The 260,111-nt window shown below is 57.8% G+C and overlaps 31 protein-coding genes and 1 long non-coding RNA gene across 73 annotated transcripts; 18 read left to right on the forward strand and 14 right to left on the reverse strand.

The window, feature by feature from the left end:
• Nucleotides 1-2,192: 2,192 nt before the first annotated feature.
• Nucleotides 2,193-24,071, reverse strand: INCENP (inner centromere protein). 6 transcript variants are annotated; one of them, XM_027458541.3, is made up of 18 exons: nt 23,853-24,071; nt 23,669-23,773; nt 21,725-22,536; nt 19,512-19,563; nt 19,295-19,328; nt 17,105-17,183; nt 16,484-16,535; nt 16,037-16,154; nt 15,816-15,950; nt 12,336-12,445; nt 11,379-11,499; nt 10,530-10,652; nt 9,945-10,117; nt 9,575-9,665; nt 6,806-6,919; nt 5,417-5,576; nt 4,447-4,662; nt 2,193-2,636 (listed from the first exon to the last, which is right to left on the reverse strand). In XM_027458541.3, exons 1-17 carry the CDS (start codon nt 24,017-24,019, stop codon nt 4,448-4,450), a joined length of 2,661 nt encoding a protein of 886 aa, XP_027314342.2. In that variant the 5' UTR covers nt 24,020-24,071; the 3' UTR covers nt 2,193-2,636; nt 4,447. The 6 variants fall into 6 exon arrangements, with proteins under 6 accessions (XP_027314342.2, XP_071895204.1, XP_027314341.2 ...); XM_027458540.3 differs by lacking the exon at nt 2,193-2,636 and adding an exon at nt 2,755-4,209; XM_072039103.1 differs by lacking the exon at nt 6,806-6,919.
• A 203-nt stretch (nt 24,072-24,274) lies between these two features.
• Nucleotides 24,275-42,120, forward strand: LOC101803441 (inner centromere protein A). Of its 3 annotated transcripts, XM_013102415.4 has the most exons (19): nt 24,275-24,320; nt 24,510-24,647; nt 24,739-24,849; nt 27,147-27,877; nt 29,013-29,064; nt 29,778-29,811; nt 30,910-31,006; nt 31,443-31,533; nt 32,606-32,735; nt 32,811-32,945; nt 33,495-33,506; nt 34,109-34,218; nt 34,603-34,714; nt 35,973-36,083; nt 36,430-36,560; nt 36,782-36,860; nt 38,127-38,234; nt 41,097-41,253; nt 41,805-42,120. In XM_013102415.4, exons 2-19 carry the CDS (start codon nt 24,517-24,519, stop codon nt 42,008-42,010), a joined length of 2,538 nt encoding a protein of 845 aa, XP_012957869.3. In that variant the 5' UTR covers nt 24,275-24,320; nt 24,510-24,516; the 3' UTR covers nt 42,011-42,120. The 3 variants fall into 3 exon arrangements, with proteins under 3 accessions (XP_012957869.3, XP_071895205.1, XP_071895206.1); XM_072039104.1 differs by lacking the exon at nt 24,275-24,320 and having other exon boundaries at nt 24,327-24,647; nt 35,973-36,080; XM_072039105.1 differs by lacking the exons at nt 24,275-24,320; nt 33,495-33,506 and having other exon boundaries at nt 24,327-24,647.
• A 5,478-nt stretch (nt 42,121-47,598) lies between these two features.
• On the forward strand, nt 47,599-52,082 carry LRRC55 (leucine rich repeat containing 55). The gene is made up of 4 exons (XM_027458232.3): nt 47,599-47,831; nt 48,335-49,287; nt 49,372-49,607; nt 50,118-52,082. The coding sequence occupies exons 2-3, from the start codon at nt 48,642-48,644 to the stop codon at nt 49,605-49,607; spliced, it is 882 nt and encodes a 293-aa protein (XP_027314033.1). The 5' UTR covers nt 47,599-47,831; nt 48,335-48,641; the 3' UTR covers nt 50,118-52,082.
• A 3,090-nt stretch (nt 52,083-55,172) lies between these two features.
• Nucleotides 55,173-56,599, reverse strand: APLNR (apelin receptor). The gene has a single exon (XM_013110112.4). It carries the CDS (start codon nt 56,478-56,480, stop codon nt 55,368-55,370), a length of 1,113 nt encoding a protein of 370 aa, XP_012965566.2. The 5' UTR covers nt 56,481-56,599; the 3' UTR covers nt 55,173-55,367.
• A 2,949-nt stretch (nt 56,600-59,548) lies between these two features.
• On the reverse strand, nt 59,549-69,148 carry TNKS1BP1 (tankyrase 1 binding protein 1). 4 transcript variants are annotated; one of them, XM_072039107.1, is made up of 13 exons: nt 69,018-69,134; nt 68,605-68,686; nt 67,850-67,977; nt 67,029-67,674; nt 66,215-66,290; nt 64,203-65,468; nt 61,964-63,780; nt 61,504-61,840; nt 61,169-61,301; nt 60,938-61,077; nt 60,602-60,768; nt 60,044-60,118; nt 59,549-59,890 (listed from the first exon to the last, which is right to left on the reverse strand). In XM_072039107.1, the coding sequence occupies exons 3-12, from the start codon at nt 67,932-67,934 to the stop codon at nt 60,058-60,060; spliced, it is 4,728 nt and encodes a 1,575-aa protein (XP_071895208.1). In that variant the 5' UTR covers nt 67,935-67,977; nt 68,605-68,686; nt 69,018-69,134; the 3' UTR covers nt 59,549-59,890; nt 60,044-60,057. The 4 variants fall into 4 exon arrangements, with proteins under 4 accessions (XP_071895208.1, XP_071895209.1, XP_038035714.2 ...); XM_072039108.1 differs by lacking the exon at nt 68,605-68,686 and having other exon boundaries at nt 69,018-69,148; XM_038179786.2 differs by lacking the exon at nt 69,018-69,134 and having other exon boundaries at nt 66,215-66,287; nt 68,605-68,820.
• Nucleotides 69,149-69,691: 543 nt separating this feature from the next.
• SSRP1 (structure specific recognition protein 1) lies at nt 69,692-75,924 on the reverse strand. 3 transcript variants are annotated; one of them, XM_038179789.2, is made up of 17 exons: nt 75,790-75,924; nt 74,977-75,173; nt 74,366-74,551; nt 74,065-74,170; nt 73,686-73,876; nt 73,368-73,598; nt 73,175-73,278; nt 72,953-73,081; nt 72,641-72,862; nt 72,491-72,563; nt 71,875-72,013; nt 71,679-71,724; nt 71,137-71,260; nt 70,753-70,923; nt 70,457-70,548; nt 70,145-70,328; nt 69,692-70,056 (listed from the first exon to the last, which is right to left on the reverse strand). In XM_038179789.2, the coding sequence occupies exons 2-17, from the start codon at nt 75,028-75,030 to the stop codon at nt 69,988-69,990; spliced, it is 2,121 nt and encodes a 706-aa protein (XP_038035717.1). In that variant the 5' UTR covers nt 75,031-75,173; nt 75,790-75,924; the 3' UTR covers nt 69,692-69,987. The 3 variants fall into 3 exon arrangements, with proteins under 3 accessions (XP_038035717.1, XP_071895212.1, XP_071895211.1); XM_072039111.1 differs by having other exon boundaries at nt 74,977-75,170; nt 75,790-75,906; XM_072039110.1 differs by having other exon boundaries at nt 75,757-75,797.
• A 1,241-nt stretch (nt 75,925-77,165) lies between these two features.
• On the forward strand, nt 77,166-80,031 carry P2RX3 (purinergic receptor P2X 3). Its single transcript, XM_038180055.2, has 12 exons — nt 77,166-77,334; nt 77,573-77,708; nt 77,882-77,953; nt 78,049-78,115; nt 78,197-78,290; nt 78,387-78,464; nt 78,575-78,716; nt 79,001-79,137; nt 79,215-79,308; nt 79,391-79,456; nt 79,551-79,628; nt 79,775-80,031. The coding sequence occupies exons 1-12, from the start codon at nt 77,195-77,197 to the stop codon at nt 79,895-79,897; spliced, it is 1,227 nt and encodes a 408-aa protein (XP_038035983.1). The 5' UTR covers nt 77,166-77,194; the 3' UTR covers nt 79,898-80,031.
• Nucleotides 80,032-80,820: 789 nt separating this feature from the next.
• LOC119717179 (bone marrow proteoglycan-like) lies at nt 80,821-83,249 on the reverse strand. Its single transcript, XM_038180412.2, has 6 exons — nt 82,690-83,249; nt 82,049-82,120; nt 81,776-81,969; nt 81,550-81,684; nt 81,254-81,365; nt 80,821-81,021 (listed from the first exon to the last, which is right to left on the reverse strand). Exons 2-6 carry the CDS (start codon nt 82,107-82,109, stop codon nt 80,963-80,965), a joined length of 561 nt encoding a protein of 186 aa, XP_038036340.1. The 5' UTR covers nt 82,110-82,120; nt 82,690-83,249; the 3' UTR covers nt 80,821-80,962.
• Nucleotides 83,250-83,897: 648 nt separating this feature from the next.
• On the forward strand, nt 83,898-86,753 carry LOC119717206 (bone marrow proteoglycan-like). The gene is made up of 6 exons (XM_038180558.2): nt 83,898-84,974; nt 85,543-85,614; nt 85,694-85,887; nt 85,979-86,113; nt 86,330-86,441; nt 86,664-86,753. Exons 2-6 carry the CDS (start codon nt 85,554-85,556, stop codon nt 86,720-86,722), a joined length of 561 nt encoding a protein of 186 aa, XP_038036486.1. The 5' UTR covers nt 83,898-84,974; nt 85,543-85,553; the 3' UTR covers nt 86,723-86,753.
• Nucleotides 86,754-86,899: 146 nt separating this feature from the next.
• On the reverse strand, nt 86,900-92,703 carry SLC43A3 (solute carrier family 43 member 3). Of its 4 annotated transcripts, none has more exons than XM_038180554.2 (13): nt 91,040-91,694; nt 90,654-90,874; nt 90,216-90,345; nt 89,711-89,757; nt 89,543-89,619; nt 89,374-89,466; nt 89,115-89,254; nt 88,854-88,960; nt 88,376-88,531; nt 88,175-88,288; nt 87,830-88,016; nt 87,571-87,694; nt 86,900-87,153 (listed from the first exon to the last, which is right to left on the reverse strand). In XM_038180554.2, the coding sequence occupies exons 1-13, from the start codon at nt 91,609-91,611 to the stop codon at nt 86,998-87,000; spliced, it is 2,124 nt and encodes a 707-aa protein (XP_038036482.2). In that variant the 5' UTR covers nt 91,612-91,694; the 3' UTR covers nt 86,900-86,997. The 4 variants fall into 4 exon arrangements, with proteins under 4 accessions (XP_038036482.2, XP_038036485.1, XP_038036484.1 ...); XM_038180557.2 differs by lacking the exon at nt 91,040-91,694 and adding an exon at nt 92,642-92,703 and having other exon boundaries at nt 86,903-87,153; XM_038180556.2 differs by lacking the exon at nt 91,040-91,694 and adding an exon at nt 91,813-91,968 and having other exon boundaries at nt 86,903-87,153.
• A 1,480-nt stretch (nt 92,704-94,183) lies between these two features.
• On the forward strand, nt 94,184-98,181 carry RTN4RL2 (reticulon 4 receptor like 2). Its single transcript, XM_038180467.2, has 3 exons — nt 94,184-94,482; nt 96,242-96,726; nt 97,225-98,181. Exons 1-3 carry the CDS (start codon nt 94,449-94,451, stop codon nt 97,957-97,959), a joined length of 1,254 nt encoding a protein of 417 aa, XP_038036395.1. The 5' UTR covers nt 94,184-94,448; the 3' UTR covers nt 97,960-98,181.
• A 692-nt stretch (nt 98,182-98,873) lies between these two features.
• On the reverse strand, nt 98,874-100,012 carry TIMM10 (translocase of inner mitochondrial membrane 10). Its single transcript, XM_038180468.2, has 2 exons — nt 99,855-100,012; nt 98,874-99,172 (listed from the first exon to the last, which is right to left on the reverse strand). Exons 1-2 carry the CDS (start codon nt 99,923-99,925, stop codon nt 98,971-98,973), a joined length of 273 nt encoding a protein of 90 aa, XP_038036396.1. The 5' UTR covers nt 99,926-100,012; the 3' UTR covers nt 98,874-98,970.
• Nucleotides 100,013-100,915: 903 nt separating this feature from the next.
• SMTNL1 (smoothelin like 1) lies at nt 100,916-103,554 on the forward strand. Of its 3 annotated transcripts, XM_072039116.1 has the most exons (8): nt 100,916-101,052; nt 101,363-101,927; nt 102,028-102,190; nt 102,389-102,419; nt 102,523-102,639; nt 102,884-102,986; nt 103,055-103,209; nt 103,327-103,554. In XM_072039116.1, exons 2-8 carry the CDS (start codon nt 101,370-101,372, stop codon nt 103,469-103,471), a joined length of 1,272 nt encoding a protein of 423 aa, XP_071895217.1. In that variant the 5' UTR covers nt 100,916-101,052; nt 101,363-101,369; the 3' UTR covers nt 103,472-103,554. The 3 variants fall into 3 exon arrangements, with proteins under 3 accessions (XP_071895217.1, XP_038035521.2, XP_071895216.1); XM_038179593.2 differs by lacking the exon at nt 100,916-101,052 and having other exon boundaries at nt 101,274-101,927; XM_072039115.1 differs by lacking the exon at nt 100,916-101,052 and having other exon boundaries at nt 101,276-101,927; nt 103,058-103,209.
• Nucleotides 103,555-103,610: 56 nt separating this feature from the next.
• On the reverse strand, nt 103,611-105,417 carry UBE2L6 (ubiquitin conjugating enzyme E2 L6). 2 transcript variants are annotated; one of them, XM_038180405.2, is made up of 4 exons: nt 105,294-105,417; nt 104,522-104,611; nt 103,952-104,138; nt 103,611-103,867 (listed from the first exon to the last, which is right to left on the reverse strand). In XM_038180405.2, exons 1-4 carry the CDS (start codon nt 105,315-105,317, stop codon nt 103,704-103,706), a joined length of 465 nt encoding a protein of 154 aa, XP_038036333.1. In that variant the 5' UTR covers nt 105,318-105,417; the 3' UTR covers nt 103,611-103,703. The 2 variants fall into 2 exon arrangements, with proteins under 2 accessions (XP_038036333.1, XP_038036332.1); XM_038180404.2 differs by lacking the exon at nt 105,294-105,417 and adding an exon at nt 105,050-105,239.
• SERPING1 (serpin family G member 1) lies at nt 105,223-108,217 on the forward strand. 2 transcript variants are annotated; one of them, XM_038180403.2, is made up of 8 exons: nt 105,223-105,275; nt 105,717-105,786; nt 105,865-106,348; nt 106,435-106,572; nt 106,652-106,855; nt 106,960-107,102; nt 107,194-107,413; nt 107,528-108,217. In XM_038180403.2, the coding sequence occupies exons 2-8, from the start codon at nt 105,718-105,720 to the stop codon at nt 107,776-107,778; spliced, it is 1,509 nt and encodes a 502-aa protein (XP_038036331.2). In that variant the 5' UTR covers nt 105,223-105,275; nt 105,717; the 3' UTR covers nt 107,779-108,217. The 2 variants fall into 2 exon arrangements, with proteins under 2 accessions (XP_038036331.2, XP_071895215.1); XM_072039114.1 differs by lacking the exon at nt 105,223-105,275 and adding an exon at nt 105,490-105,563.
• A 133-nt stretch (nt 108,218-108,350) lies between these two features.
• YPEL4 (yippee like 4) lies at nt 108,351-110,022 on the reverse strand (the record flags this gene model as incomplete). Its single annotated transcript, XM_038179594.2, has 5 exons — nt 108,351-108,707; nt 108,793-108,901; nt 109,029-109,072; nt 109,324-109,618; nt 109,850-110,022. Coding segments are annotated over 5 exons (711 nt in total), but the record flags the coding sequence as incomplete, so codon positions are not given.
• Nucleotides 110,023-110,329: 307 nt separating this feature from the next.
• Nucleotides 110,330-112,873, forward strand: CLP1 (cleavage factor polyribonucleotide kinase subunit 1). Its single transcript, XM_038180673.2, has 3 exons — nt 110,330-110,464; nt 110,652-111,270; nt 112,137-112,873. Exons 2-3 carry the CDS (start codon nt 110,665-110,667, stop codon nt 112,806-112,808), a joined length of 1,278 nt encoding a protein of 425 aa, XP_038036601.1. The 5' UTR covers nt 110,330-110,464; nt 110,652-110,664; the 3' UTR covers nt 112,809-112,873.
• Nucleotides 112,874-113,355: 482 nt separating this feature from the next.
• ZDHHC5 (zDHHC palmitoyltransferase 5) lies at nt 113,356-124,035 on the forward strand. Of its 2 annotated transcripts, none has more exons than XM_038180672.2 (12): nt 113,356-113,512; nt 115,645-116,725; nt 118,741-118,862; nt 119,243-119,400; nt 119,511-119,680; nt 119,782-119,884; nt 120,049-120,140; nt 120,223-120,355; nt 120,729-120,852; nt 121,551-121,663; nt 121,774-122,639; nt 122,735-124,035. In XM_038180672.2, exons 2-12 carry the CDS (start codon nt 116,622-116,624, stop codon nt 122,898-122,900), a joined length of 2,151 nt encoding a protein of 716 aa, XP_038036600.2. In that variant the 5' UTR covers nt 113,356-113,512; nt 115,645-116,621; the 3' UTR covers nt 122,901-124,035. The 2 variants fall into 2 exon arrangements, with proteins under 2 accessions (XP_038036600.2, XP_071895214.1); XM_072039113.1 differs by lacking the exon at nt 113,356-113,512 and adding an exon at nt 114,804-114,827.
• MED19 (mediator complex subunit 19) lies at nt 124,019-125,863 on the reverse strand. Its single transcript, XM_038180676.2, has 5 exons — nt 125,615-125,863; nt 125,117-125,373; nt 124,865-124,961; nt 124,692-124,786; nt 124,019-124,613 (listed from the first exon to the last, which is right to left on the reverse strand). The coding sequence occupies exons 1-5, from the start codon at nt 125,820-125,822 to the stop codon at nt 124,545-124,547; spliced, it is 726 nt and encodes a 241-aa protein (XP_038036604.1). The 5' UTR covers nt 125,823-125,863; the 3' UTR covers nt 124,019-124,544.
• On the forward strand, nt 125,616-128,175 carry TMX2 (thioredoxin related transmembrane protein 2). Its single transcript, XM_038180675.2, has 9 exons — nt 125,616-125,633; nt 126,037-126,289; nt 126,653-126,713; nt 126,872-126,985; nt 127,152-127,228; nt 127,318-127,424; nt 127,497-127,562; nt 127,663-127,792; nt 127,912-128,175. The coding sequence occupies exons 2-9, from the start codon at nt 126,101-126,103 to the stop codon at nt 128,056-128,058; spliced, it is 891 nt and encodes a 296-aa protein (XP_038036603.2). The 5' UTR covers nt 125,616-125,633; nt 126,037-126,100; the 3' UTR covers nt 128,059-128,175.
• A 288-nt stretch (nt 128,176-128,463) lies between these two features.
• SELENOH (selenoprotein H) lies at nt 128,464-129,468 on the forward strand. The gene is made up of 3 exons (XM_027457820.3): nt 128,464-128,598; nt 128,870-129,015; nt 129,095-129,468. The coding sequence occupies exons 1-3, from the start codon at nt 128,468-128,470 to the stop codon at nt 129,193-129,195; spliced, it is 378 nt and encodes a 125-aa protein (XP_027313621.2). The 5' UTR covers nt 128,464-128,467; the 3' UTR covers nt 129,196-129,468.
• Nucleotides 129,469-129,471: 3 nt separating this feature from the next.
• Nucleotides 129,472-131,299, reverse strand: BTBD18 (BTB domain containing 18). Of its 3 annotated transcripts, none has more exons than XM_072039117.1 (3): nt 130,834-131,299; nt 130,459-130,599; nt 129,472-130,265 (listed from the first exon to the last, which is right to left on the reverse strand). In XM_072039117.1, exons 2-3 carry the CDS (start codon nt 130,595-130,597, stop codon nt 129,571-129,573), a joined length of 834 nt encoding a protein of 277 aa, XP_071895218.1. In that variant the 5' UTR covers nt 130,598-130,599; nt 130,834-131,299; the 3' UTR covers nt 129,472-129,570. The 3 variants fall into 3 exon arrangements, with proteins under 3 accessions (XP_071895218.1, XP_071895219.1, XP_071895220.1); XM_072039118.1 differs by lacking the exon at nt 130,834-131,299 and adding an exon at nt 130,695-130,824 and having other exon boundaries at nt 130,459-130,619; XM_072039119.1 differs by lacking the exon at nt 130,834-131,299 and adding an exon at nt 130,691-130,814 and having other exon boundaries at nt 130,459-130,619.
• Nucleotides 131,300-135,772: 4,473 nt separating this feature from the next.
• On the forward strand, nt 135,773-152,538 carry CTNND1 (catenin delta 1). Of its 9 annotated transcripts, none has more exons than XM_038180663.2 (21): nt 135,773-135,932; nt 140,661-140,780; nt 141,294-141,592; nt 142,349-142,420; nt 142,678-142,836; nt 142,976-143,523; nt 145,155-145,618; nt 145,721-145,904; nt 146,154-146,271; nt 146,690-146,843; nt 147,232-147,249; nt 147,496-147,564; nt 148,344-148,471; nt 148,638-148,788; nt 149,026-149,218; nt 149,338-149,452; nt 149,846-149,933; nt 150,203-150,250; nt 150,358-150,455; nt 150,565-150,639; nt 150,834-152,538. In XM_038180663.2, the coding sequence occupies exons 3-21, from the start codon at nt 141,398-141,400 to the stop codon at nt 150,843-150,845; spliced, it is 2,889 nt and encodes a 962-aa protein (XP_038036591.1). In that variant the 5' UTR covers nt 135,773-135,932; nt 140,661-140,780; nt 141,294-141,397; the 3' UTR covers nt 150,846-152,538. The 9 variants fall into 9 exon arrangements, with proteins under 9 accessions (XP_038036591.1, XP_038036592.1, XP_038036593.1 ...); XM_038180664.2 differs by having other exon boundaries at nt 150,837-152,538; XM_038180665.2 differs by having other exon boundaries at nt 150,568-150,639.
• Nucleotides 152,539-153,332: 794 nt separating this feature from the next.
• On the reverse strand, nt 153,333-156,714 carry LPXN (leupaxin). Its single transcript, XM_027458142.3, has 9 exons — nt 156,216-156,714; nt 155,443-155,591; nt 155,252-155,307; nt 154,815-154,920; nt 154,584-154,739; nt 154,335-154,508; nt 154,175-154,256; nt 153,880-154,028; nt 153,333-153,794 (listed from the first exon to the last, which is right to left on the reverse strand). The coding sequence occupies exons 1-9, from the start codon at nt 156,226-156,228 to the stop codon at nt 153,528-153,530; spliced, it is 1,152 nt and encodes a 383-aa protein (XP_027313943.2). The 5' UTR covers nt 156,229-156,714; the 3' UTR covers nt 153,333-153,527.
• A 2,499-nt stretch (nt 156,715-159,213) lies between these two features.
• ZFP91 (ZFP91 zinc finger protein, atypical E3 ubiquitin ligase) lies at nt 159,214-175,977 on the forward strand. 2 transcript variants are annotated; one of them, XM_072039121.1, is made up of 11 exons: nt 159,214-159,865; nt 160,303-160,328; nt 166,775-166,990; nt 167,180-167,216; nt 167,706-167,798; nt 168,276-168,398; nt 170,644-170,694; nt 171,210-171,288; nt 171,455-171,569; nt 172,063-172,162; nt 172,507-175,977. In XM_072039121.1, exons 1-11 carry the CDS (start codon nt 159,534-159,536, stop codon nt 173,015-173,017), a joined length of 1,683 nt encoding a protein of 560 aa, XP_071895222.1. In that variant the 5' UTR covers nt 159,214-159,533; the 3' UTR covers nt 173,018-175,977. The 2 variants fall into 2 exon arrangements, with proteins under 2 accessions (XP_071895222.1, XP_071895223.1); XM_072039122.1 differs by having other exon boundaries at nt 159,216-159,865; nt 167,709-167,798.
• A 355-nt stretch (nt 175,978-176,332) lies between these two features.
• Nucleotides 176,333-178,557, forward strand: CNTF (ciliary neurotrophic factor). The gene is made up of 2 exons (XM_027457729.3): nt 176,333-177,168; nt 177,357-178,557. The coding sequence occupies exons 1-2, from the start codon at nt 177,052-177,054 to the stop codon at nt 177,828-177,830; spliced, it is 591 nt and encodes a 196-aa protein (XP_027313530.1). The 5' UTR covers nt 176,333-177,051; the 3' UTR covers nt 177,831-178,557.
• A 1,497-nt stretch (nt 178,558-180,054) lies between these two features.
• On the forward strand, nt 180,055-188,268 carry DTX4 (deltex E3 ubiquitin ligase 4). The gene is made up of 9 exons (XM_038179090.2): nt 180,055-180,324; nt 183,014-183,755; nt 184,651-184,712; nt 184,807-184,968; nt 185,062-185,123; nt 185,350-185,502; nt 185,939-186,100; nt 186,247-186,336; nt 186,528-188,268. The coding sequence occupies exons 1-9, from the start codon at nt 180,114-180,116 to the stop codon at nt 186,759-186,761; spliced, it is 1,878 nt and encodes a 625-aa protein (XP_038035018.1). The 5' UTR covers nt 180,055-180,113; the 3' UTR covers nt 186,762-188,268.
• A 335-nt stretch (nt 188,269-188,603) lies between these two features.
• On the reverse strand, nt 188,604-191,634 carry MPEG1 (macrophage expressed 1). Its single transcript, XM_027457825.3, has one exon. It carries the CDS (start codon nt 191,555-191,557, stop codon nt 189,395-189,397), a length of 2,163 nt encoding a protein of 720 aa, XP_027313626.3. The 5' UTR covers nt 191,558-191,634; the 3' UTR covers nt 188,604-189,394.
• Nucleotides 191,635-207,063: 15,429 nt separating this feature from the next.
• Nucleotides 207,064-215,944, forward strand: LOC140002662 (uncharacterized). Its single transcript, XR_011809799.1, has 2 exons — nt 207,064-213,917; nt 215,151-215,944. It is a non-coding gene; the product is annotated as an uncharacterized lncRNA (long non-coding RNA).
• A 2,707-nt stretch (nt 215,945-218,651) lies between these two features.
• Nucleotides 218,652-222,700, forward strand: FTH1 (ferritin heavy chain 1). The gene is given in 4 exon segments (NM_001310377.1): nt 218,652-218,904; nt 220,456-220,602; nt 221,503-221,628; nt 222,361-222,700. Coding segments are annotated over 4 exon segments (546 nt in total). The 5' UTR covers nt 218,652-218,793; the 3' UTR covers nt 222,523-222,700.
• On the reverse strand, nt 222,518-234,104 carry LOC101800834 (bestrophin-1). Its single transcript, XM_038180286.2, has 10 exons — nt 233,496-234,104; nt 231,623-231,782; nt 230,608-230,702; nt 230,132-230,365; nt 229,181-229,335; nt 228,195-228,272; nt 226,789-226,941; nt 226,247-226,327; nt 225,489-225,640; nt 222,518-225,111 (listed from the first exon to the last, which is right to left on the reverse strand). The coding sequence occupies exons 2-10, from the start codon at nt 231,772-231,774 to the stop codon at nt 223,941-223,943; spliced, it is 2,271 nt and encodes a 756-aa protein (XP_038036214.2). The 5' UTR covers nt 231,775-231,782; nt 233,496-234,104; the 3' UTR covers nt 222,518-223,940.
• RAB3IL1 (RAB3A interacting protein like 1) lies at nt 227,256-259,608 on the forward strand. 11 transcript variants are annotated; one of them, XM_072039137.1, is made up of 12 exons: nt 227,256-227,443; nt 241,799-241,923; nt 246,780-247,014; nt 247,471-247,566; nt 249,122-249,199; nt 249,274-249,489; nt 251,152-251,271; nt 252,432-252,560; nt 252,674-252,786; nt 255,676-255,775; nt 256,714-256,780; nt 257,129-259,608. In XM_072039137.1, the coding sequence occupies exons 2-12, from the start codon at nt 241,808-241,810 to the stop codon at nt 257,209-257,211; spliced, it is 1,353 nt and encodes a 450-aa protein (XP_071895238.1). In that variant the 5' UTR covers nt 227,256-227,443; nt 241,799-241,807; the 3' UTR covers nt 257,212-259,608. The 11 variants fall into 11 exon arrangements, with proteins under 11 accessions (XP_071895238.1, XP_071895242.1, XP_071895237.1 ...); XM_072039136.1 differs by lacking the exon at nt 227,256-227,443 and adding an exon at nt 241,230-241,339; XM_072039138.1 differs by lacking the exon at nt 227,256-227,443 and adding an exon at nt 241,245-241,339 and having other exon boundaries at nt 241,799-241,839.
• The last annotated feature ends 503 nt before the right edge of the window (nt 259,609-260,111 follow it).

Below are 260,111 nucleotides of genomic sequence, written 5' to 3' on the forward strand. Positions count from 1 at the left end.
ACAGGGGTAATTCACATTCGTAAGCACTGAATAAATTTCCAATAAATACAGTATTCATACTATTTCCTGACAATCAATAAAACCTTTCAAGTTTTCTGGCACCCTGCACGCTGCTTTTCCTTGTCCACAGGGGGAGATAGGAGCAGGCTTACCGCCACAGGGGTTGCAGCTCCTAAGGATGAAGGGCGCTAAATCCTTTCTCCTGCTCCAGAAAGTCCAAAAGGCCCCTTGGGCACCCAGAAACTAATCCTTGATCCTCAAATCTGGCCCTGCAGCTCTGAAAGCTGCCTCCCCCTGCGGGAGGAGCCCAACTTCACCTTTCTTAGCCTTGGAAGGCAAAGTCAATGAGGATGAGCTTGTCTGCCACTGCTGTAGCTGCTCACAGTCACAGGGCACAGAGAAGAGGAGACGAGCTCTGTCATGAGCTCTGCTGCGGGCAGGCAGAGCTCGTGACAGACACTGACTCTGGAGGGGTCAGCTGCCAGCTTTTATAGGGGTCATGGCATCACCATGGAAATGCATTATGAGAGCATAGAGGCTTCGGGAGCCTCGGGGACGGCATCTGGGCTGTTACCTCCTTGGCTTGGGCTGGAGCCGTGGTCTCTGAACTATTTGGATCATGCCCCCCAGAAAACCTGTAAAAAACTGTAGCACACTGTCATACTTTTGGCAGAGCTTGGGTTAATTGCCTTTGTAGAGCCTCATATGATGCTTTTTTTTTTTTTTTTCCACTTTTAATGAAAATAGTGATGAGACTACACGAGTGGTTTTAGTTGTTTTCAGAGCGGTGCTTATCTCGAGCTAAGGACTTTTCTGCTTCTTATGCTGCCCTGACAATGAGGATGCGACTTGCCAAGGCGATCAGTGCCGGGGCAGATGTGTTCTGCAGTGGCAGAGAGACTGTGTGCGTGAGGTATGAGCGGGTGGACGACCTGGTCTGCCTCGTGGCAGAACTCACGGAGGAGGTTGAGGGATATCAGGGAGTGTGAGCAGGAGATAGACTTGTGGAGCAACTCCCTGTGTGGCCTGAAGCTGGCTGTTGGCTGTACTAGTGCCAGAGATCCCCGAGATCTGCAACCCAGCAGTGTGCTTTTTCAGCGATCCTGAAAAGCTGTTGAAAAGCCCTGGCAAGAAACAGCAGAGGTCCTCTCCTCTTCACCATCCCCCCGATTATTCTAAGCAAAGCTGAACCGCAACAGCTTATCTCAGAGGAGGTGGCTGCTTTTTCTCTGTACTTTAAACATGCAAGTAGTCCCACTCTGCCTACCTTAAAGGATGAGTCTTAAGCAAAAATCTCAGGCATTTTTGTTGAAATTGGTGGCATATGAATAAAAATGGATCAAGAATAATCCTAGGAGTGTTTGCATTGGGGTCTTGTCAAGGTCAGAATCTGTCTCGTCATTGCAAAGATAATGATGGCAAAAGTCAGTTTTGGATTTTTACCCATTGTTCCTCAGCAACATAATTGGAAATTACATTTTTCTTTGCCAAGAATGCACCTTCTCAACATCTTTTTTGGCTTTTTGAAGTGCCAGTATTCCTTGTTCACTAACCCCAATGAGCATTAGATATGTTTAAGAGACCATTAACACCCACCCCACCCACCCCTTTGGGTCTTGTCAGTAACTATCAGCGAACTGGTTGGTACTGGGGAAGATTCCGGTATCTCAAGAGTACTTACAGTGCTTAGGCCCTAGGAGCTTTAGGCTGTCATCGCCTGTCCCTCAGTTCTGTGGTGGAGAACACCACTTGCCCTTCCTGCATTACACCCGTGCAAGCCTCTGATGAAGTTACCTACCTGCTTTTTGTCAGCAGCTGCTCAGAGAAGACTGTTCAATGTGGGCCATTGCTTCCCAAATATGTTAAGTGAGTATCCTGAAGCCAGAGGGACTGGCACACCAGCCTGGTTGTTAGAGCCAGAATAATTTCTTGGTACCCACTGGTAAGAGTTCTTGGAGGTCCTGGGTTTGTACAGACCTGCAGAGCTCTGCTGTCTTCCCAGTCCTGCTCTTCTCAAGTGCTCTGAGCCAGAGCAGTGTGCTGGAAAAGGCACCACCACTGGATTACCGCTGGCTCCCAACCTACAGGTACCTGTGGCAACGCAGGCCTTCTGCACAGGTGGTGTCTGAAAAGCCTCAGGTGCAAAAGTTTTGCTCATTGAGCCAAAAGCAAGAACAACACACCCCTTAGCATTCTCATCAAGAAACACTTATTTACTGAAATTTAGACCACAAGCAGGACACTCACAAGGGAGGCCCAGCTCAGGGTCAGGTGTGAGCCTAGAGTCAGACTGTACCAGAAAACACAGGCGCTTAGAGCTCAGAGAAGGGTGCCTGGGTAATCAGGAGTTGTAACCAAGAAAAATACCTGAAAATCCAGAGCCAAAATAGCTTTCTTGAAATCTTGAGGTTGTTTCTCTTGAATTTCTGCTTGTGTTTTTTGTTTTTAGCACTCTGTATACTGTGGCTGAAGTTCCTGCTCCATCTGGTAGTAGCTATTGTGAATATTTTTAAGTTATACAGCAATATAAGTGAATTACGGGGATGTAGGTCAGTTCAAGATGCACTCAAGTCAGGTATTCCTTAGGAAAGGTTTATGGGAACACATCATCATGCAAGATGTCTCTTTACCAGTTTCTGGGAACAAAAAAACAGCAAACTAGTTGGCAAGTTCTGCAGGCTTACCAAAGCATGAGTATTTTTTACATGAGGAATTTCTTCATAGACAAAACACTTCCGGCTTAAGAAAACAGTGTAAAATGTGACCTGTGAGGGCAGGTTCCAAAATACCGTACTTCTTTATTTAATAAAAAGCTACGATGAGTCCAGAGGAAAATCCAGAGATGATTTAACTCACTTTTATCAAATTGTCAAGCATTCAGATAGCATTCAACATCAGTGTTTTTGCCATTTCAGCGAGCCCTTTCATCTAAGATAATAGTACAAAACTACAGAGCATCTACCAAGTACAATCATCTCACAGACATAACACCGATCAATAGCAAACATCTGCAATTGATGTGTTTCAGTATAAAAACCCACATCATTTCAAAATACATTTGCTTGAAAAAAGTTAAGTACGTGCACGAGGAAAGGTGCAATTCTCCTTAGATGCTGTACAGTCGCCACACGGCTTTTTTAATTGCCAAGAAGTATGTACACTGTGTTCCTCAGTCTGCTGAGTGAAACTGCAGCCATGAACACTCACCTATGTTTAAAACACATCAAGCTCCAAGAAAAAGATGATTCTGAGGTAAGAACCATATAGGTCACCTTCTTTACAGAAGACAGACTTTCACAGCTACCTGCAGAAACTAATGTAACTGTTGCCTTGAAGTTTTCCTTGAAGTTTTTTCTAACAAGTGCTGCTCTACTAAGACTTCTGTTCTCCCTGTAAGGGAGCTTGTTACAGAGAAAACACAAATGCCTGTGCCATTTGTGAATTAGGTGTAGAAAGCCTAAACCAGAAAGTGATCTTGGAGCTGAAGTTCTGAACTGATATTCTTTCTTGGGAGGAAATTTTTAATAAGTCCTGTTGAACCTGTTACTGAACACGAAGTGTAAAACAATAGCCTAAAAATAAAACCAGCTTTAATGCTGAATAAATGAAATAACCAAAGGGAGAAAGGAGCAAGACAAGGATTAAAGAAAAAAACCATCCTTTCAATCCAGTCTCTGCCAGAAACATGGTAATTAAATTAGACAAACAAAATTATATCAGAACCTTTGTATAATTTACCTGAAGGAAGCCTAGAACTATAAAGCCTGCTTATGCTACTCTGGGTATTCCTAGAGACGTGATTAACACTAGGGTCACATCTATGTCCAACAACTGAAAAAAGGTCGATCAAGTCCTCAGGATGTTTCCATCCCAGCTGCAGTAACATCACCATCAATATCGCTTATGCACATAAGTACATTTCGTGTTGGAATAAAGTGTGCTGCTGAGAACTGAAATACCCAAATTATTTTGCAATTTGCAGGCAAGAAAGCCCACACCTGCTAATATCTTTATTCTTGAGAACATCAGTAGTGCGTATTTGGACTTTTCTCAAGATGCGTGCAGAGGTCATCCTGCCATACAACCTTTGTTCACTATATGAAGCAGAGGTTGCATGCTGTGGTGTGCTCGCCAGAAAAGAGGGGCCTCACGTTGCTTTAGATGATGCATTCTTGTGACCTATAGGTCTAAATCTTTGCCAACTTAAAGCTAAGGGAAAAAAAAAAAAAAAAAAATATCTTTCAGAAGCAAGGTCTCCCAAAAGCCTGCAACTTTGCTCAACAGTGAGAAAATAAGCCCCAAAAATGGAAAATGCAAGAGACCCAGTAAAAGCTGACATTTAATCCAAAGATAATACCTAAAGATTTCGGGATACTGAATACTACCTCTCACCTAGAGAGGCAGAAACGTGTGCCCATTGCTCCACAGGAGACAGCCACTGCTCACCTCAGTACTTTTTCAGGCTATATGGCAGACCGAGAACCGATTTGGAACCTGTAAAGGGCGGGGAATTCCACACAGCCGAGCTCGTGCGCTTGAAGTAGCGTGGTTTGCTTTTGTAAAAGATGTCCTCCAACTTGGGGCTTACGATTCTCCCGAAGAGCGCATCGATGTTGGGAGGGTTGTAGTACTGCCGGATTACTGCTTGGCTAAGCTGATTCCCTGGAGAAACAAAAGTTAGCGCTCTTTATTTATTTATTTTTAACTGAAATTGCTGTGCAGGCTGGTTGTATGCAGCACGCCCTGGCTCCCTTCATCTCTAATCACACGAATATAGCAGCAGGAGAAACTCTTGCAGTTCTATGACATTTTAATGCTCCCTATTAACGCATAAAGCTTCAGCACAGATCCCTTCCTTGGTGGGTGAGTATCGCACAAACTGAATTCTGCCCAGGAACTAGAATATATTTGCAAGAAGCGAGGTTTCTCCGCTTCTCTTCCTACAGGTAAAATTAGTTTCAATACAAACTTTTAGCTCCCCTTGGGTGGGTGGAATATGAAACAATGGAAGCGAGTACTTCAGAACCAGGACAATACCCTGCTGCAACCTGGCCTATAACATCTGGCGATAGTTTTAGTATTTATTTTTTTAAGCCAATGGTTGTTGAGCACACTTTAAGGCCTAGTTCAGAATTCTTCCATTCCCAATGGCAAAATGACACTTGGAGCAGTTAGGGTGGTTTTAAAATGTTTTAAAAAGTGTTTTTCCCCAATGTTGACCCATCAAGCTCCCAGCTGAGAGCTCTCGACTCCACACTCCAGCCACATCACTGTTCTGGTTAGGACTTTTAACTGTACAAGGTGCGTGTAGGAGAAATCGGGCAGAATCTTACACCAGGTCTTATTATGCATCAGAAGAAAGCTGCAGGAGGGATAGGCTGGGGGCACGGAGGACATTTTGACCCACTACACATACCACTGGCCCAGGCAGGGATGGGCTTGCGAGGCTGGCTTTCATCATCAGTAGAGTCATCGCTGTTCAGATCCATGCCATAATTATTGGGATTTATCTTGGGGGGCTTTGGATCTTTCTGGAACTGTGGAGTCATTTGGTATGAATTGCAGACAGGTGAATTCTAGAAGACAAACACATTAGCACGTGTTAGATGCAATAGCACTGTTACACTTCCAAGTTGTTCCATGACACTTATATAGATTAGAACACCTCAGTATTCCACCTCTTGCTGTCTCACAGTTGCAAAACTTGACATTTCGTGCTTCTCAAGCTTTGGTCAAAGAACTTGACCCAAGTTCTATAGTTTTGACCCAAATACAACTTCGCACTGCCTTCTCCTGTCTGCTTAGGCTACTTTATCAGCTATGGATGACACAGACAAACCAGCGTACCTAATGTAGATTCAGCACTTCTGTTCGTTATAAGCACACCTTAAATAGATTTGTTACATCCTCAAAGCTGGTGCTGAGTAATGCCCTTTAAATATTTTGCAACCAAGCTCCTAGGGTTATTTAATAATTTTAAACTGAATATTACCTTGCAGAGAAAACGCACATAGAACAAACTGCACTGAAATTTTGATGCGAACAGTAAGACCGCTTAAAATGCAAGTCATGAGGGAAAACAAACAAACAAAGAAAAACTTAAAACTGCAGATTTCATAATCAAAACCATAAGGTGTAAGTCAGTCCTTAACTAGAGGGACAAGTATCTCTGAAGAGCTGAGAACAGTTTTGCTTCTTTCATGGCGTTGTACACATTAAAGTTATCTCATAGTTTGCTGGTTTTGCATTTAAAGATTGAAATACGTAGCTTTACAGGGAGATAAAGATCCATATATTTGTCTTTGATAATCAAGCACTACATTCACCTCCAGCATCATCTTAAATTCCGTCAGCTGTGCAGCACAACTGCAATCCTGTTTACAGTCCACAGACTCTGCTGCCACCCCGTGGCTGCTTCCAACTTTGAGTTTCAATATCACTATTTCAGCATACCTGCTGCCAGCAAGGTTCACTCACTATTTACACAGGTGGAGTTCAGAGGGGGCAAGGCAACTTTGACTTTAACCACTGCCTTATCCTGACAACTAGAAAACACTGACAAATACTTGCTGCTTCCTTTCCCTTCTTTTCACTCCCCAGAAGTCATTTTAAGTACTCCAGACCACCAGGAGTCAACTTCATATACCCATGGGAAAAAGAAAATTACAGAATCCCTTTTTTACTGAAAGGGAATAAAAAAAGCAGATGGTAATACTGCCCACAGTTATTACAGCACACCAGTGCTGGAATCAAAGTTCTCCGATGTAATCTCTTGAAGAAATTTCACCAGAGGGAGCAGAGTTACCTCTTTTTTTTCTGGGTGCTGTGTTTGGGCTACATCTTTAGCCTTTTGTTCCTCTGGTAGTTTCTTCTGTTCTTGCTCCTGCCTCTTCGTCTCTGCTAGCAAGCGCTCCTCCTGCTGGCAAGCCGATGTCACAAATGAATTAAGTTTACCTTACAAGCTAAACTATGCCATTAATCCAGGGATTCACATTTTTTTATACACAGAAGAAATCTAAACATCTAATTACAAGTTTTCGTTGCTAGTGGTGCTTTCTATAAGGAGCACTCTGAACACAGCACAGACACTAAACAATTCCGATGCAACGCTTTGAGCTTTCCTCACCAAGTGGCACAACCTGACCTTCCTATTTAAGGACATGATAACGTGATGAAAAACTTGCTGCTGGCTTCTTCAGGACAGACACGTCAGGTACCAGCTGACCTCTGAGATGGACAAGTCCGTGCTACTGATCTTAGCCTCTCTTCAGACTAATAAATGCACAAATACAGTATTTGTAGAGCCCGAGTCATCCTATTCTGCAGCAACCATCCAGAACAAGCCAAAAGAATCTGCCCCTAGGCATGCTTATTATTTCCCTCTGGATACAAATAAACCAAGAGACTGCTAAGTCAAATGGCACACATCTGAAGTTGATAAATCCCACCCGGTCTTAGCAGCAGGACAAGTTATACACGGGTTAGGCACCTGCTGTCAGTGTGCTAACACCACAGCTCTGCCAAGTAAAGACCTAGTGGACGAGTCCCCCTGGAACACTGTCCTTAGGGACAAAGGAGCTGAACAGAGCTGGCAACTTTAAGCGTGTTTTCCTTAGAGCACAAGAACTCTCCACCCCCTGTGTAAGAAAGCAGGCAGGAGGGCAGAAAACCAGGATGGCTGAGCAAGGACTCTCGTTTCCCTAAACCCACAGATGAGGGCTGGGGGGGGCAAAGTCCCTCCCACTGTAAGCAAAGAGCAGGTTGGAGGCCACCTGGAGGAACTGAACAGGTACAAATCTGTGGGGCCCAATGCCGTGCGTCCTAGGGTCACGAAGGAGTCGGCTAATACAGTTGCCAAGCCTCTCTCCATCATATTTGAGAAGTCCTGGTGACTGGAAAATGGGAAATCACTGCCATTTTTAAACAGGGTAGAAAGGAGGACCTGGTGAACAGACCAGTGAGCCTCACCCCTGTGCCTGGGGAGGTCGTGGAACAGATGCTCCTGGAGGCAATGGTACATTGCACATGCAACAAAAGGAGGTGATCCGAGACAGCCAGCACGGCTTCACCAAGGGCAAATCGTGCCTGACCGACCTGGGGGCCTTCTACAATGGAGTGACTGCATCAGTTGGTAAGGACAGACCAGCTGCTGTCATCTACCTGAACTTCTGTGAGGCCCTTGACACAATTCCAACATGACATCCTGGTCTCCAGATTGGAGAGAGATGGATTTGAAGTGCGGACTGCTCGGTGGATAAGGAACAGACTGGGTGGCTGCACCCAGAGAGCAGTGGTCAACGGCTCCATGTCCAGGTGCAGGCCAGTGATGAGTGGTGTCCCTCAGGGGCCTGTTTTGGGACTGGTGCTGTTTAATATCTTTGTCAGTGACACAGGCAATGGGATTAAGTGCACCCTGAGTAAGTTTGCAGATGATGCCAAGCTGAGTGGTGCAGCCAACACACCAGAAGGAAGGGGTGCCACCCAAAGGGATCTGGATGAGCCTGAGAAGAGGGCCCCTGTGAACCTAACGAGGTTCAACAAGGCCAAGTGCAAGGTGCTGCACCTGGATCGGGGCAATCCCAGACAGGAGCACAGGCTGGGAGAAGAACTCACCGAGAGCAGCCCTGCGGAGAAGGACCTGGGGGTTTAGGTGGATAAAAAGGTCGGCAGGAGCCAGCAGTGTGTGCCTGCAGCCCAGGTGGCCACCTGCATCCTGGGCTGCATCAGCAGAGGGGTGGCAGCAGGGCAGGGAGGGGATTGTGCCACTCTGCTCTGCCCTCCTGAGGCCCCACCTGGAGCCCTGCGTCCTGGTCTGGGGCCACAGCACAAGGATGTGGGGCTGTAAGAGTGAGCCCAGAGGAGCCACAAAGATGCTCAGAGGGCTGGAGCACCTCTCCTATGGAGAAAGGCTGAGAAGGATGGGAATGTTCAGCCTGAAGAAGGCTCCAGGGAGACCTCATTGCAGCCTTTAATACTTAAAGGGGGCTTATAAAAATGGAGAGCAACCTTTTTCTCAGTCAGATAATGGTAGGACAAGGGGGAATGGTTTTAAACTAAAAGGGGAGATTTAGATTAGAGGTTAGGAGGAAATTGTTTACTCAGAGTGTGGTAAGGCACTGGCACAGGCTGCTCAGGGAAGCTGTGGATGCCCCATCCCTGTTTAGTTAATCTATGCCAGAACGTCCAGTGCAGAAAATAACCTTATAAAGTCTACAGCCTGTACTTGCGTTTCTGCTGAAAGTGGTATAAATATAAAATTGGGATGTTGCTTCTGAAAAATCTGGAATTATTTTTTGATATCAGAGAAGGACAGATACACCCAGGCACAAAGAGAAAAGCCAAAGCCTTCAATTCAACGGGTTCATTATCTGTCTTTTCTTCTTGTTCTGCTGCCATCTAGACAGCGAGCACAGCTGCTGTCCATTCCAACATGAACAGAGGACACACTTGACAGAAGTGCTTTAGCTGGCTCTAGTACAGAAGTGCAATAGCTCGCTCATCAGGGTTCTTAGCAGCTTCAGAGCTCAGCTGCTTCAAACAAGAGGCCACCGAAGTCAGAGGCATGTCTACTTACTTTTTTCTTCTCAGTTTCCTTCTGGAGCTGTTCTTTAGCAGCCAGTACTTCCTTCTGGAGGCGAGCTGCCTTCTCTTGCTGTTCACGTTGCCTGAGAACCAAAGCAACGGACCATTACACTCAACATTGTACAGGGGTACCCTTCCACCCACAGAGCCTGCTGCAAACCCCAGCTTTTCAAGGCGCTCCCCATCATACTTCCTGCACTGAGCTGCGAACTACTTCTTGGCAGCTCAGTACCCCCAACAGTCCAGAAGCACCTGGTACAAAACAGCTCTTTGGTGCTCAGACCTTTCACTAATGCCCTCTGTTCCTGCTTCTTTTCAAAGCCCCAGCACAGAATTTAATGCATAAGTGGATATTAGCTTACTTTTCTGCTTGGATCCTCTCCTGTTCTTTCTTCTTCTCCAGCTCTCTCTCGGCAGCCAGCTGTTTCTCTCTCTCCTGTTCTGCCTGCCTTTGCTCAGCAATCTTCCTGGCACGTTCCTGCTCCTCTTCCTTCTTCTTCTGCATTAGCTCTTTGTGCCGACGGTCCTCCTCCTCCTGGTAAGCAGAAGGGAACTACTTACACCCCACTGTACTGGAACAAGCTCAGGAACAAAGAATCAGGGTCACCTTATCTGACCAGTGGCCAACACCACGCTCTTCATCTTTGAGACACAGGGTTAACCGAGAAATTAAACTCGCTGATTCCTAACATAAGGCCTTCAGTAAGAATCTGTATGGAACTGTGGAAGAAATGCAGGTCACAAATACCACTAACAGCTCACAGGATAGCACAAAAGGAAGCACAACACTGCAGACAGCTTTGAGGACAAAGAGCTTCTCTGCTACCCTAATTTTTACTCATTTGGGTCATTAGTACTCCTGGCCGGATTCCTTGCTCACAAAGACCACGGCAGACCACAGCCATTCTAACTGCACGCAGGACAACGGGATGGGCTCCAGCACAAACCTGCAGCAGTGCTTTTTGTTTCCGGGCCTCTTCGTCCTGCCTGCGCCGGGCCTCCGCTTCTTCCATTTTCTTGGCAGCTGCTTTCTTTTTGATCTTCTCTTCTGCCAGCCTTTCTTCCCGCACCTAAAACACACAGCTAGCTGAATACTCAAGTCTCAGATGGGACAGTGCTCTGTGAAGGTGAATTACTGTGGCAGTAAGGCTTAAAGATGCAAAACTCCCACCCTCTTATGAAGTGAAGATATTTTTTTTGGCCACCAGGAATCAATGGGACCTGTGCTTTTTTTTAAATGGGGAACATTTAGGGAAATTACCTTCTTTTGCATCTTCACAGGACTAGATGACTACTATTCTGGTACTTATACGTCTAATATCACAAGTCACAAGGATGTATTGTAAGAAGCACAAAATAAATAAAGCAGATGGAAATACTGAAAGCAAAACAAATAATTGCTGCAGCCACATCTGCAAATTGTCTGAAAATCTCAGGCACAAGATAAGGTCTGGAGGAAGTATGTTTATTTTCACATCTTTATCCATTAGTCAAATGAGAGAATGACTTTAAGTAGATAAAGCCAGATTAATGGTTTTATCTACTTGAAGTTATTTCCCTACATGACTAGTAAAGCCCTAGCACAGCCCACTTAACTTCATAACTCTAGAAAATAAAGGTTTTCACCTGCCATTTGCTGTAACCAAGAGAAAGCTCAGAATCACTAAGTGCTATGTTTCTGGAAGTGTCTTCATTCAAATGTTCTCCAGTTCGTTCTCTGAATTTCAGCAGCCTCAATTCCTCTTTCTGGAAGGCACACTGACATAGCATCATAGTGCAAGCAGAATGGTCCTTACCTTTTCAGTCTTCTCATCAAGTAGAGCCAGCTTCTGCTCAATGCGCCTTTTCCTCTCCTCCTCCATTTGCTCTGCCCGTTCCCGAGCTTGCAGCACTTTACGGAGGCGCTCTTCACGCTTCCTGTAGGACACAGCCCAACGTTAGCAGTGTCAGCTAGCTGGATGAGTTTCTTATGTAGAGTTTGTAACTCAAATATAAGGCAACAGAGACAGTTCTTGGGCAGCACAATATTCAATGTACCGGTGCTCTGGTTTTGGCTAGGATAGTTAATTTTCCTCCTAGTAGCTGGTAGGGTGCTATGTTCTGGATTTAGGATAAAAATGACACCCTGATGTTTTAATTGTTGCAGAGCAGTGCTTACACCAAGCCAAGGACTTTTCAGCTTCTCACTCTGTCCTGCCAGCAGGCAGGCTGGGGGTGCAGCAGGAGCTGGGAGGGGACAGACCCAGGACAGCTGACCCAAAGTGGCCAAAGGGGTATTCCATCCCATCTGGGGTCATGCTGAACGATATATAGAGGTGGCTAGCTGGGGTGGGGGGACCGGCTGGTCAGGGTTAGGCTGGGTATTGGTCAGCGGGTGGTGAGCAACTGCACTGTGCATCACTTGTTTGTACACATTATTAGTAGTAGTAGTACTGTTATCGTTATCATCATGTGGTGCTTAGCTGCCAGCCGGGTTAAAGCACAACAACCGGGTAAGCTGTTTAAACATTGGCAGTATCTTTAAGCTCCATCTAAAATACAGGACTTGAGGCAGAAAGCTGAAAAAGCAGTCAACTATAAAAGTTAACTTTTTAGTAGCATCTTAAACACTATGCAAACAAATACTGTCTTCACAGTGTATGCAGACAAGAATTTTTGCTGCGCATCTGGAATTTGCAAGACAAATAGCCTAGATACAGGGCCCTGCAGGACCGGAGAGAACAGTTCAGAGAAGGCAGGAGGCTTATACTCACATCTTTGCCTCTTCTAGTCGCCGTTTCCTTTCTTCCTCCACTTTTTGTTTTCTCAGCTGTTCAGCCTCTTGCTTTTTCCTCAGAGTCTCTAGCTTCTGTCTCTCCTTTTCCTGAGATGGATTGAAACATGATTATACCAGCTGACAGGGCTTCTTTCTACCTTAGCCTGCTCAGATTAATTAAGGACCCAGAGATAACACCATGGAACTGCAGCTGCAGCCACAACCAAGGGATGGTAAGAAGCCTGAAAAAGAGCTCAGGTAACCTGTGATGTGGTCACGGATGTCTGGGAACCAATATGATGGACAATGAGGAAGTGGTATTAATCCTTGAAAGCAAGAAAAGAAGCTGAGTTGTTGGAACCGAAGCATCAGCTCCTAAAGTTCAGGCAGCTTCCACAGATTGCGGACAGAAAACACCGTGATTTATGTTGGTAAAAAGAACTAAAAAAGCAGTGCTAATGCTTGGCAATAACACTAACATCCTGCAGAGAGCGAAGAGGACAGATGGTGCTCTAGGAAACACATTGCTTGCTTCAGCTCAGAGCTCTCACAGTCTTCTTTGCTTCCCACAAAGATTTATCTCGTGGTAAACCACCACCATTTAGACAGAGTGCTTGCAGCTTGTTTCAAGCACACAGTTGGCCCCATATATCATCTACACAGAAATGCAGGGCATTTTTCCCATTTCCCCAAACAATCCAGCTAACTCAGCCGAAGCCTGCTGTCAATTAGAAGAGCAAGATCCAACCATCATTACAGTCACGGCAAACACATTAAGATAAAGTAATTTAATGCCAGACTGCATACTGCAAATGCCTCGTTATGACAACTCTCGTCTCGCTGCAAGCAAAGCCATTGATAAGCAGGGGAAATATTCAAACTAATTACCTTATGCTGAGCTTCATGTTGTAAATGATTGGTAACTAATATCCAAACTAAGTTAGAGCTATCAATTATATCTTTCTGCTCTCATTTTTCTTAGTTACATTAGCCCCCAAATGGAAAAAGTCTTAAGGGGGAGGTTGCCCACAAGGGAACAAAACCTAAGATATAACTTCCAACGCAATCACAGCAAAGGATCCACAAAGAGACTTTTCTTATCACACCAGCTCCTTTGCCAATACAGACAGTAACGTCAGCAGGAACACCATTGAGATTAGAGGTTGAATACTTCGCTACCTCTTAATGATAGGCTTCTCTTAGCTGCTGGAGTACAGCAAGACTCCGAGCAGTGCAACCATGACAGCTTTAAGCAATACAAGTTCAGATATTAGATTCCCAAGATATAAGCTAGACGCAGGAGAAAGCTTCAGCAGTGTGCCCTCCTCTCCCTTCCCAGCTTTCTTGCAAGTGAAAACAAGCCCTAGGTCTACCTTATTTTGTAGGCAAGTTGTTGGGTATGAAAAGTATGCAAGCTAGTTTCTAGCGCATCCCTAGGTACATCAGTGAAGCTACACCCCTGTCCCAGCATTACACTGTCAGAGCTGTATTCTGGAACAAAAACTACAGCATGCTGATTGAAACCTGCTTTTCACAAACACGTTTGACTCTTCCAAATCAAACAGCAAATCTAAATCTAGAGCTGGTATAGGAAAGGGGTGCCCACCTGGTACAGGCATATTCCTACTGTAAGTCCAGCCCATGCAATTAAATGGACATTATTTATGACAAAATTGTTCTGTGCAATCAGAACACAGAGAAAAACAACTCCTTTTGCAAATACAGAACCACATACATCCCAAAAACCACTCTCCTTGGGTTCTTGTGATGCTGTAAACTTCAGCGTAGTAACACCTAGGTAGAGGCACCTGCCTGCAGACACAAAGGCATGACACCCATCTTCACTAAGAGCTGGCTGCAACAATTGCACTCCTTGGTGCCTATTAGATTTGGGGACTCACATACCTGTCTCACTGACACAGTGGTCTCACGTTAAGGACAAGCTCATGTTTATTTCTGTAAGAACCTCCAAAAGTCTGATAAACCTCAGAATCCTAGAACATCCCAAGTTGGAAGGGACCCACCAGGACCATTGAGTCCAACTCCTGGGTCCCCAAAGGACTACCCAAAAATAAAAATAAAAAATAAAATAAATCAGACCATCTGAGAACACTGTCTAAAAGCTTCTTGAACTCCAAGAGCTCTGTACCATGACCACTGCCCTAGGGAGCCTGTCCCAGTGCCCAACCACCTTCTGGGTGAAGAACGTTGTCCCGATATCCAGCCTGAACTGCCCCTGTCACAGCTCCATGCTGTTTCGCAGAGCTTAGTGGGACAACCCTTTCTCTTGACCAGCAAGCAATGTCCTTCTTGATGCACCCCAGGATACAGTTAGCTCTTTTGGCTGCCAGGACATGCTGCTGGGTCACGTTCAACTTGCTGTCAACCAAAAGCCCTAGATCCCTTTCTGCAGGGCTGCTCTCCAGCATCTCGTCCCCCAGTCTGCACAGATAGCCAGAGTTGCCCCTTCCCAGGCACAGAATCAGGCACTTGTTCGTGTTAAACTTCATACTGTTGGAGGATTGCCCAGCCCTCCAATTTGTCCAGATCTAGATCATTTGTCCAGAGGCAAGGCCTCTCCACCCTCAACAGGGTCAACAGCTCCAGCCAATTTGGTATCATCTGTGAACTAGCTCAGAAACCTTAAAGCCCTTCATAAAAATCATTTATGAAAACATCAAAGAGGACTGGTCCTAAAACGGAGCTCTGGGGAACTCCACTAGTGACAGGTTGCCAGCCTGATGTAACCCCATTTACAAGAACCCTCTCAGCCTGACCCATCAGCCAATTGTTCACCCATCTTATTATGTTTTTATCTAACTGCATTCTGGTCTTTTTATCCAGAAGGATACTGTGAGAGACGGTATAAAAAGCTTTACTGAAACCCAGAAAGATCACATCAGCTGGCTTCCTTTGGTCAACCTAGATGGGTGATCTTGTCATAAAAGGAAATTAAGTTTGTTAAACATGACCTTCCCCTTGTGAAGCCATGTTGGCTGCATTGTTCTTCAGGTGCTTTTCAATAACTCCCAAATAATCTTCTCCATAGTTTTACCAGGCACTGAAGTGAGACTGACAGAACATCAGGAGCGTGGATTTAAAAGGCATTTGTTAAGTTCTCACTCGTTAAAAAAAGTCCTTTCTAGGAGTCTTTGGACATGGAGACTTGAGCTGTACACACCCAAACTGCAGTATTCAAAATCCTCTTCGTTTTCATTTCCCAGTTATTTCCAGTTTTCCTTCCCTTGTTAGTTGCTAATACCACAGGGGAATGCCAGAGAAATAAAGCTTAGAGTCTGAATCAGAAATCTTTAGGAAGCTGACTAGTAACACGTTTATTTAATTTATGTAAATGTAAACAGAGAGCTTGAAGTTGCTGCTTAGTTCAATATGGGTGGGAAAGGTTGTTTTGCATCTGTGCTTTACCTTAGACACTCTTTAGACCATCACCTACCAGCTTACGACAGTCTTTACTTACCTTGGGATCAACTTGGAGAGGAGCGTTGTGCCTGATGAAAGACTTTATTACTCCATTTCTCCCCACAGAACTTGGGGTCATTAGAAGCTGGTTCTTCTGCACAGTGTGCAAAAATGTTTTGAAAGGACGTACAACCTAAGAGAAGAATGCCAAAAAACAATGTTCAGGTGTCAGAAGGAAACAATTCTTGGGGACGTACAGCAGGGTTGTAAGGATCTTACTTTGCTGGCTGGACAGGTAGGGGATGGGGTCTTTCTTCTGGGAGGAGAAAGCCCTCCATCTTCTGCTTGCTGATTGTCATAGCGGTGATCCACAGCTCTTTTGTAACTTGGTTTTCTTCTGCAAGGAAAATATAATCTATGGTACACCACAAATTCTCCCGATCGTCTCAAGTTCAGGTTTTAAACAAAGATCATAAAACTACCCTATCTTTAAAGACACTTCATTGTGTATACTTAAGTAGTTATCTAACAAAATTTCCAACGTGATAGAAGATACAAATTAAATCATCTTTTCACAGAGGCAGAGAAAACTAATTGCAAGAGTTCAATAGTCACAAATCACTGAAGCCCTTTAACAGTGGTTCAGTGTTGAACCTGTTTTGAACAGAGGACTAGATTACAGACCTCCACAGGTACCTTCCAACCTGAGTAATTCTGTGAGTATACCTGGCACTTTGGGGTGGTTCCTGGGTCTCCCCATTCTTATTTACGTTGCTTTCTGAAAGAAAACAGTTCAACAGTTAGTTCTAGTCCCCCCCCAAAATCCCTTCTAACATTGCTTTGAAAGCAAACAACAGATTTAGAAGCTAGCAAAATAAGGAAAAAAAAGGCCGCCATGCAATATGCACAACAGGATCTTGTTGCTTGCTTTCAGAAGTAAAAAAAAAATAAACAAAATATAAAAAATATAAAAATAAACAAAATAAAGCAAAGCTGTCTGGAGATACGCACAGTACAGTTTGCACCAATACACTATTGAGTTTTGCACAGATACAGTGCAACAGCTTGCTTCAGAAACAGGATGCAGCTAGGTCTCCCATGACCTGAGCACATGTAACCCTTCATCTTCATGACATCCCAGCCTGTTTCCACACATTTCCCAGAGTGGAAAATGGCAAGACCAGCACAGGTTCCTAGCTGCTTATCTCTTCAAGCAAAACGTGTTTCAAATATTTGATTAGTTTTTTCAAATTGGGCTTTCAAATTGACTAGCAAGCCTTTCAACCTTCCAGTCTCCCAAAGTCACAACTATTTAAAATTCTGCCACAAAAAGCCTCTGGCAGTTACCGTTGTTGTTCATCTCCTGCGGCTGTTCATTTCTGTTGACAGTCCGAGAGCGAAGCGACATTCGTGGACCTTCAAAGTCCTGTAGGAAAAACAAATGAGTTTCAACACAATTCTCGCACAGAAACAGGCAATTACTGCTTCAAATCATGTCGTCACGCTGGCACAGATGCTGCAATATTACCAGAGGATACAAAGATACCAGAAAGTATTAGTACCAGCACCCAGAGTGATGTCTCGACCTCCAGCTGTGAAAAATATCTTGGGACATCATCCTAGCAAATCCCTTGATGTCACGCCATCAGCAGAAGCACAGACGTTAACACAGAGCACGAGCATCTGCAACGAGGGATTGACTGCTCAAACTGAATGGATGAAACCAGACTACTGAGGACAAAAACATTCCTAGATGGAAACCTGTTTATGTTCGCTGGTCTTCTGGCAAAGAACCAGGCAATGCCCATTTTACTTCGCAATGATGAACAAACAAGACAGCCACAACAAACAGCTCATTTCCTGGGTTTATCTATTTCTATTATTAATGAGATATGCGCTGCTGCTTGCCGCCTTTGCACTTACACAAAAACAAAGTTACTTCTGTTGTGGTAACGGTGTAATATGCCAGAGAGAGCTGACAACGCCCTTTGAAATCAGCACTCTGCCTGCAATGCAAGCATTAATTCCATCCCCCAAACCTGCCTTGGTCAGGAGGTAGGCTGGCAGCCATAAAGGATTTGGGTACACAAGGAAAAAAAGAAGGATGAATATTTCATCCTCCGCATTTTTTATTCTTTTTTTTTTAGCATCACATCCTAAGGCTAGGTATAGGAAGCATCTTGCTGGCCAACAGAATCACGTGGATCTGGTTAATCTGATGTCAGGCCTAACAAAAACCTGACCTTTTAGTGACAGCACGCATAAAGACATTTTCCTTTTTGAAAAGGCTGCTGAGTAGTCACATTTTCCTGCTGCTCACAGCTCAAAAAAGAAGCCTCTGGAGGGAACCAAACCACAGTTGGTTTGCTCTGAAAATTGCCAATAGATAGATCAAGGTACAGAAACACAAGATAAAGATCCTCTTCTCGCAGATCTGCAAAACTGTCGGTTCATTTTTTTCCTCTCCACATTTGCACTTTAAGCTTTTCCACACCTGAAATTCAGGCACGTAAGGTCCACAAGCATTTGAAGAAATGAATTTATTTGAACTTGTGCAGATCTGCTGAGAAGCACAGCCATACAAGTACATATAAGCCTGTCCTTGCTTACAGAAGTACAAAGGCCACAGAGCTCAACTCCATTAATTCAGTCTTTTCTTACTGAAAATTATTCTCAGCAGTACACTGATGAAATCCTGGGAATGCTTCCTCATGAAGACAGTGAAAATTCTGGAGGGATATGTTTTGACCTGAATGAGATTTACAGATTTCTGTGGTTGTCAAAGACAAGGTGACAACCTTTCAGCAATCTGCAGGACTCGTGAAAAGGTCAAAGGAGCTTTAAAAACACATAAACCTTAGAGAAACAGCAACAGCGTACAAACTCTGCCCAACTAAAAAAAAACATTAAATTATAAGGAGATTGTTTAACCGTCTACATATGAATTCAGGACTAAATTTTCATACAATATATCTCTAGCAAATGGATAAGAAACAGCTAACAGAAAGCAGGCCTCTACTTAGAATGCCAACAATACCAAGGAATGAATTCAATGCTTGTATGCAATCATTTACATCACTAAAATGCACGTATTTAAATGTATTTATAAAAGATAAGGATGTTATTTTTGAAATTCACCTTAGCTTTGAAATATCAGACTGTGACACCATACAGGATGCCTACCTTTGCTTGCATCCAAAATAAGCCTCGTGTCAGGTGCGCTCATTTTCTGAAGTAAAACTTGACTGGCTTTTATTCTGATAATTTTGAACACTGTGATTAAAACAGACCTGACAGCATCAGACTTCTCTCTAGTCTGTTGATCAGAACCAGGTGCTATGGATAGGCTCACGCCTGTATCTGAACTCAGTGCTCTGCACTTGCTTTATTCAAGTGCTGTGCACGAGGTTGGCTGAGCCTGGCTGCCTGTCGTTAGAGCTCCCCAGTCCCTCAGGGATGAATTAGAGATGTACTCAACACATTCCGCTCACAAACCAGTGCAAACAGGAACACTTTTAACCTCTGCGCAAAACTTACCAACTTTGAGGGGGTAGAAGGTCCAGGAGGAGGTCTAGAATAAAAAGAAAAGAGGTAGCTATGGTTAATAACATTGAGGAAACTGGAAAGAGACATGGTATACACAAGCCATGCATTTTATATTAAGAGTTACCACTGGAGAGAAAACAAAAACAAACAAAAAACCCTCCCCAAGCATGATATTGATGGTTAAAAAAAAAAATCCTGAAGCACTCACCCAGTTTTGACAACTGTTTCTTCATCCTCTGGTACCTCTTCAGAGCTGGAGCCTTGAGAAAAGAAAAAAGGTGCCAAAGTTATAACATACAGGCCAGGACACTCTGCAAGGTTCACTCAGGACTGGTGTCTGCTCTGCCTCCTGAGTTACTGCCTCCAATTCAAATGCACGCCACTTCAAGCAAGGGCAGCTTAATACAAAGTAGTATGAGGGAAAAAAAAAAAAGTTGCCTGCAATTTTAAAGTATTTTCAATTACAGGTGAGTTCAAAGCGATATTCAAAGTGCTGACATTAGGAGTGGCCGGGTTTGGGCTCTGACTCATTTTGCATGGCCATGTCCAGGTATCAGCAGCAGTAAAACCAGCATTATTTGCAGAGTGCTGCTCCCTGCTAAGCACTCCAGCTGGCGCAGCAGTAGCTGGCTTTCCAGCACCAACACAGGCTGGGAAATGCTGTTAATTATTAAGGCAGATATGCAGCCCCAGACTGAGAGGAGTAAACACGGCCAGACATCTCACGGAAAGGGAAAGTCAGGAGTCTGCTCCGCAACATCCTTCACTGCTGGTACTGAAGGAAACCCAAGCCCAGGGGCTGTTCACATAGCCAGTGCAAGACCTTATGCATAGAGATGCAGCAGGCATCGTGTAGTTGATTAACACCTATGCAATTAGCCGTTTGCTTTGGACTTTCAGACATTAAGGAGCTCGCCTGGAGCTGTCTGAAGCACCTAATTTCCTCTCCTTACACCCCAAAAGTTTGACTGAGCAAGAGATCAGTCAGGTCAAGCAGTGCTGAGGGAAGACATAAAGCCTTCCCTAAGCCTCCCAGACAATCCAGACCTGGACAACACAGATCGATATTTAATCTGTGCAGAAAATGTTATTTGGGTGTCTCTTCAAAGTTACTGGTGAGAACAGTTCCCTACAGCTTCATTTTTACAGAGGGGCCCTGGACACAGAGCTAGAAACTTGGCCAGAACTCCGGACTGCCTGGTTATCCGTACAGGAAATCCTACAGGAACTGCAGCACTCTGGTTCTGGAAAAACATTTAACTAGAGCAGTTAAACTGAAGTAGAGAAAAACCCCTTGTCCAGATGTATCCTTCCCCAGCTAAACTGCATAATTCACGCAAAGGCTGTTTTAGACAATACAAACACCACTCGGCTGTAACACTACCGATTAACCCGTCACTGTAGCATTATTTCAGCTGTCCCAGTTCTCCCATCAAACAAACAATCAGTTTTGCAGAAGAGCCAACCTTGCCTCGATTTCTAACACCCTGAACTTCTCTCATCTCACTTGCGTTTCAGGAGCCATTTACTAGCCCACCAGTTACTAGCCACTTCACTGAGCTTGCAAAAAGGAGAGGTTACATCCAGCACTTCGTTCTCCTGTACCAAAACCAACGCTTGCATTCCAGCAGCACAGAGCAACGCTTAAACCACCGAGTGTCCCCTCGCAGAAACCTGCCTCTATTACAGACTAAGCGTGAAAAACTGTTTTAAGAAATTTGAGAAGCTCAGTCTCCAAATTTCTTTCTCAAAAGAGAGGCTCTGGAGGAAGCAGGTTATTTGTAAAAAGCAGTGAATACACACACGACAGCTACCTTGTTTCTCAGAAAACAGGCAGGACATGGCCCATACTGCTCTTAGAGAGCTACAAAAAGCAACAAACCCCGTTTGCCAGTTTTCTCCTCAACTTCATCAGCCATCACCACAGAAACTGAGATGTTAAGACCATTCTCTCACACGATTAAAAAGGCTGAACTGGCAAGCCACAAACTTGATTCTCAGTTCTTTAAGCTCACCCCTGTGTAGGAATGTAACTTTCCTGGCCACAGAACCCAATCACGCAGGGTGGTTGCTGTAAAAGCGCCCCCATTCGGCTGCGTGCCATGACCAGGATGTGAATATACAAGAACTGTTAGCAAAAAACTTCTGCCTCCTGAAGCAGGAGCAAGCCTCAACCACTGGGCAATGTTCTGCAGTGCCTGGCTGTTCCCCTGCTCCTGGCAAGGCTCCTGGGACTTCCCCTACAGCTTTTGGGGCTGTGTCTGGAGGGACAATACATTGTGCTTTATCTGCTGGCTACTGTGTGGATTCTTGCAACCAACAAGCCCTGGAGCTATGGCCCCACACGATTGGAAAGCAGTAACTCAACAAAACGAGCAGGAACAGCACAAAACAAACTTATTTGGTGACATCCAAACTTACCGTTCATGCCACTGGAGGACACGGACAGCTTCTGAGGTGCCCTGCTCTTGACCACTGTCCTGGCACTGGATTTCCGGACCAGACTTTCCCTCTTCCAGGCTCGTGAGTATTTCTCTGCCAGCGAGGTTCTGGAAGTCAGGGAAGTTTTACCCAGCAGGCTTCTGCGCACAGAGCGCCGGCTCTTCCGAGAGCCTTTAGGAGTCTCTGGGCTGTCCCTCACACACTGGGCAGGTTCTTTGTCAGCCCCTTCGTTATGCTCCTGCACGTGAGCAGAGACATCCATCTCCTCCAGCCTGGGCTCTTCACTTAAAATGATTGAAGCATCAGCTGAAGCATCAGCTGCTTTTGCTGTCTCCTCCTTCGACACAGTCTTGCTTTTTCCTGCATCTTTTGCCTCCGGAGTGGGAGGGACCAGCAGCTCAGGTGATGCTGGCCCAGGCTGTGGCTGGGGAACACTGCTCTGCTCCGGATGATCAGCATCAGGGCTCAACAGGATGCTTGCAGAGGGCTTCTCTGCTGGTTTAGAGGCACTCTTCTGGATGTGCAGCTCAGCACTGTTACGATCGCTGAGGCCAATTTCTACTACAGGAATGATCCCTGCACCCAGATGGTCAGGAGGTAACTCTGAGCACTTAGTGGGTGCTGCAGCCTTGGAGCTCGTCAGCTGCCAGGAAACAGTTTGAGCTGATGAGAAGCTCGAGGCTTCTTTGACCTCAGTGCTGAGCGGTTCCACGTTTTCTTTGTTTTGGAGTCGCTGGGAAGATCGCCTGGAGGGTACCAGTTTGAGACTGCTAGTCCTCCTTCTAGATAATCTAACGACAGAGACAGCACGTTAGAGCGGACTGGGCACAGGAACAGACCAGAACTCCTATCACAACAGTTCTTTTGCAAGTCAGAGCGTACTGTTCCCAGACTGAAGCAGCAATAAGTACAGATAGCTTGCCTGTGTCTCTATTTGTAAGGTTGCTGCATTACAGTTAGGTTATGTTTGTGTTGGAGGCTTTGTGTGTCTGAAAGCCCTTCTGTGAGAAACTAAGTTGTGGTTTTGCAGTAGAAAGCTAACCTTCTGTATTCAAAGGTAGTTACGCAGTCATAAGAAGGAGAAATGCTAAGGAGGCAAGCGGACAGTAGAAGGCCTCACTGTTCCAGAATAAGGCATGAGACTGAGAGAAACAGGATGAGCAGTGTGAGAACAAAGATCAGAACTTCTCAAAACATAAGAAAGGAAGAAAAAAAAAAGAAAAAAGAGAAAACAAAGGGTTGAAGAAAAAAAAGTACATATATGGTATAGAGGAGTGTCGAGTAGCTTGTGAACCTGCAGTACTCAGCCAATGAGGAATGAGGGGAGGTGATCAGGTGTCGGGTAATAGGGAATAGAAGGTTATGATGTGTTCACTATAACGTACTCCTATTTGGCAGGACGCCCGCCATTGCAATCCCAAATAAAATAGCTTCACAGAAGGTCCCGTCTGAAGAAAATTACTGAGATTTTTCTCATGCTTCCATACACAGACGGGAACGCGCAGAGAAACAAAGGTAAAAGCTGGTTTAACATATACAGAGCTGCAGAAAGGAACTAAAATGACACGATTGTTTTAGTGAGAGAAGGAAGAAGACACAGAAGGGGCCCGGGTGAGGGAAAGAACAAACAGGATGCGTGAAAGGGACGCGGGTGAGGGAGAGGAAATCGGGAGACACAAAAGGTGGGAGAAAAGAGAAACGGGGCACAGGACAGGGACCCCGATGAGCAATAATTGCCCACCCCCAGCCAAACACCCGCTGCTACAGCACACCCAGCCCACGGGCTGCGAAACACGACGCACGCCCGGCCCTTTAACGCTACACCCAAGCGATGCAGGCCGAGAGCCACCTTGGCAGCCCGTTATCTCCGAGTTTCCCCCCTCAGCCCTCAGAGGAGCCTTCAGCGGCCCGGGCGCTGCCTACCTCCTCCTGCCGCCATCCCCCTGCAGCACCGAGGCCCTCTTCTTCCTCTGCCGGCTCTTCTGCGACGGCGTCTTGGGCAGCAGCTCCGGCTCGTCGCTGTAGTGGCTGCGGGGAGAGGCGAGGGGAGAGGTGAGGTGAGGGGGAGCCGCGGGGCGCTGTGAGGGGGCGGCAGCGCGGCCGTTACCTGCCGAACATGCGCGCCGCCTCGTCGCGGATCTCCCGCAGCCACAGCAGCTCGGTGTCGTCCACCTGCCGCAGGAACTCGGCCAGCAGCCGGCCGCAAGCCGCGGGGAGCTGCTCGGGGCCCGGCATGGCGGCGGCGGGGCCCGGCACAGCCATCATGGCCGCCATCGCCTCAGCGCCAACCGCTCCCGGGCCGCCGAGAATTCAAACGCAACGCCCGCCCCCCGCCCTCAGCCTATCAGCGCCGCGCTCGCCGCCGCGCGCACGCTCCCATTGGCTGAGAGGCGGTGGGAGGCGAGGAGGTCTTCGTGGTGGGGAGGCGGGGTTCGGAGGGTGTGATGGACGTGGGGAGCAGCCAGTGAGAAGGCAAGGAGAGGCGGGGGCGCGCTGTGATTGGTGGCGGGGAGAGTATTTAAAGCGGGGAGGGAGTAAGGGGCGTGAGGGTGAGGGTGAGTCTCGAGGCTGTGAGGTGGGGGCTGCAGCTGCCCTCACAGGTCCTGGGGGCAGCCTCCTGTGGGGGACCCTCAGCACCTTTCCCTTATTTTATTCTCCCTTGGGAGGTCCTCACCTCCTCTCCTAGGTCTAAGCATCCCTGGGGAGCTCTCCCCTGCCTCAGGGAGGCGGCGTTGCCCCCCTCACCTCCCCTCCTGTGTTTCAGGGCAGCCATGGCGGAGGGTCCCTGGCGCCTGCTGGAGGTGTGCGAGCAGAGGTTCTCCCAGTTCCTCCACAGCGCCCAGCACAAGCACCTGGCCTGGCTGCGGGAGGTGGAGGAGCAGGGCAGGAGGCTGCTGGAGAGGTAGGGGTGGCTCTGGGACACCCCTTGGGTCACCCATAATATGGGAGCACTGGGGACCAACCTCTGTTTTCTGCATTCCTCTCCTCAACAGCAACTTCCAAGCTGAGCCTGGGTTAATGCCCAAGAAGCCGTCCCAGCGGAGACGCCTGAGGAAGCGGCAGTCCTCGTCCCTGAGAGAGGAGAGCGAGCTGACCAGGAGGAGGTGGGTGAGGCGCCTTGTGCTGGGGCTGCAGGGAGAAATAAGAATTTAACCATTTAAATGTGTACACAGGTGAAGTAGCCACTCTTTTCTTGAGTCAGCAAACACTGATTTCAAAAGGGTACATCAAAACTATTCAATGCTGATCCTTGTGAAAGTTTAGAATGCAGTTGGTTATTGTCCTTCACGTTCATCATAACTTCTGTTGGTTGGAAACCAAAATATTCTCTTTTGTTTGTTTGAATTTTCTTTTTGTTTGCTTTATTATTTTTTTCAGCACATATTAAACCTGATGTTGCTCCTGGTGTTTGCTCACCTGAGAATGCAGCTTGCCACCAGTAACATGCAAAAGCATCGTGTCTGTTGTCACAGCTTAAGCGAACAGGCAGAAAGGCTCAAAGGGATTAGGAGCAAAGCTGAAGTGCAAGTGCCAAGTGACTTGCTTATAAACACTCATTCCGGAGGCCTCTAAAACTAGCCCTAATTAGATAAAAATGTTAAAACTATGAGGGGAAGTGTCTGCATCTTGTGACCATGAAGGTTTTTTGTGGGCTGTCTTTTTAGCAAAAGAAGGCAGGAGCAACACCGGTAATGTCAAGCAGCCAAACTTTCTTGCTTCTTTCCCTCTTCTCTATCAGTCACAGATTCACCTGAAGGCAAGCTAGGACTTCTTACATAGAAGACCTGCTTATTTTGGGAAGGTTTATAGGGGAACTCTTGACAACAGTTGCTTACAGATGGATGCTGGGGCATGATGGCATTGGGCATGATGCTACTTAAATTCCTTGGTGCTGTATCTTCATGGTAGCTGACAGCATCCACTCTAACCCTAAGATGAGTGGCAAGGTGGTTGCAAGAACCTTTCCTTTGGAGAAACATTTGTTAAGATCTAAGGGTAGATGTGCAGGTAATTGCTGTAGTGTGACCCAAACCTAGGAACTGAGCACAGGGTAATAAGCAGTGGTTTTTACCTTATATTTTGATAACCGTGGTGAAAAAGAACACAGAAGTTGGACAGGAAGTTAGAACTGAAAGACTGTCAAACTAGAAATGGAGGATGGAGAGAACAGCAAGAATAGTAAGGAAGCGTGGGAAGCTGGTGAGCGTGTGAGTGGTGAGGGAGGGCAGGGGAAGAAAATGCTGTGGATCTAAACAGGGAGAGCTCGGAGGACATACTGCTAGCTTTCAGGTAGCAGCTGCATGGCAGCTTGGCTGCTCCCGTAAAGGAGATGAATCTTGTGCATTTGTCTTCATTTAAATTTAGTTTTGAGAAAGAGCATGCTGATGTGACAAAAAGGCTGGAAGGTTAGGTGGTCATTTGTCAAGGGGAAGTCCATGCTGAAGCCTAGCACATCTGTCCTGCAGGGTTGGGCTATTGCTGTTTCCCTTGCCCTGTTTTTCCTCAGTATGTATTTTAGAACTGATCTCTTAGCATATTGTTACAGATTTCCCAATGAATAGTTCATTTTTGCTAACTCGAGCAAAAAGTCTGCCTTCTTGCTAGGGGTCAGAATGAGAAATGAAGAGAATAAACCTGGAAGGAGGGCAGATGGTATTGACTTGATTACTGGCAGTAAGACAAATAGCTGCTGGTAGTCTTTCCCCAGGGATTGTAAGCCATCACCCACTTAAGTGGTTTATGGGGCAGTGGGTTTTCTTAGCTGTGTTTCAGCTGCTGTGCATTTCCACACTGATTCTCTTTTGTCTTTGTTTCCAATCCCCACCCTTGAGCTACTTCCAGGTCACTTTGGTGATGGAGGCTTCATTTCTGTGGAGTGCTGAGGTTGTTTTTGGGCTTTGTCCAGTTCATCTCCTTGACTTGCTGATAAAGTATAAGGCTCCATCCTCTTGTGTCAAATTAGCTGATGCAGAGGAGAGGATTTCAGTGTTGAATTTCACTGGGGACCTTCCCCAAGCCTCTGTGGAGTTGGTGGGGATTAACTCTAGCAGTGGAGCTAGAGACACTCCCTGAACCTGGCATTTTTCACTCTGCAGAGTGAAACTTTCATTTTTCACTTGCTGCAGAGTGACAACATTAAGGAAAAAAGTAATCTTGAGGGCAGTGAAGAGCAATAAGGAGTAATTCCTAAATTATTCCAACAAGTTCTGCCAAAACACATGTGAGAGCTTCCAAGGTTCAGCTCTGGTGTTTGGCCAGTGATAAAAGGTGGGTTGTAAGAGGGAATGGGTGGAGGGAAGCATCCTGTAGGTATGCTTCAAATATTCTCTGCTGCTTGTTCTGAGATCATTTGGGAGCAGGAGACCTGTGTCGCTTCACTGCAGATTGTTTTTTATCTCAGGTTGTCCAGAAGGAGAAGCAGTATCAAACTAGCATCTTCCAGGCCGGCTTCCCAAAGATGCCACAGCAAAGAGCAGCCCCAGAACCCCAGCGGGCAGGAAGAAGAGGTCTCTGCACCAGACTGTGCGACAAAGCCTCAGCTCAGTGTTGAAACTGAGCTTCCAGCACCCTCTGGGAAACAGCCTGCAGAAACACAAGGTCCTGTGGCAAAAGAGGATTGTGATGACGGTCCTCAGGCTGAGCTATCCCCAAAGGGAGCTGGTGCTGATGGTGGTGGTGCAGCTTTTAAAATTCTCACCAGGGAGCAAGTGCCCGAGGGGGATGCAGCTACTGAGCAGCCTGATGCGTCCGCTGTCACTGTGCTCCCTGGTGAGCAGACAGCAAGGGAGGGTGAAGAGGCCCCCCAGAGAAGATCAAGTACCCCCACAACAGAGGCTGCTAGAAAAAGAGATTCTGCCATGCTCCAAGGAGACTTGTCTCCTCCAGATATCGAAAAGGTGCTTTTCCAGGACCCCAACAACAAGAAGACTACAACAAAATCCAAAACACGCCGCTGCTCTGGACGCCAAAGCTTTGTGGGTGGCCTCCACAAGAACCGTAGGACTTCCTTGTCAGAAAAATATTCCCTGGCCAGCAGAAGAGAGAACATGATTCAGAAGTCCATCAGCAGGGCCATCTCAAAGAAGGCAGCAGCAGCACGAGAATCATCCTCTGCCTCCAGCAGAGTGAGCTGTAAGTTTCTTTCTGTTACCGAGCATGTTCATTTTGCTAAATCAGCTTCTCAGCTTTGCAGTAAGTAGCTGTGGAGTTGCTCATCCACGTTAACTCCAGCTCCTCCTAGTCTCCTCAGCAATCAGTTTTGTGGCTTTCATCACTTAGAGTGCAAGCTCCAGCTCCTCATCGCTGTGTCTCAGGCTTTGCTGCATGCTTTGCCACAGCAGATGAAGAGTGTCTGCTGAGGTGCAGGGACTGGAGGCTAGGTTGCAGATGGGTTTTTAAAAGTGGAATGGAAAATGCAGCCTGCCTGCTGCTAGCTATGGCTTGGCTGCTCAGTGGGTTGATCAGATGAGGATATTGCATTCCCTGGGGAGGGGCTTTAACTTGAGTATCTTCTGCCAGCTCCTCAAAAAGTCCCCAGGAACTATGTGTCTCTGCTTCCTGAACTTTGGCTGAAGTTGGCAGAGGATCTTGAATGCTTTTTGGGTGAAGATAGCATAGATGAATAGAGAACTAAATAGCACAGTCATCCGAGGAAACAAGATCCAGAAATCCAGACTGCTCCAGGTAGCACTGAACTCCTCATGTCCCTTGTTTTTGCTGTTCCTGGGAAGGCTTTCAAATTAGAGCTTTTTAAAATCATCGCTTCTGAAGTCAGACTAGCTTCTAATAAAGCACTAATGCCTTTTGGTATTTAGTTTTGTCAGCTTTGAGTCACGCCGTATCTAGGCATTTGTTAAAAACACTTACATCCAAGAGGTGTTGTGGGGGGGGGAACGGAGTCGGTGAAAATTCACCAAATCTCCGCATAAAACCGCAGGGAGGCAGAAGCTGAAATCTATTGATGGGGAAATGCTATCGCAGTGACACAGGCGTGAGCATGTTTGTGCAGCTGGAGCAGCCTGCAGCCAGGAGGATCTGCTGCTTCGGTTCCCTGCCTCCCCAGCCTACCTCAGCTCCTCAGTGACACTCGAGGGAGGTGGTGGTGGTGCTGGTGTGGAAAGCTGAGATGAGCAATCAGCATGTTCCCTGGGAGAAGCCTGTACAGAGACCAGAGCTCTACCACGCACGCACTGCCACTGTTGAGAAGCCTCAGACTGAAATCCCGGAGCTGGTTTGTCTTATGCTGGCTTCTGCTTTTCTCCATCAGGTCACAGCTCCTTGGAGGTTTTTGTGGAAGGAGATGGGACCAGCGATGTGAGGTGAGCATGGCACGTGAAGCAGGCAGGAAGAAAACACAAAGCACACAAGGAAGCTATACAAGTTGCTTCCCTACTACAGATGACTATTTTAGGTGGTGGTGTCACTTGGGCTCTGATATTCTGATGTTTGTGCTGTTCAGATGCAGCCCCTCCTTTTCAGAAGCCTCATCAGGGTACAGTGAGGCTGATGGCTGTGTGAGTGCAGGATCTGTCCCTGTGCCACAAGCCCTGAGAGCCTGCTAGCAGTTGCTCTGCCTGGTGTTGGCTGCCATCACCTGAATCATGTCCTGGATTTCTGGCTGTAACCTGCCTCTGGGTGCCTGGTGGTGCTGGAGGTTACTCTGCCTGTCTGACAGGTGAACAGGTAGCACTTGGTCTTCAAAAGGTTCACAGCACTTCCTTTTGACCTGCAGTGTGGAAGTTCTGCAGACAAAGGGGAGGACAAAGTTCATTATGTTCATCAGAATTCACTTCACATCAGAAGAATTGACATCTCTGTCACTGTGTGGCCTGGCTCAAACAGGCTTGTGCCTCTGTCTGGATGTACTTAAATTTATTGTACTTTCTGTGGTCCTGTAGGCTAGGTTTGTATTTTTATTGCCTGTAACTCACGCTTCTGAATGCTGTCCTGGTAGAGATGCCCCAAGAACAAAGTAGCATTTCTTTTATTTCACAGGGAATTGACAAAATTAAAATGGACTTTCTTTTTACAGATCTGGACCAGAACTGAACTCCCAAAATGACCAGGTGAGTCCTAAGGAACGAACTATCTTCCAACTGCTCACCAAAAGAAGCATTATGAATGGAAGCAGGGAATGTGGCTGAGGTGTTATTCACACAACTTCAAGCTCAGCAAAGGAGCTGCTGAGGTGGACACCATGGCCATTCAGACGCCTAGGCAACTGGTTACACCTATTGGCTCACTGGCTCCTGGGAGATAGAGACCTTTTGACCCTTGATAACTCTAGGATGGAGTTTTCAGAGCTGTTTGGGCAGGTTCCGAAAAGTCAGCAAGCTTTTGCCTGTCATCTGGGTGTGGTAATTGTGTGTATTCTTAGCTTGTCTCTGTTGCCTGGCTGCTTTGAGCTACAGAAGTCAGAAGGGCGGTTCAACTTACTACACTTTACCAGTAAAGTTGTGTATGCTACCAGCTTGTGTAATTCTGCAGTGCTAGTAAGATAAAGAAACCCATCCCATCCTCTGAGCTGGCGAAAGCACCTTGTATGATCGTGCTGTGAACCAGCTTGTGTGAAAACTGGCCCAGCAGAGAGGGGCTGCCTGCCTCAGAGCAGTTCACTGGTGCCACTGGGAAGCAGCAGCAGTGGAAATGCTGCTGTGGTTGTTGGTGGTGGAGCTGGTAGTGGCTTAACAGGTAGGGGAAAGCCTGTCCTGGGTGCTGTGCTTCAGTGACTTCTGTGGTTTATCCGTGTGTGAATGTACCATGATGGCATTTGAAGTGCACAGGGATACCATAACCTGAGATGCTTTAAAGGGATTTATCTCTCTAGAATATCTAGAATTTGAAGGACAAAAGCATCAGTGCAGACCAGATATTTGTAGCTTGAAATGTCTCTCCAAAGTGTATAGAAGCTGCCTCCTGAGGCACTTGGATTAGACTTCATCATCCAGGTTCAATGAAGTGTCCTGCTCTGGATGAGAAATACTGGGTAACTGCTGTTTCTCCTGCAGAGGGTGGTGTTCCTTGAGCATATCCCCATCATTGCAGTGAGTTAGCAGGTGTATGTGCAGCACAGCTCCAGTTGAGAGAAAGAGCCCCTGTGGGCTAGCAGTAGGGTCCTTTGGAGGAACTATGCTGAGATTAACATTTGTTACCTTCTCGTATAGGTTCCTGAAAACTTACTCACTTCAAGCAAAGATGGAAAAGCTGCCAGCCCTCCTGCACAGTGCTCATCTCCTGAACAGCAGACAGGGAATAAAGAAGGTAATGTTGAGTTATTCTTGAAAGAATGCTCGTGGGCTTGGTGTCTCCCAGTGTTAAAGGGCCTCAACATCCCTTTCCCTCTTTGGGTTGATGTTACATGAGGATATGTGTCACACTTACTTACTGTGCCTCAAAGCAAGGGGACATCCTGGCTTTTTGTTTGTCCCCTTGTGACAGCTGTAGGATCCCATAAGCAGCTCTAGCTGGAGTGGAAGTGAGGACCTGGAGTCCTTTTGGTGGGAAGGTTGTGCCTGTGCAGAAGCCTCTGTACAAGAGGCACACTTCATGATGTACATGTACAACACTGATATTTGAGGTAGAAACCCAGGCTTTTGTGGGTTGATAACATGCTGTGGGGCTCAGAGCACATGAGCTGCAGACAGGTAAGCCCTGCAGGATGCCTTGCACACGGTGCTGACTACAGATTTCTTCACAGGCAGCTGTGTAAATCCAAACAGTGAACCCCAGAACACGAACCAGGAACAAGCCCATGGTGCCAAGTCCCAGGGGAGTCCTTCATGCATCTGGTATGAGACACTTGCAAGGGGGAAGAGGAATGAACCAGTGGCATGGGAGGAGTTAGGCTTGGCATTTTAAGTAACTTGTTTAAAACCTTTGGGTGTTTTTCCTTCCCTGCCCTGCAGTGAAGTTTTGAAATCTCCTTTGACCATTTGCCTGTGGAAGTTCCTTGTGACTTGAGCCTTCTTTGCTTCCCAGGCCAGGCTTGGGTCCCAGACACATTAGTTCATGCACAGACCAGTGAAGATGACTAAAGATAGTGCTGTTATCTCACAGCTTAGATGTGACTCTGAGTGGTTCCTAAAGGGGTGGCCTGGGAGTAGTTTCAGAAGGCAACATGAGCAGGTGACCGACCTATTTATTTTTATCTTATGCAAGTGTCTGGAATGTCTGACTTGTTTCCTCACTGATTATATTATTGGTGTTTCATGTGAGATTTCAGCTGCTTTTAGCTTTTGTCCTCAGCCTGTCTGCCATCCACGTTTTGCTGGGGTGAATTTACTGTGGGTAGTGGGTGGGAAGGGGGAGTAGCAGTATCCTCTGTTCTCATGTGGTTAGTTAATGATGTCTCAGGAGCTGCAGCCTTCCTTGGAACTGCTGCTGGGCTGGGTCACAACGTGAGGTGGCCCCCTTGTTTCCTCCTTGGAATTAGGGGGTGCACATGAAGGCATTTCTGACTTAGGTAAATCTGTGAGCATCCAAGGTATTTATGAAGCAAATAAAACTCCTCCAGTGAGGTGACTGGACTGGCTAGTTGGAAACACGTGAATTACACCCATCTTGTGGTGTTAATACCAGCAGTGACAGATACCTTGCTTGCTGGGGATCAGAGTATTGAACGAGAGTGGGAGTGATGTTGTGTATTTATGGTCAGGAACTTGTATATTCCCCTTCCAAGCTGCTGTGTGTCCCCTGTCCTCGTTTCTGGTGCTCCTCCTGCTCCAGGGCTGGCTGGCTTCCGAGGAGGCCCGGTTCCTCTGGTGGCAGCGAGCAGGCAGAGGGAGCTGTGTAACAGCAAGTCAACTCTGATAAGACTAAGGAAGCGTGATGGTCAGCTAATGCTCTTCCTGGTGCCAACAGGACACGGAGCTGTAAACAAAGAATGGGCATTGTACGGAATGGGCAGCAGCCAGGAGGTCGTGCCCCTCTGGAAGACAAGCACATCAATTCTACCAACCAGGCTCTACATTCTGCCTCTCCAGCTAGTAAGGTGAGTGGGTCCCACTGTCTGCTTTGCCTCCCTTTCCCTGGCAAGTACTTACTTCCCTCTGTCTTTCCCTCTTAGGTCGTCAGACCACTGAAAAACTTCCTGCAGGCAGTGCAGAGAAGCCAGCTACTCGCAAGCCCTGGGCCTACAGGACGTGGGAGTGTGATAAAGAACTTGATCAAACACAACACTCCCACCCGACCTGATCCGAAGGTGTGTCAGAGTCCCACCTCCCCTCACGGGGTGAAGGACAGGATCACGTATAGGGAAGTGGCAGGACAACTGTTTGCTTAGAAAAGCATGAATGTATTCCTTGTTTCGTTGGCTCCCATGGGCCAATGTAGGTCCTAACAAACAAGTTGTCCTCGTGATTCTACCATTTTCCCAGGGGAAGGGGAAATGGTCTTGCCTAGATAGCATCACCTGTCCACAAACACTGTTATCAGCCTGGGGATTTTAGCACTAATTCTCAAACTGTCCTCACATACAGAGAATTTTCAGCTGCTCTGTCTATGCTTAGCAAAAACACCTTATATTCTAGGATGGTGGGGAAAATGGGAAGCTTTTCTCTTTGCAATGGGGCTCTGCCCTTGTGTATTGCATAGTTGACTGCTGTAGGGCTGAGAGATGAGCAGTGTTGGGTCAGGCAGTGTGTTCCTACCACCTTACTGACAAGGAACTGCAGCTGGGAATAGGGTTAGTGTGCAGTGGGGTTCTAGTGCTTCATCCAAATGCTTCATAATTTGTCTCCTTTTTTTACAGGGAGACTTTGTTGTAAGTAACAACACCTTCAACTGTGGGGCTGGAGGACTGTAAGGGCTGTGCTTCTTGCCTCACAAGCACTGACAGCTCTTTCCCCTCACACTGGCATCCACACAGCTCTCCTGTTCTCTGTCCAAAACTGTAAACTGGCCGTGCCAGGATCTCTGTAGGTGCCTTCTGCTGGGGAAGGGAACTGCTAAGAAATCTTTTGGCCTCTAAGCATGACTACTTGTGTTCTGCATCTTCCTGATTCTCCCAGCTGCTGGTGTAGGTAGCCCTGTCCCAGGCCAGCGGTGTTTGCTGCAGGTGGCCACCCACAGTAGCAGCGTGCCAGGTAACTTTCTTGCCTGAACACACTGTACAGATGAAGGACTGAAGTGTTTCTATCCCACCCCAATGACTCTTCTGCTCTAGGAAGATGGTGCACCTGAATAAGTGCTGCATTGTTTCTTCCCTACTACTCACTTCCCATCCCTGTGTGTGGGTGAATATGACTCTGACAGTGACTTCTTTGTTTAGCAGGCTGCCTAGCCTCTAGCTGCCTGTGCACAAGCAGCCTGAGGGCAGAAACAGGTCCCAGCAATTATTACAGTCTGAAATCATCTCCTTTTCAGAAGAAGGAGCGACAGAGACTGGAAAGCCTGAGGAAGAAGCAGGAGGCTGAGGAACAAAGGAGAAAGAAAGTGGAGGAGGAAAAGAGACGGCGGCAGGCAGAAATGAAGCAGTGAGTTGGATCCCTTACCTGCTTCTTCCCAGGCTCAGCACAGAATTGCCTTGAAGGCTTTTTCTGTGAGGCAGACAGCACTGCTGTACTGTGCTTTGTCTTTCCCACTTGGAAGGGACACTTAGCATGTCCCTGTGCACCCTGCGCAGTGCTGCTCATGGCTCACTGCAGTAGAAACTGGATCGGTGCAAAGCACATGCTCATTTCTGGTGGACCGAATGCAGATATGCATTGAGGTTAAACTCAACCAAAGCAAAATAACTCTTTGCATGATCTGTGGCAGGCTGCTGTGCCAGAAAATGAGCCACAAGTCCTTGTCCCTGTTGTCCTCTGTGTTAGAGGACAAAACCAAGCTAACAGGCCCCTCTTGCACACCCTCTCCAGAAAGAGGGAAGAGCGTCTGAGGAAGGCACTTCAGGCTCGAGAGCGGGTGGAGCAACTGGAAGAAGAGAAGAAGAAGCGAATGCAGCAGAAGACTTTACAGAATGATGAGAAGGTAAGAAGCCTGGCCAAGCTTTGGGCCCCTCCAAACAATGGTGTTATGTTAGGGAGTTGTGAGATGGAGCGGGTGCAGACAGGCCACTGGCACGATGTGTGCAAGCACTGGGTTGGTGCTGATGGTGACTAATCAGGTGGTGGGTAAGTCTGCATCTAAAATAGACTTTGAAATTCTCTGTCTAACAAGGGGAGGGCTTTGTTCTCCATACCTCTGTAGTGATTCTAACCGTTCCTGTTCTGACATGCAGCATTTACGGTGCTCTGCATTCAAGGAATGTGGTAGCATCCCTTGACTGTCTTGTGAAAAGGCCCTGCAGGTGAGACTGTTACTGGGCTTACAGTGCACTCGGTTGTTTGCACAGTGTTGCAGACAGCAAAGCCATGGTGGCTGTACGGGGCTACAGAACCATAGCAGGAAAAAGAATAGCTCACCAAGTGAGCAAGGAACGCTTGTGACTAGCAGATGTGGTGGCTGTGTGTTTGTAGAGTCCCTGCTTTTAAAGCTTTGCTCTTAACCTTTTTTTTGAGGACCTGTAGAAGTTGAGTGTGCCAGGATCAGCCGTTGATGGCTGTGTGCATGTGGTGCTGCTGCTTCTGTACAGCAGTGCAGGTTCTGCAGGGCTGAGGGATGCTGTGCCTGGCTGACCTGGGTAGAGCTCCAGGGAAAGGGGATGGTTGAGTGGACCAGCCTTTTGGGGGGTGGGCTAAGGTGAGCTTTGGAAGAGTCAGCCATGGAAGAAGAGGAATTGTGCTCCTTTCAGCCTTTCCCAAAACCTGAGCAGCCAAAATTACTTGTAGCCCTGACTAGTCTCCTGCTGTGCACGTGCCAGTGCTCTTATTGGGATCGACAGCTCAGGTAAAGGAACAGTGTCTGGGGCTCAGTCAGCTCTCAGATCCCAAATTTGCAGTTCAGTTGCCAGCAGCACTGCAGGCAAAACATAAACCAGAACCTTGTTCTGCAGAGAATCTCACACAGGATGAAAGTATGTATTTTGGAGTTGGGTAACTGTCTGTTCTTTTTTTCCAGACTCTCCAGGTGGTGGGTGTCTCTTCACATGACCTGTAGTAAGTGTTGGACTTGGTGCACAAGGTTGGTGCTAACTTCAGGGCACATTTGCCTCTTGCTGGATGCTGGGTTCTCAGTCTCTAAGTCTCAGACCTGAAGTATCAGACTTAGAGGCTCTCCTCATCCTCCGTTTGGGAAAGGCTGTGGTGTGCATCCTCAGGGCAGTGGAGCAGACACATGTCTTTCTCAGGTGCGCCTCTCACAAGTGCGGGAAGAGAGAGTGTCAGAGGAATGGAGCAAGAAAAAACTGTTAAAGAAACCTGGAGAAACTGAGGCACGGAAACAGAAAACGCTGAAGGTGGTAAGAGCAACTTCAGGTTCCTTCTGTGTGTAGAAAAGGAAAGGAGTAGCAGGGAACCTGTGTGTTGGTCTGCCTGGTGGAACAGGGAGAAATTACTGCCAGGATCTGCAGAGATTTGGGGAAACAGAAGCATCTGTGCTGCAAGACTTCTGTCTAGACAGTTGATGTTGAGTTTGAGTGTGAGGGAAGTTGTGGAGACAGAAGGGAAATACTGTTCAACAGGTGGGCAGGCTGTGGAAGGTAAGAATGGGATATAATGAGAATGGGTTGTCTCAAAGCAGTCATTTCATATCCTACAATCTTTCCCTGTGTGAGTTGGAGGGTTACAAGGGTTCTTTTTATTCAGGAGGAAGATGAATTTGAGCAGCATGAACTACTGCAGAAAAGGAGAGAAGATAGAGTGAAAGAAAAAGGAAAGAAAGCTTTGGAACTGAGAAGTCCTGTAGAGCAGCGACAGGTGGAGCAAGTAAAGGAGAGGTATTATCCTGTTTCTATTCTGGAGAAGGGGACTTAGCAACAGGCATGGTGAAGCAGTAAATATAAACAGTATTGCTGGAACTGGGAGGCTGATGTGAGTCAGCCATGTGATGCCATGTCCCAAAGGTATGGGGTGCTAAAGCAGAATGCTTTAAAGAATGCTAGCAGGGAGGGATGGAACATGCTTCCTTGTATAACTAAACTGTGGCTTTGTTCCCCAGGGTTCTCAAACAGCAGGGAGGAGAGAAGTCCCCACAACCTCAGCTGGAGCCAGTGGTGTTTACTGAAAAATGCATAAAGGTGGGGAGTTAGAGGTCTTGTGACAAATTCTGTTGTAAAGCAGTAAGGCCTGGAATAAGCAGACTTTTAAAGATCAGGCTTGCTTTCCAAGTCCTGTGTTACTACTAGAAGTCTTTTAATTGGTTACAACTTTATTTAGAGGAAACAGATATAGTAAAACTGAGTCAGGCATCATATTCTTCTAAATACTTTGTTTGTACAAGAATAAGTTAGTTCTGCTACAAGGTCACTTTCTGGTCAACAGATGAGCATTCCCAGCCTCCTAACATTACTATTGCAGAAGATTTATGACCTACAACCACACTATGAGGAGCATCTCCAAATTATGTTCACTGATATTTAAATGAGCGTGGAAATTAGTAAGAGATGCTTTAAAAATATACATATTCCTTTCCTCTATTTAGAGATTGATCTCCATAACAAGCTTCAGGTATCATATAGCTTCATATAACTTCACTTGCACAAAGAATATCATGGCTTAGTCTGCTTGTCTCAAAATATCACAGTAACATTTTCTTTCCACTCTTAAGTTAATGTCACTTTCTTCTGCCTTGTTCATTGGTTAAAAAAGTACCAAATGCTGCTACTCCTAAGGATAAATTCTTCCTTTCCTTTTTGCTCTTGCTGCTCTTATTCACTAGGCTAATGACTTCTAAACTTGTATTTTTTCCTATATAATTTTAATGAAGGTCTGAATTATTTATGTATAACCAGCAACTGGGCTGGAGTGAAACACAGCAAAACTCCTCCAGAAAGGGAGAAGCTGAATTTAATTCGGAGTGGCTACAGTTTCTGCCTTTGTTAGCTATGTGTTGTTCTTCCCTGCTAAGGAGAGTGGCAGGAGAAGCTTCTGGATAAAGTGCTTTGGGCTGAAAAAGAGGTTTAGCAGTGAAAAGCTTTCCCCTTCGTTAGGCCAAAGAGAGCCCAAAAGAGCTGTACCAGCTGCTTGGGCAGGAGGAGAGAGTCTGGCAACCAGAATCCATTTCAATGACTCCTGATACCTGGGTGAGCATGGTAAAGGTGATAAAGGTGAGTGTGGGCTCTAGAGACATTGCTGATCTTGAATACAAGATTTTTTTTTATCTCACTGACCAAAGCCAGCTCTCAGTTCATCTGCATGATTTTTGATTCTTTTTTGTCCCTGCAGAAGAACACAGGGACAGAGGATTTTATCAAGGGCCCCAGAAAATATGGCTAAATTCCAGAGATAGTCTGGTTGTTTTGTTTCAGTGAATGAAGAATGACTGAATTCTTACGTCTTAACAGGAAGAAGATCAGGAGGAGCCCTGGCAGCAGCTGGCAGAGGAGAAAAAAATCAAGCAAGCAGAATCATCCTCTGCTGCCTCCAACACGTGTCTGAGCAAAACCGTAAAGGTGAGCCTAGGTTCTACTGGAGCCCTTGAAATGGGTCTATTTTGTCTAATTGACTCCAGTGGTTTGGAATCAGCCTGCAAGTTTATTATTCAGCAGTGGTGAAGCAGTGAGGTGAAGGGAGATGAGGAGGTGAAATCATTTAATGTAGATTGTAGGGGGTTAACTGGAGTTCGTGCAGAGTGAGGACCAGGAAGCCTTTCTTCTCTGGTGCTTGGCCAAGAGCTCCGCACAGGAGAACCTGAAGGAAAAGCAAATCTTACCTTTGAACAGCTGTTGGGAATGACCACATGATGGCAGCACATCATGAGGTGTCAGTTCAGTGTGCAGAGCATTTAGCTGCACTGTAGCAAAACACATTCAGACCTGCCTGTAAAGTCTTGCTGTCATCTGTTTAAATGTCCAGTAGTTTGAATTGGAGCTGCTTAGACCTAAAATCTGTAATGGTGCAGAGAGCAGTGCTCAAAGAGCCAAACAGCACTGAGTACAGCCTCTCCCAGTAAACTCCCCTTCCTAGGCTTTATTGTCCTCTGTCTGACCAGTACCTCTTCATCTTGCTGGACTTCTTTCTTCTGTGACTAATTTGAGAGCTTTAAAGAATAGAAACTACATGTAGATCTACCGTGAATGGGTTTGAGTGGTAGGCCCATGTGTACAAAAGCCAAGTACTTGAACGTATGTGGTATGTTCTCCTGGGGCTTTTCTACAAAAACAGGGGAGGAAAACTCCTAAAAAGAGCGATCAAATCAGAGTACAGTGATGCTTCTTGTATTTCTACAGATACATGTATACTTCTACATCCTCTTATTCTTGTGTTTTGTATTCAGTCCAAGTACCCTGCAGATCTAGGGCTCATAGAATCCCAGAGTGGTGAAGGTAGGAAGGGATGTCTGGAGGTTTTCTGGTCCAACTCCCCTGATCAAGCAGGGCCACCTGGAGCAGCTAGCCTGGGACTTTTTTCAGACAGCTTTTGAATCCCTCCAAGGAGGGAGACTGCCACCTCTCTGGACAGCCTGTTCAATACTCAGTCACCCTCGTAGCAAAGAAGTAATTCCTGATGTTCAGATGGAACCTTCTGGATTTTAGTTCATGCCCACTGGGCACCACTAGAGAGAGCCTGCTTCCATCTTCTTTGCATCCTCCCTTCAGGTATTTATATATGTGGATAAGACTGCCACTTCAAGCTTTCAAATGCTCTTGGCTTGAAGAGTCCTGTCTCTTTTGGCCATTCTTCAGGGGAGAAAGGTTCCATTCCATCTCCATGGCCCTCTTCTCCAGCCTGTCCAGGTCCCTTCTGGTCTCGTGTCATCTGCAAACTTGCTGAGGATGAGCTCTGACACATCTTTCACACCATTAATGAAGATCTTGAATAAGATTGGACCAAGCACTGACCCTGTGGGGCACACCACAGGTTACTGGCTTCCAGCTAGACTTTGTACCACTCACCCCCTTTCTCCTTGGTCTCTGTGACCTGGGCTGTCTGGAGGCCAAGCTTGCTGGTGAAAACTGAGGCAAAGAAGGCAGTCAGTACCTCAGCCTCTCATTGTCCTGTGTAACTAGGTACCCCATCCTGCTCAGCAATAGGCCCATGTTTTCCACAGCCTTCTCTTCATCACTGATGTGTTTAGAGGTGCCCTTCTTGTCCTGTACATCCTTGGCTGGATCCAATTTCATTTGGGTTTCAGTTTCCTGGATGCTCAGACAGTCTCTGCATTCCTCTCGGGTTACCTGTCCTTGCTTCTGCCCTCTGTACGCTTCCATCCTGTGTTTGTTTGGCCAGGAGTGCCTTGTTCAACCATGCAGGCCTCCTTGCATCGTTGCTTGATTTCCTTGTTAGGATGCACCAATCCTGAGCCTGGAGGAGGTGATCCTTGAATATTAACCAGCTTTCTTGGGCTCCTCTTCCCTCCAGGGCCTTGTGCTATGAGACTCTTCTAAGCAGACCCTTGGAGAGGCTGAAGCCCACTCTGCTGAAGTGCAGGGCTATCAGTTTGCTGTGTGCCCACCTTGCATTAGGATGCAGGCACTTCCGAGAGGTCCCCCAGCATGTTGAATTCTTAAAGTTTGGGGAGGATTTCTCAATGATGCCTTCTTGGTTCCTCTGTCGGTTCTGTGCTATATACAACTGTCAGGTCTCCTGGTCATCTTCTGTTCCTCAGTACAAAGCCAGGGGGTACCTCCAAGCTTTGACTTGTGCTGTTCCAGCCTGCAGCTTCAAAGTGAAATGGAGCCCTAGCTTTTTTTTCTGGCCAGGTACTGGGAGGCCCTACATCACAGCTTGGGGGCTGCAGGTTGAGCAAGCAGTTTGCATTCCCTGCTGCAGTATGCAGTCCTAGGCTCTAGCTTGGCTTCCAGCAAGATAAGGTTTCAAAACAGATCAGACAAAAGAGGGAGGGATGTGAGCACTTACGGATGTTACAGGAAATCTCTACCCAAGTTACCTGTAAGTAAGAATATTACAGATAATGTGTCAAAGGTTTCTCATACACAGTTGAGTAACCTTTATGGTCTCCTGTTACTTTGAACTAAGGATGAAAATGAATGTGAAGTCTGCTCTCTTTCTGGCTACCTTCCCTTTACTGTAAAATTCCTTGCCCAACATTGGGCATTACCAAGGTAACTTTTTAACTTTTGGCTTATGGCCAGTGTGAGGGTACGGCCTAGGTACCTTAATGCTATATTGCTATGGGGATCTCATCTGGGACCTTGGTGCAGTCTGTTGGCCTCCTTAATGCCAGAGCTTTGAGGTGCCTGCAGGGGGTCAGGCTGCACGGGTCTGGGTAGCCTGCCCTAGCAAAGCAACCTCTTCTGTGAGGCTGCAAGGTCTGCTTCCTGCCCTAGTAAGTGCTTTCTCTGTGCTTTCAGAAATCTATCTCCACATCCTGCTTAAAGCCCCCAAAGACCATGAAGATATTCAGGTCCCCCAAGGTAAGCGAAAATAACTACGGGATGGATCTGAACAGCGATGATTCCACAGATGATGAGAGTGCGCCTCGGAAGCCTGTCCCTGCCTGGGCTGACGGTAGGTGCCAAGTGTTGTTTGGGCTTTAATTCCTTCCTTGGGAAGCTGGAGCTTTCTGGACTTGCTCAGTGTCATCTCAACTTCCCTAAAGTGCGGTTCAGGAGTGTGTGAGACTGCAGTGCTGGCAGCTGCTGGCTGGGGGGGCAGCTGGATCTGTTTTCTTGCAAGTGCTGTTGTGTTGGAGTTAAACCAGAGTCCTGTGTGTGTGTTTGGATTTGGGGGGGGGGGCATGAAAGAATGGTGGGAGCTCACTGCTGATGGAGCAGCTAATCATCCTGAGGGTAAACCACAATGTGGTAGGTTTGGGATATTTTTAGTGTGGTGAAGAGTGACTTAAAACAAGTACTGTTGGCAACCTGAAGATGGGTTTGGAGTTCAGAGCTCTGCAATGAACAGGAAAGCTGTTAATCATACTGTATGGGTTGTAACAGGGTTTTTTTTTCAGGTATGAATGGAGAACAGTGACTATCCTGTTGGCCCTGATGGAAAGGATACCATAAGCAGAGCACTGAAAACCTGTTCATAAGTCTGCTTTTTTTTTTTTTTTTTAGGGTCTCAGCTTAATCAAGCTATTATCCACCAATACTATCACCCAGTGGATGTTGACGAGCTCTTTGGGTTAATTGCAAGCCCTAAGCTGGAGGACATTTTTGGCAAGAGCAAGCCTCGATACTTCAAACGAACAAGCTCAGCAGTTTGGCATTCCCCACCTGGGACCAAATTTGCTTGTGGCCCCACCTGCAACTTCAAGAACTGAGAAACATTTTCTTGAGTGGGATATATCAGGTTATGTGTTTTTAGCAGACGTAATGTTTACAATTTTAAACCCTTTTTTGTATAAAAATATTAAAGTTCTGTTGCATTAAATATTCTGTCAGTGCTTCTCTCTTTTCTCCCTCACTATGGGAGGACGGTGCTGCCTGTAGCTGGTGGCTGTAGCCAGTGTGTTCTGAGGTCTTTGAGGTTGATGGCTGTGGTTTGTGCACATACTCGGAGACATCCTGCTCTCTTACCCATTTCCTCAGCTTACTTGCAGAATCTTACCCAAGAAAGCTATGAAACTGCTGTAGGGAAGATCAAAAATTTTAAATCGACACAGGGCAATCAGGAGTTTTGTAACTCATTTGGTAAAATAATTATGTATTTAACAATGTTTCTATCAGCAGGTATCTTTTGACCCTGCATTCTTTGTCTTTTTTCCTTCTCAAGGAAAAATAGAGCCTCAGCGAAGTTCTTGGTGCTGTTTTTCTAGGAGGGGTGAGGGTACAGTCTTGCTTGGGCAGGAGGTAGACTTGTTTTGCAGCTCTCACTTGGAAAAGGGTAAGCAGCAAAATGATTTCCTCAGGACTGCATTTATAGCACCTGCTTGGTGCCCCCTGCCTGTGCGTGCCCTGGGCTGTGCTCGGTGGTGGCAGGCTGCCTGCAGTGCAGCCAGAGGCCCTGGGAAGTGGTTGCCTAGGGACTGCTGCAGTGTGCTGGGGCAGCTGCAGAGCATCCTGAGGTCCTGCAGTGCTGTACAGAGCCAGCTGTGGCTCCATGCTGTGATTTCAGCTGCCCCTACAGCCCCTGCAGGGCTTGTCCTCAGTTGTGTTCAAAAATCAGTTCAGGTAGTCTGACCTTTACTGAGTGTAGCAATGAGGAAGATGCTTGGGTGAAAAGGGAAAGCCCCTGACCTATACCGAAGTCCCACAATGGCCATAATAACCACTCCTTCCCCTTTCCTCACTTCTTCCCCTCTTGGGCTGTGTTTATGAGCACCAGAGCCTCTGTAAATAAGTAATATGTTGTGTTGCTTTGGGATCCCTTGTGCATCAGGCTAGTAGGTACAGAGCTGGGCTTCCTTTCCCTGAATGACCAGGGTGGTGTGTCCCCAATCCTCACCAGTACAGCCCTGTACTGTTCCAGCACCAGACTGGGGCCACTGACCCCACAGAGCAGATGCCTGAGGATAAATACAGATATGTGGCCACAGACTGGTTGAGAGCTGTTTAGGCCTGCCTACAAGTGTTTGAAGGAGGTTTTGAACTGGTCAGTGTGGTTTTGAGGAGCTCTATAGCAGGCGTGGGGTGGTTTCGATCAGCTCAGAAGAGTTTTCAAGTGGTGTAATAGAATAGGATTACAGGTGGTTAGAGATCTATCTAAAGCTCTGGTTTTGAGCTCTGCAGAGCTCTTGCTTGTGGGGAGACAAGTGGCTGAGACTCACAAGAGCGAGCGAGCAAAGCTTTGTAGTGGTTAAAGGCTGTTCACAGCTGCTCGCCAGGAGCTCAGAGCTCCATCCTGGCTTCTAGGCTGCCCTAAAACAGCCTAAAATTCCCCTAGCTTTTCTGGTTCCTTTTGGGCCCTTTGTGTCACTCTCAGTGCCTGTGGGTCTTGCACTGAGTCTTGCCTTTCTGGCCAGCCTGGGGGCTTTCTGAGGTGTGTTTGGGGTCCCTGTGGTGTCCCTGAGCTTTCTTGTTCTCCACAGCCCATCCAGGACTCTCTCATGTTCCCTAGGCTCTGTTGGGCTACTTCAGGCTCCTCTGAGCACAGATCCAGGCTGTCCCCTGCCAGCTGGCCTCTGTCCCTCAGGGGTTTTCTGGGATTTAACATGGTGTTTGGGGTCAAAGTGGTTTTGTTTGAGCCCAACCCCTGTGCCAGAGCAAGCAGTGCCCATCGAGCTGCAGCCTTGATGTTCTGGTAATGAGCAGAAAGTTCACAGGAGGCCCCTTGCCAAAACCACAGCTGCTGTCAGAGCATTTCCAGTCCAGGATGGATGATCAATAAAAAGCACAAAGCCATTTCAGAGCCCTGCCAGGCTGTGACAGGTCCTTGGGGCATCTGGTTCCCTGCACAGCCCCAGCTCGGGCATCAGCCTGGTGCTGCTGGCCTGAGGCGGGGGCAAAGTCCCTCACAGACAACGCCAGCCTGGCCACAACAGGCCCTAGAAAGCAATCTGATTTTTTTTTTTCCAGGCTGACTGCTGAGTAATTGACCAGAGCACAGTTCCCGGTGTCATCTCAGCAGACACAGGGCTCTGGAGCTCAGGATATGAGCCGAGAGTCAGAACTGAGTTACAGAGGGAAAAAACGTATGTTTTCCGTGACGAGAGCTGTGCTGGGCCCGGAGTAACCAGGAAGCTGAAGCAGATTTGTGCTTAATTAATCTAAGCTCTCTGCTTGGCTCCGTAGTAGTGCTCTCAGTAATGGGAGAGGCCAGGCCACGGGCACTGAGTCTGCACAACCAGCATCTGGCCATGCACGTTAGAAGGTCCTTTCATCATTAAAAGGAGAAAATGTCTCCTAAAAGAAGAAAGCATCTCCTGTACCTGTCATCTCTTGATACGTGTGCAAGCTCCAGAGCCCCTCACCGAGGAGTCCTGCTTGTCAGACACGTCCTGTATCCACGTTGTGTTTTCCTTCTTTCGGAGCAGCCAGCATCTGGAACGTCTCTTCACTTAATCTGGATTTCTTCAGCCTTTGAGAAGGAAAGAGGTTTAATCTACCCAAGCTGTTCACAGTTGGCTGTGCCATTGTGGAGCCAGAGACACCATAAAAAAAAAAAAAAAAGAGCTTTTTTTTCCTGTTTTTTGTTTGTTTGTCTTCCTGGTGTTGTCTGCCCTGTTATCCATCTCTTTCTCCTCCAGCAAGCAGAGCGCAGGGCGACTTGAGGCTCCAGGCCAAATCAGCCTCTGCTTCACAACGTCCTTCACCACAGGCTCTGCAGGAGGCAGACGGGGTGCCCGAGCATCCCGCAGGGCAGCTGTGTGCTGTCTCCCAGGTCATTCTCACCCAGGTGCCACCGCTTGTCCACCTGGACCCACCAGCATCTGTCCCCCACAGCACACCAGCACACGTTGGTGGTTCAAAAAGCCCAGGTATCCTCAGGGTGACAGAGCTGTGGTGCAGCAGGACCTGCCCAGCTGCTGCCGGGTGGTGGGGCAGGGTGAGGAGCAGCCCCGGGGGGCTGAAATTTGGGCTAAACCCAGGCTGCAATCTCCTCCGGGCAGTTTGCACACTCCCAGCGATGAGCAATAGCCCTGCTGTTTTGTCAGCATGGGAAGGAAGTAGGCAAGGGCAGCCCATGGAGGAAAACCATACACATCCTTCCAGAAGCCACGTCCCTTGCAGCTTGGAGACAGATCCCACGAGAGCGAAACCTGCTTAACCGATTACAAAGCGTTTGGAAGTTGTAAAACCCTACCTTGGCACGACTGTGCCGCGTTCGGCTCAGAAAGCAGATTTGGGTTTTGGCTCTCTGCCACCAGCTGGTAATTACAAAGAGTGTCAGCCAAACTAAAAATGTATCTTGGATGGAAAGAGACCCAAAACAAAGTCAAATAAAGCCCTTTGTAAGTGCTGCTGCCAGGATCCTGGCACGGCTCCGATCTTCCTGAGCCTTACCAGTCCTACCGTGACAGCACTCAGGCCGGGTTGACTTAGTGTAAGCACGTTAATGGCTGCAGAGTAGTTAAAAAGTAATTATTAAGGATCGGTCTGGTATATGGAGAATGGTGCTGAGGAAACTGGAGGTCAGCTGCACTCCGTGCTGATTTTATTACTAAAATACCCACAGCTCCAGAGCTGGGCACATCCTGTGAGCAGCGAGGGAGCTGAGATCCGGTGGCTCCCATGAGAGAGATAAAGCCCAACCTGAATATGAGGCAAATTTACTGAGCTGGGCTGTCCAAAGCCACCTCAGGATCTAAGGGACCGGGGTGAGCCCAGCCAGTGGCTGTGCAGAGCTGGATGCAAGGGGCAGCCCACGCTGCTGCCTTGCTGCTGCTGCCTCCCCAAAAAAATGCAGGGAGGGAGAAAAGCATCATCTGGAGCAGTCATCTGAAAAGTCAGCAGCCTTCTGCATGTGGTTTCGTACCAGAAATGTTCTTTTTATGGGGCTGGACATCACAGAGGCACTCTGGCCACCTGTGGGTGACCTGGTAAAGAGCAGGAGGGCAGCCCCAGGTGCTTCCTAGCCCCAGAGGGGAGGGAGGAGGTGAGCACATCGACCCCCAGCTCCAGGAGAGCAGTTTGCATCTCCTTCGGGGGTGTTCATAACCATCTCAGTAGTCCACAGCACCTTCGTGACGTCTCCAGCAGGCTGCTGGGCTGCTAACATCCCCTCATTTGGGGAGGGAGATGGTTGGTGAGGGCGGCCACAAGCCAAGCTCTGACGCTTGGCCTTGAGAGCCATTAGAAATGAGCCCTGGTCGGGCTTATTTGCTCATTTACTTGCTGCAAATGCAGCCATAAATGGTGTACTAATAGATCCTCTGGAAGAGATTTGCAGCCAGGCATGGGTCTTATCTCTAATTACGTGTCTGGCTGAGCTGCATCTGGCTCCAGGGATGTCTGGGTGTATTTGGTTCCTGGAGCTCCTCTTGAAGCCCGCTGGGACCCTGGGCGACGAGCAGCGCCAATTAATACCCACCCCGGGGAGAGGCAGCCGCGGCCACGCGCCGGCTGGCTGCGGGCTGCCGTGGCTAGGAGGAGCCGTCCCACGGGGAACAAAGAGCCCCCGGCATCTGGGAGATGCCACCAGGCCGAAATAGGGAAAAAAACTGGGTCGATCGGGCTGGCGTTTTCCGCTGGGATGGAGGCAACTCCGCCAAAACAGCGGGAGAAGGCTGGAAAAGACAGGGAAGGGAATACAGGCAGGCTGGGTTTTGAAAGTGCCTCCTTTCCCAAATGTCATGCCCGTGTTATCGCAATGTTTCCAGTGTTGGCAGAGCAGCCTTTTGTTCCAAAAGCTTCATTTGCATTTAAAGAAGCCAGCTGCGAGGGGTGGGGGGGGGCACTAAAGATGGTTTTGCCCCCTCCCCGTATGAAACGAGCGGAGAGCCAGAAATGATTGCTTCACGTGGAGCAAAAACAACCAGCTGCGGCTCCAGGCGTTTCCCAGGTCTGCAAACAAATAAATACAAAATAAATAAATAAATGAAAAGGGAAAAGAAACAACACCAACCCAACGTTTCAGCTGGGTGCAGTGGCTCCTGGCTTAGCTCTGGAGCACCTCGTTTTCCCCTCCTGCTGACACGTATTTGGTTTCTGTTTGCAGAGCCCGGCAAACCCTGCTTCACCCCATCCCACGGGGGTACTCCCTGGGGCCGGGGGGTGCGCTGAGGGCAGCCGGTGGGCTGGGGAGCAGCCGAGCCCCCCGTGGGTGGCGGGGTGCCACCCGCTGCCCCTCATCCCGCTCCGTCCCCCCCCGGGTGGGGTGTCCCCGGAGCGGGGGCATTGCTCTCCTCCACCGTCTCCATCGCTCTGGCGGCTCCACATCCCGCTCTCCTGTTGCTCAGAGATGTGGAGGCAGTTGCTAAGAGACACCGAAACGTCAGTATCTGGCCCTCAAGGAAAAAAAAAAAAAGGGAAAAAAAAAAAAAAAAACGAGAGACAGAGAAAGAGAGAGACAAGGGAGGACGAGGAGGAGGAGGGGAGGAAGGAGGTGGGGAAAGACCTGCTCCGATTGCCAGGCTCGGCAGCAGCCTTGGCTGCGGCTGCAGGAGCCACTTGCCCAACTTGGTGGCCACCCGAGGACCCCTGCCTGGCCACCCAGGCCTCGCGGCGGCGGGGAGCCGAGCTCTGCTTTGTCCCCAGGGCAGCGTGAGTATCCCGGGGACCCCCACGTCCCCCCGGCGCCACCGGAGGGATCGGCAACCATGGCGGGGAAGGGCTGGGGGGGCGGCTGGGGCGGCAATTCCCCCGGCAAAAACCGGCTGAGGTGGGGAAAAGATGGAGATGTGGGGAGGGCACGGGGCGAGGGAGGAAGGAGCAAAGATGGCCAGGCAGTGGGGCTGCCTGGGCGAGGGATGCTGTGGCGGAGGGAGGGCCGGGCATGGGGATGAGGTTGTCTCTGCGGGGGCCAGGCCAGAAGGGTGTCCCCGGCCTCGGGCAGAGCTGACGGCGGCGGCTGCTACGCCCCTGGCTCTGCCCACCGCCTGCCAGGATGAGCCGAGCCCAGCCGGTGGGCTCGGGGCCCTCTTTGTGCTCTGCTGGCGGAGGCATGGGGAGGGCTGGGGGTGGCGTGGATACCCCGTGAGCCACAGCCCCCCCCCTCAGCAGGGCGTACCGCTAGCTTGGGTTTCTCTCACCCCTCTTCTCCACAGGCGGCTGGGAACGGCCTGACAGCAGCCCTGTGCCGGGGGGGGACTCGCTGAGCCCCCCGAATGTCTCCGGGACACCCCAAGCACTGCTTGGCTAGCTCGGAGCCCACCTCCGCTCCCCAAATCTTCCTCAGCCACCTCCAGCAGCCCTCGGTGTGAGCGGAGGGGTGACACCACCCCCCCCAAGCATGGTCCCCGCCGGGCTGTGACGGGCAGAGGATGCCGCTGCGGTGCGGCCGGCGGGCTGTCCCCGCGCTGAGGCCGGCTGGCCGCGCCGTTCCCCGCGGCATGGAGCTCGCCGGGCTCTGAGATGGGCCCGGGGGCTGGCCGCCGGCCCGCCATGCTGCTGGGCCCCTGGGTGGTGGCGGCGGCGGCGGTGGTGGCGGCGGCGGGCGCCGGGGCGGGCTGCCCGGTGCTGTGCACGTGCCGGGGGCAGGCGGTGGACTGCAGCGGGCAGCGGCTCTTCTCGGTGCCCGCCGAGCTGCCGCTGGACACCGGCAACCTCAGCCTGGCCCACAACCGCATCGCCAGCATCCCGCTGGGCTACCTGGCCTGCTACGCCCAGCTGCGCGTCCTCGACCTCCGCAACAACTCGCTGGAGACCCTGCCCACCAGGCTGTTCCTCGGGGCCCGGCGCCTCACCCACCTGGACCTGAGCTACAACAACTTCAGCCTGGTGACGGCCGACATGTTCCTGGAGGCCAGCGAGCTGCTGCGCCTCGACCTGAGCCACAACCCCTGGCTGTGCAAGGTGCACCCCAAGGCGTTCCGGGGGCTGGCGCAGCTGCGGGAGCTGGACCTCAGCTACGGGGGGCTGTCGGCGCTCAGCCTCGATGCCCTGGAGGGGCTGACGGGGCTGGTGACCCTGCGCATCGGCGGCAACCCCTGGGTGTGCGGCTGCGCCATGGAGCCCTTCCTCAAATGGCTGAAGAGCCGCATCCAGCTCTGCGCCTCAGGTAAGGCGGCCCCATTCCCCACCGCGTCCCCTCCTATCCCCCCCACCCCAAATTTATGCACCCTGACGCCGCTCCCCTTGCCAGATTCACAGCTGGCCAAGTGCCAGGCCCCCCTGGAGGTGAAAGGGGTCCCCCTCTTCTCCCTGACGGAGGAGAGCTTCAAGGCCTGCCACCTCACGCTGACCCTGGACGACTATCTCTTCATCGCCTTCGTGGGCTTCGTGGTCTCCATCGCCTCGGTGGCCACCAACTTCCTGCTGGGCATCACGGCCAACTGTTGCCACCGCTGGAGCAAAGCCAGCGAGGACGAGGAGGTTTAGGTACGGCCGGGGAGGCTGGGACGCGGGGCTCGCCCCCGTTGCCCCCAGCCACCCCCAGCCTCCCCCGCTCCCCACCCCAGCCCCCACCGCCTGGTGGGGACACCGGACTGTGCCTTGTCCTTGTCCCCTCCCGCTGTCCCCCCCCCCCCGTGCCTGGCCGTCCTGGGGAGACCGGGGGACGGTTCCCCTCTTCTTTTGCCCAGAAATGGGGAATTTTCACCCCAGGACCGACACCACTGCCATGAACCCCAGCGGAGTTTGGAGCCCCCCCCCCAGCTCCTGGGGCTGGTGGAGGCGGTGGCACAGGGGGCTCACGGGGGGGGTCCCGGGGCCAGGAGCCTCCACGCGGTGCCAGTCAGTGGGAGATGGAGCAGGGGCTGCAGCTGGGGGGGAAAGGGACCTCCATTTGGGAGAGAGACCCCCCGAAAGCAGCGTGTGCCTTGAGGGATGCCCGCACCCACTGCCTTGGGGGGAAAACCATGGAAATCCTCACTTTCACCCCGTAAACAGCACCGGTGGAGCAAGAGCCCGGCAGCCTCCAGCTCCCTGAACCCTGCCCGTGCTCTGCGACCTTGCCAAAACGTGGGGGCCAAGCCCAGGACATGGCACTGCCACCCGGCTCAGTGCCACCGCCCGCTGGGGGACAGACCTGCGCCTCGCTGGTGACCCTGGCCGCCGCTCGGACTCACAGACAGCCTCAGGGCCATCATTCCTGGCGCTGGGACAAGAGTCGAAGCCCCATGAGCAGCTCCCAGGCACGGCGTTCACCAGCCACATTTTTGCTCCTTACCCTCCTCCTCCGAAGTTTTGCACAGGTTCGGGGCCATTCCAGGTGCCCGATGGCTTGGGGAACCTGTCCTGATCTCGTCGTTAGGAGGCAGAAGGAACTCCAAAGGAATTAAAAAAAAAAAAGGAAGAAAAAAAATAAAGCCAACAGCCCCTCTGCCCAGCCAGGGTGGCCACTGCTCCCACGTGCGTTTTACACCGTCTTTGTGGCCGTTCCTGCAGCATGCAGGGCCGAGGACTGCCGCCTCCACCCCAGCTGTAAAACCCCTGTGGCCACATAGCACTTTGCTGCCAAGAAGCATTTGCTCCCATCCTCGGCCTCCCGGGGTGGGTTTTGCTTGGGGAAAGCCCCCCCCCCTCTCCTTGCCCCTTCCCTGGGGCTGCTTGCCTGCCGGATGCATCCCGAGGAGGGGCCTCCCGTGAGTTGTTTTATTTTCTTACCGTGTTTCCATGCCTGTAGCTGGAGTGTAGATGCACAGTTTAGAAACCAACCAACCAAAAAAAAAAAAAAAAAAGAAAAAAAAAAAAGAAAAATCGGGGAAAAATAAGGCAATGTGCTGGCTTGATGACTCCACCCCCAGCACCGAGTCTCTCCCGGGGCTGGTAGCAGCGTGAGGGCAGAAGGCTGGGTGCAAATCACTGCGGGCCCCGTGGCAGAGCCCCCCAGGCCCGCAGGAGAGCAGAGCCCAGCGATGTTGCCTCCGGGGATAGAGGCACTGGGGGGTCTCTTTTTTCTTTTTGGTGTCTGCCCCTGCCCCACCGAAACAGCCTCTGGATACTAGGGACCAAATATGTGTTTCCCCCAGCAGTTCTTGACCCTGTTATTGGGTGACGGAGGAGAAAGTGCGAATTCAAAGCTCCCCAGCATCCCTGAATTCATCCAGACCAATTTTCTGCCTTTCTGAAGCAAAAGGGCCTTCCCTTGCGCTTCGCTGCCCTGCATGGGGAGGGCAGGGACCTGCCTGAGGGTGCCAGCCCCCACGCCAGGTGCCCCCACACCACAGCCACGGCCAGTCCTGCAGCGAGCTGGGGAGCGCCCAGGCGTGGAGGCAGCCGCCCTGCCCTCCTGTTGTCCTCTCCTTCCCTCAGCCATACCCTCATCCTGTCTTCTTTTTCCTTTCCTTTCCTTTCCTTTCCTTTCCTTTCCTTTCCTTTCCTTTCCTTTCCTTTCCTTTCCTTTCCTTTCCTTTCCTTTCCTTTCCTTTCCTTTCCTTTCCTTTCCTTTCCTTTCCTTTCCTTTCCTTTCCTTTCCTTTCCTTTCCTTTCCTTTCCTTTCCTTTCCCTCTTCTCTTCTCTTCTCTTCTCTTCTCTTCTCTTCTCTTCTCTTCTCTTCTCTTCTCTTCTCTTCTCTTCTCTTCTCTTCTCTTCTCTTCTCTTCTCTTCTCTTCTCTTCTCTTCTCTTCTCTTCTCTTCTCTTCTCTTCTCTTCTCTCTTCCCTTCTCTTTTCTCTTCCCTCCTCTTTTCTCTTCCCTTCTTTTCCCTCCTTTCTCTCTCTTTCCTCCTCTCCCCCTTTCTTTCCCCCTTCCCCACGCTCCACCAAGCGCTGCTGGATGGGGAAGGCGAAGTGGGAACCGCCAAGTTGGACCCCACAACCCGGTCTTTGTACGGAGCACATTTTATAAACGTGTACTTTTGTAACAGTGAGCACTTTTTCAGAGCTGAACCTCAACAATAAAGAACACCAGTGCAGCCTGTCTCGGGGCTGGGGCGGGGGGCGCGTGAGCATGGTCCCAGGGCCACGGGCACGCGGCGGTGGCGGCGGGGACGCGCGGGACCGGCCGGGAAGGAGGTGGAAAACAACCTGCAGAAGGCATCAGCCGTGTTTTCCCCTCCTGGAGCTTCCTGTTATTCCTCCGGCAGCATCTCCCGGCGCGGCGGGGCCCAGCTGCTGGCGGCCGGGTCACTGCGGTGTCACCCGGCTCCCCGGGGCGGCCGGGGGCTGCTCCTTCGGGCTGGGGCCCAGAGGTCGGGCAGCAGCTGTGCCGTGTCCTGCCGGCACGTGTGGCCCTGGGGACACCCAAGCCTCGCCCCAGCACCCCCGTTTTCATTCCACCCATCCGTCTCCAACCCCTCTTTCCCTCCTCGTCCTCCCTCCCTCCATCTCCTGCCCTCCCCAGGAGCTGGGAGGCCTCCAAGCCTTTCACCCCTGGCTGCTGGAAACATGAAAAAAAAAAAGTCTCCTTCCATTTCAACCCATTTTAACCCCTTTAAGCCCATCCCCTCATTATTTATCGCCTAAACTCTGCCTTTCCAAGGTCCATGGAGCTTTCCACCAACTCCTGAGGCCCTCTCTCCTCCTAACACACACAGCCTGGTGAGGGGCCTGGGGCTCACTGCCCACCACAGGGACAGATTTTGGGTGGGTGGCCCAGGGACTCATGTGTTGGGGACACAACAGGGCAGCGAAGGACTGAAATCTCCCCCCTTGCCCTCTCCGCGGGGGCTGAGCAGAGGAAAGCAGACGCTTCTCACCCCATAATTATTTTCTCAGTCATTTCTGAGCTGTGAGGTCTGGCGAAACCTCCTCTGCCCAATGAGTAAGCCGAGTTTGGACAAATTCAGGTGTTCCCAGCACGAACTGGGGCCGTGCCCCACCTCGCCACGGCACCGCAGCCCCTGCAGCAGGGACCGTGGGTGACGTGGGGTCCCCTCCCTGCCACCGTTTGCTTTGGGGAGGAAAGCGTGAAAGTGTAAACAAGGAGGTGACTTCAAAGGCGAGCTGGCCTCGCGGGACACCTGAGGACATCAGCCGGGCTCGGCACGCCGTGACATTATTTTTGCACCTCCGCTGGGAGCTGGGAGCTGGGGGCTGGGGGCTGAGCCTCCTGTCCTGGGCTGGGAGGCTCCTGAGGGTCCTGTCCCCATCCGTGCTGGCTTCTCCACCGCCCCCATCTCCCTGTGCAGACTGCCCGTGTCCCAGTGCCACGTCCCCACTGTGCCCGTGTCCCCACCGGGGCCACCCACACCACGCTGGAGCCCTGCAGCCAGCCAGGCCCCGCAGCAAGGCACAGCATCACTCCTCAAGGATCCCATCGCACCCAAATTCACCCCCAGCTCTTCATTTATTTTTTTTCCAAGGATGCTCCCGGCCGTGGCGGGGATTCGGCAGGGCTCCCCACCCCCCTCCATCCCCTCTATCTTCCCTCCTCATCTTTCCGCAGCCGCCTTTCCCCCCGCGCTGCCGCAGGAAGGCAACACCTTCCTTATCTCCTTCCGACCGTTGGTCCGGACCCGCTGCCCCTTCCCCCCCTCTCTCCGGCCTTGTTTTTCTGAAGTGTCCCTGCATTTCCCCCCAGAGACTCCTCGGCTCAGCATTTCCCTCCTCCGAGGGAAAAGGGAAATCTCCAGCAGCCGGATAGAAAGTCCGCAGCTCCCGCCGCCGCTGGCGAGGCGCCCCGTGCCTATATCCGTGCCTGGCCGCCGCGCCTGGGAGGAAGCTGCCCGTGCCTGGGCTCCTAAAAAAAAAAAAAACAAATCGGGGCTCCCTCTGCCCCCCTTTGGGGCCAGCTTATTTAGGTGTGGTGGCTGGGAGGATGGAGAGGCGGGCTGGGTGGATAAGCAGGAGCCAGGAGCTCTTTTCCTGGCGTTTTCCAGCAGGGCACCTTGACTATACTCACCCCAAATTTCCCTTTGGGCCATGGTCTCGGATGCAGCATTTCCAGCATCCCAACCCCCCCGGCTCTTAGCCCAAGCCAGAAACCATGGGGAAACCCCAAAAAAGCCCCAGCCAGGGTGCAAAGAGCCCCAGTAGGCTCACCTCCATAGCTGCACCCCCTTTGCTGTTACCCAAACCAGATCTCCCTGGCCACCTTCCTTATTTACTGCACCGAGACAAAGGGCTGTCCCTGCGGGGTGATGAGCGAGGCTCAGCTGGTCCCAAATCGAGGATGGGGCAGGCAGCAAGGTCGCCCCAGCCCTCCTCCCCCCCGCGAAACAACGGGAAGCTCGGCGAGGAACCAAGTAATGATCCCGCATCCTTTCCAAGTGGGAACAAAGGCCAAGGAGACAGGATAGTTAATCGCGAGTAAATGAAGGATGTAAATAGCAAATAGGGGGAAGATTTATTTCGAGCGAAGCCTCAGGAAGCGGCTGGGGCTGGAGATGGAAACGGGAGAAGAGCGTTTTGGTGGCTCATCAAAATCCCCGGCCAGCGCAGGCCATTGTCCTGCTGGCGCCACGGGAGGATGGGGAAGGGGATGGGGTCCCCAAAACGCCGTCCAGCCCCAAACTGGCCCCGAGCCCACACCAGGGGGGTGCCCTCGGTGCTGGCCTGGGGCGCGGGCAGCGGCCCCCGGCTGCTCGATGGCATCCACGGCCCCAGGGGGGAACCACTCAGGGTGTATCTGGCCTGAGATAAGGAGGATAAAAACCTCAAACGGGGATTTGGGAGAAGGGGACAGCTGCCTGATGCAATCAGAGCCTCCCACTGGGGCAGGCTGAGCTCCCACCCCGTGCACCAGAGGGTTTTTTTTGTTTTTTTTTTTGGGGGGGGGAAGGTTCTTTTTCTGGTTTTCACTCCGGTCTAAGCATGCTGCGATGCAGCAAAGCGGCACTCAGGGGTGGGAATTTTTGCACTTCCCAAAGCGTGTGGGGACACACGGCGTGCACCCAAAATGTGGGGGGCGTGGGAGGGGGCACGCACACACACACAGCAAATCCCCCCCAAAACCCATGCAGCCCCCCCACACCCTCTCCATCACCCCAGAGGGACTCACATACTCCGCTCCTTTATTTTTGTAACCAAAATTCATTTATTTGTCACAAATCTCGCGGCCGCTGCCCCTGCCCAACCCACCCACTCATGCCTCGGTGTCCCCCCCCCCACAAAAGTATCCCACAAGCAGGGGCTCCCCAAAGCAAGCCAGGCTCTGGGGCGCTGAGAAAACAGGAGGGGGGGGTCCCCCAAAAAAAGCACAGGGGCCTCTCCCCGAGGAGACCAGCTCAGGGGGGGTGCTGGGGTCGGGATGGGGGGACTCAGGCACGGAAGAGCGTCTCCTGGGTGGCGGGGTCCAGCTTGCCCCCCCCGGGCGGCCCCCCTTTGCCCCCGGGGGGGTGGCTGTGCCCCGAGGAGAAGCTGCCCGAGCGCTCGGCCCCGGGGCCGGGGGGGCGGCAGCAGAGGAGGGCGGCGCAGGCCCGTCGGAAGCGAGGGTCGAAGAAGGCGTAGAGAAAAGGGTTGAGGCAGCTGTTGATGTAGGCGATGCCGGTGCAGTAGGGGTGGAGGTTGTTGAGGAAGGCGTGGAGGCCGCAGGACCAGGGCAGCACCTCCAGGTCCATCAGGACGTAGAGGGTCTTGACCAGGTGGAAGGGCAGCCAGCAGCCCCCGAAGGCGGCCACCAGCACGGCGATGATGGTCAGCAGGCGCTTGCGCTTGCGGGGCCCCTCGGCCCGCTCCCGACGAAAGTGGCTGGCCACGGTGCGGGCGATGAAGAAGTAGCAGGTCAGCATGATGGCGAAGGGGGCCACGAAGCCCAGGGCGGTGGACGACAGCCCCAGCCCCACCTCCCAGGCGCTCTCGGTGCCCGGCACAGCCAGGTCCCCATAGTCCATGTAGCAGGTCACCCTGGTGTCCCCCTCCAGCGCCGCCGCCCGCCGCAGCACCAGGGCGGGCAGGGCCAGCAGGGCGGCCAGCAGCCACAGGGCCACGGTGGCCAGCAGCCCGCTGACCCGCGAGCGCAGCTTGGCCGTGGCCAGGGGCCGCACGATGGCCAGGTAGCGGTCGAAGCTCAGCCCCGTCAGGCAGAAGACGCTGGCGTACATGTTGACGAAGACCAGGTAGCTGCTCACCTTGCAGGCGGCCGTGCCGAAGGGCCAGTGGTAGCCCAGCCAGGCGTAGGCGGCCCACAGCGGCAGGGTGGCCACGAAGGTGAGGTCGGCGGCGGCCAGGTTGGCGATGAAGGTGTCAGCCGAGCGCCGCCGCTCGCGGCCGCCCTTGAAGATGGTCCAGAGGACCAGCCCGTTGCCCGCCGTGCCCAGCAGGAAGACCAGCAGGTAGATGGTGGGCAGCAGGGACAGCGAGGGGCCCCACTCCTCGTACTCGCACTCCGTCTCGTTGTCCCCGTAGGCATAGCTCTCTGCCAGCTCCTCCATGCTGCCGGGCTCAGCTCAGCTCATCCCCGGCACCCTGGGCTCAGCACCGACCTCCTCCGGCCCTCTGAGCCCAGCCCGACGAATCCCACCTCGTTACCTCCCCTTCCTACCCGCCCTCCGCCCTCCTCCTCCTCCTCCTCCTCCTCGGTGGGACGGGACAGGATGGGGAGCCCCCGTGGGAAATTTCACAGCTCCCCTCCCCACACACACACACCTCCCATCTGGCTGCCCCGGCCCCCTCCCAGGGGTTTTACCAGGCTCTCACCCAAGTGTCAAAGCGTCAGCCCACGAGATAACCCCGCTGCCCCCCGCCGCGGCCACCCCAGCGCCCAGGCTGGGTGCAGGGACACGGAGAACCAGCTCCTGGGGGGGGGACACAGCCAGGCACCCCCCAGGGACGTGGGAATTGGATTTCACATCTCAGAGGGCGCCTTCGGCAGCTGGGGTGTCGCACCCCAGGGTTTGGGCATTTTGCAGCTTGGGGCTTCGCAGCTGGGACCTCCCAGCGGGCGTTTGGCACTTGGGGTTTTACATTTGGCATCCCAAAGTGCCCGGGCCCTCTTCTGAGCGCTGCGGGAGCCATTTATGCATTTAGCCAAAATCTGGAGGGGGGAAGTGGCCGCTTGGGCTAGCGAAGGAACATTTTAAGGCATCTTCTGCACCGGTACAGCATAACGCAGAGCCCCCGGGGACCTCACCGTGTGTGCATCCTGTGCTGACTATTTTTGTAAGGTGAAGGAGCAGAAAGCAGCCCTGCCTTGATGAGAAATCACCTCCAAACCCAGAAACGCCGGAGGGAGCAGGGCTGAGAGGCAGGACGCCGTCCCACCGAGGCTCAGCTCTCGCAGCTGCGGCTTTGGGCAGAGCCCTTCGCCAAGCCGAGTGTTTGCAAACCACAGCCTGATAAAGCCACGAGCCTCTGCAGAGGCTGAGACAAGCACGGGGCTCGGCTGCCCACAGCACGGAGACGAGAGGTGCCTTTTGCCATTAAAAATCGATAAATCACCAGCTGGAGGGATTCAGAGCGAAGCGAAGGCACGCTGGGGACAGCAGCAGCACGGACACCGAGCCGGGCACAGCGGTGACACCACCACCCCCCTGCCAGCACGGCCGGCCCCTCAAACCAGTGTTAAAACCAAAAAAAAAAGAGCTGGTGGCGAGGTAATTGGGTTGCTGAAATACAGGGCAGCCCTAAGGGGGCTCCGAAATAAGGCGGGGGGAGGAGAAGCCCCGAATCTGAAGCAGCTCTCAGCCCCGTGAGAACAAATGGGGGGCTTCATCAGGCTCGGGAGGGGGGTGATGAATAATAAAATGTTCTGATTACCTGGGACAGGGTCAACTGGGAAAAGCCAAACATTAACCCTGTAAGGATCTGCGAAGGTCAGCATTTCTTGGAAAAATTAGAGAAAAAGCTGTTAAAATGCAATGCCTAAATGTGAGGGCTGCTAACTTCATATTTTAAGTTTCTTCTTTTTTTTTTAAAAAAAAAAAAAAAAGAGGAGACAGAACCACACAAAACCCCAAGACTGCTGAAGCCGTTACTTAAGACAGCTAATGAATTGAATAAAACAGGGAAATAAAAAAAATGCTAATTAGACCCTTGGTATTGCCAGAAACTGCTACAAAGGGAGATGTTCCAGCCCGGGTAATGAAGATCACTATTAATAACAATCCCCACTATTTTTGTCTTCTGTGGGTAGCGCAGGAGAACAGGTAACCCTTTGCAGCCTGGCGAAGGCGATGCCTGGCCGAAAAGCAGCGGATGGGGAGGGAGGGGGCTGAGCGGTGCCCCCGCTGCTCCGTCCCACCGGGGGACAGCAGGAACGTGCAGAGGGGCCCCGGGGGGAAGGGGAGGCAGGAGGAGCTGAGCCCACGGCGAGGGGCTGTGCGAGGAGAGGTTTTCTCCTGCTGGGTGCTGGGCTCAGATCTGCGAGCCCATCAGGTAACCTCACTCTTAGTCCCCCTAATTTGCGAGGCTCCATAGCCAAAGTGCTGGAGCAAATCCCACATCCCTGTGGCAGCACCAGGAGGCTCGGAGGGGGCAGCGACAACTGGACGCAATCAGAGATAAGCGGCCGAGATTCCTCTGCAAATTCAGCAGGAGCCGGAGCATCTGCCGGCCCCAAGCCCCTGATAAAGCTGAGGGTTCAGCAGCACCAGGGGCGAGGAGACCTCAGCTCTGCTAACAGCTGAAAGCTTTCCCAAGGCATGCCGTGGGTCAGGGCACCCGTGGGGATGTAGAACCCATTAATATCCACCCAGTACCCAAAAACCTCTCTCTGGCTCAGACCAGGGTGCTGTCCCCGTGTGATATTTGTCCCAGCCCACACAAAAACCTTGCATGTGTGTGGCAGAGGGCCCCAAAACCAGGGCTGGCAGTGTCCTGTGCAGCTCCAGGGGGGCACTCAGCGGTGCCATGGGGCCGAGCTCCCCACGTACCCAAACGGTGTGCCAGGAAGAGCAGAGCTGGACTGTACCCCGGCACGGGATTTGGTGATTTCCTCCGAAGTCACTTGGAGTTACTCATATCCTACCAGGGAAGCAACAACTCCTTGGCTCCATCTCTCCATCTGTCTCTTCTCCTTTCCGCTAGGCTCTGCCGGGAAGAAACCGCTTGGGGTTCCTCATGGCGGGGAGGGGACAGGGCCTGGGGCACAGGCAGCTCTGGGAGGGGAGCAGGGATTGCATTTTGCAGGAGAAGCTGCCTGGGGAGATTTGTAAACTCCTCCAGTCTTCCCTGGGCTTGCACGAGGAAAGAAATCCCAGCAGGAACACAGGCACAGGCAGATCGGCTGGGATTGCGGCTGGACTCACAGATGGAGACTGGATTGCTGGGTTTCTCAGGAAGGTTTAGGGCTAGGACGGTCTCTCCAGGCAGGCTGCAGGGACGTGGGGACAGTGGAGGTGTCCCCAGGCACCCCCCACACACGGCGCTGAGCTCCCCGTGCCGGCTGCAGGCATGCGAGGGCAGAGAGCTCCTCCTGGTGGCTGTCCCCGCAGCATGGGGACAGGGACACCCCCTTCCCCCAGCCCCAGGGAGCCCACAGAAGAAGGAAGGACACCCCAAGAACCAACCAACAAAGTTTTATTGTCCTGAAAAGTGGCACCAAAATAATGACCTGCTGCTCTTGGTCTGGAGGGTGGTAGGAGGGTGACGGGGAGGGAACGGGGCTTGTGGGTTTCCACCGCCGCCCCCAGCCCCCGGGAAATGTGGGGGGCTGAGGGGGTGGGCAGAGGAAGAGAGACCCCCGGGGAGTCCCTCGGGCCTCGGAGGGGGGCGGGAGGTGAGTGGGGAGGGGACCCTGCGAGCATCATACAAAGTGCATAGATGTGTGTGTGTGTGTCCTGCCACGGGGAGGGGGCGAGCTGGCCGTGAGCCTCCCAGGGGCCACGCTGGCAGGAGAGCGAGCCTAAAAAAAGAGACACGGGGAGGGGGGAGACACGGTCAGGAGGCAGGCAGGGAGCCCCAGCCTCTGGGGGGACCCGGAGCTGGAGGGATGTCCCCTCTGGCCCTCGTCCCAGCCGTCCCCGCGGTGTCACCCCCGTGCCGTGCTGGTACTCACCCCGCGGGATCAGCTCATGACTTCTTCTTCTTCAGCTTCAGCGCTTGCAGCCAGTGTGGCGGGGAGCCGTCTGACCTGGGAGCATGGAGCTGCATCACCAAAATCCCCCGGAAACACGCCCAAAGAAGCCCTGGGGGCTTCTCCCAAAGCCCTGGGGGGACCCGGCCAACGGGGACCCCCCGGCGCGGTCCCGCTCCCCAGAGGGGTCGGGCAGGCAGGGAGCCGGGCTGCGGCCAGCTGCGGAGGCAGCCTCCAAGCTGTGGCTTTAAGGGCTTCGTCCCAAGCACTGTTTAGGGTGGAGCAGCCCAACTCTCCCAGGCAACGGGGCCTTGGGAATGCCGGTCCCAGCAAGCCTCCCTCCCCGCTCCAGCCCCAGCCCCGAGGCCGGCTGCCAGCAGCAGAAACACCAACCCCGGGGCACCGGGTTCCTCGGGGCCGTGGGACTCCAGCACAGCCCCACAGGCACCTTGGCACGTCCACCCCGCACCCCACAGGTCCCCATTGTGCCCACTGGGGGGATTTCACGCCTCTCTCCCCCCCAGGGCCCCCGGCACTCACCCTGAGGACTTGTCCGGCTTGGGGGGCAGCGCCAGGGGCTTCCCCCCCAGGCCGGGGATCTTGCAGGACTTGGAGCGCTGCACGTGGGGGTCCTTCGGGGGGGCTGCCTTGCTGTCTGCTGGCAGCGCCCCCTCCTCGGCAGAGCGGTTTCGGCCCCTCAGCTTGGCCTGGGCATGAGGGGTGCAGTCAGAGGGGTGCTCCCCGCCGCCCCCAGGGCCCCCCGTCACACCCTTTTCCCTCCCCAGCCACCCCAATACCCACACGCTGCCCCCGTGGAGGGATCGGGTCCCCTCTTCCCAGCTGGGACACGTCCCTGGGGTCCTGCTGGGCCCGTACCTTGAGGGCAGACGTGTTGAGGCCGGGGAAGAGCGGCACCTTGACGCCTTTTCCCGACGGGGACGCTCGCACCCGCCGGCTCTTGGGCTCCTCTGCTGCCTCCTCGTCGGAGGACGCGGCCGCGCGGGGTGGACGGGGCTCTGTGGGGACAGCACGGCCGTGAGGCGCCTCTGCCAAGGCCACAGCACCCCAATGTCCCTGCCCCGCTGTCCCCAGCCGCAGGGATCTGACCTGTGGAGTCCTGGAAGATCCAGCTGTCCCCCTCAGAGGTGGCCCCGGGGCGGAGGGCGGGCGCACGGTGCCTCCGCTTGCGGCCCAGGCTGGCTTTGGTGCGGTACACGGTGCTGTCCAGGACCTCCGTGTCCTGCACAACACACGGGGGGAAGGTCAGCGCCCAGCACGGGGGGTCCCAGGCCCCCCCCAGCACCCCCATCCATCCCACAGGGCTTTATGGCCCCCCAGGGCAGCAGTGACCCTACAGCGCAGGGTGGCCTGGTGCCCACAGCACATTTGGATCGGGGCTGCCACGAGGGGGGGGGGTCAGCAGGTTCCCCCCACCCACTCACCTCCAAAAAGGTGAATTCCTGCCCGGAGAGCTCCGTGGGTCCCTCGGGCTGAGCGGGATTTTCCTCGCTGCTCTGTGGTCTCTTCGCATCCGGGTGGTCCCAGGGGGTCTCCTCCTGGCTCCCCGCTTCTGGGGGGGTCCCGCCGCCAGCCTCCGGCAGCAGGGGGGCTGCAGCCACGTCCCCATCCTCTGCGGGGCTGGGCTCGGCCTCATCCTCATCCTCATCCTCGTCCCGGGGGGGCTCTGAGGCTGGGGGCTGGGGGCTCGGCCCCGTGGGCTCAGCATCAGCACCCAAGGGTGGGCTGGGGTCCGAGAGGTGGGCGTCCACGGGGGTCCTGCTGGGGGAGACGAGAGGAGAGCCCACAGTTCCCCCAGCTGCAGCCAAGGAAAAGCCCTCCCAAGGCTGACGGAGCTAACTCTGCCAGATCCTCCAGATCCCCCCCCGCCAGCTCCCTCCTTACCCTGGTGCCGAAGCCCCGTGGTCTCCTGGGCTCGGCTCCCCGGCACCGAAATCCCGGCTGCGTGCGGCACAGCGGGCGTCGAAGGCGCTGGCCCACTCCTGGCGCCTGGCTTCAGCCTCGCTCAGCTCCGTGCTCCATCCACCTGCCTCCTGGGGCTGCCTCCAGCCTGCTTCCTCCTCCTCATCCTCATCCTCCTGGGGCTGTGCGGAGCTGCCTGGGGCTGCCCCATCCTCATCCCAGGCCATCTGTCCTGGTCCACCATCACCGGTACCGGCGGTAGGAGCTGAGGGGAGGTCGCCGTGCCAGCCTCCCGGGGACTCCCCGCACTCCTGCAGGTCCCCGGGGCTCATTTCGGTGCTCCAGGACATGGGGCTTCCTTCTGGCGCTGCAGTGCTGGCGGAGTCGGGCCCCTGCTCCATCCCAATGGCACCGAACTGGTTACGGTGCTCAGCTGCCCCGCGGCACAGCTCCTCCATCCAGCCCACGGCGCCGCTCTCCTGCTGCTCGCCGCTGCCCCAGCCCGGCTCCGGGGCCGGGTGCCCAGGGGCAGAGGAGCCAGGCAGCTCTTCTGTTCTGACCCCAAAGGCACTGCCCGCTTCTGTCTGGGCCGTGCCGCGTTCTCCAGCCCAGCTCAGCCGGCTGGGGCCGAATTCTTCCTTCCTGGTGGCCACGGAGCCGAACTCACTGGCCCACACTGGCCTGCCGGGGCCGAACTCCCTGTCCTGGCTCTCCATGGCCCTGCTGCTGTACTCCTCGTCCCAGGCCGGCCTGCTGGAGCTGAACTCCCTCTCCTGGCTCTCCTCCTCTCCGGCGCCGTAGCCGCTGCCTTCAGCCGGCCTGCTGGGGCTGAACTCCCTGTCCTGGCTCTCCATGGCCCTGCTGCTGTACTCGCTGTCCCAGGCGGGCCTGCTGGGGCTGAACTCTCTGTCCTGGCTCTCCATGCCCCTCGTGCTGTAGTCGCTGCCTTCAGCCGGCCTGCTGGGGCTAAACTCCCTGTCCTGGCTCTCCATGTCCTGGCTGCTGTATTCGCCAGACCAGGCGGGCCTGCTGGGGCTGAACTCCCTGTCCTGGCTCTCCATGGCGCTGCTGCTGTATTTGCTGTCCCAGGCCGACCTGCTGGGGCAAAACTCCTTCTCCAGGCTGCCGGCGTCCCCGGTGCTGGATCTGCCAGCCCAGCCCAGCGTCAAGTCCTCCTCCTTGCTCTCAGCATCCCTGCTGCTGTATTTGCTGGCCCAGTCTGTGCCCAGCTCCCTGTCCTTCATCTCGGCGTCGCCGGTGCCGTACTCGCCGGCCCACACGGGTGCGAGCTCCCCGGCCGGGCTCTGCAGGTCCCCAGAGCCGTACCTGCCAGCCCAGCTGGGCTGCCTGGAGCTCAGCTCTTTGTCCTCCTGCTGACCCACGCTGTAGCTCCTGCTCCACTCGGTCTTCCCAGAGCTCGCCTCCTCTCTGCTGCCAGCGCCGTCCAAGCCGTAGCCGGCGCCCCAGCTGGCTTTGCCAAAATCTTGGTCCTGCAGGCAGCTTTCCCCCAGGCCGTGGGGTTTGGGCCAGGTGCCGCAGCCCAGCCCCGCGTCCCCCAGCAGCTCTGTCCCTTTGTAGCTGCTGCCCCAGTCCCTCTCAGCGGCGCTGAAGGCCCTGTCCTGCCGCTCCACGTCCCCCACGCTGTGCCCGGTGTCCCAGCTGGATTTGGTCCCCACCTCGCCAGGCCAGTCCCTGTCTCTGGCCACGGCCTCGTGGCTCCAGTCAAAAGCAGCAGCCCGCTGGGACCTCCCGATGCCGAATTCGCTGCACAGGTCCTTCCGCGACCAGCCCAGCAGGTCCTGGGGGACAGAGAGCCAGAAAATCAGAGAGAGCGTCAGAGAAACACCGCGGGGGGCGAGCGGCCACCCTCAGCACCCCTCCCGGAGCCAGCCCAGCGCCCACCACCCGCAGCCTCTGCACCCACCCAGGGCCCCTCAGAGCCCCGCGTGCTCCGAGCCCTCCCCAGCTCGTCGCGCAGCTGCAGGTTGGCCAGCAGCCTCTGCAGCACGGCCGCGGTGCCCGGCTCAGCCATGGCTCTCCGTGCCGGCGCACGCGGCGCCTGGCCCCACCCCGGCTCTCCCCGCGCTGGGTGCTCAGCCTCCACCCAACCCGTTGGACGGCTCCGACGCAGGAGAAAAAAAAAAAAAGATTAAAAAAAAAAAAAAGCAGAAGCGCGCAGCCGGGTTTTAACCCTTGCTGCCTCGCCTCCGTGAGTCCTCACCTCTGAGCCGTCGGCCTGCGCTGAGCCGCGTCCCGCTGCCTGAGCCCCCGGCGATGCCAGCAGCTCGGTCAGCCAGCCCGGGTCGGGGTGGGTGTCGGGAGCCCTGGAGGAGCCTTCCTCCCGGCCCGGCCCGCCGGGGCCCTGCAGGTTGGAGGCAGAGCCGCCCGCTGACCCCGGCTCCCAGCAGGATTCGGCCTCCGGAGAGGCTGCGTCCGCCCGGGTGCCCTCCACAGGGGGCTGGGGCTCAGCGGGGTCCTCCTCGGGCTCTGTCACGTGCAGCACGGTGCTGTTCCACTCTGCCTCCTCCTCCTCCTCCTCTTCCTCCTCCTCTGCTGAGCCCTCAGCCTCCAGCTTGGCTACGGGCCCCCCCGGGCATGGATCCCCCTCCTCCGGCCAGCCGCCAGCCCTATGGGATCCACCATCCCCTCGGGAGCCCGCAGCCTCCCCGTCCGACCTGTCCTCCTCTTCGGAGAGCCCCGAGTCGGCCGCCTCCCGGATGGGGGAGCTGGGGGGGGACGGCAGCCCCCTGCCCCCCCGGGAGGGGAACGTCCACTCGAAGGAGTGCGAGAGGCTCCAGCTGGACTCGCTGCCCAGCGAGCGCTGCGCCGCCGGCTCCCCGGGCTGGGGCAGGGCGCTCAGCGAGCCCCCCAGCTCCCCCATGCCCTGCCCTTCGCTGGGGGGGGGCCGCAGGACCCCCTCGGAGCAACGTCGGAGCCCCGAGTCCCTGCTGGGGGGAGGAAGGCTGAAATCGGGACCCTCGGGGGACCGCGGGGATGTAGGGGAGTCATCGGGTCCCTCCGGGGAGCCCGGGGGACGAGAGGCTCTGGAAGGGGGCTCTGGGGAGGGGCTGGGGGGGGATGGGGGCTCTGCAGCAGCCTCGGGGGAGCCGGGGGGGTAGGTGGCTCGGGGGGGCAGCTGGGGGGTGCCTGGTGTTGGGGGGCTGGAGGTAGCGGGGGACCCTTCACTGGGGGTGTGCGGGGAGCCGGGGGAGCGGGAGGCAGCGGGCTGGGCTTCGGCTGGGGCGCCCGGAGCCTGGATGGAGGCAGCGGGGAGATCCTGGGCTGGGGGCTGAGCGGGGGAATTGGGGGAGCCGGGGGCCAGGGTGGGGGAGCCGGGGGGCAGCAGCTCCGGGGGGGCTTCGGGAGAGCCGGGGGCCAAGGCGGAGGGCTCGGCGGGCTGGAAAGGAGCGCCCGGGGCTGGAGGCGGGCAGGAGGGGGGTCTCGGGGAGCCGGGGGGGCCGGGGGTGCCCAGCTGGAGAGAGGAGAGCTGCGGAAAGAACGGGGTGGGGGGCACGGGGAGGGGGCACAGTCACTCAGGAGGAACCCCCCGGGCATCTCACCCCGTTCCCAAAACCCCGTCCCCTCCAAATCCCGGGGCAGGAGGCGCCCACGCTTCCTGCCAGCTCCGGGGCCGCTTCCTGCCTGACTCAGCCTCGGCTGCTCCCCGTGGGCCCCGGCCCCGCTCCGTGCCCCGTGGGCAGGGCCAGGCAGCACCCAGAGCCCCCCCAGAGCCCCTTTCCCTGCCCCAGCCCCCCGCCAGAGGCGTGCAGAGAGACACGGAGAGGAAGAACCGAAGCGAGAGGAAACAGAAACGCCCCCAGCCCCAACCAGCACCGCCCTGGCACCGAGGGCCCAGCCCTGCCTGTGGCCAGCGGGGTTCCTTCTCCTCCCCCCCGGCCCCGGCACGCTGCTCGGTGTCCCCGCCACCACCCAAAATCCTGGCCGGTGACTCACGGCTGCTCCTCGTCCCCACCTCGGCACCGCAGCGGGGCTGGCACCTGCCGAGCCCGCCCCAGGAGCCTGGCACCCCGAGCACAGGGGGGGAGCAGGGGGGATCCCGCCTTCCCCCCAGGGATGCAGGGAGGGAGGGAGGGAGGGGGCTCGGCACCAGAAAGGAGGAAGGAGAGACACGCACCCCGCAGAGAGGGAGCCCCGGAGGAGACAGGAGAGCCCCAAAGGAGAGAGCCCAGGAGCGGAGCAGCCGCGGCGCAGGAGGGGGCGGCGAGAACTCACGTCAGGGGGGGACGGCGGCCTCCAGAGTCGGCGGGGGTCCCCGGCACAGCTCAGGCCGGCTGGGGAGGAGCCGCTGCTGTGGGGAGACGGGAGGCTGGGTGAATGCCACGGGCACCCCGCTCTCCTCTCCCACCACCCGCCCCACCGGCCCCAACCCATCCCCGTGGGGCGAGCTGCAGCCACCCCTCATTCCCTGCCAGGTTCAGTCAGGGGGCTGATTGCAAAAGGGAGGGGGAAGAACGGGCTGCAAAGCCCTCACTGGGAAGTTTTTCATCCTTCGCACAGCGAGTTTCTCACACTCGGGATGAAAATAGCCCCTGCCCTGCTCCCAGAGGTGCCCGGCTTGCGGGAGCACGGCCAAGGGCTGGCTCGCCACCAGCCCGTCCCGCAGCCGGGAGTCCCACAGATCCAGCGTGGACCAGCAGGAAAAAAAAAAAAAAACAACGAGGGTGGGAAACAGGGAGAAAAGGGAGAAAAGGGAGCGTTTCCCAGGGGCAGCGAGCCCCCAAAATGCCCAGCTGGGGCAGCGGCAGGGCGGGCTGGCAGCTCTCCCAGCCGGCAGAGGGCTGCGAGCACGGATCCGTAACCGGGCCAGCCCGTTCCTGCGGTTTCCACAAACCACCGGGGCTGTGGCGGGTGACCCAGCCTTCCCACCAAGGCAGCTCAAGGCACTGTTGGTTAGGAGGAACCCCGGCCTCGTGCCGGAGCCCAGACCTCAGCTCCCTCCCGGCCCCGTTATTCCCTTCCCATCGTGCGCGGCGCCGCCCCCAACCCTCGTCCCCTCGTCCCCGGGGAGCGGCCCCGCGCCCCTCACCTCGTTTCAGCCACTGAACTCCTCTCGCCCCCCGTCCCCGGCTCTCCCCCGGCGTGCTGAGGGGGCTGCTGGGCTTCACCGGGGGGGGCTCCCTCCGCCTCCCCGCCGGGGCGCCTCCTGAAGACGGCGGCGAAGGGCTTGGAGCCGAAGCGGCTTGGAGAGGCGGCGTCGGGGCAGAAGGGAGAGAGCCGGGCCCGCTCGGGGCTTGCCGGGCCCTCCCTGCTGTCCATTTTGGCCAGGATCTCCTCCACCGTGGTGCCCGGGAAGCGCTCCGGCTTGGCCGCCACGGGCACCGGGGTCACCTTAAAGGGAGCGGGGCCCTTGCGGGATGGAGTCGGGGGGGCCGCAGGCGCCTCGCCGGCGGGGCTCACACCCGGGTCTTCGGGGGCCGAGGGCGGTGGCGAGGGGAGCCCCTTCCCGTTGGGGGTCTCGGGAGACTTGAGGGTGAAGGAGGGGCGCCTGAGGGCCCCCCCGGAGCTGCCCCCGCCGTAGGGCTGGGGTCCCGCCAGGCGGTTCATCTTCTCGGCCGAGGGCAGCTCGGGGCGAGGGTGCCGCGGGGCTGGCGGGGGGTGAGGCTTGGCGGGCACGGAGGGCTTGGGCAGCACGCGGGGCTTGGGCCGGATGGGAGGTTTGGGGCGAGCGGTGCCTGCGGGAGGGAGACACAGGATGTTAGAGAAACCCTACAGCCCCGAGAAAAGCCCTACAGCACTGACAGAAACCCTACAGCCCCGAGAGATGCCCTGCTCCAGGCTGAGGGCAGCACAACCCACGTGTGAGGGGGTGCGGGTAGGGGGCCGGGCCGGTATCCGGGGGGCTCTCACCTTTTTCGGGGCTGCCGGCCGCCAGCCCTGCCCCCCCCGAGGCGCAGGGCAGGGGGGGGTGCAGGGGCTGGGGCTGGGAGGCCATGGCGGGGGCTGGGGCCGGGCAGATCTCAGCGAGCGGTCAGCCCCTGGGGGAAGAGAAAAGGGAGAAGCGTTATGGGGTGGGGGGAAAAAAAACAGCGCCTGGGTTGTCCAACGGGGCCCACCAACCCTAAAACCTCCCAGATCCTGCCCCGGCACCACGCCAGCCCCGCCGGGCACCTGCAGCAGCGCCCACGCCGTGTGCCAGGCTGCTATCAGGCTGCCGGCCCCGTGCCCGCCCTTGGCACAGCCGGGGCACCCCGACAGCCGCTCCCCACGCCCCAAATCACCACCGAGCCCCCCCAGGTCCCCCTATTCGCCCTACAACACCCCAAACTGCTCCCACCACCCCCATTTCTCCCTCACTGCCCCTAAAGCCTCGGGGCAGGCAGCGGGGGCCCTGCAGCAGCCAGCTGGGCGCTGTGGGGTACGTCACACCGCCAGGCGCCCGTCCCAGCCCCACAGCAGCAGTGTGGGGGCAGCGTGCCAGCCCCCAGCCCCCTCCCCGACACCGCCAGCCCCCCGGCACCCGCACCGAGCCCCCCAGCGCCCCGACCCCGTGCCGTGGGCTCCGCCGGGGGGCCGCTGGCAGGGAGGCAGGGTTAAGGGGCGCCCCATGGCGGGGGTGCCCATGGGGCAAGGGGTGCCCATGGGGCAGGGGGTGCCCCCCTCACCTTCCCCTCTGCGGCCTCATGGCCTGGGCCGGGGGGCGCGGGGGCTCCTGGGGCTCGGGCCGCTGCCGTGACTCAGGGAGCGCTGCGGGGACAGGAAAAACTCGCTCCCTGCCTCCTCCTCCGCTCCTCCCGGCCCTGCCCTGCCTCCCCCCCCCCCCCATCCCTCCTCCTCCTCCTCCTCCTCCTCCTCCTCCTCCTCCTCTTCCTCACCCCCCCCTCCACCCCCCCACCCCCCCCAGCCCCTTTCAGCCCCCCATCTCCCCCCGCCCCCCCCCTGGGGCCCACATCTGGAAGCCATCTCTCCCCCCCAGCCCCAGCCCCAGCCCCAGCCCCTCCCCAGCCCTCCGCCATCTTCCCCCCCCCCCCTTTCCCCCTTCCCTCCCCCCCCCACTCCGAGCCCCCCCCTTCCCCACCCGGCGGCAGCCCCGGGCCCAGCTCCCGGTGGCGAGGCCGGAGGGCGGAGAGGAAGGGCCGGGGGGGGCGGAGGAGGGGAGGGGAGGAAGAGGAGGGGAGGAAGAGGAGGGCAAGGGGCGCCCCCCCCCCCCCTTTCTTCCCCCTTCCCCCATCCCCCGGGCCCCGCTCCCGTCGCCATGGCAACGCGGGCAGGCCTCGGGGCCGTCGCCATGGCAACGCCCCCCCCCCCCCCCGCACCCCCGTTGCCATAGCGACGCTCCCCGGAGCCCCCCGCTCATGAATATTCATGAGCTCGGCCACGCCCCCTCCCTCAGGCCACGCCCCCTCCCCCCGCGGGGTGCGGCCGCGGCGCCGCGTGGCGGGGAGCGCCGGGGGGCGGGGCCGGAGGGGAGGGACCATAGAGACGCGCTACCATAGAGACTAAGGGGGGGGGGGGGAAGGCGCCATGTTGAGGCCGCGCGGTCCTCCCAGCCTCCCTCAGGGCCTCCAGGGGCGTTTTTCGTTCAATAATAACGGCTGTAACGGCTGTAACGGCTGCAACGCGGCCTCGGCACCTCCCCTCCCCGGGGAGCCTGGGGTGGAGGCCGGGAGGCGAGGCCCAGCAGCACCAGGCCCCATGGAGACCCCATGGAGGCCCCGCCGCGCCTCAGCCAGACGCAGGCCCCCGGGGGGGTGTTTTTGGTGTTTGTTTTTTTTATTCAAGGCGAATGGACCCCAGATACAAAACGGAACCAACAAAAAGAGAGAGACCAAACCAAACCCCAGCGGTTTAAAAAAAAAAAAACAAAAAACAAAAATCCGTGGGTGAGGAGCGGGGCTGAGGCTCCGCGCCCCCCCCGGCCAGGCGCTGAGGGGACGGGGCTGGGTGGGCGCCCCCCTGCCCTCCCCTGCCCTGCCCCCTGCCCCCTGCCCCAGCCCCTCAGTCCTCCCGCTGAGCTGGGAACCAGCCTGGAGCCAGCGGGCACAGCGCTAATCCGAGCCCGAGGCCGAATCCTCCGAGCTGGGGGGGGAATTGGCGCCTCCCTCCTCCTCCGAGTCCTGCGGGAACAAGAAGGGGGCGTCAGGGGGGCAGAGCGGAGCACCCCACAGGTGCCAGGCTCTCCCCTGCCCCACTACAGGGCCCTACCTCCTTCTTGCTCTCCGCGGAGGAGCTCTCGTCGCTGGAGACGAATTCCTTGCTCTTGAAGCTCTCGCTCAGACCCTTGGCAGAGGACTTGGTGGAGGACGAAGACCTGGAGGCAGCGCCCTTCTTCTCCGCTTTCCCCTTCATCTGCTTCTCCTGCTTCTTCTTCTTCTTTTTAGACCTGTCCCTGTGAGGGGCAGAAGGGATATTAGCCTGACCTTGCCGAGAGAGGCCCAGCCACCGGGAAGGCAGCAGAACTGGATCCCAGAGGCACGAAGCCCGGCCACCGCCCTCCTGCCTGCTCAGCACACTCACGTCTTGGAGCTCTCGGACCTGCCGCCCACGCTGTACTCCTTCATGGCCTTCTCGTAGTCCCTCCTGGCATCTTCTGCCTTGCGATCCCACTCCTGCAGCAAGCGCACGAGGTCAGCAGGGCCTTCTCCTGACCACGCTCGGCCCCACCAGTCCCCACCCCACTGCTGTTACACCTCCCCACTGCTGAGATCGAGGATCCTGAGACCAAGGAAGAGCCAAGCAGGGCTCCTGGAGCCCACTCTTCCCCTCCTTGAGCAGCCGTTCTCACCCCTTGCTTCTTTTCCCGAGCGACCCACCTCTTTCTTCTCCTTGGACATGGCTTTCCAGAGCTCCCCAGCCTTCTTGGACAGGTCCGTGATGCTGATGCCGGGGTGGTCGGACTTGATCTTCTCGCGGTTGGCGTTCAGCCAGAGCATGTAGGCGGACATGGGCCTCTTGGGGGCGTTGGGGTCTTTGCCCTTCTTGCTCTGGGCGGCAGGGAGTGGAGAGAACCAGCGTGAGAGCCTCCCAAGACCCCAAGCACTCAACCTTGCCTCATCTGCAGGGTGAGTAAGGGCCCAAAGGAGGCAGAGCATGGGCTTGGACAAGCAGCTCAGAGCTGGGTATCTCAAAGGATCAGCGATCAACGTTTGGGGAAGCGGGTCCTGCCCTCCACAACCCCTCCAGCCACCCCCTCTCACCTCCACCTGCTTCTTGCGGGGCTTGCGGTCCTTGACGATCTTGGCCTTCTTGGCCGGCTTCTTCTCATCCCGGTCGCTGTCGCCGTCGCCGCTGGAGGAGCTGGCCGAGGCGTTGCTGTCAAACCTGGGCGAGAAAACACGGATTCGGGAACAGCCCGAGCACGTGGCAAGACCTGCCCCGAATCCTCCCAGCCCCCAGCAGCCTGCAGGCCAAGCTGAAGCTGTGCTGGCACTCAGCAGCCCCCCGGGGGTTTTCCTTTACACGAACGTGGCTGATGCTTTCCTGACTTCCCGTAAACTTTGGGCATCAACACCACTCAGATCAACCCCTCCCCTCCCAACAGCGCACGCGGTGCCCCCGAGCGCCTGTCCAGAGCCCAGGGGTCAGCCCAGAAGCGTGCCCACGCCTCCAGGATTCATGGCCAGGGATTTATAACAATCCTACCCACACCTGGCACTCCCCCAGCCCCATCCCACCACTGCCCCGACACAAATCCCTGCCAAAAGCGAGCCCTGGAGACCCTTGCCCTGCCCCTACTCACTCTTCAGCCACGTCATCGTCCTCTTCGACAGGGTTGAAGGACTCATCTGGAAGGAGAGCACAGGGGTAGGTGAGGATGGGACCTCTCAGGGCTCAGACCCTGCCCAGGAGCGGGGCAGGACGGAACCAGAGGGGGAAGAGGCCTGAGGACAGCCCCCCAGGGTGGCCCCTCCTGCCCCCCCAGCCCCTGCACCCACCCGTCTCCTCCCCAGAGCCATCGCTGCTGTCGTTGGCGTTCTCCTCGCGGATCTTGCCCTCCTCCTTCATCCTCTCCAGGTAGGCATCGTGCTGGTCCTCGTCAGAGTCGGCGTACTCGTCGTAGCTCTGCTTCATTCCCTGCGGGAGGGACGGAGTCAGAGCGCTCCCCGCGCCCCCCACGGCTGCACACACGCCACCTCTGGAAGCCAAAACCGCTGGGGTGCTCCTGGGCAGGCCCCACACGCATGCACGGACACCCCCCGTGTCCCCTCCCCGTCAGGGAGCCAGGGATGGGGACAGCCAAGGTCCCCCAGGAGTGTTATCGGGGTTAGGGGGCCCCTCTTGCAACCCATGCTGGCGTTACTGGGTTTAGTCAGGGACCACCACGGCCATGCAGAGGAAACCTGCACCAGGAGGAGGAAGAGGAGAGAGAGGAAGGGGAATCGCACGGACCTTTTTCCTCTACAAGGGCAAGGAAAGAAAAGAGAGGTGAAAAAAAGGGGGAAAAAGAGGAGGAAAAAAAAAAAAAAAGCAGCAGAATCTGGGAGAAAAAGGCCCCGGCCCTGTCCCAGCCCGGCCAGCAGGGCGCAGAGGAGCGGGTCGGGGGGCGGGTACCTCCTTCAGGCCCCGGTTCTTGATGTTCAGCTTCTTGGCGTTGACGAAGTCGAAGAGCTTCCCGTACTCCTCCCTGCGGGACACACACAGCCCTTGGGAAACCGCCCGGCGCGAAGGGCCGAGGAGGGGCAGAGCCGGCCCCGCGCCCACCTCTCGATGCTGCTGAAGGTGTACTGCGTGCCCTGCTTGGTCTCGATCTCGAAGTCGAAGGAGCGGGTGGTGGTGGTGCCGCGGGCGAAGTTGACGAAGGAGATCTCGTCGAAGCGGATGTGCACGGGCGGCTTGTGCACGTAGATGAAGCCGCGCTCCAGCGGGTACAGCAGCCCCGAGCTGGCCTTGTAGGAGCAGGTGATGCACTGCGCTCCCGAGTGCCTGGGGGGGGCAAACACAGCCACGTCACGGCGTTGGGGGGGCGAACACCCGAAATTTCACCACCCGCGGGAGGACGCAGCGTGCCCTCACCCCTGGAAGTTGCCAGGCACGGTGATCTTGCGGTTGACCAGCGCCTTCATGACGCGGCTGACCATCTCGTAGAGGGAGCCGGACATGTTCTTGGTCAGCCGGCCCTCGAAGCGCTTCTCCACCTCCTCCCTGGGTGGGTAAAAAGGAGAGGAGGATGCTGAGGATTTGGGCACCAGGGGTTCCTCGCCTGACCCCGGGGGCAGGGAGGGGAGGGGAGCTCACTCGTTCATGTTGAGGGTGAGCGAGATGTCCTCGTCCTTGGAGAAGAGCAGGATGAGGAAGTGGTAGCGGGTCTGGCCCTGCTTTATGGGGGGATCCAGGCTGATCTGAAAGGACACGACGAGCTGAGGACCACGAAACCCCAAAACCCATCACCCTTCCCCGAGAGAGGACCCGCCGTGCCGCCCCTCCTCACCACGAAGAACATCTGGCGCTGGTCCTTGTGGGGCAGCAGGAAGAGGCGCAGCACGGTGGTGTAGGGGATCTTGTAGTCGAAGGTCTTGCCGTGCAGGTGCAGGAAGGTGGGGTAGATGCGGATGTCGTAGCGCCCGCGGGGCGTCAGGCACTGCAGCTCCCGGAAGATGCAGATGGCATCGCCCGTGGCCTGGATCACGTCCGCCTTGGACAGGACGTTCTGCGCGAAGGCCTGCGAGGAAAAGGGAACCTCGGGCACGGATCCGGCCACGCCGAGACCCCCGGGGTGCTCTCTCCATCCCCCAGCCCCCCGGCTCACCTCCACGGGGTCCACGCCGTCCTCCTGGGTGGGGGGCACGTAGAAGCGCACCTCCATGAGCGAGACCTCGGCGTCGTCGTTCTGGTGGAACTCCAGCGTCACCTCGTTCTTGCCCGTGGTGCACTGCGAGACGTTGCTGAGGGGGATCTCGAACACCGGCTGCTCCCCGATGTCGAAGGACAGGAGCTGCCCTGCACGGGGCCAGGGGGTGAGAACCCGAGGATGGGATGGAAGATGCCCAAAATCATGGCTAGGAAGGGGGCAGCTGCCTGGAGGAGCCCCCTGAAGCTGGGAGCTGCAGGAACAGGCACCTGGTGGGACGGGACCCCCCCGGCCCCACTGCCTGGAGGCACCCCCTGCCCCAATTACCACGACTCACCTCCGAACCTGACCGTGCCCCAGTTCCAGCCCTTCACGCACAGGTCCTTCTCCGCCAGCTCCAGGCGATAGTGGGCCTTGAAGAAATCCGACAGCTTGTCGAACTCCTGGTAACAGGGAACGCCGTCAGACACCCCCACGGGCACCGTCCGAAGCCCCAACAGGGGACAGAACCCACAGAAACGAGGGAAACGGGGAGAAAAAAAGGGGTCAGCTCTCGCTGAGGGGGAAGGGGGTGTTGTAGGGCGATGCCCGGACACACGGAGGAGGAAGGACAGGAGCAAACATCGCCGGGGGCTCACCGATTCCCGAAACCCATCGTATTTGTAGACGTGGCCGTTCTTGGTGAGCAGCTTGAGGCCGTGGCCGAGGGCCACGCGGCGCCACACACCCTCGGCCAGCTCCGAGGCCTGGATGTTGTCCACCTTGCCCGTCTTGCTGTTCTTGAAGATCACGCCCTGGCGGCTCAGCCGCAGCCGGCCGTCGTTCTGGGGGGGGCAGCGGGCGTCAGGCTCCCCCCCGACACCCCCGGGGGCTGCCCCACAGGGCACGGATCCCCCCCACGGGGTGATCTCCCCAAATCCCAGCAGGTTTTGTTCTCCACGCACCCATGACCACCCTCGTTTGGGGTTTGGGTGGCCCAAAACACCCCCAGGATCCCATCAGGCTTGTAGGAACAAATCCCAAACGGATTTATGGGGGGGGGATCCTCGACACCGGGGCTGTGCCACCCAATTTACAACACCCAGCATGAGGGGAGCACCAGGCTGGCACCAAAACCCCACAGAGGTCCCAAAACACCCCGGCCCTACACGTGAGGCCCTTGGAAAATGAGAGGAGGGTGAGATTGGGGTGGGATTGGGGTGGGATTGGGGTGGGATTGGGGTGGGATGGGCCCCCCCCCGCTGCTCACCATAGAGCCCTTCACCTCCTGGTAGATCTCGTTGAACTCCAGCGTGTCGGCCATGGCCAACGGGGCCGGGGGGAGCCGGCGGCGGCCCCGGGGGCTTTCTGGGGGGAGGAGGAGGGGGCCTGGGCCAGGCTCTGCTCAGATCCCCCCCGGGGGGGCCGGCATGCCCTGGCGCGGGGACGCTGAGCACTGAGGAGCTGCTGGGGGGGGGAAGGGGGGAGAAACCACAGGGGTGAGCACAGCGAGGAGGAGGCGCCCCGGCGGCACCGCGTGGCCCCATACAGCCCCCCACGACCCCATATAGCACCCCACGACCCCATACAGCCCCCCGTGGCTCCATACAGCCCCCCCATGGCCCTACAACACCCTGTGTCCCCATACAGCACCCCGTGGCCCCATACAGCCCCCCCATGTCCCCATACACTCCCCTGTGGCCCCATACAGCCCCCCACGACCCCATACAGCCCCCCCATATCCCCATATGGCCCCCCCGTGGCCCCATACAGCGCCATCTGGCCCCCTACAACCCCATATCCCCCCCCCACGGCCCCATAAACCCCCCCCAGCTCCCCCCCCAATCCCAGGGCCCCCCCCACATCCACCACCCCCTTACCCCAGCGCCCCCCCCGGCCCCATAAACCCGCCCCCCACCCCAAAAAATGCCCCCCCCAAAAAAAAATCTCGCCCCCACCCCAAAACCTCCCCCCCCTCCCCCAAAATTAAACATCACCCCCCACCCTTGGGGGTCCCCCCCCCCAAAAAAATCCACACCCCCCCCCGCACCGCCGCCACTTTTCCCGCCTGCGCAACACGCACCTCCCCCCCCGGCCTTCCTCCTCCTCCTCCTCCTCCTCCTCCTCCTCTTCCCCCCCCCCCCGCCGGAACCCGCCCCCGCTTCCGCCATAGAGAGGGCGCCGCAACGTGGAGGACTAGAGCGGCACCCCCCCCCCCCCAAAAAAATATCCGGGGGGGGCCCCGTGGGGATCATAGAGACGCGGGGGGGGGGGAGGCTGAGGGCAGAGGGGGGCGCAGCGCCCCCAAAAGGGATGGGGGGGGCACGGGGGGGACCATGCATGGGGGGACCCCAAAAGGCCGGGGGGGGGCCCCAAAAGGTGCATGGGGTGCCCCGAAGCCTTGCATGGACGCCCCATAAATGGGGGACCCCAAAAAAGGGGGACCCCAAACAAGGGGCACCCCAAAGGCCTACGAGGACACCCCAAACAGGGAACCCCAAAGAAGAGGCAGCAAGGGGTGCCCCAAACAAGGAGCACCCCAAATAAGGGGTACCCTATATAAGGGTGACCCCAAACAAAGGGGACCCCAAACAAGGGGCACCCTATACAAGGGGCACCCCAAAGCCCTACAAGGACACCCCAAACAGGGAACCCCAAATAAGAGGCACCAAGGGGCACCCCAAATAAGGGTCACCCTATATAAGGGTGACCCCAAACAAAGGGGACCCCAAACAAGGGGCACCCTATACAAGGGGCACCCCATACAAGGGGCACCCCCAAAGCCCTACAAGGACACCCCAAACATGGAACCCCAAAGAAGAGGCACCAAGGAGTGCCCCACACAAGGGGTACCCCAAACAAGGGGCACCCCAAATAAGGGTCACCCTATACAAGGGGCACCCCATATAAGGGGCACCCCAAAGCCGTATGAGGACACCCCAAACATGGAACCCCAAAGAAGAGGCACCAAGGGGTGCCCCAGACAAGGCTCACCCCAAATAAGGAGCACCCCAAACAAGGGGCACCCTATATATGGGTCACCCCAAACAAAGGGGACCCCAAACAAGGCTCACCCCACACAAGGGGCACCCCACACAGGGGCCCCCCCAGCCCTGCCCCACCCCCCGAGCCCCCATCCCTCTGCCCAGCCCCTCTCTGTGCCCCCCGCACCCCATCTCCCACCCTCCCCTCACCACCCTATCACCCCCTGCACCCCCAAAACCTCTCCATGCCCCCCTGCACCCCCCCACCTCCCCCTGCACCCCCCCATATCCCCCCATCCCCCCCCATATCCCCCCCTACCCCCCCACCCCCTGCCCCTTCCCTCCCCCTCCCTCCCCACGCCCACGCCCTCCCCCTCCCTCCCCCGCCCCCCCCCGCCTCTGCACCACCCCAGCTGCCCAGCTCCCTGCCAGCCCCTCACCAGATCCCCACCAGATCCCCGCCAGATCCCCGCCAGATCCCTGCCAGATCCCCCCCGGCCCCCCATGCCCCCCCCGCGCCCCCAGCCCTCCTGCCTCTCCGACTTCTTCGCCTACGAGACCCCCAAGTCGGTGGTGGTGAAGAGCTGGGTGGTGGGCGCCGTCAACCGCGCCGTGCAGCTCCTCATCCTCTCCTACTTCATCGGGTGAGACCCCCCCCGACCCCCCCACGCCCCCCTGGGACCCCCCTCACCTCCCCCAAGTCCTCGGGGACGGGGGACACGAGGTGCCACGAGGGATGAGGGACAGTAGGGTGCCAGCGGGTGCCCGTGACCCTAAGGGGTGGCACGGGGAGGAGCAGGGGGGGGGACACACAAGTGGCCGTGGTGGGGGTGTGGGGGGGGTCCCTGCCGCTCACCCCCATGGGGTTTGGGGTGCCGGCAGCTGGGTGTTCCTGCACGAGAAGGCGTACCAGGTGCGGGACACCACCCTCGAGTCCTCCGTGGTCACCAAGGTCAAGGGCGTGGGGCGATATGGGGACCGCGTCCTGGACACCGCCGACTACGTCACCCCCCCGCAGGTAACGGCACCCCCAGGGGGGGTTTGGGGTCGGTCCCTTCATGCCATGCCCGCAATCCCATAAGGGACACTAGGCACCTCCTCTCCGCGGGCAGTCTTGCCCCAAATAACCCCCCATGCCCCCCCAAAACGCTGTGGGGTGGTGGTGACCCCCCCCTGTCCCCCTCGCCCCAGGGCACCTCTGTGTTCGTGGTGGTCACCAGGCAGATCCTGACGGAGAACCAGGCGCAGGGCGTCTGCCCCGAGGTAAGGGGCCGGGGGGGGGACACGGGGGGCACCAGCGTGTGTGTGTGTGTATGTGTGCCCCCCCCCAAATCCCAAATTATCCCCCCACCCCGCAGAGCGAAGCCACCTACCGCTGCGCCACGGACCGCGACTGCCAGGGGAAGAGCCTCACCACAGGCAGCGGTGAGTTTGGGGGTTATTTTGGGGGGGTATCCCCAAAAATCCTACGGGATGAGCCCCCCCCATGCTGACTGCTGCTCCCAGGGGTGCTGACGGGGCGCTGCGTGCCCTACAACGACACCCTGCGCACCTGCGAGATCCGCGGCTGGTGCCCGCCCGAGGTGGACACCGTCAGCGTGTGAGTCCCGGGGTGGGGGGAATAAAACAGGGGAGGGGGGCAGCGGGTCCGCGGCCCCCTCCCCTTCAGGCACCCCCCCGGCTCCTCGCCCCACAGCCCGGTGATGCTGGAGGCCGAGAACTTCACCCTCTTCATCAAGAACAGCGTCCGCTTCCCGCTCTTCGGCTTCGAGAAGTGAGTGGCACCACGGGGACAGGGGACGGGGTGTCCCCCGCCGGCACCTCACAACCCTGTGTGTGTCCCCCCGCTGCCACGTCCCCTTTTGTCCCCTGTCCCCCCCCCAGGGCCAATCTGCCCCCCCAGGCCAGCGCGGAGGAGCTGCGGCGCTGCCGCTTCCACCCCGAGCGGCAGCCGCTCTGCCCCATCCTGCGGCTGGGCGACGTGGCGCGCTTCGCCGGGCAGGACTTCGCCGCCCTGGCCACCACCGTGAGCCAGGGGGACACGGGGGGGGCACGGGGACAGGCTGACGGGGGGCGTGGGGGGCGTGGGGACACAGGGACGCAGCAGCGAGGGGAGTGGAGCGCATGGGTGCTGGGACCTGCAGACATGGGGACATATAGGGACATGGGAGCGTGGGGCATGGGGTGTGGGGACGTGGCAGCGTGGGACACGCGGGTTTAGGGCTGGGGGGTGTGGGACACGGGAAAATGGGGCTGTGGGGACACGGGGACGGGGGGCACGGGGTGCATCTCGCCCTCCCGGCTGGGCAGGGGGGGGTGCTGGGCATCAAGATCGGCTGGGTGTGCGACCTGGACCGCTCGTGGGAGCTGTGCCTGCCCCGCTACTCCTTCACCCGCCTGGACGGCGTCACCCGGCACAGCCCCAGCTCCCCCGGATACAACTTCAGGTAGGGCCGGGTCACTGCCCGGTGTGGGGACAGCGGGGTGGGGGCAGCGGGGTGCCATGGGGTCGCGTTCCCCCCAGGCACGCCCGCTACTACCGCGGGCACAACGGCACCGAGCTGCGCACCCTCACCAAGGCCTTCGGCATCCGCTTCGATGTCCTGGTGTACGGCAACGTATGTATGGGGTGCAGCGCCCCGCGGACCTATAGGGGCTGTAGGGCCGACCCCGCACGCTCACCCCCCTGCCTCCCCTCAGGCTGGGAAATTCGGCATCGTCCCCACGCTCATCAACACCGTGGCTGCCTTCACCTCCATCGGCGTGGTGAGTCAGCCCAGGGCGGGGGGCAGACCGATGCCCTATAGTGTTGTGGGGTCCTCCCTGGGCAGCCCCCAGCCCCAACGGTGCCGCCCCGTAGGGCACGGTGCTGTGCGATATCATCCTGCTCAACTTCCTGAAGGGCGCTGAGCACTACAAGGCCCGCAAGTTCGAGGAGGTGAGCGGCGAGGCCGGGACGTTTTGGGGGCTGGGGCCGTGCTGGGGGGGCAGGCCCTAAAAGGGTGGGGGCATGGGGCTGGGAGTTACACGCAGAGCCCCCCGGGTGCCACGGGGGCTGATGAGGTGCCTGTGCCTGCCCCCCAGGTGCCAGAGGCCAGCGTGCCCCCTGCCCCCAGCAGCCCCACAGCGGGTGCCCCCGGGGCCATGGGGGACCAGGGCCGGGAGAAGCAATCCACCGACTCGGGCACCTCCTCCCTCGGCCTCTAGCCCTGGGTGCTGTGGGGCAGCCCCCCCTTGGCCATCGATTCTCCCTCTCCCTCCCCTCCAGAGCCCCCCAGCCACCCCACAGCGGCCAGCCCCTTCCCCACGCTGCCAACGGGACAGGGACGGGGGGAGAAATGGGGCCGCGGGGCATGGAGGGGCTGTGGGGTGCACGTGGCACAGGCAACCCTATAAGGGGCATGGCAGGACCCCCAGCCCCCAGGTGACGAGCAGGGATGGGGACAGGGACAGCAAGGGGGGGCTGTAGCCCTGAGGCAGGCATGGGGGGTCTGCAGTGCCCCATGGAAGTGGCGGGGGGACATGGGGGCACGGGCAGCACGGGGCTGGGGTGTCCACAGGGGGGGCAGCAGGGCATGAGGGAATTGTGGGGTCGTGGGGGGGGCTGAGGGGTAAGGGGTGGCAGCGGGGGCATGGGGACACGGGAATGGGGTGTCCCCAGGGTGGTGGGAGCCAGGGCCATGGGGGTGTCAGAGGGGGCCAAGAGCTGGGGGCAAGGGACGGGGTGGTGCTGGGGATGCTGGGGGTGGCGAGGGACACGGGGTGGTGCTGGGGACTGGTCCAGGAGCAGCTGAGGGGATGCAGAGCTCCCTGACCCCAATAAACCTCCGTCACACAGCCCCCTGTCTGTTCCCTCTGTGGGGGGAGAGTGAGGGGGCCATGAGTCGGCTGTGGGGGCTATGGGGTGAGAGGAAGGGGCTGTCAGAGCAGTGCTGCCGAACTGGGGCGGCCGTGGCCGGGTGCCACCACAGGCAGGGGACCTGTGCCCAGTGCCGGTCACAGAGGGACCTCGTTCCCAACACCCTGCTCTGCTCTCTGTCCCCACCGCAGCCCGGGACCCCCCACCCACGGCCCTACACCAGAGCCACCTGGTGTCCCACCCCAACACAGAGGCCAGGCGTGAGCAGTGATGCCAGCAGCTGAGGCTTTACTGGGAGCTGGGCTGGGGGCGCAGCCTGTGCTGCGGGGTGGGCAAGGGGTGCCCGGCGGGGCACTGAGCCGGGGGGCGTCCGGGCGACGGCTCCAGGACTCTGGTTTATTGGGACAGCGCCCTCAGTACTCGCAGATGAAGGGCAGCCTCACCCGGCACCTCGTGCTCCTCCAGCGCCCATCTGGGGACAGGAGCTGGGGTCAGGCCGCGCACCCAGCAGCCCCCCAGCCCCCCCGTGCTCCCCCCCACGCACACCCGGGTTCAGCCCCACAGCCCCCTACCCTCTCCTGCCACAACACCCCCCGGCATCCTCCCGTCCCCCCAGCCCAGCGCTTCTCAGGGCCCCGGCTCCCAGCACAGCCCCCCCAAGCCCCCCAAGCCCCCCGAGCCCCCCGAGCCCCCCGGGCACTGACTTGCGGTGCAGAGGGTGGTGCAGAAGCGCCCCGTGAGCAGGGGGTAGCCGTGCAGCCAGTAGGCGTAGTTCCAGCCGCTGCGGTCAGACCAGTAGCAGAACACGCTGCGGCCCTGCGGGGTCACCGGCGTCACCCCCGGGGACACCCCTGGGGACACCCCTGGGGACACCCCTGGGGACACCCCTGGTGCCGAGGTGTCCAGGGGTGGCAGGGAGCGAGGTGATGGGATGGAGAACGGGACCGGGACCCCCCCACAATGGGGACCCCAGTGCGGACAGGTGCCCGCAGCCCCTTACCACGGGCCGGGTGATGGCCCCGATCCAGACGCGCCCGTTGTTGACGCGGGCGCGAGCCCTGCACTGCAGCAGGACGTTGGTGCGGTAGCTGTGGATGGAGGCCAGGCGGCCGCGGTAGCAGCGGGAGCACACACGCTGTGGGGGGACGGCGCCGGTTACGGGGCCGCGCCGGGGCCGGGGCCGGGCGGCAGCGGGACCCCCGGCGCGGCCCCCCAGCCCTGCCCACCTGCGCGGTGTGGAAGTTCTGGCAGCGCCGCACGATGATGTAGCGGAAGGTGCGGGCGCTCTGCGGCTCCGTGATGTTCAGCGCCTCCGTCTCGGCCTCCAGCGGGCACTCCTCGGCCTCGGCCTCAGCCTCCAGCTCCGACTCTGGCTCCAGCTCCAGCTCCTCCGGCTTGGCCACCTCAGAGGGGCCGGCGGCTGGGGACGGCGTCGGGCGTCACTGCGGGTGTCCCCACGGCACCCTCGGGCGTTCCTGCGGCTCCCCGGGGGCACTCACCCAGGTGGCGGGCAGAGGCCGTGCCCAGCAGGGCCAGGGCGAGGAGCAGGCAGGGCCGCATGGTGCTGGGGGCTGCGGGGACACGGAGGGCCTGGGGGGACCCCCTTGGCCTGGGGCCGTCTGGCCCCGGGGGACGGCCCCAGGGACTGGGAGCCCACGGCTGCCACGGTGCCACCCCACAAACCCATTCCCAGAGCCACCCCCACAAACCCAGTCCCCAGAGCCACCCCCACAGCCCCAATCCCCAGTGCCACCCCCACAGCCCCAGTCCCAGTGCCACCCCGTGTCCTTCCCACCCCCGGCATCCCCAGCACCACCCCTGTCCCTCGCCCCCAGCCCTTTGTCCCTCTGACACCCCCACGGCCCTGGCCCCCACCGCCCCTGAGGACACCCCATTCCCTGTGTCCCCATGCCCCCACTGCCACCCCTTACCCCTCAGCCCCCTCCATGACCCCCCAGTTCCCTTGTACCCTGCAGCCACCCCCTTCCCCATGTTCCCCATGCCCCCACGTCCCCCCACCCCTTCCATGGGGCACTGCAGAGCCCCCGTGCCTGCCCCAGGGCTGCAGCCCCCAGCCCCAGCCCGTTGCTCAGGGCTGCAGCCCCCCCTTGCCGTCCCCGTCCCCGTCCCCGCTCCTCACCTGGGGGCTGGGGGAGCTCTGCCTGCCGCGGCCCTTATAGGGGTGCCGGGGCCACGTGTCCCCCGCAGCCTTGCGCCACCCCGGCCCCAGCCCCAAGCCACCAACCGCCAGCGGCTCTGCCCCGAGGGGACACTGGGGGGGACCGGGGGGGCCGGGGACACGTTGGCCGCTTGCCCGAGGCCGCTTCCTCCCCCGGTGGCCGCGGGGCCCCGCAGCGGCCGGTGCCAGCCGTTGGCCACAGGACCACCACCCTCGGGGCACCCCGAGCCCCCTGCCCACGGGGTCCCCGCTCAGAGCCAGCGTGTCCCCAAGGGAAGGCCCTGCTGCACACACTCGGTCTCCTTTGGGGACACGGTCGCCCACCCCGCTGGTGCCGTCTGGCTGGATCCCAGCAGGGCTTTCCATACGTTTCTCGCAGCATCCTGCTGGACAAAATGCCCCGCGGGCAGCTGGGCACAGCGCAATGCAGGGGGGCAGCTGCCTGCCGGGGGGGCTAAAGGGGCTGACATCTGGGGGCCGGTCACCTCTGGGGTTCCCCGGGGCTCCATTTTAGGGCCACTTCTCTTCATAAATTGCTGGGTTTGTTCAGCCTGAGCAGAGCAGGCTGAGGGGAGGCCTCATGGCGGCCTGCAGCTCCCTCACGAGGGGAGCGGAGGGGCAGGCGCTGAGCTCTGCTCTCTGGGGACAGCGACAGGACCCGAGGGAACGGCATGGAGCTGGGACAGGGCAGGGTCAGGCTGGGGGCTAGGGACAGGGTCTGCACCCAGAGGTGCTCGGGCGCTGGGACAGGCTGCCCAGGGCAGTGGTTAAGGCACCGAGCGTGACAGAGTTGTAGAAGCATTTGAACAAAGCTCTCAGAGTCAGGGTCTGGTTTTTGTGTGCTCTTTTGAGGAACCAGGAGTTGGTCTCGATGCTCCTTGTGGCACCCTTCCAGCTCAGGGTGCTCCAAGTGTCCTGCCATGCCCCTGGGGGGGAACACCCCCAGGCACCACAACACGCTGGGGCCCACCCAGCCGGAGAGGGGCTGTGCAGGACCTGGGTGTCCTGCTGGACACAAGATGTCCGTGAGCTAGCACATGCCCTTGCTGCTAAGGCGGCTGCTGCTGTCCTGGGCGGTGTTAGGCAATGCTGGGGGACAGGGTGCTGCTGCCTGGGGGACCCCAGGGTGGCAGGGGACAGTTGGCCCCATGCCCAAGGCCACTTCCCCTCCCTGCGGACACGGGGCCCCGAAGCTGCTGGTGCGGGCTGTTGGCCCCAACGGCCATCAGCCTCCGGGCAGCCCTGTGAGCGTTACACCACCACCCTATTGCCTGCCGACATCCCCCGATACCACTGCCCCGTCCCTGCAACCCAGCCACCACCAGCAGCAGCCTGTCCCCTGCCACCATCACTGTCACGGCGTGAAGGGCCATCATGGCATGGCCAGGGAGAAAACACTGCCTGCTTGTTCTTCCCGGTCAGACAGCCAGAGGCAGCCCCTGGCTGCAGTGTGTATATCCCAGCCTTCTCCTTAATCCTCTGGGTGCAGACCCTGTCCCTAACCCCCAGCCTGACCCTCCCCTGTCCCAGCTCCATGCCGTGCCCTCGGGTCCTGTCGCTGTCCCCAGAGAGCAGAGCTCAGCGCCTGCCCCTCCGCTCCCCTCGTGAGGGAGCTGCAGGCCGCCATGAGGCCTCCCCTCAGCCTGCTCTGCTCAGGCTGAACAAACCCAGCAATTTATGAAGAGAAGTGGCCCTAAAATGGAGCCCCGGGGAACCCCAGAGGTGACCGGCCCCCAGATGTCAGCCCCTTTAGCCCCCCCGGCAGGCAGCTGCCCCCCTGCATTGCGCTGTGCCCAGCTGCCCGCGGGGCATTTTGTCCAGCAGGATGCTGCGAGAAACGTATGGAAAGCCCTGCTGGGATCCAGCCAGACGGCACCAGTGGGGTGGGCGACCGTGTCCCCAAAGGAGACCGAGTGTGTGCAGCAGGGCCTTCCCTTGGGGACACGCTGGCTCTGAGCGGGGACCCCGTGGGCAGGGGGCTCGGGGTGCCTCGAGGGTGGTGGTCCTGTGGCCAACGGCTGGCACCGGCCGCTGCGGGGCCCTGCAGCCACCGGGGGAGGAAGCGGCCTCGGGCAAGCGGCCAACGTGTCCCCGGCCCCCCCGGTCCCCCCCAGTGTCCCCTCGGGGCAGAGCCACTGGCGGTTGGTGGCTTGGGGCTGGGGCCGGGGTGGCGCAAGGCTGCGGGGGACACGTGGCCCCGGCACCCCTATAAGGACCGCGGCAGGCAGAGCTCCCCCAGCCCCCAGGTGAGGAGCGGGGACGGGGACGGGGACAGCAAGGGGGGGCTGCAGCCCTGAGCAACGGGCTGGGGCTGGGGGCTGCAGCCCTGGGGCAGGCACGGGGGCTCTGCAGTGCCCCATGGAAGGGGCGGGGGGACGTGGGGGCATGGGGAACATGGGGAAGGGGGTGGCTGCAGGGTACAAGGGAACTGGGGGGTCATGGAGGGGGCTGAGGGGTAAGGGGTGGCAGTGGGGGCATGGGGACACAGGGAATGGGGTGTCCTCAGGGGCGGTGGGGGCCAGGGCCGTGGGGGTGTCAGAGGGACAAAGGGCTGGGGGCGAGGGACAGGGGTGGTGCTGGGGATGCCGGGGGTGGGAAGGACACGGGGTGGCACTGGGACTGGGGCTGTGGGCTGGCACTGGGGATTGGGGCTGTGGGGGTGGCTCTGGGGACTGGGTTTGTGGGGGTGGCTCTGGGAATGGGTTTGTGGGGTGGCACCGTGGCAGCCGTGGGCTCCCAGTCCCTGGGGCCGTCCCCCGGGGCCAGACGGCCCCAGGCCAAGGGGGTCCCCCCAGGCCCTCCGTGTCCCCGCAGCCCCCAGCACCATGCGGCCCTGCCTGCTCCTCGCCCTGGCCCTGCTGGGCACGGCCTCTGCCCGCCACCTGGGTGAGTGCCCCCGGGGAGCCGCAGGAACGCCCGAGGGTGCCGTGGGGACACCCGCAGTGACGCCCGACGCCGTCCCCAGCCGCCGGCCCCTCTGAGGTGGCCAAGCCGGAGGAGCTGGAGCTGGAGCCAGAGTCGGAGCTGGAGGCCGAGGCCGAGGCCGAGGAGTGCCCGCTGGAGGCCGAGACGGAGGCGCTGAACATCACGGAGCCGCAGAGCGCCCGCACCTTCCGCTACATCATCGTGCGGCGCTGCCAGAACTTCCACACCGCGCAGGTGGGCAGGGCTGGGGGGCCGCGCCGGGGGTCCCGCTGCCGCCCGGCCCCGGCCCCGGCGCGGCCCCGTAACCGGCGCCGTCCCCCCACAGCGCGTGTGCTCCCGCTGCTACCGCGGCCGCCTGGCCTCCATCCACAGCTACCGCACCAACGTCCTGCTGCAGTGCAGGGCTCGCGCCCGCGTCAACAACGGGCGCGTCTGGATCGGGGCCATCACCCGGCCCGTGGTAAGGGGCCGCGGGCACCTGTCCGCACTGGGGTCCCCGTTGTGGGGTCCCAGTCCCGTTCTCCATCCCATCACCTCGCTCCCTGCCACCCCTGGACACCTCGGCACCAGGGGTGTCCCCAGGGGGGTCCCCGGGGGTGTCCCCAGGGGTGTCCCCAGGGTGTCCCCAGGGGTGTCCCCGGGGGTGTCCCCAGGGGTGACGCCGGTGACCCCGCAGGGCCGCAGCGTGTTCTGCTACTGGTCTGACCGCAGCGGCTGGAACTACGCCTACTGGCTGCACGGCTACCCCCTGCTCACGGGGCGCTTCTGCACCACCCTCTGCACCGCAAGTCAGTGCCCGGGGGGCTCGGGGGGCTCAGGGGGGCTTGGGGGGTGTGCGGGGGGCCGGGTCCCTGAGAAGCGCTGGGCTGGGGGGCCGGGAGGCTGCCGGGGGGTGTTGTGGCAGGAGAGGGTAGGGGGCTGTGGGGCTGAACCCGGGTGTGCGTGGGGGGGAGCACGGGGGGGCTGGGGGGCTGCTGGGTGCGCAGCCTGACCCCAGCTCCTGTCTCCAGATGGGCGCTGGAGGAGCACGAGGTGCTGGGTGAGGCTGCCCTTCATCTGCGAGTACTGAGGGCGCTGTCCCAATAAACGAGAGCTCTGGCGCTGCGTGTCCATGTGTTTTGAGGATGTGGAGGGGCTGTTCCCCCAGCCCCGTGAGGCAGAGGGGGTCCCAAACCCACAGCAGCCACTGGGGACACCACAGGGAGCAGCACACTGGGTTGTTAATATTTATTCCCCCCCAAAACACCCCCCCATCCCCCACTGTGCCCCCTGGCACAGGTCCATCCCTCCCCCAAAGTCCAGTAGAAAACGGCTGCGGCAGGCGCTGGGTGCGGGCTGCGGGGCTCAGTGCGGTGTCTGGGCAGGGGTCTCGGCGCTGGGGGGGGCATCCAGGGGGCTGCTGACGGCCTCCAGGTCCTTGGCACGCCGCCGGCACTCACGGGCCACCACCACGGGGCTGACGTAGGCCACCAGCACCACGGCAATGAGCCCCACATTCACCTGTGCGGGGCGAGGGGTGTTGGGTTTATGGGGCAGGGGTGACCCCACCCGGACAAGGAGCCTCTGCTCCAGCTCCTCGGCCTCCCCGAGGCTGCGTGTGCACCCCACAGCCCATTTTACCATGGTGCAGGACTTCCCGACCCTTCATGGGGCAGCACCCCCATCCAGACTTATTCAAAGCCCTCCATCCCACCATAGGGCATGAACCCTACCCTACAATGTGCTGGGACCTCCCTCTCACCACAGCCCAGTCCCTCCACCCCCCCTTGGGGCAGAAACCCCACCCAGCCTCAGACCAGGACCTCCACCCATCCACAGACCCTTACCACCCCCCCTCTGTAGAACAGGAGCCCTAAACCCCCTTGGGGCAGCCCCCCACGGGCTGTAGGACCCCCAGGGGCTGCAGCGAGCACTCACGTAGAAGGGGTCCCCGTTGAGCACGCCGTTCACCAGGGCGATGCAGGGGTACTGCAGCAGGGCCACCAGCGCCGACAGCGCCATGGCCAGCCCGTACAGCTTCCCAAAGTGCTGCGGGGGGAACCTGCGGGGACACCCCGCACGTCACTACCACCCCCACGCCATTTTCTGCCCCCTCCGCCCTGTCCCCCAGCGCCGTGTCCCTCGCCACCACCCCTTGTCCCGTGGCACCGCCACTCTCCCGGGGCGCAGGACTCACGCGATGGCCAGGAAGGCGGCGTTGCCCCCGTAGAGGAAGGAGCGGCTGATCACCTGGAGCACGAAGGTGGCGAGCTGCACGGGCAGCACGGGCACGGCCGCGCAGACGGAGAACAGCACGCACTGCGTCACCGTCACCACCAGCGACAGCACCGACGCCTGCAGGTCGGCCAGTGCCCCCCGGGCTCCTGCGGGCACCACAAGGTCAGGGCACGGTGGGGACGCATCCCCAAGGAGCACAGGGGCCAGGGCACCGGCACGGCGGCCCCCCCAGCCACACGGGCACAGCGGGGACATGCGCCGTGCCGAGTCCCCAGGGTGGGATCACGGGGACGGGGGCGGTTACCCTCCGGGTGGTGCGCCTTGCCCCGCTTGTGCCGGTCGAGGATGAGGCCGTTCCAGGGGGCGCAGAGCACCCCGCAGAGCTGGGTGAAGGCGAAGGCGTTGGTGTAGGTGCTCACTGCGGGGAGGCAGGGTTAGCGAGGGGGCCACGGTGCCCAGCTCCCCCGGGGTCACCGGGACCCCTGGCGCGGCCGCCGTGCCCTACCCAGGTTGGTGTCGCCGCGGGCCAGGTGGTCGAGCAGCGGGTTGAGGGTGCCGATGAAGAGGTAGTGGCGCAGCTGCATGACCGAGAGCCACACCACGTGCCAGAAGAAGAGCCACGACAGCACGCAGGGGCGGAAGGGCACCGGCGCCGCGCCACCTGCACGGGCACCAACCCCATAATCACACACATCCCATAATCATAATCACAAAGCCCATATTTAGAGACTATGCCCACCCATCGGGACACACCTCCCAAATGGCCACACCCGCCCCCATTTGGCCCACTGAGGACCCCCTACTGATGCCCATGTGCCCACACCCCATCACCTGCTTGACCATGCCCAACCCTAAGCCATGCCCCCTTCATCTGCATATGATCTGCATATAATTTGGGCACACCCACCCCCAGCATGCTCAGTCCCAACCATGGCCCTGCCCACCCCTGGTCATCCCCCCTGCCCCCCCAGTTCCCCCGTCACCTTTTGGGGCGCTGGGCTCCAGGGGCACCTCCTCGGGGCCCTCACCCCCCGGCGGGCGCTTCTCCTCGTAGGTGCGGTAGGACTGCGACCGCCCCGGGCACTGCAGCCTGCGGGAACGCTCACCCCGTCACCCCACCCCATCCCAGTGCCACCACCACCACGGGACGGGCACCCCCAAGCACCCCCAGGACGGGCAGTGCCACCAGAACGGCACAGCCCCACCCGGGGACGGGATTTGCCCCCCCGTCGGGACCTCCTTACCCATAGTTGTAGTTTGGGGGCAGCGGGTAGGGGATGCGCGTGCGGGGCATGAGGAAGAGGGTGCGCAGCAGGTGCCAGGCGCTGCAGGCTGCCATGAAGAGGAACATGGCCTGCAGGGGCAGCCCGCGCTCGTACAGCACCTGGGGACACGCACACGGTGTCACCGCCCTGGCCGTGTCCCCAGCTGCGTCCCAGCCGTCCCCATGGCCGTGGCTGTGCCCTGGCCGTGCCCTGTCCTCCCGCAGAGCCCCGCGCCCACCTTTATGATGAGGAAGATGGCAGAGGAGGAGTCGAAGGCCCCGTTGTAGAGGGTGATAACGATGGAGCGGTACTTCCCAAAGAGGTTGCCCACCTGGCGGAGAGACCCTCCTCCATGACACCGGTGTCCCCAGCGCCAGGCGGGGTGCCCCGGGTGTCCCAAAGCTCACCTGCATGTTGGTGAGGATGAGGAGGATCCCGCCCACCGACAGCATGGACATGGCCGGGAAGAGCAGCACGGCCAGATCTGGGGACAGTGGTGTCAGCGGGGCTCGGAGACACGGGTGGCCCCCCAGCCCCCACGGGGGCAGCGGCACCCAGCCCCCGCGGGGTCTCACCTCGCGTGGAGAAGGCGACCAGCAGGGTCCCGCCGGTGTAGAGGGAGCTGAAATGTGGGGACAGCGGGGACAAAGTGGGCACAGGGCACCGGGGGAGAGCTGGCAGCCCTGCACCCGCGTGGCACCCGGCACCCCGATGTCCCCTGGGCGCCCCACCACTGCCTCACGGGACACCTGCAGGGCTGGGGGACATGGGGACAAAGCCGGTGTGCTCTGGGGACATCGAGGGGGATGTCTGCAGGTCTGGGGGTGTCCCGGGACTGTGGGCAACATGGGACACGCCAGGGACATTTGGTGGCTGTCCTGGTGTCCTGGGGCTGCCACCCGCGCCTCCCCCATGCAGGCAGGGCTCTTCCAGCCCCACCCTGCCTGGGCTCCCCGATAACCGCCCCAGTCCCGATAACGCCCCCCTCACACCTCCGCGGCGCCAGCACCCTGCTAACGAGCCCCCGGTCCCGGGGCACCCACGGGTGCCGTGTCCCTGCCCTCCGACGCGGCCACTCACATGGCAATGAGGCGGGCCACGGCGGTGCCGAAGCGGTCAAAGACGTAGCCCATGGGCAGCGTCATGAAGTTGTTCATGAAGGAGCCGATGGTGAAGATGAGGGAGAACTGCTCGTCCTGCCCGCTGCAGTCTGCAAGGCAGCGGGGACACGGGGACAGCGGGGACGTGGGCACCGGCACGGCGGGGACAAGGGCATGGGGACAGGAGAAGCAGCACCCAGGGCACCAGGCAGCGGGACAGCGGGGACACGGGGCACTGGGGAAGCTGGCGTCCCCTGGCACCGTGACAGTGGGGATGTAGGGATGGGGACTGCAGGAACACGGGGCACCAGACACTGGGGACATGAGGCAGAGGGACAACGAGCAAGCAGGATGCACAGGGAGCGGATATGGGGCCAGGGGACCAGGAGGGATGGGGACGGTGTCCCCGGGGCCGTACCGGACAGCGTCCTGTTGGGGCTGGGGCTGGGGCTGGGTGAGGTCTGGCACAGCTCCCCGAAGTACTGCAGGTCCTTGAGGACATAGACGAGGGAGGCCCAGCCAAAGATGATGCCGCAGAAGGCCCCGCACTCCAGCAGCCCCGAGAGCAGCGTGCCCAGCCGCTTGGCCCGCCCCGCGCCCCCTCCCGCCATGCTGCCGGGCACGGGGCTCCCGCTGCGCCTGTGGGTGACAAACGGGGGGGTCACAGCCCGGCGTGGTGGCACCCCGACGGGGATGTGGGTGGGCAGCACCCCGCAGGGCGCGTGGCCAAACTGCCCCTTGTCCCCTGGTACACCCCCCATGCACCGGCACCCCCCGTGCGCACGCGTGCCCCCGCACACCCACCTGCCTGCGGCCGGCCCTCGTGCCACCGCCGCGGAGTTTGGACCCGGGGCCAGACCCCGTTGTGCACGCACGGCCGCCCCGCACGCACCCGCGGTAATCTCACAGGGGCACCCGTGGGCCCCCCCCGGGGCTGCCGGCACCGATAGGCGCTGGTCGCCTCTCCGCAGCACCGCCCCCCCTCCGCCACCCCCTCGCCTTATCTCCCCGCAGCACCCAGTCCCAGGGAGCTGCCACCTCCCCTGGGGGCCTGGCACAGCCCCTGGGGACATTGGCATGCTGCTGAGCACCTGGGGACAATGACACGCACACCCTGCCCCGGGGGCCTGGCACAAACTGTAGGGACACTGGCACAGCCCCTGGGAAGCTGGCACACCCCCTGGGGACAATGGCACCGTGACAGGCACGCTGGCACCCCCCCAGGGATGCTGGCACCCCCTCCTAGGGACGCTGGCACCACTTGTAGGGGCTCTGCCACACCCTTGGGTGCCCGGGGAACCCCAATCACAGCCCCTGGGGACACCGGGGCCCTGCTGGGAAGCCCTGGAAAGCTGGCACACCCCCAGGAACCCCATCAAGCACCCCCTGAGGGATCCCAGCACGTCCTATGGGGACACCGTCACATCTTGGGGACCCCATCCCCCTGCTGGGGCCCACCATACCCACACCAACCCGGTCCCACCGGTGCCACCAGTGTCACCAGCCGGCTGCCACGAGCACCAGGCTCCCATCCCCTGGCCTGTGTGCTCCGCGCCCCCCCTCCGCTCAGCACCCACCCTGCCCCTCGGTGTCACCACGTCCCCGCACTGTCCCCGGCGCTGGCTCAGCTGTCCTGCGGCCCCGCGTAATGGCTGCTAATGAGGCTTCATTACCGCTGGCCGGAGCCGGGCAGAGCGGCTAAAGATTAACCCAGGCCCCGCGGCCAGATGGTGACGGATGCGCCCCAGGAGCTGCGCAGCCTTCAGCCACCCCACGGGGACTTTGTGGGGCTGGGGCGCGGGCAGGGGTGGCACGGGGTGGCCGCGGCCACCGGTCCCAGCATGGCACGGAAGGGGATGTTGGCTGCCTGGTGCTGGCGTGGCAGCGCAAGACACCCCAAAAAAAAACCCAAGGGTGACCAGGTCATCGCCAGTGGGGGGGCGATGTCCCCTCCGTCACCCCGTGCCACCCCCGGCTGTGACATGAGGCAGGTGGGGACGCCCCCCCTCTGGGATGCGGGGCGCTGCCCCACGGCCTCCCACATCCCCCCCATCCCAAAGCACCCTGGGGTGGCAGCGGGGGGCTCCCCACGCCCGCTCAGCCCCGCAGCCCCCCCGGGCAGAGCCGTGCCGAAGCGGGGCGGCGCCGTGCGCCACAAGCACCCCGCGGCCCCCCAATCCCCCCCTCCCCGGCTCCCTATCCCCAAAACCTGCACCCCCCGATCCTGCTGAGCCCCTCCCCGGCTCGGCCCGGCCCTGCACGGCTCGGCTCCGAGGCGCCCCCCCGCATCCCTCCGGGGATGGCACCGCCGCGGCTCCGCCCCGCTCGGGCCCGGCTGTGCCCGGTTGTGCCCGGCTCGGTTCGGGCTCAGGCCCGGCTCGGATGCTCCCGGGGCTCCGCACTCACCCCCGGCCCCGGCAGCGCTCGCCCGTCCTCCGCGGCGGGGGGGGCGGACCGCCGAGGTCCGGAGCCTCCCCCCGGGCGTGGCGGAGGCTGGGGGGCGACCTCCGGGGGTCACCTCCCCCTGGGTGTGTCCCCGGCCCCCCCACCCGGCTGCGCCCTGCCGCGGTGTCCCCCCCCCCCCAAAATGTGTGTGTGTGTGTGTGTGTGTGTGCGCCCCCCCCAGCTCCATTCATCCTCACCCGGCCATTCAACCCCCCCCCCTGCGCCCCCCCCGCGGCTCCATTCAGCTGCTCAGCACCCAGCCGTCCGTCTGTCCGGCCAGCACCGCCTGGCCCCCCCCGTCTGTCCGTCCAGCCACCCATTCACCCCGACATCTGTCCCGCTGCTCAGCCGCCCCCCGATGTCACTGCCCCCCCCCCGACCCCCCCAGCACCTCCTGCCTGCCCTTCCCTCCCCACCCGTCCGTCTGTCCGTCCTCCACCCCAATCCCTCATTGACCACCCCTACCCGCCCACCACCCCATTGCCACCCTATCCCGGTTCCTAGGCCTTATGGGGTCACCAGGGGCCTGTCCCCGTGTCCCCACGTCGTGCCCCCACGGGTGGGTGCCCCCACCACACCCCCAGCACCCTACAGCCACCCTACAGGCCTATAGGACGGGGACAACCCTTGGCACAACGGGGTGCCCGGCTCCCTGCGGGACGGGAGAGACCGTGGGGGCCGCGCTGGGGAATTTGGGGAGGGGGACACAATTAGGGGGGGGGACGCCCAATTAGGGGGGGGGGACAGTGAGCGGATGGCAGCCCCTGAGTCAGCCCCGTGCCGCCCGCGACGCCCACCGCTCCCCGCCAGCGTCTGTCTCTCCAGCTTGTGATATTTCGCTCGCCGGGAGCCGCGCCGGAGACGGCACCGCAAACACGGCGGGTGCCAGATTGTGCCGCCGCAGCCTGGCACGGCCACGCGTGCCCCTCCCCACCCGTGGGGCCGCTGGCACCCCACGCTGGGAGGGAAGGAGGGAGGGAGTGGGGGGGACACACGCACACGGGACACCCTGGTGGCGCAGGAGCCACCCAACACCCAGGCTGGCACCGCGGACAGCGCCCGCTCCGGCACCGCGGACAGCGCCCCGGTCCCGCGTGGCCGTGGGGACGGAGCGAGGCCACCTCCCGAGCCCCCCCTCCCGGCTGTGCCCCCGTGTCCCGCGCTCGGGACGTCCCCTCCGACCTCCCCAGGACCCCCGCGGCGAGTCCCCAAATCCTGGAGAGGCTCCTCCGCCGTGCGCCCCCCCCGCCCGCACTCTCGCCGCGCCCACTCGCGAGTCCCCGCGTCCCGAGTGGGGCCCCCCCCGTGTCCCGCACCCGCAGCGGGCACTGCCCACCCTCTGCGCCTCCCCTCGTCCCCGCGCTGCCCCCTTTTGTCCCCCGCGGGTGTGCGCGTCCCGCGTGGGTGTGCGCGCCCCCCGCGGCGTGTCCCCCCCCACGAGGCTTAACGGGACGGCCCGGCCCGGCCGGGGAAGGGTTAAACCGAGGGGGGCGGAGCGGGGCCGCCCCGGGATAAGGCGCGGCACCGGGCACGGCTCAGCCCCTCCGGGAGCCGCGGGGAGAACCGAGCCCAGCCGTGCCCACCCGTGCCCAGCCGTGCCCACCCGTGCCATGCCCCGGGGCGGCGGCGGCGCTGGTGGCGGTGGGCGCTGCCGGCGGCGTAACGGGGGGTAAGGGGGGGCGCGCAGCCCCCCCCCCGGTCCCGGCCATGAGCACCCGTGCACCGGGCAGTGCCTGAGCGCCCGCTCCCGGTCCCGGCCGCCCCCACCATGCTGCCCCCGACGGCTCGGGACCTGCCCCAAGGTAGGCGTGGGGCGGGCCGGGGGCAGGGACCCGCCGCGGGGGGGGGCGCACGGCCCGGCTCAGGGGTGCCCCGGGACCCCCGCCCCCCCCCCCCCTTCCCCTCCTCCCGGTGGCCGCGGGGACGTCGAGGGGGCGCAGCTCAGGATTTTGGGGGACCCCGAGGTTCTTGGGGTGAGCCCCGAGCGCACGGCTCGGGGCGGGGGGCACGGGGTGAGCGGGGAGCCCGGGGGCACCCAAGGGTGCCCGGGGTGCGCTGCGGGTGCCGTGCGCCCCCCCCCCCCCCCGGGGTGTGAGGAGCACCCCGGGGTGCGCCCCCTCGGGGGGGAGCCCTCAGGGGGAGCCGGGGGGGGCCGGGGGCACCCCGATAAGAGCGCGGGGCGCATTTAGGGCGCGGGGCCAGCCGGAGTCCTGAGACCCCACAACCCCCCCGCGGCACGTCGGGGGCTCGGGTACCCCGCGGGTGGGTGCCCGGGGGGGGGGCGCAGCGCTCGGGGAAGGGAAGCGGGACGGGGGGGTGGGTTTGGGGGGGGGGGGGAGCTTTTGGCACGGGGAGCGGTGCCCGGGAGCCGGTGACTTCAGCGCTAAACTGAGTCAGCCCGCGGCGAGGGGGAGTGACAGATGGGGCGCGGGAGGGGGGCGCCGGGGGGGCGCACGCCGGCACGGGGCGCCGGAGGAGGGGGGCGGCGCCGAGCAGCTGCGCCGGACGCCTCCTCGTCGTCGTCCCCCCCTTCTCCGTGTACCGGGGGGGGGCACACGCACACACACACACACACACAGAGCCGCCTCCCATCCCCCGGTGGAGGCAGCTCCGCGCTTCCCCCCTTCCCCTAAAAAAAAAAAAAAAAAGAAAAAAAAAAAAGAAAAAAAAGAAAAACTCCCCCCCACCCCCCCCCATCTCCATCTCCACCTCTCCGGGCCCGGGGCCAGGCCGCGGGGCTGAATTATGGATGAGGCTCTCGGGTTGCACCCGAGGGGGGGGGGGAACCGATATGGAGAGGGGGGGGACACGGGGGCGCAAACGCACCCGGAGCGGCGGCGACGCGTGTCACCGGTGCGCGCGTCAGCCCGCGCCCACGCCTGCCTTGCCCCGCACGTGGCCGCGGCACGCGTGCACGTGGCGCCGCCCTGCCGCCGGGGGCGCGCATGGGGGGCATCACCCCCCCGGGGGGGGGGGGCGGACCCCACGGGAACGGGGGTGTGAGGACGGTGAGGGGCGCCCCGAGGGCTCCTTGGGGTGCGCCGGGGTGCGGGGTGCGCACGGAGGTTGGGATGGGAACGTGAGCCTGGGTATGGCCCGAGGGGCTCCGGGGGCAGCGGGGTTGTGCGGGGTGGGTGTGGAGCTCTTGGGGTGCGTGGTCCTATAAAATGGTCGTGGGCACGGCCCCGGGGGCTCCTATGGGGTCTTGGCCCTATGGGATGGGCATGGCCATGGAGAGCGCCTTGGGTGCATGACCCAAGGGTGAGCACGGCGTTATGGGGTGGGCATGGCCATATGGGTTGGGCACGGCCTTATGGGATGAGCTTGGCCATTTGGGATGAGCACGGCCATGCGGGGTGGGCACGGCCCCATGGAGCTCCTGGGGCCAGAGAGAGCCTGTATTCAACCCGCACCCTGGGGTGCTCCTGGGGGTGCCCTCCCCGGGGTGCCGCGGGGTGCTCCGGGCGCCGTGCGGGGCAGCGGGTGCGCGGGGCTGGGCTGGGGGCTTCGGGGCGCTGCCCCAGGCCGTGCCCCCGGGCTGATGCCCCACTGTGCCCGCAGGCGGGCGCCTGGCGGCCCTGCTGCTGGTGGTGCTGGCGTGGGTGCCCGGCGGGGCACCCGCCTGCCCTGCGCTCTGCACGTGCTACGTCTCGCCGCCCACCGTCAGCTGCCAGGCCAACAACTTCTCCTCGGTGCCCGCGGGGCTCCCGCCCGGCGCCCGCCGCCTCTTCCTGCAGAACAACGTCATCAGGGCGCTGCGGGCGGGCACCTTCGGGCCCAGCACCGTCACCCTCTGGCTCTACTCCAACAACATCTCCTCCATCCAGCCGGGCACCTTCCGCCACCTGCCCGCCCTCGAGGAGCTCGACCTGGGTGACAACCCTCACCTCCGCGTCCTGGCGCCCGACACCTTCCACGGCCTCCGGCGCCTCCAGGCCCTGCACCTCTACCGGTGCCAGCTGGCCAGCCTGCCCAGCGGCATCTTCCGTGGCCTCCACAGCCTCCAGTACCTCTACCTGCAGGAGAACGGGCTGCTCTACCTCCAGGTCCGCCTGCGCTCGGGCAGGGACCCGGGGCAGCGCCGCCGGAGGTGGCCCCGTGGGGCTGGGGGGAAGGGGGTGGCTGTGGGGCGGGCGTCGGAGCTGGGTTTGGGGAGGCTGGTGGGGTTTGGGGAGGCTGGTGGGGCACGGGGCAGGGTGATGGGTGAGGATGGGGGTGCGGGGATGGGGCGTGAGGTGGGGCACCAACGGGACGTGGAGGTCTGGGTGGTGCCCTTGGAGCGAGGATGGGGAGGGGGCTGAAGGATGGGGACGTGGGACAAAGATGAGGGATGCCCGCGGGGCAGGGACACGGAGATAAGGGATATCTGATGTCCTTGGATCAGGAACTGGGGCAGGAAGATGAGGGATGCCCGCGGAGCACGGATGGATGACACCCACAGGAATGGGATGGGAGGAGGTGAAGGCGACGCTTGGTGCCCGTGGGGCCGGGACAGGTCCCCAAAAACGCCCCCAGCACCCACGCCCTTTCTCCCCGCCCCGCAGGATGACCTCTTCGCCGACCTGGCCAACCTGAGCCACCTCTTCCTGCACGGCAACCGGGTGCGGGCGCTGTCGGAGGGCGTTTTTCGGGGGCTGCCCAGCCTGGACCGGCTCCTGCTGCACGCCAACCGCCTGGCCGCCGTGCACCGCCGCGCCTTCCGCGGGCTGTCGCGCCTCACCATCCTCTACCTGTTCAACAACAGCCTGGCGGCGCTGCCCGGGGACCCGCTGGCCGCCCTGCCCGCCCTGCAGTTCCTGCGCCTCAACGCCAACCCCTGGGCCTGCGACTGCCGCGCGCGCCCGCTCTGGGCCTGGTTCCGCCGCACCCGCGTCTCCAGCTCGCCCGTGCCCTGCGCCAGCCCCCCGCAGCGCCGCGGCACCGACCTGCGCCACCTGCGGCCCCAAGACTTCGACGGCTGCCCCGAGGAGGACGAGGACGAGGAGGAGGAGGAGGAGAAGGAGGAGAAGGACGAGGGTGGTGGCGGTGGCGGTGCGGTGGCCGTGGTGGGCACCCCCGGGCGGGCGCTGGGCCGCCCCGGCACCCTGCCTGCCGCGCCGCCCTCCGCCTTCTATCGCGACGGGCTGCCCCCTCACGACCTGCGGGGGTCCCAGCCCCGGCCGCCCCCCCCGTCCCGTGACTCCCGCGGCCCCCCCGAGGACGACGTCCCCTTGGCTGCGGCCCCGCGCCTGGCCCCCGCCCTCCTGCCCCTGCTGGCCCTGCTCCTGCCCACCCTCTGAGCCCACCCTCTGGGCTGGGGGGCTCGGCCCCATTTGGGGGGCACCCGGACCCCTCCTCGTCCCCGGGGGGGTCCCCCTGGGTTTCCCTGAGCTGCTGGGGGCACCTGGAGCAGAAGGGGGGCGGTCCCCAGGACTCGGCCCTCCACCCGCCCTGAACAAAACCCCCCCCCGCAGGCAGCGAGCGGTCGGGAATTATTTATTAAAAATGGTCTTATTTTGGGAGCCTGGGGCCCGGCTGGCTGCGGCGCTGCCTTTCCAGGTCACGGCGCGCTCTCTGCTCCTGAAATATTGATGGGCCCGGCACCGCCGCCGGCCCGCAGGGCGCCACAGCGCACGCACGGCTCGCTGCGGCACCGCACGGACAGACGGACGGGGTCGGGACCGGCCGCCCCTCTTCTGGGGTCTCTCCGGGGGTTTCCTCTCCCGGTTTCTTGTCCCAGTTTCCCCGTCTAGGTGTCTGGTCAGGTATCTCCCCCCAAAGCATCCCTGGTGGTGTTTTGGGGTCGTCCCCGTCCCTGTGTGGGTGTATTAGGGTTTTCCCTGCCCAGGTGTGGTGTATTGGGGTTATTCCCCTGCAGGTGTCCCCGTGTGGGTGTTTTGGGGTCGTCCCTGTGCAGGTGTCCCTCTCTGCCTGCCCTATTTCCCTGTGTGTCCCCGTAGGGTCTTTCCTAGCCATCCCCTAGCGTTTCCCTCCCCCCCAAGCCCCCGGGGGCCGGCAGCGCCCCGTCCCCACCCCGCAGGGGATTAGGAGGGGCTCAGCCCAGCTCTGCCTAATCCCAGATTACACGGGTGGGGCTGGGGGCACAGCGGGTGCCCCCCTCAAGGACACAGCTCTGGGGGACACCGGGGGGGGGGGGCATCCCCCATCCCACAGCCAGGTTTGGGGCACGAACCCCCGACAAAACAGCGCAGGGTGGGTTTGGGGGGCGAGGCGAGCAGCCAGCTGGCCCCAAAGCCTCCAGTTTATTAATGGGGGAAGGGGAGGGGACACACACACACACCAAGGGGGGGTCAGGCAGTGCCCGTGCCCTGCTGCATGCGCTTGAGGAGCTCCTCGTCCTGCAGCGACAGCTCCGTCAGCTTCTTGCCCATCCTCTCGTGCACGTCCAGGTACTTGGCCACGCAGCGGTCCAGGCACACGCTCTCGCCCTTGGACAGCTCGGGCTCCTTGTAGTGGGGGGGGACGCACTTGCGGTGGCACGCCTGCGTCATCCTGCGGGGCACCGCGCTGTCACGGCCCCGCCACGCCCCCCAGCACCCCCTGTGTCCCCCCAGTGCCCCCCCAGGTACAGGCAGTTCCCCAGCAGCCCCCCCCAATCCCTCAGGCACCCCCAGTGTCCCCTAAATCGGGTCCCCCCAAAGACCCCCAAGACCCTTAGAGCCTCCCAGGCCCCCCAGCTCCCCCAGTTCCTTCCCAGCCCCCCCAGTGTCCCCTCACTCGGGCCTCTCAGCCCCCCCCCCCATTCCCTAGCCCCCCCAAGACCCCCTAACTCCCTGCAGCCCCCCAGCTACCCCAGACCCCCTCAGCCCCCCCCAGGACCCCCAGCTCCTTAATCCCCAACCCTATCAGGACCCCCAGCCCCTCCCCAATCCCCATGGCCTCTCAGGACCCCCAAACTCCCCCCGGACCCTCAGGACCCCCTCAGCCCCCCCCAGGACCCCCCATCCCCCCCCATCCCCAGGCTCCCCATTCCCCAGCCCCCCCAAGACCCCCAAAAACCTCCAACTCCCCCCTCAATCCCTAGCCCCCCAGCCCCCTCCCCAGCTCCCCTGAGCCCCCCTGCGCCCCCCCCTGCGCCCCAGCCCCCCCAGGACCCCCCAGAACCCCTCAATCCCCCCCAATCCCTAACCCCCCAGGACCCCTCAGCCCCCCCAAGCCCCCCCATCCCCCTCACCGGCTGTACATGTCCGCCATCATGTCCACCTCCAGCTCTGCCGCCAGCTGCTGGGCCCGCAGCGGGTCCATGGCGGCCCCCGGCGGGAAGCGGCCGCCCCACGCGCTTCCGCCCGCACGCCGCCCCGCCCCGCCCCGCCACCGCCCGCCGACCAATCGGAGCCGGGAGGGGAGGGATTGGCGCGCCGCCCAGCCAATGAGAGGGCGGGTATCGAGGGGTGGGGCGCGGGGCGGTGAAGCGGGAGGGGAGGCGGGCTGCCCGCCCTCAGCACCACAGGGACGGGGCCGGCGCTCGGCCCGCGAGTGTGGGGCTGGGCCCCAGTGGCACAAATGTCACCAGTGTCCCCCCCAGTGTCCCCCAGTGTCCCCCAGTGTCTCCCCAATGTCTCCACATGTCCCCAGTGTCCCCCCAAGTTCCTAAAGTCCCACATTTCCCCTCATGGTCCCTCATGTCCCCCTATGTTCCCCATGTCCTCACATGTTCCCCATGTCCCCCAATGTGCCCCCAATGTCCCCCCAATGTCCTCCATGTCCCCCCATGGCCCTCAACGTCCCCCCATGTCCCAAATGTCCCCTCAATGTCCACTGTGTCCCCCAATGTCCCCACATGTCCCCCCATGCATCTGTGTCCCCAGTGTCCCACCACATTCCCCTGTGTCCCCCCCGTCCCCAGTCTCCCCCCATGTCCCCCCACGTGCCCCCATCCCATGTCCCCCCCAATGTCCCCACTGCCCCCCCGTGTGTCCCCCATGTCCCCCATGTGCCTGTGCACTCCATGTCCCCCGTGTCCCCTCATGGTCCCCATGTCCCCCCAATGTCCCCATGTCCACCTGTCCCACACCTGTGACCTCCCCATGTGCCCCATATCCCCCCTGTACCCATTGTCCTTGTGTCCCCCCGTGCCCCCCACATCCCTGTGTCCCCCCCATGTCCCCCCTGTGCCATTTCCCCCCGACCTTCCCAAACCCCATGGGGGTACCGCTGTCCCCTTGTGTCCCCATTGTCCCCCCCGTCCTGCCATCCCGCTGCCACCCACGCGGCCGTGTCCCCTCCTCGCCCGTCCCACAGCGTGTCCCCCGCTCCCCCCGGCCCCGCTGACTGAAGGCGGCACCTGCGGTGCTCAAATAGCGCCGGGGGCCGGGACAGGGTTGGGGAGGCTGGGACGGGGCTGGGGAGGCCGGGACGGAGCCCGGAGGACGGTGAGGGTGGCCTGGGGGGGATATGGGGCAGGGGGCTGGGGGCCGGGGGAGCTGGGGGGGTAATGGGGGCGTTGGGGAGTGGGGAAGGGGATGGGGAGAGGAATTGGGATGGGGTGGGGTGGGGGAGGCCAGGGGGAGGCTGGGAGGGGGAATGGGGAGAGGATTTGGGGGAGATGGGAGGGAGACGGGGCAGGGTTTGGGATGGGGGGGATAGGGGGGAGAGGGGGCAATGGGGTGGGGGAGAGCTCAGGGTGGGGAGAGGCGGGGGGGGCACAGCAATTCCCCCACTGACAGCCCTGTGGCCCCGCAGTAGCGGCATGGAGCCCCATGGAGACCCTGCCCCCGGAGACCCCAAATCCACCGCCCCCGACATGGGGGACCCCACGCAGCCTCCTGAGGGGGCGGCGGAGGCTGGGGGGGAGGCCAAGGAGGAGGCAGCAAAGGATAATGGGGGGGAGGCCAAGGGAGAAGAGGGCAGCGGGGGGGAGGCCACGGTGGAGGCACCAAGGGATAATGGGGTAGAGGCCAAGGTGGAGGCTGCGAAGGATGACGGGGGGGAGGCCGAGGGAGCAGAAGATGTCGGGGGGGAGGCCAAGGCGGAGGCAGCGAAGGGCACCGGGAGTGAGGCTGGGGGGGACACTGGAAAGGGCGCTGGGGACGAGGCCAAGGCAACGGAGGAGGCCGCTAGGGATGGGGGCGAGGGGGAGGCTGCGAAAGGAGCCGGGAGCAAGGCCGGGGGAGCGGAGGCTGCCGGGGGCGAGGCCGATGGGGGGGCAGCGGTGAAGGAGCCCCCAGTGGCACCGGCTGCTGGGGGAGAGGCCGAGGTGGAGGCGAAGGCTGAGCCGGCGGCTGCAGGCGGCCCCCGGGGCCGGCAGGTGAGAGGGGACACGAGCGGGGTGGCACGGCTGGGGACAGGGGGACAGGGGGACAGGACGCGGTGCCACGTCCCGCTGCCACCCCACCTGTGCCCGGCAGGAGCCCACCTGGCTGCAGGACGAGGAGGACGAGCTGTGGCCCGAGTTCCCCCCCTGCTCACCCAGCGCCGAGGGGGCGGCCAGCCCCACGTCCCCCCTCTCTCCCACATCCCCTGTGTCCCCTACATCTCCCCTGTCCCCTGTGTCCCCTACATCCCCCACAGGTAAGGGCCGTACTGGGCAGGGACATTGGAGCCCCCTATAGATCCCCTATAGATCCCCTACAGATCCCCACATCCCCTCCCTATAGGCTCTGTCCCCAGCCCAGGGATGCCCCTCAACCTGGGACCCTGCACCCAGGGGGTGTCCCCATGCGGGGTGCCCCCCTCCCACCCCGCTGACCCCTCTGATTTCCCCCACAGCTGGTGCTGAGGGCTCGGGAGGCAGCGAGAGGTGAGAGCCGGGGGGTGGGACCCCAAAACCCGGCTGTCCCCATAGGTGGCACCCCCAGCGGTGCCCCCGTCCCCAAGCACAGTGGCCACACCTGTGTCCCCAGGGCTGCGTCCCCAGGGGGGCCACGGGACCGGGCGCCCCCCAGGGTGGTGGCTGTGGGGCGGCCACGGGCGAGTGCCAAGGCGCAGGGGCGCAGCGCCATCCTGGAGAAGTTTGGAGGGTGAGTGGGGCCTGGGGGGGGGACAGGGGGCAGTGGGGGCTCAGTGGGGTGGCTGGGGGGGATGGGGTGCGTGAAGCAGTCGGGGAGGGAACAGTGTTTTTATGGGGCATGTGGGACAGTATGGGCAGGGGGCAGAGGGGATACAGGGGACGTGGGGCACAGGGCCACTGGGGAAGGGCCCCATGAGGGAAACGAACCCCCGGGGGGGCACCGTGCGCTGCCCCACGGAGCGGGTTGGCCATAGGGCAGCCAAGGGCCCGGCCCCACACCTGAAGCGCCCGGGGGGCGCCGGCTCGGTGAAGGCCATGCTGCTGGAGTGGTGCCGCGCCAGGACCCGCGGCTACCAGGTGAGGGGCGGCGGGGCGGGGGGCCGGGGGGGGGCTGCCGGCACCCTGACCCCCCCCTGGCCGCCCAGCAGCACGTGGACATCCAGAACTTCACGGGGAGCTGGGGCAGTGGCCTGGCCTTCTGCGCCCTCATCCACAGCTTCTTCCCCGACGCCTTCGACTACAGCAGCCTCCAGCCCCAGGAGCGCCGGCACAACTTCACCCTGGCCTTCGCCACCGCGGAGTGAGTGCGTCCCCGTCCCCGTCCCCTCCGGTGGGGAAAATTGGTGCTAGGGGACGGTTGGGCCAAGGTGATTTTGGGGTCTTCCCAACCCTCATGGCTCCGATGCCGTGATTTTAGGGCGCGGGCCGACTGCGCCCCGCTGCTGGACGTGGAGGACATGCTGCGGCTGGCGGTGCCCGACGCCAAGTGCGTCTACACCTACGTGCAGGAGCTGTACCGCAGCCTGGTGGCCAAGGGGCTAGTGAAGACCAAGAAGCGCTGAGCCCCCCCACACACCCCCAGCGCCCACCCCGCTCCCCCCCCCAGCACTTCGTTCCCCCGGCAGTAAAGCTTTGCAGTGCCCGGCCTCGTCTTTATTTTTGGGGACCCCGTCGTGCTGAAGGCTCATGGAGACGAAGCAGGAGAGGGAATAAATTAATCACTTTATGGATGGAGTGGGGGCGATGCCCAGCCCCCGGGGGGGCTCAGGAGGGGGCCGCGGTGCTGAGCTGAGCTCAGGACCCGGGGGGCTGTGGCCGCGGCTCGGCGTGGCTGCGGGTGTGCTCCTCTGCCCGCCGCCAGAAGGTTTCGGGCTGCTCGCCCAGCTCGCGGGCCAGCTCCAGCCGCATCACCCGCTCCCCGTCGGGGTGGTCCAGCAGCAGCAGCAGGTCCTGCAGCACTGCGGGGGGGACACGGGGGGTTAGGGGGGGGGTCAGCGCCCGGATCCTCCGCACCCCGGCACCCCCCAGCCCCCGGCACCCACCGTGGACGGCGCGGGTGGTGTGCTGCCAGCAGTGAAGGGAGGTGAGGGGCTGGCAGACGTGGCCGTCCTTGCTCACGCCGGGGTGGTAGATGCTGGTCAGGAGCCTGGCGCGGGGGGGTTCCAGCGGGTGGTGCGGGGAGAAGGTCAGCTCGAAGCGGAAGGCGCCCATGTTATAGGGGGGGTTGTTCTGAGGCACAGAGCGGGGCGTCTCAGCCCCCCCAGTGCCGCCCGGGCACGGAGGGGATCCCCCTGGGACAGCCCCCACGGAGCACCCGCAGCCCCGTGTGCCCCATGGGGGGGGGGGAACCCCACCCACAGCCCCCTGGGTGCCCCCACAGCCCCCCCAGTCTGCACGGTGTCCCCAGGGGAAGCCCCCCTATAGTGCTTCCCACAAGAAGGACACCCCCCCCATGTCCCCAAGAACCCCGTGCACCCCTGGGACCCCCCATGCACCCACGGCACCCATATGCACCCCTCACGCCCCTGAGCCCCCCATCCCCTGGACCTCCCCTGTACCCCCCCACCCCCAGGCCCTCCCCAGGACCCCCCCACCCCAGGCCCCCCACTCACGGGCAGCAGCAGCCCCCCCCAGCGCAGCACGTTGCCCTCCAGCAGTTTCAGATCGCAGACCCCCCTCCACTGCTGCACCTCCTCCAGCTCCTGCGGGGGGGGGGGGGGGAACGAGATTAGGGGTGGGGCCACCCCAGTACACGCCCCGACGGGGAAACGAAACTGGAAGTCGGCACCCACCGGCACCCACCGGCACCCCACGGCACCCCACGGCACCCACCGACACCCCATGGCACCTGCTGCCACCCCACAGCACTGGGACCCACTGGGACCCCCCGGCATTGGGACCCTCCTGGCACCGCACCCCCTGACACCCCCTGGCACCCACCAGCACCCACCGACACCCCCTGACAGCCACCAGCACCAGGATCCCCCCCACACCCTCACCTCGGGGCCAGCACCCCCCAAGTGCCACCAGCACCCCCCACAACCCCCTGCCCCAAATACCACCCCGCTGCACTCCAGTACCGGGACCCCCACCCAATTAGGGTGGGCACCCAGCGTGCCGCCCCCGGTGCCCCCACCCACCAGTGCCAGCCTCCTGCTCATGGCCATCGGTGCCGGGTGCTGGGTGCCGGGTGCTGGGTGTCCCGTTGGGCACCTCGGGGTGGGACCCACCCAAGGCCACCCCTTTGGGGGTGGGGTAAGAGGCTGTAGCCCCTCCCTGAATATGGGGGTCAGAGGGGGCAGATGGGGCAATAAGTGGCTGCGCTGCCCCTTGGCACCTCGGGGGGCATGGAAAAGGGGTCGTTGGGTGGGTAGGCTGCCCTACCCCATTTCCCAATGGGTGCCCCATAAGGGGGGCAGCTCCTCCAGCTGCTGTGGGGTGGGCCAGGCGATGTGGGGTCAGCACCTCTCACCGCGGGTGCCCCCGCCAAGCCCGGCCCTCAGCCCCCCCTGCACCCTCCCTCCGCCGGGGCTGATTTACGGGAAGCCTCCCCGGCCTCCCGCCCTCCTTAATCTTTAACCACGCGGGGCTGCGGCCGGCCAGTTCCCCCCAGCGCCCGGCCGGACACTCGGGGAGCACCCCCCCGGCACCCAGGTGGGACGGGGGCGGCCTCCTCCGTCACCCAGGACTGCGGGGGGATGTTGGGCAGGGGGCTTGGGGGGGCTGGGGTGCACGGTTTGTGGGTACAGGGGCTGGAGTGGGGGCGTCGGGTGCCCTTCGGGGCCGTGACCAGTGCTTGCCCAGCAGGATGGCCACCGCGAGGTTCTGCCTGTCCCTGCTGTGGGTGGTGGCCGCAGCCTCTGCCACTGTCACCCCGGTAAGTGTGGCCCAGGGACATGGGCTCCCCACCCCCGGGTGCCCCCCTGCCCGCCCTCACCGGGGTCCCCGTGCCCAGGTCCCCACACTGGAGGCTTCTCCCAGCACGCTGAGCCTGGGCACGCCGCAGACAGCGTCCCCACGTCCCACCCCAGCCCCTCTGGGGGACGTGGGGACGCCGTCCCCGCCTGCGCCCAGCCCCGAGGAGGAGCCCACCCTGGACGTCACCCTCGAGAGCAAGGAGCCCCTGGACACCCAGGAGCCAGGGCCAGCACCCGAGGAGCCCAGGACCACCGCTGGTGGGGGCACAGCAGGAGCTGCCCCCGGGACCACCGAGGATCCCTTCGGCACCCTGAGCGCAAGCCCCCCACCGTGCCCCGGCGACGAGGACCCCCCCGAGGCCTGCGGGGAGCCCACGGGGGCGCAGAGGGCGGCGGTGGCCGAGGCCCTGGGCACCTTCGCCGTGCGTTTCTACCGGCACATGGCGGAGGCGGCCGAGCCCGGCGCCAACCTGCTCTTCTCCCCCCTCAACGTGGCCCTGGGGCTGTCCCACCTCCTGCTGGGTGAGGGGCTCCGTGGGCACCGCCACCCCGCCTGGCACCCATGGGTGCTGCTGTGGGTGCCCGCTGAGCCTCGCTGTCACCTGCAGGTGCCCGGGGTGAGACCCAGGAGCGCTTGGCTGCCGTCCTGGGCTACCCAGCGGGGTTGCAGTGCGTGCACGGAGCCCTGCAGCAGCTGGCCGCCGTGCCCGGGCTGCTGGCCGCCGCGCAGATCTTCCACCACCCAAGTGAGCCGGGGGCCAGTGGGGTTGGCAACAAGGATGGGGGCGAACCCAGCGCCTCCTGACGCGCCCCTCCGCTGCGCAGCCCTGTCCCTGCAGCCCCGCTTCTTGAACGAGTCGCAGCGCTTCTACGAGGCCCTGCCGCAGGAGCTGAGCGGCAACGAGAGCCTGGACCTGCAGCGCATCAACGCCTGGGTGCGCCAGGCCACCCGCGGCCGCCTGCCCCGGCTGCTGGCACAGCTGCCCCCCGAGCCGCGCCTGGTGCTGCTCAGCGCCGTGCACTTCCAGGGTATGCCGCTGCTTTTTGGGTTCTGGGGGTGCTTGCGTGCTCGTTGCCCTGCTGGGAACCCCGTCCCCACACCCCACTGTCCCCACGGTGCCGTGTCCCCGCAGCCCGCTGGCAGACGCCGTTCAAGGCCAAGGAGACGGTGCCGCTGCCCTTCCTGCGCCCCGGCCTCCCGCCTGTGCCCGTGCCCACCATGACCAGCAAGAAGTACCCCGTGGCCTCTTTCACCGACTCCCGCCTGCAGGTCCAGGTACCCACACACCCCCCCAGACATCAATCCCACGGGATTTGGGGTGGGATGTCCCCTCCCCGCCGCGGTGACCCGAGGCTGCGTCCCCCAGGTGGGGCGGCTGGAGCTGAGCGAGGGGCTGAGCCTGGTGGTGCTGGTGCCGCGGGGAGCCCCGGAGGCGCTGGGGGCCGTGGAGCGGGCGCTGGACCCCCCGACCTTCCTGGCGCTGCTGCGGAGGGCGGCCGGCACCCCGACGCGCGCCACCGCCATCGCCCTGCCCCGCGTGCACCTCGACCTCGCCATGGATGTGGTGGCCCTGGTCCACGACATGGGTAAGGCACCCCCCCGGCGCCCAGCCCTATATCACCCGGAGGGGTCCCCGCTGTCCCCCACGCCCCCAAACGTCCCCCTCCTCGTGTCCCCGTGTCCCCGTGTCCCCGCCACAGACTACGGGCTGTTCCTGGACGCGGAGCTGTGCGGGCTGGCGCGGGGCCCGGCGGTGGCGGTGGATGCGGCACAGCACCGGGCCGTGCTGGCGCTGGACGAGGCCGGCGTGGAGGCGGCGGGGGCCATGGCCACCTCGGTGGCCCGCACGGCCCTGCTGCTGGAGGCGCTGCAGCCCTTCCTCTTCGTCGTCTGGGACCACGCCGGAGAAGTCCCCCTCTTCATGGGGCGCCTCAGCGACCCCCAGCCCTGACACCTGCCCCACGGGGGGCACGGCCCCCTCCTTCCTCCCCTCCTCTCCCTCCTTCTCCCTGCTTCTCCTCTCCCTCCTTCCATCCCTCTCTCCCCCTTCTCATCCCATCCATCCCTTTTTCCTCCCTCCTTCCCCCTTTCCTCCTCTCCTCCCTCCTTTTCTCTCCTCCCCTTCCCTCCCTCCTTCCCTTGTCCCTCCCTCTCTCCCTGCTTCCTCCTCCCCTCCTCCCATCCCATCCCATCCCATCCCATCCCATCCCATCCCATCCCATCCCATCCCATCCCACCCCACCCCACCCATCCCATTTTCCCCCTTCCCATCCCTCCCTCTCCTCCTCCCCCCCCAAACCCCCACCCCCGTGGGGTGCCGCAGAGCCCCTGGCCCCCAGTCACCCCATCAGCTCCGGGCCTGGGGCCCCAATAAATGCTCTGCCCCCCTGCATGGCTCCTGTTGGAGGGGGGAAGGCAATGGGGGGGGGGGTCTATTAGGCTATTTGGGGTGGCAATTTGGGGGCTATCACCACCAGCACGCCCCAGGGGAGCTCTGGGCACATGCCAGCTGTCCCCCAGGAGGGCTGGGGCTCAGCGAGGGGGGAGCAGCAGTGCCGGGGGGTGACACCTGGCACCTTCCTATAAAAAAAAAAGCTTTTATTCCCCTAAAAAAGCTGCCCGCAGCCCCCCCCCCCCCGTGCTGGTGATGGGCCCTGTGGTGCCCCGGCAGGGTGCCCCCACCACAGGGCACCGGGAAGGTGAGGAGTTGTGGGGTGGGGGGGGGGACACCGCGCTGCCACCCCAACAGCGGGGTGCCCCCCCCAACAGCGGGGTGCCCCCGGCGTGCCGTCAGTCCCAGCCGTTCTCCTTCACCATGTGCGACGTCTCGATGATGAACTTCCCCTCCTTGTACTTCTGGCTGCTCTCGAAGGCCTGCTCCTGGGGGGAGGGCAGCCTGAGACCCCCACCCCCGTATAGCCCAGGATTTGGGGTTTAGGGGTGCCGGGGGCGCGGGCCAACTCACGTATTTCCAGCCCAGGGTGGTTTTGCAGCTCTCGCAGAAGATGTCGGCCACCGAGTGCAGCCCGGTGAGCAGCAGGCGCTGCTCGGCCGGCCCGCAGCCCACGTTAACCCTGCGCAAAGCCGGGAGCCGTGGGCACGCCGGGGGTGTCCCCGTCCCCCCCCCCTCCCCAATGTCCCCTGAGCCCCTCAGGGCAAACAGAGCCCCGTGGGGACACCCCCGGTGCCCGCGGTACTCACACGGAGTTGAAGAGGTAGGCACGGCCATGGCTGCCCTGGAAGGACTGTGGGGACACCAGTCACCAGCGGGGACACCCCTGTCCCCACCGCGTCCCCTGGAGGCACCACCACGACCCCCCTGCCACCCCCGGGACCCCACACAGGGATGCCCACCCCCCCGGGGACCCCACAAAATGGATGCCCGGCACCACAGGGACCAGCCCCCCCCCCCCCCCAGGGGAGGATGCTCGGCACCCCAGGACCCCATGGGGACACTCGGGGGGGACGGGACGGGGCCGCAGCACGGGGGGGGCACCTTGGAGATGAGCTCCTCGTGGCGGGCCAGGTGTGCCCGGCAGTGGACGCAGCTGTAGGTGCGGTGTGAGCGGGGCAGGTAGCTGTGGAAGGTCCTGGGGGGCAGGCAGGCGGCGGGGGGCAGGTGGCGGCGGGCTGGCGGCGGGGGCACCGAGGGTGGCAGGGCCCCGGGGGGCCGGGGGGGCGCGGGGGGCACCGTGCACCCCCCGCACAGCCGCTGGCAGGGGAAGCAGCGCAGCAGGGTGCTGAGAGCCGTCTTTCCTCCCGCGCCGGGGCCCCCCCAAGGGGAGAAGGGGCTGGAAATGGGGGGGGCGAGCTGTAAAGGGGGGGGATAGTGAGGGGGGGGCAGCGCTGGGACCCCCCCCACGGGGTGTGCAGGGGGGGGCAGTCCCCGGTGTGTCCCCCTTTGGGGACATGGGGGGGGGGCAGGGGGATAGGGGGTGTGGGGGGGTTTTGGGGGGTTTGGGGGGTTTGGGGGGGGTCTGAGGGGGTCCAAGGGGGTGCGGGGGGGCCGGTGCCGTACTCACCGCCTGCCGCTGTCCCCAATGTCCCCGCTGTCCCCGGTGTCGCCGTCCCCGGTGCCGTCCCCAGGCGGGAGAAGGGGGGTGGGGATGGAGGGGGGTGGGGGTGGGGGGGGCACCGCACGCCCGGGGACTGCATCACGGCCCCGTGACTCATCCCCCCCCCGCGTGACGTCACCGTGACATCACCGCCGTGATGCCACCGCCGTGATGTCACCGCCGTGACGTCACCCCGAGGGGGACGCCGCAGAGACGGGGCCGTGGGGGTCACCTCGGGGTCTCCCCCCCCCCCCCTTCTCGGGGTCCCCCCTCCTCCAGCCCCCGCTCCCCGCAGAGGGGAGGGGCATGCAAATGATATGCAAATGAGATGCAAATGAGCTTGGTGCAGGGAGTGGCGTGCAAACACAGTGTGAGTGGCTCTGGGGTGGGGCATACGGCGATAGATAACCCCAATCAGGGCTACAGACCCCCGCTGGGGGGGGTTATGCAAATGAGATGCTAATTAACAGCGGGGGCAGCGCCAGGACTACAACACCCAGGATGCCCCGCGCGGCTGCCATAGCAACGGCGGGGCTGTAGTGACGTCACTTCCTGCGCGGCGCGCGGCCCTTCAGGGCGCCGGTAAGCGGGAGGGAGGGCGCCATGATGGGGGGGGCCGGGACCCCGGGCCGGGAGGGGGCACCGAGAGGGGCCCGGGGGGGCTGAGGGGGGCTCGGAGGGGCTGAGGGGGCCCGGGGGGAGCCGCGGGGAGCAGAAGCGGGCGGGGGGCGAGGCCCCGGCGCTGCAGCCCCGCCGCGCGCCCCCTCAGGGCCGGCGCCAAGATGGCGGAGGAGGGCGGCGAGGAGAAGAAGCAGGTGGCCAAGTTCGAGCTGGAGCGCGAGACCGAGCTGCGCTTCGAGGTGGAGGCGTCGCAGACGGTGCAGATGGAGCTGCTGAGCGGCATGGCCGAGGTGTTCGGCACCGAGCTGACCCGCAACAAGAAGTTCACCTTCGACGCCGGCGCCAAGGTGGCCGTCTTCACCTGGCACGGCTGCAGCGTGCAGCTCAGCGGGCGCACCGAGGTGGCCTACGTGTCCAAGGACACCCCCATGCTGCTCTACCTCAACACGCACACGGCCCTGGAGCAGATGCGCCGGCAGGCGGAGCGCGAGGACGAGCGGGGGCCCCGCGTCATGGTGGTGGGCCCCACCGACGTGGGCAAGTCCACCGTGTGCCGCCTGCTGCTCAACTACGCCGTGCGCCTGGGCCGCCGGCCCACCTTCGTGGAGCTGGACGTGGGCCAGGGCTCCGTCTCCATCCCCGGCACCATGGGCGCCCTCTACATCGAGCGGCCGGCGGACGTGGAGGAGGGGTTTTCGCTCCAGGCCCCACTGGTCTACCACTTCGGCTCCACCACGCCGGGCACCAACATCAAGCTCTACAACAAGGTGAGCCCCGGGGATCTCACCCTGCCTGCAGCAGGGCAGGGGATCCCTGCCCGCCTCTGTGGGTCTGGGGTCACCCAGTTGGTTTTGGTGCTGTGTAACACCGCGGCTGTGCCGGGCTGAGCTGGGACATGGGGCTCAGCACAGGTGTCAGCTCGCAGAGAGGAGCTTGGCCCTGCCAGCTCTGCTAGGATTGAAGCTGCGCGGCTTCCTTTCCCTTCCTGCTGCCCCCAGCCAGGCTGTCTGCGAGCAGGGAGCCCCCAGGCAGAAAGAGATCCCACAAAAGCACATAGAAGCTGATTTGGACTCGCAGTGTCCTGCTGCACCTGCTGCTTGGTGACAGTTGGAGGCCCCTGTTTGGCCCGGAGCCGTCCTCAGCCGTGCTCTTGCCCCTGTCCCATCTGTGGGACACTGGGGAGCTGCTCTCCTGGTGTGGCTGAGCACCCTTAAGGTCTCGTAATGTGATTTAGGAACGGCTCCAGCACCGAGCCTGGCTGCTGACTGGGAGGACTTCCCCCCAGGGGGTTGTCCACGAGCCAGACATCGCTCCTGTGTCAGCAAATAAACCTGCCAAGCACATTTAGGGACGTTGCTGATGGTCAGTGTGTCCCTAAGAACAGGACACAGCCTCGTGGCATGGCTTCCTGCCCACCCCCATCGGAATTGATGTGCTTTGGCTTGCACACCCTGGGAGCAGGTCCCAAAGGTGATGGTGAGAGGTTTTTGGGGGGTGAATTTTGGGACGCTGAAGTCATGGAGGTTATTTGGGGTGACACGGTGAGCTGCGGGCTGGCTGTGAGGAGCGAGGGGGGGGCAGAGGGAAGAGCCCAGCTCCCGTGCCCCCAAAGCTCTCCCCGTCTGCCCCGCAGATCACGTCCCGTCTGGCCGACGTCTTCAACCAGCGCTGCGAGGTGAACCGGCGCGCCTCGGTGAGCGGCTGCGTCATCAACACGTGCGGCTGGGTGAAGGGCTCGGGCTACCAGGCACTGGTGCACGCCGCTTCCGCCTTCGAGGTGGACGTGGTGGTGGTGCTGGACCAGGAGCGCCTCTACAACGAGCTCAAGAGGGACCTGCCCCACTTCGTGCGCACCGTGCTGCTCCCCAAATCCGGCGGGGTGGTGGAGCGCTCCAAGGACTTCCGCCGCGAGTGCCGGGACGACCGCATCCGCGAGTACTTCTACGGCTTCCGGGGCTGCTTCTACCCGCACGCCTTCGACGTCAAGTTCTCCGACGTCAAGATCTACAAGGTGGGGGCGCCCACCATCCCGGACTCCTGCCTGCCGCTGGGGATGTCGCAGGAGGACAACCAGCTGAAGCTGGTGCCGGTGACGCCGGGCCGGGACATGGTGCACCACCTGCTGAGCGTCAGCATGGCCGACAGCGCCGACGACAACATCTCGGAGACCAGCGTGGCCGGCTTCATCGTGGTCACCGGCGTCGACCTGGAGCGCCAGGTCTTCACCGTGCTGTCCCCCGCGCCTCGCCCCCTGCCCAAGAACTTCCTCCTCATCATGGACATCCGCTTCATGGACCTCAAGTAGCGCCCCCGCCCCCCGTTCTCGCAGCCCCCTTTTTGTACCCGTTCTTATTAAAGCCCTGCCTCGGGCTCCTGCCTCCTGCTGCCTTCTGCCCCCAGCCCCAGGATGACCGCCCAAACCCCCGCTGTGTGTGCCTGGGGGGGCGCCTGGGCACCCCGTATCCCCCTGTGGGGTTCCCGTGCCCCGGGGCTGAGCTTTGGGGTCCCGCCCCCGCCCCAATGCCGTGCCCGGGGCTCCCCCCGCACGTGGTACGTTCCCCCCCGTTCCCACATGGTACATCCCAACATGGCGAACTGTGCGCATGCGCCGCTCTGCCCCCCGAGGCCACTCCCCATGCCCATACTCTGCCCTTCTTTCCCCTTCCCACTCTGCGCATGCGCCGCTCTCCCCCTGAAGCCACCCCCCCCATGCCCACACCCCGCCCTTCCTTCCCTCCTCCCTCTCTGCGCATGCGCCTCACTCCCCGCGAAGCCACCCCCGTGCCCACACCCCTCCCCACCTTCCCTCCCTCTCCTCCCTGCGCATGCGCTCCCCCCCGCCCCTCTCCTTCCAGGCGGTTCCCGGGGCGGCAGCCAATGAGCGGCGGCGGGCGGCGCGCAGCCTCACTGCGCAGGCGCGGCCGTGACGTAGTGGCCGGGCCGCCGGAGCGCGGCGACGGTGCGGGCCCGGAGCGCTGCCCCCGCCGCCGCCTGGGCCGCGCCGAGCCGGTGAGTGCCGGGGGGGGCCCGGGGCGGCCCTGACGGACCCCGGCGGCACCGGGGCCGCCCCCATCGCGCCCCGGCCTCCCCTCCCCCCTCCCCGGGTCTCCCCCGCTCCTCACGGGCCCCTCCCGGGCCTCCCCGGGCAGCCCGCGGGGCCCGGCCGTGCCCCCGCTCCTCCCGGCCTCCCCCCCCCCTCCCGCCTCGGTCCGCTCCTCAGTGCCCTTTGGTCGTCTCCGCGGCCTTCTTTGGGCTCGCCCCAGCGGCACGGCCGTGTCCGTGCTGCGGGTGTCGCGGGGCTGAGGTTTTGGGGAGCAGGAGGTGAGGCAGGGATCCGTGGGGCAGCCCTGGGCTGGGGGAGGCTCCGTGCCGGCCGGCTGGGCGAGGCGGAGCAGCAAAACCTCCCCGCAGGCGTGCTCCTGGCGGGTTGGTTTTTGAGAAGCTGGCGTGTGAGCTCGCAGCGCTTTGGTTCCCGTGGCCTGGCGGTGTGGCCAGGAGCTCGGCGCCTGCTCCCGGCCGCACGCTGCTGCCCTGCCCGGGGAGGAACTGCTCCTCGCAGCGCGTTTCCGCGCTGTTCTCTGGCCCCGCTGACGTAATGGGCTGCGCTGGCAGGTGTTCAACCTGCCTTCTTGCTAAGCGGGGCCAGATTGTCGGCGTGAAGCCTGTTAATCCCAAATTACCGGCCCCGGGGAGCTGCTCGCGTCTCCCTGCCACGAGAGAAAAGCCCCGCGGAGCCCCCCCTTCATCTCGCTGCTTCAGGAGTGAGGGACTCAGCCAGGGGACTGTGGCCTCGTCTAGAGCAACGCGAGGAGAGTCAGGCAGCTCGGCGGCCTTCATTTAAGGCTGGGGAGGTGGCAAACGGGCGGAGCTGGCGTCACCCAGGGGCTGTGGAGCAAAAGGAGCGTGCTGGGGCTGGGTTTCAGCTCCTGGGCGCGGGCGGTGCAGACACGGCGGGCTGGGGACGGGGCAGAGCACACCCCGCCGTCCCGCCGCCCCGGGCTTGCGTCACTGGGAAGGAATGGTTTGGCTGCCGGGCCCGCGGAGGCACGGCGGGGCAGGTTTGGGGCAGGCAGGTAACTGGGAGATGCTGGGTGCTTGGGAACATGGAGGGGAGCGTGCCAACGAGCTCCTCTCCATGGGCTGCTCCCAGCAATCCAGGAGCTGTGGGGGAGACCCCAAAGGAGAAGGAAAAGGGAGTCCCCCGTGCCGCAGGAGCCCGTAAAGCCTGACTGGGAGGAGCAGGGAGGAGGGCAGGGCCCCAGAGGCGTGGGAGGGAGGGGCTGGAAGGGGCTGGGGACAGCAGCAGAGCACGGGTGTCCCTCAGGTGAGCGGGGTGCGGCTGGCCTCTGGGGCTGGGGGAGGGCAGAGAGATGGGGAGAGCCTGAAGGAGATGGGCTGTGGGGAGAGCGGCTGTGGGGTGGGCTCTGCGTGTGGCTGGGAGCTGAGCCCGCTGCCAGCGGTGTGGGAGCACCCCGCTCACGGCTCCAGAACACCACCTGGGTTTCCGAGGTCGGGCTGGCTTTGTGCAGGGCCGCAGTGGGAGCGGCTCCCCCATTACTCAGCCCTTGTGCCCCGCCGCCGGGTTGTGTGACGGAGCCCGCTTAATTGCGACGCCTGGGTGTCATTAAACGCGCCTCTAATTCTGCGCCGCGGCGCTCCCGACCCCCGCCAGTGTTGAGTCAGCGCCGACCATCGCCCTGCCCGCCCCACAGGACAAAACTGGGGGAGCAGCAGGGGATGGGGACGGGGCTGGGGGAGGAAGATGAGGAGCTGGGCTTTGGGGCGGGTCGCTGCCTCCCGCTCCCCTTTTTGGGCCGGTTTCTCCAGCAGCCCGGCCTCCTGCTGCCAGCGCAGGTCCCGCCAGTTCCTCCCCTGCTGGGGACACTGGTGTTGGCCCCGGGCATCCCCCGAGGGACAGGGGCCGGGATTGCCGGCCTCCTGCAGCCTCCGCCCTGCCATTAGGGCTGGGAGCCTTTGATTAGCCCCTTTCCCTCGGCGTTTCACACCAGCAGGGCGAGCGGGTGGGAGGCAGCAGCCGGCCGCCAGCCTGGCTCTCTCCATCCAGGTAGCGGCGTACTGCGAGGTATTTCCACTCAAACACCTCGATTGCCGTGCTGATTTATTTCCCTTCTCTTTTCCAGGTGATGCCCGACGCCTGATTTTAATGGTTTTATGCATTTTTTTTTAAACATACGGATTAACAAGGAGCAGCTTCACCTCCTCTCCGAGATGGAGCCGGATGGAGCAGGCGCCGCTCAGGCCACGGGCGAGGCAGAGCCGTGCAGCACCCTCCTCACCTCCAGCACGCTGCGGGGCTTGTGAGAGCCCTCCCTGACAGCTCTGCCCGGGACCTGGCCCCAAATGGTCTCCGCGGGGAAGATTTGATGAAATTCCCCTCGCTTTGCAGCAGCCGGGTGGAAACGAAGCCTGCTGGGAGGCCGGAGGGCCGGGAGGAGGAAGGAACGAGAAGGAAGAGGGTGAAACCGCGCTCCACGGGGCCTTCCCCTGCAGCCCCCCTCGCGCAGAAAGGATTTACAGCTCAGCCTCGCACCAGCTGTTCCTCGGCTTTGCCTGGCCGGGGAGAAATAAATAAAATTAAACGGCCACCGCCGGGCAGCCGGCCCCGCAGCCCGCAGGAATCAGGGAGAGTGCTGCAGTGACTGGCAGGGGGGAGGAGGAGGAGGAGGCCGAGCGGCTCGCTGGGGAGACGTCCCCGTCCCCCTCCTCCCTGCGCCCACCGAGGGGCTGCGGGGCTGGGAGGGCGGCGCAGCTCCCGGCGGGGCTTTGTGCCGCCAGCTCCTCGCCTCCACGCCGGCACGGGCCACGTGGGGACCTTTTCGGAGGCCGGCGCCTGACCTAGGGGCTCTCAGCCTGACGGCTGGGTGAAACCCAGACCCGCTTCTCAGCTCGGAGTTCTGAATTTTGGGGTTTTGAACTCTCTCGGGGCTGTCCGGAGGCCGCAGCGGACTTCTCCCGGCCTCCTGCTGCGGCCGGAGCTCGCTCGGGGAGGCCGGGCAGCGCCTCGGCCCCTTCCTTCTCCCCTCCCCTTCTCACCTGGCTCTGACTCCAGCTGGGCCTGGGCTATGCTGCAGGGCAGATTCCCCAGCAGAGCTCCACCATGCCAGCAGCGTCCGCAAAGAGGTTCAAACCCAGCAAGTACGTCCCGGTCTCGGCCGCTGCCATCTTCCTAGTGGGAGCCACCACCCTCTTCTTCGCCTTCACGTGAGTCCTGCTGCTTTTCGGGGCCCCCGTGGGGCGGCGGTGGGAGCGGGAGCAGCAGGGCAGGGCGGCTGGAATCGCAGGCCAGCGGGCGCGGGGTAACCTGCTGGGGAGCACCTCGGGGAAACTGGGGCACTTTCACACGGGTTTCACTGGGGTGGCTCAGCCAGGGAGGGAGGTGGAACCGCCGGGGTGGTTTGTCCGGCCCTGCCCCTCCTACGGGATGAGGGCCCTGCTCCTTGTGGCTGAGGAGCCAGCAGCAGCATGGGCAGGGGGTGTTTTTGGGGTTGCAGGGGGTGTTTTTGGGGTTGCAGGGGGGATCCGTGCCCGCGGAGGGGAGGAGGAGCCGTGCTGGGAGAGGAGGAGGTGTGGGGCTGCGGGCGTGCCGCGGCGCTGCCTTGCCCCCAGCGCTCTCATGTGCTGCCAGCGACAAGTCCCGGCACAGCCGGGCAGGCTGCGCCCCACGGCTCGGGGAGCAGACCCGCCGAGTTCCCCGGGACCTGCGTGGCTGCAGCAGGGAGCAGCCTTCCTCCTCCTCCTCCTCCTCCTCCTCCTCCTCCTCCTCCTCCTCCTCCTCCTCGCCACACACCGCCAGCCAGGCAGGGTTTAAAGTCCCCTGGGCGCAGCAGGGCCCCTGGCAGCTCTCCCAGCCTCTCGGGTCTCACCGTGCCTGATAAGGCCGGGGGTTTGGGGCCGCCCCAAAGGGCAACGCTGCAATCAGCGCTCCTTCCCCGGGGCCAGGGGTCAGAGGGTGGCACCGAGCTCCTCCCGGGAGGCTCGGTCCCTCCGTGCCCCCACGCTGGGTGCGCGGCCACCCCCAGGTGATGGCAGGGGGGTTCCTCCTCCTGCTGGCCCTGTCTGTGTCCCCGCTGGGGTCCTTTTGGGGCTCCGGCCAGCCCGTTGGGCTCGGCCCCGCTGTCAGCGTTCCTGCTGGCAGTGACTAACACGGTGATGGGGCTTAATGGTGGCCCTGGCTGCCCTCCGTTCCTTTCAAGCCAAGATTTTGGGTTTGGACACAGCTTTCCTAGAGAGAGGGGCTCCTGGAAGGGCTTCCCCACCTTCTGCCTTCCCTCCGAGGGGGGCTGGGAGCCTCCCGTGGACTTGAGGTGTTGGGTGCAGGGACAGGGAGCTCGGCCCTGCCCTTCCCTGGGGCAAAGTCCCCTGAGGAGGAGGCGCCGTGCCCTCAGCCCCATCCACACGAGGATGAGGACATAGGGTTGGAAAAAAACCCCAAGGGCAACCCCAGCTGTCCTGCGGGACAGCTCAGCTCCTATGGGGCCAAAGCCCTGTGTGCAGCCACCTCTCTTCCCCTCCTCCTCCTCCTCCTCCTCCTGCTCGGCGCCCTGCCCCGCCGGGCTGGCAGCACCCGCCGGGCGGCCTGGGGAGGCAGAGCCGGCACGGCCGGTGCGGCACGGGGCTGCCGGGGAGCCGCTCCCAGCCCCGCAGAGCTCCCGGGGAAACGCCGGGGCGATGCCGCCGCAGATAGGTGCGGCTGGGGAGGCAGCGCCCCGGGGAGAGGCGCCCTCCTCCCTCCCCAGCTTCCCGCGGGGAAAGCTGTCACCCTCTGCTTCGTGGCGGAGGCGTCGCGGCGTCGAGACCCCAAGGGCTGCTCATCCCAGAGGGTGTCAGAGGGCTATGGAGGACCCCACGTTGCCTCATGTGCTGCCCCCTCCACTCTCGCTGCCTAAATCCATCCGAGTTGGGTGCTGCGGAGGAAAGAGAGGGACAGATGCTGCCCTAGATCCGGGGGATTAAACTCCCCGCAGCAAAGCAGATTAGGGAATTACTCTGGCGCCTCCGCGGGGGAAGCCCGCTGCCCCGAGCCTGCACCCAGCGGGGCCGGGTGGGTGCTGGCAGCTCCCTCGCCCCGCTCCCAGCCCCACGCAGGAGCACCGAGGCTGCTCGGGAAATGGTTTTGGGGGGTGGGGAAGAACCAAGCTGCCCGGCTCCCCCAGGCCTCTTCCCACTGCGGTGCTGCACGGCCCCGGGCCGGGTGTCTCAGAGCTGTGTCCCCGCAGGTGCCCGTGGCTCAGCCTCTACGTGTCCCCGGTCATTCCCGTCTACAATGCCGTCGTCTTCCTCTTCGTGCTGGCCAACTTCAGCATGGCCACCTTCATGGACCCAGGCATCTTCCCCCGAGGTGAGCGCGGCTCTCGGCGGGGATCACCTGGGGCAGGGCCAGTTCCTTCCTGGGGGGGGGGGGGAAAGAGGCTTACGGGGCGGGACGAGGGTCGGGGAAAGCCGGCCTGGCCGGGACCAGGTGGTGGCACGCTGCGGGAAGGTCGCGCTGGGTTTGTGGCCCAGCTGGTGGGATCAAGTGGTGAAAGTCGCCTAAATCCCGGCCCCCTGTGGGCTCGGGGAGCTCCTCCCTCCTCTATCTGCGCTCAGCGGTCCCCGTGGCAGTGAGGTGGGCTCGGTGTGGGGGCAGAGCGGGGTTTTGTCCGCTCAGGAGGGCAGTGGGGCTGTGGTGTTGGGCGCCCCGTGCCCTGACGCGTGGCCGTGCCGGCGTTTCCCCGCCAGCTGAAGAAGACGAGGACAAGGAGGACGACTTCCGAGCTCCGCTCTACAAGACGGTGGAAATCAAGGGCATCCAGGTGCGCATGAAGTGGTGCGCCACCTGCCGCTTCTACCGCCCGCCGCGCTGCTCCCACTGCAGCGTCTGCGACAACTGCGTGGAGGTGAGAAACCGCCGGGGCCTCTCCCCCGTGAGCCCTCAGCCCTAAAACCCCGCGTGTGGGTGCGAGGGGCCGCGGCCAGGCCCCTCACCGCAGCTCCTCCCCGCCCCCAGGAGTTCGACCACCACTGCCCCTGGGTGAACAACTGCATCGGGCGCCGCAACTACCGCTACTTCTTCCTCTTCCTGCTCTCGCTCACCACGCACATCATGGGCGTCTTCGGCTTCGGCCTGCTCTACGTCCTCTACCAGGTGGAGCTCTCCGGCGTCCGCATGGCCATCACGTATCCTTCAGGGTGGTTTTTTTGGGGCAGGGCGTTGGTGGGGCCGGGGATGGCACGGGGCGGAGCAGGGCTGCGGCTCTTCCTTAGCGTCCCGCTGGCAGCATGGCCGTGATGTGCGTGGCCAGCTTGTTCTTCATCCCCGTCGCCGGCCTCACCGGCTTCCACGTGGTGCTGGTGGCGAGGGGCCGCACCACCAACGAGCAGGTACGTGTGTGCCGGGTGCTGCAGGGCGCTCGGCTCCTCCCAAAACACCTCCGGGTTCCTCGGGGGGCGAGGCAGACGTGGGCAGGGTGGGTTGAGGCACGGGAAGGCACCGGGGACGTCCCGCAGCCACTGCCCGTCCCCGCACCGTGCCCCTCGTCCCGCAGGTGACGGGCAAGTTCCGCGGCGGCGTCAACCCCTTCACCAACGGTTGCTGTAAGAACGTCAGCCGGGTCCTGTGCAGCTCCCCAGCCCCCAGGTAAGCGCGGCGCAGTGTGGCCATGCCCGGGGAGACCGAGCCGCCCCCCGCTGCGGCCCCTCACCACCTCCGCCCTCGCCAGGTACCTCGGGCGGCCGAGGGCCGAGCAGACGGTGCTGGTGAGGCCCCCCTTCCTGCGGCCCGACGTGTCGGACGGCCAGATCACCGTCAAGATCATGGACAACGGTATCCAGACAGAGCTGAAGAGGACGAAGGTGAGGAAAGTGGGGGCGTTGGCACTCCCCCGCCGAGCCCAGGGGCGCAAGCCTGCGTGAGTAAAGAACCGAGTGAGCCTCGTCACGCCCCGTGTCACCCTCTGTGTCATCTCGTGCTGCGTCCCCATGGGGCAGGCACCGCGCCCGGCCCATGTGGCAGCGACCCCACAAGGCTTGGCACCCTCCATCGCCCTTCCCCGTCCCGTTGTCTGCCCCTGCAGCCCTTCAGAGGTCCCCCTTCCTCCGCACTCACCAGCAGCCGGGACTGGATGGGCCCAGGGCTGCCGAGAGCCCACTCCTGCATGCTCCCCGCCTGCCGGGGGCACAGCGGGGGCCTCGGCTCCCCCTGACCGCCTGCGCTTTGTCTCTGCAGTCCAAAGGAAGCCTGGAGGTGACGGAGAGCCAGTCCGCTGACGCCGAGCCGCCACCCCCACCTAAGCCAGACCTCAGCCGCTACACGGGCCTGAGGACACACTTAACCCTGGCCACCACCGAGGGTAAGGAAGGCGAGCAGGGCCCCGGCCAGCCGCCAGGAACAGGCTGCAGGGCAGACCCGAAGCACGTCGGCACGCGGCACGGTGGGGCAGGACGTGCCTGCACCTCCGGGCTGGCACTGGAAGAAGCCAGGGGGCTGCTCACAGCCAGCCCTGCTCCATCCAAGGAGGGCAGGGACCAGGCTGAGACCGCTCCTCGGCAGCGTGGTGGCCGGCGGGAGCCGCCGTGAGAGGCAGCAGAGGCAGGTTGGCAGGCACAGGAGCGCAGGCCTGGCTTGGTGGCAAGGAGCGTGCTTGTTGCAGCCTGCACAGCTCGGGCTCGCTCTCCCCGCTCCCCTGAGCGCCACATCGAGCGCTGCTCGGAGCCTCCAGCGTGGGCTTGGCACGAGAGGAGGGGTGAGAGCGGGAGCTCGGGCACGGCTGCGTCCCAGTCCCTCGATGTGCTGCCGGCCCCGCTGACCTTCAGGTCTCGCCGGGGAAGCGCCCCCAGTGCTGCGGGGACCCATTTTCCATCCCCCTCCATCTCAGCCCTCCCCGAGCACCTCCCCTCGACCATTCCTCTCGCCTCCACCTCCGTGGTCTGTCCGCCCCAGGCTCAGAGCCGGTTCTGGGGGGAGGAGGGCGCCGGGCATCGCTCCCTGCACAGCGCCTCGGGCAGCAGCCTCACCTCTGAGCCTCTCTCTCCCTTCCTCCCCCCGCAGACAGCGGCTTGCTAGGCAAGGACAGCCCCCCGACGCCCACCATGTACAAGTACCGGCCCGGCTACAGCAGCAGCAGCAGCTCGGCCGCCTTGCCCCACTCCACCAGCGCCAAGGTAAGGTCACAAGGGGACGTCCCAGCCCTGGCCGTGGCTTTCTGAGCAGGGGGGGCTCGGCAGGGAGTCGCTGCCTTCCCGGGGGTGACTGCTCTGCCTCCTTCCCCCAGCTGAGCCGGGTGAACAGCCTGAAGGAGCCCAACTCCATCTGCGACGGCAGCCGCAAGCCCAGCTACCGCTCGGAGCCCAGCCTGGAGCCCGAGAGCTTCCGCTCGCCCACCTTCGGCAAGAGCTTCCCCTTCGACCCGCTGTCCAGCGGCTCCCGCTCCTCCAGCCTCAAGTCGGCGCAGGGCACGGGCTTCGAGCTGGGCCACCTGCAGTCCATCCGCTCCGAGGGCACCACCTCCACCTCCTACAAGAGCCTGGCCAACCAGACGCGCAACGGCAGCCTGTCCTACGACAGCCTGCTCACCCCCTCCGACAGCCCCGACTTCGAGTCGGTGCAGGCCGGCCCCGAGCCCGAGGCGCCGGTGGGCTACACCTCGCCCTTCCTCTCGGCGCGCATCGCCCAGCAGAGGGAGAGCGACCTGCACGGCCGCTTCGCCGCCGCCACCGCCGCCTCCCCCAAGCACGCGGCGCCCCGCGAGCCCTCGCCCGTGCGCTACGACAATCTGTCCCGCCACATCGTGGCCTCCATCCAGGAGCGCGAGAAGCTGCTGCAGCAGCCGGCGGCGGCGCCGGGCAGGGAGGACGATGCGGGGCCGGCGGACTCGGGCGGCGCGGCCCCCCGCGGCGGCTCCTCTTCTTCCTCGGACGATTGCAAGCGCTCGCCCCTGGGCAAGAACCCGCTCACCCGCCCGGCCCCTCCCCGCTTCGGCAAGCCCGAGCCCCCGCACGCGCTGCGGGCGCGCTCCCTCGGCTCCCCCGAGCAGCCCGCCGCCCCCCACCTGGGGAAATCCGTGTCTTACAGCAGCCAAAAACCAGCGTCTCAGCCCGAGGCCGAGGAGGTGGCCTTGCAGCCCTTGCTGGCACCCAAGTGAGTACGCGCGTCCCCAAATTCCCCCCCAAACTCCTCAATTTTGTCATTTTTTTGCCCTCCTGCTCACCCCCCGTCCCCGCTTCCCTCCGCAGGGACGAGGTGCAGCTGAGGCCGTCCTACAGCAAGTCCAACGGGCAGCCCAAGAGCTTGGGGCCGGCCGCCCCCGGCGCGGGGCCCGTGCCCCTCAGCAGCCCCACGCGTGGAGGCGTCAAGAAGGTGTCGGGCGTGGGGGGCACCACCTACGAGATCTCCGTATGAGGGGCGCCCGGGGGCCTCCCCGCGGGCACGGACACACTGCAGCCCCCAGGGACGAGGGGCGGAGGGGCTGGCGGCGCTTCCCTTCCTCATTTTGGGTTTCTCCTCCCCGTTTTCCACCCCCTCCCCAGGACTCGGGTGCCGCCTGGCGCCCCAGCAGCGCCCCTCTTTCCTCCGAGGACGGCGGGGGGGGCCCCCGTCCTGCGGCCCCCCGCCCGGGCCAGCCACTTGTGGGCCTTGTGCAATCACTCGCTCGCCTAGTGTGGTAGGAATGGATTGTTTTTAAAACCAGAATAACTTTTTTTTATTATTATTGTTACCGGATTCTATTTTTTTTCTCTTTCTGAGTTACCAGGTGTGTGTATATATAAATATCTATATATATAAATATAAATATTAAAAAAAAAAAAGAAAAGGAAGAAGCAGAAATTATATATCTGACCCCGAGAGAGGGAGGAACAGCCGGGGCTGCTGCCCACGCACAGGCCCTGCAGGCACCGGACGAGAAGGGGAAGGTGCCTGGGGGCAGCGCCCTGCCCCGCTGAGCTGGGTTGGAGGCTGTGGGGCCGCCTCCTTGCTCCATTTTTGGGGTTTTTGAGCCTCCTGCAGCCCCCGAGGGCACATGGTGGGAGAAGGGGCGAGGCCCAGGTGCCCCACACGCCCCTGAAACCCCCCCTCACACCCGCAGCAGGGCCGGGGGGCGCAGGGGGATCTGGAGAGCCGCTCGTGGGCTCCAGTCACTCCGCCCCTGTGGCTCCCGCTGGTTTTTATCCGTGTCCCTGGGGCTGTGGTGGGCTTTCTGTTGTTATTTCTTCCCCATGGGTGTAGGAGGGGTTCCTGGCTGTCACGCCGTTGGTTTTATTTCTACGTGGGGACGAGGGAGGCCGGCGGGGCACTGCCCCCACAGCAATATTTTCTCATCACATGCCAAAAAACAAAACAAAACAAAATGCAGAGGGGGAGCCCAGCGCTCCCCAGCCCCTGCCTGGGGCCCGGGGCCCTTGACGCGTTACTTCACTCGTTCTCTACGGCAATATCTCTCCCGGGGCCTCCGCAGGGCCACGCCATTGTTGTTTTTTTTTATTCTTATTAGCCATTTTAAAATGAGGAATAAAAGGATATTTAATGAGCCATCCCAGCAGGCATGCGTGTGCTTTATTTTAGTGTCCAGGGACGGAGGCTCCCCACAGGGGCTCCTGGTGTCCCTCCCTGCCTCAGCTCCCCCTCCGCAGGGGGGGGAAGGAAAAGGGGGCCAGGAGGGGGGCACGCTGCAGTGCCTTCAGTCCCGGGGCAGAGCCAGGCTGCAGGAAAACAGCTCCCGGGGCCCCGCTGCGGGTGAGGGTGCCAGCCAACAGGTAGAGCCACTGCCACCAGCCCCTCCTTAGAGCAGAGACTTTAATTAAAAGGTGAGTAAAAAAAAAAGAACAAGGAAAAAAAAGAGAGAGAGAGAGCCCTCAGTGCAGTCCCGGTACGAGGGGCTGAGGGCAGCCAGCCCAGCTCCAGCACAGTCCACGCCTTCCCCTGGTCCCGGCCCTCCGGGTGGGGAGGCGCCTGCCCGGGTCTCCCCGCTGCGCTCCGCGGGAGGGACGAGTCCATGGCGGGGCAGCCGGGGCCCTCCACGGCCACCCAGAGCTCCCCGCAGCCGCCTCACCGCAGGCTGCTGCTGCTGCTGGCCTGGGAGCTGCCCACCCCCGGGTGCTCGGGGCTGTGCCGGTTCTGCGGGGGAAGGAGAGAGACGGTGAGGGAGCGGTGGGATCAGCACGGCTCCCCGGCTCTCCCCTGCTCCCCCCCTACCTTCTTTTTCTTTTTCTCTTTCTTCTTCCTTTTCCGCTCAGGATCCTCCTCTTTTTTCTTCTTTTTCTTCTTGTGGTCCGAGTCCGAGGGGGTTTCTGGAGGGACCAGGGGAGGAAGATTAGCGCGGGAGGGGGGACAGGACGAGCTGACGGCCTCATGGAGTGGCTCCTTACCGGGGGGGACGGGGTCCTGCGTGCGGCTCTGCTTGTGCTTGTGCTTGTTCTTCTTCTTGGGCGGCTGGATGTGCATCAGCCGGCACTGCTCGGGCAGCTGCGGGAGGAGATGGGGGGGGGTTAGAGGGCGCTGGGTGCCCTCTCCTTACTCCTTCTTCCCCCCAGCACCCAAGGGGTGCCCCTGTGCCCCCCCCAGCCCCCAGGGGTCCCCCCCCAGCCCCCAGGGGTGCCCCCCCGTTGCCCGGTGCTCACGGGGCCGGCGTGCAGGCGGAATCCGGTGAGCATGGTGCCGGTGAGGGGCGTGAAGGAGCTGCCGCAGATGGGGGGCTTCTCGATGAGGGAGCGCAGGCTGCTGTTGTCGTGGGAGCCGGGCAGGTCGATCATGCCGGGCAGGTCGGGCAGGAAGTTGCTGAGCTTCTCCTTCACCTTCTTGCCGCAGAACTTGTTGTAGGCGTGCTCCAGGTTGTAGTGCGTGATCAGGTTGGTGCTGCCCGTCAGCTCCGTGCTGCCTGCGGGGGGCGGCGGGCGGCGAGTCCCGGGGCTGCCCCCGCCGCCATTGCGCTGCCCCCCCCCATCCTCCCCCTCCTCCTCCTCCTCCACCTCAGCCGCCCCGCGCGCCCATTGGCCCGCCGCGCTGTCACTCAGCGCCTCTCCGCCCGCCCCCTCGCCGCCCATTGGCCCGCCGCGCTGCCCGTCAGCGCGCCGCCGCTCCCCATTGGCCGCCCCCTCAGCGCAGCGCCCGCCCCGCACCTGGCAGCTCCCGCAGCAGGTAGAAGGGGCCGGCGGCGGCGGCCTTGCCCTCGCCGGGAGCCGGGGGGGCGGCGGAGGCGGCGGCGGAGGCGGCGGGGGGCGGCGCGGCCCCGGCCCCGGCCGCTTTGGCGGGCCCGAAGCCCAGCGCGGCGGCGGCGGCGGGCGGCGGCTGCTCGGCGCCGCCGAACAGGGCCGAGAAGTTCTCCATCTTCCCAGCCTGCCCCGCGCGCCCCGCCCCGCCCCGCCGCGCGCCCATTGGCCGCGCGCCGCCCAGCGCCCGGCGCGGTTGCCAAGGCGACGCCGAGCCCCGCTTTCCCATTGGCCGTCCCACCTGTCAATCTCGCCGCGGTTCTGTGGAAGAACGCGGCGGCTCGGCCTCCTATTGGCCAGCGCGCTGATAAATCCCCGCCTTTTTTTGACAGACAAGCGGGCCGGCCAATCGCGGCGAGGCGGGCGGTGAAGGAGGAGGAGGAGGAGGGCGGCAAGATGGCGGTGGTGGCGCCGCTGCTGGCGCTGCTGTACTCGGTGCCGGGGCTGTGCCGCTGGCTGGCCCGGCCCTACTACCCGCTGTCCGCGCTGCTCGCCACCGCCTTCCTCATCGTCCGCAAGCTGCCGCCGCTCTGCCGCGGGCTGCCCTCGCAGCGGGAGGACGGCAACCCCTGCGACTTCGACTGGGTGAGACCCCGGGGCCTGCAGGGCCCTGTCAGCCCCCCCCCAGGCCCTGCCACATCCCCTCAGGGCCCCGCCACCCCCCCCGGGCCCTGCCACCCCCCGGCACTGCCCTCCCGGGCCGCTGAAGGGCTTCCCGGGCATCAGTGCGGGTTGGTGCCAAGCTCCAGCAGCCGCCGTCCTTGCAGGCCCTTGCAGGGTCACACAGCGTTAGGGGGGAAGGGCCCGAACTCCTAACGTTATGGGGACGGGGAGGAGGTGCGGGGATTTGGGGGCAGTGGAGCCAGCAGCCCCCCCATCTTGGAGAGGGCGATGCAGTGCTGGTGGCTGCTCCGTGGTCCTGCAGCTCACAGCCTCTCTTGCCTGCAGCGGGAGGTGGAGATCCTCATGTTCCTCAGCGCCATCGTCATGATGAAGAACCGACGCTCCAGTGAGTCAGGGCTGGGACCATGAGGTGGGGGCTGCTGCAGCCCTGGGGAGCTGCGTGGGGCGGGAGCTGGAGGAGCAGAGAGGCATGGGGACCATGAACATGGGGCAGGGGCTGAGGGGTGCCTGGCGCTGTCTCCTAACCTTCAGCCCCTTTTCCAGTCACGGTGGAGCAGCACATCGGGAACATCTTCATGTTCAGCAAAGTGGCCAACGCCATCCTCTTCTTCCGCCTGGACATCCGCATGGGGCTGCTCTACCTCACGCTCTGCATAGGTGAGACCCACGAGGATGTGATGGGGGGACCCTAGGGTGCTGGAGGCTGCTGCAACGCCCCTTGGCGTGGCTCTGCCTGCCCCAAGCAGGCATCAGGCGTTGTGCCAGCTGTCAGGAAAGGGGCTGGAGCTCCCTGCTGTTGACCCGAGGCTCGCTGTCGTTGCAGTCTTCCTGATGACCTGCAAGCCGCCGCTCTACATGGGCCCCGAGTACATCAAGTACTTCAGCGACAAGACCATAGACGTGAGTATCTCCTCCCCGCGCCGCGCTGGCACAGGGGGCCGGGGGGCTGTGCCTGCCGGCCCCCGCCGAGCCCCGTGGCCCCGCGGCAGGAGGAGCTGGAGCGGGACAAGCGGGTGACCTGGATCGTCGAGTTCTTCGCCAACTGGTCCAGCGAGTGCCAGTCCTTCGCCCCCATCTTCGCCGACCTCTCTCTCAAGTGAGTGCTGGATGCTTGGCGAGCCGTGGGGCGCAGGGTCACGGCGCTGAGGGTCATTTTCTGTCCCCGCAGGTACAACTGCTCGGGGCTGCACTTCGGGAAGGTCGACGTGGGCCGCTACACGGACGTCAGCACCAGGTCTGCAGGGGCGCGGGTGGCTCCCCCAGCCCCGGGTGGCACCGGGGAGCCCCCCAGACCTCACGGATGTCCCCGTCCCTCCCTCCCCGTCCTCCTGCAGGTACAAGGTGAGCACCTCGCCCCTCACCAAGCAGCTGCCCACCCTCATCCTGTTCCAGGGCGGCACAGAAGTCATGCGGCGCCCGCAGATCGACAAGAAGGGCCGGGCCGTGTCCTGGACCTTCTCGGAGGTGGGTGAGGGCGGAGGGGGCGCGCCAGCCCCCTGCCCTGTCCCCTGGGGTGTCACCTGGAGGTGCTGGGGACACTGCGGGGGGGTCAGGGCGGGCCTGACCCCGCTCCCCGCCCGCAGGAGAACGTGATCCGCGAGTTCAACCTGAACGAGCTGTACCAGAAGGCCAAGAAGCAGAGCAAGCCGCGCAACGAGGGCAGCGAGGAGGCTGCCGAGGGGGCAGCAGCCACAGGGCTGCCCAACGGGGAGAGCAAGAAGGACAAATAGAAGCCCCTCACACCCCGTGTCCCCCCCTGTCACCCCCTGTCCCCCCCCGTCCCCGCACCCGTGGCCCCCCCGTGCTGGTTCGGGCAATAAAGCTGCGGGGGGCGGGGCTTAACGGGAGTGGGCGGAGTCTGTGTCATGTGGGCGGGGCTTCATGAATAGTGGGCGGGGCTTGCGGCTGGGGGCGTGGCCTTCTCGAGGGAGACGCGCCCTGATTGGCTGTGCCCGCGCCGCTGTTTCCCGCGCCGGGCGGAACCATCGCGCGCCCCGCGGGGGGGGGCGGGCGGAGCGCGCTGCCGGGTTCTGCCCTGCGGGTGCGCAGCGCGGCGCTGTTCCCCCCCCCGTTTGTTCGTAGTGGTTGGGTCCGCCCTTCCCGCCCCCTCGCGGCCCGCGCTGCCGCCGCGCTCCCCGCATGGCGCCCCGCGGCAGGAAGCGGCGCGCTCCGGCGGCGGCCGGGCAGGGCCCAGAGGAACCCGAGAGGCTGCGGGCACGGCAGGAGAGCGGGACCGGGGGCGGCGGGGCCAGGGTCGTCATCGAGCACTGGTGGGGCCGCGACCGGGAGCGGGACGGGGTCGGGAACGGGGCCGGGAGGGGGCTGGGATGAGATGGGGCCAGGAGCAGGTCCCTGCCCGGTACCGGGATGGGGCTGGGAGGGCACTGGGAGCAGGGTCAGGAATGGGACTGGGAGTGGGACCGGGTTGGGGCCAGCACAGAGCTGGGAGTGGGACTGGGATTGGGCTGGGCTGGGGTCAGGATTGGGATGGGACCAGGATCAGTGACCCCCCCCCCCTCCGTCCTTCTCGCCCGCCCCCAGCAAGAGCTGACGGGTGTTCGGGCGCAATGCCGCGGCGGTGAGCGAGGCCCTGCGTGAGGCCGTGGCCGACCTGGCCGTGGACATCAACCCCGAGAAGCCCCGCAGGAACAGCTTCGAGGTGTCCCTGGTGAAGGAGGACGGCAGCAGTGAGTGCCCGCGGCCGGGGGGGTGGGGTGGGGGGTCCCCCTGGCAGCCCTGACCCTTCCTTGTGTCCTCCCCCCCCAGCCGTGGAGCTGTGGAGCGGCATCGGGAAGGGGCCACCCCGTAAGCTAAAGTTCCCCGACCCCGCTGCCGTGGTGGAGGCCCTGAAGAGCAGCCTGGCCTAGAGGAGGCGCCAAGGTGAGGAGAGACCCCAGCAACGGCACCAGGACCACCGCACGCTGACCGCCCTCACCCTCTCCCCCCAGCCCAGCTGGGCTCAGCACCCACGGAGCGAGCACCCATGAAGGGGCGTGACGAAGGGAGGGGGCGCCTGCCCCCCCAGTCCCATCTCCGATGTTGCAGCTCCCCCGTGGGCAGCCAACGCTGAGCCCCAGCTCCCCGCTCCCCCTGAACCCTCGTTCAGTTCCCCAATAAAGCGCTGCAGCCCCACACCACGAGGCTGTCTGCTCCAGAACTTTATTTTCTCAACAACGCGTGGCCTCCATGACCCTGCAGGGGTGGCCTGTCACCTGGGTGCGGGGCAGGGGGCTCCTGGGACCCTAGCCCAGGATATCTACCTCCCAATCAGACTCTGATGAGGGGCTGGGCCAGGCGCAGACAGCACCGGGGGGCAGCCACGGCTCTGCCACCCCCACGTCCACCTCCTCGTCCTCCCCGAGGCCATTCCCCTGCTGCTCCTCTGGCCCACAGGCTGCGGGGGGGGACCACGGCTCTGCCACCCCTCCAGCACCCACAGCCGGCCCCTCACGGGGCTGCCCCTCCTGCACCACCTCCCATTGCTTCCCACCCTCCACCTTCCTCAGTTTCAAGCGCCCCAGGGGAGGTCTGGGGCACGGGGCCCCCTTGGGGGGGCTTCCAGCACGCCCAGGCTCAGCCCCGCCGCCTGCTGTGGGGCAGAGCCCAGGGGAGCCGGGCTGGGGGGCGCGCAGGCAGCTGCGGTTGAGCCTCCAGCGGGGCCCGGGGTGCACCAGGCAGCCCCCCTGCAGCTGCAGCGACTCCAGCTCGGCCACACGGAGCTGCCGGGCAGCCGCCAGCACCTCCTGCGCCTCCTCCGAGGACGCCTCCAGCTCGGCGGTGTAGAGGAAGCGCACCAGCTTGCGCAGCGCCCTGATCTTCAGCCCCTGCAGCTCCAGCACCACCCTGCGGCCCTGGGGGGGCAGCTCCCGGGCCAGCTGCTCCATGAAGAAGGGGCTGCACACCGACAGCACGCAGCAGTGGGCTGCCACCGCCTCCCCTGCGTGACAACAAGCAGCCGTCAGGCCCCACGGGGGTGCTGCCCTCCCCGATCCTCCCCTGAAATTCCTCGGGGGCTCAGCGGGACCCCTTTTCTCTTGCTCCTGCCACCCCACAAGGGGGGTGCGGCTGCACCCAGCCCTTCCCTCGCCCCCCAGGCACCCCCAGCCCTCGGTGCTCGGCCGCCCGCTCACCTTCCGCCCGCAGCATCACATCGCAGAAGACGTCCTCGCGCTGCTGCTGCTGGTGCAGCCGCAGGAAGGCCGCGTGCAGCAGGCGGGTGCTGCGGTACAGGAGCCGCGGGGCAGCCGCCGACGGGGAGCCTGGGGACATCCCTGCGGAGACACACACAGCGCTGGGGGAGCGGGGCTCAGCCCCCCGCCTGCTGCAGCCCCCCAGGGCAGGGCTGCAGCCCGCAGCACTCACTCACATCGCTGTCGCCTCCCTCCCGGCCCCAAACACGTCCCCGGCCGCCAGGGGGCAGCGGCCGCGCCGATTCTGAGGCAAAACCGCGCGGTTTTGGGGCCCGCAGCCTGCCCCGCGGCCACGGGGCCGGCACCGCCGCGTACCTGCCCGTGCGGGTGGCGGGAGCCGCGGGGTGGGGACGCGCGGACACGGCCGGACACACGGACAAAACCCGGACACACGGACGGGACCCGGACACACGGACAGGGCCCGGACACGTGGACGGGGCGCGCCCGCCGGCGGCTGCGGTTCCCGCGCGCGCGCCTCGACCCCCGCGCCACGTGCGGCCCGGCCCTACCCTGCCCAGCAACGGCCCCGCCATTGGCCCGGCCCGCCAGCCAATGGCGGCGCGGCGGGGTGTTTGGCGGGAAGGGGCTGAGGGAAGGGGCTGAGGGGAGGCAATGGCGGGCGGGAGGGCGGGCGGTGAGGAGGGGGTTGTGCCCGTCGGGCTGCCCCTCGCCATGTCTGTGCCCCATAATGGCCGCCCTGGCTTTTTACCAAGAGGCTCCTGTTCAAATTCAGCCCCTCATGGTTTCCCAGGCTGTCCGAACCATGTTAAATGGGGCTCCGGAGGCAAACCTGTTGGGTTCTTTGTAAAACCCCATTAGGGTTTCCCCAAACCCTAACATTAACCTCACTTAGGGCTTTGCCAGACCCAGCCCTCAGGCTTCAAAGCGCCCGAGCTAGCAGGCCTGAGGGCTGAGCTCCTCCCGGCCACCACCTCGCAGGGCCACGACGTGAAGGCAGCAGGGATCAGCTGCCTGCCCCGTCCTGGTCACGCACCATGCCCAGGCTGTGCAAGGCAGCCCAGCTAGAATTTGGGAGAAAGCTCTGTGCTGCTTGCAGTCACCATCATGACAGGGTTTAAACACACAAAGAAGAGAGAAATAAGCGCAGTGGGTGCTGAAGCTGCAGGCTCCCAGTGGCGGCACTTGAGCTCAGCAGTGTCAATCCCTGCTCCAGGCCCTGTTCTGGGCTCCCCAAGCCCTCTGTGGCTTTGCATGTGAGAAACGGCGCTTCCAGGGCTTCCTGACGCCCCTCGGGAGGCCGGCCGGCTGCACAGACACCAGGCAGAAAGGGCAGGATTGATAGCGGGTGTTTTGGAAACTGGCCTTCGTGCAAGCGGCGCGGCCCACTGAGGAGAGCCTGAACCGCGTCTTGTCGCGTTATAAAGCGCCCATTGTGGAGACATCTGCGTCAGTCACTCCACACACACACGAGCAACAATTGTAATAATCCCAGCCCCATGGCCTGCAGATATTAGCTGCCCGTACAAACAACCCAAGTGGGTGGAAGTTTTCAAGAGCTGCGGAAGAGCGGCAGCCGAAGCGGCGCTGCCGATGTGAAGCCTACAAAGTTTGCTGCAGCTGTGCCATCCCCCGGTGCTTTCTGCGGCGTTACGGATGGATTTGCAATGGATTTTCATGCGTTTCCACATGTGAGGGTGTTCTCAGTTTTCGCTGCGTGCAGAGCTGGCACAAACCGGGGAGGAAAGTGCCTGATTATAGGTCTGGGCCAGGGACTGCTGAGGTTAGTGGCAGTCTTTCCACTGACCTCGAGTGGCTTTGAGGCCAGCTCTAAATACCAGGGGAAACAGCGAAAGGCGTAATTTCATATCAAAGTGCTATCATATGCTCGTAAAAATAGACACAGAAAAAAAGAGAGAGAACTTTCCTCCCCCACCCTTTGCAGTCTTTCGGAGTTAGGATAGTCGAAGCTGTGTGTTGGAAAACTTGGATTCATGGGGAGCAGATGATTATTGATTTAGGGGCATCCCTTCACGTGGGTTTCAGAGTACAGCCATAGCTGCTTCGTGATGTTTTATGCCATGCCTGCACCATGCTGGTGCTGCAGAGTGGGAGAGGGTGAATTTATTCAGCAGAGCTGAGGGAGAGACCCCAAGCCCGACTCGTAAAGCAGGAGCCCTGTACAGCAGGAGCCTGCAGGTGGGACGGTAACGCCGCAAATCGCTTGTCAGCTGGGTGAGCTGACCAGGGAGGAGAAGGCAAGGCAAAGCAACGGAGCCAGGGCAAAGCTAAATTAAAAAATTCCAAGGCGCTGATATCAGAGGACTTCCCCTTGTGACCGGGCGGCTGGCGAGCAGGTGAGGCAAAAATCCCGAGAACTGGAGCAGGCTGAGCCTTCGGTGGCGCAGCGTTTGCACGTCCACCCTCGGGAGGATTCCTGGCGAGGCAGGGCTCTTCCCTTCCCTTCCTTGTGTCGCTCAGCTTCCCGAGGACATCCCAGAGGCAGGGGTGATCAAAGGGTGGGTGACCCTGTCCTAGGGTGCAATCCTGGCCACCAGCTGCTGCTGCTCTGCCTGCAGGAGGGGCAGAGAGCTGCGAGCTTGAAGGAGGAGAGAAAACACAGCCTGTGCTCCCGGCAGGCAGCACGGGGGCTTGGGGGACACGAGCTGACCGAGGTGACACAGGAGGTGACACAGCAGGTGACACAGGAGGGACAAAGCCCCTCGGCTGCGGGCTGTGCGAAGCAGCCTCTCCGCGTCCTGCTGGTGCTGGCCAGGGAAGGGAAAGCAAAGCGTTAAAGGGCAGAGTCCACTCTGGGTTTGCGGGCTGCCCCAGCAGCCTGCAGAAGGAGGCTGGCACAGGCGACAGGCCCTTCGCTTGGAGGCATTTTTAGCGTTTCACAGAGGCAAAAAAACGCTAATCCCGGTCACGCTCCTCAGCCGCAGCCCCTGGTGCTGCCTCTCCCTCCTCTCCTTGTCTGCCCTTAAAAAGTTTCTGCTATATGACCTGGCAATACCAGCAAACAATCCTCCTGTAGATAGCTGCACACAAAAGGGGCCTTTGACGAGTGTAACTTCTACTGGTGCTCAGCGCCAAATAATGGCAGGCTGGAGGAAGCACCCACACCCTGCTGTCCCAGAGACCCCTCTCTTCACAGACACCCCCCAGCTGTACCCAAAGCCAGAGGGGGATGAGGTCCAGGTACCCGCACCCTCCTTTATTATTATTAACCCTCGTTGTCTCTGGAGGGAGACCCTGAGGACACGGCCAGGTCTGTGCTCTGCCCTTGAGAGCCTGTCCTTGGTGGGGGCCCCAGTGGATGAGTGTCCAGTGGGGTTGGGTGAAACCTCACTTTTTTGCTCAACATCTTCAAATTAGGCTCAAAAAGCCCCGGTAGCCCCACCGTGCCCCCTCCTGCTCCACGCAGACACCCCACAAAGGAGCCGATTCCCCTCCTGTGTCGGGATTCCCATAGGAAGGGGTGGCGGAAGCCTGGCAGCGCTGCCTCGGAACAATGCTGGGCCTGCGGACGGCACGGCACGGCACGGCACGGCACGGCACGGCAGCTCCTCTTCCTCCTGCCCCCCGCCGCCGGGGAGCCTTCCTCTGGCTGTAAACAAGTCGTCGTGCTCTGTTCCGGGCGTCTCGTCTGGGGAAGGCATGGGCAGCGCTGCAGGATGAAAGGGGACGTGCGAGGCGTTATTACCCCTAATTACTGGAAAAGAGGGGAATTTTTTCCCATGCCGGGAACGCAGCTCTTCCTCCCAGCAGGCGGTGGGACGGAGTGCTCTGCCCCGCTGCTCGTGTTTAAACCATTTCGCCCCGCTGTGCTGCGGGGTGTCCCGAAGCAGCAGCCGAGGTGACAGGGCGCTATTAGGGCCTGCCGCCCCCGGGACAAGAGGCTTCAAAGAGATCTGGGGCTCCCGTTCAGCCCCACACAGGCGTGTTCGCAGCAGCCTGGCTCATCTTTGAAGAAACCCTCCAGAGACTTGAAAGGCTGCGAAATTCCTGGGCTGACTGAAATAGCAGCGCCCAGGCGGGGACGCATCAGACACGGGGGCACGGTGACCGACCCACCTCAGGGAGGGTCTGGGGGCTGCTGCGACAGCCACCGGCCTCGGTTTGTCCCTCGCCCGAATTTAATCCCCTTTATTTTTGCATCACCCTCAGCCAACCCCACCCCTGGCCGGGGGATTTGCCTTCCTCAAACACTTGCAGGCGCTGAGCACGTCCTCGTCCTCCCCACCTCCTCCTCCTTGCCTAACCGGGCAAGGCGTATTTACCCCTGGAGTCACCTGCCCCCACCCAAACCATTCGGCAAGGCTTTTCCTCGTGTCATTATCTCGCCGGGAGTGTGGCAATCGGGAGCAGGAAGGATGATCTAAAGAGCCTGGATCTCGCCAGCCCCCATCCGGAGGCGAGGCAGCGAATTTGGGATTTTTGGGCTGGTGGGGGCAGCCGAGACCCCCCCCCAGCACCCTGCTTATCTGCACGGGGCTCGCCCCAGCCCGGCCCCGTGTCTGCCTGGCCAGGTCGCTGGGTGTCGGCCCCCCGTGTCTAGACCTCCAAAAGGAGTTGAAGACCCCCACCCCTTGAAGACCCCCAATCCTTGAAGACCCCCAATCCTTGAAGACCCCTAACCCTTGAAGACCCTCAACCCTTGAAGAGCCCCAACCCTTGCAAACCCCACTCCTCCAAGCCCCCCAACTCTTGAAGACCCCACCCCTCAAAAACATCCACCCCTTGATGACCCCCACCCCTTGAAGACCGCCACCCCTGAACACCTCACCCCTTGACGACCCCCAACCCTTGCAAACCCCACTCCTTGAAGCCCCCCAACCCTTGAAGACCCCATGCCTTGAAGACCCACTCCTCAAAAACCTCCACCCCTTGAAGCCCTCCACCCTTTGACAACCCCCACCCCTTGAAGACCCCACTCCTTGGAGACCCCACTCCTTGAAGACCCCCACCCCTTGAGGACCCCCACCCCTTGAGGACCCCCACCCCTTGAAGCCCTCCCCTCCCCGAAGCCCCTCACCCCCTGCACCCCCCCTCGCCATGCCCCATTAGCGCAGGCCGCCCCCATCCCCCCCATCCCCTCCCTGGGCACCCCCAGCCCCGGTGCCCCCCCCAGCCCCCCCCTCCCCTTAGCCCCGCCCCCTCCCCATTAGCCCCGCCCCCTCGCCCCCTTAGCCCCGCCCCCTCCCCTCCGCCCCTCACCCCTGCAGCAACGCCCTCCGCCATTGGCTCGCGGGGCCGTGACGTCACGAGGGGGCGTGTCCATCGGCGCCCCGCCCCCCGCCCCGCCGCAGCACCTTCCATTTTAGGTGCGGGAGCGGCGGCGGGCGCACGGCGGGGAGGCCCTGCGCGGCCCGGCCCGCTCCGCACCGCTCCCCAGCCGGATCCGGAGCCGCTCCGCTTCCCGGCACCAACCCCGCAGGAGCAGCCCGGCCGCGGTGAGTCCGAGCGGGCCCCTCCGTTCCCTTCCCTCCCCCCCTGCGCCTTTGTTCCGCCGGGGCAAGTGCGCGGGGTGGGGCCCCGGCAGTGCGAGGAGCCCCGCTGGGGGCTGACCACGGGGAAATTGGGTTTGGGGGGGCGGCTCCGCTATGCCCCCGGGGTGCCCAGGAGCCCTGGGGGGTGGGAGCAGGGCTGGGGGGGCGGGGGGGGTTAGGGCTGCCCCCAAAATGCTGCCCTGGGGGTGGGGGGGCTGGCAGCGTGTGGATCCCTGGGTCTCGCTCCTGGGGGCTGTGCTGGTTTATTTTGGCAGAGCTTTGGGGTCCTGCTGTGGGACCCCGACCCCCAGCAGAGGGGTGTGGGCTCAGCGGGATGCCTGCTGCACCCCTCCTGCTGGGGGTTGCCCCAACACCTCAAAAAACCCAACAAACACCCTCAAAGCCCTTCTCCCCCCACCCGGCTGGACGTGGCCGGGACGCTGTTGCATGCCAGTGGCCGTCCTGCGTGATGCGGAGCCTTCCTGGAAGGGGGGGGAGGATGAGAGAGAGAGAGCGCTTCCTCGGGGGCTGCGCAGGGCTGAGCCACCGCCTGCTGGCCGTGACGCCGGGCACACGGCCCCGGCTCAGCAGCCCTCGAGGTCAGCCTAGAGACCTCGAGGCAGAGGTGAGGGGTGCGGCTGGTCACCACCTCCAGATTTTGGTGTCGGCTTCTCCAGGCAGCCTGCTGGTTCTCGTGACCTTAGGGTGCTGCTCCAGTTCCTTGTTTTCCCTTCTCAGCACCCCCTTGTAGTCATCCCTGGCTGTTTGGGGTGTTCCTGAGGGGTGTGTGGCGCTCCCAGCCTCGCCCCCCACACCCAGATCCCCATATTGCTGCTGCCCTCGCCCATCATCATCATCCCTGATGGCCAGAAGCAGCACTGGGGCTGTTCGGGGATCCTAAAAGCATCAAGGTGCTGCCTGGCCGTGGTGCCAACTCCAAACCTCAGGGTGACCGAGGGCAGCGTGTGCCACGGGGCTCGGCGGGCGGAGGAAGCTGTCCCCTGGCACGGAGCGCAGGAACGCGGCTCCACACGAGGCTGCCGGAGAAGGGCCGGGTTTACAGCCCGCAGAACAAAGTCCCGGACTTCCCCGAGGTGGCCGCCACCTCCCGCTGGCTCTGCTGCCCCCACCGAGGCCGTTTTGGGGCCGCCGGGCTCGGCGCCGTCTCCTCGGAGGCCGGGGGCTCCCGGCAGCGGGCCGATGACTGGCGCTGGCTCATGAGCGTGTCTGGCTCCTCCGCGTCTCGTGGCTGTTGCTAATCCGCCCGCCTTTCCACCCAAAATAGCCGCTCGCATTGTCTCGCCCGCTGCCACCACGTATCCGAGGGACTGAGCTCCGTCCCGTCCCCATACCCCAACTATGGGATCAGGAGTTCCTTCTCCTGCTTTCCCCACCTCTGGGGAGGGGGAAGCGCAGCCAGGTCCGGGTTTGGGGTCAGAGCCCCACGGGGCTGAGTCAGGAGCGGGGTGCCAGGCGTGGCGTGGCCATGGGGCAGCCGTCAGCCCGCTGCGGGGCTCCCCCAGGGCACGAGCCCGCCCTGGCTGCCGCCGTTCCTGCGGGGCGTTGGCCCCAAAGGCTGCTCAAAGTTCACCCCCTGCCCGGCCCAGGAGCCTGGAGGACACAGCCCTCCTCCTCCCGGCTGCTGGGGGCGGTTTGTAGGAGCTCAACAGCACTGATTTGTGTGTTTTTTCCCCTATTTTCACACCGTGATCCCGCCGAGAAGCCCTCCCAGTGCCGTCCCAGCGCGGCTGACTGCCGGGACCAGTTTTTGGGAGCGGTGAGGGCGGGTGGCCGGGCTGCGTGCCGCCGGCAGGCCCCCGGCCCCGTGGAGCAGCGCGGCACGGAGCAGCAGGGCGCATTCTTGGGAGCGTGTCGCTGCTTGCCGGGCCTGCCTCGCTGCACGCTGCCCCCGGGATCCTCGGCCTGCTGCTCTGCGGGGTGAGCACGGTTCAGTTTGTCCCCACGGGATGTCCCTCGTCCCAGGGCGTGCTGCCACCACGGATGAGCCCAAGACGGTGCCGTGCCCCTCCTGGGTGCCTGCCTGCGTGCGGGGCGGAGGCGGCGGGGAGCGGCCCTTGGCAGGACGCGGTGTTTAGCAGCTCACGGGAAAGGGAAGCCGTGGCGTCACCTCTGGCTGACCAGGAAACGCCGCCTTCCTGCCCTGCGCTCCCCCTCGGTGGTGGGATGGGGGGGGTGGGCTCACCCCCAGCCTGCTCACCCAGCCCCGCACCCCGGCTGGGGCTGGAGGGGGTCCCTATGGGGGATTTGTGCTCCTGCCCCCTTCCGCTGCCCTGTTTTCTTGGTGATTTTGGTGCTCCCCTTGGCACAGGCTGGTGGTTTTGGCACTGTGTGTGCCGGTGAGGTGGTGCCGTGCCCTCCTAGTGCGTGGTGCTGCCCGGGTGATTCCCCCCCGGGTTAATTCGAGTCCCTTTTTCCCCTGGGCAGCCCTGGGGCAGTGCTGAGCAGCCTGCGGGCAGCACCAGCCCCTCAGGGCAGCCCCAACCCCTCGGGGACACGGCTGCAGGTGCCAGGAGAGGAAATGAGCTCAGGTGGCTGTGCCGGGAAGGGGGAAGCGCGAGGGCCACGACACGGGGAGGGGCGAGACCCGCATTGTCCCGCTGCGTGTCCCAGTGATTTCACCCAGGGGGACTTTGCTCCCTGAGCCCCACGGCCCGGCCCTTATCTCCTCGCCGCCAGCCTGCTGTTTGCTTTTCCTGCTGGGGGAAGCCAGGCGGCCGCCTGGGAACCCGCAGCCTGGCTGCTGGTGCCAGCGGGGCGCAGCACACGGGGATCGGGGGCATCCCATAGCCACACGGAGCTGTGGGGCGGCCCCGTGATGCCCCCCAGCTCCTCGGGGGGCCGCAGCCCCGCTGTCCGCCGGAGCTCGGCCTGTCCCAGGAATGCTCTGGCCCCGTTCCCGGGCTGTCGGCGCTGGGGGTTTGTTTGTTTGCCGTGCCCCCGAGCTCTGCCGCTACCGTGACAGGAAGCCTGGAGGCCGGGGGGAGGGAGGGGAGGGGAAGGGAAGGGGAGGGGGGGCCGGCTGGGGATGTGCCTGCGAAATCAATCCCTTTGTCCCCGCGCCGCGCTCAGCTGCGGGTTCCCACAGCCGGGAGACGAGGAGGAGAGAAGAGGAGAGAGGAGGAGAGAGCCGCCTTTGTGCTGCCCCCCCCCCAGCACCCCACAGCCACGCTGCTGGCACCCACGGGGGGCACGGGCACCCCCAGCAGGGCGATTCGGGGTGCTGCTGCTGGGAAGGAGAGGGGCCGAGGGCACGGGGCTGTCCCTGTGGGGTATTTCCCCAGGGGCAGCCCCCACAATCCTGACACCGCAGCTCCCGAGCCCCCCGGGAGGGTCTCCCAGCCCCGTCCCCAATCCCAATGATCCCAATCGCCCGGCTGGGGGGAGCCGGGGCTGCTTCCTCCCCGCGGCCCCACCCTGCCTCTTATCTCTCCCTCCTTATCCTGCCTTGGCCGCCGGCCCTTTCCCTTATAGGGCCTGCTGCTGCGCCTCTGCTCGCATCTGGGCAGGTAACTCCCTCTCTGCTCTCTCCCTCCCTCCCTCCCCAGGCAGATTTGGGTGCCCCGACCCAGGAGCAGGGCCAGGCCTCGCGCCCCGCTGCCGGTCAGACCAGTTGCACGCGACAGAGGGAGGAGAGCAGCGGGGAGACAGCCCGGGGCGGCCGCTCCTTGCGGGGTTTTTTCCCCCCCTCCTCGCTCCCAGCCGTCTCCCCGCGGCTCTGTGGGGCAGGGTGGGTCCGTGCGGCGCCCGGGGCGGTGGCTGACCCGCCTGGCAGGAGCTGGTTCTGCCTGGCCAAAGTCCCCTCTGCTTCCTCCCTGCTTTTGGGGACGGCCCCTAAATGGGATCCCCAGGGGTCCTGCACCAAAAGGAGCCCTGTGGGTGCTCTCAGGGCACCTGGCGGTGGCAGCTTTGGGGTCGGTGCCGTGCTGCTCCCTGTGCCCATGTCTCTGAGGTTGTGTTTTTTTTTGTTTTGAGCCCAGCCAGCTGAAATATTTTTGGGTTTTTAAGTAACGGGTGTGCCGGCGAGCGCCTGTCCCATGATGAAAAGCCTTCCTTGCAGCCAGCCTCCGAGCTGGCTTTGGAGGACAGCCCCACAATTTTATCTTTGGGTGTTTGTGGGGGGAAAAGGAGAGCTGGGGGGCGAGGGACCGGGGCTGTCCCTTCCCCCCCGGCCGTTGTGCCGCGCTCCCTGTGGAAGGGACAGGAAGGAAACCTCGCAGGGCTGCTCCGGGCCCTTATCTGGGGCCCTGAATAGCCCCACAAATCCCATTGTTGGCGGCCCCACAACGCCTGGAGGTGCGGGATGGGGCAGGGAAACCCTCGCCCGCCTCTGGGGCTGCTGGTTTGGGGTCCTGCACCCCCGGGGGGGCTGTGGGGGGCAGCGATCCCCGTCCCCTGGGCTTTGGGGTGCTGCCTGTGTGCGAGGGAGGGTGGGCAGAGCCGCAGCGGGGCTGGAGACCGTGGGAAAGCCGTTCCTGCGCCGGCTGCCTGGCTCGGACGAGTCCCCACACGCCTGCCGTGCCTGCGTGGCTTTGGGAAAGCTCCTGTGGGCCTGCCGGGCCCAGCACCCACCCCACAGAGCAGGAGGGAGGGGGAGAGGAGCCCCCAGCCCCTGCCTGGCGCCCGGAGCCCCCCTCCCCATGCGGTGACCCCGTTGTCCTGCTGTCCCCGCAGCTCTCCCCCCTGCTGCTTCCTCCCCGTGGTGGCTGGGCTCTCTCTGCCATGGCTCTCTGCGCCTAGACCCGGCTGTCCCGCTGCCTTTGCCAATCACACCCGAGCTTCCTCCTCCGACAGGTCTGTATGGAACAAATTCGCCTCTCTCTCCTCTCTCTCTCTCTGTCTCTCTGCCCAAATCCCGTTGATTGTGGTCTGTCTGCACGCTCACTGCCCTCCCCCGGCACGGGGTGGCGGAGGGGGCCCCAGATTGTTGGCCCCAGGTTTGGGAGCCCTGCTGGGGACCTGGGGGGTGGCAGGGGCTTGGCAGCTCTCACGGGGGTTTATAGGGTCCCCTGCAGCCCTGTGGGAAGGAGAAACCCCAACAAGTCGTGGCCTTCCCAAACCCGTGATGGGAGAAGGGCTGCCTGACCCCAACACCTCACTCATTCCCCAAGCTTAACACTGGGCAAGGGGTGGCCAAGCCCTGCCTGGGGCCGTGCTCTTTGGGGTCCCTCTCCCTACCCAGCAGCGGGGCGGGATGGGGCGTTACTGCCATCAATCATATTTTCCCCTGTTCTCACCAGCTGCCTTAATAAAATCAGTCTCTCCTGCCCTCTCTTCTCTCCTCCTCTCCCCCCAAATCACGCACAGCGAGGAGCGGGGCTCCCCTCCCTGCCGGCTCCCCCCCCTTTTTTTTTTTTTTTTCCTCCCCGCGTCCTCGCCCCCTCCCTGCCCGCCCTGGGCTCCCGGCACCCATGGACGACTCGGAAGTGGAGTCGACCGCCAGCATCCTTGCCTCCGTCAAGGAGCAGGAGGCGCAGTTTGAGAAGCTGACGCGGGCGCTGGAGGAGGAGCGGCGCCACGTCTCGGCCCAGCTGGAGCGAGTCCGGGTCTCCCCGCAGGACGCCAGCCCGGGTTTGGCCAACGGCACGCTCACCCGGCGGCACCAGGTAACAAAAAACCTCGCTGGGGGCAGCCCCAGAGCCCCCCCAGCCACCTCGAGAGGAGGGCAGCCCCCACCTGGCTCTCTCCACGGGGCGTGAGGATGATTTGTGGTGCTGCACGTGGCTGGGAACGAGTGATTAGGGTTGTGCAGACACAGCTGGGCGAACGGTGTCTTTTTGGGGACGTGGAGCTGGCCTGGAGGGTCTCGCAGCGGGTCGGCTCGGGTTTTGGTGTCTCTTTGAGCGTTGAAGGCTGGATGTGGTCAGAACCTGGGCGTCTGCCCCTCTTGGCTCCTTGGAAGGAGGTTGTTGTAGGGCTGCGTGGCCGCGGCGAGGTCCTGGGAGCTCGGTGTTCGTGCCTGCAGGAGCTGAATGAGGGCTGGGGGAGGCCTCTTCTCCGCAGGGCTTGAAATGTGTATTAATCCACCTCGGCTGGAGAGCTCTGTCCTCTTCTTCTCCTGTTTTGGGGTGTTCTCAGCGGGCTGTGCGTGGTGCCGTGCGGGAGCAAACCCTCTCCAGAGAGGGTGCTGGGTGCTGCACCGTGCTCTTGAGGGCAGTGCTCGTGGCACGGGGGCTGCTGGAGGCCAGGAGGTGTCTGCACAACGCCCTCAGACACACGGCCTGGTTTTGGGGTGGTCGCGGGGGCTCGCCGTGCTCCTCTCTTGGCAGTGACGCATGGGGTGGGAGCAGGAGGCGGAAAGAGAGGATATTTGGGGTCCGGGCGGCTGGGTAACTGGCCTGCCCTCGCCCTGTGCCTTTCAGAACGGCCGCTTCCTGGGCGATGCTGACCTGGAAAGGCAGAAGTTCCCAGATCTGAAGCTGAACGGCCCACAGGTGAGGGGAAAGCTCTGGTTTTGGGCAGCCCCCGTGTGGGTGGGGGCATTGGGGTGCTGGAGCAGGGCTGGCGGTGTCCCACACCCAGCTGGGAGAGCGAAAACATCGGGTTTGAAGGCAGCCACACTGGCCTGAATGGGTTTGGGGCGGGTTTTGGTTGGTGTGCAAGGGGATTTGGGAGTTCCCTGATGGGTCAGGTGTCCCAGGGAGGCTCGTGCCTGGTGCTGGGGTCTGACCCCGTGCCCCTGTCCCCGCAGGACCACAGCCACCTCTTGTACAGCACAATCCCCAGGATGCAGGACCCGGGCCAGATCGTAGAGGAGACCTACACCATGGAGGAGGACCCCGAAGGAGCCATGTCCGTGGTGTCGGTGGAGACCTCGGACGACGGCACCACCCGGCGCACCGAGACCACGGTAGGGTCCTGGGTGGGTCGGGGTCCTTTTGGGGTGGTCGACTGCCACCCCGCTGCTCCTCAACAGGAGGATTCCATGGGTTTTTGGGGCCGTGGTGCGGGACAGGCCCCCCTCACGCTCCCTCCACCCATCCCTCCAGGTGAAGAAAGTGGTGAAGACGGTGACCACGCGGACGGTGCAGCAGGTCCCGCTGGGCCCCGACGGGCTGCCCTTGGAAACCTCCCCGGTGGGCGGCGGCGGCAGCGGCTACGTGCAGACGATGGACAGGAATTTCCGCAAGAACGGCACCGGCGGCCCTGGCGCCTACCTGGGCCAGCCGGGCACGGCCACGCTGCCCCGCAACTACCACTACCCCGACGGCTACGGCCGCCCCTACGACGACGGCGGCGCCTACCCGGGCAGCGAGCACAGCTACGGCAGCCTGTCCCGCGTCACCCGCATCGACGAGCGCTACCGCCCCTCCGCCGACGCCTACCGGGCCCCCAGCCGGCAGGATATCTACGGCCCCCAGCCCCAGGTGCGTGTCGGGGGCAGCAACATGGACCTCAACCACTTCCACCCCGAGCCCTACGGGCTGGAGGACGACCAGCGCAGCGTGGGCTTCGACGACGTGGACTACGGGCTGATGTCGGACTACGGCACGGCCAGGAGGGCGGGCACCCCGTCCGATCCCCGGCGTCGGCTCAGGTATTGGGGCGCTGCGTGCGTGGTGGGGGGGCTCCCCGGGGTCTCTTTTCCTCCCGTTTGGGTTTCAGGGAGGTGCGCGGGGGCCACGCGGCGCGCTGAGTCAGGAGCAGGGCTCGTGCAGGAGAAAGCCTGCGCCCGCTTCTAATTGCCCGCTTAATTGGTGGTTAAAACTCCGGGCTAATTGAGCCGCTCGTCCTGCAGCGAGGAGTTCCGCGGGGCGGCTGGACGTAGCTCCGGGCCCTTCCCTCCCTGCTTCCCATCCCGCTGCCGTGGCGGCCCCAGACAGAGCCGGGTGTTGGGATGGGGCACTCACCCCCCACCCCATTTCACTTCTCTCACCCGTAACCGTGCCCGGTGCCCGTTTTGGGGCACAATCCCCGTTCTGGGAGCGGCGGCAGCGTTCCCACTGATCCATGAGCCCCGAGCCGCCCCGCAGGAGCGGTGCCGGGGCGATGGAGGCGCTGCGGCGCTCCCACAGGGTGGGGGAGGCTGCAAGACCTGTTCGGCAGTGGCAGCTCCTTTCGCCCTCGCTTTGTTTCGCTGGGGGGGGGGCGGCAGCGCTCCCAGCCTGCCTGCTGAGCTCAGCGGGGGCTTGGGGGGCTTGGGGTGCGCTGGGGGCGTCCTGCGGTGCCCCCATGGGCTCAGGGCTCGAAGCAGGCAGGGCTGGAGGCTGTGCGTACGGCTGGGTGCCGCAGGGGGGTAGGAGAGGCTGATGGCAGCCTCCCAGGGCGTGCTGGGGAGGGAGAGGAAGGGAGAGAGGAGGCGTTTGCCAGCCCCTGACAGATCCCTGGTCTCTCGAGGCGTGTCCCGTAAATCCCCGGCAGCCCGCGGTGACTCAAGGAGCAGCTTTGTCCTGCGGCCTGTGCCAGCATGAGCGCTGCTGCTGCCGCGGCGAGGAACCAGTCAGGGCGGTTGTGCTCGGGGCTTTATCTCCCCAGCCCGCCCCGCGCTGCCCCCGCTGACTCCAGCAGCCCGCGGAGAGCCAGCCATGGGAGCTGTGGGGCTGCCTGCTCGCCCTCCACCCCCAAAATCTGGCCATGTGCAGGCTCTTCCCTCCCTGTGAGCCGATACCGATGGCAGCGATCTCTGGAATCCTGTGGCTGTGGGTTGGGGTGCTGGCAGCTGGTTTGCTCCTGCCTTTCTTCCTAGAATCAGTAAGATTTGAGAAAATTGTGCAGGGAGTGCTTGGGGTGTGCAGTGCCCCCTCAGCACATGGGGGTGGCTGCGTGTCCCTGCAGCCTCTGCCTGCTGCTCCCAGCCCCGGTGGTTTTGGGGTGTGCCAAGCAGTCCGAGCCCAGCCCTGGTGAGGTTTTGCCCTCTAAAACAAGGGCAGAGGTTTGGTCAGGAGATGTGTGCCCACGGGTGCTGCGGGGCAGCTCGGATGATGGCACAGCAGGGGTGTAGATGGCACAGGACCGGGCTGGGTGCTCACGGTGCCCGCTGGTGTCGCCGCCTGGCTCGCAGCAGGCTGTGCTCGGGGTGCCCTGGAGGAGCTTTGGGGCGGTTTGCTCTCCCGGCAGCTCTGTTATGGGACTGATTTGCCCTCTAGTGGCCACAGGCCCGTGTTTGTTAGTCACCTGTGGTGCTGGGTGAGCCGCCCGGCCCTCAGCACGGGCTCTTCCCTCCGCCAGGAGCTACGAGGACATGCTGGTGGACGAAGTGGCTCCCGACCGGTACTACTGGGCCCCGCTGGCTCAGCACGAGCGGGGCAGCTTGGCCAGCCTGGACAGCCTGCGGAAAGGGGGCCCGGCCCCGGGCAGCTGGCGCCAGCCCGAGCTGCCGGAGGTGATCGCCATGCTGAGCTTCAGGCTGGACGCCGTCAAATCCAACGCCGCCGCCTACCTGCAGCACCTCTGCTACCGCAACGACAAGGTGAAGACCGAAGTGCGCAAGCTGAAGGGCATCCCGGTGCTGGTGGGGCTGCTGGACCACCCCAAGAAGGAGGTGCACTACGGAGCCTGCGGGGCGCTGAAGAACATCTCCTTCGGCAAGGACCAGGACAACAAGATCGCCATCAAGAACTGTGACGGGGTGCCGGCCCTCGTGCGCCTGCTGCGCAAGGCGCACGACATGGACCTGACGGAGGTCATCACAGGTAACGGGGAGGGGACGGGGTGGTTTGGAGGGTGAGGGGGGCACCAGGAAGGGTTTAAAACCCCCCGTGGTCTGACCGCAATTTTGGTGTGTGCTCCTGCAGGGACGCTGTGGAACCTGTCCTCGCACGACTCCATCAAGATGGCCATCGTGGACAACGCGCTGCACGCCCTGACCGACGAGGTGGTGATCCCCCGCTCGGGCTGGGAGCGGGAGCCCAACGAGGACTCGAAGCCCCGCCACATCGAGTGGGAGTCGGTGCTCACCAACACCGCCGGCTGCCTCAGGTACGTACGGGCTCCTGGAGGACAGCTGGTGCGGGCTGGGCTGCTGCCAGGCGCCTCCCCAGCAGTCCCACACGGCTAAATGGGAGCAGCCGTGCTCTCCGCAGAGGAGCTGCTCTCCTGGGACAGCTGCTGGTGCTGCAGCTCTTAATTTTGGGGGTGTTCCTCTCAGTGGAGAGAAGCCAGGGGGGTGTTGAGCTGTGCTGGGGGTGTGCTGCTCCTCTCCGGTGACGGATCTCTCCTGCCTGCCAGGAACGTGAGCTCTGAGAGGAGCGAAGCCCGGAGGAAGCTGCGGGAGTGCGACGGGCTGGTGGACGCCTTGATATACATCATCCAGGCCGAGATCGGCCAGAAGGACTTGGACAGCAAGGTGGGGGTGCCGCCGGGATCAGCGGGGCTGGTGTCCGCAGTGCTCTGCTGCTCAGGGTGGCTGAAGCTGGGTCCGTGCCTCCCAAGGAAGGATTTGGGGCAGGAATTAGACAGGACAAGCTGAAAAACAAACAGGCTCCAACCTTCCTGTGGTCTCTGCTTGGGAAGAGAGCCTGTGTGGGGTGTAATTGAATTTTTGTTGAGCCTTGCCTTGGACTGGTGTGTGGCAGAGAGCTTTTTGGCCCAGCAGGGTGTGAACTTCTTGTAGCAAGCAAGGACTGGCTGTGCCCCTCTTGGGCAGGGGCATGCAGCTGAAATGGAGCCGCGCATCTCTCTGGCCCCAGTTTGGGCAGCTCGGGGTTGTGACCGTGCACTGGGCACGTGCTGCTGTGGCTAAAGTTTCCTGTCTTCCTATCCAGCTGGTGGAGAACTGCGTGTGCCTGCTGAGGAACTTGTCCTACCAAGTCCACCGGGAGATCCCCCACGCCGAGCGCTACCAGGAGACGCCCCTGGTGCCCACCAACAACACCGGGCCCCACGCCGCAAGCTGCTTCGGTGCCAAGAAGGGCAAAGGTTGGTTGGGAGGTGGCATAATGGATCTGTTTCAGCTCCAGCGGGGCTCGAGGGTGGTCTGGGATCTCTGCGCTGCTCCTCTGGCATCTCTCGTGTGAAGGCTAAAGCGCGGCTTTCTCTGGAGGCGCGGTGGCTCCTTCCTCCCCTGGCTTTGGGAGCTGCAGCTCGGCTTGCCCGAAGCGTTTGGCCCAAGCTAACGGCGCCCTGGCGGGTTTCTGTGGTGGCGGGACGGTGGTGGATGGACCTCTGCTAACTCCACGCCTTCCCTTCTCTCCTGTGTCGCCCCTCCCCTTCGCTTTCTTGCCACACGATCTGCCCCATGACGCTGTCGGCACTCCTCTCCTCCTGCCTCCCCTCTCTCCTGTCCTCCTCTCCACCTCGCCAATAGACGAGTGGTTCTCCAGAGGTGAGTGTGCTCTCGGTTTTAATTTGTCCCTGGTTCCACTGGGTGCTTCTCCTGGCTCTTTGCCCCCCCTTCAGCTGGCCACGCGCTGCCTGCTCTGTGCCCAATGCCCTTGGTGGCCCCTCCTGGTACACGCTGCTAGCTTCAGCAGCTCGCCTCTGGGCTCGTTCTCGCAAAAAATGGCTAAAAGCTGTTGGGCTGACGTGGCTGGGAAGAGGTGTCTCATGCCCCTGTGCTTGCCCTTTGAAGGTAAAAAGCTCCCGGAAGACCCTGGTGCCGACACGGTGGATTTTCCCAAAAGAGCAACTCCAGCCAAAGGTACGTTGCCTGGCGTGTTGGTGCAGGGCTGGAGCACACAGAGCTGCTGCTCCCGAGCAGTTGGGGAAGGAGCAGTGTTGATTTCCCACTGAAGTGAACCTCTCGGATGGGCAGAGTGTGTCTGTGGATGCCCGCGTGCACTGGCTCTGAGGAGGCCTCTTGGTGTCGGTGGAGGTCAGGGCTGGCTTCTTGGGCTGTGCTCCTTGGGTTTTCCTGCTTCTTCTCTCCTGGGCGTGAAGGGCAGGCCAAAATGTCCTTTTGAAGCCAAAATGTCCTGCCTCAAGGAGTGTGAACGTGAGAAAGGGGCTTCGAGGGTTGCAGATCCCATCCGTTCCCTGGGCTGTTGGCCTAGGGCTTGAGCTCAGCTCCTCCTGCCGCAAACCCCCTGGGTTTCCTGGGGGTACCCTTGTGTCTCCAGGGAGGGTGAAGCTTCAGGCCAGAAGAATCACGAGGAAGCTTAGGGTGGAGTTGACCCTGTGGGTAGCTCCAGTAAGCCATGGTCGCTCCTTGGGCTGGGCTGGGGGAGGAACTGGCAGCCATCTGCTGGAAATCTGAGCAGCCACCCATGTTCTGGGGCTGGCATCATCCCTCCCCACAGCTGGAGAGACAGCATGGGTGTAAAACTTCCCAGTGGGATGGCAAATCTGGCTTCCTATGTGTAAATAGCAGCCCCACTGTGCAGTGAGGTTTTACCAGAGGTGATACAAACCCCTGAAGCAGCAGCCTGCTTGGTCTCAGAACCCTTCAGTGAGCCCTTGCCCCCCGCGTGTGTCCGGCAGGCTACGAGCTGCTGTTCCAGCCCGAGGTGGTGCGGATATACATCTCCCTGCTGAAGGAGAGCAAGACCCCAGCCATTCTGGAGGCGTCAGCGGGAGCAATCCAGAACCTGTGTGCTGGCAGCTGGACGGTGAGCACCTCAGGGAGCTGGGGGGGATGCGGGGAGCACCTGGCATGGCTGGGGGGGCTTGGTTTGGCTCCGGGGAGCAGCGAGCAGAGCTGGCAGCAGCCCCGGGAGCAGGGTGAGGCCGTGGGGGTGCCCGGGCTCACGCCGTGGTGCTGTGTTCCCCCCGCAGTACGGCCGGTACATCCGCTCGGCGCTGCGCCAGGAGAAGGGGCTCTCTGCCATCGCCGACCTCCTCGCCAACGACAGCGAGCGCGTGGTGAAGGCGGCGTCCGGAGCCCTGCGCAACCTGGCCGTGGACGCGAGGAACAAGGAGCTGATCGGTGAGGGCTGCGGGGAGCCCCTGCCCCCCCCAAATCCATCTGGCTCCTCGGGCAGGAGCTCCCTCTGGTTGGGGTGGCTGAGGGGGTGCGTGGGTGCAGTGGTTGCCCCATCTTGGGTTGTGGCTCCTCTTCAGGTTGCTCCAGAGCATCAAAATTCATTCCTGACTCTTCTTTGGGGACTTTTCCCTCGTTATCCTTTTTCTTGCTTCCTTACACACGGTTATGTCCCCTTCCCAGGCAAACACGCGATCCCCAGCCTAGTGAAGAACCTGCCTGGAGGCCAGCAGACCCCAGCCAAAAACCTCTCGGAGGACACGGTGGTGTCCATCCTCAACACCATCAACGAGGTCATCGCGGAGAACCTGGAGGCTGCCAAGAAGCTGCGGGAAACGCAGGGCATCGAGAAGTTGGTGCTGATCAACAAAACTGGGTAAGGCTCCGCTCAGAGGGCGGCATGGGGGCAGAGAGGGGCTCCTCCAGGGGCCTCGAGGCCGGGGCTGTTCCAACATCGTGTTCTCTGCCAACATCTCCTCCTCTGCCTCTTCCCAGGAACCGCTCGGAGAGGGAGGTCCGAGCAGCTGCCCTGGTCCTGCAGACGGTTTGGGGCTACAAGGAGCTGCGGAAGCCCCTGGAGAAGGAAGGTTGGAAGAAGTCAGATTTCCAGGTATGGGGTTCAGTGGGGGAAGTGCTGTGTTAGTGGGTAGAGCAGGGTCCTGCAGCAGGGGGAAGGGGGTTGCTGGAGCTCTGCAAGACTCGGTTGCAGCTCCCGCCTTGCTGGTGGGACTGGAGACCCTCGAAGGTGTCCCCTATTTCTTTGGGGTGGGGGAGAACACTCTTACAGAGGGTTAAGGTCTGCCAGGAGGGGAGTCTGCACCACCTCTGGTGTCCAGTTTCTTTCCCAAAAGCCACAAAAGTGCTGTGGGTGCACCCTCGGGTTGCTTCAGGCCCCTTGCTCGAGGGCTGTGGGAGGGCAGCATGGTTGGGGCTGGTGGTGTAGGGGCTGTGGGGTGGGGGTACGTGCTGGGGAAGGACGAGCAGTCACTGTCTGGTGCTCCAGGTGAACCTGAACAGCGCCTCTCGGACCCAAGGGGGCAACTCGTTCGATGACAGCACCCTGCCTCTCATCGACAGAAACCAAAAAACAGGTAGGGGCACCTCTGGCACCTGGCCCTGTTGCCAGCCACCTCGTCATTCCCCAGCCGGGCCGTGTTCCCTACCTGCTCCTCACCCCAGGTTCCTTGGGAGCTCGCCCAAGGCCGTTGGTTCGGGCTTTAAGTTGTTTCTCAGGGCTGGAAACGGTGCTTGGGGTGTTCGTGTAGGCCCTTCAGCATCCCTGCTGAGCAGTGCTGAGGCCACAGCTGGGTTTGGGCTGCTCCAGGGGCTGTGCCTGATTTGCTTTTTCCCCCCCTTTTAGACAAGAAATCCTCGCGGGAGGAGATCCAGATGAGCAACATGGGACCAGGTAGGGAAGGGGCTGGGTTGGGGCGTCCGGTTTCCCTGGCGTTTGGGGGGAAAACCTCATCCCATGGGGAGGGGGCTGCTCCCTGACCTTCCCCTGTGCCGCTGCAGACAATTACTCCACGCTGAACGAGATGGAGCACAGCAGGACGCTGGACAGACCCGGCGACCTCGGGGACACGGAGCCAGTGAAGGCGGCGCCGCTGATGGTGAGCAGCTCCTCTCTTGGGGCAGGGGTCGGCACGCCGCGAGGAGGGGGAGCTGGGCCCCCGTGACTAACCCTGCCCGCTGCCCCCTACTAACCCCGTGTGTCTGCAGCAGGACGAGGGGCAGGAGCCGCAGCCTGAGGCAGAGGAGGCGGAGGAGGATGCCCCTGTGCCTTGCCCCGTGTCGGTATGTCCCGCGGTGCCCTGCCCAATCTGAAGTGGTGCTGGCGGATCCTGCTGTGTGCTCCCAGGGGTGCTTTGCCCGGCCAAATCCTGCTCTGATTGCTGCTGCTCCATCCCTCGGGGCCACCGACACCTCTCCGCCGTCACCCCGTCACTGTGCTAACATCTCTCCCTTTTTTCTTCTCTCTCTCCCCACAGCAGAAGATCTAGCTGCCATCCCTGCCTCCGTTCACTTTGGGTTGATAATATATTATATATATATAAATATATAACTTCGTGGTGGATTGGACTGATTTTTTTTTTTACCTTTTTATTTTTGCTGGACTGTTTGTGCCAACTAGCCAGCCAAATGCCTGGGCCCGCTCCCGCCAGGGGCAGCCCAGGCCACTCTGCCTCCTCTGGGCAGCTGTACCTCCCTCTTCGGGGACGACTTCACCAAGAACTCTTCCTCCCTGGCCTTCGCCGCCACCTTCCTCTGGAGAACCGACCCCAAACCCTCCGCCTGCCCGTCGGGACCGCCCGGCGCCGATGCTGCAAAGACTCCAGCCTTCTGTCTTCACCAGGAGCTGCCTTCTCCTCCCACACCTCCCCTCTGCTCGCAGTCGACTGCAGGGACGGGGCCGGAGGCCTCGCCACCTCCTCCTGTTGCCTATAGGATATATTTTTTTGGGGGATGGCTCCGCAGTTCATGCTGTGCGGACAACTGGAGCATCCCTCCCCGCTGGTGGTGGGGCTGGAGTCCGAAGGAGGCTGGAGGCACGGGGCTGCGAGGCGAAGAAGAAACAGCAATAACTTTTTTTTTCCCTGCTTTGTTCTTGTTAGGAGGCTTCGGGGGTGTGGGGAGAAGGAGTTGAGTCGGGGAGGGGTCTGGACGGGCCCCCTGTGCCAGGAGGGACCCTGAGGTGCGAAGAAGGCTGGTGTAGGGGGAGCGGGACGGGCTTCCCCGTCCTGAGGGCGATCCCCCCGGGGGAAGGAAGGCCGGAGGAGACGCGGCAGGGCTTTTTGGGGCGAGGTTTCTTCGGGAACTGGCTGAAGTAGCGGAGTGCTGTGCGCCGGGCCCTGCCGCCGGGCTGCCAGGGGGCGAGCAGCGGGGCCGGCCACGACCCCCCCTGCACCCCGGGTGCCCGCGGCAGCGCCCCACAGCCTCCCCTTGACATGTGCCTTTCTTTTGCCACTGTGAAATAGCTCTTTGAATTGTACTGCCCGGCTTGGCTGGGGCGAGGGGGGATTTGCTGGGCTGCTGGGGGGGCTGAGCTCCCGCCGGGAGCCTCAGCTGGCCGCGGCCGTGCTGGAAGCCCAGATTTTGGGAGCCCCAGGGGGAGCAGGGCTCTCCTCCATGCCCCCTCCCCTGGAGGACAGGCTGGGCTGGGGGCGTGCAGCCTTGTCCTCTGCGCTGTGGTGGGGGGGGGGCTGTGACTATCTTTTTTTGTTTTTTGGGGGTGAAGCGGGGAGGCCGAGGCTCCCTGTGCAACTGGACGCCTCCTTGCAGGGCTAGGAACTGGATGCGGAGCCCTCCCCAGGCTGCAGCTCACCCCGTGTGCCTCCCCCCAGCCCCAAACATCTCCCAGCCCCGGGGCCGAGCCCCCCTCCGGCTCCAGCCGCCCCTCACGTTGATTCAGTTCTGCTCGGGGGTCTAACTTCTCTTTTTTTTCCTTTTGACTACGTAAAACACTAATTCCTTTTAATTTTGTAATTTCAGATGAACCAAAAAAACCCCACCCAGTTCACAGCCCGGCTTCCCCCTTCCCTCCTCTCCCCCCGTGGGCAGGGGAGCTGGCTCCGGGGGGAGGGAGGAGGGGGGGCAGGAGCCACCCTGCTGTTCCCTGTCTGATTCCTGTGCACACTCTTATAACGCTTTTCAAACAAGATGATTTTTTTATATAAATAAAGTTTTTAAAGCGTGGCTGCTGCTTTTCGTGTCTTTTTACAGATTTCTTTGCCAATAACCCATTTATTTCCTCCCCTAGGGGCTGACCTCCCGGGCTGCGCCTTGCTCAGCTGTCTCAGCACTGATGCTGCTCTTGCAGCTGCCCCTGGGGCTGGCGGGATGCCTCCTCCTGGTTGTAAATCTACCGAAAAATGGCAAGAGAGGGGAGGAGCTGCGCTCCCGCGTCCCTAGAGCACGGGGCTTCCTGCTGCTCTGCCTTGCCCTCCTCCGTGCCGCAGCCCTGGCTTGTTGTTGTTTGCTTTTCACAAGTTCAGGAGTAACATAACGCAGAAATTGCTCTTTTATCTAGGGCCAAGAGCATCCCTTCAACAAAAACCACGCTTGCAGCCAGCTGGGCTGCAGGAGCAGACATCAGCATCGCTCCCTACCCCTTCTTGGGTAACAGCGAGCTCCTCTGCTCGTTGGCTTTGTCCTCGTGCGTGGCGTGAAGCTAAGCACAGGAAGGAAGGTGGGTTTGCAGAGCTGCCTTTCTGGAACCCCGTTTTCTGCCCCAGCCCTGTGTTTAGGGAAGCCGTGGCGCCCTCAGTAAGATTTTTTGCTGCGGCTTGGAGCAGCTCTTCCTGCCCTGTGGCTGGGCAGCAGTGGGATGGGGCTTGGTGCTGGTGGGTTTTTGCCTGGTACAGCACGGCTCCAGCTGCTCTGCGAGGGAAACTGGGTTGGAGAGGGGAAGAAGGGAGGTGGGGCAGAGCCCCGGGATGCAGTGGGGAGCACCTGTGTTGCTCTCACCCCCCAAAGCAAGCAGAACCAAAGCAGGGCCAGCTGTTTTATTGCTTCACAGAGGGGGTAACACCAGGGATATTGCTGGATGGGACGATCCGAGGGGTGTTGGGCTCAGCGGGGGCGATGCCAGGGATGGCGGTGGATTCCAATCTGTAGGGTTTGTGGCTCACCGGGGCGCTGCCCGTGCTGACGGGGGGCTAAGAGCGGGGAAAGGAAGGCGGGGCTCAGAGGAAGAGCTTGTCGTGGCAGGGCTGGCAGTACATCTTGTCGGCGTGCTCGCGGAAGGAGCCCTTGTGCAGCTGGCCCAGGCAGTAGGCGCAGATGAAGTGCTCGGGGTGGTACTTGCGGCCGGCGGCCGTCACGCAGCGGCCCGTCACGGGGCGCCCGCAGCCGTGGCACACGGTGCCCTGCCGCTGGTGGAAGTGGGTCTCGCAGTAGGGCCGGCCCTCCAGCTCGAAGAAGGAGCCGCTGGCAAAGCCGGTCAGGCAATCCTGGGGGGCGAGAAGGGGACAGAGCTGGTGCCGGCACGGCTTGGGGGATGCCCGCTCCCCTTCAGCCCAGCCCGACCCCACTCACCGCGCAGACGAAGCACTCGGGGTGCCAGACGCCCTGTAGGGCCGACAGGTAGTTGTCCGTCAGGGGCCGCTCACAGCCTTGGCACTTGGGGGCGAAGAGGGCTATGAAGTCCTGGCGGCAGTAGGGCTTCCCCTTCCGCTCGTGGAAACCTGCGGGGAGGGTGCCGGGATCAATTCCAGGGCTTGGGAGAGGGGCCAAGGGGTGCCCGGGGAAGGGGGCGAGCTGGGGAAAGGCCCCAAGCAGGGCTGGGATGGTGGCAGGGGGCTGGGAGCACCGCATCCCCTCCAGAACAAACCATCGTCCCCAAAAACCTTCCCGCAGTGGGTGCAGAAGAAGTGCTCAGGGTGCCAGGTCTGGTCCATGGCGGTGAGGACTTTCTGCGGGGAGAGGTGAAATGAGGCTCCGGGGTGAGGGGGTGTGCATGTAGGGGGGTTTTGGGGGAGGGGGGATCTTACCTCGCGGATGGGGCCGGCGCAGTAGGCACAGCGGGGGGAGAAAGCCTGGTGGTAATCCTCCTCGCAGTACGCCTGCCCCCCCCGCTCGAAGAAGGGCTGCCCCCCCAGCTCCTGCCCGCAGCGGGCGCAGGTGAAGTGCTCGGGGTGCCAGGCTTTGCCCAGGGCCGTCAGCACCTGCGGGGTGGGAGCAGGTGAGGGTGCCCCTTCCCGGGGGGGCCGTAGGGCTGGGGATGGGGCTTTGGGGCTCACCTTGCCCGCGATGGGCTTGCAGCAGGAGGCGCAGAGCCCGGTGGGGGTGGCGGTGATGCCCAGCTCCTGCAGGTCCCGCGTGAGGCCGCCCAGCATGTGGTCCAGGGAGGGTTCGGGACCCCCCGGTGCCCCCGCTCCCTGCCCCGTCGCTGCCAGCTGCCGGGATAAAGGGGGGTGAGGGACAGGTTCTGGGCTGCCCGTGTCCCTCTTGGTGCCAGGGGCAGGACTCACCTTGCTCTGCATCTGGCCCAGGTCGGCCAGGAGCTCATCCAGCTGCCGGGCGGCCGCCGTGGGGGTGGGCGAGGGGGGCAGCGGCTGTGGGGTCAGCGTGGGGCTGCTGCGGGTAGCACGGGGGGGGGGGGCTGCAGCTGCTGCTGGGGCTGGGGAGCACCAGGGACTATCCCTCCACCCCAACAGAGCTGCCCCTTTCCCCACAAGCAGTAAAGGACAGGTATGCTGATAGCTGGGACCGCTCCCAGGGTGAGGTGAGGAGCACATCCCTCACCCCACAGGACCCCTCCTCAACCCCCAGCCTCTCTCAGACCGTTTTCCACAAGGACCTGTTTGCTGTGGGAACACTGAGGCCACCAGGTGATGCTGGAAAGCTGATGCTGGAGCTAAGGAAGAGGTAACCCTGACAGCTTGGCCACCCTCTGGCTGTATTTTACCTGTACACAGTCTCCAAATCCTTGTGGGGAGGCTGAGCCCGGGGCGGCAGTTTCACCTGCGAGGACACATCCCTGCAGCTCAGCCCACAGGATGCCCCCTGGTGCCCCTCAGCACCTCGTGGGCACCACCATCGTGAGCTGAGCAGGATCTTGGGGGCTTTGGCCCACTTGTCAAGACCCCACAGCATTACCTTTGGGGGTGCTGGGGCATGTTTCTTCTGGCTGCAGTTGGCTGAGGGTCTGGCCGCGGCCGTGTCCTGCTGTGCGGAGCTCGGGGCCAGCAGCGTGTAGTCCATGGAGGCTGGCCGGGAGCTCTGCTCCAGCTCCGCCAGCAAAGCATCTGCAGGGGGAGGACAGAGCTGGGACCCCCACAGCCCCCCGGCACAAGGCTCATGCCGTGTCTGCCCCTGAGGGCTGAGGAGCAGAAGTGGCAGCGGGGTGTTTTCTGCCATCGCCCTTTCTCCTTTCCAGACGGATGCCAGGGCCCTGAGGGGCGGCAGGGGCCCTAAGCACCCTCACCCCACCGCCGCTCCCCCCCAAAACCACAGCCCCGTTTCTCAGATCAGCCCCTCCGCCGCTAAGGGAGGGCACAGCACTTTCTCTTTTCACTTTTCCCTTGCAGCAGGAGCTGGCTTTTCACACCCCACGTAGGGCGGCCGCTTCCCTGGCCCCATCTCCCCACCCAGGGCTGCCCCCTGGCCCCCTCGGATGCGGTGCTCTTCATCTTTGGGCGGTTTGTCCCCATTTTGTGGAGCTGTGCTTGCATCACCGCCGCTCACGCCAGAAGCCTATTTCCTGCCTCAAGGCTCTCCATTTTTGGCAAAGCGCTCGCTCAGACACCCAGCTTCATCCCCCAAGCTCCTCCACCGTCCCCTCTGCAGCATCCCCAAGAAGCCCCCGACCTCCTGGAGCTCCAACCCCGCTGCAAGCTCGGGATCAGGGCTCCCCGGTACCCAATGCTCACCCAAATCCTCCATCCTGCCTCCGCCGGGTCGCGCTGGTGGCAGGCTGAGCCCTGTGGGCTCTCGGTTCCGCTCCCCAACCCTGCCTCCGCCCCCGGGGTTTGGCTCTCGGGGTTTTTCCCTTGTGGGCTGTGTGACGGTGAGAGGTGGCAGACAGCACGCCCTGGGGCACGGGCAGCCAGAGAGACCCCATAATGGGGACAGTGAACGGCCAGTGGGGTGCTCGGGGGGCTCCTGGCTGGTGGAGTTGTCCTATAAAACAGATTTGGTGTCCTGCAGGGCTCATTGCCCTCCAGAAGCCACCTGGTGTGTGTGACAAGAGGTGGCATCGCCATGCAGAGAGCACCGAAGCGTGATGGAGACAGGCCCAAGGCTGATGCGGCTCCTCCAGCACAGCCCGGCCTTTTCAGGGGTGTTTCTCCGAGCTCAACTCCCAGCAGAGCCACCAGTGTTTCCACCAGAAGCCCTGATCACCAGTCTCAGCCATTTATCCACCACAGGGACGTTTCTGCCCCTTCTGAGCCCCGCTTCAGCCTCCGGGCTCCGCGGGCGGCCATTTCAGGTGCTGCCACAAGGCCTCGCGTGCAAGGAGGCGACAAGCCGTGGGTGTGCGCTGGCAGCCTGCCCGGCCCCGGAGAAGCAAGCTCAGCACCTCGCTGCTCAGCCTGGTCGGGCACAAAAACCCTTCCCTGCTGCATTTAGCCCCGCTGCCATCTGAAAAACGGGCTGCTGGTGGGACCAGCACCATCCCCTGGGGGCAGCACGGCCCCAGGAGCACCAAAATGTGCTTCTCTTTGGGCAGTGGGGCCAGATCTTCTTCCAGGTCCATCCTATCTCCACAGATAAGCTCACCCGCTGTGCCACGGGTGCTGCAGTGCCCTGCACAACCACGCTGACGTACCACCAGGGTGAAATGGGTTCAAATTGAGCCTTTTTGTACCAAGCTGGCACGCCATGGTTCATTTAATTACTGCCGCTCTCCAGAGTGGTGACAGCTCTTTTGTTGACTGCCCACAGTGGGGACATTCAGCCGGGCACTGTCCCCAGAACAGCCACGTGGGAAGCCAAACTGCAAGTCCCGTGACACCAGGAGCCAGCCGAGGGACGAGATGAGGCAGTGCTAGCTGGTGTCACTGCCTTGCTGCTTCTTAGGGCAGGACCATTGCATCAGACACTTCCCTTTCTGCAGATAACAGAATCTCTGTGGTAGATTTGATTTACTCCCCCCCCTTCCTCTGTGATGATTTAACCCCTAATGTAAGCATTGCAAACGAAGTTTTAAATTCGGATTCTAAACTTTCACGTTATGAAACTCAAGGCCAGGTGAGGCCGATGGCTGAGCTGCGTCCCGATGATCTGAGCTGTATTTCCATGCGGTGGTTTAGCCCAGACATTTTAATAAGAGTTGAGCAATCCCATGCCCTGCCTACGGAGGAGAAATTAAGCCACAGAGCGACTTGAGAATAACCACCCACAGCAAGACTCCCCGGTTTTAAATAAAACGGGTTTAATTTGAGAATAAATGGAAAGTCATTTCATGTCAGAAAGCATGGGCTAACTGCAGCAGAACAGCGACTTTGGAAGGTGATGTCAGTCAGGTTTTCAGCTAGACGGGTCCTTGGGGAGAGGAGGAATATTTTCACCCACTTACAATACAAACAGCAGCAGCAGACATTACTTAAATTCTTCCTGGGATTTTTCTCGAGGAGAGAAAGAAACTTTTTAACCGAAAGAACCCGAGCAGAGCGACATCGGGCTGACAAAAAGCACGAGCCAGCCAAACTGCCTCTTTGCTCAAAACGAGCCTCAAACCACTGAAGTAACCAGCTCAGAAGAAAGTTTGTATATCATCCTTAAAAAATGCTGCTGCCAAACCCGCGGGCTGCCAGCGCTGTGGCAGGAGGCTGAATCAGCAGCCTCTCGCCTCGGCCTGCGAGGGACGGGCTGGATCCCTCCACAAGGATCTTGAACTTTTCGGGTTCTTTAGGTTTAGCATCAGGACATACACTTCCTCCCCGTGGCCTGGTGCCTTTGCCAGGATGAATCAGACTGTGTGCGTTTCTCCACAACACGCTGGGTTACTACAGCGCTCCCAGGAACCGAGGAACGTAAATGTGGAAGGGAGGGGATGAGGAACACCTCCTTGCAGTGCATTTATTTATTCATTTATTGCAGTGTGTTCTATATAATGTTGGATCCCGGGAATTAAACAAAACCCGACCAGTTTAGCCAAGCTTTTCAGGAACCGGGGGAAAGCTGGGTTTTCTGCTGTGTAAGTGTCACCTTGAACTACAGACCGTGTGTTTGGGGGAAATAACTCTGTTTTTTGCACATAACAAGGGGGGCTCCTCCAGCAGAGCCCTCCCAGGGGCTCGGGGTGCTTGGTGGCGGTGCCGGGCCCCGCACGGCCGGGGGGGGGCTCAGGGGGTGCTGGGCGAGCCGTGGGGGCCGGGCCGGGCCACGCTGGGCGACCCCACGGGGACACAGCGAGCCCCAAGGCGGGAACTACAACTCCCAGCGTGCCCCGCGGCCACTTCCGGCCAAACCGCCACCGACCCCCCCCCAAGGCGGGAACTACAGCTCCCGGCACCCCCCGCGCATGCGCGGAGGCGCGGCGGAAGCGGGGCGTCTCCCCTCAGCGCCGGCCCCGCCCCCCTTGCGCCGGCCGCCATTTTGTCACCGACTTTCACCCGCCGCCCGCCGGGGCGTTTTTTTTTTCTTAAAGGCGAAGCGGCCGCACAAAGCCGGCCCCGCCGCCGGGGCCGCGCCGGGCCGGGCCCTACCGGCAACCGCCGCGGCGAGCGGCCGGCAGGCGGCCGGGGGGGCGGCGAGCGCTACCGGCCCCCCCCCCAGCGGCCTCGCCCGCCGGCCCCGGGCCGCAGGGGGCAGCCGGAGGGGCGCGGGCGGCGGCGGTAGGAGGCGCCGCGGGGAGCGGGGCGGGCCCGGGCCGGGCCGGGGGCGGCGGGGCCGGTGCCGGGGGGGGCGGGGGGGGGGCTGCGAGGGGAGGGGGGGAGCGTGAGGGGAGCGAGCGCGAGCGCGGCGGGCTCCACTGCGCCTGCGCGGCTCGCGGCGCGCCGATTGGGCGCCGGTCCCGCCGCGGGGGCGGGCGCTGCGGGAGCGCGGGCGCTGATTGGCTGCGAGGCGGGGGGAGGCGGGGAGGGGAGGAGAGGGGGGCGGGGCTCGCGCCTCGCACCGCCTCGCGATTGGCGGCGCGGGGGCGGGGAGGAGGGCGCCGATTGGGCGAGGCCGCCGAGGGGGCGGGGCGGCGGGGCGGGAAGCAGCGCGGGGCGGCCGCCGCGGCCACTCCGCTCCCCGGCCCGATGCCGGCGGGCGGCGAGGAGGGGACCCCCGGGCACGGCCCGACAGCCGCACCCCCTGCCCGCCGCCGCCCCCCCGCGCCCGCCGCCGAGCCCGGCGACGACTCCGGGGGCAGCCGCGTGCTGCGGGGCGGCCGCGAGCGGGGCCGAGCCTCCGCCGCCAACACCGCCGCCGCTTCCTCGGCTTCGGGGGCGGCCGCCGCCTCCCGCCGCCGCAAGGCCGAGTACCCCCGGCGGCGCCGCAGCAGCCCCGGCGCCCGAGGAGCAGCCGCCGCCGCCGAGCAGCCCGCGGCCGAGCCGCCGCCCGCGGCCAGGAAGGGCGCCCCCCGCCTCGGGTGAGTGTCGGCACCGGGACCTGCCCCCAGGCGGGGTGTGCCGGGGTCGGTCGGCCACGGGGGGGCGGCTGCAGCCCCGTCCGGAAGGGCTTTGGGGCTGGCAGCCGGCGGTGTGGCCGTACAGCCCCACAGCTATCGGTATCGGGGCTGCTCGGTGCGCCCCTAACTGCGGGGTCCCTGGGGTGTGGGTGTAAGCAGCGTGGGCAGGGCTGGGGCTGCTCGCTGTGCTCTTACCCCGCGGCGTAACTTCCCCCGGGTGAGGCAATCCCTGCTGGTATCAGCCTCTGCTCGCTTCAGCTTCCTCCAGATGAACTAACCCATATTGGTATAAGGGCTGGGAATCACCCTTTTGAGAACATCTCCATGTAGCACAGTTTCTCATTTCTGCTGCCCCACAATAAGATCTCCCTCTTACAATTACCTTTTATATTTTCCAGGTGCACGGATAAAGCAGCCGGTAAAGGTAAGGGCTCAACGCTTGTTCGTGCAGTTGTATTCCCTCCAGAAAGTCAGGGCTTTCCCATGAAGGTAGCCAAACATCTGCTGAATCGCCCTTCCAGGGAAAGCTCTGTTGCTTGGTGACGTGCGGGTGCTTTCCAAGGTCTCTCCCAAGATTGTGGAACTGCAGCAAGCTGCCAAGGAGGCTTGCATGTGCCCAACTTGCAAAAACTTTATTCCAAATAACCACTAGGGTGTTACTTCGCTATCAGAAGCTGAGACCATACGGTGCGGCGGTTTGACAGCTCTCGAGCAGCTGGTAAAATCCGTGCTGGCATCTGTTCTGCTGCTGTCAGGAGTACAGGTGTGTGTGCTCAAGGGACAGCTGGAAGGTGGATGGAAATGAGAGCACTCAAATATTTACGCTTGTCCTTTTCTCGCCTCGCAGTACTGAGCGGGTGGTGAATCTTACGCATTGTTATTCCCTTAGGGATGAAATCAAAGTCTGGGGGGAGACGTGGGAGTGGCTTAATGAGTCTTATTGGGAAGGCCTTAATGATGAGGAACAGTGGCCAGGAGCAGAAGCTTTGTTTCTTCACTGTGAGCTCTGTCCATCTACATAACAGCTTTCTGTAGAAAAATATTAGAGGGCCTTGCTCCTCGCCCAGTGACTTCTGAAACAGTTGTCCCCCCACATTAATAAATAAATAGGTTTATGCAGTGTTGGTTTAGATCTGGTACGGGGAATCGTAACAGAGGATGAAATAGCAAGGGAGATCGTAGACCTGTGCAAATGAATTCACCTTCTCTGCTGGAGCTGCTCAGTTGTTGTTTGCTGGCTTTTGTGACTAGACTTCACAGGCTGCTTTTATTCTTGTAGTTCTTGAACTGTTTGATGTTATTCCTACGAGTCTATAACTTTATTCAGCTCGGGTATTGAAATCTGTCACAGCTGTAGTCAGTGAGGTGTACTCTTGCAGACCAAAACAGAATTAACCAATGTGTGTTGAGCTCCGACCCCACAAACACGTACATGTTTGCTGTTCACTCCATCCATCCTTCTACACTGTAAAAACTTCATCCTTCTGGGCCAAACTTTGCTGGAATATGTTCCATAAATATAAAAACATGGCATTGCCACTTAATATGTGTAAAAAGAAGTGATATCAGGAAATATTTTAATGGTGATTGCCAGTGTTTTGAATACCTGTAAGTAGAAATGTTTACCTTGCTGGATTGCCCCATTTTTACCCCAGCTTCTCAGGATGTTTTTGGAAGTGGCAGACGTTTGTCTGCTTGTTCCCGAGTTTGGTGTCTTGGGAGAGTGCCTTCTTAAACTTGGGTCTCCGAGAGATTCACTTGACCTTGAATGTGAGATTAAGAAAAACATTTATTAAGTTTCTTGAGTCTTTATTATTATGAAACTTGCAGCCAACAAGATGCCACGAACCTTTGCGTGCAAACTGGTGTTGCAGTAAAGTGCTGGGTGGGTCTGGTGGAGACTGGGAACGTCGTGTTTGCAGCTACCGGCTTGCCTTCTGACACGGGATTAATTCTCCTTCCGTGGTAGTTGGTAGTACAGGATAACAGCACAACACAAAGTTTTACATCTAGGTTGGAACACTAAATTTGCTTGAGCTCAACAGTTGCTGTTGGTGCCTGCATGCTGGGCGAGCAGTTGGTGCGAGTGCAGCACACGGTGATGTCCTCAGCATCTGCTGGAGAGGTGGGGAGCCTGGCACACCAAGGTTTGTCCAGTAACATCTGTAAGATCCTATACATCATATTTCAAAGTGAAATCGCCACTGCTGCTCTCAGAAAAGGAAGCCCAGAGGCGATGGCTGTGATGCCAGCTGATTTGTGCTGTCGGTCGTAATCAAACTGCCGTAACAGCAGAGCAAGTCGCCAAGGTTTGTGTTCTTCACGTGGAGCCACAGGATCCGAGGGTTTGCTGCTCGTTGGCTGCAGAGCAGGGCACAAAGGTCCGTCCGTGCAGGCCCCATGGGAAGCTTACTGCAAGGGTAAAGTCGAGGTGTGTTGTGTCAGAGCTGGCGTGCTGCTGTGCACCACGGCAGCTGCAGAGTCAGCGTACCGGTGGTGGTTCCTGCCCGGCCTGCTTAGTCATGCAAGTGCAATATTTCCTTCGTGTGCTCCTGTGGAATATTGGTGAGATAAGTACAACGTTTAATCTTTGCTTGAAAACGGATCCATACAGCTGTATAAATCCCATCCGACTTTCTACGACGCTGCGTGCTCTCGTGGAAATAATTCTCATTTCTGTTAGGCCCGAGTAATTACTGGAATATAGATTTAATGAATGTATTCCGTGTCCTCCACTCAGTGAATTGAAAATCAGGTGCTTACAGTGCAGAGAGCGGGCACGAGCACGAGCTGGGGGGTGGAAGGCTGTTGTTAGGTGTTCCCAGCTTTGGAGAGCTCTCCTGGTGATTTGTTCCTCGCTATTTCTCTTCCTGCTCTCTTGGTATGAGGCTACTGCAATGTGCTTTGTGGGTGGCTGGTATTTTAGCTGTGCTCCCATCACGCTGGCTTTTGGGCTGTGCTGAAGGGGAAGCCAGAGAGAATTACTTCAAGGACTGGGAAATGGTGTGGGGAACACGAGGCTTCTCTCTAGCAGCCTGCTTCTAACAGAGAAAAGACACAAGCCCACAAATTCAGAAGAGAGAGAAAAGTTTAGGGCTTGAACCGTACGAAGCTGTGCTGTAGGATAGATAACTCGTATTACACCTCGTTATTTGTGTTCTCAGAGCTTCATGCTGCTGTGGTAATGACTGCTTTTCTTGAGGCGTTTGTCAGTGTTTTGAAAGAGATGACACGACTTATAATCAAGCCTTCTAAAAACGTGCTGCATTTAAACAGCTCGGGCTGCCCGAGCCTACTCCGACTCCTGGGAGGATTTTCCTGTGCCCTGTGGGTTCAACTTCACAGATATTTTAGGGGAAAAAAAAGCTATTCGGATAGAGGCTTACAGCAGGATTTATTTCCTGACTGGTTTGTTGGTTGTGCCATCACCACATGGGGCATTAAAGATGTTTTACATGTTTAGTATGTGCAATTAAAGCCGTGCTCAGACAGGTGTACACGTTGTGATACAGTTGCTTTTACACCAGTCTCTCTGAAACTTAATAATTCATAGTTGATTCTTTTCCCTTCCCATAGTTGTACAGAGAAAGGTTCATGTTTTATTGCTGCAGGCTCACAGGAGGCGGGTAAATAAAAGCTCGAACATCTGAACAAGTGTGGCTGGAAACAGCTGATGCAGAGTCCCAACAGCTCCGATTTCTGGGAGTAATCGAGTGGATTTTCGGGTGCCAGCAGGGCAGAGCTGGAAGGCAGCAACGCGTGGTACCTCTCCTACAAAAGGCTGGCTTTAGCAGGCTGTGGGATGTGTGAGCACTGCTCTGGTCCTTGGCCCAGGCACGCTCTTAATGCTTGCTGCATCCAGTGGTAGTAAAAACAAAGGCAGCAAGCACCTGCCTGGGGGAAGATTGGCCTATAAAGTGATGCTTTTATATTTATTTATATGAATGGTGTGGGACCCTGGGATGCCCAGCACGCTGAGTGAGGATGGGATGCTACTGGGTAAGCTCTTGTAGAGAAGTAGAACAGTGCCCAGAGTCTGTTCTTTTGGTAACCTGAGCTACTACAACAGAGCTGCAGCTCTGCACCGAGTTTCCTCCCAGGTTTCCTTCTTTTTTTTCCCTTTTCTGACTCTCAAGTGAATGTACCTCCATCACTCTGATGTATTTTCTGCCCTGGACGCTGTTAGCTGGAAGGCAACTGGGAAGGATCAGTGGGATGGTGAAACTACCCCAGAATTAAAGAAACTACCCCAGAATGGCAGCTGCTTTTAACACAAAGTTACTTAGTTAAGGGAGAGTTCAAGGTAGGAGGGACTCCAAGGTTTGACCAAAAGATCAAAGGGACCGGTAGGATTTCAAGGAGTGGATTTTTCCCCGTATCTCTTGACTGGCTTCCCGTAAGATGCTGGCACCCACCCAGCCTGCAACTGGCTCCTGCTGAGGCAGCTGGAGGAGGCAGATCTCTGCATGGGAGGGACTGCAGGGCAGTGTGAGTGCAGGGGCAGCTGCAGCCTTTCTAATTTAGTGTTTTCTTTGTTTCAGTCTCGAGACACTAGAGCAGCATCTTCCTTTCTGGAAGGACAGAGCCTGATTAGCTGTAGTGACAACACTCGCTCCGTTTATCTTATCTTGCTCCTCTCTGTAATTAGCCGAACCCTGTGAGCTGAGGAGCACGTGGGCTTTGGTGCAGACACGTTTGTGGGAGGAGAGGGGCAGCACAGTACTCACCCGCACGGCCTAGGCTTGGCCAGGTCGAGTGTGGTACCCAAGCCAGGACTGAAAATAGCTGTAAGGTTAATTACTGCAAGGAGAAGTTAATTGGGAGACGTGGGCATCTCTTACGGATGACAGACGAGGACAACCACGATGCAGATGTGAGTGGTACAGTGTCCTGCCTAACCTCAGAGGTGTGTGGAGGAATCCTAATTGTAATTTTACAATTTCAGTTGTAGATTGATCCTAATCTTAATTGTAATATCTCTGGTGAGCCTTGTGATCACCTCTAAAGCCAGATCGGGTGGGTTAGACAGCGAAGCAGCGCGGGGAGTTCTGCTCTTCCCTAAGACAGCTGCCATCGCTGCTGTTCCTCTGTTTCTGGATGCGCAGGCTGGGTCCCTCGGAAAGTTATTTCTGTGAATTTAAAAGGAAATTTGGATATGGGAAAGAGACTGGAAACTCAATTTTAAAAAAAAAAAGGGACTTTGTGTTTTCTATTTCAGATTTCAGGCAAGCCCAAACACTTGTAGACAGTGCTGAAGTAGATGTGAAAGTAAAAAAAGGGAGTTCATGAGGAAAGGCTTTAATATTAAACTCCCTGACCTCAGAGCAATGAGGCCAAGCTGCCAGGTGAGCAGTGCCTCAGGTGTGCTTCGTAGCAATCCATTCTGGGGGAGGTCTGCTTCAACTCCCTAAATGTGATCTATAAAATAGTAGCTCTTACCAAGAAATCACCACATGAATGATCTTCCAAGGGAATAACCATCTTCTTGAGAGCAGCAGCATGTGTGAACGCTGGTAGAATGGTAGTGCTTGATGGGAAAACTCCTGGAGAATGGCTTCAAAGTGGCTTTGAGTTCGATTTACCGTTCAAAACTGAGGATGATCACGATTAGGAGTTGAAACCAACGTGAACTGTCTGTTTCATGAGATCCATACACCTTTTTTGTCTTCCTGGTTGCAGTCCATGCTTTGAGGGACTTGGCTGTGCACGTGTAAGGCATCAGACTTGGTTGCTGTTTCACAACGAACTTGCGAGGCCTTGTATCCTATATTCCTTCTGATTTTTCAGAGGTTGGTGATTCCAGCTCAGTTGATAAGGGCTGAATACCAAACAAGATGCTGGAAGTTCAATTCAAAAGGCCTGATGCAAAATTAAAGAAGAATTTAGGTGGGAGGGGACCTCCAGAGGTCTCTGGTCCTGGGTTCAATCTGGAGTTTTCATCCTATTGCTCAGGGGCTTTCTCCATCCAGGTCGTGAAGCCCTCCAAGGATGGGGGTCACACAGCCGTGCTTCCAAGCCCCTCTTCCAGCCCGTAACTGTCCTCTTGGGGCAAACTGCTGGTGCTTGAGCAGCACAATCCCCCAAATCAGACAGCTGTGTAAAGGGATTTAAGGAAAAAGGAGGGAGTCAGAGCTGAGGCTAGAGCACGGGCCCTGTGCCCCACTGCGGGTGCTTTGTGTGCTAATGCAGAGACAAACCTGGAGTGCTGAGCCTAGCCAGCTGCTTGGGATGGGTTTCTTTAGCATGTGGTAGGTGAAATATCAAAAAGCATTTGAGTTCATCGAGGCCTGGTGTTCCAGCAACCACCAGAAAGTGAAATCAGGTGAACCGTACTTGGAAGCCTTAATTTTTGAAGGGATGAACTTGCTCACCTATAATTTTCGGCAGCTCTGTTATCTTGCCAAAGCGTATCTGGAGGTCAGCCAAAAAGAAACCACCTGCAGAAGCCATAAATGAGCGCAGAGACCTCAGGCTAGCGGTGCTTGTGATGCTTCTTGCTCTAGCACGAGAGCAGAAACATCCAGTTTGGATTCCTCTGGATCAGTACCAGGTGAACGTTTCGGATTAAATATGTGCTTGGGGGATTCTCCAAACACAGCTCTTAACACGGACCGAATTTGAAACTAGTCTGTCATTAAACAGTTGCTGAGGTTTACAAATGGTTGTGTTACTCAGGGGAGATCAGAGCCAGCAAATAATCATCCTACACACCTTTATCAGAGGCAAACATGAGCTATTTTTAAATATTTGTGTCTTTACTCGGAGGCAGTGGGGAGCTGTGCTGTTCCACACCGTGCAAGGGGCATGAAATAACCGTGATGTTCACCTTTCTTCCTAGTAGCACTAACGGGATCGCAACGTGTGTTTCAGATCCCAAAGAAGAGAAGGAAGAGGAGGAGGTTTCCAGCCTCCTCAGCCATGGCTCAGCTGCCGGTGCAGCCCGGCCCAGCAGAAGCTGGCGCAGCAGCAGGTCGGCCGCCGCGGCCCGCCAGCGCGACACCGAGAACTCGCGTGCCTCCAGGTCCAAGACTGGCTCCCTGCAGCTTGTCTGCAAGTCAGAACCAAACGTGGACCAGCTCGAGTACGGTACGTGGGCAGCCCTGGCTCGGAGGCAGATCCTGGGGACCTCTGAAGGGAGCTGCACGTGGCTGGTGCAGGCGTGGTGCCTCCTGCCACCAGTGCTCCTGGTGCCGAATGGTGGTGGAGGTATCTTGAGACAGGTGAGCTCGCTGCAGAGATTGCAGGTTGAAACTTACCGGTGGCTTTTCCTTTCAGAGGTCACAGAAGAGCATCAGTCTCCAGCTGGAATCAGGTAGGAAGCTCTTACTTTGCGGTGTTTCTTCATATTTAATGTCAAGATGGGGAAAAACACAATCTCAAGCTTTTCAAAGGCTTGTAACGTGGTCTGTGGAATGAATAGTAATTGTGCTCATGCAGTCCTGAACCTCTGTATTTTTGTTTTGGGTCGCTGATGGACTGCAGGTGTCAGGAGGTGTGGAGAAATGTATTTGATGTATTTGTATTTGAGATGTATTGATGTATTTGATCTCACCTTGTAGCTTTATTCCTTCTGCTGTAACTGGTTGGGCTCACGAGAAGGGGCTGCTCTGCCTAGCCTGTCTGCTTTGGCTGTCATTGTGCTCCTTAGGCAGTGCAAGCTGTTAGCTTTCTCCAGTCTTGTGGAATGTAAAAATGCAGTGTAAAAGTGTCATTCTTATCCCGTAGGGTGGTGTATGAATATTTTTGCAGTAGTACTGAAATTGCTGCTGCTAAGCTCCTCTGTTCTCTCCTTCTCTCCCAGCAGCGATGACGAGGAAGAGATCCTTGTCAGCGAGGAAGAAGTTCCCTTCAAAGACGATCCAAGAGATGAAACCTACAAACCCCATCTAGAAAAGTATGTTAAATTACCTCCTTACTGTTTGTAGGGCAAGAACAATTGTGACATGATAGTTGAAGCTTAATGTGACCCAGAGAACCTGTGTGACTTGCTGAGGTGAAATGGCTCCCATTGAACTGAGTTGCCCTACTGCCTACAGCTATTGGGACCATTTCTTTCTAGTGGTCTGAAGCTATTAGAGCCCTGCTGGCTGTCAGGTTCTCCAGCGATCCTACTTCCCAATTAGAAAAAGGGATTTGATTAAAGTATGAACTACTACCCAGTTTTTGCTTAAATCTCTGTAAAACGCAGACGCTACTTTTTAGTAGTATGGCAGGAGAGAAGCCCTTGGTGTTAGCATGTCAAAGAACCAGGTGCTGCCAGCCAGAGGTGCTCAAAAGAGGCTAAGAGGAGAGAGAGGCATGAGGGTGTCTTTGAATACATGCAGGTGGCCACTTAACATGGGAGTAATACGCTGTGGTTGTGTCTTTGTAGGGAAACTCCAAAGCAAAGGAGAAAAGCTGGCAAGGCAAAAGAGGAAAAAGAGAAGCAGAAAGAGATTAAAGTAGAGGTAAAAGAAGAGAGTGAGTTTCATGAAGATGAAGAGCCACCAAGGAAGTGAGTAACATTCTGGAACTGTATGTACCGGTCTGTATTACGTACTTGGCACTCCTGGTAGTGTACAAGGGTAGTTTGATTGTTGCTTTTCCCCTTCTGGGTCTGAAAGAATAGGGCAGAGCCTCTTGTACTCACAGAAGTGCAGCTTCCTAGTGTCTTGCCTGTGTTTGGCAAGGAAAAATGGTTCATGTTTTCATCTAGTTTAGGGAAAGTTTTTCCATAGTGTGGTTTAGTCAGCCTACCTGGATACAAGCACATACTGTGAAATATTCAGAGTTCTTAAAAAATAGGCTTCAGCTGTGATGTCTGAAGTGTTAGGCTTATTAGACTGTGTTAGAAAGCAGTCTGGGAAGGCCAGTTCTCTTCTGCTGTGTGCCTGGAGAAGGATGGGAGAGCACTCTATGCATCAAGTGTCATTTTAGCATGTTCGGGACTAACACAACAAAGCCCAGGAAAAACAGCTGGGTTCTCCATCATTTTGGAGAAATAAAGAGAACAAACTTACATTGCCTAGTTGGTCACTGGTACTTGGAGTGGAGCCTCAAAATACTTGAGTATCTCACTTGAACTTGATTCTGCAGCTTGCCTTCTGGCAAATGAGAGAGATGGGACTTGTGTCAGGGTCCAAATCATTAAGGTAGGCTGGAAAAAAAAAACAACTTTTGCACTTGATCTCAGCCGTGAGAAATGGGAGCAAATGTGGCTCCCTCTGCTGGCCTGCGGTGCGGGGCTTTGCACGCCTCTGTTGGAACTTGTGGTGCTGTTTCTAAGCAGCTTTCTGTAGCAGGACTGATGTATTGTGGAGGGAAGTACAGATGTTTGTGTTTTGGAGAAGGTTTTCTCCTCCTAAAGGTGGCCTTTGCAGACTTGTGGTTGTGTTGCTGGATTGGTGCTGCTTTTGCCCCTAAGAACCCGTGCAGCTTCTGAAGGCTTGGCCTGAACGCTGAGTGCCTGTGCAGCTTGTTTACTGGCATGGCCTCGCCATCGATAAAGATGTCTCAGTACAGTCTAGAAAAGACTGACTGCATCAGCCTGCTGTTAAGTGGCTTGGTGCAGCAGTATGATCGAGCAGGCGCAGTGTTTGGGGTAGAGCTATTGCTTGGGGCTTGGATTTCACATGTAAGTGCAGGTCTGCTCAGAGCACAGATCCTATTTTGTCTTGACGGGTGTGTAAGCTGTTACTGTTAATTCAGACAACTGGAAAAATAGCTGCTGGACCATCAATCCCGTTCTTCCTAGCCTCCCAGACTGACGTGTTTCACGTGGTGTGAAATGTTGCCCAACAGAGCAGAGGAAATAAAAGGCACCATCAATTCTGGACTGTGTGGGCCAAATTATATGTTTATAAAAAATTCATTAGGATATGGGAGGGCTTGTGAGAGCAAACCACACAAAGCATTTACTTCGTGAGAATATTGCCTTCCTCTGAATCTGCATCAAACTTGGTCTTTATTGATTTATCTAGAGCTTGCATTAATGAGGCAATAGCTTGCTAACTGTCTGCAGCAGCGACTTATAAGAGCAGAATCTTGTGTGCTCACGTGCAGCCTGGAAAGGTCTGAATTTAATCAAGGGCTGTGAGTTGTTCAGACAGTCGCAGGTTTAAAGGAAAAATGTGAAGCATGTGAAGCCTGGCAGAGGGTTTTTAAAATAGCAGTTCCTCACTTTATTGTGGCAGGAGACTTGGTAATTTGTGACCACAGCCTGCTGGGCTGTGGCTGCCTGGTACCTGTTTGCTGGTGTTTGATGGGCTGGGGATGGTGGGGCTGAGGCAATGCGGGAAAACGTTCTCACTGCTAGGTTTGGCACTAGTCTTGCAACCACAGCTCACTTGGCAGTGAGATCTGGTGTGAGATCTGCCACAAGACACCAAATGCCACGCAGGAAAAAGTGTGACCCAGGTATCAAACATGTGAGGATTGTTCAGTCACAGGGACTGGTCTTCTGTGTGATGCAGGAGCTGTGCAAATTGCAGGGACAATTCAATGAAGGCCTGGTTACTTGCTTTCCTTAGGGCACCTGCCCGTCTACCCCAAGAGTAATAACTCCTTTGAAACTCCTTTGAAGCTCATCAGCCACTTTGATCCAGAGCAGGTGCCTGTTTAATTCCGAGTTGCTGGGTGCAGTGTTATTTTTCAGCCTAAAATTGCAGGAGAGTTCTGTAGTGTTGTAGCACACTGCTGAAAACCTCTGCCCAGTACCAATGTGAAGGAACCTCTTTGAATTCTCTCTGTATCTGCTGCAGGAGGGGAAGGAGAAGAAAGGATGACAAGAGCCCGAGGTTGCCCAAGAGAAGGTAAGTGACACCCCTCTACTCAGTCATGCTCTGAAGACTTGTTCCTCAGTGTCCTACACAGATGTTCATTGTCTTAGAGGCATCTCTCTCACACAATACAGAAATCTGCATTAAAGGGAGAAAAAAAATATTAGCATGTACTGACTTCCCTGCTTTTTTTTCCATTTTTCCCCTGTGGGTGTTAAGTTTGGTTTCTTCCCAGCTGGTTTTTTAACCTTACCTGAGTTGACCCCTGCCCTGGCAGTGTACAGGGGTAAGGTTTAGGGGAGCCTTGCATCTGGGTTTTTTTCAGTTCTGGTGAAAGCCCTCAGATGTTTCTAGGAACAGAGCAGACTCTTGGCCAGAATCTCTATCAGCACGGCACAAACAGGAATACTGGAGCAGTGATCCCTTGCTCTCATGTTACCAACCTGCTCTCACGTTACTGAGCTGCACTCACGTTCATTTATCTCACGCTGCCTTCCCTTGGGATTTCTCAGCTGACCTCTCTGCTCGTTTCCTTACCGACCTCTTAGGAAGAAGCCCCCGATCCAGTACGTCCGCTGTGAGATGGAAGGCTGTGGCACCGTCCTGGCTCACCCGCGTTACCTGCAGGTGGGCTGCGATGTTCTGCCACTTCCTGATGTGTGTGAGGGCAGGGGAGGGCCAGCTGCACCACGGCCTTCCACTGTGGAGGGGGCCATCTGGGATCAGAGGGCTTCAGCCATCATCTGAGCTGCATAAAGAGAGCTTACAGCCTTTCATTTCTCTTCTTTTCCAGCATCACATCAAGTACCAGCACTTGCTGAAGAAAAAATACGTCTGTCCCCATCCCTCCTGCGGTCGGCTCTTCCGCCTCCAGAAGCAGCTCCTGCGGCATGCCAAGCACCACACAGGTACGGGGAGCTGGGAGACAGATCCAAACTCCTCCTGGAACAGAGGGAGGGTGGAGGGGAAGCCTCCAGTGCTTACGGAGAGAGTGAAGCTAAGGCAGGTGGTACAGACTTGCAGCAGTGGGAGAATATTACTCACTCCCAGATTACAATCTTCTAAGGAAATGAAAGGAAATGGGCCATAGAGTTCTCGATTCACCCTCTGGCAAGTATCATTCAGGGGTTCTGGAGAGGGATAAAACGAGCCAAGCTTTATCCTAATTTGCCACCCTTCAGCACTGGTCAGAATGGCTAATTAGCTCGTAGAGTCTTAATCATGCCTTAACTCTCCATCAGTTTCTGTGGTGTCCTGTGGGACACCTCCTCCCCTGCTGTCTGCTGGCCTCCCAGCACTTCTCGTCCTGCTGCTTCCTGGGCAGCTTTGCCTGCAGCGTGAGGGCAGGGAGAGCCAGCAGGGCTGCAGGGGAGTAACGCTGCGACTGGTGTTGCTTTTCAGATCAAAGGGATTACATCTGCGAGTACTGCGCCCGGGCGTTTAAGAGTTCTCACAACTTGGCGGTGCACCGAATGATCCATACGGGCGAGAAGCCCTTGCAGTGAGTACCTCTGCCTGTCTCTCACCCTCCCGAGTGACCCGTGGACATATCTGCTCTGAGAGCAGCTCTGAAGGCAGGGCTGGGACCTGATCCTGGAGTCCCGGCTCCCTTTGAGCACGCAGCTGTGGGAGTGTTGGGATTGCTGCTTGTTGTCTCACCTGTTCCTTCAGGCAGTGCCTCAGATCTGAGGAGCGTGAGTAAGCCCCTGTAAATCTCTCTGGAAGAGCTGGCGCCGTGGTGGCATCCCGTTAATGAGCCCCTGCTGCTTTCCTGGGCTGCCTGTGTCTGCACAAAGGCGTGCCGATGGCCCCTTTGTCGTGACCTCCCCTTCTCCCCTTCCCCAGGTGTGAGATCTGCGGGTTCACCTGCCGGCAGAAGGCCTCCCTGAACTGGCACATGAAGAAGCACGACGCCGACTCCTTCTACCAGTTCTCCTGCAACATCTGCGGCAAGAAATTCGAGAAGAAGGACAGCGTCGTGGCCCACAAAGCCAAGAGCCACCCCGAAGTGCTCATTGCCGAAGCACTGGCCGCCAACGCGGGTGCCCTGATCACCAGCACTGACATCCTGGGCACCAACCCCGAGGCCATGGCGCCGCCCACCGATGGCCAGGGCCTCCCCCTTCTTCCCGACCCGCTGGGGAGCGCCGCCCCGGCCGATTGCCTGCTGCTGAACCCCGACGGGATGGCCAAGACGTATTGCGGCGGGGCGGAGCGCGTGAGCCTGGTGGCTGACGGCAAGCTCTTCGTGGGCGGCGGCAGCAGCGCGACCCCAGAAGGGCTGGTCATGAACACAGAGATCCTGGGAGCCACCACGGAGGTGCTCATCGAAGATTCAGACTCCACTGGACCCTAGTGGGCGGGGAGCACGTGGGTGCTGGGACAGCTCGGACTCTGTATTTAAAAAGGAAAAATGATGGAGACGCGTGTTGAAAGAGAGAAAAGCTAAGCAAAAACCTAAAATACTAGTAAATAACCGAAGGGTCTGCTCTCCTCCGGCGTGGATCACGGCACGTCCTCTTTCTCCCAACCACTTCTGTCTTGTCACTGCTCCTTGGTAGGAAAGGGGCACGCGCCGCCGTTACCAGAGCAAGTTGGACCGAGCGACGGATTTCTCTGAGGGAGGGGGAATGGCCGAAACCCTTCGCTCTGCCCCAAAGCGATGCCTTTCTTGACGTGGCCCCGCTAGGAAGCGTTTCGGTGCGCTCTGGACGAGTTTCTTAGGACTCCCTTCCGCCCCGTGGTCCCGACTTCTATGCATCACTGCACTCTGGTCCTTGCAGTCTCCTTCTTCTTCCTGGGGCTGGGAGGTTGGCTTGGCACTTTAGGCCCCCTCGGCAGGGCGAGCTGCGGAGGAGCGAGCGCGCGTCCCCGGCCTCGCCGCGCTGCTCTGCTCCGTCTCTGGCAGGAAGTTGAGGGAACGCCCTGGCTCGTAGATCATGTTTGCTCGGAGAGGCCCCGGGGGCTACGGGAGCCCTGCGTGGGAGAGAGGCAAGGAGGAGCATCCCAGTTTGACGACAGTAATTTGCACTTTGAACATGTTTCGTTTTTGTGTTGTGGTAACGAGATTCCTTATTTATTGATAAAAAAGGGTCGGTATTTTTGAGTTCTGTTCTGGGTGGGTGGGGGTGGAAGGGGTTCGGGCTGTTCCCCAGGGAGCGCACCGTGCCATCCTGACCTCCGCTGGGAGGAGAGCTGAGGGGAGGCAGTGCTCCGGAGGCAGATCTGTCTCGTAGCTTTTCCAGAGTAGAGGGAGAGCCCGGAGAAGAGCCTGCTTGCAGTGGGAGTCTTTGCGGCAGCGTTTTAGCAGGAGGATGAGGTGAGTGCTGGAACAGCTGGCTCTTGTCTCCTTCCCTCCCAGCTCCTCGCGTTAAGTGCTCTTTCTGCGCCCCCTGACTCTCGCAGGGAAGGACATCGTTAGCCAGGAACTTGTTCTCGTGACTTAGGGCCGTTGTGAGCCGCTTGCTGGTGGGGGATGCCGCGCTCCTCATCCACCTCTGCCTCTCCTTTCCGGGTCTAGGTGAAAGATCCAGAAGCAGAGACCGGGTCCGGTCGTCTCAGGAGAATTTATCCCAGGCGATAGGCTGAGGGAGGAGGAGGAAGGGGCTGTCAGCTCACTCCCTGCCTCTGTTTTGGGGAGCGTTGTGCAGCTGCGTGGTCAAAGCTCCTCGCTTCTGCACAAAACGCCGCTGCTTTCCCCAGAGCCTGGTAGTTTGAGTGTCGCCTGCTGGCGTAGCTGGGACAGCCCCGAATTCTCGGAGAGGCTCGCGTGGGACGTGACACGTCTGGTAGTGAGACTCGGATCTTTCTCGCTCTGTTCTCTGAAACTGTGTGTGGAGACTCAGTGGCCTTGAATTCTTAGTGTTTTTTTTCTTTTGGAAGAGGTGAAAAATAACCTGGGCTTTTTGTTTGTTTACTTGTTTTCTTTCTTTCTGTTTTGGTTGGGTTTATGTGCTTGGAACAGAGCCCCAGCGTCTTGTCCAAGCGCACGGTCAGCAGCATCGGTCTGTAACACGGCAGCCAGGCAAAATCGGGTATCTGGGGGCTGGAGAACAGCAATAAAATGTGGAATTGAATTGGAAACTCTTACAGGAAACTGACTCTAAACACCCACTCTATCCCCTGCCCTGCCTGGAAATCCAGCTGTGGCCCGAGCCTGAGAGCTTTTAGGGGGTCGTTTGTCCTGATTTCCCCTTTCCCTTCCCCACTGACACTGACGTCTGTGTCGGAACAAGCCAGAACGCTTCTGGTGGTGGGGCAGCTTGTGCTCGGGCAGTTTGCAACCCTGGCATTTCGTGATCTGGGTGTGAGCATCCCCTGTGGCTCCCGCGCTTCTCCTGGGGGTAGGCAGGAGGGGCTGCAGCACCCCTGGGCAGGCAGCTCCGGGAACACCCCGCATGGCAAACGGGCAGGGGGTGGTGAACCACACGAACCCGTTTCCTTAGTTGGGGTGATACAACCCCTTGTTTAGATCAATTTATTGTGATTTCCAGGGAGAAGTTTTAGGGTGGCAAGCTGTTTTTCCCCCTCCCCATGCCCCTTCCTAACTAACGGGGCACGGCACAAAGAGAGGATCAGACCCAACCCTGCTGGTTTCACCCACCAGCAGCGAGGGTCTCCAGCCCGGGGCAGTAGGGTCAAACCCCTCTCCTGCCTCAGACCCCGCTGCCTGTAGGGGATGTGCCAGCGTAGTCGGGGCTGCCTGCTTTGCCCCCGGGTTGCTGCAGCCCCTCTGCTGCTTTTCATGCCCTGCCACCGCCCCCCCGGAGGAGCGGAGCCGGCAGAGCCTTGCACAGAACACTAAACGAAAGGGAGAGCTTGGGGTTTTGTTCTCCGAGACCGACACTAAAACGCTTCTGGGCCACCAGCTTGCTCCCCAGCGGTGCTGCCCCGCTCGGCACCCGGCTGGGAGGCGAGGGAGCCTGCCTCGGCCTGCGCCTGCCCCTGCTGCCCTGGGCAGAGCAGCGCAGTCGTGGCAGCGGCTGCGGGATCCAGCAGCTTGCTCGCCTCCCACCTCATTCCTGGCCTCGAGACCTCCGCTCCCTGCCTCGCCCTCCCCTGCGCCCCCTCATAGCTGCCCTTTTTTTTCTTTTTCTGGTCTCGGCGGGTTGCCTGCCTGTCCTCTAACCACAGCCTGCTCGCCCTGCTGCAGGAGAGACTGGTGTAACTCCTTCCCTCTGCCCTCCCGTGCCCTACAACTGACACAGCCCTCCTGCCGCCCCTCCCCTCGGCGTCTCTCCTTCACTCGCATGCAGTTTGCTTCAATAAATTATTGTAGTAGTTTGCAATAAACTTCTTTTTGTATTTTCCCCTGTATTTATTTATTATTACTATTTTTTTTTCTCTCCTCCCCGGGAGGGAAGCCAGGGCCTTTCTCCTGCAGGCGTGCGGAGGGGTGGGCTGTGGGCAGGGGGCTTGGCAGCGCTTTCTGCAGTAGCCACCAGGTGGCACCGGTGCTGCTGGGCTAACCCGGGGGGGCTGGGGCTTGCCCCCCCCCATCCCTGCTAGCCCCCGAATCCCCCCTGGTAGCCCTGAGCCTCTCCCCGGTAGCCCCAAGCCAGGGCAGGGCTCGTAGTGGTGCGGTTGTAAAGGGAAGCTGCTTTCCAACTCCCATTTTTCTCTTCATCTGGGTAACACGTAACCAAAATAAACATCTTGAGGAAAAAGCAAATAAACCTAAAAAGGGCTGGTTTTTGTGTGGTGCTTGTGTTTTGGAGGGGAGGGGGGGGAATCAAGGGCCTCCTCCTTGAGGGCTCTGCTTCGGGGCAGGCCCCTGCAGGAAAGGGTGGCTGGGAAGAGGGCAGCAGGCAGGGCCCTGAAGCCCCAAAGGGTTTGGGGTGAAGCCCCGAGGGCTTTGGGGTGCAGCCCCTAGGGGTTTGGGGTGAATAGCACAAATCCCACAGCTGGTGCTGGATGTCCCTGTGTCCCCTGTGCCCTGCTCAGGCCCCAGGCTGCCCTCCCTGCTCAGCTGTTGAGCAACGTCCCGGCTTTGCTCGCCTCTTCCCGGCAGCGGTTTCCCATGCTCCGGCCTAAATGGGGGGAACGGGGCCGGGGCTGGGGGCTGGCTTCCCTGCGGGGAGGCAGGAGAGGGTCCGAGCCGGGGCTGGGAGAGCCTCCTGCTGCTGCCGGGCGAGGCCGTTCCGGGCAATGGGCTTAGCGAGTGGCGAAGCGTGGGGGAATTAGGGCAATAATCTGTGGCTGTTGATCCCAGAGGCGGGAATTTGCAGCGTGGTGCCAGGCCCCAGGCGCGGAAGAGGGGGAGAGCCGGGCCAGCGGACGCGTGAGCAGAGCACGCCGGCTGGAATGCACCAGCTCAGCACGGGATTGTCCTTCCCGGGCCAGGCGGGCGCCGCGCCGTGAGCCCGGAGCCCCGGGACGAGCGCCGGGGCCATGGCAGCGGCAGACACCCCCTCGGCCAGCACCCTCCGGCGCCGCGACCTGTGCAGCCGCGGCATCCGCCTGGCCAGGAAGATGCGTTCGGACGTGGCCGACCTCCTGGACATCTACGTGAGTTCATCTCCACCCATGCCCCAAGGCTGCTGCCGAGCTTTGGGACAAAATCCCGCCGACACCTCGGCCTTGGGGTCTCGTCGGTGCTCGGGTGACCTCCTGCCTTTCGCCTTCCGCCCCGTGCCCCAAACCATCATGGGGGCTGCTGAGGGTCCCCGTTTCTTGTTTATTTTTTCCCCGCACAGGTGGAGCGGCAGGGCTTGGACGCCTCGGTGAGCGTGGCGGCGGTGGAAGGGGTGCCGGCGGCGGCGGCGGAGCACTGGGGCGAGCAGACGGGGACGCAGCGGCTGCTGGACAACCTGGCGGCGTACCGAGCCTTCCGCGCGCTGCTGGCCCAGATGCTGGAGGAGCAGCGCGAGCAGCTGGGCGACGCCGACGCCGCGCTGGGCCGGGCGCTGGCGGCCGTCCTGCTGCAGGTCTCAGCCTTCGCCTACCACCTGGAGGAGCTGCTGGAGCTGGAGAGCCGCCGGCCCCCCGGAGATGACGGGGACGGGCCCCCCGCGCCCCCTCGCCTCAGCCTCTTCGAGCAGAAGCTGCGGGGCCTGGGGGTGCTGCGGGAGCTGGCCCAGTGGGCCGTGAGGTCCGTGAGGGACCTGCGGCAGCTCGCCCGGCCCGGCCCCGGTCCCAGCTCAGCCCCTGGCATGGCCGAGGGCCAGTGATGGCCGCACGGGGTGCGGGGAGCCCGGGTCTGGTTAGGGGGCTCCTTTTCCCAGCTGGGGGGGCAGAGGCACGGGGAGGGAAGCCCTGGAAGGACGAGGTTCGGGATGAGTCCGGCTCTGCATGCTTGGGGTTCGCAGGACCCAGTGGTCCTTGGTGAGCAAGGTGCCGTGAGACTCGCTCGCTGCCTCTTTTCATGGCTTGATGCTGCTTCAGGAGGCAGGGAGCTGCGGGGGGGCTCCTGGAGACGAGCGAAGGGCTGTGAAACTGGCACCTGGTGGAAGGAATTGTAGCCCCCTCTGCACCACCCGAGGCTTTGCCCCCTTCGGGTGGTTCCTTGTCCTTCCCCGCCGCCTGCTCCTGCCCTCTTGGTGTTCTCCGTGCGTTGAATTTCTGCTCTAACTGCTTGGGGGCTCGTTGGGGAGGGGGTGGCGGGGGGGTTTGGGCAGGATGGCATTTCTCAGCTGCTCCCACAATCCGGCAGAGAGGATCTGCTAACCGAAGGCTGGCTGGGAAGCCCCTCCGCGAGGAGGCTGGTGCCCCCAGGCCACAATTAGGACTGGAGATGGCCTGGAGGAACGAACAGCCCCAACCTCCAACCTGCATCTCGTACCCGGCGAAGCCCTGAGGCTTCTCAGCTGCCTTGGCCATTGTGGTTTTTCTTTTTTTTTTTTTTTTATTTTTTTTCCTTGATGGCTGCTGAGTGAATAAAGTGCCTGGGAGATCTGCTGGGGAGCCGTGACTTCTTGGAGGACGGGGGGTCCTCGTTCGCTGGGGCGTGGGGGGAAAGTCTGGGAGCGTGGTGCGGGCACACGGCTTGGAAATGCCCAGCCAGCCCCGCACAAAGCAGCTTTGTCCCCGCGGGCGCTGGAGGCGCCGGGCACGGTGCCCGCTGCAGCACCAGTGGCGTCTGCAGGGGCTGGGGGGGCAGCGCAGGGGGGGCAAAGGGCAGGGCCAGCGGGGCCACGGGGGGGCTGAGGGCTGAGGGCCGCCACCATGACCAGAGGCACCGTGAAGAGCCGAGCTGTCACCGCCCGCCCCGCGGCCTGGCTGATGCTCGCTGCCAGCTGGGCGAGCGGCCCCAAACCCGGGGCTCTCCCTGCCAGCAGGGCCCCGGCGCAGCTGTGCTGACACCCGAGCCCCCCCCCCCCGGTCTCAATTTCAGATTTTTGGCCGAAACGCGGGCGAGGAGCATGAAGGGAAACACCCTGAGGCTGCAGGCTCTTTAGGCCAGCCTCCCACGGTGGCGGTAGCCCCGTGGCTGACAGAAACCCACCGGGAGCCTGCTTTGGGACGAGGGAAGGGATTTGGGCAGGAAAACGTGCTCGGGGGCCCATGGGGGGATTTGCTCCCATTTTGGCATAATATTTATAACAATATTTATAATAATATTTATCGCCTGGAAAACGGAATTTATCAGGAGCTGAGCCCCCGGTGATGCCCTACAGCCACAGCGCCCCCATGTCCCGGGGGAGGGTCCCCTCTGAGCACGCTGGGCTGGGGGATTTGCCCAAATCCTGCGGGCACAAGGTTTGGGTGGGTGTTCCTTTAGTCTTTTTGGGGTGATTTCTCCCCAAAACGGGAAAATGAAGTGTGGTGGGTGCTGCTGCTGGTGCTGGGGGGCTGCGGGAGCCCAGCGTGGAGGTGTGAGGATAATTTGGGGCCGCTCGGGCGGTGTCTCAGTGTTTGGGGCAGATTTTGGGGTGTCACAGGGGGGCTGCACCCCGCTCCCCCCCCCCCACGCCACCAATGGTTCCTCCCGGCTTTGCCCCCCCTCGGGGGCGAGTGGTCGGCGCTGAGGGGGCGTGGCCTCGCACCGAGGGGGCGTGGCCAAGTGCTGATGGGGGCGTGGCCACTGCGCGTTAGGGGCGTGGCAACCGGGTGTTGTGGGCGTGGCCGCCTGGTCTTGTGGGCGTGGCCAAGGGGCGCGGGGGGGCGTGGCTCCCCGTGGCGCCCCGCCGCGCGCTGGCGCGGGCGCGGGAACGGGGCGGGCGCTGCGGTGCGGAGCGGAGCGGAGCGGGGCCGCCCCCCGCTGCCGCCGCCCGGCCGGGGAGAGGCGCTGCGCTCCGGCCCGGCGCCCAGCCGCGGCCCTTCCCCTCCGCGCCCCCTCGGCGGACGGCCCCGGGGCGGGGGCAGGCGGGCGGGCGGGCAGCCCCGCGGAGCATGCGGGAGCCGGCGGGGCGTCTGCGGCGGGCAGCGGGAGGAGGAGGAGGAGGAGGAGGAGGAGGAGGAGGAGGAGGAGGAGGAGGAGGAGGTGAAGGGGGCTGAGGCGGCTCGGGGGAGCGATGCTGCTCGCTTCGGCCGTGGTGGTGTGGGAATGGCTCAACGAGCACGGGCGCTGGCGGCCCTACAGCCCGGCCGTCAGCCACCACATCGAGGCGGTGGCCCGCGCCGGGCCGCGGGCGGGAGGCAGCGTGGTGCTGGGCCAGGCCGACAGCCGCCTGGCGCCCTACATCATCGACCTGCAGTCCATGCACCAGTTCCGCCAGGACACCGGTGAGTCAGCCCGGGACGCAGCGGCCCCGCTCCTTGCACCCTGGAGCTCGGCATCGCTGGGCACTGCCAGCACCTGCCCGGTCCTCCCCGGGCTGCCACCACCTCGCTTCGCATTGCTCGGCACCGCCCGCTCCTCCCCGTGCACCGTGCGGTGTCACCGAGGCCCTTCCAGCCCTGCCCGCTCCCTCCCTGCTTTGTGCTGCACGCCTGCAGCCTCCCTGCATCGCGCTGCGCCGTGCTGCCCGCTCCCATCTGGTGCTGCCCGGTCCTGCCCGGGCCCTCCTGCACCGAGCTCCCTGCTGCTGTGCTGCCCTGCCCTGCCCCACTGATCCGGCATCGCCCTGCACGTCCCTGTCGCTGTTTTACACCGCGCTGTTTAGCATCAGCTTGCACCTGGCTCTGCTGCCAGGTCCTGCGCTCCCTGACCTGGAATTGCTTGGCGCTGTGCTGCCAGGCCCCGAGCTGTGCTGTGCCGTGCCGCCTTTCCGAGTCCCATATTGCTTTGTGCTGCCTTCTTCTGCGTTTCATCCCCTTGCCCACCCTGCTCTCGCCCTGCTGCCCTCCTGGGTGCTGCCTGATCGGGGGGGGGGGTTGCATTGCCGGGCCCCCTATTGCATCATGCTGAGCTCTGGGTTTGCATTGCACCACCCTGCCCTGCCTGACCTAGAATTGCACAGCTCTGCTTCGTGCTGCCCGGCCTGCCTGCTGGCCCTGCTGGCCTGGGGATGCCCGGGCTTGCCTGCTGCTGACCTGCCTTACGCCATCCCACCCGGACTCTGTGCTCCCCCTGAGCCTGCTGCTGCGTGGTGCTGGGGGGACAAATCCTGCCTTGGGGGTGGGGGCACGGGCAGGTGGGGTGATGCCCAGGTGAGGCAGAGGTGGGTTTGGGGGGTTTATAGGGGGGGACACGAGCAGGTGTGGCTGTCCCCAGGGTGGGGAGCACAGACAGGTGGTGGGAAATAGCCAGGGGATGAGCGCAAGGTGCATGAAATTAAGGGCATGGGGTCTTGGGGGTGGCTGTCACAGGGGCTTGGGCCCCTTCCCTCCCCAGGCACCCCCATAATAATAGTAGGGAGGGGGCCTGGCAATGTCCCTTGTCCCTGGACAGCCTGCTCTGGGGGCTGGTGGGGACCGTGGTCGTGGGGACAAGGGGACAAGGGACCTCTGCTGCCCGGGGACAGCTTTCAGCGCCATCCGTCTGAGGGCTATTGTCGCCTGGGGGGAGGAGGCCTGAAAGGGGGATTGTTCTGCTTCCCTCCGGGTTGCCGGGAATGTTGGTATTTTGGGTCATTAAACAGCTCTGATTTGGGGGGGGTCGTGACCCTGGCAGGCCCTGAATAGCTATTGTCCCCTTTCTTCCCCCGCTGAATGGGAGGCTGGCGGCCCTGCGCTGGGCTGGGGCTGGGGGGGCCGTGGTTTTCCCACACCGTGGCCGGGGAGGGACCGCCAGATGCCGCATGCCATCGCTCGCCCCGGATTAGGATAAATCACCGCTCTGCTGTGCCGCCAGGCCCTGCTCCCCTCCGGCCCTCCTTTGTGCCACCGGGGCTGGCAGCTTTTCTCCCCCGGCTGCCCCTTGGCAGGATGGGGCAGGTGGCCCATTTTGCTTATTTTTAGCCTTTTTTTTTTTTTTTTGTTTCAGGGGACCTGGGCTTGCGTGGTGGTAGTGGGCATTTCCCGTGGGGGTTAAAAGGGACTGAAATTCCTGCAGGATTTAGGGGGAAGAGCAGCGCAGGAATGCTCGCGGTTCACCCCGGTGCCAGGGTGCCACGGGCTCACCGCCTCGTGCTGTAAAGCTGGAGACTTCCAGCTCGTGACTTCTGCTCCTTGAGCTCTCTCGTTCCCGTGGGGGCAAGCGATGGGATTTTGCAGAAGGGTGCGGTGCCTCCAGAGGCAGCGATGCTCATGAGCTCACCCGATTCATTAACCAAACAACCCTGGGCCAGGAGGCATGCTGAGGACAGGACACCAAGGCTGGGCATAGCCCAGTGCTGTGCTGCTGTAAAACGACCCAGATAGGAAGGGTTTTCCCTTGTAGGAACTCCCAATGTTGGCATCCTTGCTTTGAACGTACCCTAGCTGCCTTAGTGCAGTGGGTAGGTGCAAGCTGCCAAGTGCTTTGCTCTCCTGCCCCACTCGTGCACTTGCTGGTGGAAGAGCAGGGGCCGAGGCACAGAGCCCTCCTCCAGCTCCTTTACTCAGCCTTGCAGGGATTTTCCTCGTGCTGCTGGCCGAGTTTTCACTGCAGGACGTTTCTGGGGCTGCCCTGAACCCCACTCCCCTGCTGGTGCACATCATGCTCTGGGTGCTGGTGCCGTGCTGTGGGGCTCAGCGCTGCCTCTTGGCTCCTAAATCTCATATTTCCCTCTCCTGGCCCACAGCTGAGAGGCAGACGAGGCCACGTCATGTCCCCCAGGAGCCTGGGGCATGCCTTGTGTCACCCAGCTCCTAAGGGAGGCTCCTGGGCGAGGTTTTGCTGCTAAGCTTGTGGTTCTGTGTCCCATCGAGGCTGTGCCTGGGGAAACTGAGGCACGCCGCTGCCGTGGCAGGGCGGGGACAGCAGCCACGCCAGAAAGCCGTCCCGTCCCCACACGGAGCGGCACCAGCAGGGCAGGTTGGGGTGGTTTGGTGGTGCTCCCTGCCTGCGGGTCCGAGCCTGATAGCATCTGTGTCACCCCCCCTCCGGCAGGCACCATCCGCCCGGTGCGCCGCAGCTACTACGACCCGTCGTCGGCCCCGGGCAAGGGCGTCGTGTGGGAGTGGGAGAACGACAGCGGCTCCTGGACGCCCTACGACATGGACGTGGGCATCACCATCCAGCGCGCCTACGAGAAGCAGCACCCCTGGGTGGACCTGAGCACCATCGGCTTCTGCTACGTCATTGACTTCGCCACCATGGGCCAGATCAACCGGCAGACCCAGCGCAAGCGCCGTGTCCGCCGCCGCCTCGACATGGTCTACCCGCTGGTCTCGGGCACCCTGCCCAAATCACAATCGTGGCCGGCCAGCCCGGGGGCGGCCGCGGCCCCCCCGGCACCCACCTGCGCCTGCCCCCAGTGCCTCCTGGTCATGAGCGTCAAAGCCGCCGTGTCGGCGGGCGGCCTGGGGGCTGCCACCCTGCAGCCTCGCAAAGCCCCCCCCGCACCCCCCGCTGCCCCCAAAGCCCCCGCGCCAGCCCCGGGGGCCAAGGCAGCCGACGGTACGGCCGCGGCACGCGGCTCGCTGAAGGTGCTGGCCTCCCAGGGGGGCCGGCAGCAGGCGGCCAGCACGCCGGCGCTGAGCTCCGTCGTCTCCGCCGCCAGCCCCCCCGGCCCCGGTGCCGGCCCCGGTGCCGGCAGCGGCAAGGCATCGCGCCCCGGCATGGGCACCCTGAACCGCAGCCACCTGCAGCGCCTGGCCATCGCCCAGTCCCGGGTGCTCATCGCCTCCGGGTGAGTCCTGCCGCGTGCGAGCGAGGGGGTAGTTGCGGGGAGAACGGGGGAACAGGGGATGTGTTGTTCTGGGGCATTTCTCTGCATCCATGAGCCTGAACGGGAGGGGTCCGCAGGGCAGAGGGGTGTGCTGGCCCCTCCTGGGGGCACCCAAGTGCCCTGCGTGGGGTGGGTGGGGTGATTCGGGCTGGAAAAGGCCTCTGAGATCACCGAGGCTGCCTGTGGGCTGCCAAGCCCACCGCCCGGCCCTGGCGGAGCGCAGCGCTGCATCTCAATGAGGGGCCGGGGCCGGGCGGGGGGCAGCACAAATAGCAAAGAAAAGGCATTCAGGGCTCCTGGAGAAGGGGTCCTGCCAGGCCCCCGGCCTACAGAAGACACTTTTATTTTTTTCCTGGGGGGGTTGGGACCATTTAATGAGCCTGTTTTTTTTTTCTCCCCTTTGTCTGGCCCTGCCGTCAGCCTTCTGTCACAGCCTGGCCCCTTTCCTCTCCCTCCCTGTCCCCCCCTTCCCTCCCTGCTCCTGACCCACCGGGAAACTTTCCCATGGAAGAGAAGCCTTGGGGAAGGAGGGAGGGGGGGAAGCAGCCACGGCTACATGGCTGTAGGAGAAAGGAGGAAAAAAAAAAAAAACCAACACGACAGCCTGGCAAGCAGCGACAAAAAGGGGCCGTGAATAGTTGGGAGACGCAGGCCGGGTTTCTAAAGAGCCGGAGAAAAGGCAGCGGCGGGGCCGGGGGGGCACCTTGCCCCCCATGGGGGATTCTCTCTTTCCAGCCAGGGCCTGCTCAGTTGCTCAGGCAACTATTGTCTGGGGCCGGGCCTGGCTCGGGGTGAGGGACGCGGGATGGGGACGCCGTCTGTGGGCCCTGATGTGGCCTCCGTGGACTCTCCGCAGGGTCCCCACCGTCCCCGTGAAGAACCTCAACGGCTCCAGCCCCGTGAACCCCGCGCTGGCAGGTGAGGACGGGGCCGTGGGGGCTTGCTGGGGAGGTTTCTGGGTGGGATTCCGGAGGTTTGGGGGCTTGCTGCTTGATGTTTTTCCCCTGCGCAGGCATCACGGGGATCCTGATGAGCGCGGCGGGGCTGCCCGTCTGCCTGACGCGGCCGCCCAAGCTGGTGCTGCACCCGCCACCCGTCAGCAAAAGCGAGATCCAGTCCATCCCTGGCATCTCCCACACCTGCCGCAAGACCACCAAGAAGCAGGCCAAGAAGGGTGAGACGTGCTTGGCCCCTTTCCCCTTCGATCCCCTCTCGGGGGTTTCTCCGTCGCCTCACCCCAGGCCCCTCTGACTCGTGTTCCCCGCAGGTAAAACCCCCGAGGAGGTGCTGAAGAAATACCTGCAGAAGGTGCGGCACCCGCCCGATGAGGTGCGAGCAGCGGGGGCCGTTCGGGGTCTGTATGGGATGCCCGGGGGGCATTTTTATGTGGGACGAGTCTGGGGACATGGGCACTGGCTCCTTGCCCTCCCCAGGGTGGGGAGGTTGATCCAGAGGTGACACCAACGGCGTTGGCCCCGTGTCCTGGCACTGCTGGCTCAGCGAGGTCTGTCTGTCTGTCTTTCTGTCTGTCTGACCCTTCTCCCCGTCCCCGCAGGACTGCACCATCTGCATGGAGCGCCTCTCGGCACCCTCCGGCTACAAGGGCCCCCAGCCCGCCATCAAGCCCGACCTGGTGGGGAAGCTGGCGAAATGTGGCCACATCTTCCACCTCCACTGCCTGGTGGCCATGTACAACAACGGCAACAAGGTACGGGGCTGCAGGCTGGGGGGGGCCCAAATCCCCTAAATCCAAGATCCCTGTGCTGTGGGGGGGCACACTGGGGCTGTGGTGCACACCATAGCCACATCCCGAAATAAAACAGCTCTTGGTGGGAAGGTGCTGAGGGCTCTTACCCCCCTGCCTTGGTGCAGAGTTAATTTTTTTATTATGCCTTCTCCCTCTGTCAAACTTAAAACAAAAACTAGAGGCAGGGAAAGCAGTGAGGAAAACTGATGAGGAAGAGGAATTCAGCTTTAACGAAAGACCTGAGGTCTGGTTTATAAATGCTCCCAGCCCTCCCCCGCCGCTGCCAGAGTGTTTTTGGAATGACTGGATGCTTATGACTAAAACGGCGCTGAGTGTTGCTCTGGGTGGTGCTGGGGAGCGCTGCTCTCATTGCTCCCCACTCCTTTCCTCCCCTCAGGACGGCAGCCTGCAGTGTCCGACCTGCAAAACCATCTACGGGGTGAAGACGGGGACGCAGCCCCCGGGGAAGATGGAGTACCACATCATCCCTCACGCGCTGCCCGGCCACTCGGACTGCAAAACCATCCGCATCATCTACAACATCCCCCCGGGGGTGCAGGTGCGGCTGCTTGTCTGTGAGCGCGTTGTGGGAAATGGGGGTAAAGCCCTGAAAAAGCGCTGATCCCATTTGCTTGGTGGCAGGGGGACACGGTGGATTTTAGCTCTAATTTTATTTATCTATTTTTAATACCTTGCATACTGCAGGGACCAGAGCATCCGAACCCAGGGAAGAGCTTCACGGCCCGTGGCTTCCCCCGGCACTGTTACCTGCCCGACAGCGAGAAGGGCAGGAAGGTGAGAGGGGCTCGCCGGGGTGGCTTGAGCTGGTGAAAGTGTCCTCAAGGGTGTACCGAGGGGGAGAGGGAAGGGAGCAGCCCTTGGGGGCACGGGGAGAAGCAGGCTTGGCTTACACAGCCAAATCCAGACAGGTTTGCTAGGGCTTTCCTGCGTTCTCCTTGCTGCCTGCCCTACCTCCCCCTCCCCAGGTACTGAAGCTGCTGCTGGTGGCCTGGGACCGGCGCTTGATTTTTGCCATCGGGACCTCGAGCACCACGGGCGAGTCGGACACGGTGATATGGAACGAGATCCACCACAAGACGGAGTTTGGCTCCAACCTCACCGGCCACGGCTACCCCGACATCAACTACCTGGACAATGTCTTGGCCGAGCTGGCGGCCCAGGGCATCACGGAGGAGAGCCTGGCCCAGGAGAAGGACTGAGACCGCCGCAGGGAGGGCTGCCCACCGCTCCCCCTGCGGATAAGGCAGCACCCCCTCCAGCAGGGCCATCTCCAGGCTGTCTGGGGGTGTTGGGGGGCGTCTTTTGGGACGTCCCTTCCCTGCTGGCAGAGCCGGTTGGCGCTCTGAGCCACGGGGGTTCAGCGGGCCTGGCCGTCCCTGCCGGCTGGCCACTAGTGTGTGCTGTCCTGGGGAGCTGGGGGTCGCTGTGAACAGCCCAGACCTCTCCCCTCTCCTCGCCTGGGTCCCTGATCCCCCCCCGGCACCCACCTGGGGTTGGGACCCCGTCCTGATGCTGGGCGGAGTGGGTGGGAGCAGGGGCTGCGGGGTGGGAGCAGGGGCTACGGGGGTCCCTCTCGCTCTGGCCCTGCCTCGTCCCTTACCCGTTTGTTCGTTTGTTTGTCCCGTCTGGTACCTCCCGGGTGGTCTCTGTCCACAGAGGTTGGAGGGGGGGGGGGCCCTGGTCCACCTCGGCCAGACCCCCCACCCCATATCCCCTCTCCTCTTGGCTGTGTCTGAGCTGTGTCCTGTGGGGTCCCCTCGTCCGGGCTGTGCTGGGAAGGGGCTGAAGGGTGGTAGAAAGCCGAGTGGGGGGGGCCAGTATGTCTTCCCCCCCCACGGTAGTGGGTTCCTTGAACTGTTTGTATGGGGGCGTCCCCGTGTCAAATTTTATATACCTCGTGTTTTGGGGGTTTGTCGTATATATGTACATATAGGGCTGGTGGTGTTTGGGGTGGCGGCCTGGCGGCTGGGAGGACGCGACGTGGGGCAGGGGCTGAGCCTGGTGGTGCTCGTGATGGGGTGGGGGTGGCCCAAAAGGGGTTGGTGCCCCCCAGCAGGGGTCTCCGCGGGATCCCATCCCCTCCCTGCTGTATCCCAGCAGGGTTCCAAGACTCGAGGGTCCCTGGTGAGGTTTTTTGGGGGGCTGGGGGGACATGGCTGGCGGGGGGAAGAGAGGGTGGCTGGCAGCGGGTTGGCACAGTGGTTTGGGGGCTGTTGGGGTTGATGTGTGGGGGGGAGGTAGGGCGGTGGCGGGGAGGGGGTTTGCATGGCATCTTGTGGTCCCCACCAGCCCCGGGGACTTCACAGGGCCTTGTGTGGGATGGGGGTCCCAGCGTCTGGGGGGCTTCCTTGGGGAAATCCTCCTCATGGCTCCATGCCCACCCTTTGAGAGGCCCCATTTCAGCGAGCCAGGCAGGGGCAGCGCTGCGGCTGCCCGAACTGCCCCCTGTGGGGTTAGGTCCTCGTAGTCCCTTTTTGTTTAGCCCCCTTTTTCCCCCTCCTCCTGCTTTCCCTTTGGGGGGTTGGTTTGCCCTCTGTCCCGGAGGCTGGCGGTGCGGGGTCTGTCCTGGTGTGCGTCCTTCTGTTGTCATCGCTGTTTCTCCTCTTCCCCCCCACCCCAAACCTGCGGGCCCGTCACCCGGCCACCCCGCGGGGGATCAATAAAAGCGGACGGCGGAGGATGCTCGCTGTCCCCGCACGGCCTGGACTCTCTGTTGTCTTCTGTCCGTCGTCTGTGTGGCCAGGCGAGTGAGGGGACACCCACGGGGAGGGCCGGGCACCTCCTGTCCTGCAGCCACCCTCCCTGTAGGGACGGCTGGCCGGACGTCTACCTCAAGGGAGAAAAATCCTCTTCCCCTAGGAAATCCCCTTCTGGGCCCTTCTGCAGCAGTGTGATTTCTCCTGGCCTGTGCCCGGGGCTTCCCCCTGCTGCAGAAAAACCCCAGCTGGAGCTATGCAAAACCCTGGTGTGATCTCAGAGAGGAAGGGACCCCCCCCGCCCTCCCCCAGTGCCCGGGTTGCCGGCTCTAACATGACGCAGCCTTTTAACAACATCACTTTTTCCTTTTATTATTTTTTTTTAATGCCGTGTTGCCTATGCAATTAGTTGCTGGCTGAAATAAAACTGATCCGTGCCTCTCTACGTGTGTGTATATCTACCACGCTAGATATACATGGAGACCGGGGGGGATCCTCCTGTCTCTTTGCTCCCTCCTTTACTGGGAGATGGAGCGTTGCTAATGCTATCCGTGCTGGCCCTGGGTGTCAAAAATACCTGGGGGGGTTTCTATGGGGGAATGGGGGTGGTCCAAGGGGTCGGGCACTGCGTGCACCCTGAGCCGATGCTTTTACACGCAGGAACTCTCTGCAGTGGAGCTGAGATTGCTGGTGTCCTGGTGGGTCAGGGAGGGGGTGCCTCATGGCTTCCCCCTGCTCTTTGGGGGCAGCTTGGGGTGTCCTCGTCTTTTGGCACCCCATGGGCTTCAGGGGCTGGTTGGAGGGCCCTGGTTCCCCTTTTCTGTCTGTGGGGGAAGAGAGGAGGCATGGCCTGCAGCGAGGAATGGGGTTGTTTAGTTCTCAAGCGACAGCTGCCTGGGAGAGGGAATGTGCAGGGGCATACGGGGGTGGGTCATGGTGGTGGGACAGCCCCAGGAGATGGCGTCAGAAATCAGCCAGGGAGCCTGGAGCGGGGAGAGAGGCTGTGCAGCACCGGGGGTGCTCCAGGCTGGAGCTGGGGAAACCTTGGGGCCTCTGTGGGGATGGGGGGTGGGCAGGGGGGGGTTGCCTAGACTGGGGGCTCACAGCATTGCCCAGCAGTGGGACCTGAGGGATGCTCACGCCGTGAGCCCCTCCGCCTCTTGCTGGTACCCCTCGCCCATGCTCACCACAGTGCTATCCTCCGGGCTCCCCACGGGCGTGCTGTCCCTTTCCTTCATCTCCCGGTACCCCCTCATCCTGTACCTCCAGCGGCCGTAGCTGACCATGGCCAGGAGGGTGGCCAGCCCCACCACCACGGCGGCTGTCACACCGGCCACCTCGCCCCCCGTCAGCCGCCGGCCCATCACCATCTCGGCTGTGTGCTGGATCTCGGCGGGCTGGGCCGGCCTCCAGAGGCGGCTCTGCCCGTCCCTCACCCAGGCGCCCTCCCCGTCCCCGCTGCTCACCAGCACGGTGTCGGTGGCCGGCAGACTGGCGGGGGGGCGGGTGAAGGGCGGCAGGCGGGCGGGGGGCAGCGAGCCCCCCGTGAAGATGCCGGCCTGGACGCAGTAATTCACCTGGCAGCTGTCGCTGATCAGCGCCAAGTGCTGGCTGAAGCCCGAGGGGCAGCGCTTGACGTAGGGGTCTTCAGGGGTGCCGCGGTGCTGCCCCCCCAAGGGGTTCCCCGCCTGGCAGCTGAAGAAGCCCCCAAAGGGCACGGAGTACTGGATGCTGCTCTCGTAATCCTGGCTCACGCACACCCTGAGGTCGTCAAAGAGCTTCAGCTGGAGGTACCCCGAAGGGCAGGACTGGGCGCCGGTGAGGGGGTTGGCGCTGTGGCTGCTGAACAGCCCCCCAAAGAGGTAGCCGGAGTCGGGGGGCACCGTGCCCCTCGCCGCACACCAGTAGGCGCTGAACTGAACCCGGGAGAGCCAGAAGACGTCCTGGCACACGCGGTGGCAGAAGATGCCCAGGGTGCACTTTTTGTGGCACTCCAGGTGGCTGTGGCCTTCCTCCCGCTCCTGCGCGCCCAGCAGCACCGGGATGTAGGCAGAGGGGCAGGAGAAATCCCCCGTGAGGGGATTTTTCTGCTCCAGCGTGTGGCACAGCGCGCCGGCGTCCGGGCCAGAAAGCCCAACACACTTCTGGAAGACACCCCCGAAGGTGAAGTTGGTCATGGTCCCCTCGCAGGAGCCGTCGTCGGCGTTGGCGTGGAAGTTGAAGTTGGGCGAGGTGGCGTCAGTGCAGCCGGGGTAGGTGTTGAAGGTGTAGTAGCGGCGGATGGCCGCCTCCAGTCGCTTGGCCAGCTTCTTCACCGTGGGGGTGGGCAGCTCTGGCAGGGTGCTGGGGCTGATGAAGAAGTACAGGGGCAGCCCCGAGCGGTCGATGGCCACCAGCTGGTTGCTGATCCCCTCCTGCCACGTCTTGAGGGTGATGCCTGGGTAAAAGGGGATCCCACCGACACTCTCCACCCTGGAGTTGGTACGGTTCTCCATGTACTGCTTGGTGAAGGAGGAGCTGGTGTCCAGGGAGCCCTCGGTTTTCATGTTGATGATGCTGTGGAAGGCAACGCCGGCCGAGGCCGTGATGGTGTTCCGCATGCCCCAGCTGTCCTTCAGGAAGGTTGTTTTGACCTGATCTTCCTGGACCAAGCTGGCTCCAGCGTCCACAGAGGTGATGGTGTGGGTGCCGTAGTTGAGCACCAGCACTTCAGACAGAAAATCGGCCATCCGGGTCTGGTTGTTCTCCAAGTGGCTGGCAATCACCATCAGCTGCTTCTTGAAGCTCTTGTCCAGAACTGCTCCTGGGTCTATCTTGACGGTGTAAACCAGGTTCCTGACTTGCACTCGGGTGGTGAAAGCCCGGTCCTGTACTTGGTGGGTCTTGGTCTGGTGGAAGGCTTGAGAGAACTTGCCGTTGATGGCGGAGAAGAGGGACAGCTCCAGGTTGATGGAGGAAGAGGTGACGCTTTGGTAATTCTTCCAGGACTCGATGATCTCAGAGTTGATGTCCAGGTTGCTGTGCTTGCGAGGGATGGTGAAGACCTCATCTGGGATGATGTAGGACCCATCTTCTGTGGTCTTGCAGAGTGAGTAGCCCAGGTTGATCACTCTGCCCATATCCAAATTCCTCAGGTTATCCCAGCCCCCACCAGGGAGGACTTCCAGACTCGGGACCTTCAAGTTCTTCTTGCAGTCCTGAATCCCTGAAGAGGGCAACAGCTCCTGGGACAGCTCGGCCCCTCTACTCACAGCTGCCAGCGTCCAGGTGAGGACGGCCACCCTCAGCACCCAGAGCATGGCTGAGCTGAGCGGCGGACGTCTCGCTGCTGAGGAGGGAGCCGGGGAAATGAGGCAGTCGGGGGTGCAGCTGCCGGGTGGTTCCTCCTCTTGGGGGGAGGCTGAATTAACAAGGGGAAAGGAGAAGTGAGAGCTGGTGAAACGTGGTAATGGGCTGAGCAGAGCTGAGAAAACAGGGCGAGGAGCAGAAAAGAGGTGCCTGGAAATCATTGCCTCCCTAAAGTAAAAGCCTCCTCTCCCTGTGAAAGCTGCTGTGCTGGAGATGGAGCAAGGAAAAATCCCTTTTTCAGCAGTGTACCTGCACCTACGCGATGCCGTTGTGTGAACCTCCCTTGAATGATGCTCCAGTGACTCTCAGATCAGCCCCTGGCCACCCTAAATGACCTGGCTCTTTGTGCCACACACAAGACCCGGCCCCAGCACCACAGCCATGCTCATGTAGTGGGGTGAGATCCGGCCCTGCTCGCATGAGCTGTGCTGCAGGGCTTTTCCCCATGGCAGGACAGAGGCGAGGCTGCTGGCCATGCAGGGAAGGAATCAGGAGGAACTGGGGAAACGGCACTCTGCTTGTGTTTCCTGGCGAGACGGCTGCCCGAGCCCCTGGGACAGGCCTTGATGTTTTTTTTGGAGGGCCCTCCATGGTGGCCAGGTTCAATTTTTCCTCTCCGCTGTCCCCATTTATGCCAGGGCCTCCTGTAGCCACCTGCACCCGATTCCCCTGAGGGAAGGATCCTTCCCGTGGTGTTTCTGGTTGAGAAGGGCACCTCCTGCACGGGGCTGCAGAACCTCTGGTGGCCTCTGGCTGCAGCAGTCCTGTCACCTGAGGTCCTGCCCAGGGGTGCCTGAGCCTGGCTGGGCACCAATGTCAGTGACACAGAGCAGCAGCTGTGTGTTTTGGGTAATAAACAGTTAAATCCATTTCTACTCTGAAAGCTGCTTACATAGCCATGGTTCTTTCCATATGGACCGGTTCATTTCCCCTATTTTTGCTGGTTAGTTCCTCTTTCCAGGACGGATCTGGCAGAGAACGAGGCTGAAGTGAGAGCTGCGGTGGGGAGAGGTGGACGTGTGTGCGTGCCTTCTGCTGGACAACACCACCGAGAAGCTGTGGGACGATGCAGGGGAGCAGGAAGGCTGGTGGGGGACACCCAGCCCCGTCGTGGGGCCATGGAGGAGTCAGCATTCCCAGGAGGCTCCCACAATAACCTGGAGACCATCTGCATTTTGGACTGTTTCAAGTCCGACTTTGAAGCCTGAATGGTGGCCCCCATGGTGATAGCTGTAGCTGGCAATGCTCCCAGCCGCTGGGATGGGAGGAGGAGAACAGCCTCGTGGGGTGGATGAGCCCCCTCGTCCCTCTGCCATGTGGGAGCAGAGCCGAAACAGAGATCGGGGGCTTCTCCGTGCCACCTCTGCTTCAGGGGGCACATCTCGTCCTGTAGTGGCTGAGGCACAGCAGAGCAAGGCAAAATCTGACCAGTGTACACAGCTTGGGTATAAAAAACAAAAATATATCTGCTGCCTGATCCTGGCAGGGAATGAGCAAATGGTGAAGCAGGTCGGTGGGCAATGGGAGGGGAGGCAGAGCCCCAGACAGGGTGCTTCCCTGTCAGACAGAAGGGAAGGGGAAGCAAGGGAGGGTAGCAAGCAGCTGAGCTGCAGATGATGCAGCAGGAGGGGGAAAAGCAGTCTGCCTCCCATTCCCTCCTCCCCTCCCCTGTAAATAACAGAGCAATTTAAACGTTCAGGGCTGGGGATGAGGAATGGGACAGAATCATACAGTTCCAGAATGGCTGAGGTGGGCAGGGACCTCTGGACATCACCTAGTCCAACCCTCAGTTAGGGCCAGCTAGAGTTGGCTGCCCAGGACCACGTCCAGATGGCTTTTGAATATCTGCAGGGAGGGGAACATTCCTGTTCCCGTTCCCATTCCCAGCCCCAGCTCTGCCCAGGGTGCCCAAGTCCTGCACAGCACCGGTGAGGGCACTGCCTGTGATGGGGACCATTCCTGCCCCTGCCATCCCTTGGGGAGCAATTGATCCTTGCTGCTCCTTGGTAGAGGCTGCCAAAATAGTCTGTGTTTTCTTTTTTATACAGATGCTCTTTCACCGTTAACAACACCATGTCACAGCAGGGGACAGTGTACTTAAACTGCAACACAATTATTTCTAGTCTTGGACATTGTGGGAATCTTGCTTTAGGACAGAGATCAGGCGGTGACTTGGGTCATCAAACCTACCCTCAGGACTGCAGGCACTGTGCAATACAGCCCTTTGTGCAAATGTCTGGGCATGGGCTGCATCCTTGTGAAGTTAGTGGCAGATTCCAAATCAGAATACTGGGTTTGTTTGTTTGTTTTGTTTGCTTCTTTGTTTTTCTTTAGTTGGCAAATAAGTTATCTTGGGAGAAAGGAGGTGTTCCCCAAGCCAGCTGTATCCGTGCTGGAAACCCAGTTAAAATCCAACTGCAGGAACCACGACTGGCTTGAATCCTTGTTCCTCTTTTGCTGTGTATTCAGGTTTTACCCTGGGATGACAAGGGGAGTTAAGGGCCTAAGCCTGCACTGGCCACCCTCCACATGGCTTTCAGGTAGCTGCAATTAGTGTCCATGGGTTGAGTTGGGTGACCTCAAGCAAATTTTGGGGGGTGTCACCTCTGTTGGATGATCTTAGCTCTGCTAATCTCGGTTAGCTGTGACTTTGGGGCTTTTTATTTATTTATTTATTTTTCTGGGGGAACTTGTAAACATTACGCTACTTAACTAGTTAAGGACCATCAACCGTCAGTTGCTATCACAACTGATGCAGTTAATTGGCTAACTAATTAATCATGGCAATCTTATTAATTATGCTAATGACTCCACTCCTCTTCTACCAATGCTGAAGGACACAGTGAATATTTAGGGTAATCCTCTAGCACCTCTTCCCTTCCTGTTCTTTCCCTGCTGAAAGTGGTGGTGGGGTGGTTCCTCCTGGCAGTGCCATCTGACAGTGGGGTGGTACCGACTTGGAAAGGAGCTGGAAGCCCCCAGTGCAGCAGAGACTGCTGCGAGGTGTGGATATACATTTACAGGGTATGTGGATATACATTTTCTGGGGATCTGGAGCAGATTGGGGATTTATAATCCAGAAGGCAGCTGAATTACTGGGCTATTGAGCTTGAATAGAAAGACTTACCTGCAAATACAGAATGGTGGAAGGCTCCCCCCGACTTTGCTTCTCTTTTATTTTTTCTTCTGGTCACTTGGAGGATTATTTTTTTCCCTTTTGGAAGATAATTGTTACAATCTGCTGATGCCTTTATTTTTTATTTTTTATTTTAAAGATTTTTGCAGGGGATGCTTGTGCTCCTTTGAAACAAAAGGTCTGTGTGGATCCGTATCAAAGATTGGGCTGACCTAAAACCAAGCAGATTTAGAGATTACAGCCAACATGGCCTAACCACAGCCAAACTAAACCTGACTAAACTGTTGGCCTTCTATGCTGGACTGACACATCGGTGGACAAAGGAAGAGCAACTGATATCCTCTACCTGTACAGGCCTTTACATTGTCCTGGTTTTGGCTATGATAGAGTTAATTTTTCTCCTAGCAGCTGGTATGGTGCTGTGTTTGGGATTTAGGATGAGAATAATGTTGATAACACACTGATGTTTTAATTGTTGCAGAGCAGTGCTTACACTAAGCCAAGGACTTTTGGGCTTCTCACGCTCCGCTGCCAGCAAGGAGGCTGGGGGTGCACAAGGAGCTGGGAGGGGACAAAACCAGGACAGCTGACCCCAAGTGGCCACAGGGTCGTTCCATACCATATTAAGCAATTAATTAGGCAATTCCACTGAGCAATTAATATGGGGTGGCTGGGGGACTGCTGCTTGGAGACAGGCTGGGCATCAGTCAGCGGGTGGTGAGCAATTGCATTGTGCATCACTTGCTTTGTACGTATTATTGTTATTACTACTGTTATTATTATGACTTCTTTCTTTTCTGCCCTATTAAACTGTCTTTATCTCAACCCACAAGCTTTTACTATTTTTTTTTCCAATCCCAAAGCTTTGTGCAGCCTGCAAACTAGACCTTTTGTAGCTACAAGTTGCCAAGATCTTTTACTAAGAGCAGATGCTCACAGAAGACCCGGTTAATGGGCCAATATATTGCAACACCAAGCACAGTAACAGATGCTGTTTTTAATGGAAAAATGAAGACTGGCTTGCCATTTTATTGTTTTTAATGATTTTTCAAAAATTTCCTTCTTTATTTGGACTGAAGTGTGCCAAATCTGGTGACTACCAGGGCATGGCACAAAAGACTCGTGGAAGCTTAGCATGTGATTTACAGAACGAAGAGTGAGCAAGAAAGATGTTTTCATTTTGCCCACATGAGGCCAAAACAAGCCTGAAATGCCTGGCAAAAGGATGGTGCTGCACGCGCTGAACTCGGCGGACAGAAGCAGAGAAATCTGGGTTGCTCTGGACCACAGTCTGCTTTTCTGTTGAATCAGGAAATGTTCTTCTCAACATGATGAAATCCCTTAAGCCGAGCTCATTTTTTTTTTTTAAGTTGTGTTTTCCAAATGAATCTGCTATTCATTTTTTTTCTATCTCTCTTGGCTCTACTTCTCACTCTTTCATCTGCCCCTCTGCCTTTTGGTGTTTGGCTTCTAACAGGGTGTGTTGTAAGAGAGTGAGGATGGTGAAAAACAGCACGGTGAGGAAGCCTAGAATAAAGCCTGGAAAATGGCCAGGAGAAGCCTTCCACCTGAAATGCATAAGGGGAAACCAAAGGTGTGAAGACAGCCCTCAGGTCATGCTTTCCTTATCCCTCAGAAGCCAGCAGAGAGAGGAGATGCTGCTTGATGGATAAGGTGAGCACTGCTCAGTCCCCATATCAGGGAGTAGCTGTCATGGTACCCACGGCCATAATAAGGCCTGCAGTTCTTGGAGCTTGTTTCCCATGGCAGTGCTTCAGGGAGCCCTGTTACTGTAAGTGAAAATACATTCTCAGTTCTAATTTATTGTGAAAAGTTGTATTAAAGTTTTGCACTGAAAGCCTGGAGGCTTACAAAGAAAGAGAGTGAGGATAATCATTTAAAGCAAATGAAGCAATTCCTAATTAATTTTAGTTCTTAAAACATTTCATTTTGCTTATTCATTTTACTTTAATCAGCTCTTGTCATTCTGGGGCATTCTTCTGCAATTTTTACTATTTCACAATCATCATGGGACTACTTCAGTGTCTCAAGTGTTTCTTTAAAGCAGCTGGCTACAAATGGCTCTAGAGATCTTTTGTCATCCAAGCGGGGGGCTTTTAGGTGACCCCACAGCCAAAGAAGGATTAAACTGGCTACAGCTCTTAGTTGAAATACTTTGAGGAAAATAAAACCCTAAGATATATGGATTCCTAAGTGATTCACCCATCAAGTTATCACATACCTGTTGCTATTTGATTTTGCTGAATGAGCTAAGAAGTGTTGGGATCGATAGAAATGACTTTGTCAAGACTGGTGAGATCTGGACTAGATTGCAGGATTCATAAAAATACGAATTCATGATTCTTAACCAAAAAAAAAATAAATAATCACATGAAGTGTACCTCGTGTATGAAATGTCTTCTGTGGTTTATCCTGTTAGGTCACTAAACACCACAAGGCCATTGACTCACTCCCTGCACGCCTGAGTGGGATGGGGGAAGAGAACTGAAATAAGAAAAAGCGTGAGAAATTGTGGCTTGAGATAAGTATAGCTTAATAAGAAAGAGAAAAGGAAAACAAACAAAAACAAACGATGCAGAACAAAGAGGAAAAAAGGAACAGAAAAGAAACCCTGGATGAATTTTAACTTGTAATACTGGCAGTGCGCTCTGGCCACCTTTGTGCTGGCAGTGAGATAGTGCCTATGAAAAGTCTGCCCGTGCTACTTATGTCTTCTGTGAGAAACAAAGTTGTGTTTTTGCAGTAGAGAATTGCTTTTCTGTATTCCAAGGTGGTTGTGTAGTCATAACAAGGAGAAATGCGAAGTAGATAAGTGGACAGTAGAAGACCTCACTGTTCCCAAATAAGGTAGAAGCTTGAGAAAAACAGGATGAGCAGTGTGAGAACAGTAAAAACAAAGATCACAAGTTCTCAAAATATAAGAAAGGAGAAATTAAAGGGTTCCAAAAAAAAAAAAAGAAAAATTGTATATCTATGGTATAAAGGAGCATTGAGTAGCTTGTGAACCTGCAGTACTCAGGCAATAAGGAAACGGGGGAGGTGATCAGGGATCAGTAACAGGAAATAAAAGGTTATGATTTGTTTATTAAAACATGCTCCTGATTGACAGGATGCCCGCCATTGCAATCACGAATAAAATGGCTTCACAGAAGGTCCTGTCTGAAGGGAATTATTTGAGGTGTTTCTCACACTTCCCTGCAAAGAAAACTGTTGTCCCTAGAAGATGAGGTTATGGAGGGAGTGGAAGGATTTAGAGCTGGGCCCAGCCTTGCTCCCTGCTGGTGTGCTCTTGTGGGTTAACCCAGCAGGCAGCTGAACACGACACAGCTGGTGTCTCACTCTCCCTGAGAGTGGGGGAGAGAAATGAAAAAATTGTGAGAATTTGTGGTTGAGATAAAAGGACAGTTTAATAAGAAAGAGGGGGGGGGGGCGGAGAGAGAAGGAAAAAAGAAAAAAAAAATAACCACAAAATAAGGAACAAAACAAGTGATGCACAATGCAATTGCTCACCACCAACTAACTGATACCCAGCCTGTCCCTAATCAACACCAGCCCTGGACCAACTTGACCCCATTTTATTGCTCTGAATGGCACCATATGATGTGGGATAGTCCTTTGGCCAGTTGGGGTCAGCTGTCCTGGTTGTGTCCCCTCCCAGCTGCTTGTGCACCCTCAGCCTCCCGGCTGGCAGGGCAGGGTGAGAGCCTGGGAAGTCCTTGGCTCGGTGTAAGGAGTCCCCAGCAGCAGCTGAAACATCGGTGTGTCATCAGCACTGTTCTCATCCTAAATTGAAAACAGCACCACGCCAGCTACTAGGAAGAAAATTGACTTGATCCCAGGCAAAACTAGGACAACGCTGCAGAAATAGCAAGTTCATCCAGGTGTTAAAGGGAGCACGTTTCTACAAAAAACACAGGATCAGTAAGGTTACAAAATCAGAGCTAATGAGGATCTCAGTTGCTGCTGATTTTTTTTTCTTTTTTTTTCTTTTTTTACAGGCTCAATCACAAGTGAAGAAGAAAAACTAGTAATGCAAGTAGCTTTGGGAAAAAACAAACGTTTCAGACAGGTTACTGTGCACCTGTTACAGAGTGAGGACCACTTTTCATTCTTTGAAACACTGTTTTTTATTTTTTTTATTTATTTTTTTAAGCTTCCTCCAAAGTATCCCCACCCAAATCTTCCACAGATCTGTGAGAAATAGTGGATAACTACTATCAAGGTTAACAACTTTTTTCCATAGAAAGGTTTTCAATTCTACAGATGTCCACCAGCCTCTTGCAAAAGCTGAGAAACGAGTTACAGGTGGGCTACACCAGGAGAAAGCTGTTTTTTCCTTCTGCCAAATTGCTAGTTCCTGTATTTCTTCCAATTTTACTATACATATGAAAAGAGAGATGGGGGACAAGAGTATCTAGGTTTTCTCTTTTCTTTATATGCTTTTATTTGATTGTGGAAAAACTGTTCCCTGCTATGCCCACCAGTTTGCCATTGCAATTTGGGATATGGCTCCCATAATTTGAATTTGGTGGGCACTGAGTTAATGTTTCCAGATAGAGAAGGGATCAGTTTTCTTTCCTGTGACACCACCAATGGGACCATAGGATGAGAGAATATACATATAGCAAACATGGGGTAAGTAAAAAGTTTGCTTGTTCCTGGTTTGTGGCACAATCTATGGCATTTGGGTGATAAATGTGGTGTAAGGGTGACATTCAAGTTGGATATACTTAAAATTAAGGTATTGCTGTGCATAGAGGCTGTGTCTGTGTGCAAACTGAGGACACTTCAGTGTCTTCAGTTTGTCTTCAGTTTCCAGGGTGGTTGAGGGATGAAGATGTAGAGGTGAGACTGTGGACTGAGGGAAGATGGGTGAGAGAATCTGCAGAGCTTCAGCCTCTACCTGGCTTTGCACAAAGCCACTACCTGTCATAGCAGGTCTCCGGGTTGGGATTTTGGACCACCTCAGACATCCCTCTGGCCATCTTCTGTGCTGAGGTCAGCACATAGGAAGTATTTGTATGCCTTGACGTGTTAATTAATATCCTGGGTGGGAGAGTGCTGGTCCTGCTGCAGGACTGACCCAACTGGATGCAGGTAAGATACTTCCAAGCAGTCAGCAGAAAGCATTCCTGCAGATGCTGAAATAGGACACAAAAGACAATCTGTATTTATAAGATGGAAAAAAAAAAAGTGCAGAGTTTAAAATAAAAGCAATGATAACCCATGCCCTGGAGATGGCAAGTAGGACCACATGCCAGCTATTTAGTAAGATCTGAAAACCCTGGTTCAGGGGTCACCCAATTTAGGTGAAGATGCTGCTGCAAGCACCTTTGCAGTGGAGGCTATCATCACCAGCTGGGAAGCCTGGCAGAGCCTGATTAACCACTTGAGCCTTGCTTTTCTCATTCAGGCCTTAATTTCAGACCTTACCCTGAAATAATTCAGTGCCACCAGAAAATACTGTCACCACAGTAGGTGACTAGGTCACTAGGCTTAAAGGAGAGTGGTTAATTATTTCTAATTAGCTTAGAGCCTGCTTGCAAATGGGATTTGTCAGGAGCTTGTCTGTGACACAGACCTGAGGGCAGCAATAGGCTGTAATAGCTGTAATCAGCCTTGCACGCCCTCACCTCCAGCAAGCCCAGCAGTTCCCAGCAGGATGGTTTGGTGCAGAGGCACTCAGCTGGTGAGAAGCAGCTTGGTGACACAACAGCAGTGAGTTACACACAGCTTATCAAGAAGCTAATAACAGGTGCCTTACTGAGGTAAGAAGCAGTGAGGTGAGGGATGTGGTCATAAACTGAAATGGGTGGGTTTGTCATGATGTAAAAAAAAAAAAAAAAGTTTTTTTTTTTTTTTTTTTTTTTTTTTCTCCCTCAGAGGACAGTAAGATACTGGAAGAGGAGCCTGGAAGCAAAGCTGTGCAGCCGCTGTCCCTGGAGGTGTCCAAGAAAATGGAGAAATCCCTGTCCCTAACCAGGATATTGAACCTGTTGAGGCTTGCATACAGACATCCTAAGGTACCTCCCCAACTGCTTTGTGAGCGGGCTGATTTTATGGTCGTGCCTGAATATGCTGAAGAGCCAAAAACCTTTCTTAAGCCTCCACGTGTGACCTGGAGACATTAACGTTAAACCGGCCAAGATATTGAATACCATGCATGGGTACATCACCAGAAGCAGGCAGGATGCTTTGCTGTACTGCCACTGCTCTCTGCTGGCACGAATACAGCACAGCAGTTTCAGGACGTAGCTATTTTATGGCCCATAGCATGTTTTATGCTTACCATACCTCTAGCCTTAACATCTCAGGTGATAGCTGACCATTCTTTCACCTGCTGTTTGCTTTCTGTAGGATGGTGCCTTGCAGCCTCCAGCGACCTAGAGAAAGCCCCAGGAGCTTGTGCTGGTGAAGCTGAGAGATAAATAACTGTTGCCCTTTACAAACCATGGCCCAAGGTGGACAAAAAAAAAAAAAAGGGAAGAAATACCACAGAGAAGAAGCCCTGGATGAATTGCAACTCATAATACTGGCAGTGTGCTCTGGCCACCTTTGTGCCAGCATGAGAGAGTGCCCATGAAAAGTCTGCCCGTGCTATTTATGTCTTCCATGTGAAGAAAACAGTTGTCCCTAGAAGACGAGGTTATGGAGGGAGTGGAAGGATTCAGAGCTGGACCGAGCCTTGTTCCCTGCTGGTGTGCTCTTGTGGTTTAAGCCAGCAGGCAGCTGAACACGACACAGCTGGTCTCTCACTCTCCCTGAGAGTAGGGGAGAGAAATGAAAAAATGTGAGAATGCATGGTTAAGCTAAAAGGACAGTTTAATAAGACAGGAAAAAAAAAAAAAAAAAAAGGCCAGTCTTTGGTCAGTGATCACATCTTCTGTCCCCAGCAGCTTCCCACCCACCTTGCTTTCAGCCCAGGTGACATTTATGCACCTGGGACACCTCCATCCCCCAGCCACTCCTCTTCTGGACCAGCTTTACCAACGTAGTTTTTCTGTGTGGAGACCAGGACCTGCATCTTGGACGTGGTGGTGATGCCCACCCACCCCCTGCAGCCAGCAGCATCGCTGACTCAATTCCCCTGCAACCTCTCTGTGCCAAGGGGTACCCAGCCAGGATGCTCCGTGGCTTCATGACACGAGGTTCTGTGCTTGTTCGTGTACTTACACAAATGTTGTGGTATGGCAGAGAAGGCATTTGGTACATTTTTGTACCCCAAATACCATTTATTTCTCCACCTTTTGTAAGTAGAATAAATCAAGGTATGACGTTGCTGTCAGCATATTGCTTGTCTGCAGCTACCAAGCTCTGCAAACAGACTTTCTATTATGGGAACTCTTCCTAGAAAACTTGGGCTAGAGTCCAGACAGACCCAGCTGCAGTTCACTGTCCTGCTTTCTCTCTTCTTTTGCAGCTTTCTTTTTGCTACTGAATGAAGCCGCTGGCATTTGGCTGTGCAAATCCAACTCCTCCCTGAGCGAGCTGGCCGCAGCGGCTGCTCAGGAACTGGCTGGGCATCAGCTGGCGTGTGGTGAGTGTTGTAGCTTAACCGTGGCAGGCAGCTAAGCACCACAGAGTGGCTCTCTTACTCTCCCCAAGCGTACCCTCTCATCGTGTGTAAGGGCTTCTTGGGAACACGAACGTGATCACTGCCCTTCCTCCTTCATTACTCTGGCTGTTACTGCTGAGAAGGGCGTCACATGGTGTGGAATATCCCTTTGCTCCCTTTGCTCACCCGTCCTGGTTCTGTTCCCTCCCAGCCTCTTGTGCAATCCCCAGCTTCCTCTCTGGCAGCAGTGCTTGTCCGTGTATGGACGCTTACCACCAACCATAAATCTAACCCTAACAAACTCCCCATACCCTAACACTGAACCTGACCAAGAAACATAAGCCCCAAGCCTTAAATGCTAACTCTAACCTTATGGTTAAAACCCAATCCTAAGGATAACCTTAATGCAAAACCCTATGCTGTACCTTGACCCTCCTTAGCCTAACCCCAATCCTATCTGTCAACTGAAACCTCACTGTAGATCTACCATGAATCCCTAACCAGTATATACCAAGCCTGACCCTGTCCACTATTCCTGTTTTTAATTATAACACAAACCTAAAACCTAATCAATAATCTGAGACTGTTCCAGAAGCCAAACATGAGCACTAGTCTGGATCTGAAACTGAACCCTGACTGTAAACTTAAAGCACTCCCCTAACACAAACACTGACCCTGGAGAGTACCAAGGTCCAACACCCACCCAGTTCAGGGCTTCCATGAAATACCTCTCACAATGGAAAAATTTTGGTAGCCCTCAACATCTTTTGACAGTTCTTCCATAATCCCACTCAGAAAAAGACTGTGTGTTGTCTTTCTCTCAAACATCGCCCTAAACCAACCCTCCCTAGTAACCCTTACCTGAATCCATAACTGTAACCCCCAACCCTAATCTAACCATAACCCTAAACCAAACCTTACCTTGAGCAATCCCTAAATCCAGCCCTAACCCATAGCTTTAACTGTAAACCTAAAGCCAAACCCTAAACATAGTCCTAAAATTTAACCCTAACAATCATAAACCCTAAGCTCTAATCTTAACCTGTTTCCATGAACACTAACACTAAACCCTATAACCATAACTTGAACCCTAATTCTAACCTGAGACAGAACCAGAACTTGGAACCCGAACACTAAACTGAAACAGAACCTTGAAATCTAACCCTAAAACAATCACAACCTAAACCATAAACTGAAGCCTTAACTTAATCTGTAACCTGGACCTCACCCCTAATCTAAATGTATTCCATAGCAGTAAATTTAGCATTAACACTGAACCTAACCCAAATCATAAATTCTAAGAATAACCCTTATCCACAAACAGTGCCCCAACTCGAGCAACACCCTAACCTTAACCCTCTCCCCAAACCTAAAGATAAACTTTATTGCTAACTGAAGCACACTTTAACTAATACTAACCTTAAACCTAAACCAAACCCAAAAGGTAACCCTAACTTGAGCCTGACCACTAACCTAATCCTAAATCTTGTGCTATTTCTTTTTGCTGCTGCTGTTGGTTTGCCCTCATCTCTGGACATCCTCCTCTCCAACACTCATATTCTTTTTATTTCAAAACAGAGTATTGTGGTTAGTACAACTGTTGTAATCTGCTATCTAAAACTAGGCCAAAACAAAACCATGCAACGGGATTCTTCTTGATGGAAAGGAGGTGTTGTGAGATGAGCTCTCTGGGAAATTTGAGACGTTATAAACGTGTTTCCACAGGTATATATGTATGTGCACATATATGCATACATGTAGCAAAGAAAACCAGCTGAATAGTATGAATAACATATTTCCTAAACACATTAATGCAGAATAATGCATTCTACCTTAAGCTTCAGTTACTTGTCTACTCCCATTACGATCTTCTGTCCGAATTGCTTGGTATGATGTTCTTTTGCAATCATGCAGTATTTTTCTAGTTTCAAGCACAGCCATCGTTTAGACTTCAGCCATCTTCTTAGAGGCCAAAAAGGTCTTTTGTAAAGCACAGCACAGGCAGGGATTGGGACAGCTGCACAGCTATGGTGTTTTCATTTTTTATTATGTGGGATTTTGTGCAGTGTAACTGGAGCTTTGACGTCTAAGCTCCTGTTTGTAGCTTTTGATAGTAGATAGGCTACATCCTTACCAGGGATAAAGATGACATCAGGTTGAGCTGGTTTCAAATGCTTCCAGCACAGGTTTAGAGATGAGGATGATCTCAGAGAAATGATCTCTTCCCTATGCTGTCGCCATGTACCAGAGGGCCCTCCATGGTAACCGGGTCTTGTCTCAGCAGGGGCCTGACCTCACTAGTACACATTTTTCACATCCAGCCTGTCATTTTGTGGCTTCAACACTATTAACAATTTCTTATGTGACATTCTTCCACTCCTGGAGCTCCCCTGCTACAACACGTTGGCAAAGTCCTCCTCTTTGCCTCCTGTGGCTTTATACAAACCAGAGCCTTTCTGGGCATCATTTCTGATCAGTATCTGCATCCTCTGGATCCACGTGGCAAACTGCAGGTTTAATCTACATGCACCTACCCTCTGGCTACTGCTGGGTTATTCTACAGCTCCCTCTTCTTCCCCTATTTACTGCCCAACTCCAGGTAGTCTCTGGACACAGACAAAGTGATCTCTGCATTTTACACCATTGTCTTTCCCCTGCTGAACCCCCTTGGTTTAGGCCTTGAGGAAAAAGAGGTGAAGGGAGCTGTAAAGAGAAAAACAAAGAAGTTGTTTAGTGTTTTCTCACTTATTTTTTTCAATGCTGAAGAAAGATACAATGTGTTTCTGGTACAATATATAGTAAAAATACAAGTGATAGGATCTACTTGACTAAACATAGATGACTTGTTAGGAATATCTACATCTAAACGAGCTTCCCAGGTCAATTTTGTAGTCACAGGGAAAAAATAGTCAAATTTGAAGGTGATTCACTATCATAGAATATATATTCACCTTATCATAAATTACACAACCCAGGTCAGATGAATCACCCTGGAAAGATCTCTTTCTCCTCGATGTCCGGAAAGGCACTCTATCTCAAAATGCACCAGAAAGTCATGGTTTTTCAGCTCACATTATTGATGCTCTGTTTTGTGTGAGGCAGCGGGAACAACCCCAGCCCCATGGGTAAAATGCAAAGAGTAGATTTCTGCTTGTTACCTCACCAGCTGGGGGATCCCCAAAGCTGCACCTGGGCAGAGGCACACTGGGGGGGATGCAGGCACTGCTCAGCTCAGCTCCTGCCAGCAGCTCACCGCCTGCTCTTTACACCTGTTTACCAAGGGCTCTGTTTTTACCACCATGCTGCGATCCTCGCTGTGCTGCTTTGATCTTCTCTGTACCAAGGCCAGGAGCCCACGTGTCTGGCAGGGCACCTCCACGTCTTCCAAACACCTGCTTCCTCAACACAGATGTGCTACTTGCCAAACACAGAGAGCACAAACAGCAGCAGGTACAATTTATGTACTTTTCTACATTACTACTTGCCAGACGTTACTCATTCCCACCTGCAAGGTCACTTGAGTGTATTTACAATCCTCCTTCTCAGTCCTCCCTTCTGATACCATCCTCCTCGCCGATCTTTTAACCCATTCCTCCCAACAGTTATGCAATCAGCAGTGATATGATCTTACATAACAAATACTCCAATGTCAAGGTACAGATTTGTCGCATACTGGTGTCTGTTTTCAAGACAAGCCAGTAGTAATTGTATCCTGCTGAATATAATAATACATCGTGGGTGAAGTGGGCTCTGCTTTGGCTGCACAGCATTTCATAGAATTTCAGCACCGAACACTTTTTTGGTTTTCTGCTTGATGGTATCTACAGAAACTCTCCTATTAGCCCTTGCTCATCTCTTGTCACTCCAATCTGTGAAAAAAAGAAAAAAAAAAAAAAAAAGATTGATTTTGATTGATTTCTTAATCCCACCCCTTGCAAGCCCAAGAAATGCTCCTGTATTTGCCTTGGCCCTTGGCAGCCTGTTCCTGCAGAGTGGTAGTAGAGAGGTTATGACTGATTAGCAAACGGGTGCTGACACCAGCAGCCCCTCAGGCTTGGCAGAAGCAGTGGTGGTGCCTCTGTGGCAGCACTGATTCATTCAGAAGAAACCAGAGAAAGGCCCAAGAAGAGGAAGGGAATGGTAGCTGCCCCCCTGCCAGGTAGGCAAGGTAAAGGTGAAGGTAAAAGTGCAGTAGTCAACACCTTGGAGTCCAAGGGGAGCGAATTATGGGTGACATCGCTCAAAAAACAGCACTGGGGCTGTTCAGCATCACCATCGTCACTGACCAACACAAAGGGACAGAAGGCTCCTCCACAAGCCTGCTGATAATGGTAAACTGGGAAGGGATGGAGCAGCTCATAGCCACAAAGGCTGGATGTAAGTGTGTGTAGAAGGAGAGTGTCTGCTTCTTAAAGGGTATCTCGTGAAGGGCCTTTTCCAATCTTACAATGAATAAGAAAGGGATAAAGTGGTGGGAACCAAGTCTGATCAGTCACGCTAATCAAAGAGGGCATGTGACAATGTGGGGATGTTTATTCCAGCTGGGTTATCTGATGGAGGACTTCTGAACTGGGATGACAAGAAGAAAAGTTGGGGGAGTCATAAGCAAAATGCCGGGACACAGACCTGACAAAGCAGAAATGGAAACAATGATAAACAAACCTTCTAGTCATGCAAATTGATGGGCTATCAAACTACAAGTACCACGTCCAAGAAGATCAACCTGGACTTTGCAACTGGTAAGACTGTGAACTGGGGCAGGGGCTGGGCTGGGAGGGGTGCAGGAAACTGCAGAGCTCTGCAAAGCCATGGGGAGTGTGCAGGTGGAAGGGGCAACAGGAGGAACAAGATGGGGCATAGATTAAAAAAAAGGGTATAAAAGTGCCAGTCACATGTCAAATGAGGCTGGGCAGTGATCTTGCACTGGTTGAACCCTGTGCTTGATTATCATAGATTGTTCTATCTTTTTCTGATTGTTGTTTCTTAACGATCTCTGTTTTCACATTCTCTCCCCTGTGTTTGCATGCTGAAGGACGACATGCCAGCTTCTGTAAGTGAACTGGGTGCCAACTACCGCAGTTAGACTAGGGGTGTAAGAGCCCCCAGCCTGTGGTGCCAGCTACTGGAGTGACTGGGGTCATCAGCTAGCAGAGCAAGTGGGGATCTTCTACTCCCATAGTAGTAGAAGTCTTTACCTTGCTCCTATAATGACTCTATAACCCTCCTCCTTTCATCCTTTCCCCAGTTTTCAGCTTCTCTCTGAGTCTGGAGTCCAAGGTCTAACTACAACACACCAGCACAGCCCCAAAATGCGTGTTTCCTCCTTACCAAGCCTGGCTCTCAGATGTATTTTCTTCTTTCCCTGCGGTGCTCAGACAGAGACATAAGCACTTACATGGCCTGGTTCTGATGGCGAATTGGTTGCACGGTGACTTGAATGGCCTCAAGTTGTGCCAGGGTAGGCTCAGGTTGGCAATGAGGAGACGTTTCTGCTCAGAAACAGCAGTCAGGCACTGGGACTGGTTGCCCAGAGAGCTGGTGGCGTCTCCGTCCCTGGGGGTGTTCAAGGGAAGGTTGGACGTGGTGCTTAGGGACAAGGTTTAGTGGGCGATGTCGGTGATATCGGTGGGTGGTATGGGGATTGTTGGACTAGATGATCTTAGAGGGCTTTCTAGTGTTAATGATTTTATGATTCTGTGACCCCGCTGGCAGGTGGAAAGCGCCTGCTTGCAAGCACTTGGCAATTTGAGGCCCTGCTGAGCTGGGGAAGCCATAAGTCACAGACAGGCTGGATAGGTTTGGGAGCAGGGAAATGCCCTGATGTTACAGGTAGCCGTAGGCAGTTAGGTGGATTGGAAGTGTCACTGAGATTGGTTCTGCTATGGGAAAGACTCAGATAGGTTATGACACAGCCGTACAGCCCGAGGAAGCAGAGCTAACGTATATGAAGTCCAACGAAGTGGAAAGCACATATAGGAAAAATCTTGCTTTACGATGACAGGATTAGGCAGGTGTGTTAGCAAGGCAAACGGTAATGATACTGGAGGGCACCGCTGGCAGCCAGCAGCTTTTTGTTGTCTTCCTTCCCTCCCTCTCCTAAATTCTCTTAAATCTCTCTGTTTTGGGGACATGGGGTGGAAATGGGAGGATGAGGGGCACTGGGATTCATGACAAATTTCTGAGTGTGCTAGCTGTTTGTTGTAATCCTGGTGGTGTAAGCAAGATGGGAATGACAGAAAGTTTCTGAAATCATCCTAGGAACAGCTGTACTAGAAAGGATTCTTCGCAAGACAACTGAGCTCTGAAATTAAACTTAAGTGCTGTAAGCTTTCGTAGATCCTCTGACCTGCCGTATAAAGCAAGGAAACCCCACTAGTTTTCAAATGTAAAAGGAGATGCTCTTTAAAACTTGCTCTTAGTAAATGAATAGTGACTTTCTTACTTTGGTTACTACAGACGTCAGGCAAAACATTTTGCCTAAAAACGAAATGTTAATTCTTTCTCAAGTGGGAAAATGAATAAAGGTCACATGCTGGTGAAGAAGAGCCTCTTTCTGCTTCCCAATTCCGAGCCCTTAGGGTATGGTTGCTTTCGTAGGTGCTGTTGCTCAATCCTGATATTCCCACCTAAAAGGAAAACAAACTGCGATAAAAAGAGGTCTGTCTGCTATGAGAAGTCCTGTGTTGGAGGTGATATGGGGGGAGCAGTAGAACTGTTCCTACCAGTTCTTTCCAGAAGAAGACACTTCTCACGGACTTGGTGCAAAAAGGGAAGTTTTCCAGTTGATCTAAAATAACAGTTGTGTTACTTTTTCTTCCAGTTCCTCAGCCTTTCCGTGCAGTGGTGTTTCTTAAGCTGGATGTGGCTGTAGAAACAGATCAATCCTCAGTCCCCTTTCTTCTTCCTTTCCAGTCCTCCGAATTTCCAGCTTTGGTCCTGGCTTTTCAGGCTAGTTTTTGTAGGTCTCTGTGTGGTGTGTTACTGTGATGTGACTGGAGGCCAGTTTAGGTTTAAGTAGTTTAGGAAACATTCCTTTCTCCTCTATTAATATGAAAAGATGAAGAAACTAGAGAGGACCTGCACTGTAAACACCTATTTATTTCTTTTTAACAAGTGAGGTTCTGGGCAAATAAAGAAGGCTGAGAAATGGTGGGGATACTTTGCAGGGACTCACGCTCTGCCCTAATGCTGCTTCATGGCTCAACAGTAGGATCGGCAAATGTTACTTGTCTACTTTTTAGACCAGTCACAATTGCTAGCAAAGTATATACAGATGGTTCTGGCTCATTAGGTTTCTTAAATACAAAATTGTTTTTAACGGGGCAACGAGACAGCCTGTTCCTTGTCTGTGGGTCTGAATTGACTGATCAGTGAGGCATATGAGACTGGAGTGGGAGCTAAATTAGAACAAGGTTTGATGGCAAATCTGTTTGACCCTTCCTTTTGAAAACGAGGCGCTCGGGATAATGAGTGAGCAAAGGGCTGGTGTGCTGGGCAAGGACCTGGACTCACGACAGCAGTCTTCCCAAGGGAGCCTCTGCTATAGCAACGGTATTAGGGGCAGGGAAAGCAGTAGGAATTGCCTGTCAGTATTCACTGCTAATTAGGCTTTACCCTGGCCAGGGATGCAAGCACTTACGAATTCCAGTAAAAGACTGGTGGCTTTTTTGTGTGGTCATGCTGAGGTAGTTCCTACAGCTGAGTTTACTGCCAGAGTTTCCTGGATTAAGTAACAATGCTGCAGTTCTGGCTTATTTTCCTTCTCGATTGGAGAACTGCACGATGACCTAAGTAACATCCGCATGGTTTAGCATCTGAGCCGCTCCCGCCACCACCCTGTTTTTTTAGCTGATGTCAGCCTGTTGCTCAATCCGCACCTCCTGACTGGAGAAATGCTTTGTAAGAGAACTCGTTGCAGTCACTTCTGTTTTGTGCCTGATTTAACATCTTCACAGCTTAATCTCCTGGAATCTCGGCTAAATCTTAGGTGTTCAATAGGCAAGGAGGAGCTGCCCAGGAAATCCACTCAGACCCACAGAAAGATGTGTATTCTGTCATTATACAAGGGAAATGGCATTGGGAAGGGCTGTTTTGTGGCATGAATGGGGAAGCTTGCTAGCTCCATCCATCAGGCAATCCAACCCTGGAAACTGGCCAAAAAGAGTTCATTTTCCCTATTCTGTTTTCTACTCGATTCATGAGCTGAACTGGCTCAGAGGGGCCCTGATGAAGGTTGAAGCTGGTGTAGGGTAAGCGGAGTGGCAGGGGACAGAGAAAAGAGGCAAACAAGGTGCTGGGGCAGGTGAATGATGTACGTGTGAGAAATGCAGTCTCTCCTTACTGACAGCCTTACCTTGTGTGAGTACTCTCAGCCTGTTGCTGTCCTATGGGCTATGACCCTTCAGGATGCCTTTCAGAAGCAAACAAGTCCATCAAACAAAAGGCAAGGAGTCCAGCCTGTACTAAATAAGTGAGGAATGGAGCCTGTTTTCTTGTCTGACTGGGAAGTTCCTGATTTGACTGGTTTCAGTCTTGGTCATCACAGCTAATTTAGACAATGGGGCAGTGTGGCTATGCATGACCGAGCAGACCTACTCATAACAGAGTGACTGAGGGACAGGTTCGTTAGGTCAGGGGGAGCATTCCACCAACCTCCTTAAACCTGAAATGAAGCTGGAGAAGTCTGAGAGCCTTGCAGACTGACATTTTTTGCTACCTCGTGAGACTGTTCGCAAAGATTTTGGCTGGGGTCGCTTTCAAGCCTGCTGCCCAAAACAACAGGACAACATAAGCCAAAGTTTGAGAATCTAGTGGTCTGCCCGGTTTATTGATTCTTCCTAGTCTGTTTTTTTTTTTTTTTTTTTTTTTTTTCTTTTTTCAATGGCTTGGAATAGACAGATGTGATTGCTGAGGCATTTATATACTCTTTTCTATAGCAACACATGCTCCTGTAGCTGCCTGTCCATGTAGATGATTGCAAGGGCAGGGTGGCCTGTTCTGAAAGCATTTTATCGGTTACTGAAATACTGGACCATGCCCACAGATACCATTTGCTGAATTTAAGAAGAAGACTTGTGCATGGTCCTCATATCCAATCCTACATATCGATACCACATTGGGTTTCACTGCAATAGAGGCTGCTGATGTTTTTTTTTGTTTGTTTGTTTGTTTTTTTTCCCATTTTATTTCTCCCTCTGCCCAGTTTCACTGATTTTTTTATTTATTTAGTTTTTCCCCCACAAATGCTGTGCTGAACTGTTTGAAAAGGGTGAAGCCCTTGGCTCTCCTTTTGCCCAGTTTGTTCAGCAAATGGGGCAAAAGTGGGTATGACATAGGGAAAGCAGCAGCAGATCGTTTCCCCCCCAGTTGCTGCTGGTGTTGTGTCCAGCTCATTCAGAGGCAACTCTGCAGGGACAAATGCACTTCGGTACTGGCTGATTGCTCCACAGATAGCACATGCATGAACAGGTCCCCCTTCATCCTTTTGAACTGCTTTTAAATATTTTTACCCTGATGGTGAAAGGCTGGGCATAGCTTAGGAGTAAATTACAGTCTCAGAAAATCTACTTTCCACTTTTCTACTTCTACCTCTACTTTCCATGTGTCCTTGCCAGACTTTGCCTCACTTGAGTAATGAAAAATCCTCCAGTTCTTCTAAGCCAGTAAGACCCGACCTCTTCAATTCCTAAGAAAAAGCCATGAAATGAAGTCCTGGAGAGACCTGCTCAAGAACAGCCGTCCAGAAGTGTCCTCCCCTATCAGCATGCCCTGCCCGAGAGATCTTGATGTGGGCTGGTGCTTGTTTTTGAGGCAGAGCTGATGTTTTATCGGGCCGGTGCATGTTCTTTAAGCTGGTGTTTAATGGCCAGTTCCCTGTAAAAGCTTGTTTCTTCTCGTCATGCTTGAAAGCATTTGCCTGCCTGCCCCTTTTTGGGTGGCTACGTATAAAGGCAAAGAGCACTTCAGGCTTAATGCTATATCATGTCTGTTCAAACTTGATGCTACGCAGACTGCCAAAATGGCATCTCAGGGATGAAATGTAATTAACAATACGAGCATGCATGGGTGGGTGGATAGCCTGGTTTTGGGGGCATAGCCATGGGATAGAGAAGCTTTTGGAGAGCTACATGGCTCCACCTCAGATCTGCTGCACCGATGTCTCACTTCCCCCACTGGTCTCCGTGTCCCGCTGACCACGTGCAGTGCCACAGCTTATTTCTGTATGAAAGCCCTATAATGCACCGTGTGATGGGAGCATGTGGGATCCCAGTGTCGCCTGTGGGGCCAGACATTGTGCTGCAAGCATGCCAGTTCCAGCTGTGTGCCCAAAATACGCTGTTAGGCATCCTCACAAAAACAGCTGAGAGCCTCAGCTGGCAGGTATCTGCTTAAAGTTTCTCTCTGTGATGGATTCCCAAATGAAATCTGATCTTTGATCATAAGGACATGACCTGTGCATCGTACTCAGAATGAGAGCTGCCCCATCATTCATGAAGACTTGAATACATTTGAAGTGTTTTGCAGGGGAATTCCTGATAGGAAGTTGATGATTTTTGGTCTGTTGAGAAATTTTCCACTGTTTGTTGACTTTAGCAGGGTGGTTTTATTTACAAGCCATTTTTTTCCCCTAACATTTTACTTAAATACTAAAAGTTATTAAGTAGAACAGTATTTAAAGAATTTGTAAATCTGAAAGGGAAGAAAAGTTGATCACGCTAGAAGAGGATAATGGCAGCATAGCAAATGTTGTGCCCTGTGTTAACTGTAGAAGACTCTTGATATCAAACTAATCCTGGATTTTGCAACCAGGCAAATCTCTCTATGCCCACCTGGTGCTCAGGCTGTCATTGGAATAAAATCTAGAGCGTTTGACTCACAGGTAGCGGAGCCAGACTTCAAATTAGGTTAAGTGGGAAAGGTACGTCAGTAAATTCACCAAATACTGCTTCTGGCTGTGCTGAACAGACAGAACTACTGTGTTATTAACATTGTTCTTCCTCATTCTCATGCCTCTAAGCACTTTTTTTTTTTTTTTAATTTCTTTTCAACAAACACATGCCAAAGAAGAAAAGATTAATTAAAAGGATATTCTGAACAAATTAGAGAACTGTAATCTCCTGGGGCATTTAGTTTAAACTGTCTATGTGCAGAAATGTTTCAGAGAGAGAAGAAAGCTGTAAGTACTTAGAAAATGTTTGTCTGTCCAAAATGCATGTTATGTTATTTGCCTACAAAATCCTATAGTACAGACTGTTACAGATTATTTTGTCTTTGTGACATTTTTTTTCTATAGCAGAACAGTTTGCCGTCTCCTAAGCAAATGTACTAGAGTAACTTCCAACACCCTTTGTTTTTCTGCTGTAGGACTGTTTCCAGGAATCAGCAGTTCTGTGTAACCAGCTGTTTGCATACTGAATTGGTATTACTCAGTGAATCCCAGCGCCTAAAACCTGGGTTTCCCCAGAAACTGGGCACCCGAAAGAAACGACTGAAGAATTTAAGCAGTGTTTTACCCAAGGAGCTACAGGAGGATTTTGCAATCAGCTGGAATTCCATTTATAGGATATCTTACAGCGCAAGTGGAGCCCAGATGTTTTCGGTAAACGGCTTTCAAAACAGTTGAGATCAGTGTCAAATTTCCAGACATGTGATCCAGCTTGGAGTCAAGTTTGGGGTTGCTTTTGTGTTTACCTAAAGTCTGTGTGCTGAATTACACTGAAGTTTGGGGTTGGAATAAAGTTCTCTATAACAAATATTTGACTGGACACATGGTTTATCTTATTTGCAGGACTTTGAGCTTTGAAAAAAGGTTACTGTATTTTCTTAGAGTAATATTTGAGGTATAGTCAGCTCCCTCTTGCTCACTGGATTTAGAAATGGCGTTGCATTTTAACTCAGATCTGTTATTATTCTAGCTATTAAACTAGCATGGCGAGAAAACATTTCAAAGCGAGATGGGAACCGTTTGTGCAGATGATAAATGACACATGCATTCCTGAACAATCTGGCTTGCCCAACTGCAGTGAACTCTGCTCACGTGAAGGCAGCCCTCTTGTTGGAGGTCTAGCTGGATGCCTAAGTCATACGCTAAGTTTTTGCTGAGGCAGTCTATCAGCAAAAAAATCTGCCTTCCAGTTTTACAAGCTTAGAATTTACTTTTGCAAGTACTGTCTAGTCGTTTTTCAGCCCACAGTAAGATCACTGCCATAATTTGGAAGATCATACAGAAAAATGGCACAAGTTGAGTCAGTATGAATGATTGTAAAGTGTGTGGAAGAGACATGGGAACCCTCCCATTTTAAACGCTGTATCCAAGCCTTACCCTATGCAAAGTCCTTGCCAACTTCAAATCCTACGTTGCCCTGTCTGTGCAAATTCGCTGTAACTGTGTGTCATGCCCTCTTCAAAACCTGCTCAGGGCTTCCAATCTAACAGCGATTTACCCTTGGCCTGGGGTCGGACTCCTCTTTTCCTGAGACTGTATGTGCGTCACACGCAATGGGTGTCACACGACACTGAGATACTTTGAGGTGTGTGAAAAGACAACCTTGGTGCTTTTTTTTTTCCTGCTACACCTTGAGCTGTGTCAACCAGTTCTCTGACTTAACCACCTTGTGTATATGTATGGAAAGAAGCTCATTTTATTTAGGCATTTAATTTTTATGGGCAAAAAGGCTCAAATTTTTGCAGACTTGAATCGATGCCTTAAGTTGTCATATAAGGAACCTAAGCGTTACTGTCCTTAATTTGGCTGAGCTTCAGATTTGTGCTCTACATAGCATGTTTACATCTCAGCTGTAAACAAATGAGAGATCTTGCTCCATTGTTTCAGATGGGATCTAGTCCAAGGGAAAACAGAAGATTGTCTTCAACAATTTGAAGCTTGTGTAGGCAGACAATACATCGCCTCTTGCCTGTGGGCAGCATGAAGAATGCCTCTGGTTTAGATCAGCAAAGCAGCCAGGAGCTGACACAGATGCAAAGCAAGGCTGCGCATGCACTCAGCAAGATGATGGATCAGTCCGCAGGCCACTGTGATGTTTGTGTGCAAAAGTGTACTGGAGGAAACAGTTTGGACTGTGCCAGGCTCTTCCTGACTGCACTGAGACCTTTAATCTATTGGATTTGAATAAAAAATGCCAAGATCTCCCTACTGCTTTGGACAGTTGCATGAATAACGGTTGGGCATGCAATTAACTACTAGCTACTGGAAGCTATATGATAGAAAGTAGTCTGCAAAGCATTGCCAGATGCAAAATGTGAGCTTGCAGTTAGCAAACGTGAATGGCATTTGATGTGAAGTCCAGCCCGAGTATGATAATGCTTCTTGCAGGCTGCTTCCCAAGAATGCTCATTCTTGATGAAGAAAGGCACAAGATAAAAGAGGGCTTGACCCAAGCCACAGAAAAACAGTAGGAAATAGTCAAACTTAAACCACTGTGACAGTACTTTGAGAGAGTCAGTTGCACTGTCAACATAAAACTTGTAGTTATAGCTAAACCTAAACTCTTCTAAGACCAGAATGTTAGACAATCTTTGTATTTGTAACCAAGACGCTATGATGAATGAGTGTACAACCCAATATTTACTATTCTGGACAAATAAATCTGCTGTCATCACTGTTAATGTGTATGTTTATGCAACTTGCTATCAATCTAGAAAGCAGAATGTAGCATTTCCTAATCTTATTGACATTTAATCATCGGTGGCACGGAGTGTCCAAACTTCAGAGGAAATATTCCCATTATTAATAGACTATTTGCTCAGTTGTTTACAAACTGTGATGTTGTACAGCCTTTCATGGAACAATGTAATGAGGATTTATGCAGCTTTGGTCATGATGAGATTGGAAAAAAGAATAAACAATTGTTTGCAATCTATAAACTAGTGGGTAACTTTCTTCTCATAGTTCCAAGCATGCCTTTGTCAGTCACAGGCATAAAGGTGGAAGGAGAGCGCAAAGAGCAGAGAACATGATGCATAAAAAAAAAATAAAAAAATTAGTAGTAGGTTCAAGGTTAATCTTTCTGGAATATTGAACCATACTCTGCAATTATGTGCAAATATAGAGGCCTGCCTGAGTGTAAAGCTATATAAGAGCATATATGCTTCAGGAGGACAACCACTAATGTTTGACAAGCCTCTTCAGCTAAATGTGAGGTTTGTTTGTTTGAGGTTACCTCAAACTGTTCAAAATACTACAGTATGAAAATAGTAATGCAAATCTGCCCAGCAGTTACTAAGTTACCACTGTTTTTTTTTTTTTGTTTGTTTTGTTTTTTTACATAAGCATTTGCGTGGGAGGGGAACATGAGGGTTTCAAATGTACCTGGCAGCCTGCAGAAGTGCTAAGTATGATCCACATTAATTTACAGATCTTAATTACTTCTGATGGTTAACTGACAGAAGCAAGAGAAAACTTTAAGCCAAAGGAAGACGTTGGCTGTCTGTTCCTTTAAAACACTCAGAACGCTGCAAAAAGTGCTGTTGTGCTGATGCAGACCGAGCTGAAAGCTGTCACACGTGGGAAATCAGACATTGCCTTCAGAACAAGGAAGTTCAAAGACCAAATGAAACTTTGTCAAAAGGACAAGTTAGAGGAAAAATTAACTTAAGCAGAGTTTGCAGGCTCAGTAATCCGTGTGCCAGTACTTGCAATATTTCTGACTAATTTCAACATTTTCTGTTTTCCTGAGCAAAAGCCAAGATTTTGGGAGCCTGATGTTAAGGGATGATCTCATAGGACGTTTCTAAACCTTCAAAGTTGTGCTCACAATCTGCTTGAAAAATCAGAATCCAGAAAGTAAAAGAAGCCAATGTTTATTGAAAATAAACGACCACACAAACTGAATGAATACAGTAACAAAAGCAGCTGAAATAGCCCTCCTGATATCAGAAGGCTCAGTTTGTTCTGTTTGACCTTTGATTTCTCAATTACCTCTTTATTATTTGGCATTATGTTTGAAACACTTAGAGGCCCCTGTCCTAAACCTCACCATTGAGTATATCAAACATCAGAGGGCAGGAAATGTTTGGTTTCTCGCCGTCTTTCTTGTTTGTGCTGCCCTTAGTCATCAGTGGGCAATCGCGCTAAGACACGGGGAGTTTCTTTCCCAAGGTCACACACACACACCAGCAGCGATTGCTGCATGTGCCTGTCCCTATCTGGGAGCAGCTCTGAGGAAAGCTGGTGCCCCTCAGCTGTGTTCTTTCTCCTTTGGTTGGCTCCCCAGATTAACCCAGGCTTTTGGCCCTCACTTAATGGTTACTTGCATTTCTTCACTGCATTTTTGTGGCAGTATCTATCCGAAGCCGGGCCTGGTCCCTGAAAGGGGGAAGTCTGAAAACTTGCTGGGCCTCGCCACTGAGTCACCGATGTTTGCTGGTGCGGAAAGCCAGAGCTAGAACTCGATGTTCCGCTCCAGCAGAGTACACGAAAGGGGGAAGAAAGTATCCACTATGGCACAGATTTCTTCCTCCTGACGCTGTCCTAAGCAGCTCAAGCCCTTCCTGACGAAGTTACAAAGCTGCACGCTGTTTTCTGGGGACAAACAAGTGTGTTTTTTGGTCAGGGCTATGGGGCGTAGGCACAAATGGCTGTGCTCCTGTGGGGGCAGAATGGCAGGGCCTGCTTCATCCATGGCAGGGCCTGCTTCAACCCCTGGGCATCCTTCATCCCCTGGGGATCATTCTGCAGCCCCAGGACCTGCTTCATCCTCAGGGCATCCTTTACCCCCGGGGCATCCTCTACCCCCAGGGCCTCCTTCCACTCTCTACAATGCCCTGAAGGGAAGGTGTGGGGAGCTGGGGTCGGTCTCTTCTCGCAGATAGCTGGCAATAGGGCTGGAGGGAATGGCCTGAAGTTGTTCCAGTGTGGGAATTAGGGGACATTTCTTCTCAAAGAGCAGGGTTAGGTGTAGGGACGGGTTGCCCAGGGAGGCGGTGGGGTCACCCTCCCGGGGGTGTTCAAGGAGAGGCTGGACGTGGTGCTTGGGGACACGGTTTGGTGGGTGACAGTGGTGCTAGGGGACTGTTGCACATGATGATTTTGGGGCTCTTTTCCTTCAGGAATTCTGTGATTCAGGCCCAAACCGACCCCACTGAGCCCAGCACTGGGGCGGGGGGGGCTGTGAGGGGAGGAGGAGGGGGCGTGGCCATGTCAGGGGGCGTGGCCACGGGTCACGCGCCGCGGGGAGGTGCTGAGTCACGCTGGGCCAGCAGAAGCGCGGCGGGCCCCGCCCCCTCGCCCCCCCGTTTCCCGCCACGCCGGCGCGCATGCGCGCGGTGACGTCAGGGACGCTATAAAAGGCGCGGCGTCGAGCAGCGCCGGCCCAGAGTGCGTCGGCGAGGCAGAGCGGAGCGGGTTCCTGCGTCAACAGTGCTTGGACGGAACCGGCCGCGCTCGGGCCCGCCGCCTCACCACCACCACCACCAGCCGCACGCCGACACCGCCGCCTCCATCTCATCCCAGCGCCATGGCTACGCCTCTCTCCCAGGTGCGCCAGAACTACCACCAGGACTGCGAGGCGGCCGTCAACCGCCAGATCAACCTGGAGCTCTACGCGTCCTACGTGTACCTCAGCATGGTGAGTGGGGGGGGGGTGTCCAGGCCCTGGTGGTGTGGGGCCAGTTGTGGTTTGGCCTTCCTGAGGAGCGCAGCCTCGGGGGGGGGGCGGGCCTTCCCGGCCTGGCCTCCTCCTATTCCTCCTCCTCCTCCTCTTCCTCCCCGAGGGTTGTGCGAGGCCGAGCTGCAGGGAGCGATCCCTCCTCCCTCGGGGGAGGCTTTTCCCTGAAGGAAGGGGGCAGGGAGGGTGCCCGAGCCCCTCGCAGCCAGCCCGCTCCGCCCGAGGACGGGGATGGCCCCTTATTTATGCTGGCTTTTCGTAGGTGAGGTGCTTATCTCGGGTGGGTACCGGTTGCATGCTGACTGCTCTTTGTTCGCTGCCCCGGGCGGGCTCGTTATCAGCGCGGCTCAGCAGCAGCCTCCGAGCGCCTCTGCCCTTGGGGCAGGGCTGGCTGGCTGGGATTGCCTAACGAGGTGATTGGCACCTCTCCCACGGGCGTTCTCCTCTCGCAGGCACGGTTCTTCGTAGTTCTCAAGTGAATTAGGAATCCAGGGGTTTCTTGGCCCTGTGCCTCTTGCGCTTGGCAAGAGACACCAATTTTAGCCATAGCTGAGTTCAGTAAGTCGCTGTGGGCACGGCTCTGACCTCTGCAGCAATCCGGGTGACTTAGATCTGCAGGCAACTTGAGACTTTGTAGTGACACCATAGTATGTTGGGGCATCTAAGTGTACAGTTAAAGCTTCTTTCTGGGTTACTACGGAGGGTTGAACCTCAGCTGCAAGCCAAATGTAACTGTTGGCGATAGTAGCGACACACAAGCACCATTGTCTTGCCTTGAACCTCCAAACTGCTGGTTAAAGAGCAGAGAATTCCGTGCCACCTCATCTTGGAAATAACTGGTAGTTAATACAAAGCTTTCTATTGAATTCTGCTTAGGACCAGAGTCCAAATAAGCTGTGACTTCTAACAGCTGTTATGCATTCAGTTTTTCAAGAGATGACTTTGCATTTTTTGTTGAACATGCACTTCAGTTGAACTTCTGTCTTTAAGTGATACAAAAGACTTTTCAGAAACAGAAAATGTATTTATTAATCTGTTCCCAAGTAAACATGATGAAACATGCCTGAAAGCTTTACTGTAGAATTATCTTAAAGTTCTTTGCCCCCTGAACTAGTGTTACAAGTCAGAACCTTGACCTGTGACCATTGTAAACAAAGAACAGGGAAAACTTCATCCTTGTTTACAGCGAAGCATTTCGAGTCTGTGTTTAAGGCAGCAGGAGAGCAAACACAGTGGGGCAGGGGTTTTTGTATGTTTAGAAGTGAACTGCAAATACCATTTATTTGTGTTAATGATTGGGATGCGGGTTAAAATGTAATCCAGGCTGGGAAAACTGAACTTGTTATGAAGGGAAGAGCTCTGCCATATTGCCTTGCTGGCTAGCCTTAGCTTGAATTCCAGCTGCCTTGAAGGAGGGTTGGTAGCAGAGATGTCTGAAGTCACAGTATGTGCTTTGCTTCGTGTGCCTGCTGGAGTGAGGATCAGGCTTCTGAGCATGTGCATTCTTTTCAGTCCTACTACTTTGACCGGGATGATGTGGCTCTGAAAAACTTTGCCAAGTACTTCCTGCACCAGTCCCACGAGGAACGGGAGCATGCTGAGAAGCTGATGAAACTGCAAAATCAGCGAGGCGGCCGCATCTTCTTGCAGGACATCAAGGTGAGGACTAGTGCTTTGGGTTGTCCTGTCTAATTCAGAGCTAGACTCTGGGGCCTGTCCTCAGGCTGGAAGGGAAGGAATTCCCCAGGGATGTCTCATAGAAGAGCAGCAGCAGCTGCTTCTACACTTGAATAGACAGAAAAGGAAGGTGAAACAATAGCAAAACATACAAAGCAAATGATGCACAGTGCAGTTGCTTACTACTCACAGACTAATGCCCAGCTTGTCCCCGAGGAGTTGTGTTGTCTCTCCCTGGCTGACTCCCCCTGTTGTATTGTTCAGTGTGATGCCACATGGTATGGGATATCCCCTGGCCAGTTGGGATCAGCTAGTTCTGTCCTTTCCCAGCTTCTTGTGCACCCCCAGCCTCCTTGCTGGCAGGGCGGTGTGAGAAGCTAGAAAGTCCATGAACTGATGTAAGCACTGCTCTGCAGCAGTTAAACACCAGTATTTTATCAACACTGTTTTTCTCCTACATCCAAAATGTGGCACCATACCAGCCACTCTGAGTAAATAAACCTTATCTCAGCTGAAACCAGGGCACCTGCTTACACAGGCAAGTGCTTAGGCTGTTAGATTACAAGGGTGGGAGGAGGAAGAAAGCAGCTCTGCGAAGCTTTACCCTGCAAGATTTCTCTGAGCATAATATCAGGAGGACCTTGGGAACAGGTGGCCCTGTTCTGTGACTTCCAACATGGATTCAGTTCTATTTACTGTGCACTGTCAAGCTTTTCAAGACATCAAAATGCCTAAACTTGGTAGTACTCAAAGAACTTTAAGACCTTTGCTGGAGAGCTGCATGCTTGCTTTTCTAAGCAGAGTCTGAGACAGATCTGAAATGCTTTGCTCCCTGTTGGTCTCCCGATACTTAAAATATGGCCATGTGCTTTCCCCCCTTAGAAACCAGATCGTGATGACTGGGAGAATGGGCTGACTGCAATGGAGTGTGCCCTGCACCTGGAGAAGAACGTGAACCAGTCGCTGTTGGAGCTGCACAAATTGGCAACTGAAAAGAACGACCCACACGTAAGTGGGCACTGAAGCTGAGCCAGTAGCTGTGCAGGGAGTGCTGGGTGGTGAATTGGGGGTATCTGCTGGTGAAAAAGGGATGGACAAGCTGTGCAGCCCCTCCAGAGGGAAGGGCACAGGTGTCAGCACCTACTGTAGCCATTTGGTATGGTTATTTTGCTTATTTCTCTGTGGAGGACCAGTTATGTTGTGTAGGGTGGTTACAGCTGTGCTTACAGAGCAGTGGGTGTATGGCTGTGTTCAACCCCTTCTGATGCTGTTCTGCAGAACAGAAGGCATGTGGGCAACACTTAGAGAAGTGTATTAAGCAGTTCCCTGCTGTGAATAAACCTGTGTTTGCAGAGAACTTCTAAATATTTCTGCAAGCTAAAGCTTCTCTGAAAGGAGTAACATGCTGGACAAGACAGGTGTTAATAATTACCATGAAGGGTAATGCAAGTGTCTAAATGTGTTCAGGAACTTTCTTGTGGTCTAGAAGGGGATGTTTCCTGAGCACGATACTGTAATGCAGGTTCCTGGAGCAAGCGTGCCTGGATAGGCGTGCTTCACTCTAGTTTTGCCTCAGCAATGCAAGAACAAGATCAAAGGATGCTTCTCAGATAGCTTCTGCAGCTTTAAAGTTGTGCCTGTATATCATCTTTCACTGGGCAGAGTTAGAATGATTTCAGATCCTGTTTCAGCAGGATGAGCAATGTGCAGAGCTAAGCCTTTTTTTAATCTCCGTTTTAGCTGTGTGACTTCATCGAAACTCACTACCTGGATGAGCAGGTGAAGGCCATCAAGGAGCTGGGTGACCATGTCACCAACCTGCGGAAGATGGGGGCACCCAAGTATGGCATGGCAGAGTACCTCTTTGACAAGCACACCCTCGGGCACAGTGATGAGAGCTGAAGTCTTGCCACGAACACCACCCTGTGGGTTTCAGGAAGATTCCTACTTTACTGTCCAGCAGTGCATGCATCTTCAGCTATCTAGATAAACAGTTCTCTTACTCTGTACCAAATATCAGCCTTCTTTTCTCTTGTGTTTTGTGTATCGCCTTCCATCCAATAAAGTGACTTGGTTCAAAGTGGTTCTTTGTGTCCTTCTTGGAAGGAAAGGGTTGTGCTCCCTAGTCTCTGCTGGGAGAGTTATTATCCTAAGCTGGGCATGAAGAAACGCATAAGGGGGATCAGGTTGCACTTACTCTTCCTTAACGCTTCTATAAATCATTTTCTTTCCCACCCATTAGTATCCACTGCAGGAATTGCTCAGGAACTAAAGCTGTTCTAAAATGCTTTTGCCACTACAACTTGTATTGTAATGCAAGGAAATGGAGGTTTTAGTGTCTCTGGGCTTCCTGAGTTGCTGAAGGGTGGGATTAATGCCTCATGGAGCATCATGCATGCCTGACAGCAGACTGCACTCTTCCATGAAGAAATCTCTCTGGGAGGAGAGAGCTGTCTGTGTGCTCTAAACTACACCGAAACAGTGAAGCAGGAACTACCTCAAAGGACAATGTTGGGAGATGGTTGGGGGTGGTGGTGACAGCTGCTGAGGCCAAACAACCCTCTGAAAGGCAGAGGGGGGAGTATGTGAGGTGGACTGAATTTGTTCTGTTCCCTGTGGTGTGGGGAGATCTGCAGCTGTTCCTGAAGCTGTGAAAAGAGGAACACCTCAGTGCTTTGCTTTTAAATTTCTATTATTGCACAGAAATTGAAATTAGAAAAAAAAGTGGTCCTGGACTTCAGGCTTTTTTATTACTGCTTTCAGGGAGGATTCCCACTGCTTTCCCAGTACTGGGGAGCACTGGCTAGGTAAGGCTTTGAGGCACCGTGGGTCTGTATCACGAGTGCTGTGACTCAGTCCCTTTCCCTGGAGTAGCTGTCAGCAGTGCAAGTCCTGCATGAGACCTGTAGTGGGCTTTTTGGCAAATAATGTAAACTTCAGGTTCTAATTCTTGCTGAGAGGATGTGTTACTGGCTATATTCCTCTTCTGCTTTGGGCTATGCCTGAATTCCAGGGTTGTCAGGGTGCTGTCAGCTACAGTTCTGCTGTTTAGGCATCTGTAATGCCTAACACCAAAAGTCTCTTGTTTTGTAGAAGTGTAGGGTTTTTTCCTCACTTTTTTTCTTGTTGCAACACTGAGACCGTGTGCCTGCTGTGGTACCTGAGGGCTGTAGTGGGGTGTCACCTGGGCTGTGCTCTCAGTGGATGCTCCAGCAGCTTGGGGTTAGGCTGCACTGCTCTTCTGTTGGGCCAGGTGTGAAGATACTGCAATATCACTCGGATGGCAGGTATTTTAACAGACCTGTGTTTTTTGGGCTCCTCTAGCTGTACTGATCCATCAGATCTTCAGATGTGCTCTCACTAGTCTCCATGATTACCTCCATCAGCCCCACGTAGTCACTGTCACCTAGGGAGATGCCAGAATCATTTGGGGACGGGCTCTCCACTCGTCTTGTCTCTCTTGTTGGGGGATTATTAGTGCTTCTGCTTCCTGAATCTCTTGTCCCGGAAACCTCTGACGGATATGGGTCTGGCACACTGCTTGTGTCTTCTGAACTCAGGCTGTCGGGGACCACGTTCCCCATGGGGGACCTCTCCAGCACTGGAGACGTTACAGGAGTGAAGGAGAAGCAGGGAGGGGGGCTGCTGGTGGGCGTTCTGGTGCCGGGGGGGTGCAGGGTGCTCAGCTGCTCAGGACCGGGGGCGGCTGTCGTGTTCTCCAGAGTCAGCCAGGGCGGCTGGGAGCCTTTCGAGCTCTTCAGGCTTTTGAAGTTGCCCTGCTTGTCGTGGTTGGGGGACTCTGCCAGGAGGGGGAATTTAGGGCTGTCCGATGCTGCGGACAGAGCTTCTGGACTCCCCGTGGTGGCAGCTTCTCTGCCTCTACAGTTAGAGTTGTTTTTTTCTTCCACCATTACAACTAGCGGGTCAGGACCTTTGTTCCTTTCCGTCGGCCAAATAAAGGTTTCCTTGGTACCCGAGCCGAGGGAGCTCTGGCTTTTGTACATATCGCTCGTCCGGGAAGGCGAGGAGCTGGCGATGACGTCCCTGAGGGAATTGGAGCAGGCAGCGATGCTGGAGAGCGCGGGGGGCTTCTTGCGGCCCTGGCGCCGGGAAGGGAAGATCATGGGGATGGAGCTGATCGGCGTCTGTGGTGCGCTGTAGAAGCCGGGTCTCTCGTAAAACGGGGTGGACATGAAGGCATCGAACTCCCTCAGTTTCCCATCGTCCCCATCCCACTGCTCCTGTGGATTGGTGTCCCCCCTCGGGGAGGGGACGGCCTTGCCCGTGTCTTGGTAGGCGTAGTGGGAGAAGGGGGAGGTGGGCTCCCCTCGCCGGCGCAGCAGGTTCATCCGGGAGGAGGACCTGGAGAAGCTGGGTGACTGCACGCCGAGGAGACGGCCCAGGTGGCCCAGCAGTGGCGTGGAGTGGTTCGCCTCCTCGTTCTCTTTGATTTGCTCCAGGGGCTGGAACTCCATCTCTTCTTTCTGCATGCTGGGGGAAGGCAGGACAGGCTGTAACACGGTGGTTTTGGTGGGGAGGCTGGCAGCACGGGAATGTTGCTGCCTGTGGCAAGCCTCTCCTCCCGTGTTAATTATGTGTTTATTAATTATTATTAATTATTATTAATTATGTGTTAGTCCCCCAAATAGGGGTGCTCATAGCACAGGAGGGCAGCAAGAGCTCAGAGGCATCCTTTGCCAAGAAAGATATTGGCTGCATCTTTGGATGAGCCTGAAATACATTGGAGCAGGATTTCACAGACTGTGAAAGATATTATTGCTCTCTTAATCCTTAAGCACAACATCCTGCACAACACCTGACCTGAGGTGTAAATGTGGCCTGCTCTGGTGCCCTGTAGCTGCACCCACCTGATATCAAAAGTAGAGCCAAGGAAGGATGGGCGCTTGTACTCCGCGGTGGCTGCAGTGTAAGGTGGCTGGGGGTCGGGCTCGTTCCAGTATAGGTCTTTCTCCAGGATGGGCAAATCCTGATGCATCTCATCCACTGCCATCAGGGACACCTGCGGGGACAGCAGCAGTGTCAGGGAGTGGTGCTGCAGGTGCCTATTGTCAGAGTACAAATAACAGAGGGCGAAGCAGTGTAGCCCAGGGGTGAGATGATTGGCTAGTTTTGCCGTGTTTTTTGTTATTTTTCACATGGAGAGTTTTGGGTAATTAAAAGGAAAGTGATGCTGAAGGAAACATGAAAGCAATACGCGCACTAGAACAATGAAGCTTAGCGTAGAACTGAAGATGGAGAGTTACTGCTTGGAAGAAACTAGAGGAGGCACTTTTAGGTACAGACATAAAGTGGAAAAAGCTAGGAAGAGGCAGGAATGGTTTGTTATTGAAAGGCAGTGAGGGTCTGAAACAAGTCTGGATCTGTCATGTGCATCAAAATATGGGCTAAGGGGGCCGGGTGGAACTGCTGCTGGTCTCTGGGTACAAATATGTGCCCAAAGCCCTGTGTTGCTTGGTGTGTACCTTACGCTCTCCTGCTTTTCTAGCCATCTCTCTTTGGAGATCCTGAGCCCCTTCCTAATATGCAGCCACCGAAGCCTGCAGGCAGAAGTGCTGCAGATCACGACTGCGCTGATGGGGCCACGAGGCTCCTGCCTTCACCGTACCTGAAGGTTCCTGTCGATGAGCCAGTTGGTCTCAAAGTCATCATCATCCTCCCCAAAAGGGTTGATGAGCTGTTCGGCCACCTGCATGTGGAGAGCACACAGCAAGGGTCAAGGTCGTGCCCACCCTTTTCCCTGCAGGAGGAAGGCCCGTGGGGCTGAGTCCTGAACTACCCTCAAGGGTGACATGCCCTGGATTTGGAGCAATGCTGTTTCTTCCAAAAAGGGGTGGATTAAAACCAGAACCTTTCCAGTTATTAGGAGGCACTGGTACACACAGGAACTGCCCTGTGCTCGCTGCAGACCACATGCAACACTCTGCAGGTAAAGTGCAGCCCCCTGCCTCTCTTTTCCCCCAAACTTAGCAAAGGTGGCGTTCTTCAGGATGAGGTGCTCAGAAACTGAAGGTCTTGGCAGTGCCCTCAGTCCCTGTTGGGTCCCAGCACCTGGCATGTTGCCCACAGCTCAGCCCATGGTGTCACAAAACAGCGAAAAACCCATGCGTGGATCAGGTTTCAGCTCCAGGCATGTTTTCTTGGACTTACCTTTAACCAGCCAGCGTAGAAGAAGAACTGCAGAAACGTAAAGACTGGCACGAAGAGGTCTAGCTCGTGGCCAGGATATGCTTTTTCCGGATCCAGGAACTGCCGCCCGATCAGACAGGCCAGGAAGAAGCTGTAAACAGCCACGGTCACCACCTGGGAAAGGTGCCAAGGGACACAGCAGAGGAGTTTGAATTCCCAGCTTGCTTTCTCAGCAGCCCTCTCCTACTTCCACCCCAAACAGCGGTGAGCGGCTGCAGATGTGCTAGCTCAGTAGCCTTTTGAAAGCCATGTTGGATATTTTTACATTTGCCTGTTTGCTTGCCCAGATTTTCAGGCTATAATGAGTAATCATGGGACTGGAAAGTTCCCCTTTGCAAATTACTAGCAGCTGAGGCTCAATGCCATCCAGCAATCAGGGTGGGGTCAAAACAAACACCCAGCACCACAAGATTTAAGCTGGCCCTGCAGTGAGCAGCATGGGGCTGTTCTGTGGTGGGTAGGTTACCTGTAACGATGGATTTTACAGGCTTCAAGACCTGAATGCTGCTGCTGGAGGAGCTGCCAGTTTGGGCCTAGCCTTTTCTATAGCCTGACGTGGCTCTGTCACTTCTTCCTGACCATCTCAGTAGCTGAGGCTCTCCTTGCTGCACTTGGGGTAAGGCCTTGGTGGAGCTGAGCTCTTTTTCCTATGGGTTTCTTGGTGGGGGGCTGCAGCACTGTGCTGGGGCCATAACAGCAAAGTATTCTGCCTCAAAAGTAAATTTGGGAAGCTGATGCAACATGTTATGGTGTTACTTTTGCTCCTAGTTTGCAGGGCATTGGGTCTGTGCAGGAATGTGGTTTCCTGATGTGTTCCTCGTTAACCTTCAGCACTGTGTGAATGGAAGCTCCCTTTTTATGGTGGAGTGCATTAGTGTTACCTGTTACGTATGAGGTAAAGGAGCAAGTTGGTGCTACAGCTTCTGTCTGGAGTTGTGCTGGGGGGAGTCAGACAGCTGAGCAGATGCACAAAGCTCTCTTTCATGCACATGGCGTAAGTGCATCACAGTTGCCCTGTGTGCTGGAGCAGACTTGCTGGCAGGCAGCTCTCAGCTCTGCAGTGTTGGATCCGCACGTTTTTGGGTTTGCTGTGCACCCACGTGGAGCACATCGGGGTAAATAATTACCCTGGATGTATGTGTGTTTCTGTTGAGGTGGCTGTGCCTGAATTACAGAAGTGGGGCTGGGCTGAGCGTGTGCTGCTGGGTTTTGCATGCAGGAGAGCCAGCACAGGCTACGTGTGTAGGTGTGGGCGAGGGGTGCAAGCAAACGGAGCACCAGCATGGTCCTTGTGTAGGATGGGTATGGGTGGGTGCCAGTGGGGGTTCCCTTGTGGCATGCACAGCTGTGGGGGGATCTCTTCTCACCTGAGTGTAGACCAGGGGGATGCTGATCCAGTCGTAGCCATAGAGCCGCCCGCACTGGCTGCGCAGGGTGTTGAGTTCCTGCAGTGGGGAAAGGGAACGTGCTGTTGGTGCCAACTTTGTGCGTCCTTTCCTGGCCTTCTCCAGCCCAGCCCCTCATGCTCACACCTCCCCTGCTAGGTGGGATTCAGCTGGGACTCCTGCTCCACTGGTGTCCAGCCTGTCTCCAGAAGCCCTGAAGGGCAAGCTGCCTGGATGTCCCCGTCCCCTGACCAGGGTCCCTTCCTAGCTCACTTCACAGCAGAGTTTTTCTCTTCAAAAAGCAAGCAGCTCAGCAGGTTAGGCAAATAATATCTTAGAAGTATCCACCTCTCTCTTCTGATTATACAGTGACTTCAGGTAAATATAGCCCAGAGGGATGAATCTTGCTCCAAGCAGCAGAGGCAATGCAGTTCTCTGCATGTGAATACCAGGGAGGATGAGCTGCTCTGGAGCCTCTCTTAATCTGCAGCTGTGCAGGATCACTGCCATGTCCTGCCTGTGGAGCACAGCTTGCTTCCCAGGACTATCCAAGGGTTGTTGATAGCGAAGTTCTCCATGGGGACTGTGGTTGTTAAAGGTGCTTTTGACTTCTGATGGTCCCTTCCAGATCTGTGTTCTGCTTCCTTGTGCCATTGCTACACTTAGATGTGAGCTACGTGGCTCCTCCCCGTCCCAATTTTGAGAAAGGTGTCGTGTTCCTCTTGCCTCTTGTGTGCTATTGCTAACCTGTCACCAGGCCATGAAAAGCTTTGTCCTTTCACAAGCTGGAGAGCAGAAATGATGGTATTTCCTATCAAAATTAATGCAATATCCCTAGGGACAGGCCTGGGTCACTGTCTGCACATCCTACTTCAGTATTCCTTGCCTGACCTCTGAAAATCCCCTTCGTTCCTCGCAGAGGACAGGATAGGGATCTCAGGCAGTTGCCTGCTGGCTCTGTCACTCACGTTCAGGATGCCCTGGAGCAGCACGCTGTCACGGATCCTCCCCTCGTTCCTCGCCTTCACCGCGAGGTTGGAGAACCACACGCAAGGGATCCAAAACTTGTTGTGGGGGGAATTCAAACTCTCGAATTTCTTGTGCTCTTCTGGGGTCATGAGACCTGGGTGGACAAAAGTAGATGGGAGAGGAATGTCCATAGAAAGCAGAAATGAGTTGATCTGGTAGGAAATAAAAACATCTAAATCTCTGGGAGTCACCTTAGCTCTCCTTATAATCCCAGAAAGGACTTGGGCATTAACTTTTTGGGGGGACGTAAAAGGACAAGAAGTCTTGCTAAAACTTTGGTTTATAGAGGGGTAAGAAGTGGGATTTATTTCATAGAATCATAGAAAATCGTGAGCTGATGATCCTTGTGGGTCCCTTCTGAGTCCAACTTCTGTCTCTGCACAGGACCACCCAAAAATCAGACCATATGTCTGAGAGCATCCCCCAACTTAAAACCTGGCAGGGGTCTGCTCATGCTCTGCTGTAAGCCTGTGAACAGGGTCATTTACTGCAGAGCAGCTGCTAGGAAAGTCGCTGCAGCACAGTAACAGCAATCTGATCAGCCAGGGACGCCCTGCGACCTGCAGCATATCTGCATTCATGCACCTGCTAGTTCCACTCCCTTCACATAAAAAAAAGTAAGTGGAGATGCTTCATCTTTCAAACAGGCGTTGCAGCCACAAGTAGGAACAAGCATGGTGTGAAATAGGGAAACAAAAACAGTTATTCCAGAGGGGCAGGGCTAGTGCACGAGCAGATGCTGAGGACTCACACCAGAGCACACTGCAGCACTTTCCCTTCTCCAATGTAGAGGTCAAGGGGTGATTTACAGAACTCCTGGCCCCAAGCCCAGCAGCAAGGTGCCGCCTGCCTGAGGCCAAAGCTGTGCAGGAGGCAGTGCCAGCACTGACCTGCCCTCACGACGTGCTCCATGCTGGGGAAGCGCTTGTAGACGGCGGTGCTGACGGAGCGCAGGATGAGCACGCTGCACAGGTTGCTGTAGCGCATCAGCGTGCGGCGCAGGAGCCGCCCGTACTCGTCCTCCCCGTCCACGTTGCAGGAGACCAGGTTCATGATGCGGTCGGGCCAGGGGATGCTCTCGTACTGAGCCCACCAGCGGGACACCACCAGGGCCACATAGAAACCTAGAGGGGAGCCGACCACGTTAGCCACCCTGAAGGAGCAGGAGGTGTGCGTGCTCTTGTGTGGCTGCTCTCATGGGTATGAGTGAAGGCACGCCTTCAAATGATGCTTTCTGCATTTTACAAAGGCAGGGTGAGGGAACTAACTGCTCGGTGAATCCTGCCTACCCGCAGAGCTATGACAAAGCAGGGAGATAAATGCTGCCCCGTTCCCTCCCTGCACGCTCACGGTCAGGGCTCCTTACCCAGCACGAAGGACACAGGGATTAGCTCGGCATAGCTGTTGCAGTAGAGCGCCAGCTTCTCAAACATCAGCCTTTGGCTTTCACTGAGGATCAGTCTAGAAGGGAGAGAAATAATCATCAGCCTCACATGAGAGACCCAGGCCTGCTGGGATAGGAATATAGCAGGGGAAGGCGAGGATGTGCAGCCACAACACAGCCACGCTGTGAGCCTGAAGATGATGTGGGTGAGCAGCCCAGGACATCAGCCCACCTGCCCCAGGAAGAGTCCACCCAAAACACCCTGCTGGCACGTCCAAAGGAGCCAGAAGTAGCCATGGACAGGAATTGTGCAGTAAGTGGTGCAGTCTGATCAGGGCCATCTATGTTTTTAATCCGGCAGAGCGCTAGCAGGTATCAGGGGGCTGCCACAGTGCTTGGATGTGCACGACAATTCATTTAACATCTTGCAAGACATCCCCAGCTCTGCTCCTGCCAGCAGCGGCTGTTCTGACACGGGTTCCTGCCTCTTTCTCAGAGCTGCTTTCCTCCCTCCGTGCTGTATCTGTGCACGTTGACCCAGCTAGGGGAGGTCCCTGGCTTTCCTCGCTAAAACCAGACCAGCCACAGAGTACAGTTGCCTTATCACAGGTCTGCAGCCTGCTCTCAGGAGCGTAGCCCCAGTGTTGCTGGCTGTGTACATGAGGGGAGTTCTCTCCTAATGCTTCCTGCTATTACTGGTGCTTCCAGTGCTGGTTCAGCCGTGGTGTCTACATACCATTCTTCTCAGGTAGTCACCGAATGCGAATCTTCATCCCCAGAAAGAGGAACTGTTCCTCTCCAGCCCAGAAAAAGGAAATCTGTCAGCTGCTAAGCCGTGCTGGCGCAGTGAGGAAGGAACTTTCCTTTCCTCCTCTGAACAGAGGCTGGCGGGTGTCTGGCCAGTTCCCTTTTACCAGGACCTTGGTCCCAGTCCTGTGCTGCTCTGGGACAGGCTGAGAGCGAGGGGTTGTGTCAGTGTTGCTGCAAGGGTGCCCACCTGTAGACAAGACTGATGGCGAAGTAGAGGGAGATGAAAATCAGGAACTCGGAGTAGAGGAGCTTGTAGATACTGCCTTTCCACTGGAGCAGGAGCTGGGAGAAGGTGCCTAGGCGGGCATCGGCCACACGGTTGGTGTATGTCACTGTCATCACAGATCCTGGCAGAGACACAAAATGGGCAGATGCTGAAGCTGCCAGCAAGCCTGAACAGGGGCAGGAGGCAGAGAAACATCAAGTGTCCCAGCAGGCAAATGAGATTGAAGGAAGGAAGAATGAGAGAGAGAGAGAGAAACTAAAAGACAAGTCAGACGAATTCATTAAGGTAGGAAACCATGAAGAAGTTTATGAGGAGATTTCTTGGTGCTGATCCAGATGAAGGTACTCCTGTAGATTTCACAGGTTTTGTAGCACTCGTCCGACAAATCTTGCTGTCTTGAAATTTGGGCTGGGGGGCATATCTGGCCTGAGCTAGTCCCGATCCTGCAGGCAGAAGAGCTTTCCCTGTTAGAGACCCGAGGAATGGGGTTTGGAGTTTGGCCAGGCTCGCAGAGCTCAAATTCCAGCAACTTTACCTCCCCATTCCTTCAACCATACATTGCACAATAAATCATGCCGAAAGAAAGAAGGCATTCAGGCTCATGAAACGCTTCCCAACCATGCAGCATCCCTGCTACACTTCTTGTCTAGCCCTAATAGGTAATTATTAATCATCAATTAATTATCAGACTCATGTAAACCTGAAGCTTTAAAAAAAAAAAAAACACAAGCCAGTGTAATCCATGCCAGGTAAGCATAGATTGTTTCACAAATAATTATCTAATGTGAAAAGCGTTGGAATTTCTAAGCCAAAACACATCGCCAGGTGTTACATGGACGTTGCAGTGACACTGATGTTAATACCGAGGTCTTGGGCTCTTGTCTCAGTGATGGAGACAAAGAAGTGCCTTCAGGCACCTTTAACTAGAGACTCGTGTGCGTTTGTGCCCTTTCCATGTGTTTTTTTGGCCAGTGCACAGGACTGAGAAGAGTGGTTTTTAAGCACCCTAGACCCTATGTGCTCATGGGCTACGCAGATGAGAAATGCATGGGAGCACCCATAAATTTTCAGGGGGCCGCTTGCAGGAAGCAGGCTGCTTGCTCTGTGCTTTGGGGCTTGGAAGCACTGAGGGAGACTCCTCGTTGCGTAACTCAGACACGGAGCCGCTTTTTACCAAACATGGGAAACTTCAGCTCGTGTCCGTGTAAATAATGGACAGCACCTCTGTGCAGTCCTGCTCGGGCGCGGGATATGGGGCTTTTCCTAGTGATTTTGCCCTCAGCTCTGCGTGGTGAAGGCAGCTCCCTGCCTGCCCGCTGGTCTATGCGGGATGTCCCCGGTTGTCACTTGGCAGCTGGCACGCTCATGGCACCGATTGGGGTTGAGATTTGTGGCGTGAAGCAGCTCACCGCAGCACCGGCGGTGGCAAAGGGGTCAGTTTGGGGACGAGGAGCCATCCCTGTGCAGATTTCACACAACCCAATGCCACCCATAGGGTCATGGGGAGAGCGTGGCACTGCCACCCCTGTGCCTGCTCCCACATCACCCTGGCTGATCTGTCCGATCTAGGGGTTGCACCTTGGGATCAGCTGACACTAATTAGACAACGGGAGTCCACAATGATCAAGATCTCACAGTAGCAAGCCAGATTTGCCTGTATAAGGTGTGTTACCACTGTGTAACACTGGAAACAGACCCAAACGCCGCCTGCAGATGCAGAGAACAGACACAGAGGACAGATAAAGTGAGAGCAGTGATGAGTTCACAAGACAGACAGATCGACCGGCTAATCTTTGGAGGAATCTACCTGCTCCTGTGAGGACTAGATACTCACAGTCATGGGCTCCTGGGCTGCACCGGAGATGGTGAAGGTTTGGTCCTGCACGTGTCCTTGCTGGGTCCTTTGTGGCCAGCGCCACAACCCGCCTCCTCTCGGCTCGTGGGGGGATTGAACCTGGCAGACACGGTGTGCTAAGGAGCCTGAAACCCACTTGGGAGCTGCAGCCGGTCACTTGATGCCATAATCCTTCCTCATTACAAAAGAGACTCTGTTGTCTTTTGCCCCGTTCCCTTCTAATCATCTGAGTAAGCTCTGGGTGTTTATAGAGGCGGCCGGAGGAGGGGAGGCAGGGCTGGCTGCTCCACAGCTGCTGCTAATTCCTGGCACAGCCATAGTGGCTGCCAGAGGAGAGGCATTTTCCTCTAATTCTTTCCTGTTTGGTACCTTTCTCTGTGTCACAATCTTACAGGAGCCCCAGGAGATTAAGTAGGGCTGGAATTTTCCAAAAGTGCTATGAGTGTGTCCCCCTTCAGAGCCTGTGCAGGTCTCTTCCCTGGGTGTTAGCTCCCTAGGTTTGGGAAACACCTGGCCCAGAGCTGCCTGGCTCTCAGCAGAGGTTTCTCTGCCGTCACTCTTCCTTCTTGCTGTCTCTTCCAGCTGTGGTTTGGATGCTGGGGACTTCCACCCTGCCACTGGCTCCCTGGGACTCGTTCCATGCATTCACTTTTTCTATTTGCTTTTCCGGCAGTGCTCCTGGGCTGTCAGCCTCGTGTTTCACATGCCAGCCTGGCAAGCACAGCTCCTTCCCTTTGTCTTCAGGCCTTTTGCAAGACAGAGAATGCCTCACCTCTGTCTCTGCAGGACTGCTCTCAGGCCTTTGTTCCCTTCTCTGCTCTCATGTGAGTTCCTGCAGCCACAGCCCTCTAACCCAGGACTAACCCCCAGAGACCATCATCGGTGTTGAAGGCAGAGGTGAAGAAGGCATTAAATGTCTCGTTTTGTCTATGTCCCTGTCTGTGAGTTGGCCAACCTCATCAAGGGATGGATAAACGTTGTCTCTTTTTGCTGTTAAGATACTTAAAGCCTTGGTTATTGTTCCTCACAGCCCTGGCCAGCTTCAACTCTAATTGAGCTTTGGCCCCACGAGTTTTCCCCCTACGATGGGGAACAGCATCCTGCATCACCCAGCCTTGCTTGCAGTGGCCGTACACTTTCCTTTTCTGCCTAAGCTCCAGAAGATCTCTGCTCAGCCAAGTTGTCCTCCTGCCCCACCTGCTTGACTTCAACCCTTTAGCATTGCCTGCTCCTATTCTCCTAAAAGAAGGCACTTAAAAAGTGACCAGCACTGATGGTCCCCAATACCTCCAAAAGCAGATCCCCAGGGGAGCTTACTAATTGATTTCCAGCAGTCTGAGGTCTGCTCTCCTATTTCTCTTCTCACTCCTTTGGGAATGTGTCTGTGTTCTCCAAGGTAATAGCACCTGCTCCCTAGACACCAACATTCCCTGTCAGTTTTTGCCAACCCCTTACAACATTCGGTGTCCTGGAGACAAACAGATGCTTTGAGCCTTAAACCAAGCCATAGCTCTGTCTCACCAGCTAGACCTAACATCATAAATGTGCTCTGGCCCTCCTGACTTCCATCATTTAGCCCTCTGTAGGCCATTACAGAGTACAGGTCTGTCACCCCACCTGCAGGGGGTTTGGCTCACTGGGGGAGTGGGGCTGAGAGGGAAGGTGCTGAGCTGGCCTGCCTGGGGGAGCTCTGCAGGCTACGGTGAATCCCAAAGGGAAACATGCTGCCTTCATGTACTGGGCAAGTTGCTTTTAACTTCTAATACTATTTCTTGGCATTTCACTGCTCCCTAGCTTTGACAATGCTCTGTCTAAGCTTCCGAAAGCCCAGTCCTTGGGTCTAGATGGGTCTGGATGCTGTTGAGATACGGAAGAGCCCTGTGCTTTCCTTTCCCCAGGGCTGACAGCTCTGCAAGGCTGGAGCTGGAGTCCCCTGTGCGCAATGTGCTGCGTGACCGTGGAAAACCAGCTCTCCTACACCTGGTCAGCCCCTGGTGTGTGGTCAGCCCCTGCGGGTCATATCCTGCTTCCTCTGTGCTGAGCTGACTGTGTAAACTGTGATACCCGCCTGGGCTTAGCAGTGAGCAGTGCAGCTGGAGGCCCAGTCTCCCTCCTGATGCTCTGCGTGATTGCCAAAACACATTTGTCACTGCTCCTTCCTGCAAGAAAGCTGCAAATGCTTCAGTGAAGTTAAATGAAGAAGGTAGTTACTTGCAGTAACCTACTTTCTTTTATGCTGGTCTTTGCCTATGTCTTCAGCACTTGCTTAGTGTCACCAGCAGGGGTTAATTTGTCCAAACTGTGGGTTTCTTCTTTCTGTGAGAAGAGGAGGGTGCTGTTTTGTTGCTCCCTGGCAGCTGTCTAATGTGGGATTTCTGGTGCAGCTCTGGGAGTTGCTGCCAGTGGTGGGTAGGTGATGGCTTAAAGCGTGGAATTCAGTGCCAGTATCTGAGGTTTTAGTCCCGGTGTCGACTGTGGTGTGTTTGATTACCTCTGGCCCTGATTCCTTTTCAGCAACAATGGTGGAGACAACTGCATCCCTGGGAGTGTTACAGCCCTGGAGCCCCTAGCAGGGATGACTGCTTTGGGCAGGAGGGAGGCATGGCAGATGGGAAGAGGCAGCATGGGCCTTCTGCTGCCTGCGATACAGACCTGGCAGGAGGAGCACAGCCACAGGGAGAGCCTCCTGTTCGAGGTGTGGAACTAGATAGGGCTCTTATCAGCGGCCAGACACTGGTGAGTGAGGGGTTGTTTCACCGGCCCAAGCACAGCAAAGCCGTCAGACTGACTGATACAACACACGGCTTTGCACTTCACCAGTCCATAAGTGTTGTGAGCAACACCACGCCAGCTCAGGAGAAAGAGAAGTGGTCACCAGGCCCTACACACCCCAGCTGTCCTTCCTTTCTGAAGCATTACCACTAGCCAGCAGTGATGCAGGATGTCTGCTTCTGGCCCTGGTGTGGCTACTGTTCCCGTGCGAGTGGCATCTGTCCGGGGCAGCCCGCAGGGTGCTGCAGCTCCCAGCCAGCATCATCCCTGAAAGGTGCATTGCACTATCTTACTGCTTGTTATGGGGCTGAGCTTGCTGTGAGGCCACTGAAACACTACTGCTAAGTGGCGGCAGCTCCCAAAGTGCTTTCATGGCCAGGATCACAGAGCTGTTGTCCCAGCAGAAACACTTAACTGCCCAGGGTCATGAAAATGTCTCAAAACACCCAAAAAGTTCTGTGAATGTGGGCAGGCCTGGGTCAGCAGAGGGATGGACTGACTCTCTCTGAAGGTAGGGTTGTCCACACTGGGAACTGGGGTTTGGGCACTCTCTTCGGGTGGGTTTTGGGAGAGAAGGAGTTAGTAAGCAGGCCACAGTGCCTGAGCCCTTGTCCCTTTACAAGACGGGGATAAAAACTGGGAGTTGTTCAGGTGGTTCTAAAATGAAAGAGCAAAATCTCCAGTGTCCAGCTCTCTATAGAGGGAGATGCTGGCATCTGAGGCACTCTGCTGCCCTCCTCTGAGAGCAGCTCATCCGGCAGTTCGTGTGGCTTTGAGCAACTGTTGGGACCCTGTAAAATATTTGTGGAATTTAATGCAAAAGTTGGTAACTGAGAGGCTACCAGTGTGGCAGCAGTACTTGTGTCTCTCTTCACTTTCCTCATGGCCTCAGTCCCTCCAGGTCTTGAGCAAAATGCCCTGACAGCCTGCCTTACGCAGCAGCAGAGGGGGAAGCACGGAGACGCTGACACCCGTCCCCAGCCTCGCTGCCTCTCCAGCCTCCTAGCAGGCCCTGGAAGCCTTCCAATCTTCTCCATTTTACAGATGTGAAGCTTGAATTGCTGCGGCAGGAAGCGAATCCCTCCCCGCAGGGATCACAGAGGCCCCTTCCCCATTCTGAATTCAATTTGTGAGCTGCAGCTGTCTCTGGGACAGGGGCAGTGCCCTCCCAGAGAACAAGTGCTTCTCTCAGGAGGCCGTGGGTGCCAGCGCCTGCTGAAATCCCTCTCCCTTCTGCGGCTTCGGTGCCAAGAAAAATGCAGATGTAGCTGCAAAGCATCAAGGGTGTCTTTCAAAGTGACGCTCTTGCTTGGAATCTGAGGAGGAAAAAACAAAACTGAGTATCTGAGGAAGTGCTGCCTTTCATAGACAGGACAGGCTCTGAGATTTGGGCTGTTTGTGAGCCTTTTGAAAGGGATGCAATGCCTCACTTTTGTGACCCCAACACTGTGAGGCAGTGTACAAGCAGCCTTTTGGGATGCTGCAGACTGCTTGGGAATCCTGGACAAAAGCTCAGTACATGGATTGTAGCACTGGATGTTTTTGCTCTGATTCCGTGATATACCTAGATATGTCTCTTCCTAATCAGCATTATGTGAGCACTTCTTCCGTCTCGTTCTTTCACCCTCTTGCCCTGGAAAACGGGCAACAGTTTGTTTGGGGGTGAAGGCAGATCCCATCCATGAAACCGGAGGTCTTAGATGCAGGGATTTCAGAGTCCCCTTGCTGAAGCCCTTCTGAGACAGGTTTGAGGGAAGGTAGTGTGTGACGGATGAACCCTGGAGTGTTAGGCCTTGTTTTTGTTCTCAATTTCATGGCATTAACATCTGGTCTGGGTTTGCTGGGTTCGGGATGTGGTCCTGCTTTTTATTCTCTAAAACAATCCCTTTTCCTCCTGCTTTTCTCGTTTTTATTTTTTATTTTTTTTGTTTTGGTGGTGGGATCTGAATCCCTGAGCAGACAAGGCAGCCAGCAGTGGGGCTTCAACCCCCTCCCACAACTAGACAGCACTCATGCTGGCAGGCTGTCCTAGCCGAGAGCTGCTTTTGCTTTGCAGGGCAGCCCTTTAACCTGTTTAAACCAAACTCAGGATTTTTAGTCCTATTCTGCATGTGACCTATTCAGAGGTAGATGTGAGCTCTCTGGGAGGAGCTGTGAGGGGTCGGGATGACGTGGAGGTAGAGAGCTTGCTGTCTACACGAAGGAACTAGGACCACTGGAAACAGACCCACCTACCTATCTCCTGCCCCAAAAAAGGGGGAATTTCTGCTTTGCCCTGGTGGTTTGACAGTTACTCAGTACGGGTGTGTTAGCAATTGCCTCTGAATAACAGAGGTGGGGGGTCCTCTCCTTTGTGAAAGTGAAGCTGTGGGAGCAAGGGACCTGACTGGACCTGACTCTCAAGAGGATACAGAGAGCATTAATGAGATGTTTCTGTGTCTGGATGAGAAACAAAAGGAGAATGAGGATTGTACAGGGCTGGATACCAGCAGGGAGGATGGTGAGGCATGTGAGAAGGGAGGCCAGGAAGGAAAGAGTTGGGGTTTAGTAGCCAGGCGAGCTGGATCTGTGGGGAGCTATGTGGGTGGCTGGGGACGAGTGGATGCAGGTGAGGGAGCATGGGCAGTGGAAGTGGGAAGGATAAAATATGGGAAATAAAATGTGTGACCAAAGACCTGTGGCTGTGGGGAGGTACCATGTCAGGGCCTTCACAACAGGAATGTACCTTGCTGGGAGGCTTGCAGGAGGCAAAATGGTATTTATTGTGAAGGAAGGTAAAAAGCAAGAAGCCAGTGGCTTCCTCCCCCAGCCACTCTCCCCAGGAGCTGCTGGGGCCCAGCCCAGTGCCCGGGGACCCAGGGTCCCTGCCCAGGCATGGGGACGTGGCTGCCGCCTTCCCATTTGGAGGCTCAGCTGGTAGCACATATCTCAGAGACACACATTGATGGGGCACTGACACAGCCAGCCACAAAGGCTACCTTGGTTGAGGGCTGCCTTCAGCAGCACTTACACACAGGACTCATGTAAAACAAGCACACAAAGCTGAGACACCTGGTGTACTGACCAGTCCCTTTTCACACACAACTGACTCTCTTAAACCCTTTTTATACCTATCCCTCCTCTTTGCTCTTCCTGATACCCCTTCACCCTGCACACTCCCCGTGGCTTTGCAGAGCTCTGCAGTTTCTGCACCTTCCCAGCCCGGGGCCCCTTGGTTCACAATCTTATCAGATTTAAGGTTCATCCTTCCTGGAAGCAGTGCCTGTAGCTCATTAGCCCACCACCAATTAGTGTGACTGGGAGGTTTGTTTCTTGTGATTGCCTTCCAGCGTAGAAGTCATCCATCAGATAACCCTGCTGGAAGAAACACTGCTCACATGCTCTCAGAAATTAGTGTGACTGACCAGATTTGGTTCTCATCACTTCTTCCCTTTCTTTTATCCCTTATTGCCTTGGGAAGAGGCCCTTGACCAGATACCCTTAAAGCAGCACAGATGTCAGTGATTTTTCAATTTCCATGAAATGTATATGGGAAATAACATGGGAGAGAGCAATGCACTTGCACGGTGTGAGATGAGGGTTAGAGCTTCCAACTATGCTGAGGCTTTAAGGCTGTCTGGTGGCTTGCTGGCCTCTCTTTAAGCCACAGGTGGGAGCCAGCTCTGTGTGTCTCACTAGCTGCTGAATTAGGCACTCAAGAACACTTCATAGCACTGCCTGGGGGACAGATAACCTTGCTCAGAGGCTGTGGAAAGGCAGCAGTTTTTGCTGCCTCGTGGCAGCTCAAATGATAACCTGCAGCTTGGTACTGATACGTGCTAGTTTTGCTCTGCTGAGCCACCCCATTCATCTGGGCATTGGGAAGTCTCAGGGTTTGTCCAGGCTTCCTTCACTGATCTGCCTGTCCTTTGGGAGTGAGGCAGGACACATGCCACTTTTACCTTGTGACAAGTATTTCTTCAAAGGACTGGGATTCTGCATCCCCAGTACATCCTCTCTTAATGCTTCCTGACTGCATTATCAGTTCTCTTCCTGCCTTTGTTGGATCTTGGAAGCAATTCTGCCTTCCTAATCTGAGGACCCTCCATCCCTCCCAGCCAGGCCTTGGGAGATAACAGTGATGACTGATTGGTTCTGGTGCTGCCTTGCAACGCTGAAGATCTCCTCCCTTCTCCCAAAATTTCCCTGAAGATAACAAGGGCGGGGCTGTAGGTGACATGAACACTCAGGAGATGCTGGGACATGGAATTGCCCCGGTGTGGTGTTCCGCAGTGTTCAAAGGTTTTGGGAGGGATATCACTGCCAAGAGTCCTTGGCAATGGCAAGGTGGGAAGCAATAGGAAATGGGGAGGACGGACTGATCTGGAGGACATGTTCTGAGGGTGGCCTGCGAGAGCAGGGGCAGGCAATGCTTGCCAAAATTGCAGTGCAGTCAATCCAGAGGCTGTTGTGGACCCATTTGGGGCCTGGGGTAACAGCAGGAATGCTTTGCCCTTTTTGTTCCTAGCAGGCAGACATACCCCAGTGACTTGGATGTGTGTTTCTTTGGGCACCTTGCTGGGGAATGCTCAAAGTGACAGCTGTCTTTCTGCCTGTAGTTAATGCCCCAGAGAGGGGGTAAGCTTCCTAGAAGCACAGCTCCTCTTGATTTCAGTGGCTGGCTGTGTAGTGGATTGGTCACTTCCAAATGCCCCAGGCATTACTTGCTCACGTCTGGGGCTGACCCTTTTCGCCCCTCTGTGCTTGTAGACCAGGCCCAAGAGAGGAAAAAGCTTTCTAGATCAGTAACATCCTGGGTACAAGGGCTCCTCTGTGCACATGTGGTGATGCAGGGGGAGGAGAAGCAGTGGACAGAGAACAGTGTGTTCCCTCTGCTTGGCAGAGAGGATGTAAATCTGTGGCTACGAGGCTGCTCTCATCTACCGGGAGGGCAGCCGTGCTCCCTCTGCCTCCCGGGGCTGACAAGTACAAGGATGAGCTAGCTAAAAACTGGAGCCATGATAGCCAAAGCCCAAAGCTCAGTAACAATGAGACCAACTCATCTCACTCAGGTAAGGATATGGAAGCTCCAGTGCTTTCTCTGAACGCTGAATTTAAAAATCCCTATCCTTTCACTTTCCTGTATGTTGTTGCTTCTTTAAATCCCTGGGTTTCCTACTGAGCCCATATAGGTGTTTCAGCAGGACTCCAAGGGCATGCTCTGTGCTGGGGAGCGATGATGTGTTTATGTGCAACGTAAAGGTGTTAGTAGTCACTGGTACCAGTCTGAATCCCTCGCTGAGCATACATCAGCCCTCAAGGACCCCTCCAGCCGAGCAGTCTATAAACTGCAGTGACCTAAAGTTGCTTATAGCTGCTTCCTCTGTGGCAGCATCACGGCAGAGGTTGTCCCTCTGCAAACCTTAGCTAACCCCAGCAGCGCAGACCTCTGACATCCGGACTCAGGAACTCTAAATCAAGACACCGACAGAAGTTCTGAAATTAGTGTTTATCTTTTATCTATCCTCTAGGCCTTCCACATGACTTCCAGTCTCCTCCACGCAATCACAAGGTCTGGGATTGTGTCTGTCTCTCTGCAACTACCTGAAAGGAAGGTGTGGGGAGCTGGGGGTTGGCATCTTCTTGCAGATAACTGGTGATAGGACCAGAGGGAATGGCCTCACAGTCTGCCAGGGGAGGCTCAGGTTGGAAAGGAGGAGATGTTTGTGCTTAGAAAGAGCAGTCAGGCACTGGGACGGGTTGCCCAGGGAGGTGGTGGGGTCACCGTCCCTGGGGGTGTTCAAGGAGAGGTTGGACGTGGTGCTTAGGGACACGGTTTGGTGGGTGATATCGGTGGTAGGGGGATGGTTGGATGATCTTGGAGGGCTTAATGACTCTACAGTTCTCTTCCATGATTCCACGTTTTTATTATGAAGAGCCTGGCACGCTTTGCCTGGAAGCCAGAGCTGTGAGGAGGGAGCTGGCCCCTCAGGGCGGGCCGAGCCCGTCCCGTCAGCGCCGCGGGGCGGCCTCACGCACTCGCTCCTCCCGCCGCTGCCGGGATCGTGCGGGGGGCCCCTCGGTCCTCCCTTCCCCTTCTCCTCCTCCTCCTCCCCTCCCCTGCCGGCCCGTCCCCTCCCCGCAGGCGGGAGCGAGGCCCTTGAGGCGGGCCCGGGTGGGCTCGGGGCCATGGGGGCAGCGGCCGCTCCTCCTCCTCCTCCTCTTCCTCCTCCTCCTGCGTCGCCGCCACCGCCGTGAGGAGCGGCGCGGCTCCGCCGGGGGGACGCGGCATGAGGCGGGGGTAGGTGCCGGGGAACCGCGGCCACGGGGGGCTTCCGAGGCTCTGGGGGGGCGGACTGGGGCTGGGAGGGAGGTGGGGGAGCCCCCGGGGTCTGGGGTTTGGGGCTGGGGTCGGGGTTGGGGTCGCGGTGGGGCTGCCGAGCTGTGCCCGCTCGCCGGTGGGGTTGGGGTTGGGGTTGGGTTTGGGGTTGGGTTCTCCCCGGTTTTCCATTGGGCTCGGAGCCCTTCACGCCTCGTGTCCCCGCAGCTGCAAGCCTCGGGGAGAGTCCAAAGAGTGCAGCCAAGCCTTAGCGCGGGCGGTGGGACGCAGATAGCGAGATGAGATCCGCGTAAGGAGGCAGGAGGCTGATAGCGAGCACTCCCCAGCCCAGACACAGGAATATTCCCCAGTTCGGACCCAAGAGCATTCACCAGCTCAGACACAAGAATATCCACCAGCCCCGACACCAGAACGCAGTGCCTGATTGCCATCCGCCGAGGCCAACCTAAGGGTTAGGAGCTGTGCGTTACATTTCTATACACCACTCCCGTAAGTTTCACCAGGGCAAAAGCTGCCGAGTGCCCGGTGGGACAGGCGAGTGCTTCTCCCTGGGCTGATTTCGGCTGGTGGCAGCACCCTGCAGCAGCTACGGGGCTTATTCCCACTGGCACAGCACGCTCGAGCCCTCGTCTGCAGGCTGGAGTTTAACCTGGAGGGACCCGCAGGCTGCTCGTACAGGAAATAACCCTGTCAGATCAGCACTGCAGGAAACGTGGGGCCTGCTGGAAAAACTGCGGATCCTGCACATTTTTTTGCTTTTTCTACAGAATCCAACTTTAGAAGGTTGTGGTGCGTGTGGCTTTTTTTTTTTTTTAATGTATATTTTGTTAGTTCTTTTTTTATTATTATTTGCTTGTTTGTTGGGAATTTTTCCCCCTGATTTTTGCATTTCTTGTGTATGTGGGGGACCATTAGCATATGATATGTTTTTCTGAGGAATACGGCCACCAGTCAGGCCAGCAATAGCAGGAGGGCACAAGTGTATGGGGTCCTTTGGTTGCTCAGGGTGTGTATTTCAAACCCCAGCTGGAGAATGGAGATAAAGGCTTGGCTGGGCAGAAGTCAGCAGAACCAAGGCTTTCTTGGCAATTCTGTTTGCACAACGTGGAGAATGAGCTATTCCATTACAGAAGAGGAGATGATTTTTTGGGGGTAGGTTTTTAGGTCCCTTGGCAATATGGAGATGGTGTAGATGGGGCTTGTTCCATTCCTGCCTGTCTTCCACTTTTCTTCCATCCTGCTTGTACATACAGAAGCATACATGCCTTCCAAGACAGATAACTTTCAACTGAGAACTTAAGTCATAAAGAAACATTTTTTTTCCTTGTTGTATATGGGATAGGTTAACTCTTAGTAGTTAAGTGGACTATTGAAATGTCCTCATTTTTTTTTCCAGCTGTTTGGGTTTGAATTTAATTTTTCCTCCCTGCTTTGTTTTTTGTTCTCTTCTGATTACAGGAGCTGGGGTCCTTCTAGTGAGTTTCCTGTCCAATGCAGGAGTGTCTGGGGAGATGTGGTCCCTGCCTAATCTCAGAAGTCCATGGCAGAGAGGGCTTTCACTCTGCCATCTGAGAAATGGTTTAACTGTTGAACAAACCGTTCTGTTGGGAATGCTCTCCCTGCTTCACGGCAAATCCACTGCAGAAAACCTCCCCTGATTTTTGTGTGGCTAGGATGAGTTGTTTTCATCAACTCCCCACCTTCCTGTAATGGGTTTCATTCCTTTCCATTGGGTCATTCCTTTGCTGGGTACCTCCCCTTCCTGAGTGAAGCCTTTGGAGACCTACTTATTCCATTAGCAATGTTGCTGTTTAGGTACGCGATACATGTTAGCTAATCTTGACCTTTCTAAACCATTTTATTTCTTCTGTGCAGTTTAGCCTGTCCTCTGATGAACGAAACATGTCGACAGAGCAGCCAAACTGCATAAAAGAAGTGCTGCACAGCCTGAACACTGTGTAATGCACACTTCTCTGCTCTCTTGCACCTAAAGGAGTAGAAGCATGCACAGTATGGGAATTCCTGTTGGTCATGGGTCACTCACTCAGGTGTATGCGTTCGTGTGCATTGTTTTTTATCTAGCAGTTCCAGTGTGATGAATAGCTTGAGGTGAATTATCTTTGCATGGCAGCGCTGTCTGTCCTTTTCCCTCTGACCAAAATGATTTTTGTTTTCATGCCCTTTCCCAACGTTATTTTCTACACTTCCAAATTTCCAAATTTAGTGTTATTACCAGAATGAGCCTCCCCTCCTAGATTTTCCCAACGAAAGTTAAGTAAAAAAAAATAGGTGAAGTCAACAGGACCTCATTTCCTTCTGTATCCTTTCCTCCCTTCCAGCAGTTGATGTTCTCACTTGTTCTTGCTCTACTAAGAGGCCACCAAAATCTGTGGTTCTGACTGCAATGTCCGTCCACCTTTCCCAGTTCAGTAGCAAAACTGCTGCCCAGTTTGCATAGCAGGATGGGTGGTCCTGTGCTTTAGTTTTCAAAGGATTCAGAGATTTCCCTGTGTCTTTTTCATGTTATTCCTGTGATACCTAAGCTGAACTAGCTGCTGTTGCTTTCCCTCTTTGAAAGTTCACTGCAGACAGCCAGTGCTCCTGTACAGCTCTGAGGAGAAGGAAGGTACCTGCGTTGCCCCAGGGCAATTTGAGTAGAAAAGGCAATGGCACCATGCTGCTGCCAGGTGCCATAGCCTAGGTGAAAAAGGCTTGTCTGCAGCTGGACCTAATGATTAGACTGCCTTTTTTTTTATTTAGATGAGCTCAGAGAGATCAAGGTTGTATTGAGCTGTGCGTGGCTGAGGATACAAGCTTGTTCTCTGTGGTCTGTGCTCTGATGTACAGTATGGGGCTGGGGTCAGAGTGAGAGGGAAAGAGTGGGGTCTGGTTGGAATGCAGGAGGTGCAGCAAGACCAGGAGAGAAAAATAGAGATTGGAAACAGGGAAGAACAGGAGGGGACCCTAAATGGTAAAAGGTGATGGCTTCTTTGCACCAGAAGGTAGTGAGCAAGAGGCAGCAGCCAGGCAGCGTGCAGGAGGAGGGACTGATGCTGTGCATGCCAAAGGATAGCTCCGCAGCTCAGCTAAGGCTTGTTACAGATAACTGGAGCTGGTTAATCTGCAGAGCAGTGTGCGAGTGCTGCCGGGTGGCTGGACATGATAGAAAGCTTCCACGTACACAAGGCTTGATTGCACTCCCTCGGGTGTCAAGCAGCAGGTGACCGTGCGAGGACAGCTCTGCGCAGGGAGTGATGCACACGCTCCAGGCAGCACCGTGATTGCAGCGCCTGCCACGTGGACATCCAAGTCTGCTTTTCCCTCCCGTAAGACCCCAGCAGCTGCAAAGCCTGCTCGATTCATCAGTCTCGGGCTGTGTTAGCGTGCCAGCAGCTGACAAAGTCCTACTGAGCGCTGGGGAGCCGTGTCCCGGGTGACTTTTCTGATTTCCTGTCTCTGTTACATCTGTACGTGCCAGCCTTTGGAACTGAGGCGCAGGGCTTCGTCCCAGCTCAGTGAGGATACGCTGCTCTAGGCAGCACCGTGGAGGGCTTTGGTGGAAAAACAACAGTTTAAAGAGGAGGGCTGAAGGCTGGGTTTGCCGTGGAGGGTCTGTATTGCTAGGGAATGTGGGAGCTGTGCTGGCTTTGTCTTCTGGTCATCCTTCAGACCCGTGCTTGCTTCTGGGTGGTGTGGTCCTGCCTACCAGGCTCCTGGGCTCTGTGCTGTGTCCCTGCTGGTTCCTTCAGCTCCCGTTTGAAGGTCTGGCTGTGAGAAAATGGTTTGTTTAGGACTTTTCCTCCCTGGAAAGTCTTGTGCTGAGGGTAAGCAAGCCCAGCCTAGGGGTAAAGGAGGCTGGCGGTAGGCGTGCTGGGAGTGTTAGAGGGGGGCTGTGAATCACTTCCTAGTCCTGGTTTTGAATCAGGTCCCAGTTTTGAGAGTCAAATTCCTGCAGCACAGAGGCCCACAACCTTTTGAGTGCCCGCTGCAGCTCCACCAGCAAGCAGAGCATGCTACTGAGTGCCCTGTTCGGTGCAATACTGCTCAGTCTTCATGAAATACTGGGGAAACCCAGCGTGGTGTGTCTCAGTGTTGCCTCTGGGGCTCCCTCTCAGCCTGGTAGGTTTGCTGATAACCCCCACGTAAGGTTTGACTGTGCTGGTCCCCTACAGCCAGACCCATCTGGAGGAAGACAGCCAGAAGGAGCCAGCTGTGGGATACTGGAAGCCACTGATGCCATCCAAAGGCAGCAAGGAGGAGCCAGAGACTGGGTGCCAGGATGCTGGACCTGGGGATGAGAGCCAGTCCGCTGAGCAGTGCAACGTCTCCCGTCTCCGCAGCTCCTCGGTGGAGATCCGTGAGAAGGGATCCGAGTTCCTCAAGGAGGAGCTGCACAAAGCACAGAAGGTAAAGCCCGGAGCGTGTGAGAAGAGCTGAGGATGGAGGCACAGACTTGAGCAGTGGGGGGTGTTGCAGAGGTCATGGGGGAGCAAGGTCTGGATGTGGCTGTGCAGGAATCTGGAGTAGGCAAAAGGGGAGAGAGATTGATGTGGTCATAAAGCGCTTTGGAACAGGACAGCAGTTACTAGGATGGTCCAAAGTCCCTGGGCCAATGTCCAAATTAGTCCCAGAAACCTGCTACAGGGGTCTGTGATATGCAGAGAGCAGCTTGAGGAGGGCAGTGCTTACTGTGCAGCCTCATTGCTGATGGCAAAGGAGCAATGCCAACCTGAGAAGCCCACCACGACTTGTGGAGGGATGCCTTGGGTGGCACCGAGTGCTGCGACAGGAGTCCTGGGCCTGTGATCCACGCAGGGGTAGGTTTGCTAGGAGCTCATGCATCCCTCTTGTCTTCCTCAACAGGAGCTGAAGCTGAAGGACAAAGAATGTGAGAGACTGTCAAAAGTCAGGGAACAACTGGAGCAGGAGCTAGAGGAGTTAACAGCTAGCCTGTTTGAGGTACCACCCTCTTCCTTTTCCCATCGTTTCTTAAAACTCAGCTCGCTTCCAACTCCAGAGAAAGTCTACCTCAAAGGACTTCCACAGCCGTATCACCTCCCACAGCTTCCTCCTTCCCTCTGTTGTTCTTTCTCATTGGAAAGCTGCGCAGAGCTGCCAGCAGAGCCTCACAGGAGCTGGTACCTGCTCCTGGGGAGGGTTTGCATGCGTTCCTTTCCCCTCCTCACAGCTGTATGGTGACATAAATAGCACAGCAGGTATGGGACTGTGGTTGCAAACCCAAGCAAAACCAGATATGGGGATGCCCAGAGCGTGACTCCCTGCCCTGTGCCTGCTCTGCAATCTGAGCAGCAGCTGCTGTGTAGCAGAGATGAGTCCCTGGCTCGTGTCAGCCCTTGCTTGGGGTAGGAGCAAGTTGGATGTCCCTGTACGCTCAGCGCCAGTGAGGGTTCAGAAGGTCTGTTTGTGGTGTTGATGTTTGTGGTGGTGTTTTGCTTTAGTTTTTTTGGTGATGTGGTTCATGTCAAGCTCAATCCTGACAAGATCCCGTTGCCAACAGCTCTAATCTCTAGATCTGACTGCACAGTGAGGGAAGCCAGAGCCCAGCTTCACCTTTGAAGCACAGGCTGGTGCTGAGTGGGAGCGCCCAGAGAGCATCCCCCTTATGGACAGCTGGCTGCCCGGGCTCACAGTGAGCTTAGAGACAGCACACCCGAGGGATTTCTCCTTCCTTTGGTGGCCTTGGACAAAGTGCTTCCAGGCCGTGCTGTGGGGTGGCCTCAGCTGAGACCGACAGCACCCACCTCACCCTTCCTGTGGGAGATGCTTTCAGGCTAGTCTTGTTTAGTCCCCACCTGAGCTACCGCTGCTGCATTGCAGCCGTGCCCAGAGCAGCGAGGGCTGGCCAGGCCATGAAGGAAGTGGGAGCAGAGTGCAGTAACAAGTCAGGTGAGGGCAGGAGAGCAGTGACCTCAACCAGTGGAGGGGCAAGGATGTGGAGTCTGGGTCGGGATCTTTGCCAGAGATGGTGATCAGGGTGAGAAACAGTCCAGTGGTCAGCCAGCAAGCATGCAGTGATGACACATGGCTGAGGTCAAGCCAGGAAACAACCCTCAGGCTTAGAGTCAGGGTTGCAGGAGCACTGGATGGGGTGCAGACACAACTGCTAGATGGCTGAAATGTAGCACAGGTGGGTGCCAGTGTTAAAGCATCAGCCTTAGAACAAATCCCAAGGGCAAGGAGGGGCAGGCCCTTGCTTCTAGCTTTCTTCACAGCACCTTTTGTCAGTGAAGATTACGACCTTGGACTCAGCCAGCTAAACTCTTAGCCAATTTAGTCAATTATAGTCCTAGAAGGGGGATGCACTCCAGGACCTGAGACCCTTTTTCTGGGAAATTCTGGGGGAGAACTCTTCATATCTAGTAGAGTAAAACCCTCGGATGTGGCAGTGATGTCTGTCCCCTTGCTTGCCTGTGATGTGGCAGAGCTTTGGCCTGCCCTGGTGGCTTTATGAGATGGAACTGCAGCAGACAGACTGAAATTCTTTCTGGTCCAGGAAGCACACAAGATGGTGAGAGAAGCGAACACGAAACAGGCGGCGGCAGAGAAACAGCTGAAGGAAGCACGGGGAAAGGTGAGAACTGTGCTGTCTGTGACTTGCTCTCTGTGCTGGATTGGTGCTGGTGACTCTCGCCTTGTCTCTTGCAGATTGACATGCTGCAGGCAGAGGTGACAGCTCTGAAGACGCTTGTGATCACATCCACACCTTCATCTCCAAACTGGGAGCTGCACCCTCAGCTCCAGAGCCCTTCTAAAGCTGTCTTCAGGAAAGGCCACGCGCGAAACAAGAGCACCAGCAGTGCAATGATCACAGCTGCCAGCCACAATGCGGCTCCAGAGCCAGTCAGTCGTGAGTGCAAAGAGGTGGGTGAGGGCCATGCACTGCATCAGCCATGGAGCCACTGCTGCCAGCAGTTGCTGAGCAGAAGCCAGTTTATTCTGCTGCATCTTGGCAGCTGAATCCACTGTCCTGGCATGATTTGCTTTTGTTGCTCTTCTCTGAACTAGTTTGGCTTTTAATGATCACAGCTGGATTTGGACTTCAGGACTCCTCCATCAACTTTTAGTCTCTTGTTCTGTGCTCTTGGGCATGTCACTCTACTTCTTCCTCTTTGCAGAGCATATATGTAATGTTTACCTTTCTCTCTGGAAGGACTGGGCAGAGAAGCCTACAAAGCATTTGTGAATATCTTTGAACCAAACTGTGTTTAATTCCCTCCAATGATCATTTGATAGTCCTCCACCTGCTGTGACCACGAGTGTAATGCTTTTCTGCTAGCAGGACTTCTCTGGCTGGGAACTTTCCACTAGCCAGATGTATGCAGAGCAGAAACGAGGCAAGTTGTGGCACTCGATCAGTAAGAAATAAGGGCTGCTAATGAAACTAAGACTTTCACCAAGCAGGACTGTGCTGGCAGCACTGGTAACCTCACTTTCTGGCAGTAAATTCAATGGCTATACCTTGTCAGCTTCTGTGTGGAGCTCTTGTTGCTAGTTTGGATGAATGCTTCAGGCAGCATCGGCTATAACAATTGCCCTGAGAGCAGTAGCAATGAGAGATGAAGATCTTTAACTCTGTTTCATGGGCAGAGAGGAACAAAGGCTATGTCAGAAAAAAAAATAAAGGAAAAAATGTGTTCAGTAAATGTAAAGCCCTGCTGTACTGGTTTCTCTTGGTCATTCAGAGATATGCTGGGAGTTGGAGTCAAACACGTAGTTGGCTAGAAGCTAATTTAAGGGCTGGGAAGAAAAAGGTTTTAATTTTTTTTTTTAAGGTCCTGTGACCTCTCCTAATGATAACCATTCCTCCAGTCAGGACAGAGGAGTTCCAGACTGAAAACCCAGTTAGGTGAACCACTGATTACACGGTAGAAGTTACTCTCTGCCTAATATAAGCAGAGATAATTTTATTGCTGACTGGTTAGTTCATTTTTACTGTTCTTAGCTCAGTCTCAGCAAAGTTTACATTGATGATGTGTAGAGAAATGCTAGCTCTTATAAGTGACTTGCTTGTTAAAGAGGTGGACCTGTCACTGCTTTGAATTCCATTTATTTGTGTAAACAACTTCCACATTGTGCAAATATCCTGGAGTTTAAAGTCCTGGGGTTACAGCTTCTGAAGTGACTAGTAAGTTTATGCATCGGGGTGGGGTGACTTTTTTGCTAATTTACTCATTTCTGACCCTCAAGTTCTTTAAAGACCTGGATGAGAGGTGATGAGAGAGACGAAAAGATGGAACCTGGCACTCAGAGAGTAAACACGTGGTGCTTTATGGAAAACACTTCCCATCCTGAGTTGTGCCCAAAACTTGGATCATTTTTTCTCTTTTTGTACCTCAAGCTGAAGTCAAAAGCTGTGTTTTGTGACCGTGTGATGTTTTGAGCAGCATGCTTTATTCCCTGGAAGCGAGGCCTTGAGCCTTTGTTTGTATCTGTTGTTTTGTCTTGTGTATTTTTACTTCCCTTTCTTGCCTGTTTCTCTCAAACCTTTTCCTTTCCTGTCTGTCTCCTCTTCTTGCCTCAAAGTCTGGGGTACCTGCTGCCCTCTCTCTGCTCCTCTGTGTGCCCCCCAGGACGGCTGTCCGCATCACCTGTGAGCCAGGCTGGCAGGCACTGGGGGCAGAGGCTTGCTCGTCCTTGCGGCAGGTAACTGTCCCGGGCAGGATCGGGGAGGGGTGGGACCCATCTGCCTCTCACACTTCGAGCCTTTCAGTTCTGGTTTCATTTTATGTTAACCTCCGTTTTTGCTTTGTTTTTTTTCTGAATTTGGTTTTCCATCTTGTGGCTCTGGAGCTCTCTCCTGGGGCGAGGTAAGCAGCCTCCGTAGCATAGAGCAAGCGCGATAGAACTCAGACCTTTTCCAGTTTTGTTCACTTGTGTTCTTTGTCCTGCTCAGCGTAGTTTCTTAGTTTTGTTTTTCCTTTCAGCACCTTTAACAGGATTTGCTGGCCTTTTAAGGACGTGCCCTGTCAGTTCGGTGGTGGCTGTCATCTGAGGTTTAAGTGTCAGGTCCCAGAGAGTCTCAAGGACTGAAGAATTTTCAGCCAGGCAGCGTTGGAGGGAGCAACCTTCCTGCTGGTCAAGGGGTGGGAGCAAACTCTTGGGTCCCTTGTTGCTGAGGAGTGGAAATTCTTGCAAGCCCATCTGTAAAAGGCAATGAGCAGCTGTTGGAATCGGGAAAGCTGAGTTTGATATTCAGCTTGTCCCTGCAAGCCTGTGTGATCACCCAGCATTCCCTTTTACTTCTGCAACTCCCCGAACAGCAGAGCTTTGGGCTTGGAGCAGCCTTTAAAGGGCTGGCATACCCTGTTACTCGGGCTCACTGAATGTAGTCCTGTTGATGACTATTAATGTTTTTTTTTTTTTTCCCGATTCCTCTTTTTCTGTAGCAGTCCTTTCCTTACAGAAGTGTTCTTTGTCCTGTGTGTCGTTGCCGCTGTGCTTTGCCATCCAGCTGCTCCCATCATTTCTGCAGTGGGCACTCGGTCAGTTCAGCAGCTGTGTGTGGCTTTCCTTCAGCAAGGATGCTGTCCTGTACTGGAGGAAGGTGGGAGAGAGAGGGGTCTGCAGGTTTCTGGCAGAAGAAGCCCTATGTATGGGTCTGCCACAGAACTGCAGATGGGTGAGAGACAAAAGATCATCCGAGTACGCCAGCTTCCCTGAGACACTTCTGTGATAGCCCTTCTAGATGCTGGTGTAGATGTTCTGTAGCTAGACTACCTGCTCAGTAACACATACCTTTTGATATGGTATCTTTCTCTCCATCCACCTTCCATTTTCCTTCTCCTCTTGGATGTTTGCTGCAGGTTGACTCCGTTTTATTTGCTGAGTTCCAGTCCTGGAAGGAATCTCCAACTTTGGATAAATCCTGCTCCTTCTTGGACAGAATTTACCGCGAAGATGTGGGACCTTGTCTGGACTTCAGTAAGCAGGAGGTGAGTGCTGGAAATTGAAGACAAAAACTGCGTGGTCTGACAGACCTATAAGTGCCCGTTTAGGGAGGTGAGCTTTGTCCATCAGTATCTTCAGTCATTTCTCTTTGCTTTAGCTGTCCGAGCTGGTACGAGCGGCCGTGGAGCAGAATACACTCACCATTGAGCCCGTTGCTTCCCAGGCGCTGTCTGTGGTGAAAGGGTCAGCAGAAGACTGCGGTGGGCCAAAGTAAGGAACCTTTCTTATGCTCCCTTGCCTTCTCTTTGCCAATGGTGTTTTCTGGCTGCCTAGCAGAGTTGGGCAGGCCTGGCTCAGTCAGTTACGAGGGCTCAGCTGAGTGTGCCACTAGCCTATGATCAGTGGTGATGAAGTTCAACTTATTTATGCGAGAAGAATTAGATCAACTGAGCTGATTAACTCTAATTGAGTGCTTGGGGGATAACTTAGTGATGTATTAATGCCCTCAGCTTGGAAAATGTTTTTTTTTTTTTTTTTTTTCCCCTTAAAAAAGAAACTTTTAACGTTCTCTAAAAGTTTGTGCATAACCTAGGGTGAAAGGGTTAAATCAGGGCTGCGTTATCTCATGTTCTTGTATTGCGAGACCTTTGAGCTCACCTTGCACTATTGACATTGCTGGTGCTTCAGGTGGATTTGAGCATAGATCAGATCCCTTCTTGCAAGAAGATCCCTTTTTCTCATGTCATCTTTCCCACCTGATGCTCTCACCATGCCATTGGAATTGGGGCATGGCTGCTCCAGAACTGTGTGACCGTGTCTGATGTGACAGACAACTTAGATTGCCTCAAGAATTCTAGCAGCAGCGACATGATCTTCCAACCTAAGATAGGGGTCTTTATCCAGTTAGTGAATTCAATTTCAGTCAGGGCTCTCTGTTCTTCCCCCCCCCCTTACCTTCAAGCAGAGCACTTTCTAGGCAAAGATGTTCCTGTAACAATAAATGTTGCTCACGTACAGGTTTCCTACCACTCTCTTCTGCATTTTCTTTCATCTCTAGATGAATTATTCCAAGAGCACGTGTCAGATACGTGCCAATAACAACCATCCCGTGTTTATCCTTGTCGGCTTCCTTTTGATTTTTTTTCTCTTTGCAGCAGGTTCCAGTCACAAATTCTAATGTAAGTGAAGCATTCGGCAGTGATCAAGGATCTTTAATCCATTAACAAGTTACTAATTTAGCAGCTTTGAGGCTAGAGCTGAACTAAGCTAACCTTTTAACTGTGTTTAATTTCCACTCAGACAAGGTGGTAAGGAATCTTGCTGCTGGTAATAAATGCCCCAAAAGGGATTTGATTTGCCCCTCTTTGTCCCCCAGATGCACATTACAGGTTTTTATGGCACCTTTGGTCATGCTGTGGAGCAAAAATGAGAAAGCTTGGGTCCTTGCCACCCTATTGTACAGACTTCAGTGTAAGGCTTTCAGGAGTCTATACAGGCAGGGACTAAGTTGGCTACATTGCCCATATGGCATCAAAGCAAAATGCTGGCCAGGAGGTGCTGAGGATAACTGACTTTCCTGATGGCATGCCCGGCAAAGTGCTCTGAGGTATAGAGAGTGCTTAAAGGTGAATGTACAAATGCTGTGGTTTAGGTTACTGCTAGCTAGGGTTGTGAGAGCTGGTGGTTCACCAAGTGGTACCAACCAAGCAGCGACCAGCAGGATTCTCTTTTTTCTGGTGTGCTGAAGTGCTCAAATTAAGGATTTCATACAGGTATCTTGTTTACAAAGGTATTGGTCATCCTGCACGTTGTGAGAATTTAAACCCTTTAAGTTGTGTTAATATTTGGGCAAGGATTGCTTCTTATTTCATCTGAACACTCACAACCCAAGCTTCCACTCTGAGCTAATACTTGCAGCTAATATTTTCTTGGTAGCAGTGGAAAGCAAGCACCAAGACATGCTCAGAAGCTCTCTGGCACATCATCTCCTGTGTGTGTTGTCATCTTTCGTGGCTCCCAGAGTAATCTGTGCAGCTGGGGAATGACGTCCCTCTTCCCACCTCATGTTTCTTCTTCTGGGGAAACGTGGTAATGACTCTGCAGCAGAAAATTCTGCTTCACTGCTCTAAGTGATGGTAAAGGAGGGACCACTGGCTGGTACTGGGAACCATTCATCTTGAGAATAATGGAAGGAAATGGCAAGAAAATAGAGGCGTGCTGCACCCTTGCTGGCCACATCTTTTTGCGATCTTTCTGGGAGCTGTATTGTCTTGAAAGGATTATACTTTTCTTCACTTTGTCTGAAATCTCTTTACAGTTGTGAAGCCAAACTTTTTTCCCCATCAGCACAGGAAGGGATGGGCTTGTTCTTAGGGACTTCAAGCCTTATCAGAGCCCCCTGAAGTCAGCACAAAGTCACCCCATGTGGCTTCAAATCAGGTGTAAATTAATGAAGAGGAGCCTAGCATAAAGGTTACAGTGTGGCTCGTTTTAAGTACGAGTCGCCGGTGACAACAGGGTTCGTGCCACTTGGTGGTGACAAAGTGTGATGAGCAAGCTTTAGGCCATACAGAATACCTGATAGCTTCCTGTTTTTCCTCAGAGGAGGCTTTATTTTTACAATCTTTCTTTCAGAGTTCCCGTGTAATGCTTTCAGGGTTATCAGCTGCCCTTAAATGTGTTTTCCTGCAGCGTGGCAGACAGCGTGGCAGCGAGGTTTGCTTCTGGCTTGGTGCATGGAAAAAGTCCAAGCAGGGACACCTCAAGGGACATCTTCCATGTCATGTTAGAGGAGAGGAATGAAGAGAGGAGTCCAGATAACACTTGTTATACTATGCTTCAGCTTTACCTCTTTCATACTTTCTGTGATTCTGTCATAGGCTGTCTGCCACGGAAAGGTGATGCTTTGGTTTTCTTGGGCATGGAATAATTTATGGTACCAGATATTTAGCCTCCTAACCTCACCATTTATAGGATCTTCCTAGGTGCAAAAGGCTCATTATCAGCCGTGTTTTTTCCTTCTTAATGCTCACCGACATGGGTCTGGCTTCTGAGCTCCCCCTTCCATCTCCTGGGGGTAGCCTTGAAGTTGTTGCTTTGCTGTGTTCTGCTGTGCCTCTGGATTGCTCTGGGCTGAAGTGTTGTTTTCTCTCCTTGCAGGAAGTGTGCCCTAAGCGGCCTCCCCAGGACCTGCAAGCACCGCATCACGCTGGGGGATTCTGGAAATTACTACTACATTTCCCCATCCTGCAGGGCCAGGGTGAGTCTTCCACCTGCCCAGGGTGCCTCAGCCCTCCAAAATTGTTCCACGCCTCGAGGTGGAGGAGCTCTTGTGTCATCCCTCAAACTGACAGAGATCTGTGGGCCTTGAGTTTGTTCTCAGAGTTGTGGTGGCTCTTGATCAGAGTGGCTAATGCAGAGGTTTCCAGACGTGTCTCAGGCCCTGGTGCTCTGGGTTATGCTCATTCAGGCAACCTGTCTTCAGTGTGTTCACTTACATGGTTTGATTCATTACAGGAATTCAGTTTTTATTTATTTGTCGTTCTCATTTATAAAACGCCATGATTTTCTGCTTTTTAAATGCTGGCTTTTGTTACTGTTCTGGTACGGATTATTGACTCAAATTGTTATGAGAACACACTGTCCTTTCCTTTAGAGGGAAGGGAGAAGGTGAATGATTTATTAACGCTGCCACGAGGGCTGTAATTCAACAGAGCATTTAAAAGTTTTTGCTTTCCTGAGTTGTGTATCAGAAGAGCCGATCCTGCAACACATGGACTTAGCTTGATTTAATTTGCTTCACACCGTAATGTGTCAGAAACTCCCCTACCTCCCTGCCTGCAGACTTCCTGCACAAACTTTTAACTCCAGAGATTTTCACTGAGTCAGAAAGTAGTGCTTTAGAAGGGAGCTTGTGGACTCTGCTGCCACATTAGTTAGTGACCAGTTAGGTCTCAAGCCTGCAGTAGAAATTCCCACACTGTTTGTTGTGGGCAGTGCAGTATCCTGGCATGGTATTGCAGATGCCCAGAACTTGGATATTTTTATCAGCTTTCTTCCTGTGTCTTTCTGTCTGGTGATACATGGTACTATTTCTTAGGTGCTGAACACTAACAGCATACCTGCTGGGTGCTGTGGCAGGCCCCTTGAGGCAAAGCAGTTCTGTACCTGACTCCTTTTTCTTTTTCTCTTCCTCAGATCACGGCAGCGTGCAACTTCTTCACCTACATTCGGTATATCCAGCAGGGCTTGGTGAGGCAGGACGGTAAGAGGGGAAAGTAGCTGGGTGTGGTGGGGGCTTTCTGTGGGCCAGCTTTGGATCTCCCTGGATCTTTGAGAAACAGTTTAATGGCAAAAAAAGAGGCATGAGTAGAAGGGATAAGTGCACCCATTCCTTGCCCTTCGGCTTCTTGGGAGCATTGCCTTGGGGTGGAGCTGGTTAGGGGTGACCTGATGGGCCAGTCTCCTGCTGGGACCCTCCAGCATGTCTGCCTGCCTCGGTTGTGGGATGAGCGTGGTTGGGCTGCACAGTATGACACGAGGTGGTGTCTAGTTATGCCTTTCTTACTGATTTCTTTCTTTTCTTCTTCCCTACCCGCTTTTTGCCTTGTAGTGGAGCTGATGTTCTGGGAGGTTATGCGACTCCGGAGAGAGATGTCTCTGGCCAAACTTGGGTTTTATCCCAATGAGATCTAAGCAGATGCCTGGAGCACAGAAGGAAACTGCTCCTGAGTGAATGACTTGTCAAATGTAGCCTGCCGAACAGATGGATGAGGTGCCTCTCCAGCAGTGGCCTTGCTCCCTCCCCTACCTCCCTATGCCTGATGCTGATCATGGAGCAAAAAGCACAAGTTCCACCTCCAGCTGTCCCACTTCTCCAGCTGTGACTGGAATGCAGCTGCGAAGCTACCCCTTGAGAGCTGGGCTGGTCCTGGCTGCTGGTCCTGGGTGGCTGTCTACAGACTGTCCTCTGTGGAGACGTGCAGCGTATACCCATTGTTTTTAAACTTCTGTTTTTATATGCAATCCGCTTTGGCATAGTCTGAGGCCAGCCATGTGCGAGGCAGGAGTCCTGGGCTCCCTTCTTTGTAAGCAAGCCTTTCAGGACAGATGCTGGCTGCCTGTCCGTTTGTCTACTCCACTCATTCCTTGGGGCAGAGGGTGCTGTTGCCTAGCCATACACACAGGTTCTGCCGACAGCTTACTCCTTTAACAACCCTGTAGATGCCAGCAGCACAAAATAATCTTACGGAGAACCATGAACTACCTATTTCCAAGTTCATCCATACTCCTTTTAAAGAAGCCTGCAAGAGAAGCTTTCTGCCAGATGAGTCACAAGAGGGGTTTGTTGGGGATTTGGCACTGGGAGCTTGTAATCCAGGCGGGGGGAATAACCAGAGCTAAGCACCTGGGACCTTTGGGAGAAGAAAGCAAGTAGGAAAACTGTGTAACTTGCAGCTGGCTGCAGCTTGGCTCCAGGCCTTGTTAAAAGGCCTTGACAATTTGCTGTGGTTGTAGCAGGCAGATGGAGACCTTGGAAGATGTTGGCACGTGACAATCCTTGGTGCAGAATTCCCCCATGGTGCTCCTACATACAGATGTCACCCACAGGCAAATGCCTTTGGTTTGTTACTACTCTGGCACTGTTGTTCACACTTTGGATAGAAATCACAGTTCCAGGCCAGGTTCTTTGTCTCCAGAAAGAGCCTGCCCAGTCTGGGCATAGTCTTGAGGCTAAAATTTCCTCTGCAATTTAACAGCAGACCTAGAGATGCATGCCCCTTTGGGAAACCCAGCATCTCTCAGGCTGCCATCCCCAGTGAGGAAATTTGAGATGTTTCCACATGTACATGTGAGGGATGTGACCGTATGTTTCAAAATCCACTGGGAAGGATGTCACTTTTCATCTCACTTGGCATTTCTGCACTCTGGTGTGTCACCCTCTCTGCTGTGAAGACCGAGCCATCTATAGCAATCATAACTTCTGTGTTAGCGTGTTGGTTCCCAGAACCAGGTTGCTGTCTTCAACTCCATTAAGTTTCATCCTCTCCTGGGAGATGCTGCAGTAGGGATTTTGTATCTTTGCTGTAAGAAGTCTGAGCTGCTGTGGTTTTGTCCAGGGGAGGGAGGAATAGACTGGGGAATACAGGCTTTGGTTTGGAACATAAGACAAAGGCAACTTCACAACAGATCTGAGAAAACCTTCCCGTAGAAGACCCCTAGTGAGCACAGGCTTTCCTGTCACTGAGCAGACACTTTCTATATGCCACTGAGTTGCTCCTCAGGGGGCTCCTTTCTTTATAGCTATACTGCACACATGGTATTATTTGCTAGGGGTTGGTAGCTACATGAAACCTGAGTCCTCCTCATCCCAAGAGCTGGAAGAACACATTCTAAAATTACTCAAATAGCTTTGAATCCACCTCCTTCAGCTCAGAAAAGGCTGACCTGCAGGTGCTGGTTGCTACCACCCCGGTTCTGTTTTCACTTAACACAGCTGAGCTGCCTGTGACTTGTGCTGATCACCCTAATTAGATGAGTGCCTGCATCAGCTGCTCTTGGCTGAAGAAATGTGTTTCAAATGTGGAGCGAAAGCCTGGAGAATATATCTTTGGGTCTTGAGGCAGTGATACCCTGCATTTATTTTGTTGGTGTCTACAGACTTCTGGCAATTGGGCATCAGCTTTTTCAGAGGAGAAGATAAAAAATACCTTTCATCTGCTGCAGTTTTCAGGTCAGTTCTATCCCTGGTAATTTCTTCTTGTATCTGCTCCCCCTGAGCTTTTGATCTCTGCATGTCATCATGTGCCATGAGCTGCTACGTTGCACACCAGATGTGCCTACGTTACAGCACTGGGAATGAGACGATCTCTGTGTAGGAGATGGCTTGTAGGACAGCCTCCTCCCAGTGTCACTATGTAAAGCACTTTGAGATAAAAGGAATTAGAGAAATGTATTGTATTTAGCTGACTTACATCTAAAGCATAGAGAACAATTTGAAAATTAATATGAAGTCACTCCATTAACAGCAGGATGGGTGCACCCTGCTCTTTAATAAAGGAAAAATAAACGTTTGCTATTAACCTCCTTAAAGGTCTGGTTGCAGTTCTAAGGGTAGGTTGGTTGAGGGGTGTGTGTCTGTGTGAGCTCAGGAGACAAAAGAAAAATCGAATTTGGCTGGCTCATGTTGGAGTAGTTTGACCTAGAATGGTGGGCTAGAGTTTTGGGGGGGAATGTACTGACTTTTCCCCTGAAACCTTGCCTCATCTGGGTAGATTGGGGATTGATTATATTCACAGTAAGGCCAGGGGGAAAGGCTGATGTGGTGGCAAGCCCTGTGCTGCATGTTTGCTGGGGAGGTCTTGTGCTAGAACATGGCTAAAGGCATGGTATAGTGGGGAGGGTGTGCAGGGATGTGCTGACTTCAGTCTTGAAGTGGCTGGAGGAGCTAACTACAGAAGGAAAAGCTAACGGTAACCTAGCAGGCAAAGAAAGTGACAAAGAGCCTTCTATCAGTGCTGCTGAGCTCAAAGATGCTCTGAAAGCAGCAGTCAGGCAGCTATATGCTCTGTGTTTCTTTACCAGTGTGCCTCTTA

The sequence above is a fragment of the Anas platyrhynchos genome, chromosome 5, assembly GCF_047663525.1.
Source record: "Anas platyrhynchos isolate ZD024472 breed Pekin duck chromosome 5, IASCAAS_PekinDuck_T2T, whole genome shotgun sequence".
Classification (NCBI taxonomy): Eukaryota; Metazoa; Chordata; class Aves; order Anseriformes; family Anatidae; genus Anas; species Anas platyrhynchos.

Excerpts from the sequence above, each read along its gene's own strand:
- INCENP (XM_027458541.3), bottom strand. The coding sequence starts at position 24,019 with ATGGCGGCCATGATGGCTGTGCCGGGCCCCGCCGCCGCCATGCCGGGC. Across the intron at positions 19,329-19,511 it reads GAAACAGTTGTCAAAACTGG|ACCTCCTCCTGGACCTTCTA; the intron begins GTGAGTGCTTCA and ends TTTTTATTCTAG. Across the intron at positions 4,663-5,416 it reads CATCCCTGCCTGGGCCAGTG|GGAATCAGCTTAGCCAAGCA; the intron begins GTATGTGTAGTG and ends TTGTTTCTCCAG.
- LOC101803441 (XM_013102415.4), top strand. The coding sequence starts at position 24,517 with ATGGCGGAGGGTCCCTGGCGCCTGCTGGAGGTGTGCGAGCAGAGGTTC. Across the intron at positions 34,715-35,972 it reads CTTTACAGAATGATGAGAAG|GTGCGCCTCTCACAAGTGCG; the intron begins GTAAGAAGCCTG and ends TGTCTTTCTCAG. Across the intron at positions 36,861-38,126 it reads TTACTGAAAAATGCATAAAG|GAAGAAGATCAGGAGGAGCC; the intron begins GTGGGGAGTTAG and ends ACGTCTTAACAG.
- LRRC55 (XM_027458232.3), top strand. The coding sequence starts at position 48,642 with ATGGGCCCGGGGGCTGGCCGCCGGCCCGCCATGCTGCTGGGCCCCTGG. Across the intron at positions 49,288-49,371 it reads CATCCAGCTCTGCGCCTCAG|ATTCACAGCTGGCCAAGTGC; the intron begins GTAAGGCGGCCC and ends TCCCCTTGCCAG.
- APLNR (XM_013110112.4), bottom strand. The coding sequence starts at position 56,480 with ATGGAGGAGCTGGCAGAGAGCTATGCCTACGGGGACAACGAGACGGAG.
- TNKS1BP1 (XM_072039108.1), bottom strand. The coding sequence starts at position 67,934 with ATGGCCTCCCAGCCCCAGCCCCTGCACCCCCCCCTGCCCTGCGCCTCG. Across the intron at positions 63,781-64,202 it reads CGCAGGCCGACGGCTCAGAG|GACCTGCTGGGCTGGTCGCG; the intron begins GTGAGGACTCAC and ends TCTGTCCCCCAG. Across the intron at positions 61,302-61,503 it reads AGGAATTCACCTTTTTGGAG|GACACGGAGGTCCTGGACAG; the intron begins GTGAGTGGGTGG and ends TGTGTTGTGCAG.
- SSRP1 (XM_038179789.2), bottom strand. The coding sequence starts at position 75,030 with ATGGCCGACACGCTGGAGTTCAACGAGATCTACCAGGAGGTGAAGGGC. Across the intron at positions 74,552-74,976 it reads AGGAGGTGAAGGGCTCTATG|AACGACGGCCGGCTGCGGCT; the intron begins GTGAGCAGCGGG and ends TGCCCCCCCCAG. Across the intron at positions 70,057-70,144 it reads CCGCGGAGAGCAAGAAGGAG|GACTCGGAGGAGGAGGGAGG; the intron begins GTAGGGCCCTGT and ends TTGTTCCCGCAG.
- P2RX3 (XM_038180055.2), top strand. The coding sequence starts at position 77,195 with ATGCCCCCCCCGCGCCCCCAGCCCTCCTGCCTCTCCGACTTCTTCGCC. Across the intron at positions 78,116-78,196 it reads GAGCCTCACCACAGGCAGCG|GGGTGCTGACGGGGCGCTGC; the intron begins GTGAGTTTGGGG and ends TGCTGCTCCCAG. Across the intron at positions 79,309-79,390 it reads ATGTCCTGGTGTACGGCAAC|GCTGGGAAATTCGGCATCGT; the intron begins GTATGTATGGGG and ends GCCTCCCCTCAG.
- LOC119717179 (XM_038180412.2), bottom strand. The coding sequence starts at position 82,109 with ATGCGGCCCTGCCTGCTCCTCGCCCTGGCCCTGCTGGGCACGGCCTCT. Across the intron at positions 81,366-81,549 it reads GGGCCATCACCCGGCCCGTG|GGCCGCAGCGTGTTCTGCTA; the intron begins GTAAGGGGCTGC and ends GTGACCCCGCAG. Across the intron at positions 81,022-81,253 it reads CACCACCCTCTGCACCGCAA|ATGGGCGCTGGAGGAGCACG; the intron begins GTCAGTGCCCGG and ends TCCTGTCCCCAG.
- LOC119717206 (XM_038180558.2), top strand. The coding sequence starts at position 85,554 with ATGCGGCCCTGCCTGCTCCTCGCCCTGGCCCTGCTGGGCACGGCCTCT. Across the intron at positions 85,888-85,978 it reads AGAACTTCCACACCGCGCAG|CGCGTGTGCTCCCGCTGCTA; the intron begins GTGGGCAGGGCT and ends GTCCCCCCACAG. Across the intron at positions 86,114-86,329 it reads GGGCCATCACCCGGCCCGTG|GGCCGCAGCGTGTTCTGCTA; the intron begins GTAAGGGGCCGC and ends GTGACCCCGCAG.
- SLC43A3 (XM_038180554.2), bottom strand. The coding sequence starts at position 91,611 with ATGGGGTTCCTGGGGGTGTGCCAGCTTTCCAGGGCTTCCCAGCAGGGC. Across the intron at positions 90,875-91,039 it reads CGAGGGCCGGCCGCAGGCAG|GCGCAGCGGGAGCCCCGTGC; the intron begins GTGGGTGTGCGG and ends TGTCACCCACAG. Across the intron at positions 87,154-87,570 it reads TCAACGGGGACCCCTTCTAC|GTGAATGTGGGGCTCATTGC; the intron begins GTGAGTGCTCGC and ends CGCCCCGCACAG.
- RTN4RL2 (XM_038180467.2), top strand. The coding sequence starts at position 94,449 with ATGCTGCCCCCGACGGCTCGGGACCTGCCCCAAG. Across the intron at positions 94,483-96,241 it reads GGCTCGGGACCTGCCCCAAG|GCGGGCGCCTGGCGGCCCTG; the intron begins GTAGGCGTGGGG and ends CTGTGCCCGCAG. Across the intron at positions 96,727-97,224 it reads ACGGGCTGCTCTACCTCCAG|GATGACCTCTTCGCCGACCT; the intron begins GTCCGCCTGCGC and ends CCCGCCCCGCAG.
- TIMM10 (XM_038180468.2), bottom strand. The coding sequence starts at position 99,925 with ATGGACCCGCTGCGGGCCCAGCAGCTGGCGGCAGAGCTGGAGGTGGAC. Across the intron at positions 99,173-99,854 it reads ATGGCGGACATGTACAGCCG|GATGACGCAGGCGTGCCACC; the intron begins GTGAGGGGGATG and ends GGTGCCCCGCAG.
- SMTNL1 (XM_072039116.1), top strand. The coding sequence starts at position 101,370 with ATGGAGCCCCATGGAGACCCTGCCCCCGGAGACCCCAAATCCACCGCC. Across the intron at positions 102,640-102,883 it reads ATCCTGGAGAAGTTTGGAGG|GGCAGCCAAGGGCCCGGCCC; the intron begins GTGAGTGGGGCC and ends GGTTGGCCATAG. Across the intron at positions 102,987-103,054 it reads CCAGGACCCGCGGCTACCAG|CAGCACGTGGACATCCAGAA; the intron begins GTGAGGGGCGGC and ends CTGGCCGCCCAG.
- UBE2L6 (XM_038180404.2), bottom strand. The coding sequence starts at position 105,076 with ATGGCCATGAGCAGGAGGCTGGCACTG. Across the intron at positions 104,139-104,521 it reads GGGGGGGGCTGCTGCTGCCC|AACAACCCCCCCTATAACAT; the intron begins GTGAGTGGGGGG and ends TCTGTGCCTCAG. Across the intron at positions 103,868-103,951 it reads CACCACCCGCGCCGTCCACG|TGCTGCAGGACCTGCTGCTG; the intron begins GTGGGTGCCGGG and ends TCCCCCCCGCAG.
- SERPING1 (XM_038180403.2), top strand. The coding sequence starts at position 105,718 with ATGGCCACCGCGAGGTTCTGCCTGTCCCTGCTGTGGGTGGTGGCCGCA. Across the intron at positions 106,573-106,651 it reads GCAGATCTTCCACCACCCAA|CCCTGTCCCTGCAGCCCCGC; the intron begins GTGAGCCGGGGG and ends TCCGCTGCGCAG. Across the intron at positions 106,856-106,959 it reads CAGCGCCGTGCACTTCCAGG|CCCGCTGGCAGACGCCGTTC; the intron begins GTATGCCGCTGC and ends GTGTCCCCGCAG.
- CLP1 (XM_038180673.2), top strand. The coding sequence starts at position 110,665 with ATGGCGGAGGAGGGCGGCGAGGAGAAGAAGCAGGTGGCCAAGTTCGAG. Across the intron at positions 111,271-112,136 it reads ACATCAAGCTCTACAACAAG|ATCACGTCCCGTCTGGCCGA; the intron begins GTGAGCCCCGGG and ends TCTGCCCCGCAG.
- ZDHHC5 (XM_038180672.2), top strand. The coding sequence starts at position 116,622 with ATGCCAGCAGCGTCCGCAAAGAGGTTCAAACCCAGCAAGTACGTCCCG. Across the intron at positions 120,141-120,222 it reads TGCAGCTCCCCAGCCCCCAG|GTACCTCGGGCGGCCGAGGG; the intron begins GTAAGCGCGGCG and ends CGCCCTCGCCAG. Across the intron at positions 121,664-121,773 it reads CCCACTCCACCAGCGCCAAG|CTGAGCCGGGTGAACAGCCT; the intron begins GTAAGGTCACAA and ends TCCTTCCCCCAG.
- MED19 (XM_038180676.2), bottom strand. The coding sequence starts at position 125,822 with ATGGAGAACTTCTCGGCCCTGTTCGGCGGCGCCGAGCAGCCGCCGCCC. Across the intron at positions 124,962-125,116 it reads TCCGCCTGCACGCCGGCCCC|CTGCCCGAGCAGTGCCGGCT; the intron begins GTGAGCACCGGG and ends CTCCTCCCGCAG. Across the intron at positions 124,787-124,864 it reads GCAGGACCCCGTCCCCCCCG|AAACCCCCTCGGACTCGGAC; the intron begins GTAAGGAGCCAC and ends TGGTCCCTCCAG.
- TMX2 (XM_038180675.2), top strand. The coding sequence starts at position 126,101 with ATGGCGGTGGTGGCGCCGCTGCTGGCGCTGCTGTACTCGGTGCCGGGG. Across the intron at positions 126,290-126,652 it reads ACCCCTGCGACTTCGACTGG|CGGGAGGTGGAGATCCTCAT; the intron begins GTGAGACCCCGG and ends TCTTGCCTGCAG. Across the intron at positions 126,986-127,151 it reads CTACCTCACGCTCTGCATAG|TCTTCCTGATGACCTGCAAG; the intron begins GTGAGACCCACG and ends CTGTCGTTGCAG.
- BTBD18 (XM_072039117.1), bottom strand. The coding sequence starts at position 130,597 with ATGTCCCCAGGCTCCCCGTCGGCGGCTGCCCCGCGGCTCCTGTACCGC. Across the intron at positions 130,266-130,458 it reads TGTGATGCTGCGGGCGGAAG|GGGAGGCGGTGGCAGCCCAC; the intron begins GTGAGCGGGCGG and ends GTTGTCACGCAG.
- CTNND1 (XM_072039120.1), top strand. The coding sequence starts at position 141,398 with ATGGACGACTCGGAAGTGGAGTCGACCGCCAGCATCCTTGCCTCCGTC. Across the intron at positions 143,524-145,154 it reads GATCCCCGGCGTCGGCTCAG|GAGCTACGAGGACATGCTGG; the intron begins GTATTGGGGCGC and ends TCCCTCCGCCAG. Across the intron at positions 150,456-150,564 it reads TGAAGGCGGCGCCGCTGATG|CAGGACGAGGGGCAGGAGCC; the intron begins GTGAGCAGCTCC and ends GTGTGTCTGCAG.
- LPXN (XM_027458142.3), bottom strand. Across the intron at positions 154,740-154,814 it reads TGGGCCAGATGCAGAGCAAG|CTGGCAGCGACGGGGCAGGG; the intron begins GTGAGTCCTGCC and ends TTATCCCGGCAG. Across the intron at positions 154,029-154,174 it reads GAAGGTTTTTGGGGACGATG|GTTTCCACGAGCGGAAGGGG; the intron begins GTTTGTTCTGGA and ends CCCTCCCCGCAG.
- ZFP91 (XM_072039121.1), top strand. The coding sequence starts at position 159,534 with ATGCCGGCGGGCGGCGAGGAGGGGACCCCCGGGCACGGCCCGACAGCC. Across the intron at positions 159,866-160,302 it reads AAGGGCGCCCCCCGCCTCGG|GTGCACGGATAAAGCAGCCG; the intron begins GTGAGTGTCGGC and ends TATATTTTCCAG. Across the intron at positions 168,399-170,643 it reads GATGAAGAGCCACCAAGGAA|GAGGGGAAGGAGAAGAAAGG; the intron begins GTGAGTAACATT and ends TATCTGCTGCAG.
- CNTF (XM_027457729.3), top strand. The coding sequence starts at position 177,052 with ATGGCAGCGGCAGACACCCCCTCGGCCAGCACCCTCCGGCGCCGCGAC. Across the intron at positions 177,169-177,356 it reads CCGACCTCCTGGACATCTAC|GTGGAGCGGCAGGGCTTGGA; the intron begins GTGAGTTCATCT and ends TTCCCCGCACAG.
- DTX4 (XM_038179090.2), top strand. The coding sequence starts at position 180,114 with ATGCTGCTCGCTTCGGCCGTGGTGGTGTGGGAATGGCTCAACGAGCAC. Across the intron at positions 184,969-185,061 it reads CAAGAAGCAGGCCAAGAAGG|GTAAAACCCCCGAGGAGGTG; the intron begins GTGAGACGTGCT and ends TGTTCCCCGCAG. Across the intron at positions 186,337-186,527 it reads ACAGCGAGAAGGGCAGGAAG|GTACTGAAGCTGCTGCTGGT; the intron begins GTGAGAGGGGCT and ends CCCCCTCCCCAG.
- MPEG1 (XM_027457825.3), bottom strand. The coding sequence starts at position 191,557 with ATGCTCTGGGTGCTGAGGGTGGCCGTCCTCACCTGGACGCTGGCAGCT.
- LOC101800834 (XM_038180286.2), bottom strand. The coding sequence starts at position 231,774 with ATGACAGTGACATACACCAACCGTGTGGCCGATGCCCGCCTAGGCACC. Across the intron at positions 230,366-230,607 it reads CCCTGTGTCCTTCGTGCTGG|GTTTCTATGTGGCCCTGGTG; the intron begins GTAAGGAGCCCT and ends GCTCCCCTCTAG. Across the intron at positions 225,641-226,246 it reads TCATCGACAGGAACCTTCAG|GTGTCCCTGATGGCAGTGGA; the intron begins GTACGGTGAAGG and ends CTGTCCCCGCAG.
- RAB3IL1 (XM_072039136.1), top strand. The coding sequence starts at position 241,286 with ATGATAGCCAAAGCCCAAAGCTCAGTAACAATGAGACCAACTCATCTC. Across the intron at positions 241,924-246,779 it reads CATCTTCTTGCAGATAACTG|CCAGACCCATCTGGAGGAAG; the intron begins GTGATAGGACCA and ends GGTCCCCTACAG. Across the intron at positions 247,015-247,470 it reads AGCTGCACAAAGCACAGAAG|GAGCTGAAGCTGAAGGACAA; the intron begins GTAAAGCCCGGA and ends CTTCCTCAACAG.